The 206,568-nt window shown below is 35.7% G+C and overlaps 2 protein-coding genes across 5 annotated transcripts; both read right to left on the reverse strand.

The window, feature by feature from the left end:
• Positions 1-15,453: 15,453 nt before the first annotated feature.
• LOC117337171 lies at positions 15,454-125,081 on the reverse strand. 2 transcript variants are annotated; one of them, XM_033898018.1, is made up of 7 exons: positions 124,985-125,081; positions 99,777-100,027; positions 87,123-87,211; positions 72,208-72,278; positions 56,510-56,656; positions 27,596-27,838; positions 15,454-24,841 (listed from the first exon to the last, which is right to left on the reverse strand). In XM_033898018.1, exons 1-7 carry the CDS (start codon positions 125,079-125,081, stop codon positions 24,558-24,560), a joined length of 1,182 nt encoding a protein of 393 aa, XP_033753909.1. In that variant the 3' UTR covers positions 15,454-24,557. The 2 variants fall into 2 exon arrangements, with proteins under 2 accessions (XP_033753909.1, XP_033753908.1); XM_033898017.1 differs by having other exon boundaries at positions 27,581-27,838.
• Positions 125,082-137,692: 12,611 nt separating this feature from the next.
• On the reverse strand, positions 137,693-177,339 carry LOC117338126 (beta-1,4-galactosyltransferase galt-1-like). Of its 3 annotated transcripts, none has more exons than XM_033899336.1 (2): positions 176,136-177,339; positions 137,693-139,625 (listed from the first exon to the last, which is right to left on the reverse strand). In XM_033899336.1, the coding sequence occupies exons 1-2, from the start codon at positions 176,711-176,713 to the stop codon at positions 138,689-138,691; spliced, it is 1,515 nt and encodes a 504-aa protein (XP_033755227.1). In that variant the 5' UTR covers positions 176,714-177,339; the 3' UTR covers positions 137,693-138,688. The 3 variants fall into 3 exon arrangements, with proteins under 3 accessions (XP_033755227.1, XP_033755228.1, XP_033755229.1); XM_033899337.1 differs by lacking the exon at positions 176,136-177,339 and adding an exon at positions 148,565-149,385; XM_033899338.1 differs by lacking the exon at positions 176,136-177,339 and adding an exon at positions 146,496-147,335.
• Positions 177,340-206,568: the final 29,229 nt, after the last annotated feature.

The raw sequence follows: 206,568 nt of genomic DNA on the forward strand, positions 1-206,568 counted from the left end.
CTCTAGGTATTACTGGCGGGAATCGTCTTAGTCTGATAACGATGAAGTGATTCGTTTATGTACATAATGTTTTGTCTACAATTTCTCGTCTGTTTTCTTACTTGTAATGGCTGTATTTCAACAATAATCTTTCTGTGGGGTTGAAATTAATGTATATATCGTATTCAAATGCTGATTCCTGTTGTCTGTAACGGGTGTCAGGCTTAAGTCTTCTTTTACATGTTCTAACACCTAAAACAATCAGCCTTAGTAGCCAGATTTATCAAATAAAGAATCGAAATCATAGTAGTAAGAAACAACTCGGATTTGTAACTGCGTTCAATTTCGACCGGTAACCAAAAACTCGGATAATGGCATATTCATCAGGTCATCGTAAGATTCTCAGATATATAAACTGTCAATGAAAATGTATCGATACAAAGATTGATAAACATATCGTAACGATGAGGTTTTAATGGATATTTCCAAAATGGATCATAATTACGAGTTCAATATGTCGGATAAGTGGTCTGGTTTAGTATTGCTTGTTTAACGTCCTATTAACAGCCAAGATCATTTAAGGACGTGCCTGGATTTGGAGGTGGACGAAAGCCGGAGTACCCGGAGAAAAACCACCGACCTACAGTCAGTACCAGGCAACTGTGGGTTTTGAACTCACAAACCAGAGGTGAAGGGCTCGTGATCAAATGTCGGGACACCTTAATCACTCGGCCACCGCAGCCCCTCGGATAGGTGAACAGGTTTTATAAGATAATAACAACAATTTGTCAATATAACTTATGTAAGATTACGGGACTGTCAATTGTATGTGTAATTCATTAATTAATGGCTGTTAATATGCGTGATGTTTTTGTGACTACCCTTGTTCTCAATTTGAGAACGTGGTATTATTAGCCTAAATTTGGTTAATATATACAACGCGGGTGGCGCCGAGGAAACAGAGGACGGTTACACTTCCGGAACATCTAGTATTATTCTAATTTTACTTTTTCATGGTTAATCTGTCTTTCGTTCATGCATCGTTTTATACATTTTAAGCAAGATTTTTTGTTTGTTTGTTTTGTTTTGCTTAACGTCCTATTAACAGCCAAGGTCATTTAAGGACGTGCCAGGTTTGGAGGTGGAGGAAAGCCGGACTACCGGAGAAAAACCACCGGCCTACGGTCAGTACCTGGCAACTGCCCCACGTAGGTTTCGAACTCGCAACCCAGAGGTGGAGGGCTAGCGTTAAAGTGCCGGGACACCTTAACCACTCGGCCACCACGGCCCATTTTAAGCAAGAATTACGGCCTACTTTAAATATCAGTAGCTTCTTGTTAAAAACATCTGACCTTTATATTCGGATATACGAGGATAAAGAAGTTTCATAGACTTTGAAGGAAAAAGGCATTATCGCATATCAATATCGCAGCCAATTTAATTTATATAGACTATTTCTAGTTATCAACAAGTCCATCATTAGATGATATCTACAATCCATTCAATTCATGGCAAAATGAGTGTTTTCGAAATTGGAGTAAGGTCACGTGTTCTTTCTTTCTTAATGGAATAGTGCCGAACTGATTGAATCCAGGTCCACAGGTGGAGAAAATGAAATGATAAAACTCCTGTATGTTCAGGGCGGTGTTTCCTCTCTGCGGGAGAATCTACAACTTCCGGTTGTGTTGGGCGTGACCGGTACTTCTAAAAGTCCAAACGAAATTGTATTTGCCTTTCCGGCGACGAAGATAGCAAGTACAACTGTACTTTCAACACCCCGTGGAAAATTAGACCTAATGTACTTTCGTGGTTTGAGATATCGCTCTTATACCATAAACAGCTTAAATCAATTAGTCCGAAACATTACAATTGCGTTAATCCGGCACCAGTCATTTTTCATTGTTTTGTTAATTGGTTTCTTTAATACGAAAGTTACTATATTTAGGATTTTCTTACTTCGAAAATGAATGTCCGAACTAACGAGGTTCCGGGATATGCTTCTCCTCCTCGCCATACACGTAATTGTATTTGAAGTTTTGTTGGTACACGTAGATCGATGTATTCATGACAAACTAGTTGTTTACCCTGCAAACAATTATCTCTGAATTTCCTCATCGCTTTACACATCTGTGAACCATCAGATATGCTGACGATACCAATTCTGTGTATCAAAAGGCTGCTTTTGTAAGTGAATTTGAACAGTGAAAACTGAAGAGTCACTATTCAATATAACTCTGGCTTTGCGCTGAGTCAGCATGTTATTAAAGATGTTTGAGGCGATACATTTAAAGGTACATTAGTACTATAAACGTGCACCTTTAAACATTTCATATCCAATTTGCTAAGAACTCCAGACCAGATTTTACGGAGTTCGATACAAGAGGACATGCTGCTTCATTGTAATCCTCTTTTAAAGGGGCATTCCTTCGTTTGAATACAGTTTATGTCGTCAGAATTAAACTTACTCGAAAACATGTATTTTTTTCCAAGTAGTAAAAGTAGTAATCATTACATTAATAAGGCAGTTTTACTCTCAAGATAAACCAAATGTCTTCGAGTTTTAAGTCCTGAACATTCTTAATTAGACCCGAAGAATCACTAATTACCACAAAGACATACGGCATATGTATACGGTACGCCCTTTTCTTGTACATTTCGGCGTTAATTCCATTACATGTAGGCACAGACACTCACATATTCATCGTTCGGACATGGATTTCATAAAAAGAAATATACTAAATTTTCAATCATATTTGTATACAACACGAGATGAATTACTAGCATTTTAATTTAAATAACATGAACTTTGATATAAATTACACAATAACATTTCGAGACTTTACCTTTCCACATGATTTGAATACCGCGATACTTAGGACGGCGGACATTTAAAAAAAAAATTCGGTACCAGTTTCCATACACGGGGAAATGCCGAGTCTATCAGTTTGTGAAGAATTGAATGCAGGCTGAAATATTTTAAAACAAATGTTGAAAATGCAGACCCAGGTCCGGGTCGGCGAACGTTTGCCAGTTTTATTCTGTCAATTGGCGGAGAAGAATCAGAGGAAACTTGGACTTAATTCCTGTGCGAGTAGAAATTGTAAACTGCTGTAGACCTATCGATTGTCGATTACATCACACAGGTTCGTGGATGAAGTGTAAAGTTTGAGTTGTAAATGTCAACTTTCAACCGGAAATTGTCTGTCACACGCAATGTATTTGTATGTCGTCATCAAAACGGACACTTTTATCTCAAAGCGTTTAAAGTTCAGTCTGAGTTTAAAAAGTTTTAGAAATAATTGTCCGTCTAACCCCCCACCTTGTTTTGTCAAAGACTATTATATCACATGGTTTCATGGCTATCTTCTCGCTTTAGAACTCTTAACACGTGAAGGTAGGGAAATGCAATATTTTTGAATATTTACAATTTGGTGGCAAAGCCACGATATAAACTAAGTAAAAAGATTTGCAGTCTATGTGAGCATAATTGACACCCAAAACGTGATATCAATCCATGCCGGGCATGAATTTATTCACCCACCGGAACTACTTGTAACTAATATAAACAATCATATGGCTCTATGGAAAAAAAGCCTAGGACTACAAATGTACGTTGTTTTTTATGTTGATTAAAAAGTATCAAAAAGAAATTTTATACCATATTGTTACACAAATAATAAAAAGAATTGAACAGACTGTGTTTTTTTTTCCGTATTATTTCAATTCACTTTTTGTTTGCAAATTTGCACGTGACAAATGAATTTTGAAAAAAATCTAGGCTGTTCCATTTGTCGAACCCCATTGACGAAGTCGCTGAATATTGGCATTTTTTATGCAAACTCGATTTCAATTTTCAAAAATAACAAAAAAATATGTCGAGAATGTAAATACAATGTATAAGCATTAAACTGTCTTTTTTGGTGTCTATGGTCGACAAAGATGCCAGAGCTTTGTAAACAAACATGTCATATTGTGCTTGCAAAGCTCTGGCATAGATCTATATCGACCATAGACACACACACAAAAAAAACCCAGTTTAATCCTTAAATAGCCAGATCATTGTGGAATACACCAACCCATGGGCGTGAAGCAATAAGAACAACAAAATATATGCTGCGATGATAACGTTATTTTTGTCACATCTAACATATTGATATGGAAGATGCATTCCGAGTGTCCTCTGATCCCTCAATCGGAACCCCTCGTCATTTTCTCCGAAACTAGACGTTCGGAGACGGAGGCGAGGTGTTCCGATTGCTGATCCCTACATCTTTCATAGATAAGTCGATAGGAGTCATTCGGGCTACAGAGGTTGGTGCTATTTTTAGCTTGACTGCATGTCCCGTGTAGATTTCAATACGTTATATATGACCCTATCATTATAAAAGTAGAAAATATATATTGCCTTACTAGCATGGATTTTCCTATAGCCTAAAGTTCTGATTATAATGGGCCTTCGAAAATCGGATGAGTCGACTAACATCAGAAATCCTGCCGCAGTGAAAATGTACCATTGACTAATGAATTTACTATATCTATTTTAAAACTCAAGCCCATGGAAGGACAGCGAAGAATATAATGTTATCCAAAGTCCTTTCCAAACCACCACAACTATTTATGTCATTACCAAAAACAACAAATATTTCTCCACAAAGGGAAATATCGCAATGCAGCCGCTCATGGGTTGAGAGTATGGACTGATCAATACCATTCTAAAATTGATTGATTTTATAACAGTTCGACTTGGTAAAATCGGCTTTCCTATCCAAAAAATGTGATGCCCATTTTTTTAATTGGGGAGGAAAGTGGAGTACCCGCCAAGTACTTTGAGTTTGATGTGAGTGAACTGTCCATACATGCGTCATATGAAAACGCATCTATTATTGATGAAGTGACGTCATTTTGGTGAGCAAATTGAAAAACAAAAACAAAAAAAACTGTCCATATGATTGTGTGTAAGGGTATTGAAAATGTAAAATGTCGAAGTTTAGATTTGCGATGTCACCAATGATTGGCATGTTATGATTTACCGTTTCTTCAGTTTCCTAATAACAGCAATGCATCATTTGTTTCGGGTCAAGAGATTTAATAAAATTGATGTTGTTGTCATTTGTTTTGAATCTGAGGAGCACATACTAGTGCAATGCATTTCAATCAATGCAATTCACGCCTTTAGCAAGACACACCGAAATGGACATCGCCTGTCAATTAAAATGGCTTAGCCTTCTATCAACCTATTGAGCATGCGCAAAAGTGTAAAGTTTCTTTCCAAAGTCGTCTGCAAAAAAGGCAGCCATGTTTAAAAAAAGTTAAATTGCCAAATATTGAACTGAGGAAGGAGAACACAATTGGCTAATTGAAGATACCAAACAACTCAGCTACAAGGCAATGTATCACCTTTTCAAGACAGTAATTCGTCAGAGTGGAGTCGAAAATAGCAACAAGTGATGCCATTATATTCCAAACGAGGTTGCTTCGCAAGACTTTCTCCCCGTATTCAACATGTCGCCCGGCTCAGTTTGGGTTCATACCCAATGACGATGTCGTTTTTCACCATTGTCTAGGTATGTTTGTCTTGTGAGTGAAACTTTCGTTTGACCCTTTTGTGATAATACCAACGGTGACTTCAACTAAAAATACAATATATGTATATGGGGATTCATTAAATATTTAAACGTTTTTATACATTTCATTTTTTTCTAAAAAAACCCGCTTCGACCACGATAAAAACTGTGAAATGGACGAAGAATGTTCAAAATTGAAATCGATTGGTTCATTAGGAATTGATGCTTGCTACATGGTAATAAAAACAAGAATTGAATCAATATGAAGACAATTACTGTTTATAATTTTAAAAAGTCTCCGTTGAGCATCGAATTCTTCGATTCGTCTCGACATTCCTTCTCATATAATCCGGAACGCACTTTGGATCAACTTTAAACTGGTCACATGTTTATGGATCCAGAGGATATGTACTTATGCAAGTTGAAAAATTACAGAAATTATACTCCTGTCTTATTTATTTAAATAATGTATAAGTTCAACTCCTTTGTCATAGATAATCTATTTCTTCTCAAACTGCAGCGTACACTGGCGCCCGTACGAGCCAGCATTGATCAATTCACGTTTGAACGAGAAGGCAGATAATTATGGCGGAATGAAGATACCCATCAAATTCAATTTGTTCTAAAACTGGACTGTGTATTTTTTTTATTCGCGGTACTAAATCCAGAGCTTTACTGATAATCCATTTCTATCGAATCCGATTGCAGTGATGTAGGGAACGCGTGCGTTTTAACATGTTTTAATTGTCTGTTACACCTTTCATTTTGTTTGGTTTATCCTTACAATTTGTAGAAAAAGTGAGTTCAAATACAAACATAATCGTTTAATTTAAAGTTAGTTACAATGTTCTGTCGACTAGTCAGAACTGACCGGAACCAGGCAACGTTTTGACTCATCGGTGTTCATATCGAATGGCGATGTGGTTTTACGATAACAATGTTTTTTTTTTTATTTCGTTTCATCACCCTTAATCAATCTTAAATTGTTAGTCTGTGTCGTTAAACAATTGTAATGACATCCAACTGTGTCCAGAATTTGAAAATGGTCTTTGTGTTGACAAATTAACTGTGGAATGCGTCTTCTAATTGCGCAAAAACTCACCGAATAAAAAAATGGCTGAAAAATTGAGAAAAAAACGTCACGCTGAAAACATTGAAAAGTTGCATTTTTTAAAGGTGCCACTTTTAAAATAAAATCTCATCAGATAAGAAATATCTCCTTTTGCGACATTATAAATTACGTTACAAATGAGAACATACATTTCTGAGAAGCTGTTTGACTGGGATAGATAACCTACAAACACCGATTGTTTAGGCTGTCACTCAACCGAAGTCCTACATCATCACCTACTTACCCACGTCATAGCTACTCTTCCGTTCAGCCGATCGCCTCCGATTTCTGGATAAGATATCAACCCGGGTGTATTTTTATCCAGAATATCTCATTTTTTCAATGATTATCACATTTTGTTCACCGTCTTTCATTATTCATCTTCATCAATCTTATACTCCATTCCTGCTGTACTCGTATTACTCATAGGAACCACTACCGTTGTCAATGATAATATCGTCCAGTTTCAGCATCAGAGATTATATAGGGTTTGGAAACTATAACCCATGACCTCGTCATTAGTGTTTTAACATCTTTTATATAAATTGTGTTAACACAAGTGTAATAACACTTTTCTTAATTAGCAGAACTTTGATTGGCTGTAGGTTCACGTTGTTTCAATCGTGACGTCATGATATGTAAATAGCGGAATCTTGTATAAGTGAAACATAAGAAAACTGATTTCAAACAATGCTTTCTTTTATGCGCTTCCGTTTGATATGGAATTGGTGAACCAAGTAACAAGTAAGTCAATGAGAGTCCGAGAAATATTGCTGTATTGTAATGGAGAATGCCCCCACCCCCCACCCCTACCTTCATCCAACATTAACTGTGCCCTGAATTTGAATGAAGATGGTCTTTGTGTTGACAAAATATCTGTGGAATGCGTCTTCTAACAGCGCAGAAACTCGTCGAATAAAAAAAATAAAAAAAATAAAAAAATAAATGATCAAACGAGAAAAAACGTCACGCTGAAAGCGTTAAAAACTGCTTTTCCAGAAGGTGCCATTTTAAAATAAAATCCTATCAGATAAGAAAGATCTCTTTTTCAGACGTTATAAATCACGTTACAAACGAGAACATACATTTCTGAGAAGGAAACTGACTGGGATATATAACCTACAAACACCGATCGTTCAGGCTGTCCCTTTATATAATAAAATACCCTGTATTTATAATGGTAGGCGACATGTTGAAAAGGGGTCTTTAACATTTAGATATCCCGTGTGGAACAGCTTCGATAGACTGGCCACTGTCTCTAGAATATTTAAATTATGAACTAAATTGAGGTTTATGATTCTGATTTCGAAGATGTCCGATTATAGAAGTAAGAGGAGATAATCTAATATTAGAATCCAATGGAACAATTCTAACAAAACACATAGGGGCTGGTGTCCAGTCTAGTTTCGATAGCACCTAGGCAATTCTGAATATCTTGATAAGGAAAAAATACGGGTATTTTTAACACAAGTCAAATAAATGTATATAAGATTTCACAAATTAAGGTGGTTTGTACAGGTATCATAAACAAGAGGCCCATGGGCCTTAACGGTCACCTTAGTTTTGATATATATTAGCACATTTGGCCATGATCTTGAATGAAGGTCAAGGTCATCCATTTGAACAAACTTTGTAGCCCTTCATTCCAGCATGCTACAGACCTAATATTGGGTCTCTGGGCCTTTTGGTTATTGAGAAGAAGTTGAAAATGTAAATTGTTTACAACGGACGACGCACGACGCACGACGCCGGACAAAAGGCGATCGCAATAGGTCAACTGAGACTTTGTCTCAGGTGACATAAAAGACATTTGATCAGGTAAATTCTGAATGATCAGAGACTTAATACGAGAAAAGTCACACACAACATAAAAAAAAAAAAAAAACATATTTGACACGGCTTCTGTATCGTGCCGTTATAACGCATACCCCACCCTCCAGTTTTCGCATCGCCTCTCGCTACAGGTGCATCGCCTATATCATATATCGTGTATATTGTAACGTCAGCAGCAACAAAACGGATATTTTGACATTGTGACGGGGAAAATAAATGGGGTATCAAGCATAGAAGAAAGGATAGCGATGCCAATAAGTGAAACTGATATTTTAAAAATATTTACATACATTGCTGGGAATCGTGAATCCGTTACTAATTCATTCATGAAACATTCCAACAAAAACATATGCAATCTATATTATACGTTTCATATCAATCTCATATGAATAAATTGGGACACATATACGGTGTTTTTACAATGATAGAAATACAGAAGTCGTCATAATTGAGTGAGGTACATTTTTTGACAAGATGAAATCACAGAGTTTTTAACATTCTGGTAGTCATGGTGATCTAAGACTCGGACAGATTCGGGAAATTATCCGTGAAATTGCTTATGAGGCTGAACCATTTCCGCCATGCTTTTTACACTATCTTATTCTTGATCATAATTCGCCCTCCAAGTGGTCCCCATCGATTCGGGGCTACATGGCCGGTGGAAAGTTTCCCCTGAAGAAGTCGTGAGGATTCCGCGCGTCGTGGTAACCATCGTAACATGTTTGTATAAAACAAACCAACAGAACAAAACATATAAAATTATTACCTTACTAACATATTAAAAAAAAAAAAACTAGGCATAATTTTGAATTTCAGAATACAATGTGCATGAAGATACATGTATAGCCTAGCACATCCAACAGCCAAACGGTTAATTCCACGAGCGTTGTCCTTAATATAATATAGGAACACAAAGTATTATATATAAGCAATCGTACCTATATATAAGTACAGCTCGTTGAAACTAGACTAGAAATACTGTTCTACGTGGGTGGTCGGGTGGCGTAGTGGATAATATGGGATCGACTCCCCGGTGGATGTAGACCTACAAGGTACGAGCTTATCAACAAACACAGGCGGATAGATTAAAACATAATTGTGCAGTTTTGGAATTGTACAAATGAAGTTTAATATACATGTATTTGAAATACTTCAAACACATTTGGATACTCTTAGTATTTTACTTGTCCGATATATCTAAAATATTTGAATGAATCAAAGGAAATATAAATCGTATTGGTAAACAATATCAATAAAAAAAATCTTTCGGAAAGGTTAAGCTATGATGGCTAAATCAAGATGGCTTCTGAACAACCTCGCGTTTTTCATCAAAGTTATCAACTTTCATCAGTTAATCAATCCTTGAAATTGACACAGTAAGAGGTACATTTATATAAAATGATATCTACGTTTTCATTCAGGTTTTTGTCACTGTTTGACCTCAAGTTGTAAGTAGGAAATCAGCCATGTAAGCAGCATATGTTTTTGTGAGGGGGCATTTCTTTAGTTAGCGATGCAGACCATAATTTCATCAAGTAGGCGTTCTCGGGAAACAGCCTTCCCATGGGGCGAACTGGCTGAAACATTTGATAAGGATAACGGTATAAACTGTATCGGCTCCAATTCTATGGCGTTCATAATCTAATATTATACAATTACGTAATATTATCTGTCAAAGAGTTATTGAATTAAATTACAATAATGCCTTACCGAGCCCATATGTAAGGATTTGAGGAGATGAGAATTTGCGAAATGATACATTAATTGTCTATGCAATTATACCCAAAAGTACTGTATGTACAACCAGCATTGCTAGATATCAGTGTTTCTCACAGTGTTCAGGCACATGTTTGGAAAGAGAGCTGGTCCTTTTACCTTAACGGTGGAAAACACCAACAAGTAGAATTTACACTTAGTAATAATTCCACTGTGAAATTCTTGCTTATACCAAAATGATTTCTTTACAGACCGTATACCAAATATATCATTAACACTGACATATTCTTCTTTGTGTTTTATCGGTCATCTACTGGTGGAACCGGGGGACTTGAGGTTTCCTTCCCGTCCGGCCGTCCGACCGTCTGCCGTACGTCCACCCAGTTTTCCGCACTTTTCTCAGCCATGCGTCAAGGTAGGTTGGTGAAAGTTAGTATGTAACTTCAGTATGAGTAGCTACAGATCAGGTTCGAGTTTTATGATTTTTTGGTCACGGTAACTGTTACTATTTTAAGCGGGGCTGGTAGGGGACATGTATTGCTTTAGCAATACCCAGCATGCTTGTTTTTAACTAAATTGAACAGAGTCATGATAATTCAATATGCTATGAATCTAATCTTTGTAAGAGTGAACAAATTGAACATTTCTTTAAATTTATCAGAGAGTTAAATACAACTATTATAGCTCTCTAAATGAAACCCAGCCTGCCTAACCTCTCATCAAAGAATAAGGAAAACAACTTTTGTTACGAAAAAAAAAAAACTTACGTAGAGTTCGTGAAACTGGAGCTGGAACTAAAACAAACTTCTAAGATCGTTTGTTAAGTTTATCACTCCATGTAAAGCCATGGTCATTTGAGGTGATGTCTCCCTGTAGAAGATGTTGGCTACCCCACTGAACTGGGAGGCCCGTCGCATGCCCTCCAGATCACTAAGGGTAAAGTGTCTTGCCCAAGGACATAACCACGAAGAATCAGAACGGCCCATTTCTCAGCTTCCCGAGAAACACAAACCGTTACGGGTTAAGTCATCTTCGTTAAGAGCGTCGGCCGCACACCTCGAACCTTTACCTGAGGTTACGACGTAGGCGGACACTCTAACCTAGTTATCACAGCCCTTACTATACGTCAGCGAGATCTCTAATTGAATAAAGCGAACTTTGTCATTTTGTTAGTACAGTGATATGCCATTTCCAGTTTTGCTAATTAAATAAATAATCCTTGAACGAACTTCTAAGATAGCATGTCAACTTAATTCTTTTTATCGTGTGGATGTCCTTTTACAATGGATTGTGCGGATTAAGTGCCAACTGCCCGTCTATGGTTGACCAAGACTAAACACAGACTGTCTATGGGAGAGCCCAGACTAAACACAGCCCGATTATGGGTGACCCAGACTAAACAGAGACTGTCTATGGGTGACCCAGATTAAATACAGCCTGTCTATGGTTGACCAAGACTAAACACAGACTGTCTATGGGAGAGCCCTGACTAAACACAGCCTGTCTATGGGAGAGCCCAGACTAAACACAGACCGTCTAAGGGTGACCCACACTAAACAGACTGTCTATGGGAGAGCCCTGACTAAACACAGACTGTCTATGGGAGAGCCCTGACTAAACACAGACTGTCTATTGGAGAGCCCAGACTAAATACAGCCTGTCTATGGGAGAGCCCAGACTAAACACAGACCGTCTATGGGTGACCCAGACTAAACACAGACCGTCTATGGGTGACCCAGACTAAACACAGACTGTCTATGGGTGACCCAGACTAAACACAGACTGTCTATGGGTGAACCAGACTAAACACAGCGTGTCTATGGGAGAGCCCAGACTAAACACAGCCCGATTATGGGTGACCCAGACTAAACACAGTCTGTCTATGGGTGACCCAGATTAAATACAGCCCGTTTCTGGTGACCAGACTAAACATAGCCTATGGGCCATCCTGAACAAACACTTACTGTCTATGGGTGACCAAGTCTGTCAATGGGTGACCCAGATTAAATACATCATGTCTATGAGTGACGAAGACTATCAATGGGTGACCCAGACTAAACACAGTCCGTCTATGGGTGACCCACACTAAACACAGCCCGTCTATGGGTGACCCTGACTAAACACAGCCCGTTTATGGGTGACCCAGTCTACACAGACTGTCTATGGGTGACCCAGACTCAACACTGGCTGTCTATGGGTGACCCTGGCTAAACACAGCCCGTTTATGGGTGACCCAGTCTACACTGACTGTCTATGGTGACCCTGAATAAACACAGCCTGTCTAAAATAATGGGTCACCCTTCTTTTAGTCTATGGGTCAGAGACTAAAAAGTTTATGGGTCACACATCTAAATTAAATAATGGGTCACCCTTCTTTTAGTCTATGGTTGAACAAGACTGAACAGTCTATGTGTGACCCAGACTAAATACAGTCAGTCTTTGGGTGACCCTGACTAAACAGAGGCTGTCTATGGGTGACTCTGTCTAAACACAGCCTGTCTATGGGTGACCCTGACTAAATACAGTCAGTCTTTGGGTGACTCTGACTTAATACAGCCCGTCTATGGGTGACCCTGACTAAATACAGTCAGTCTTTGGGTGACTCTGACTTAATACAGCCCGTCTATGGGTGACCCAGACTAAACACAGTCTGTCTATGGGTGACCCAGACTAAACACAGCCTGTCTATGGGTGACCAAGACTTAATACAGCCTGTCTATGGGTGTCCCTGACTAAACACAGTCGGTCTATGGGTGACACAGACTAAACACAGCCCATATATGGGTAATCCCGAATAAACACTTACTGTCTATGGGTGACCCAGAACTAAAAACAGTCTGTCTATGGGTGACCCAGACTAAACACAGACTGTCTATGGGTGACCCAGACTAAACACAGCCTGTCTATGGGTGACCAAGACTTAATACAGCCTGTCTATGGGTGACCAAGACTTAATACAGCCTGTCTATGGGTGTCCAAGACTTAATACAGCCTGTCTATGGGTGACCAAGACTTAATACAGCCTGTCTATGGGTGACCAAGACTTAATACAACCTGTCTATGGGTGTCCCTGACTAAATACAGCCTGTCTATGGGTGACACAGACTAAACACAGCCTGTATATGGGTAATCCCGAATAAACACTTACTGTCTAAGGGTGACCCAGAACTAAAAACAGTCTGTCTATGGGTGACCCAGACTGTCTATGAGAGAGCCCAGACTAAACACAGCCCGTCTATGGGTGACCAAGACTTAATACAGCCTGTCTATGAGTGTCCCTGACTAAATACAGACTGTCTATGGGTGACCGAGACTAAACACAGACTGTCTATGGGTGACCAAGACTTAATACAGCCTGTCTCTGAGTGTCCCTGACTAAATACAGACTGTCTATGGGTGACCCAGACTAAACACAGTCCGTATATGGGTGACCCAGACTAAACACAGACTGTATATGGGTGAGCCAGACTAATCACAGCCCGTAAATGGGCGACCCAGACTAAACACAGACTGTATATGGGCGACCCAGACTAAACACAGACTGTATATGGGTGACCCAAGACTAAATAAAGCCCGTTTCTGGTGCCCAGACTAAACATAGCCTATGGGCAATCCTGAGCAAACACTTACTGTCTATGGGTGACCAAGTCTGTCAATGGGTGACCCAGACTAAACAGATATTGTATATGGGTGACCCAGACTAAACACAGACCGTCTATGGGTGACCCAGACTAAATACAGCATGTCTATGGGAGAGCCCAGACTAAACACAGACTGTCTATGGGTGACCCAGACTAAACACAGCCCGTTTATGGGTGACCCAGACTAAACACACACTGTCTATGGGTGACCCAGACTAAACACAGACCGTCTATGGGTGACCCAGACTAAACACAGTTCGTATATGGGTGACCCAGACTAAACAGAGTCCGTATATGGGTGACCCAGTCTAAACACAGACTGTATATGGGTGACCCAGACTACACAGAGACTGTATATGGGTGACCCACACTAAACACAGACTGTCTATGGGTGACCCTGACTAAACACAGCCCGTTTATGGGTGACCCAGTCTACACAGACTGTCTATGGGTGACCCAGACTAACCACATACTGTCTACAGGTGACCCAGACTAAACACAGACTGTCTATGGGTGACCAAGACTAAACACAGCCCGTTTATGGGTGACCCAGTCTACACAGACTGTCTATGGGTGACCCAGACTAAACATGGACCGTCTATGGTGACCCTGAATAAACACAGCCTGTCTAGAATAATGGGTCACCCTTCTTTTAGTCTATGGGTCAGAGACTAAACAGTCTATGGGTCACACATCTAAATTAAATAATGGGTCACCCTTCTTATAGTCTATGGTTGAACAAGACTGAACTGTCTATGGGTGACCCTGACTAAACATTGACTGTCTATGGGTGTCCCTGACTAAATACAGACTGTCTATGGGTGACCCTGACTAAACACAGCCTGTCTATGGGCGACCCAGACTAAACACACACTGTCTATGGGTGACTGACTAAATACAGACTGTTTATGGGTGACCTAGACTAAACACACACTGTCTATGGGTGACTCTGACTAACCACAGACTGTCTATGGGTGACCCAAGACTAAACACACACTGTCTATGGGTGACTCTGACTAAATACAGACAGTCTATGGGTGACCCAGACTAAACACTGACTGTATATGGGTGACCCAGACTAAACACTGACTGTATATGGGTGACCCAGACTAAACACAGCCCGTCTATGGGCGACCCAGACTAAACACAGACTGTATATGGGTGACCCAGACTTAATACAGCCAGTCTATGGGTGTCCCTGACTTAATACAGCCTGTCTATGGGCGACCCAGACTAAACACAGACTGTATATGGGTGACCCAGACTTAATACAGCCTGTCTATGGGTGTCCCTGACTTAATACAGCCTGTCTATGGGTGACCCAGACTAAACACAGCCCATCTATGGGTGACCCAGACTAAACACTGACTGTCTATGGGTGACTTTGACTAAATAAAGCATGTCTATGGGTGACCCAGACTAAACAATGACTGTGCAGTGAACCAGAATAAACAGAGACGTTCTCCATGCAACATGAACTAAATGCAATTCATCTATGGGTGATCCTGATTAAACACACTGAGTACAATAGAACTTTATTAGTCTGAACAGTGAACACAAATGGGAACAAGTTAATAGTTCATTGAAAGTTTAAAAGAAAACAATTTCATTTTTTTCTCATTACAAAATTTAATTGACATTATCAACAAAAACAGTGATTTGCACTTGAGTCTGGTGAAACTCTCATGCAGAATATTACAAATTCATGACATCAACTAAAACAAAAACTGTATGTAAAACACAAGGTATGTGATGATAGAGAATACACTTAAAAAGGACAAAAAACATACATTTCCTTATTTCATGACCTTGACCTTGAAAATCACTCTACTAAACAAAGGTCACAAGGCCTCTATAAGGTCATTTTCTATTTTTCACATATAAGTACATTGTATCCACAATCACAATTAATTCCTCATCTTATTGTTCATTCAAATCAATTGTCATTTTGATTGAAAGGACAATATATATTATATTTTCACAATCAAAGAACTTATATCATACTAAAACCTGACTTCATCCTAATGTCATGATCATGTGAATGAAAGAAATATGAAAATAAAGTGAATATGCTAGACAATTATGTAACACTTTCAGATAAAACAAATCTGGAAAGATATGATATCTGCGATGGTTTTGTATATCCAACTCTTTGAATGCATGTGTCTGAATAAATTGAAATTCTGAAGTCATAATAAATTAAAGGGGAGTAACTCTACAAAACATCACAGATGTTAATGTATTAAAAGGTCAAATATGAACTCGTAAATCTAACATATATGAAGCCAGTATCTCCACTGAAGAATGTAAAATGTACAGATACACAACTTATTTCACAAATGAAATGTAAGACTGCAGAAATAAGTATCATACCACACGGCTTAAATTTCCAAATGTTGATACAACGTATCTGTAAATCACGTGAACGAATCATACAAGACATTAATGTAACTGTGAAGATTTGCCTCTCCATGTTTCCTACAACACTATTTTGTAAACATACTTTATTTGACACAATAAAATTTTAGCGTAAAACCAAATTAAAACAGATTAGCAGAATGATGAATTAGCACACCAACAATGATTGCCATAGAAACCAGTTAAGATAAACTACAATTAGTGTAATCATAACTTAGCGTAATATTTCCAGCGTAAAAAAAACTTTAAAATAAGATGTCCTGCTAAAATAAGTATGTTTGCAGTATTTGGACATTGAAACATGAAGGGTATGATTTAACTAAATAGATAAATCTTACTAGCCAAAACTGTATTACCGTATTCGACCAAATAAGTGCACTGTCTGCTTACAAAAGCTTAAAACGAAGTTTGCTTAATAAAACCATGCAAAAGGAAAAATTTCCAAGTGAAATCTCGGTGGAAAAAAATACACTTTTTTCATTTGGATACTTTTATGTAAATGTAGTCAAAACGATAGCCTTTGGTTAAAAGACTGAATATTATATTTTACAGATCATGAAGTAATGAAAGTTTTATTTGTTTCACTTTGTGCACACATTCTCTTTTCAGGAAAACAGGGTGCACATTCTCTTTTCCCGGAAAACAGGTGGGGGTGTTTATAGAAACTTGTGTGATTATTAGGTCATATACGGTAATGAATTATGAATGTTGTACTGTAATGATGGCAGAGGATTAAAGATATTTTTATTTTATCAGTGCAGACGCCAGTCACTCAAAAATTGTTTATATAAACTTATAGGTAGATAATGTTAAAAATTTTGCATGTCTACTTTTACAGGAAATCATATATATAATTAGGTAACTTTATTGAAATTACCTAACTAAAATGTAGAAATTCTCGAACAACATCAGATAAAAATCACGAGAAAATATACATGATTGTATAGTTATGGTGCATCTTTATTTTAAGAATTATTATCTTCTAAGGTTCAGAAAAAACTGATATAAATTAGCAAGTGTACGCCACATGAAAAATTTGGTAAAAAAACCCTGATAAGATAATGTTATAGAAGTTGTGCTAACCTAGGAATCACCCACCCAGCATGTTACGATATGGCAGAACTAATATTTTATGACACTGCAAAAAAAAAAAAAAAATGTTACCCGGTATATGAAATCATCACATCATAGATGATGGCAGAGTGGAGAATGCCAGGGTTAATATGCTCTCTCAATTTTCTTGACTAAAAACATTTTATTTTCAACCTTGGAGCTTGGTGCAATGAATTGAACAGCAATGCTGAGTAGCATAATACGAACTTCATGGATTTGTAGTAAAATTTTCCTCGGTTTCTAGTTCACAAAGCCTGATTGATTACATATAAAGTACATTTCAAATTTCATTTTTATCATTGGAATTGATTTCTAGATTTGTTGAACTTAAGAAAAGTGATATGTTTCAGCTTCACTTTCATATGCAGATAAGATAAATACTTCCCTGTATACTGGGCCTAATGTTTTACTGCCAAGCCCACATATAATGTACAGTACATCATCACTTTTTTGAAAAGTGTCCTTTGAAAACCGTTTTAGAAATAGATCTGCAAGTTAAACCAAAAAAAAAGTTCCAGAAATGCCTTTCCACGATACCTTTAAACATCACTACTCATAAATGCTAAGGGTATTGATTCAACATCGTTCATTATGGTCGAGTGTCACTTACATGAAAGAACACTATATCAAAGCTGTCTGGTAACCTTTTTTCTGTCATTACAGGGATATATTAGTAAAGATATTTTTGCACATCTTCATCCAAGTGTTTGCATGGTAAAAAGTACAAAACTCGTAAGAAATACCAATGTCAAGTAACAGCTACATAAATAGTGGCAAATGACCTGAAAAATCCTCCTCAGTACACATCACCAAGTTCCTTTTTATCATAGATAATGACATGAAAAAATACCATGTCAATATATATGATATACTCTTGCCATAAGTTTTAATGAATAACATCAAAGAAACTCTTTTTGTCATTTTGTCATTTTTGGTCATTAGTGTATTTAATATCCTTTAATAAGCAAGGTTCAACTCTTAAATTTGGTCTTCAAGATGGGGTGAGCTTATTGCAGGACAGGGAAATAGTTTGTTTTTACATTTCTACTGAACTGTATTGGGCAATAGGGTGGGATTATTATCAGGCATGGGTTTGTTTTCGGAGAAATACAGTATTAACCAAATTTTTGTCAAAATGATTTTATTTTGATTTTAATTCAAGATGTGTGAGATTTTACTTATCATCACTTGCATTATCTTAATTGATCTACTTGGATACAGATTAGTTTTTGATATCTATGATAAATGCCAGGAGATAAGTTCAAACTAATGGACAGTTTTGAGACTAAATATATCTAGTTTCTATTTCATTTCCTGATAATTCAGTTAAGATTCCTTGAGACAGAATCTTCAGGATTAAACTCCACTCTTTCTGAAGAACACTAATCTCCCCTCAACTTCAAAGGTTAAAATGAAAACAAATTAGGTTTTCACATAAGATGAGAAATAAAAACTAGCAGTATATACCACTCCAAAGGATACTCAAGGTAAAAAAAGCATGATAGATCTAGATGTAATGACTTTTTTTTTGGAAGTAGACAAAAATTCTATGCTACATTTAATTAGCTTTCAGCAATAGGAAAGTGGAGGAGGTTCTAGACAAGATCTAGGTATACATATACAGTTGATATAATGCCAGTGCTGCCATCAAATTTAATTAGGAACCATTTCTTTGGATCATTCTACAGTAATTTAAGGCCGATGGATACAACATGCCTAATATCCCATGCTAACGACTAGTAATGATTCTTAATCTGCACCCTTATGTAAATCATCGGAGGGAGACATTGGGTTTTTGTAATGTAATGCTTGTCTCTGAAATCTCTTATCATTAGTCTTAAAAGGGAGGGTGTGGTGTTTCCAAGCACATGAAATATTTATAAATGATAGCAAATAAATATCAATATGATGTTAACTGCTTCTACTTTGCTGGAATTGCTGGAATTTCTGAAAATAATTTTAATAAAATTGCATGGAATTGCCAATTTGTAACAAAATACATCCAGACAATAATGGAAATGAGTTTTACTTAACACTCAATTTCTATGTGATCATGCAAAAAGGCCAATTTGTATTTTAAAAAATCTGAATCCTTTATAACTCCAATGTGGATTTTTTTGTCACAATTTTATGCCAGAATATATATCAACATATCAGAAATCATAGAGTGGAATTAATTAACAATGAAGTCAAGTGATATAATAAGTCAATATCAAAATAGGGACATAATCCAATTAAATATATCTCATGTTTAATTTGAAGTTTTGTGTATAAAATTCAAATCTTTATTACCAGGTATTGCTTAAACTCTTAGTGAATATGAAAACACTGAAACAAACTATTACTTCCCTTCAGTTTGTAGTTAATGAATCTAATAATGTTTCCTTCAATTATGTTTATAAGTCAGATATAAAGAAAATATTAGAAAGATGGCCCATATTCTTTAGCAAGCATTGACCCAAGAACCACATTACAGAAATGGTTATGACTTTTTCAGAAGAGCAATTTGGGAATAGTGCAAGGATGTTTGTTTGAACCCCCTTCTTTTACGATTCTGTACAGCAACAGTTAAATGGGACAAACTAGAATTTGAATAACTCAAATTGTTTTAAATATCTCTCGAATGTTTGGTCATATAACACATTAATTACCCTTTTATCCATTAAAATCAGTAGTGGGGAGGCACATGAGGGAAAGAACTCAACTGACACATAATTGAAGATGAATTAATAGCACCTGCATTCAAATAAACATCAGAAAAATTTGTTCTGAATGCCCTATGTTTTTCTCTCAAAATTGTCACCTCAAGGTGAAATCCAAATTATCCGGGGGAAAAAAGTGTTGTTGAACATTTCCTAAAGTGACTTTAACAATATAAAGTTAAATTAGTTCTGCATAATAAATTGAGGATAATCAAGAATGAAAGTGGACATGCAACAGGATTTCCCACAATCCTTTGTGATTGTGCTGCCCCACCCCTTCCAAAATATATATGTATTGTACTGGTATACATTGTATGGATGCTATTGGATCTTTTCGCAAACATGTTTTTACATTTTACCAAACACTGCTATTTCATGCCTTATTAGTTAACAGCCAAAACATTTCCCAAGGTATTGCAATAAGGACCAAAAATGCAAGCAGATGAACTTTTAATTACCTAAGGCCACACTGAAACAGCTGTTTTGTTACCTGGTTATAACACAAAATAATCAAATATGACCATTTAAAAATGACATTATTTTTCTAACAACCAAATAATGCTATTGCATCATATATCATTTGAATGCTTGGGTGTTTTCAGGTTTTCCATGGCCATCAAAAGTCAAAACTGTTGACTTTGACTGTTGACAGGCTTAAAATGGTTTCAATTTTTCAAGCAATTTTTGTAGGAAATAGTTGTTTATTTGACATTTACATAGGGAGTCAAATAAGATGTAAATTGTAAACCAAAACAATGACTGACCACTAAGAACACAACTTTCCTACTTTGAACTGCATGGTTATTGTTTTTGATGGAAACACTGAAACACAGTTTGGGGTGAACATCAAGGCAAAAGATTTTTGAACAATAAAAAATAGTGAATTATATTGTGTCAATAAGGAAACATATGCCAGATAGAAATTACTTAAAATCTTGCTTAAATTATCTCGCGTCATAATTTAAGTTTTACGGTGTCACATATATGATTAAAAAAAAGAAAGCTTGGGTGTAGAAAACTCGAAAAAATTTATGGAAATTAAAAAATCTATGACAGACAAAGACAGTATGATATAGGAACTGTAAGTGGATTGAACACAAAACAGTAAATAAATTGAAATCCCAACAGTATGTAGACATCTACCTACGGGTAAAAGAACAGATAAGAAAAGCTGAGGTATCTGTAACTACGAATATATTCATCGTTTCATCACAAATTCATTAATTCGGGGATATATAAGGTCACAAACAACAGCCATTTGTTAGCAATTTATAAAACTGAAATAACAAAAAAAAAAAAAAAAAAAAAAAAATTTTTTTTAGAAATTTTACAATTTTAGATAATACATAATAACTGATGTTCCTAAAGGGTGAATTCTTTACTCATCCCTTTTCCTTATTTTCTCTATCTTTCCATGTCTAAAATCTAAGGCAAGAGATGAAAACTATTTCAGCTATTTCACTAACCAGACATATGGTATGGATATGGATTGTATCTGCTGTACGTATCTGGTTGATTTTTTTCATTTCTGTATCACATAATAGTCACACAACACATCAATATGTACAGCATATCGAGATGAACACAGGATAACATTATCATACAAAGACATTGGCCATTTACGGAGTTATTTAGAACATTATCATTACAAAACTAACATCTATGAGAATCATGGAATTCAATCATCGGTATAATGACCATGTAAAACACAATTATCAATGGTACATCATGAAAAAAAAGAAATGTTTGATAAAAATGTTCTTTGAAATGATAAAAGGTATCAACTTGGATTTTTTTCTGATGGATAAATAAGCTTTGGCGGATTATGAGTATAATTGAGTATAATTAAGATAATTAGGTACATTCCTGATTAAAATATCACTCGATAAAAAATGGATAAAAAATGATATGAATGCTGAAATAGACAACAATTATATAAGAAAGTGGATGAAAAACAGAGGAAAACAATGATAGATGACAATTTTCTATGAAATATTTCTCACAAATTAAAATCAATCAAAGACAATTTTAAATACAGCCAAGGGAGACAACTACTTATAATCTCAACATATACAACCTTTCATATAACAAACTACACAACCCAGCTTTTAAATTATATGGCAATTTTAAAAGATCATTCAAGAATCCTCATCCATCCTAACTCCTACAAAAATCTAAAGGATCCAAATTATGACACTTTCCAAACAATATACATGTACTTAAGTCTAACCCTAAATTTATCTATATGAATAAATAAACGATTCATAATGTCAGACAATTGTGCCTTTTATTTTGTGCAAAGCTAAAAAGTAGATTTGTCCAAGATTTTTATCAGGGTATATGTTAAATACATTTTATGAATACATAGTATTTTACTGGATACAAGAGATTATTACTATTATTTTTTATCTACCGGCTAACTCTGAGACAATCTTATTTAGAGTACATAAGGTGTGTGGTTGTAAGCCTACAAATATTTTTTTTTGCTAAAAATGTCTTACAATTAAAATATTTAAACATAATGGGTTGTTTTTTTCAAGAACAACACTTCAAAAATTATCTTCAACTATATTTTCCAACATTTTTCACTGTGAAAAGAATTGATTTTGTTATATAATTAAGGGCAAAATCGTCATAAAACACGAAGAAATTTAAGCTATTTAAAAATTGATTTTCAAATTTAATCACATACAAAATCATGCAATAATCTATACATGTAGAGTTTAAATCTACAGGTTTTGACAGATGTAGTAAATTTTCCAATAATTCTTATATGTCATTTTTTATGAAAGGATTTCTTCGATATGCAGGTGTTGAGGAGATTTGATTTTTTTACGGATTTTAGATAAAAATCACTGCAAAAAATATTTTTTGTAATGTTTGGTATCAAATATTTAGCATGCAAATATTTTCAAAAGTTGTTTTTTAAAATTGTTAGATAACACAGTGGAAAAAAGAAAAGAAAAGGAAAATTTGATTCATTACATATGCTGTATAGGCTTATAGTAAAGTACACCTACCAAATTTTTACACCGATAATTTGGCCCAGGTGGTTCATACATAAGGCACCATGAATGAAGCCTTCTCAAATACCTTACACATGTACATGAATAGTGCAAAAAGCCAGGGTCTTGAAACGTCGTAACTGAATCTAATTATTATGTACAGGTTTATTTAGAACCCATCAAAGCTGGTAAAAAACGTCATGCTAATTGCCTTGTTTAAAACAAGCAAGAAAATATTATGTACTTTAAACAATTGTAAATAGTACATAATAGTACATAAGCTATGTTGGTGTGCAAGCAATTTTTTTTCCAAGAAGTGTCAGCACAAAGTGCAACTGTGTTTTTGGAGACTTTTTTTATTTACTCTGGGCATTTACATTTACCCCAACCTTCACTTCTGATCAAATTTGATTTTCAATTATGTGGTTTTTAGTATCAGCTGAGAATCCGATAATTCAGAAAATGATTTTTACTTTCAGAAAGGTAACAGAATTAGCATCCAACGTTTTGAAAGAAAACTAATAATCTATGTTGCTACACAAAACATGTAGCTATGAAATCATGAATGTATCACAAAAATAGCAACAAACACATCATCTGACATCCCTTGAAAATCTTTACAAACCAACAGGTTATCCCTAAAATTAAACTCCACTGATAAGAATAAAAAGCACTGTCTACTTTTGTTTTAGCAGGATGAACGATCAAATGAATAACCTTCATTTGGCAGTGCACATTAAAAACTTTCACAGAAACATACATATATTGTATTTCTTGTAAATGGATATTTGTGCTGAATGCTGGAATTCAGATATGAATTAAAATAAATACAACACATTATGAACAAAGTATTCACAGCTTTGCTGTATGAAGACCAATCTAATAACTTGTGATATGGGTGTAGCAATTTTTCCAAGGGACATCACTCTTGGATAGAAATACAATCAATATGTAATAACTTAATGAAACTCCTTGTAAAATTCCCAACAAAAAACTGAATTCATTTCATCTATTTTCCAGTTGGGTTTCAACATAAATTTCCATGCAGAAAATTCTCTAGATATCCAATTCTAAAACTGAATATTTTCCCTTCGGGGGAAATCACTTATGGAAATTCTACTGCATTCATTGGGCTGGAAACACAAGATATTCCGTAATATTTCCAAACGAAGATCACTCCATGGATTTTTTTTAATGTACAATTTGTCTGCATGAAAATAATCATGGCCAAATAAATGATCTGTCCTTCTTGAATATGCCAGCAATGAATTCCTCCAGGCTAAACAAGATGGATCACTCTCTAATCAATTTCACAAAAGGGAAGGAACTCCTAATGAACTAATTTCCAAGGGAAATAACTCTGGATGTTAAATCACGTTGAACTAAACTTCCATGAAATACAACTCTTGTCAACCAAGGAATACATTTCCACTTGAAAACTTTAAACCAAGAGAAATGTTTGACGATGATCTGTGCTATAAGTTGACAGGAAGTGAGACTTTGTCCGTGCCTTGACTATAGGTGACACTTGTACTATTATTAGAACGATTGGACTTTCCCGACCGGGAGCTTGTCGGCGTACATGAGCGATGATACGATGGAGGTTGTGATTGTGAATGTGAGGAGTATGCACTGTTAGCAGAGTTTGTGAATCCTTCACGATACGCAGAATAGATGGCGCTGTGATTTGGTGACTGAAACACAGGCTGCATTGGATAGTATCCCTGGTGCATATGACCTGCGAATGGAACCTGGCGACCTGGAAAAGAGATTTCATTTTTTTACATTTATTTAAAAAGTTTACATCTTTATTTAATGAGTATTTCAATTTTCTCAACAAAACAACATTATTGCATTATTAATTTTTACCTGTTCCACTTTTTCTTACATCTTTTGTTCGAATCTCCTGAGATATCCCTGATCATTATAATTTGCCAAAGGTTATTGTCAATTTGATAGCATAAAGTAAAATCAAATGGTAAACAAAATTAAAAGCTTCCATTTCATGTACACAATAAAAGCAGTGCAATCACAATTAATATGACCACCGGGTATCATGAAATCAGCGTCATACATTAAATGAACCAGTAATCAATCCTGATCCTTTTATCTTATCCAATCCTCCCCCATCACAAGTACACATACATATCATTAAGACTATATACAATCAGAATTTCTACAGAATTATCCAAACATCAATACATGTTAATTCCCTAGGAACATTTTGAGGTCAATTATGTCACAAATCATTACCTACTATACACAAATTAAATGGCGCCAAGAAAATTGATTGTCTTAACAAGTTCAAAAACTCAGTAGCTGTTGAAGCATGTATATCTGCACTAGACAACGTTCTTCAATAGTCAAAGACAACATTTTAACCCATTGCATGTCAAAGAAGGATCAATCAAGAAATCTCTTATTATTGAATTGCTGCTATAATTTCCTCAATCTAATGACAACTGCTACATTATGCAACAAATGCACATGTTTATTAAGATGATAAAAAAATGTATTTGAAGTTACAAATTGACAAAACTGCTCAATTTTATCAATTCATACTTGAATGGATTTGAAAATTGAAGTATAGAGCACGAGGAGACAAAATAATGGAGTTTCTTTTTATAAGATGTACAGATAATCAAACCACACCCCTCAACAAAAGTTGTGAACCCTTCATTCTATAAAATGACAAAATAATTGAAGAATTTATAAGAATTTATACATTTTGTGGATTTTTTTTTTTTTTTTTTGAGCAGACATTTAATCAATCATACAATCTTCCATGGATGGACAGGATGGACAATGCTTGTGTATTTGTGGACGGAGGGAGAATTTAGATTCAAGTAACATCCCCCCTCCCCCTCCAATTTGGTTGAGGTTGTTGGGAAAACAAAACTGAGTATGATGCACCAGTCCAAAACTTTAAACTTTACATCTCCGGCATGTGTCATGGCAGATCTCCATGACAAATAGTGACTAATACAAACTGAATACCATTCTACATTTAAACATCAACATTAATTTCATTGACATGTTTGTTTTAGGCAAATTTTTAAATGCTCCTGTCATGAATTCAATTGGTTTATTTCAAATTTTGATTGATACTGATGTTGAAATATTGATATTATCTAAAATACATATACTTAAATCAACAAGATGATACTAATTCAATGTTAGTATGCATGTGACAAAGGGTATTATGATATGTGCTTGTTGATAAACAACAGTCAGAGATTTAAAATGCTCATAAACATTTATTTCATGACAATCTTGCTCTTAGAATGACAGAAAACTATATCCTAGCTACTTAAACGATCAGAAATAGATATCAACGAAAATATTTAACAAACCCTAGCTGATGACTTATCACTCGATTTGGAATTTTGTTTTTAAAAAAAGCTGCATTTTTTGTTTGACTACAGCGTTACTGCAGATGCCTTGGAGTGATTTGAAAGAGACATTGGTTAATTTGAAATAATAGCATCCCTGAAGGGATTTATGCTTTTCGTTGAATGCTCTGACAATGTGACTCAATATGTCAGTGTAAGTTATTGTTGAGAAGGCAGAGCGGAAACAAAATGGCTAATATTGCATATCACTGCAGACGGAAAGTCTCTGACAATGCTGTACTGTTTTGACTCACTCCATCTGAATTTTATCATACTTTCTTAGAATGGATTGTTGATGTGTTTTAGCAATAAAACACAAGAGGAATTTCTTTAGGCATTAATTAATTTGAACAGAATTTTAAAGAAGGAATGCAGGCCCAAGATAGTGATGCTTGAAAACATCAAAATATTTCAATTTACATAAAAAAATAACTTTGAGGTATGTTTTATTGTTTGAAAATTATAATTTGAATATTTTTGATTTTTTTTTTTTAACTTATGTGGCGATTTGTTATAGATAGAAATAGGCAATGAAAATTGACATCATTGTTAAATGTTGATAGGTGTTGAGTACAGCGGAGCAAACAGGCTCAAAACAAGTGGCCCAATGGGCTTGTATCACCCCCGCCCAATGCTTCTATGCTACTTTAAAGTTGATCTAGAGCTGATTATCAATTTATTGAAATAGAAGAGAAGTCCTAACTATATGATTTTTCATGCTACAGAATAATTATTAGAAGCATTGGCCTTTTAGTAAATGGGTCGAAGCCTTTTGAACAGCTAGTTGACGCTGGATGGATGGAAGGATGCTGCCGTGGACAAAGTGCAATGCCAAAAGCTCACTTGGCCCTATGGGCAGGTGAGTCCACAAGAAGTAGGGATAGAGAGACAAACAGATTTAATGACAGATTACGTTTTTAAGAGTGACTTAAACAACCAGCCATATAAAATTCTAAATAATTATAATATGATATGCAGTACTGTATAGGCAAGGAAAACTCTAACAGGCACATATCATAAGAACTTCTCTCTATAACAAGGAGAACACATAATAAAGTCTTTCAACACCAATGAATTTGATATAAATTAAAGTATTGTTTTCTTACCATTGTTTATTTTACCTTGGAGGTTGTTTAAGTTGTTGTAATGAATCGCTGGTGGAGCACCGTTGGTCACGACCGATGTCGGTGTTGTCGTGACAGCACTTGGTGTTGATGACGTGTCTTGCGCTGGTTTACAAAGGATGCGTCGACAGCAGCAGACGATGGACACAATACAAACAATGACCACCAGAAGACTGCCCACGGTAATGGTCACTGAGGCGGTCACTCCAAGTGCCATAAATTGGTTTAAAAAACTCTCATCTGAAAAATACAAATCAGAGATGGAACTCATAATGATATATCTTATAGTTACACAACAAAATAAAATACCTGCTAAAAACATTTCTTTTTGAGCAGTGTATCAAAATAGGTTTTATATATCCATGCACAGCACACTGGACATGGACTAATTTATCAAGTAATACACCCAGGGGCCAATACATACTCTTCAACTCAAAGTTGGCGTAATATGCTTACAACGAAATCATATTACCAGGTAGTTAGAATTTTTACTGAACTGCTTTAGAAATGGGTAGGCAGATTGCTTGGTCAGAACAGATTAATTATTATTTGAATTTTATGAGAAATACTATTTTCAAAGAGGCCCTGAGGGGCCTTACGGTCATCTGAGTTATGATTTGTACACTGATAGATGATGTTTTACTTTTAAACCATGATTTTTAAAACATGGCTCAGCACTGTGACCTTGAAAGTAGGCCAAGGTCATTCATTTTAACAAACTTGGTTATGCTTCACCCCAGCAAGCTACTGGCCCAATGTCATGACCCTGGGACTCTTCATTTCTGAAAAGTTGTTTAAAGATATGTTTTATGTCATTTGACCCCTGTGACCTTGAAAATAGGTCAATGTTGAACAACAAAACTGAAAAATAATAACACATTAATCCCAAGAGTTATCCAACAATCCTATCAAATTTCATTGGAATGCCTCCAATGGAACTTGAGGTTAAGTTTGAAAAAAGTTTTTCAAGATGGCCACCATGGCAGCAATACTGGATTTCAAACTGGCTATGAAAAATAACAAACCTTGGTCAGGGCCCAAGATACTGAGCATTCCTGTCAAAGTTTCATTGAAATCCCTTCAGTAGTTTTTGAGTATAAATGCAATATAGAAAAGTTTTGTCACATATGATGCACAACGGCGGACAAAGATGGATCGCGATAATTTCATCAATATTATATCAAACCCTTCATATCATGTAAAACAGGACTCAATTAAACAATTGTATCCATGTTTATTATAGGTGGGGATTTATGTCCTTTAAACACCTTAACGAATCTATAGAGTCTGTGTGACAGGTGACGGGGCCACTAGAGGTCGCTTTATAGTTCTATCACACCGAAATGTCACACCTGGATGCCAGGTGGAAGCATGACACCTCATGGGTCACAACAGGCTGACTTATTCTGATTGCAAACTCATTTCAAGCTGAATGAATGAACATTTGTACATAGCCACCCTTTATAGGCATTATAACTGCTTTCTGCAAATCACACCAAAAAATCTGACATCTGTTTCTTTACAATTCTAAACAAAACTGATACTTTTATTTAAAGAAAAGATTTATTATATATTAACATTCAAGTAAATAAGTTTAACTGTAACTTCAATAGATTTTTAATTTCTCCAACTGGATAAGAATTTAAACAACACACAAACATACATTGCCTGAGTTTAAAACATTACACCTAATGCTTCCCGACAAAATTCCAATATTCTGTTTCATTCAATGAAATTATATAACAGTTTCTGCCGTTCACAGCTTACCAAGCAGAATAAACACATTTCGTAACAAAAGAACATTGTTCATTTCAAGTAGTTTAGTTCATTGAAATTCGACATTGCAAACCAAGCCAGTTTTTTTTTTACATTTTTTTTTTTTTATATCTATTTATTTTTAATTTCAGTTGCACATTGAGTGAATTTTAACGAAATATCTGCACCTTACTTTTCTCACAAAGAAATCAAAACCAGGCACCTATCAGAACCTGCTAACAAGTCTGAAAAGAAAGGCTTTTATTTACATTACAACCATGTAATTTATTTTGAATCTTTGAAATTGCAACTTGTGTGAATTTGTAACTCTTTTGTTTGTATTTATTTCTTTTATGTGCTAATAACGAACATGGATGGTAAATGTGAAAGATTATTATGCCAAAATCTTCAACAATTTACATAATTACATGCAATTAATGCATTGGAATTACTTTTTGGTACATCAGTTATAAATAATTTTTAGTACTTTTACAAATCAAATACGATTTTGTTAACATTTGATATCAGATACCAAAAGCATATATGACCTTGAAAAAAAACCACCCTTTAATGAAGAGAAATCCATTTAGGATAGAACAATTTGAATTCTAACAATTTGAATTCTGATCTGAATGTGAATCATCACAACGTCCTCCTTTCATTATCAGTCCTAATTAATATCAATTGATTTCCTGAAGCTGGCAATAAGTCTTCCCGGAGAAATCGTAGAACAGAAGACGTCACATATCAAATCTTCAAGTTTGAATTCGAAGAGAATTTCTTTGCAAATCAGGGACAACAATAACATGATTTTGGATTTAATTTCAGTAAAAACAAGAAAGTTACTTTGTGTTTGCATTAGGCATTAATTAATACTGACAGGTAGAGATTTAGACCGGCTACATTCACAAGTGCAGCTAAAGAGGACAAATCCTGACTCAAATCGTAGGAGTTTTGCCAGAAGAATCATAAATACTGTTTTTATAGATATGCAGATGTCTTAGGTATTCAAGCATCTTCACTAACCAGGAAAAGTATTTGAAAAAGAAGTTATCGTCTGCTTTCATAACCATATACCATATTTATCTGGGGGGGGGGTTGAAATAGATTGACATGAGGAAGCATCGCAGAACAAAGTAAGACGTCAAGCTCTTGCTAGTACTGAACAGCAATAAAAACATGGACTTTGCTCCATTAATACTGTACATCTTGTAACGTATAATTGTGTTTAAGGCATTGTACATGACTTCCGCCACTTTTGATACATAATAACGTATAATGCAAAGGCTAAAGAACGGTGTTTTAAATTCTTCACAGATTATATCAGACATTAAGTCTCGTGAAACCAAGTCTTAATTTCCTTCAAAAGTTGTCTTTTGACATCTATCCAAACGTCATGTCTCTATTTGTGTCACTTTCAAATAAAAATATAAATAATCGGGATAGTTAATATACCAGCTGACAATTACACACTATCATATTAACAATATATTTTGACATGTTTATGTGATGATATGCACCAATTGAACAGCCTAATGCTGATTGGTTGAAAATGCTATAAGCACCTGTTATCTTTCATAATCTCAAGGAACTTGCAAGTCTATTATTACACCTGACAATTAAAAATTGGAGCTTGAAGGAGACGATTTACTTCCGGCCTGCTTGTCATGTTATAAAATCACGACGTGGGGGCGAGAAAACAAAAGCCGAATTGGTTTATTTTCAAACACAACAATAGATTTTTTTTCTTCTTCCACTATCAGTGGCTACCTAATGTTGATGGAACAAACCACTCACGAAAACACCAAAATCTGAGATGTTTGTCTGCATCGAAATAACAAGGATTGATGATATCAAATCTGATCTCAGAATCCCAGACTTTTTTCCAATTTCGCAAGAAAAACAAAATATTGTCAATATGCTGAGCCACAGGAAAGAACCGGAACTGCGGGGAGAAAAAATCTGTTGAAGGCCTCCCCCTGACAAACTAAACAGTCTTATTAAGTAATGAAAGATGTCACTATCTTTGATCTGGACTGAGACTCCCAACAGCTGGTACCATTACATGTTTTGCTATTTGTTATCATACCTCACCCCACTACATCTTTGTCTAGGCAGCTTGTTACCAGGACTGTCTGTAATGGCTCCCATCCGGGATAGATCTCCAGACATTTCCATGTAGAAATCGTTAAAGGTATAATACATTTACGATTGATTAGTTACGGCAAACCAATCTATCGTCATGGAGCAACACAAATATATAAATTGGACAAAAATATAATACATTGTACATCTGGTTTACACTTCAACCTCGATCTCCTAAGCTGTCGCTAGTGACTTGAGGACCTGTTTTCTTAAAGGCCACAAATCAGGAATCATGCATTCATATTGGCTTCATCTAGCTTCAGTATTCCTACGTTGCCATGGTGATGGATCGTCCACATAGGTTTTCTGGAACTATTCATTACATGTTAAGACTGAAGCTTTACCATTCATTTAAGTTTCCCATAAAAAAAAAACCAATGCGGGGAAAACTTTCCAGACTTGATCTCCATGGCAACCATTCAAAAAGTTAACAAGTGGTCACCAAGTGGTAAGTCTCAAATCAAGTACTTCAGGAGAGTAACGTACGCCTTGCTCTACTTTAGTGTTATCTGACTTGTCTCAGCTAAATTTTTCATGATTTTTTTTTTACATTTGTACATTTTTCCTTTCAGCTGATTTGTATTCCGAGTCACATCATTGAAATTCAGAAAAAGAATGAACCATTATGGTTGCAGAATGTAAGAGAATGGTATATAACGGATTGTCACTATCGATCTAAATGAATCTGGTTTGGTTTTGACTTTAATTTGTTTAACATCCTATCAACAGCTCACTAAATTAATCTAAATCATACCTCTATGAACGCCATACATAACTGATTTTGGTGATTGTTTAGCACCGACTATGACAATTATAGCAAATGTGTCATTGGAAAAAAATTAAGAAACTTATTTGGATAAAAACTATCAATGCCAAAGTTCATGCATTTCATACACAAACTGTGGATATATATGTGAGCTTGATTCAAATTCTAAAAGTAAATTTAATCCAAAATATGTGAAAACAAAACAAAATATTTCAAACATTGTCATTGTAATCATATATACCTCTATATATATATATACCTATGACAGGGATCGGAAATATACTTATGAGCTTAAAAGCATTTGAAATTTTCTTTGACAGCATAAAAGGGATAAGCTGCTTTATAATCAATATCTTTTGAGATACACATATGAAGGTTTTCATTCTAAAAGCCAACAGAACCACGGGACATTAAAATGACAAGCCAATTTGATTATTGCATCCAACATCATTTATTCTGTAATAAAAACAAACCATTTTTTCCACTTGACAACACCCCACCTAATGATAAAAAAAACAACACACACTCAAAAAAATGTTTTAATGACATATAGAGATCCCAGAGAGATCTTTAAATGCCCACCACTGAACGATCCATATCAGTCAAATGAAAGACTGATATTTTCTCTTCTTTTTTTCTCACTCTTCCTTCAAAACTTTTAATAACTTTATATAACATGATAAAGCAGGAGTCACCTGTAATTGTCAAAATTCAAATGGCTATCTGTCAGCCATGTTATTTCTGATTGGTCCCAAAATGCAATATGCACAATTGGGGACCAAGGGGAACTTACATATGAAATATGAGAATGATCTCTTCAGTGCTTTCAGAGAAATAGAGATAACAATATTCAATTGTCAAAATCCAAGATGGCCACCTGTCGGCCATGTTGTTTGCTTTCTGATCAGTCCCAAAATGCAATATGCATAACAACAGACCAAGGGAAACTTAATATGAAATATGAGAAAGATCCTTTCAGTACTATCTGAGAAATAGCGATAACAAACTTCAATTGTCAAAATACAAGATGGCCACCTGTTGCCTGTTTTTTTCTATCGGTCCCTAAATATGATATGCATAATTATTGACCAAAGGGAACTTACATATGAAATATGAGAATGATCCCTTAAGTACTTTCTAAAGAAAGCGATAACAAGCTTCAATTGTCAAAATCAAAGATGGCCGTCTCACGGCCATGTTGTTTTTCGATTTTCCTTGAATACAATATTCACAACAAGGGACCAAGGGGAACTTGCGTATGGAATTTGAGAAAGATCTCTTTCGTACTTTCTGAGAAATAGCAAAAACAAATTTCTATTGTCAAAATCCAAGATGGCTGCCTGTCGGCCATGTTGGTCCCAAAATGCAATATGCACAACTACAGACCAAGGGGACCTTAGATCCCTTTAGCATTTTCTAAGAAATAGCGATAACAAGAATTGTTTATGGAGGGACAAATGGACAGATCATTGACCATGGACGCAGGGCGATTTGAATAGCCCACCATCTAATGATTAGTGGACTAAAAACATCAGGCTTTTGTTTCAGACTTCTTAGGCACATGATGCCAATCAAACAGACAGGTAGTTAGAAACACAATATCTACAAAGAGATAAAAAATGCCCGGGGAAAACAGCGACCCCAGATGTATATAAATATGCTCTGATTGAAGAATTAGTATTAACAGGGCATTAGGATGATGTGTGTCTGAGGTGCAGAGATGTTTGAGATGACAAGTCATCAAGTTTACTGCCATCATACCTGTCAATCGGGGCCGAAAAGCCTTCTATACCAAGCTGCTTTGTCTAGACTAGGTCCATCAACAAAGCCGTTTCTTAATTTGACATCAAGAATTCACCCGAGGACCCTTAACAGATCTCTGACAGATAGATTTTTACTTATCAGCACGACCTACCACGCAAGTTTATTCTACAATAAGGCATCTTCTTCACACCACACCACACTACGATAGAAAATCCAAGCTTCAGTAGAACCTTGAGATTATGTTTTTTACTCCCCAAAATGAGTTTTGTCTATTTGGTCTGTAGCAGGAAATTGAGAATGAAATTGTTTGGATGTTTTAAAATTTATTGAGATTTTTAAGATCTGGAAAAGGTGATTTGACTTCTGAAAATTTGTAAATTTCAACTGGTCTAATTCAAAACTAAAAACCTTACACAACATAAGAACTTAGTTATCAGTTGATTGTCAATGTATTATTTGACCTTAATTGGCCCTGACTAATTCCACGACTTTACTTTTGACCTTGACTTGTTTCATTATTTGACCTTTGACCTCCTGACTTATTCCATTATTGACCTCTGCCCTAGACTATTACATTTGTTGACCTTTGGCCTTGACTTACTCAGGTATTCAACAATTTCACCTTTGTCCTGAACTTATAATTCCATTGGTACCATTCTTAATTCATATATGACCCTAAAGGCACAATATTATAGATGGTTATTTCTATTGTTGGTATAGAACATATTTGATGCCATTTTATTTCATTTCAAGGTTTATAATCAGCTTTGATACACCAGCTGATGTTGGTCTATTTAAGTAAAAAAAACTTGTGTTTCCAACAACTTAGCTGAGAACACCCAACTCTCTCTCAGCTTCCTGTGGATGTTATACAGGAAAACCAGCCCTACAGGAAGTCCAGGCAAGATGGACATTCAGACATGGCTCAGACAGATTCTCTCTATATATATAGGTATATACTGTGTAATGCTGTTATCATACAATATATTAGCCCTGGTACAAGCTCTTGGTGCATCAATGTAATATCCTGACTGAATCAAATCAAAGAATTCTTGTAAATGAGAAATATCTGGTCTTCATCAGAAAGAGGTTTTAATATCCGCTATCAATTAAAACAGTTTAGAGATCAAGATGCTTGTATCCAATACTCAGGAGAGCTTTTAATTTCCTCTTCTTACTACAGAACCATAGATCAATATTTCTGTTTCAAGATAAAAACTTTTTCCCAACCTGACATCCCTGCCCCCACCTCTGGACATTTTCCAGTAGAGAGACAATTAAGGAGGTATACATTTGATATTGGCTTTGCAAATTTATGTGATATTTAAATCACTGTCATTTACTACCTATCTTAATATTGATATATATATATAAAGATATAATCAATATAAATATGTTTTTAAAATCTAGAAAATATCTGTAAGACATGAATGCTCCCACAGCCGACTTGACACCCGAAACAAAGAATAGTGAGGATCACATCAGCAGTTCCTGAGATTAGCTAGTTACATTGCAGCAGGACGAGACAGGACAAATATGAATAACACTATATGCCGCCCCCCCCCCCCCTCCAATTTCATGGGGGGGCAAAAGTTTTCTGTTCAAAACAAAGTAATCTGTCTAAAATTCTGTAATAAATGGGTGGTCAGTTGGCAGAGTGGTAACACCAAGGCAACATGAGATGGACACCCTGATCTGACATGATCTAGGTCAATTATAATCACCTGCCTGACCATGTGAGATTTGTCTGGGTACTCTGGTTTCCAAACACAGTAAGACCCCTTGCTCCCTTCCATCCACTGGTCAACAAAAGAGATTAATATACCGTATAACTGTTTTCGTGCTATATATAATGACAAAGAATATACAGCAAAATTAAACCACCACAAATATTACCAACTACACAGTAAGTTGATATGCAAATGTTTCATGATTTTTGTAAAATCAAGTTTTATAGTTAATTTTGCTAATACCATTATCTTTTTCCAACAAACTGCATGCTAAGATGACCACAAATTTTATTTGCAGATCTTTGATATACATTCAGCCAAATTTATAGTACCTATGAGACCTAAATTGTATCCCAATAGAAAAATCTCAGTTCCAGTTGTCATCCATCAACTTCCCTTGACGAACCTAAACAATCCAAAGGATGTAATTACTTGTATTGAATACACAATGCTATTGTAGAATGGAATGATGGTAGTTTACAAAGACTGAAAAACAGAAACTTGTGGTTCTATAGGTGTACTGCCAAGTTTTCATGATTGGTGCATAATGTTGCGTCAATCGTGTATATAAATGAAATGCCAACAGATTTTATATATTTGCCTGAGTGACATTAATACCTAAAGCTTTGACATATACACCAGCAACGCTTGATACTACACCCATATAGCAATATCTGTCGGCGCTTTCTCAAGCCTCAGACAGATAAATGTCACAGTCCATTGTACGTTTTCATAGCATCTTGCGGAATTGGAATTGCCACAAGGGTACCACAAGTCTTAATATTTCGCACTGACAGCCGTGAATTTTGCCTCGCGACACTGGCTACCAGACTACACATTGCTCCCTCAAGATCTGAATATTTCTTCAAATGTTGCTTTGTCACATCTTTTCACGCAAGATCTCCAGGACAAAATTAACATCCCCAGGGAAATAAACGAGTTGTCTTATCTGTTACAACACAAGCCAAACTGTCCGTTAGAATGTCTATTTCCCCCCATGGTGTTAGCATCCCCAGTATACAATATAATCTGTATATATCTGATGCAAATCTCTCCAAATCTCCCAGCTTTTCTAGGATTTGCTGTGTCCAGATAGTGTCATGACTATACACTTGGTTTGGAGCAGCTTGGTAACCCTATAATGAAAGCTCAGTCTCCCAAGCTGAAAATGAACAAACTGTTCTAGCTTTCTAGCTCGATCCCTAACAGACTTAATGCAAGGCTGCCTGTAGGGAAGTAAGAAGCATGCAGTCAATTTCAATATTTCGAAATATTTGTGCTTAAAGACACTGCTAGAGGGATGTCATAACCATTCTATATAAATAACAACCACTCTGGTCTTTCAACACAAAAAACTGTGAAGAAAAGACAGTCCAAAGAAGAAAGGAAAAAGTACTGTGTTCCAAACAGACAGTCCTAATAGTAAGAAAGAACAATCCTGGTAATCCACTTTTTCTGTATCGACTTTCCAGTATAAAAGCATGACCACACAATTTGATAATTACGGTAGACAATGCTGAGAAAATCTTGACATTTTGTGTTACACTTTCTCGGTTTAAAAATTCGCTGAAATAAATGACAGGACTATCGGGATTAAATCTATGACTTGAAAATAAAACTTTCTATTTTTCTACCTGAAAGCTGCAAAAATATGCAACACTTCAAACTGAAAATCCTCCAGAGAGAAAAAAATTCAACTGTAAATTCTGCACACTGACAGACGTAATTTTAACCCCAATTTACTTCCTACTTGGATTCAGCAGTCAAGGTCATATTCGGTAAGCTTGCTTGCAATCACTTTCAGTGTCGAGTCGCTCAGCCTAAGGGCAATGTGTATATGTTTTTCGATTTGTTTCCATGGCTTTTTGTCAAGGTCATCTACATAGTTTGTATTTTTTCTCATCAATTACTGTGCTTGCGCAGTGACAAAATTAGCCATGGGCCTCTATTTGTTCCTGAGAAGGTGATATTGTGACCATTTTTACAGACATATTTGTCTGAAACCGTCACTTAGGACTTGTAATTTGTTTGAAATATCTGCTTCTAATCACGAGGAAACCTGAAGCTAGAATAAACTTGCCGTAGTGTCACTGCATGCTGCTAATGTGTTGGCTCTACAATATTCATTAGGGTTTTAACACTCCATTCTTTTGTTTTAAGAATGAGATATGTCTCCTCATTGGTGTTTTGCTGACTCAATCACATGCTACCAAACATGGCTTTTAATGGTAAATTGATCAGAACTCAAGAGCTGTTTCAAAAAAAAAAAAAGTGAAATTTTGTGTTACATTAAATTCCTACAATGTAAGGTTGCACAGTCAGATACATCTTTGGGGTTGCAGACTTCACTGAGGGAGGGAATTTTGTTCAACAAAATTTGATTTGATTGATCATAGCAATTGGAGACCTGTAGACCAGTTGGTTAGAGCTGGTCCTAAAGAGTTTGAATGTCCCTGATTTTCCATTCAGCTGTTACACTTAACAGAAAAAAAAAGGAATAAGTTTCTGTAATATCTACGTTTTCCCCTGATATTTATATGATGTAGCTCATCATTAATCACATGATCTCACAGAAAAGAAACTATTGCTCATCAACTTGAACAAACTGACCCATAAAATTACCCCATGCACTCACATGCAGGACACAGAAACCAGTTACCATGGTAATACATTTGGTATATATAACAGTCCATTACAGCCATCTTATACAAATGGCAGCCAATTGGACAGTCCACTGATGGCTCAGTAATGGGTCTGGGAGGGAAATGCTCCAAATTATATGCGACTTGGTTCTTACATTTAGGTGTCAAGTATCACATCTGCCACTGAGTAGTAAAGTATGAGAATTGGTAGGAGATGGTATATATGATCATCATTTAAGTAATATTGTAGGGTAAGAAGAAAACTGGTATGGACAGCAGACAATTTAACATATATGCTTAGACTTCCATAAAGCAATGTCCATACAAATTGGTATGGTGTGCAGGATTATAAGACATCAACCCATGTTTTATGACAAATTCTGCATGTTATAAGTATCAGTATTCTAAAAGAATTCATAAGGATACATAAAGTAGTGTATCATATGTCATATATTATTTCTTGCACTGCAATTAGTGAGCCATATTCTCCATATAAAATTGGTCATGCACAATAAAACCATCTTCTACATATTTCTGGTGTGCAGCTATATTTAGCCCCTAGCATCTTATCAAAGGTGATCAATGCGTTTAAATATCAGTTGAAAATTCCCAATGACAGCAACTTGCAACTGCAATTCAATTCACTCTGACAATAATGATTTTTCTTCTTAAGGATCGATAGACAATGTATAAAATAGTTTGTAAGAAATGATGGAGACCTTGATGACTGGAAATGTAAATGCTCAGCCAAGAAAAATTTTCCCTGCACATAAGAAGCAACTACTGGGCAGTGAGCATCTTGTCATCAAATGTGAACACTATATATACACATTTTTCATGTTAGTGAGAAAGTCTCAATAGGACAAAGAATCAAGCATCTGGGCAGATGGCCAAATAGGTTCCATTTCTACGAATCACTTGTTATTATCCCCATCCATAAGGACAAATGTTATTTGCATGACTGAAGAAATTGCCATGCAGAACTTCATTTGTTACATAGTGACATTTAAGGAAAGCTATATTCAATACATTTTCGTTTTGTCCACAGAGTCTGTTTTGAGATAATACTCTCGCATGACCAAAGAAATCTTTCATGTTTTGTTGGGAGAAATATTTAGGGACAAGTGTTAGGCTTTAGTTGTACTCTCTGCATGAAGCCATAGATCTATAGAATTTTGACTTAAGTCTTTGTCATGACTGAAGCAATTGGTTACACACAATGGTTATGGGGACCTCAGTCATATATGTCAAGGTCAAACACAAACCTTCTACAGTTAAAGGTCATTTTCTACATTCACCATGGCCTGATCATATTTGCTAAAACAGCCTCTTACAGCCCCAATCCATTGATATAAATTGAAGGTGAAGAATTGTCAACAGTCTGATTAACAAATAATGGCTAGTCTGACAGCCATCAGAGAAAATCAACTGGTCACTATAAAGATGACCAGCACATTTCAGTTGATAAAACTTGTATCCATATTGTTGTGAAATAAAAGTTTAAATAACAAAAATAAAAGCCTGTGCATAATCATATTGTCAGCTTTACAGAACTGAAAACTAATAATTTTGTTGTAAGGATTTTTTAATCGGACGAAATAATTCTTTTTCTAGACAGATCAGGTAGTTAATTTTGTTGTAAGGATTTTTTAATTGGACTGAATATTTATTTTCTGGACAGATCACGGAGGTAAGAAGGCAGATGTTGCAGATCTGTCTGTACTGCAGTTTCTATGACAAAAACAATTAGTTGTCAAAGGTTAACCAGCATTAATATTCCAGGTAAGAGAACTCCCTCAGATTTGTAATTGTAATATTGTTACAAGACGTATCCAATTTTGATTCAAATCAGATGATCTCGTATTCAGGAACAATTCATTTACCTTAATGATGGCGAAGAAACCTAAATATTATGAAATGTTGCATGCTGGTAATTATGTACATTATGAATTTGTATCTCGTGCCAAACTAATTTAGTCTGATGGATGTGTTGGCTACAGCAACTTGGAGAAAAATTGTTGTCCATGATAACCATGCTATTTTCTGGCAAATTTCATTAGGAATTTTCACTTAACCTATCAGCAAGTCTACAAAATGTTATCATAAAATCTATTTTGATTATTTCCTTGCCTCATCATGAATAATTTGTAGGAATTTTTCGGTAATGACATAAAGTACGAAAAAACCCATAAATGCATCAAAGACGATAACCTGACGCCTTACAGAATGTTGGACAAATTACTGAAAGTTTTTTTCTTCTAAACATGTTATTTACTTCCCAGAAAGGTCACAGTGAAATATGTTTAGGCCAGAATGATGAGTGTTCCCAATTTAAAAGTGCGGAAAGCAAAATTTCTTGATTCTATGTAATAATCTGTATAAATAGTCTAGACAAGGAATTTCTATATGGTGATCCTAAAATAAGCCCTGTGCATGCCTCGCAGTTCAGTGTTCAATAGAATGAAGCTATAAGTGCTATAGAAACTTTTGCATGTATAACATAATAATTAGGTTCATATCAAATATAAATTTGAATTTAAGAAATATTTCAAAGGTTGATATTGATAGACTCTTACTCATCTTTTCCAATAAAGACATTTATTCAAACGTGACTGTATGTATATATGAATTTGGGGAGTTTCAGCCTAACAAAAATTTCCCTCTATGGTTTGTACAACATTATTCAATGATTTCAAAGTTTCTGTAACAAACTAATTAAACCACACCTGTACTAATTGTCTATTGCGACCACGTGAACTGTCCGTTGTGACATTATAATATAGTGTCCAACCTTCAGTAAACTTTATAGACAGGTTTCACAATTGTATATTGTCAATATTGATATTTGCTGTATTCACCTTGGAAGAACATTACCAGTAAAATATATACCATATATGACCTAATAAGGGCGCCCCTACCTTTTTTTCAAGAAAATTTTTTTTGACTGAGTGTCAAAATGGTGTTCAAAAGTAATAATCCATGTGAAAAGTTTCCTTACTTTATGTGTTCAATTTTCTTTAGCAAATGATATCAGTGGAACGGAAGTTTTCGCTACATTTCGTCTATTCAAACAGATCAGTACCAAGCGGGCCCATACCAATGCTTACAAATTTAATATACCGTAGTATGTATATGTATCTTCACCTATTTATTTGAAAATAAAGAAAAAAACTTAATTCATGTTATTAACTAAATGTTTTTCAGAACAGGAAGCTAGTAAAAGACACTGTTAATCAATTTTAAGTCAAAGATAAAGTAAAACGCTGTCTGATATATGATCTGGGAAATCACCTATAAACAGAACACAAAAGAGTTCCATTTGAACATAAATGGTGGAACACACGTTCTCTGTTCTGAAGAACATTAAGTGGCATATTGGATTACAAGTTTAAAAGGATATTCAAGTGATGTTTAAGCTTAATAAATTCTTCATTGGGAAAATTTTTATGACTGAATATTTTACCGTTTCCACAGCCTTGGGTATTCTGCTATAAGGTATAGTCTGTTTCATAAAACTTTAGAATAACAAATTTTAATAAGGGCAACCCCACTGTCACTTACCCAATCCCTGCGCCCTTATTAGGTCATATACCGTATCATTTTTTTTGCATCTATTGGCAGTTTATCAAAACAAGAATGCAATTTACCAATACAAGAATGCACTTAATAGTAACAGTGACCTCAACCTTTGACTTGAAACCCTGAAATGTACTCATTTACGATATTGAGTTGATCTATATACAAATTTAGTTTTACAAAAATCCCAGAAGAAATGAAGTTGCTATGGTAACAACGTTCATTCTGAAAGGATAACTACGAAACATGTTAATAAACTATACGTTTTTTAATGTTAAATACCCAGTTCCCTTTTAGTTGTTGATGTTATATAATCATTACAATGAACTGCATGGAATTAAAAAATTAGGGATAAGTCTAAGAAATGTTCACTCATTAACATACAATAGTATACATGGAATACTCACTAACATGCTGTTCAAAAAGTTATGTACTATACACATGATCATCGTGGCTTGTATACTTGTACTTACTTAGAGATCTAGAGCCATGCAGTCTACATGATTCCAAGGTCGAAATTTACTTGAAGCACCAAATCTGCAGGACACTTTTCATCCTTCTGATTGGAGGTTTTAGTAAACAGCATGATGACCTATTTCATACTATATCATAATGAAATAAAGCCATTTTCAATTTCTTTCATGCATACTCTTCATAATTGCAGGGCTATGAAAAATTCATATGATAAATTAGTGGAGAGACCAGATTATGTTGAATATTGAAGAATGTTTTCGTATGGAGCCTTTGTAGATTATGCAATATCAGTGTGACTGCAGCCTTTGATAATTAAGAAATTTGTTCTTTTACCCTTGATTGTGGAAACATTTTAAATAATAAACATTTGTTAGACGTACTGTTTTTTTGTTTTTTTTTCTCATTTAAAAATATAAAAATAGCCCACTTCAGGAAACTTCTGTGGGAGAAATTTCACATGCTACCAAAATTTTGAGTATTAGAGAAGTACATTTCGTGACTCCTGAAAATAATGTATTTTGACCTGTTCTTCAAATTATGTACCAATTGAATTTCAAAAATTCTGAATAGCAATTAACCAAAACTCCACAGAGTCTCTTTGCATTGCAAGCAACTGAAAGTCCACAAAGTCTCTTTGAATTGCAAGCAACAAATTATCCACAATGTCTCTGAAATGCAAGCAACCAACAGTCCACAAAGTCCATTTGAATTGCAGGCAACCAGAAGCACTACTAATCCAAGAATTCTCTTTGAATAGCATTTTTAGCAAGTAAAAGTGTCTGCTATTCAACTTAACTTTGTACAAAGTAGACTGATAATATACACTCTTCCCATTTAGAGATAACAGCAGAATTTGGATAATGACTTGTATAGTATAAAGTATGTCCTGGACATTGTAATTTATGTGAGGACATTAGGCCTGTATCTTTGCAAATAATATGGGCTTAAAAACTTGAATGAAATATGCAAATTTATGTCATCACATGTACTATGCAGATGAAATTTGCTACATCTATATGTAGGGATTGAATGGTGTTTCCATTGCCTTTATAGTGGTAGGTACACAATGGGATACAGACATATTCTCTATAGCACGTTAGCGCTATAGCTATATAATCCCATTGCATTCATACCACCGTAATCGCAATAATAATACTGTTCAATGCATATATTTACATCAAACAAAATGTTGAAATACTGTACGAAGAAAATAAATGTTGGGAAATGTTGCGACATTATAGCTGTTTGTACAGAGATCATCAGGTAACAGGAGAAAATGCTAGAATTGAGTAAATCAGTCTTTTCAAAATGGCACCTTCTATCTGACGTTCTTGTAACGTCACAAATTTGACACGTCATGATTAATTCATTCGCAGTCAGTTTACTTATTTAATAAAGCTGAAGATGAGAGCGATGTAAATATAAAGGTATATGAAATTCTTTGTAATGCAGTGGTAAATTTGTGACACAGATTGCGATAAAGACGGGCAGTAACCATTACAGACACCTCTGGTTGTATGGTAAGCTGAACAGGAAATACTTGAACAAAGGACACAGTTCTTTTGTTCATTATACAGTTTTGTAATATCACTGATCATCAATTCATTGTCATCATATTTCTAATTTCGATTCGTCATAGATATTTTACAACAATGATTTTGATTGGTTGAAATATCATCCTACCAGATGCATCCATACAATATTGGAACTTCCTGGTCACTTCAACTAATTATCACAGAATCACATTTCCTACCAAATATGGATGAATCTACTATGTAATCCATATTACTTTGGAACATTAAGATACCAATTTTAAATTCTGAAACCAGCTGAGATGAAAATTAATTTAGAGATTTTTATTGCTTTCATCACCACAAATAGATACATACCATGTATAAATGAGTGATCAAGTTTTTGATGTCAGTTTATTGAAAAGTTTCCTCAAAAGTATCTGCATCACTAAACAATAGAAATTTTGGATTAATTTGCAGTTGGAAATGAAAGCAATACATGTTTTGCATAAAAATGTTCTGGCTCTAGCAATTCGGGTTTCCCCATATGTTGGCAACTCCTTCAGATGTCAATGATGTCCTGAAAAAGATGCCTGCAAATTTCTATAATTTTGGGAATATTTTTTTCATTTCCAAGATTTTCTCTTCAAGAAAAATATAATTCAAAATGAATTCAATGCAGAAGCAAGAATTGCCCCTTTGACCTACAACCTTTTTTCATGTCACTGTAAACCATGTAAATTTACATTCTAGATTCTGTTACTCAATAACTATAAAGCAGTCTTGCTGCCAAGTCCGGATCTACTGAAAATGTCTTCACGTCTACAGAGCTCAGGAAGTCTAGTTTTCACATATTAGCACTTGGCGAGATTCAAATTCATTATTGGATGTGGCTACAAGACCATGGGCTATAGGCATTTAATTGCGGTGAGAAAATCTTTCCAGATAGAAATATCTCTTCCTAATTATCGTTACAAGCAATATAACGGCACTGAAATTGCTTCGGAGAATTAGTGGATCCTGTTGCTAACACAATGTTGATTATTCTATGAAATGAAGAGTAATTTACCTCCATAGCATTGACCAAATTTTTTCCCCTGATCATGACGTAATGGCTTGATTGAAGAAGGAAACTAAAAAAACTGCCTTAGGATGAAGACACAATTATATTTGCTGCTAATAGTTGTCAGCGAAATCTAATCAGATTATATTTCGATCGATCAATATCTGTGATATTTCAGACTTTCCATTAAAATTCAATTGACACGTAAGTATAATTTTTAAACATTAAGCTCAGTTTGGAATCTTTTTTACACCAACTTATTTGTAAAGCTAGATTATTTGTTTTTTTAGGCTCATTTATCAAATATGGATAATTTTGAAAAATATAGTTTGATGTTATATTTTAGGTATGTGGTCATCAACCTGTCGGGTAAAACATTTCTGACAAAATAATTTGTTTCTGGTTAAAAACTGCTTTCCATAAAAATAAAACAAACATAATTCTATTTTCTTAATCAATACATCAGAATCAAAGTCAATGAGACTCGATCATAAGCATAAATTTGAAACAGACTGTAGCAGCAGCAATACTATAAAATCTACTAAATATTTAACATTATCATGAGAATTTTAAATTGAGCTGAATGACTTGTGGCCATATGGCAAGCAGCTATAAAATATTGAGTTTTTTTAGACCCAGAAGGACCATTTTCCCAGGTTCTTCACAATTACCGATTCCAAAGAAGACACACTTTAGTCTTTAGAGTACACATGAATCTTGTGTCTCTGTTCTGATGATTTCATTGTTCCAAAATACCGATCAGTTGAAGACAAGCAACTGAAGGAAGCATCATGAACTTCACATTATTAGTTCATATGCACCGATATCAGGTGAGATAGAAAATTTCATCAGAATCAAACTCAAAACAAGAGAATTTCCACAGAGGAAATTGTGCATTAAAATACATTTTCAAGTCTGGAAAAAGTAAACTATATAATATAGCTAGGCCTCCTTTTGACAAATAAAGATTTAAGAGTTGAGAAGTTATGAGCCATAATTTAGTAATAATTGATTTATGCCTTAAATCTAAGCTTCAAAATTGGTAGTATACCTCTAAAATAGAGGTTTGGCAATTAGGTGTGAAATACAACCTGCTAACAAATCCTGGTCATAACTCTGAACTCAAGTCAATAAATTGAGGGCAAACCTAAAATACTGATCAATTGTGTTTAAATAAAAAGGTGTATGCGTAGTAATGACCTTTTGCTTCAAGATAGCAGAACTTATTTGAAAAAGACTATAGCATTGCTTGACATGATGTTGATCATTGTCATTTCCACTGAAGCCCAAAACATCTAAATAATTCATTGAATAGGCTCTCTATCTTGTTAACATTGTCGACCATTTTCCAATTGCAAAATTGTAGTATTGAATAACACTGTCATTCATGTTGCCAAGAAAACAACAGAAATATATTCATTAGAATCAAATACTTCACCAATATATCATTAATTAATCAGTATCTATTAACGAGAAGCCAATCAACAGCATAACGTCATTTCACCATTAAATTCCCTTCAGCAATTTTGTTCAAGTACTGGTTGCTAAATGTGAATATCATGTTGCCACGGTAATATAAGAACTGTTGTCAAGGAAATGAAAGAGGCCTAATTGGCCTAAGGCTGCATCGCAATCTTCAAATAAGATGAAGATACTTGATTTCGTAAATTAATATTTTGTAGAAGTCAGATGGCTTGGCTGGAGGGTGAATAAATACGGAATCTGCTACCTCATTTTGGAGTGAGTGTATAATTTTTGAATTTCCGTCTGTTCAGTCAGAGACCTTTCGACCGTGTCATTAATGCTTGATCAACCTAGCAAAATGCCTCATATCATTGTGTCATTTAATGTTATGAAACACATAGCTATGAGACAGCTGTATGGTGTAGACTGGCTATAGCTATACCAGCCCTTAAATAGGTAAAGGGTTGTTTCTTAAACTAGTCTTGCCTTTTAAGTTATCTCCAAGAGACCTTCACCTCAGTTTTATATATGATATTAATTCTAAAGACAGCTTGGCCAGTCTAGGGCAGGTATAGATATTCATTCTCCGCCATATATATACACTGTACAGTAATTAAATGTCCATTTAACTCTTTCCGTACTTTGCGTCCTTTCCGGATTCCGTACCGGTGTCATGTGGGATTTGTATCCCCCATAGGATAAGTACCCGGATACTAAAACAGGCCATAGGATTAGTATCCGGGTACAATATTTGGCCATAGGATAAGTATCCGGATACAATAAATGGCCATAGGATTAGTATCCCCCCCATAGGAATTGTATCCCCCCCTGAAATTTGTCGTAGGGTAACAATGTAAAAATTTGGAAAATAACATTTTTATCATTTATATGCCTTAGAAACTTAGGAAATTAAGTTTTATTGTTCAATTTCATATTTGATTGATCTTATACTTTTCAATAAAATTGATGAATTTTTTCAAAACAGTTGAAAAACAAAAATTCATTTGACTTGTTGATGTATGGTCACTGAAGCAGTATAGTTATTGACACTTATTGAAGTAGAGACAAAAGTCTGGCCTATGTCACCTGGAGAAAGGTAAAACTGTTAGTTGGATGGGGAATCGGTCTGGGATGGCAGAGTGTTGTTTTAGTCATTATCACCTAGCTATCACCTGTTCACATACCTAAGATGTTGGAATGGGGTAAAAGAATAGATTATTAAGTCATTCTTAAAAAGAACCTGATACAACCAACATGGACTTAGAAGTAATCAACGAAATCGTAGATTTTCTTCAAAGTCCCACTGAGAAGAGGAAATGGCCTCAGCATGTACTTGTAAGTATAAAGACATGTTATTTAAACAAATTTAATCATTACTTTTTGTGAGTTGAAAATTGTCTTGTTATTATTTGTATTTAAATGTAAAAAAGAAATGTCAAAATCTTTTAAAAATTGATAATATATTCTTATTTATCACGCTTTATTTGTTATTGCTGACTCGAATTAATCTAACTAAAAAAATTAACCATTTCACAATGTATATTACTTAATTCTCATTTGGACATATAAAGTTTCTTCTTCAAATGGAATGATTTCTATTATTGTTTCAATATAATTAGACAATTATCAAATCAGAAATTGTATATGATACATATATATATATATATATATATATCACAGTACATGTGTATACATACATATTTATTTGAGTAACAATTAAGATGCTATAAAAGTATTAAATCAAATTGAATTTTATTTGAATGTGTTTATATACGTACTGTTTACTGTATATATATGTACCTGAATTACATTATACACAAATAACACTTATATATAAGTACAAACAGATTGTATCATGTACAGACAATGGATTCCTCTTAATTACACAGCTTATATCAGTTAATTACGTTTCAATATAACATTTGAAAGATTTTAAACTTTAACAAGAAAAATATCATGAATATATAAGTATGCAAATAAGTGGAATCCAAAATATCACCTTATGAAATTCATGTACTCATATTTTATACATACTTCCCCCTAATAGTTATTACTGTATTCGACCTAATATTAAGCAAACCTCATGATTTTTCAGGAAAAGAGGATGGGTATACATATATATATATATATGCTAGCCCAAACTAAAAGATTCCTTTTCATACATGTAGACCATCCAATTTAATCCTTTTTTTATTATTTTCTCTTCCTTTTGTTACAGTAAATGGATATGTAAATATGAAATTTTTCAATTTACATGGTTTTATCAAATGAACCACTTTTGTGCTTCTGAAAGAGCTAGTACATTAAAGCACAAACATATTAAGTCGAATACAGTATAAAATGTGAATAACCGTCAAGTTAATAAAAAACAAACAAATTAGTATCATATGTAACCCATTAAGACCTGTCGGCAAACATGAAAACAACAATTTAAATTCCAAACATATATAATATATAACATATCCACTACTTCTTTCAATTCTGTCATTTTTTGTATATACCGATAGGATTTCTATCCAATTCTTTTATACTATTTAAACTAATTTCTGTAGCAGTAGCCAGGATTTGTATCCCCTCTCATCTATACTAGTTTAACTCATTTCTATAGCCGTAGGATTTGTATCCCCCCTCCTCTATACTAGTTTAACTCCTTTCTATAGCCGTAGGATTTGTATCCCCCCTCCTCTATACTAGTTTAACTCATTTCTATAGCCATAGGATTTGTATCCCCCTACTAGTTTAACTCCTTTCTATAGCCGTAGGATTTGTATCCCCCCTCCTCTATACTAGTTTAACTCATTTCTATAGCCGTAGGATGTGTATCTCCCCTCCTCTATACTAGTTTAACTCCTTTCTATAGCCGTAGGATTTGTATCCCCCCTCCTCTATACTAGTTTAACTCATTTCTATACCCATAGGTTTTGTATCCCCCCTCACCAATAGTAGTTTAACTCATTTCTATAGCCATAGGATTTGTATCCCCCCTCATCTATACTAGTTTAACTCATTTCTATAGCCGTAGGATTTGTATCCCCCCTCCTCTATACTAGTTTAACTCATTTCTATAGCCATAGGTTTTGTATCCCCCCCTCACCAATACTAGTTTAACTCATTTCTATAGCCGTAGGATTTGTATCCCCCCTTGTCAATACTAAATCAACTCATTTCTATAGCCGTAGGATTTGTATCCCCCTCCTCTATACCAGTTTAACTCATTTCTATATAGAAATGAGTTAAACTAGTATAGAGGAGGGGAGATACACATCCTACGGCTATAGAAATGAGTTGATTTAGTATTGACAAGGGGGGATACAAATCCTATGGCTATAGAAATGAGTTAAACTGGTATACAGGAGGGGGGATACAAATCCTACGGCTATAGAAATGAGTTTAACTAGTATAGAGGAGGGGGATACAAATCCTATGGCTATAGAAATGAGTTAAACTAGTATAGAGGAGGGGGATACAAATCCTATGGCAACTGAATTGAGTGGATTTAGTATTGACGAGGGGGGATACAAATCCTACGGCTATAGAAATGGGTTGATTTAGTATTGACAAGGGGGTATACAAATCCTATGGCTATAGAAATGAGTTTAACTAGTATAGAGGAGGGGGATACAAATCCTACGGCAACTGAATTGAGTTGATTTAGTATTGACAAGGGGGGATACAAATCATATGGCTAAAGAAATTAGACAAACTAGTATTGAGGAGGGGGGATACAAATCCTACGGCTATAGAAATGAGTTAAACTAGTATAGAGGAGGGGGATACAAATCCTACGGCTATAGAAATGAGTTAAACTAGTATAGAGGAGGGGGGATACAAATCCTATGGCTATAGAAATTAGACAAACTAGTATAGAGGAGGGGGGATACAAATCCTACGGCTATAGAAATGAGTTTATTTAGTATTGACGAGGGGGGATACAAATCCTACGGCTATAGAAATGAGTTAAACTAGTATAGAGGAGGGGGATACAAATCCTATGGCTATAGAAATGAGTTAAACTGGTATAGAGGAGGGGGATACAAATCCTACGGCTATAGAAATGAGTTGATTTAGTATTGACAAGGGGGGATACAAATCCTACGGCTATAGAAATGAGTTGATTTAGTATTGACAAGGGGGGATACAAATCCTACGGCTATAGAAATGAGTTAAACTAGTATAGAGGAGGGGGATACAAATCCTACGGCTATAGAAATTATCTTAAATGACATAAAGTAGGGGGGATACATATCCTACGGCTATAGAAATTAGCTTAAATGACATAAAGTAGGGGGGATACAAATCGTATGGCTAAAAAAATAAGCTTAACTGGTATAGAGGAGGGGGGATACAAATCCTATTGATATTGAAATGAGCATATTTATGTAAAAGGAAGTAAATTCAAATCTACGGCTATATATATATAAACAGAAATTAGCTGAATTATCAGACATTAAGGAGAAGAAATGCAAATTCTTTAATATTGAGAAATGATTTGAAATATATGGTGGTTGAATGCATATGGCTCTAATAAAATTTTCCAAATTTCACTTTTTCAACATGAGAAAATAACATATATATGTTATCAATTATGTAAAAACATAGATTGTTTTTGTTTTGTTAATAATTTATGTATCCAATTTATCTTGTCAAGTTGTGAATGGAGAAAATCATATTTAAACCAAAAACGTAATATAATTATTGATGTTAAAATCCATGTCTATCTGGGAATAGGGAAAAAATGGTATGTATATATATACCTTAATTAATTAAAGCCATTATTAAAAGAATTAGGTGATTCTATTCATTTATATCACACAATACTTTGTAATGACGTATATCTATATATATATATATAGTAATAATTAATACTTAAGAAATATGGACAATGTAATAATAGTAATAAATGCTTAAATAAAAAAGTAAGCATAAAACTTTATGAGGTATTTTCTTTAAACCAAAACAAATTCTGCTATTCAAGTTTAAGCCTTTTTTAATTAATGCTTGTCACAACACACATCATCCACATTTACACCTGTCAAGTCCATGGCCATCCTGCTGATTGTGTGTACATCACACCCTGACCCCATGCATGACTGCTCACCACCCCTCCCTAATTGTCTTTGATGACAATCATTATATACACCTAGGTGTAATAAGAGTCACCAGGTATGCAGAGATGAACACATATATAATAGTGAACAGGGAACTACTGCAAACTGTATAGATATGTCCTGAATAAATAGATAGTCTGTATATAAAACATACACCCCTGCAGTCCATTCTCCCAATACCTTAAAAACTCCTTTAATCCTCCAATTATTAAAAAAAAAGTTCACTAATACTTTCTAGTTCATAAATTCAATGTATTGAACACCCATAAACAGATAAGGTTTGATATGAATAGGGGGGATACTTTTCCTATGGGGGGGATACAAATCCTATGGCCAGTTTTAGTATCCGGATACAAATCCTATGGGGGATACTTATCTTATATGACACCGGAAGTCATTATTAGCCTCGCCCCCAGAAGTTTAAGCAAAATGTCGTAACCCAAACGAAATAAAAAAGGAATATGTCATCAAAAATCTTTGTTTCAAAAGTTTTGACCACCTTATATTTGTCATTGCATCGGATGATTGTATATGTCGGGTGATAGTATCAACACTTTAATAACGTCAACTAAGCCTGTCGACTATAGTCGACAGCGGGGAAGAGGGAGTTTGAAATTATGTCGACTATAGTCGACAACGGGGAAGAGGGAGCACATTTTTATGTCGACTATAGTCGACAACGGTACTGAAAGAGTTAAAGGTGTCGTCACTGCAATAGTTTCACTGCACCCAATGAATAATATCATGATGTATCAGTTCTCTGACTCTTGTGTATCAGAGTATCTCACACTATCCAAACATTGGTTCTGGCACCAGCCGTATGTTATAACAATCTAGCCCTTTAAAACTACATTGAGTAAGGCATGCCAGGAGAATGCTGCAGAATATGATCAGTGTATAACAGAGGCAGCAGATCAGCCGATATCTTATAGTCGACATTGAACTCTGTGGAAAATATTACTCACACCCACAGATATCTATCTAATATTTGATTGCTGGAACATGCATACCACATTACATAGCACTTAACCCCAAAGTAGTATAAATTCCGTACATATGCAGTAATTTCGTACATATCAAAATGTTCCGAAAACTTATCTTTCGCATGAGATACTGAAAATTGGCACATTATCAGGATGAAATTTGTATGACACTTTTCCAGGATGTGTTTACTCTCAAGGGAATACACCAGAATCCAAGTCTCCTCCGAAACACTTGAGACAACCTTGGCATTCGTGTCATTTTTTATACATTGGTTTAGTTTTCTACGTTTTCCACACGTTAAATTTGTTTTCCTGTCTTCAAACTGCCAGAACTGAAATTCTCAAAACTGGTGATGTTATGAAATTTAAGTGCAGTTTAGTTTTTGTAGCATTAATGTGTTTATATTTTTTTGTTCTTCAGTTGAAAACACATAAACGATGTAAAAAGCAGTATGTTCTGACAGATAATGCATTTAAAGAGAATTGGCACGATTTGGAATTAAGACAGAAAATGTTTTTATAATTTATAATAGGCAGATAAAATCCCAGGATCTGAGTAACACGGGTTACAAACACCAAACTCCAAACTATCTGTCAGCAAGCTAAAAATAAACCCTACTCTGTACCATTTAATTCATAGCCGTCCATTACCAGAATATACCAGAGAGACGAAGGAGGAGGGGTTGAATTATTTCATTACCTTCTGAAACCCCCAACACTAACCAAGAATTAGATAGAAATAAACCACACATTTGATGGAAACAATCTCCCTGGCTGCTTTGCTTTTGTCTACCATTAGGCTAGCATGGGGGTAATCAAAACCATCTCACTAGAAATGGACTCCCGCATGTCAATCAAGACCAGCCTGGCCCTGATTATATATTAGATATGGGATGTCTATTACATGAAATCCACATCTTTCAAATAAACACTCTCAGTCATCTGTTTTCTGAAATCTGCATCCTCAGAATACTGGGCAATCTATTGCATGGAATCGACAACATTACCTCAAATATATTGCCAGCTTTCTACTTCATAAAATCAGCATCTCAAAATACTGCACGGCAAACTATATTGCATGAAATTCATTAACTTCAAATTAACTAACTTCAAATATATTGTCAACTTTCCGTTTTAAGAATACTTCTTCAAAATATATTGCCAACTTTCTCTTTTAAGAGTAATACTTCAATCATATTGCTGACTTTGTTTAATGAAATCTGCATAACAACATATTGAATGGTTTATAGTACTTTAAATACATATACACATCTATATATGTATTTCATACAGCCCCAAAATCCGCATTTCCTTAAAAAAACACAGTGCTTAACCAATCTACACTGTAGTATGAAATCCATACTGGTCATACAAGATTCATCAATTCCGCATCCAAGAAACTCAGTCTATGGTATGGTAGAGGGGTTAATTAATATCAGAGTATAATAAGTACAGGACAGTTCTATTAATTTCTACAGCTGGTCGTTTTCCAAAAAGAATATTTAATTAAGAGAGGATGTCATTACCTCAACATTTTAATTCATAAACAAGATAATTTAATTTTCTTATTCACCTGCACAGACACAAACACAGTGGTACCATATAAATCAATTAATGAAACATGAACCTGATAATTATTTGATTATCACTACAAAATATTCATTCTCCTTATACATTTAGGGGTCAAAATTAAAACAGTTCAGAAAGTCTTTCAAAACCACAAATATTTTGATGTCAGCTAAATGCAATCATATTTGTTGGTTCAACGTCTTATTACAACTGCTTGTGTTAAGATAACCAATTACATTTTACTGAAATAATGGGAAATATTGGCCATATATTACATGGCCTTTTGATCATCAGCTGAATGATATTGGTCTGTGAGCACTTTCATGTGATACTGACCTGTCACATGACAAATGATCTAGACAAGTATTTTGTTGTTAGCAATAATGAATCAATTTTTTGCTTCCTCGTCTTATTTACAATTATTACAACTTCATTTTATGAAATTACCAATCAAATCTTACTGAAATAATAGGGCAACGTAATATACATAATAAAATGTTTTACGAGACAATTGTATCAACATCTCCCAATACCTGAAACAAAAACATTAATTCTGATTCGTAGATCTACCAGATTGCAAGTGACTAATGATAAATGTGTTTAAATTCCGATGTCTGTGCATTCATCAATATCTTTTAAATAAAACCCGAAATGAAAATCGTTATCAACCACTTTGAAATAATAACTCTGCGCTCTTGGATGTTGATTTCGCATAATTGACACTACAAACAGATAGAAGCCTGGATCCTTCTGATCTTCAGACGGAAACTCAGCGAAGCTTGTCAATTGCATGTCATAGAATTGAAATGTATCTCTAGTGATAGGTCACATGTGGAAGATATTTACAGCCTCAGAGAGCAAGTATTTTATACCACATCAAGGGGGTAATGATACACATTTTATTACTTACAACCTCAAACAGGAGCTGTCAAGATTTCTTGTTTCCTATATGTAAAAACATGATTCTAATTATCATCAAGACTTCAGAAGTTCTCACCCTTTCAATCATTTCGACACATAGAGTTGTTTTTCCGCTGTCTTTTTATTTTTTTCAGATTAATTGACAACAGGTTGGAGTATTTTGCTACACCTGACGTATCAATGCCTTACACAATTGAAAACTGTCTATGATTAGGCAGTCGACCTGGGAGGCAGTCAAGACTCATGTGTTCACAAATGAGTTTTTGATTTCTTTCTTCCACTCATTCACCTGAAGGTATGTAATATGGATTGCTACAAGAGTGTACCGGCTTTCAACAACATAATGAACTTGTTAGCACTTAGCAAAAAAAAAATAAAAAATTTACTTGGAATCTGTTAGTGGATTACGAGTGCAATACGTGGGTGTCTAATTATAATGCTATTTCTCTAATAGTGCATAATCATGATACTACTTTGTTCAACTGTACCTGTTCTGACCAAGAAGACTCCAAACAAATCCCCATGCTCATTGAGTAAGTTAAAATTACAACTCTGCTAGGTAATGTTTGTTTGCTTGTTTTGTTTAACATCCTATTAACAGCCATGCAGGGTCATTTACGGACGTGACAAGGTTTGGAGGTGGAGGAAAGCCGGAGTACCCGGAGAAAAACAACCGGCCTTACGGTCAGTACCTGGTAAATGCCCCATGTAGGTTTCGAACTCGTAACCCAGACGTGGAGGGCTATGCCCCATGTAGGTTTCGAACTCGTAACCCAGACGTGGAGGGCTAGTGATAAAGTGTCGGGACACCTTAACCACTCGGCCACTGCGACCCCCGCTAGATTATGTACTTGCGTTAGATATTGAACATGTGTATATATATAAGTAGTATGTTCAATTTTTAAAAACAGTATCAATTTGTAATGCCTATAAACTACTTGTTTCTTATAATGACCAATTCAGATTCATTAAAAGAAAATCAGGTGACAAAAAGGAACAAAGGAAATTTTTGAAAATTGTCAAGGATTTCTCAGAACATTTAATTCTTCAGCTCATATTTATATGTGTGCAGAATATCATTATCATTAAATCTTCTTTCAAACTTTTGAATATAAATAGTTGTTATATATACTTTTTCTGGTGGAGAGAATACTTAATAAAATTTGACATCTTTTCCAGACAATATTAGGTTTTTGTACAGCATTATATCTTGCCATGATTTAAACAACCCATATCCCAGAAACTTAGAAATTCCACATGCTAGATGCCAGTATTGGTTGAAATAGTCTCAATATTTTGGTGCTGCAGTTGTAGCATTTCTCAAAATCTGCTTTCAAATCAGTTCAAGTTAAATACAAAATTGTTCACTATAGAGCATAATCTCAAACTACAAAGTGAAAGGGGAATGACCTTGAAACTGGGAATGACCTTGAGACTTACCTTTTACTCCACATTTCACCGTGCCCTCTGAGGATTCATCGGAGTAGTCGCCACAATGGTCGACGTTGTCGCATGTGAGATCTTCATCCACACACCATTCGTTAGTACACTTGAACCGTGACCCACATGTACCATGCTCCTTGAAATCTGTATGGACAAATAATACAAAATGAGAAAATTAATACAAATTTGACAAGTCAAATGACAGAATTCTAGCTACATGTAAGCTGTGTCTATCAATTGACAAAAATGGAATATCTGTTGAAAAAGTGTCTGATAGAGTTCAGATGTATTCAATATTGATAAACAAGTAAAGTATCGATCATCATGAATCATATTTGACTGTCTTGAGGGGGAAAAGGGCCATGTACATTAAGACATTTTTCAGTATCTGAATCATGTTAATGCCACTGCTTCACCCAAAAACAACTGCATGGCCCAAATATCATCAACAGTTTGAATTCTTCACTTAATGTTTAACATATAGGAAAGCATTCATAAGATTTAAGGGAAAAATCCTTTGAAAGAAAATAATGAATTTCTATCTTTCCATCAGTTTAAAAAACTATATGAACATGGAGCCTGGACAAATATGACAATGGGCCTTATGATTCTGTAAAAGAAGTCATACAGAAGAGTTGATGAGCGCAATTTTAATATGATTTATTGTGTCCCGAGTCCAGTTGGTCAATGACTCTATCAGGATATCTGACAATTACTTGATATCTAGTAAGGGAATCTGGACACATTTTTATGTTACAAAAAAAGTACAATTAAAGAAACAAATGTTTTCAATTATATCGGGCTGATTAGAGATATAGCATTGTATCAACAGTGTCAGAAAGGACGGACACAGCGAAGCATTTATTGGTGAAAGGAAGGAGCTACTTAATGGTTGTGTTATTGGTACAACAAATCTGAGTTGCTTGTATCTTGTATTGATTTGGAATTATTGGCTACTAAAGGCAGCAAATCATGTGTTTGGTGTCCAAATAGAAAAAGCTATCACAAGGTTTCACTAACACATTAGAGTATCGGCATTACAATATATATACCTTGTAAAGACCTTGCTATCACTGAGCACAATAGGAAAACACTATCTGTTGATTATATAGTGAAAAAACTGTAACCTGAGTAAGCATCAGAGAGGAAAAACCAACGATAATAAAACATTAAAAAACTATAATTTCCTGAGCTATATATGCTTTGAAATATTAGCTTCATATCAAAGAAAGATATATATGTACAGCCCATATTTTGCTTTAAATCATAGAAATATGAATACCGAAAGTACCATGCGTGCTATAAACCTATTTCAATCATTATCATTTTACTTTATGCCAGCTTGATTGCATACTGGGAAATGAAATATCAGATATACTACTAATAGGGGACCTTTGATAGAGTTGATAAAGCTCAGATATCATAAACCAGATGATATTATATAGTATACATGGCAGGCACATCTGTTAATATATGTTTTCACTCCGATTTACATCTTTCTTCAATATGGAGTTTTTAGACCGTATTTGGGCGATTGAGAAAGGATTTGTCCCCTCCTGGATGAAAGTAGCAACATACTGGCCATACAAATGTTTTTAAGGAGTGCTTATATATGATAAAATCTTTGTGAAAAGAAACAATTTAAAGGCTTATAAAATTCAAAAGCACTTATAGCTGTCCACATGCTGATGATAATTATTGTAAAACTATTTGTAAACATTATTTATTTTATAACAACTTTGAAACAAGTTATACCAATTAACTTAAAGTAATGCTTGTTGGTCCAGATGGAAGTCGCGGAGGTCTATAAGTATGGTGAGGATTAAACCAGAGTACCTGGAGACAATGTTAACCTCTAGGACACCCCATACCTAAATTCACCTCCGATCAGGGAATCAGGCCCTGGCAACTTAGATGAATTAGGCATTGAGTGTGTTACTATACTGTGCCAGTTGACCAACCATACAATGATTGTTCTGTACAGTCGAAATGTTATAAGTATATATGTTTAAGCAACCTTATTACAGATTTCAATCCACCCATCCTGGCTCTTTTGCAGAGCATTATAGGTGGGGGTGTGCTTGTACATATGCACTTAAAAAATTAAATACAAACTGTTTAATGGAAAAAGTCCAAATTTTTGTATGAATAGAAACTGCTAAGCATACTAACAAATGGCAAATTATCATTAAATCTACCGTACATTAATGGTCTGTCACAGCAGTATACGTAGTGTAGGAAGCTGTGCTAGTTGTGCCTATAAAGTGTTGTTAGTAGTTCGAATCCTGGCACGTGCATCGGCACTGTGTTGTACGTATCCTGGAAGGATATCTATTTTGTTGTGTTCCAGTCGACTCCGCTGTAACTCATTAAGTCAGTACATGATAGAGCAGTGAAGGAATTGTCCTCTGTTAAAGCTGTTAGCGCCTAGGCAGCTCAAAGTGTATAGTGCTTCCTTTGGAGTTGAGCAATACATTGGTTGGTACGTAGCTTAAAAGGCCTGATAATCACAGATATTATTTTGTTAAATCATTTTGAGATTGCTATAATATTGCTGTGATATAGTAGTGGTTATATAATTATATACATAAAAACTTCACATTATCATATTTTCAGTTCATATGTCTGTTCAATAAACTTCCATGAGAATCTTAGAAGGGCTACAACAATGAGCCCTAAAACACTCTGTTATTATTAATCCAATATTCTAGAAATTTCATAACCCTAAATTTAAATTTCTATTCATTTTGACAATTTAAACAGGAAATCTCTACAACTGCAATCTCTTCAGTAATATTAGTCCAAAGTTTTACTTAGTTAATCAAATTCTCTATTGAAATTCCATCTTGAAACGATGTGGTTCAGAAAACTAACATGGAGGTAATCATTTCATTACTTTTCAGTGTTGCTGGTTTCACCACATAAGTTCAATTCCATGCTATCTATTTCACGAATTTAAAACTTCATTTCCTTCCAACTTGACATATACTTCAGGAAAAGCAATTTTGTTTTAGAAATATCCACAGGCTTTCAGACTTATCATCACTAAGCTGTCTTTTAGGTGTTAAAAATGGAGAGCCGATACCTACCCTGATAAATTTTACCCTCTTAAACGTGTATGGCCATGATTTTGTGTGAAAGTGAGAATTAATTCAAGCTTCACAGTTGTGTCTGCACTTAAAATCAATAGTCTCACTTTTCAGCCCTGGGATTAGAAGCTCATTTCCTTTATGCCTCTCCGGAGAAAACTATACATAGGAAAAAAATCCTCGTAGGGAATACATGGAGCAAAAAATTAAATGATCGGGATCTTGATTAAGTTTACATACATTTCATCTATCTCGAACAAATGATCTTAAGCCTTATTCCTCAGAGAAAACTGTTGCTCGGCCCTTATTATCAAGTTTTAGATTTTATCCTCCATTAAATTGTGATTTTCTAAAAGTTTATAAGGTACTTCAGTGTTATACAATCCCTCTGTATTTGTAAGAGGTATGGATTTGTCAGTCTGGCCTGCAGAGATGATGGTGTTGAAGATTACACATTAAATATGGGTGGGTTGGCCTTGTGTATAACCCCTCCTTTTGATCAGATTGTAATGTACTTAAAGAAACAATGATAGATTACCAGGGTTTTTAATGATCCTGGTGCATTGCTTAATTGTTAAATTGTATCCTCTCATGACCTCTCTGTCACAGCTAACAGGCAGGGCCAATTAAGTAGAAAAAATAATTTTGAGGCAGTTTGGTTTGATTTCAAATGAAATGACCCTTTATAAGTGCAAAAATTAATGGGGAAAGGAAGGAGGTCATATTTAATTATTCGGGTCATCAAATGGTTAATAAATCTGAATATATCTTTGACCTGTATATCTAACAATTATAATTTATTATGATATTATGTAAATAACATATGTGTATACAGACTTGTGTTTAGTATGTCATTATGGGGAAAGATAAGTTGCTGAACCAATTAAGTAAACATTGTATCTTCAAGGTATATTCTTATTTAGAATACTACAAGATAATTATTAATATAAATTTATAAACACACTGATGAACAACACATCAAATTATCATTATACTAACTTGAAACATCCATAATTTAAGATAATCAATAACTACCAATTAATTTCCCACCAATATCCAAACCACTAGTGTCTCCTATTTCCTTAGGTCAGAGCTGTAATGAAAAACAAATATTATCCCTATAATAAATGGACTGTCCCCACCCCTGTAATTGAAAGACACAATTAGCCTCCCATTGACCTTCTTGTAAATATTTGATGACCAAGCTCATAATAGATGGTGTTTAAACGCTTTACCTGGTTTATGTGGATTTCAGTCTAATTCAGCTTTCAATACAGTCAACACATTAATTCCTTCATGTCCCAATAACAGGACAATTACCAACAGGTTGTATTTTGAAGTATTGGTGCAAACTGCTATATTAGCAGCTATCTAAGTGAACTTAATTTTTTATCAGGTGATAATTTTACAAATTAAGCGATGCCTACCTCAGGGTAAAATACATAGCTTCGAAGTTGTTAATTCAAATAACATATAAAAGTTTCAGAATGAATAATAAAATTCATGTCTTCAAAAGAAAATGTGTCATTTGAAGTATAGCTTCTTTACAGAGAACACATGCATGCAAGCCAGTAACTGTAAGCTTAAAATGGGATGATCGCGACTCCATTCTGACTTCAACCCCAATTTGACCCTTTGGTAAGAGAATGGAACTTCGTGTAATGCCTTGATTTGACATTATCCATAGAACGAGATTATCTATAAGTGGAGTAATACAAGTTTGATGACCCAATCAAATCACAAGGATTAGTCTGTAATTGGGTCCTATACAAGCGCATTATGTGATTTGAACCTATATGTGAAAAGGATTCATACCTTCAGATTTCTCTCTTAAAATGCAAGACAGCACTTTGTAATATGACAACAATTTAGATTTATCTGAAGTGTCAGCTTCACCGATATACTCTTGTACATGTTTCCCCTTTCCACACCCCACACAGTTTTTATGCTTCCAATATTTTCATATACAAATGTATTTTGTATCCGAACGAATATCTGTATAAAAATTGGTGAGAGGAAACAGCACCCTGTCTAACACCCTAACCATTTTGTCCGATTAATTCTCTACTGTACAAAAATCATCATTTATGTATGCATTCATGAAACTATACACGTGCTCAAAAACACATTTTGTACTCAGAGGCTCAAATATATATGGTGATAGATTTGATACATTTCTTTTCGTTACTTTGAGGAATTTTAGACTTCAAATCAGATATCATTTTTGATGTTCATACTTTAGCAAGTTTAAAGGAAGTTGAGTTGCATGACCACAGATTTAATGAGAATGGTTTCAGGAATACAGTGGTAGGGTCCATATTGCAGCATCAACTATTTGCTAGCTGATGTTAGTTAAGCTCCAGAAACCTGTAATTTTCTTCTGAATTCTGGTGCTAATGGTCATGCTCATAGTTCCAGTAGAGGTCAATGGGCCTCAATTCAGTTAGCCACAATGCCTGAACATCATACATGATGGTACATATATATGCATACACTTAGTATAATCCATGACATATTGCTTGGGAGAAGCTAAACTGTAATTTAGGATCAAGAAATGGGGATGCATAGAAAGTGAATACTAATTATATAACTACACCAGATTTTGTTCCAAGAGTATACATGGCATATCAATATCTCTCTAACCAATATGTCATGCATTATACAAGACAAAAGGTTTATTAGCATATCTGAATTTATGCCAGGAGAATTATCTACATTTTACATTAGTAACTGAACAGGCTACACAAAGATAAACATTTCACACTATAAATGCCTAATTTCATATCCATGCAGTTATAATTTTCAAGCACTCAGAATTTAGTGTAGAACCAAATTTTAACAGAAAACTTCAATGATGAATTGGCACATCCAAAATGCAGTCGGAAACAAAAAAACTCCAATTGGCACTATCATCATTTAGAGAAATGTAAAAGTGCAAAAATCGTATAAAATAATGTAACCTCAAAATGTCTACATTTATGTTGTATCAGGATTATAGGGAGGCAAATTAAGTAAAAGTACAATGCCATATGGAGTCAACTACAAGCTGGGGCCACAACTACTACCAAAGATCAATGTGGAAGAAGATTTCTACATTTTCTGAAATAATTATATGACTACAATATTAACACCTGCTACCATTTTTGTTTTAAATGCATGTGACTCATGACCTTTCTGTTGCAGGGTGTGTTACCTGTGGTCAGATGGGAACACTAATTAAATTAATTTCTTACTTTTAGAACTTGAATAATCCCGTCTTTCTGACTCAGATGGGAATTATAGAGAGATAAGCTACTCTATCAAACAGCACACAACTAATTAGCATGCAATTATTCATTAATTATTGAAATAGATGTTTCATATCTGCACCCAACTGTATCTTGCAATATGAAAGATAGATTTTTGTCATATTCCTTTGACTGGCAAAGCAATATTATCTGAAGAAGAGTTGTCTAGGTACAAGGTATTTGTTTAAACACTAACAAACTGCTGATCATTATGTAAGTTCACAAACCATGTGGTTTGATTACTAGAAGACTGAAAATTTAATATGCCTGATCTCAAAATTTATCATAATTTCAAATAAAAAAAAAATCTACCCATTTAACACATGACTATCACTTGGAATCTACCATAATTATGTTTCACCTGAATAGCATGTTATACCTATCATTTCTTAAATTATCTCCCTTAAAATTGAACAGTTATCTCCCTTGATATTTACAATTATTATTTAATACAATAATATTATGAAATGTTTTATCAATATACTTGTGAACCATTAAATATATATAATTAACTTAATTTTTTTAAATTCCTACAGAATAAAAATTTATCATCTATAAAGACCTAAACTCTTAACTTTTGTATAAACTATTTGGAAATTTCAAAATTCATATCAGTTAAAATTTGTGTGTAAAGGATTTGGAAATTTCAAAACCATATCATTAAAAAAATTGTGTGTAAAGGATTTGGAGATATCAAAACTCATATCAGTTAAAGGTCACATAGCAATTACTTGATGAGGAGCACAGAAGATGGGAAAATAATACACAAACAAATCCAAGTATTATCATCTGCACTGAATCATGAACGTTGAACAATATCATTTTAACTGTGAGAAAACTTCAAACAGAATAATGTATATTTTGTACCTTGAAATAAACCAAACCCTGCAAGGAGTCATTAATTTGCCTGAACCCAAATGATAACGTCTGCAAATCAATTTTTATGTCAGCCAGCTCCATTAGAAGCATTTGATCAAATTGATTACCATCATTAATCCTCTACTGCATATTGTGTTTGTTGAAATGTCAGATGCCCTCAACAGGTACATCAGATCCAAAACTGCGACATAATTTTATGGCCGCAATCATGTGTTGGCAGCAAAAACATTGACTCAAGACAGGTTGTCATAAATGTCAAAGCTCTAATATTGATCAGCTTTGCCCTCTATTCAGGAAATAAGTGTTTGGCTTGTGTAGTATTTTTCACAATTATGAAGTCAACCCTAATTATAATGCCACAGAGATTTTGACATTATAACAAGTATTGCAATATATCCCAGAGTTGGATTTTTTGTTTAAAAAAATGTCATCATTATGGTAAATCCTCAGTCATCTTTAATTGTATTGTGATATGAAGCTATTAGTAGCAGATGATTTTATGAACTATGAGAGTACATGTCTGTAGGACATGGATGCTCCTGGTCCCATGCATGCAACAATGCGCAACAATGGTCTGAAGTGCCTATTTTGAGAGCTACAGTACTGGTCAAGTTTCATAAATGTTCCTTAATTTTAAATTTTCCTTAAGTTTCCTTAAATATGATTTATCCAAGTTGAGGAATTTCCTTAATTGAAGTCATCTTGATGAAAATTGACCAATTCATCTCTCATGGGATTGTCTTCCAATTAATAAACATGGATTTCTGAACGACCAGGTAGGATAATGACATCAAATTAATCATAACTTCTACACCGACAATAAGGGTTTAAACACAAAAGTCAATTAAAGGTAAACCTCGAATAAACAGGCTTTCTCCCAACGGAAATACAGCTCAAATAAACAGAAACTGTGACCTTCCGTTAGCCTTAGGTGACAGCTAGTCAGTATAATCGGACAGCTCATTAATACCAGAAAGACAATATTACTTTGACCAGTGGTCAATACACTAATTCAAACCTCAGGAAATGCCAGATACATCAGTTAAGATGGACACAATGACCACTAGCTGACCACTCTGTTAATAATTGATAAAGAAATTCAATTAGGACTCAATTAGTGTTCGTGCATAAAGCTCTCTACATCAAACGCCATTATAATGGCCATCTCATCATAAAACGTGGATAAATCTTTAGTTTCTGGGCAGGGCTACATATTAGTCACCTTCGATTGTGAGGTCTTATGTACTACGGATTTTATACTAATTGGGCAGTAGCTCCTGGAGAACACTTCCCTTGGGGTATAGATTTTCACTCTGACAAATTCAGAACATGGAACGTTTTGTCCGTCAAATAAAAAAACAAAACAACAACAAAACAGCATCATACTGAAAGCTGTTTTTGTTAATTCTGTTTCAAGAGGAAACTCAACAAAACTATTTAAATGTTTCTCCATATACAGCTTGCCTTCCTCTGTTGGAATTTCAAATTTTTCTTTAAACAAAAATTCTTGAATTCTTATAAAAAAGTAGCAAAAATTCTAATTCCAAGTCCTGAAAGCTGAAAAGTGAAAACTGCAAATTAATTGGAAAGTCACACTTCCAGAAGCTAAGGAATGATTTCAATCTAAGATTTTCTTCTGTAACCAATTGCTGAAAATTGATTTGACAAAAGCCTTCACTTCAGAAGTGTCACATAATTGTTGGGGCTTTTCATTACAGCTGAATCATTTTGCTGGTTGAGTTGGGCCCTGTGACTTTACTTGTAGGTATTTGTATCTCTTAATTGCTTTGATCTCATCTGCTGAAGTGCAAGCCTATCCAATTAGCAACTGCTAAAGGTAATGCTGAAGAATTAATGAGATTTGCAAGAGAGAGCAGGGCACACCTATGACAATGGTCAGGAACAACATTCGTTATTAATGAACGTGTGTGGGTGTGATGAAGAAAAATCTGACATCGCATATTTAGAGACTAACAATTGTGCGTTCTCAGAAAAATCTTCTACTATATGATATGGAAACTCAACAGTCACACTACCTACCACATCCCCACCATTTTCCAAGAAGAAGAAAATATGTTGTATAACATGTATTCAGTGTTCAAGAATCTTTGTACAGTCAAACTTGTAATACCGAAACTCTCCAATAATTCCATCCCTCATTCTCTCCCAGACCCTTTAACTGTAACCTACACCACCCACACCTCACTCTCTCCCAGACTCTTAGACTGGAACCTAAACCACCCACACTTCACTCTCTCCCAGACTCTTAAACTGGAACCTACACCACCCACACCTCACTCTCTCCCAGACTCTTAAACTGGAACCTACACCACCCACACCTCACTCTCTCCCAGACCCTTTAACTGTAACCTACACCACCCACACCTCACTCTCTCCCAGACCCTTAAACTGGAACCTACACCACCCACACCTCACTCTCTCCCAGACTCTTAAACTGGAACCTACACCACCCACACCTAACTCTCTCCCAGACTCTTAGACTGGAACCTACACCACCCACACCTCACTCTCTCCCAGACTCTTAAACTGGAATCTACACCACCCACACCTCACTCTCTCCCAGACCCTTAAACTGGAACCTACACCACCCACACCTCACTCTCTCCCAGACTCTTAGACTGGAACCTAAACCACCCACACTTCACTCTCTCCCTGACTCTTAAACTGGAACCTACACCACCCACACCTCACTCTCTCCCAGACTCTTGAACTGGAACCTACACCACCCACACCTCACTCTCTCCCAGACCCTTAAACTGGAACCTACACCACCCACACCACACTCTCTCCCAGACCCTTGAACTGGAACCTACACCACCCACACCTCACTCTCTCCCAGACTCTTAGACTGGAACCTAAACCACCCACACTTCACTCTCTCCCAGACCCTTTAACTGTAACCTACACCACCCACACCTCACTCTCTCCCAGACTCTTAAACTGGAACCTACACCACCCACACCTCACTCTCTCCCAGACTCTTAAACTGGAACCTACACCACCCACACCTCACTCTCTCCCAGACCCTTAGACTGGAACCTACACCACCCACACCTCACTCTCTCCCAGACTCTTAGACTGGAACCTAAACCACCCACACTTCACTCTCTCCCAGACCCTTTAACTGTAACCTACACCACCCGCACCTCACTCTCTCCCAGACCCTTAAACTGGAACCTACACCACCCACACCTCACTCTCTCCCAGACCCTTAAATTGGAATCTACACCACCCACACCTCACTCTCTCCCAGACTCTTAAACTGGAACCTACACCACCCACACCTCACTCTCTCCCAGACCCTTTAACTGTAACGTTCACCACCCACACCTCACTCTCTCCCAGACTCTGAAACTTGAACCTACACCACCCACACCTCACTCTCTCCAAGACTCTTAAACTGGAACCTACACCACCCACACCTCACTCTCTCCCAGACTCTTAAACTGTAACCTACACCCCCCTCACCACACTCTCTCTCCCAGACCCTTAAACTGGAACCTACACCACCCACACCTCACTCTCTTCCAGACCCTTAAACTGGAACCTACACCACCCACACCTCACTCTCTCCCAGACCCTTAAACTGGAACCTACACCACCCACACCTCACTCTCTCCCAGACCCTTAAACTGGAACCTACACCACCCACACTTCACTCTCTCCCAGACCCTTAAACTGGAACCTACACCACCCACACCTCACTCTCTTCCAGACCCTTAAACTGGAACCTACACCACCCACACCTCACTCTCTTCCAGACCCTTAAACTGGAACCTACACCACCCACACCTCACTCTCTCCCAGACCCTTAAACTGGAACCTACACCACCCACACCTCACTCTCTCCCAGACTCTTTAACTGTAACCTTCACCACCAACACCTCACTCTCTCCCAGACCCTTAAACTGGAACCTACACCACCCTCACCTCTCTCTCTCTCCCAGACCCTTAAACTGGAACCTACACCACCCACACCTCACTCTCTCCCAGACCCTTAAACTGGAATCTACACCACCCACACCTCACTCTCTCCCAGACCCTTTGACTGGAATCTACACCACCCACACCACACTCTCTCCCAGACTCTTGAACTGGAACCTACACCACCCACACCTCACTCTCTCCCAGACTCTTAAACTGGAACCTACAACACCCACACCTCACTCTCTCCCAGACCCTTAAACTGGAACCTACACCACCCACACCTCACTCTCTCCAAGACCCTTTGACTGTAACCTACACCACCCACACCTCACTCTCTCCCAGACCCTTAAACTGGAACCTACACCACCCAAACCTCACTCTCTCCCAGACTCTTAAACTGGAACCTACAACACCCACACCTCACTCTCTCCCAGACCCTTAAACTGGAACCTACACCACCCACACCTCACTCTCTCCCAGACCCTTAACCTGGAACCTACACCACCCACACCTCACTCTCTCCCAGACTCTTAAACTGGAACCTACACCATCCACACCTCACTCTCTCCCAGACTCTTAAACTGGAACCTACACCATCCACACCTCACTCTCTCCCAGACCCTTAAACTGGAACCTACACCACCCACACCTCACTCTCTCCCAGACCCTTAAACTGGAACCTACACCACCCACACCTCACATTCTTCCAGACCCTTAAACTGGAACCTATACCACCCACACCTCACTCTCTCCCAGACCCTTAAACTGGAACCTACACCACCCACACCTCACTCTCTCCCAGACCCTTAAACTGGAACCTACACCACCCACACCTCACTCTCTCCCAGACCCTTAAACTGGAACCATCACCACCCACACCTCACTCTCTCCCAGACCCTTAAACTGGAACCTACACCACCCATACCTCTCTCCCAGACCCTTAAACTGGAACCTATACCATCCACACCTCACTCTCTCCCAGACTCTTAAACTGGAACCATCACCACCCACACCTCACTCTCTCCCAGACCCTTAAACTGGAACCTACACCACCCATACCTCTCTCCCAGACCCTTAAACTGGAACCTACACCACACACACCTCACTCTCTCCCAGACTCTTAAACTGGAACCTACACCACCCACACCTCACTCTCTCCCAGACTCTTAAACTGGAACATACACCACCCACACCTCACTCTCTCCCAGACTCTTAAACTGGAACCTACACCACCCACACCTCACTCTCTCCCAGACTCTTAAACTGGAACCTACACCACCCACACCTCACTCTCTCCCAGACTCTTAAACTGGAACCTACACCACCCACACCTCACTCTCTCCCAGACTCTTAAACTGGAAACTACACCACCCACACCTCACTCTCTCCCAGACCCTTAAACTGGAACCTACACCACCCACACCTCACTCTCTCCCAGACCCTTAATCTGGAACCTACACCACCCACACCTCACTCTCTCCCAGACTCTTAAACTGGAACCTACACCACCCATACCACACTCTCTCCCAGACTCTGAAACAGGAACCTACACCACCCACACCTCACTCTCTCCCAGACCCTTAAACTGGAACCTACACCAACCACACCTCACTCTCTCCCAGACCCTTAAACTGGAACCTACACCACCCACACCTCACTCTCTCCCAGACCCTTAAACTGGAACCTACACCACCCACACCTCACTCTCTCCCAGACCCTTCAACTGGAACCTACACCACCCACACCTTACTCTCTCCCAGACTCTTAAACTGGAACCTACACCACCCACACCTCACTCTCTCCCAGACTCTTAAACTGGAACCTACACCACCCACACCTCACTCTCTCCCAGACTCTTAAACTGGAGCCTACACCACCCACACCACACTCTCTCCCAGACTCTTAAACTGGAACCTACACCACCCACACCTCACTCTCTCCCAGACTCTTAGACTGGAACCTACACCACCCACACCTCACTCTCTCCCAGACTCTTAAACTGGAACCTACACCACCCACACCACACTCTCTCCCAGACTCTTAGACTGGAACCTACACCACCCACACCTCACTCTCTCCCAGACTCTTAAACTGGAACCTACACCACCCACACCTCACTCTCTCCCAGACCCTTAAACTGGAACCTACACCACCCACACCTCACTCTCTCCCAGACCCTTAAACTGGAACCTACACCACCCACACCACACTCTCTCCCAGACTCTTAAACTGGAACCTCCACCACCCACACCACACTCTCTCACAGACCCTTAAACTGGAACCTACACCACCCACACCTCACTCTCTCCCAGACCCTTAAACTGGAACCTACACCATCCACACCTCACTCTCTCCCAGACCCTTCAACTGGAACCTACACCACCCACACCTCACTCTCTCCCAGACCCTTCAACTGGAACCTACACCACCCACACCTCACTCTCTCCCAGATTCTTAAACTGGAACCTACACCACCCACACCACACTCTCTCCCAGACTCTGAAACTGGAACCTACACCACCCACACCTCACTCTCTCCCAGACCCTTAAACTGGAACCTACACCACCCACACCTCACTCTCTCCCAGACCCTAAAACTGGAACCTATACCACCCACACCACACTCTCTCCCAGACCCTTAGACTGGAACCTACACCACCCACACCACACTCTCTCCCAGACCCTTAAACTGGAACCTACACCACCCACACCTCACTCTCTCCCAGACTCTTAAACTGGAACCTACACCACCCACACCTCACTCTCTCCCAGACCCTAAAACTGGAACCTATACCACCCACACCACACTCTCTCCCAGACCCTTAAACTGGAACCTACACCACCCACACCACACTCTCTCCCAGACCCTTAAACTGGAACCTACACCACCCACACCTCACTCTCTCCCAGACTCTTAAACTGGAACCTACACCACCCACACCTCACTCTCTCCCAGACCCTTAACCTGGAACCTACACCACCCACACCTCACTCTCTCCCAGACCCTTAAACTGGAACCTACACCATTCACACCTCACTCTCTCCCAGACCCTTAAACTGGAACCTACACCACCCACACCTCACTCTCTCCCAGACCGTTAAACTGGAATCAACACCACCCACACCTCACTCTCTCCCAGACCCTTAAACTGGAACCTACACCACCCACACCTCACTCTCTCCCAGACCGTTAAACTGGAATCAACACCACCCACACCTCACTCTCTCCCAGACCCTTAAACTGGAACCTACACCACCCACACCTCACTCTCTCCCAGACCCTTAAACTGGAACCTACACCACCCACACCTCACTCTCTCCCAGACTCTTCAACTGGAACCTACACCACCCACACCTCACTCTCTCCCAGACTCTTCAACTGGAACCTACACCATCCACACCTCACTCTCTCCCAGACCCTTTAACTGGAACCTACACAACCCACACCTCACTCTCTCCCAGACTCTTCAACTGGAACCTACACCACCCACACCTCACTCTCTCCCAGACTCTTCAACTGGAACCTACACCACCCACACCTACTCTCTCCCAGACTCTTAAACTGGAACCTACACCACCCACACCTACTCTCTCCCAGACCCTTAAACTGGAACCTACACCATTCACACCTCACTCTCTCCCAGACTCTTTAACTGTAACCTTCACCATTCACACTTCACTCTCTCCCAGACCCTTAAACTGGAACCTACACCACCCACACCTCACTCTCCCCCAGACCCTTAAACTGGAACCTACACCACCCACACCACACTCTCTCCCAGACCCTTAAACTGGAACCTACACCACCCACACCACACTCTCTCCCAGACCCTTAAACTGGAACCTACACCACCCACACCACACTCTCTCACAGACCCTTAAACTGGAACCTACACCACCAACACCTCACTCTCTCCCAGACCCTAAAACTGGAACCTACACCACCCACACCACACTCTCTCCCAGACTCTTTAACTGTAACCTTCACCATTCACACCTCACTCTCTCCCAGACCCTTAAACTGGAATCTACACCACCCGCACCCAAACCTACACCTTCTCCTAGACTCTTAAACTGGAACCTACACCACCCACACCTCACTCTCTCCCAGACCCTTAAACTGGAACCTACACCACCAACACCTCACTCTCTCCCAGACCCTAAAACTGGAACCTACACCACCCACACCACACTCTCTCCCAGACTCTTTAACTGTAACCTTCACCATTCACACCTCACTCTCTCCCAGACCCTTAAACTGGAATCTACACCACCCGCACCCAAACCTACACCTTCTCCTAGACTCTTAAACTGGAACCTACACCACCCCCACAAGTACTCCACCCCTCAAATGAAATATTGCACTCAATTATCATCATGCTAATGAAGCTAATATTACACATGTTGTGTCAATTCATCAATGTGCCTATATGTTAAAAGTTATAACCTATAAGCTTATAGTATGTTGGATGCTGATCATATATAAACTTACCATCACTATAAGCTGTTATTATAAACTTAAAACCTCTTCCTTTTACAATTTTGTGGAGATTGACGTCCGACCTGCAAAGAGAAAAAAAGGTTTTCATTAGTGTTGGTGATGCTGTTTAATGTTGTATTAAATCTACACACCTGCATGTCAAAGTCAAGGTCATCTATATATGAACAAACCCTAAAGCTGATATGGAGGATTTTCCGTTAAATTCACAAAATGAGTTACGTTTGGCACTGATATTAAATACATGCATATACTGATCAGTCCATCAAAACTGAATAATTACAAAGTTGTTATAAAGTTTGATTTCATTTCCTTCCATAAGCTTTGCCTAGCGACCTTGAATCAAAGTTTACGTTGACTTCCTGGGCTCGTTATGGTTTTTTATTATGTGGATAAAAGGACAAGCCTAAGTAAAGAATCATTACAAAGTCTTAAAGATCTCAGGAGACTCTTAAATAAAGTTTTTATCTATACACATACACTGTAAGTATAATCTTAATTCCTTTACAAAAAGTCTTGCAGCCTTGTAAGAAAATCAGCATTCCATAGTCTACAATACGTTTTCCAAATGATGCATTAATTCTGAAAGAAAATTCACATTTTGAAATAAAAAAAAAATTCCCATTCTATCTATAATGTTTTGCCTGAGGATTTCGTTTAATATTAAACAAAATAACTATGGTTAACTTTTTGCTTTCTGCAGAAGACATTAAAATTTCTCTAGGCAGTTGCGTTAAACATACAGCATACATGTAATTCAAGGCTTTTTGACAAAACGTCTTTAAAAAAAAAAACTATGTTTAACTGATTACTTTCTGCAGAGACATTAAATTTTCTCTACACAGTTGCGTAACATACAGCATACATGCAATTGAAGGCTTTTTGACGAAATATCTTTTAAATTTGATAATTATTGCTTCCTGTTTTGATGCAGTTGATACAGAATTCGATTCAGCTGCAGCACTTTTGAGAACTTTAAATACCCTGGGAAATGATAAGTAAAATGTAAGTATAGATTGAGAGAACTGTATCGTAAATCATTAGGGTCGCCACATGTATCTACTTGTAGAGGGCTCAATCTGTCATCAGGACCACAGTTAAACACTTATTCTCTTTTCAATCTTACGTGATTTAATTTGATAAGGCATCTAAACAGAACTGCTATACACCCAGATACCGACAGCCATTTGGCAAACAGAAACACAGTCAATATGTGTGTATGTAAATAGACTGGGAGATTTATTATTGACAACTATCATTTATAATTGCTTATAAATATTGGTGAAAAATGATTGTTTTAAAAAATTAAATTCTATAAATATCTCTATTTCTAATAGGTACATTTCATTGGTTGATATAGATACTTCTGATCTGACCTAATTGAAATCTAGAATAGTAGAAGCCAACTTGGCATTTATGAATAAAAGCTTTGACCAGCTGTACTTCTACAAGGGTCTCCATGCAAATCAATATCTTTTGTTCATATTTTGCCTTTATTTTTTCAATTTTGAGTTAGAATTATGGTTTCATTATTATATCCTTTGCTTTAATACCCCGGTCCTCTTCCAACCCACCAGTTTATAAGAGGATATTTTAATTTCAAAATCAGAATTCTAAGATCAAGGCGAACATTATCAGGGGTTTTGCTTGTTGCCCAATTCCTTTTTTTCCAAAACTGAGCAACTAGAATTCTTCAATATAGTAATCAGCAAATGTCAACACTCACATCAACTGATAGATTCATTTCAAAAATAAACATATTTCTTTCAAACCAAGATCCCTTCTATATTTCCTCCTCCCTTGTGATGTTTCGTTATCTTGAATGCATGAGAAAGTTTAAATTTCTCTTTACACACAAAAAAACCCGACCAAGTATTGCACGGGCAGATATTTCTTGGATAACACTGATTGCCTCTCTCACTGCAAACCAAATGCACTAGACTCCTCATTTCTTCAGGTGTCAAGGTCAAAACCAAGAAATATGATAACAGAATGTTTTCAAACATTCTTCTGACACTGCTAAATACCTGCGTTTGATCATCGAGAGTGCTCATTTCCTGGTGGTATGCATCTAACTTAGCAGTTTCCTGGAGAAACATTTCAAAACTCAACCCCACTCCATCAATTTCAACCCCTAGATTCCATTGTGGTTCCAAGAGTATTTTTATACCAGAGACATGAAATTAACTTGTTCCGTCAACTGAGTACAAATTTAAAATGCATTCTTTTCAGCCTTCATGTTTTCAATTTTAATTAGTTTTCTGACCAAGAGCTGCCTTGAACTCAATTTGTTTAAGTCTTTTTTTTTCACTATTTTTTTCTTTATTCCTTTAGAGCATCATGCTCCAACAAATTGGTGTCTTCTGGTTCACTATCTAAATCTGTACTTTAATGAAGATTGAAAAGCTTGAGTGCAAAACACAAGAAATACCTGGATCAATTAACAACACCATTTGAAAACAAAAGGAAATAATATCTAATAGTTAAAAACATCAGTCAAAAAATCTATATGATCTACATATATGTAAGAAGTAAGTTTACAATCTTTTATTTCTTTGCTGAATTATATTTTCATTGTTTCACATTTTAATTCAACTATACTTTGACCAGGGGCCAAGATTAGCACTAAACCTGTTTGAACTCAAAAACAAGTAGTAGTTTTGATGGAGTACAATTATACTGTACTTGAAATATAAATACATAGCCTTGACTCACAGATGTTTATCACATATTGTCCAAAATAATCATAATTATTTTCATGAAGATTTGCGAAAGATTTGCTTTGCATGCTACACCAATCATATTCAAATATATCAGAGACAGATTGCATGAATCACGAGAATACATGTGTATAAAGTTACTTTCAAAAGTTTCTTTTTTTTAATATAAACCATTTAAAAAAAGTTTCTTTTTTGGAATATAAACCATTCAAGTTCCAAAAGTTTCTTTTTGGAATATAAACCATTTAAGTTCCAAAAAATTCTTTTTGGAATATAAACCATTCAAGTTCCAAAAGTTTCTTTTTTGGAATATAAACCATTCAAGTTCCAAAAGTTTCTTTTTGGAATATAAACCATTCAAAATTCAAAAGTTTCTTTTTTGGAATGTAAACCATTCAAGTTCCAAAAGTTTCTTTTTGGAATATAAACCATTCAAAATTCAAAAGTTTCTTTTTTGGAATGTAAACCATTCAAGTTCCAAAAGTTTCTTTTTGGAATATAAACCATTCAAAATTCAAAAGTTTCTTTTTGGAATATAAACCATTCAAGTTCCAAAAGTTTCTTTTTGGAATATAAACCATTCAAGTTTCAAAAGTTTCCTTTTGGAATATAAACCATTCAAGTTTCAAAAGTTTCTTTTTGGAATATAAACCATTCAAGTTTCAAAAGTTTCCTTTTGGAATATAAACCATTCAAGTTCCAAAAGTTTCTTTTTGGAATATAAACCATTCAAGTTCCAACCTTAAATTTCATTGCAACAATTTTTTTCAACATGAAAGCACTTATCTATCTACATTCCAAACATAATGTATGAAGAAATTCAAAATTTAAAACCTAGTCTTTTACTTTATTAATATGTACAGTCAACAAAGGCCAATAAGCACATTATCATCCCATAGTAATTGAAGTCTTAACGAGAATAAACTGTTTAATGAAGGGAAAGCCTTCCAGATCGAGTTCATCTCGACACCTAATTACAAACGAATTCATTTACATCACTTTTTACATCCAGTGCTAGTGCATGTGTACTTTTAAACCGGCACACAAAGACTTTTTCTCAAGACAAATAAAATTGATTGTTTAAATGTAAATTTCAACAGAAATAAAAATATATCACCTTCACAAATCAATAACGGCCATAAAACAGTCTGCAGTGCTCCAAAGAATTCGGAGATGATGTCAAGCACTCTACATCTCTGTTTTATAGTGTCAGTTTAAGTATCAAAGGCTGTTTTAGGAATTAAATAATTGAGCAATCTCGGCTAATCAACTACAGGGAATGTTCTACTCTTTGTTCATTCAACAGAAACTTAGAATTCATTTCTTCAGCACAAGAAGATCTATGGTTCCATTTTGTCCAAGGACATAAAAGTTGCTTTATAACAATTACTAACAGTATTAAAGTCTGATCAGGGTGATGGAGAAAAGTCATACAATCTTCATAAATACATTTATTTCAAAATCTATATTGAAAATCTATCGAAGTTCTTTCACATTAAGGAAACCTTTAAACTGACCAAATGGTTTGTCTTTTAACATACCAAACCTTTATCATACCAAACCTTTATCATACCAAACCTTTATCAACAGGCCAATGGTTTGCCTCTAAACATACCAAACCTTTATCAACAGGCCCGTGAGTGAATGTCTTGCCTCTAAACATACCAAACCTTTATCATACCAAACCTTAATCATACCAAACCTTTATCATACCAAACCTTTATAAACAGGCCAATGGTTTGTCTCTAAACATACCAAACCTTTATCAACAGGCCAATGGCTTGCCTCTAAACATACCAAACCTTTATCATACCAAACCTTTATCAACAGGCCATGGTTTGTCTCTTAACATACCAAACCTTTATAAACAGGCCAATGGTTTGTAACATTGGCAGGTTTGTTTCAACATCATGCATGTATTTTATATCAATTAAAAAAAAGTAATCAATTTGAACTTTTTAATCTTCGATCTATACCTCTGCCTGATTTTCGTTTCCGAATCTCTGAAAAACATTTTGTTTAATCTGGTCTTTGGAAATGTTAATTGATTAAAGTGCAATCAATTGCTTGTGTTTCTCTTTCTGAATTGAATGTACTTTTCACATTTACAGCTACACAATAAATGGCTTCTCGGCATGTCAGCAACTTCAAAACACCTAACTGATTTCTGGTGGATTACATGCGAAAACTTTTACAGTCGATTAGCATGAAACAGACTAGGCATGTTGTTTCGTTCAGTTTTCCACCAAAGTTTGAAATATAGAACTAAACGATATAGATATCTTATAAGGTGTTAGAGTACTTATACCCCATTCATAAAAAGCTCAACATTTGTTCACACAATGCTTTTTTTGTAAAAGAAATTATCAAGATTATTGCTGTTTCCCACAGTATTTTCATCGATTTCTAATTCACATAAGATGGGTGTTTGACATACTTAAGCTCGCAATTTAGAACGTGCCTGGTGCTGGGTCATTGTAGGATCTGATAAGCAATGCAAACCTTCAATAATTTGTTGTTTGATAACATTATTTTATTGCAAAAACTCCAGCTATCAGCTAGAAATCTTTGTATAAATCCCTGCCGCTAATATATACCCAACGGCAAAATTATTGCATGTATGAAATTTCCATCTAATACTATCAGAAGGCTATACACATAAAACATACACATTTACAGCTTGGAGCAATACAATTTACAGAATGTCAAAAGCTCATTTTTAAATTGGTACCTACACTTAAGAATGAAAGTGGCCATGATTAGTGAATTAGGTTTAGCAATAATTGCCTGGAGACCATTATTTAACTGCTATCAATGTCCCAAGACGTTCATTTCTTTGCTCCATGTCTAGACAAAGGAGATGTATATTTCAATTTTTGAAACCAAATTACATTTAGCTATGGCTTGCTTGTGCGGCTAATGTGAAAAATGACAAATGTGCTGTGGTAGATTCTTATCCATTGAAACTCTCAAAAAAAAAAACCTATTTGAGGACCTGCCTTGCAACAAAATGGACAAAAAGTGCCTTGCAGCAAATTCAGACAAAAAAATTATCAGTTATAAATGGACTGATGCTGATATATCTAGGAAGACACTAGTGCTCTCATCTGAGTATATGACTCGTAACTCTACATTTGATGATCAACTGATACACCATCATAACCATTGCATTCAGCTATATTGTCTATTGAAACAGGAAGAAACTGTCTATAGGTACATCTGATGCTGTAATTGGGTAGCATGTCATGTGAAAATATAAACCTAGAAGCAACCAGATTTACATAATACTTAATCCTATGATTTGCGCATAGACCTCTCTAGCCTCTCTTTCACAACTAATTTCTTAGCTTCAAATTCAAGAAATTACCAAAGTCAATCACTTCCATAAAGGTTTATTAAGGAAACATACTTTTTTTTCATTTAGAAACAATTTGACAATAATTTCTCCAGGAACTGAAGCAAACATTATAAGGATGTTAAATTTGAACTGTCCATCAAATTCATACAAATCGTTAGGAAAAATAGAATAGAATGGCCGGAGGTTGCATGTCTGTTACCGGTTAACATTTAACAAAAACCTAATGCTTAATGTCGAGTGTTATATTGATCCAATTTTTATTTGGGTAGTTAAGCTTCTAGCTTTGTTCCAATACCGACAGGGAGAAAAAGGGACTCAGAAAATTTTGACACGATTTGCGAAAATGTAACTGCCTCTGTTGAAATTATATGACCTAAAAGTTGTGCTGATGACATTCGGTGTTTGCACATGACAAATCGTTCATGACAGGCAGCAGACACGACGACCAATAAAAATTGTCGGCCTTTACCGAGTGTGCAGACTCGGTCCTCCAATGAATATCCCATTTACAACATGAAATTTTACACAACGTTGGTTTCAGCGGCCAGCGTAATAGTTTATGACACCCGAGATTTCCGACAGAACGTTTGACGACATAATAAAAATGACAATTTCACGTTGTGTTTTATAAAAACTGTCCTCAGGGAAAGGCAGCTATATAGAAGTCAGAATGTGAAGAATATATTCACACTCATTTTTTGACAGTGGAGGCAAATTATCTTGCCAGTTGACACAAGCCTTTAATATCTTGACAGTATGATTTGCACTTAGGTTACAGAAATATTTTTTTTTTTTTTTTTATAAATATCCAATTTGATTCCATGGCCAATTATTGCTAGCTGTCACTTTCTGTTAGAAAAAAAGTTCTACGAAAAAAAATGCCCCCACTGACCCACTTGACATCCATAACCACAGTTCGGAGAGGATCGCATCAGCAGTTCCTGAGATTAGCTTTTTTAAGTTATATTGTATCGAGACAATCCAGATTATACCCTCAGGTTCTGTTTCTGAGAATGACATTACCTGGATTTGATCGACAATATAGGATTACATTACAAAAGCTGGTGGTATTGATGAAGTGGGATACGCTACTTCTTCTGGGACACCTGGTCTTTGGTTCTTTTCATTGTTTATGTTTTGTTTAACGTCCTATTAACAGGCAGGGTCATTTAAGGACGTGCCTGGTTTTGAAGGAGGAGGAAAACTGGAGTACCCAGAGAAAAACCACCGACCTTACGGTCAGTACCTGCAGGCAACTACCCCATGTGGGTTTCGAACTCGCAACCCAGAGGTGGAGGGCTTAAGTGATAAAGTGTCAGGACACCTTAACCACTCGGCCACCACGGCCTCCATATTATTTTTATACTTTTTCAAAGGTCTGCTTGTCTTGTTTACATTTTGTACATGTTTTAGCACTTTTGAGTTAAGAACTATGATTATATTTCACTATCACTATTCTCATGTGATTTTAATACATCAGTAGTACAAGGTAGATAGATTTTATTCTTTATTTTGACAATTTTTTTTAAATGTCACTTTCGTACATTTTACTAAATGATTAGGGCTAAGTTTAAGATTTTACCTTTATCATTAGTACCTGGATCTGACCAGTACACAGGTTTTCCTTAGTAATGCCACGTGCACCTAGCCTACAAACTATGAACTAAGGTAAAGAGAAGTATTTACTTATTTATATCATTGACTTTTCGTCTCCATTCCTATTACATCGATAATTGTAACAGGCGGAGATAAACACTCCTGACAGGGTATTCGATCCTCCGTAAATTTTTAATGTGGAAACACCTGATCCTAGTCACTTATACTCTTTATTACATTTGATCGTAACTCTATGAACATGATAGGGTTTGGCATTAATTATGTACCGATGGTAAACAAAGGGCATTGTATCGGGTGCAATAGATTGCTAATGAGTCAGCCATAGGATGAACATATACTTTTGTACAACAGTGATCGAGTGTCATTATACTATTTTGGTACAAGGCGATGTAAGCTCTTTAAAATGACACTGATCAGGCAGGTGTCATTACTATTGGAAACAGGCTATGGCAGCTATAGTCAAACAATGATATGCAAGCTTTTGTATGACTTTGATCAGGTTCCAAATTAAAACAAGAATTACATGACGACTGCCCACTATGTCAGTATAGTAATTTTCAAGCAAATTTCAGTATTTTTTCCAAAAGAAAAAAAGAGAAATTTTGCAAGATAACTATCAATCTCAAAATTCACCTTTGAATAGTATATAACATGTCATCTTTACCCCTAAATCATTCAATCTCTCTGATAATTGAAATACATTCAATATTTTTAGAATTCTTTCCAAATTTGCAATAAATTAATTTGCAAATCAAAAAGGAGAAGAAATAAAGATTTCATATCAATTCCTCAAAATCTGGCGCTTTTTGAAGTGTCGATGGGGAAAAGTGTAGTGGTAGGAGATGGATCCCAGACATTTAGATAATGGGCAGAAGGACGGAGGGACAGACAAACACAACACAAAACTATAGACCCCACCCCCCTTGTTTCTGGTGGGGACTAATTAAGAAGTTGAAAGTCATTGTGCATAGCAAGAAAATAAACAAAATGAAATTGAACTGGTTGCGATATTAATTAAATTTCCTACAGTCAGTCTCAAATTCAAGTATAGGAATTTCTTATTATGATAAAAAACAACAACATTGAAATAGAGTAATATCTCAAATTACATATGCACATTGCAAACCAAGGAATACAGTGTATGTTCAGTAGAAACCTGTACACAGACAATTTTTATTACAGCAGTATAATGAATTAACATTCTTCATTTCAAAAATTCCTTTATGTAAAAATTATTCTTACTCAACCTCAAGTAATTCAGACTATTCTGAAAATTCAGAAGAGTCTTGAGATATTAAATTGAAAACTGGATGACAGGGAGATGGAAGCCATCTCTAAGGATGCCTGCACTGTTGCCTTGATTAAGAAGCCCTGAAAGTTTGTTGAATTCTGTCAAGCGATTTTGAAAGAGTTGCAGTAACAAAATAGCTAGGGCAGCACAGATGATGACAAAGTTAGAGAGACAATGACAGTAACAAATATATACCATACAGGCATGTCTCGTTTTGGTAAGACTTAACCAAGCTAGCTAGTGCAAAGTTATGCAGCTGACACAACTTTCGTATATAGGGTACAATGAGAAGTTTGTGACCTTAACCTTTCAAGGACAAAAAACAAGATAATTAAAACAAATTATAGTCCCCCACCATATGTGAAATTATATTCCAGGAATGAACAGATATCTCATGTATGACGTTCCTGTAAAAAATAGTGTAGGAGATAGTTAGAGCCTGAACAAAATTCTTCTTTGGTGTATAGGTCTGTAACCCTGGTAAATACTATAGCCGCTATGAAGAGATCTTCTCTTTAGCTCAATTGGTTGAGCATCAGACTAGTATGCCAGAGGTCCTGTTTTCGATCCCTAGTGGAAGCAGTGATTTAAATTTAATTCATCATGTGCTCAGTTACAGGTACAGGTCAAAGGTCAAAATGACCCCCCCCCCCCCCCCCCCAAATATGAAGTTCCAGTGACAAGTAGTGACAGTAACAACCATATGAAGCAGACACAAAAACAAATTTCGGAGGAACACACAGATAGAATAATCACCAAATTAAGTGTCCATAACATTGTGGTCGAGCCATAATACTTGTTTTAAAATTTATAAAACAAAACTTTTTTTAAAAAGTTTCTCTGCTCAGGTTACCTTTTGAAAAGTTTGACTCCAAAATATAAATGTGTACAGAATACTCCCATAAACCGTTTTAACAAGCTTAAGGGCCTTTAAAGTCCTCCACCCGGCCATACCCTCACATTCACTTCACTAAATTATCCAGTGTACTTTCTTCACTGAAGGCCCAGATGAACCAATTATCTCCAATTTACAGTGTTACCATTCGGTCTGCTTATAATCAGAGCCCAATCCCTTCCCCCCTCTCAAAATTGATTTCTCTAGTCATTAACTTGGGGTCTCCAAATTAAAATGATAGGAAACAGGGGAATGTCCACTTGAGAATCCAGTGAAACTGTGCTGCAGACTCATGGCACTCATGTCTCAAAACATTAGGGGTGGTTTCAAAAGGGACAATGCAAATAAAAAAGGGGGTGGTTTCAAAACTGAAAATGATAGTAAATACTTGATGCAGGTATCAAAATGTATTCAATATTAACTTTTGATACGAGAGTAAAAGTATATAATTAGAGTCTCATGTTTCAAAAAACAAGCAGTGGTTTAATTTCAAAAGGGTTAATGAAAATTCAGAAATTGGGATAGTTTCAAAACTGAAAATAGTTGCCTTTATTAATAATTGATGGGGGAGGGGGGAATCAAAATATATAAACTACATTGATTTCAACTTTTGTTACTCTAAGACAACAAACTTTATTCAGAGGCTTACTGTGTAACTTAATACATATACAGCCATGTTCTGTACTCTAAGCTTTACAATGTAAACAATTTGTTTTGGGGAAAATTGACTGCTGGTACATTTCAAGAACTTGACCTTTGAGATAACCTTTTGATCAACAGCCATTTTGTTTCCTGACATTTCTGCTTGAGTAAGCCTTTAGCAGTATGGCAGGCATGAGACACGCTGAGCCAATAAATACATATACCAGGACTGTTTAGGATCCAGAAATAGATCCCACTGTTTTCAAACATGACAAATTAAAGTCTGAAAATAGCTTCCAAATCCTACTGCCTTCAAAGATTTATCAAGAAAAATGTTCCCGAGAGAATTAAAGAAAACTTCTACTTCACAAAGACTGTTTAAATTTCTGCTAAAAGTTGTTTCTTACTGTTTAGAATTTAAAACACAAAACGTAACAGATCAAGACTGAAGTGAATGGTATAACCCTTTGCCACATGCAGGTTATAACACTTCAGCACTCTGTGCCAATAGTGCAAAGATACATTGTTGCAATGCAACATTATTGCGCTGACTGAAATATACATACACCATCTCAATGGCAGTTTTTGAGAAATTAAGCTTTGTTTTGATTAATTTTTCTAAACCTAATTTTGAAAGTGAAATAGTTGTTTTAGACATTTTTAGTAAGTTACAATTATGTTCAGAATTAAGCCTAGAATATTTTATATCCAATGTCGCGACGAAGGAATGTGTATCCGACCATTTTGGGTCAAATCTACCTTCGTTTTTCAAATGCCAGCGAGCGTAGTTATTAGTGTGTCGAGCTATGGTGGAAAACTGATTCTCATTGAAGAAAAGGTAGAAATAATCAATGGGACTTGCAGTATCAATATCAAAAGTTTCTGGAAGTACTGGCCCCGTTTCCCTAACAAAATCATTTACTGTGATCGGCGAAAAATCTCGGTTAACATTACCTAATGGCGGCGGTACAACTAGTCGCCGTTCGTCCTCATTTTCGGACTCGTTATCTGTTGACAGTTCATTTAGAACATCGTTAAGATCAATATCTGACTCAATGTATTCAGGTCCAAAGCCATCGAACTCTAAATTATCATCATCGTCGTCAAAAATGTCGCGCAAAATCGTAGCCACAGCCGCCATTATGCCTCGTTGTTGTCACACTTTTCTACACTCATGACTCACACTTTCTAGGTTAATTTATTCAAAAACTTTCGTATGAATGACGTGTACAAATCTGATTGGTCGATGCATTGATATCTTCTTAAAATAGTATCAGGGATTTCCAGATAGGTGTCGCTTTCAATCACGGGATTTTCCATGTCTAAGTTTACCGAACCGGCATGGCGTCGAGAGGCGCTTACATTGAGATAACGTAGAGGCGTCGAGAAGCGCTTACATGGAGATAATGCAGAGGCGTCGAGAAGCGCTTACATGTGGCAAGGGGTAAAGGCGTCCAGAGGCGCTTACATGTGGCAAAGGGTTAAGAGTGAAGAATTTATTTTTTTTACTTTTGAGGTACAAAGAAACATTAATAATCGCTATCTTTTTATTTTCTGGTGAGAATTGTTTTCTGCTTGAAAATTTGCAGTCAGTTTGTCTTATTTCTGACAAATGTTTTATCTTAATTTTTTTATTTTTATAAAGTATGACACAGTCAAACTCTGCAGATCGATCCTCAAATGTAGTACCAATATAAAGGTCTTATGACAATTAAGGGACATAAAAACTCTTTCTAAAATATAAGATTAATATATAACTGAGGCTAAGAATAAGTTCATAAAAAGTAGGTCAAAGGTCACTGTCAAGGTCAGCAGGAGCCACAAGGAACATGCTCAAATCTGAAATACCTAAGCTAAATATCCTCATTAGTATTGACACATTGTACTAGCTGTTTTATAAAAACTTTGACCTATACACCATGCCCTGATGCCACTTCCTGGGGTAAATCAACCATATTCCCCTGGACCTTAATAAATTATCCCAGCATTCTTAACACTATAAAAGATGAAAACGTTTTTGGATTTGAATTTGTAGGAATGCTGTTTGGTTAGAAGGTCAACCAGGATTAGGCAAAAAAGCTTGTATGACCTCAAACCATGGCCATATAACTCACACAGACAACTTAACATGATATTGATACTGAAATGGTATAAAGAATCGAACAGTTATAAATACTAGGGGAAAAATTGCCAAAGAATTCATGATAAAATCACAGGAATTCTTTCTTAATCAGATGGAACCAAATCATTGTGGGGAAAAAAGTTACACAGTATGCTGTGTTTATTAATACTGAATGCAAGGGAAATGTTTCATTTTAATTTTTGCACTTGCATGCCATTCAAAACATATAATTTAAGTTTTGGTATCCATATCGCAAATAACTCAAACTGCAAAAGCAAATTACATAATTTTGGAAGAAAATTGCAAAAGTTTACACTCAGAAAAACACCCAATTTACCTGATCTTAATGAACTAACAAAATTTCAAATATTCTAGACATTATACCCTTCAACCTCAAGCTGAATTCTCTGTTACTCATTTTCATGATCTTTGCATGCCATTCAAAACATATAATTTAAGTTTTGGTATCCATATCGCAAATAACTCAAACTGCAAAAGCAAATTACATAATTTTGGAAGAAAATTGCAAAAGTTTACACTCAGAAAAACACCCAATTTACCTGATCTTAATGAACTAACAAAATTTCAAATATTCTAGTCATTATACCCTTCAACCTCAAGCTGAATTCTCTGTTACTCATTTTCATGATCTTTGGCCAGAAAATCTATTTGGGAGTCTGTCGACATATATTCCCGAACATAAAGCCATCCATTAAGAATTTGTGTTTTTGGCATATCACACTAACAACAATTTTACATCAAAGATGTTCGGACACATTACTACGATGCGTACCAAATTGAGTTAATCATGAATCGCTATGGGGTGGCAAATATACAGGCAAGTTCATTCAGTGGTTTGTTAGCTTAACAAAATTCTCCAAATCTAATATATTACTGTTAAAAATAAACTTTCAAAATATTAAAAAGTTTGAATGAAAGACAAAGAATACTTTGCATCCCTTTCCACTAGTTTTTTTGACAAACAAATACTTTATCAACATTTTACTGGAAAAAAAAATTTGTTTTTAGCTATGAAATAACAAAGCTTTTTTACAACAAGGCTAAAATAGGTGTTTAAGAAAGCATTTGTATAGGTAATACCTATCTTACAACACCTCTCATAATTAACCTTTTATCTCATTAATCATAGAGGTTCATCGCCTGAGTATCTTGTATCACTAGTTTTCATCTCCCGAGATGGCCACATGGGTTCAAATTTTATCAGTCAAATGTCATTACATTATAAGTGATATATTAGAATACAGATAAGAAAAATATAAATTGAATTTATCATATAATATTACATTCTTATCTATTATCTAATTTTTGCCTATCATGTAAGTTTGTTATCAAATTGTTTTAGAATTTTTCTGGCTACTTCACAAATTATGAGCCCCTGTTTCAGAGCATAGCAGTATTTTTCTGGCTATATTTCAAGATTCAAAAGCTCCTAACTCGGGAACATCACATTTGAAATTGTTTTTATCTTGTTTCAACCCATTTTGTTTTCAAACAATCCTTGATCATGACACATTTTGAATATATATGTTGCTGAAATGCTGCAAATAAAAATCTATAAACCTGTGTTTTGTTTGGGAATATGCATCAGTAATATATTGCAAAGCAGAGTTCTATATAGGAGCAGTTTTTGTGTCGCTTACGACAGACGTGGAAGAGGTGGCACATAGGCGTTGCTTTTCCGACAGAGGCTGCAACGTCTTCAGTGTAAAGGTTTTGCATTAGCTGTTTCTGACAAAGCTAGATCATAAAACCTCAGTTATAGATGTAGCATAGGTAGTAGAAACTACAACACTAAAAATATTTCATGGATTTCTGCATTTTTGGGGTAAAAATCTCATATTTCTAGACTTTGGGGAAAAAAATCCACATTAAGGTTATGCGTTTAGCTCTTGCTTCTTACACTGTTTCTGACAAACTTTAAAAGCAACAGCAACTGAACTTGGTTTATAGGTGTATTGTCAGATGTATAGCTCACTGTTAACTAGCATTTCTAATTTTTTTTACTATATTTTTTGGGTTCATTTCTAGCTGTTCAAATATATCCTTGAATACCCATATGAAATGTTTCATATATAGCAGGACAGGCACACATATAATTACGCGGAATTCCTATATTTACTTTGAGTAGTCTCCCTTTACAGAAGATGTGGCAAAATGATGTTGTTATCGTGGGTATGGTAAAACAAAGATAATTACATCCAATATATTATCACAATGTATATATATATATATATATTACTTACCTAAAATGAACAGTCATAACAGAGCCAGAGGAATATAGTGTGGGCGGTATCACATTTCCACACAACCCCATGTTACCGCCAGCCTCTCCCTGAAAGACAACAAAAGTGAAATTACAATATAGAAATTTTCTGTTTCACCAACAATCTGGATTGTAGTGTAAGGTAGGTTGTGGTAGTTGTTTATCTTGTCACTACTCCGGTACTATGATTTTCAATTTTGGTTTGGTTTTATTTGTTTAACGTCCTATCAACAGCTGAAGTCATTTAAGGACGGCTTCCCGTGCATGCGAAGTGCATGTGTGTGGTTAGTGCGTATGTGTGTTTTGGGAGGCTGCGCAATATGTTTGTGTTAAGTCTCCTTGTGATTGTCTGGAACTTTTTCCCATTTATAGTGCTACCTCACTGAAGCATACTGCTGAAAACACCCAGCAGGATACCCCACCCGGTCACATTATACTGACAACAGACAAACCAGTCGTCCCAATCCCAAAATGCTGAGTGCTAAGCAGGAGTAGCAAGTACCATATTTAAAGACTCTGGTAATTGTCTCAGCTTGGGGACAGAACCTAAAGCCTTCCTCACATGGGCGTTTGCTCAACTGTAGGCCAAAAGTGAGGCATTAATTGTCAAGAGAGACAATAGGAAGAAGGAAGTTGTTCAGAAAGAGAAAAGATAAGATCCCAAATTTAGTTGCCTCTTATGATCATACAATGGGGGCAGCAGGTACAATTCTTACGCCTATTGATTTTCAAGATTTATCTTGATTTTTTCCTAGGTTTATACAGCATGGCATATAGTGTTGCTGAAGAAATTTTTAAAGATGCTGACAATTCCTAGTGTAGAAATTATGGGCCTGAGTTTGGTTTACATTTTAAAGTTCTGTATGTGTTCTCTGAAATAACTGGAATCAAATTAAAGGAAGTCATAGATTTGATATGAAAATAGTGAAATCAGATGTGTGGAGTTGTGCTTATGTTTAAATATCTCGACCGAAACAGATATCTATCGGCTGAAACCGTTTCTCTAAAAGACAGTTCAACATCCACATTTCCTGGCTTATCATTGACTAATGATGTTTTTATCTACGGAAATATTTCAGGATCAGGGTATGTGTGTTAATAAAAAATCACCCTGTTAATCATTTCTACAGAGTGTACTATAAGAGTACAAGCATATATACTAAGTAAGAACTGATGGCAAAAACCTCACAAAATGATTCTCATATTGTTATTTTTCTTATCAAAGTTTTGTCAATTTCAATTGAGACAGTTAAGATAAGATGGTATATCAAGTATTTCTTGACAATAAGCGATGATTGGAAACTGGCCTACTGGACAAGCATGGCTTCTATATATACCACAGACAGAATGTTAGCATTTCCAGATCTAGAGTAGCCCCTAAGAATGCCAAACAATATTATATTAAGTTAGTTTCAGTTCAACAACAAATCCAATTAATCTTACTACTGGACTTTGTTGTTTTGTATAAACTGGTCAATGAAAATATTGTTTACACTATTTCATTTTCAAGCAATAAGCCTCAAACCCCCTCAATTCCCAACCCTGATATTTCAACTATACAAGTCAATGTTTTTTTATTGCTCAAGGTCACATTTGCTGCATCCATGCATGTTGTATAAAATATCTATGGCCTTAAAGGTGGCTGTATGGACAATATGGTGACAGAATGGTGTTATTAGGCAGGCAATGGTTACCACTTGACTCCTACACACACCCAAACACAATTTAGGCCAATGTACAGTCGATGTATTGTTGCCAGTTGTTGCGGAACTAAGGCATGTCAATATGGCATGTCTTAAATGCTACAGGGAACATAATATTATCAATTAGAACTCTGCAGTGTAATAATCTACAGCAACCTCTGCAAAATTTAGAGCAAATGTGCATGACCAAAGCATTAATAAACTTCACGTGGGAGACTGCTATATATATGCTCCAAGCCATTTTTTTTTTATTCCTGAATTTTTTCATTCTTTGTTATAAAGACATTCTGCAATTCACAATAGCTTAACTTTAAAATTGCATGTTAATTAAAAATTATTTCTGTCTGACGTCACTATAAACAAGAGGGCCAATGGGCCTGTATCGCTCACCTCCAGGCTCTACATCAAATTTGCAGTTGATTGAGGTCATTTTTACAGATACTATGCTGATAACAACTTTATTCAAATATCAGAGTAAGCTAGGTTTATTCATGTCAATATATTTTCTAGTCTTTTCATTTCAGCATATATACTATTATAATTTGGCCTAAGATCGGGTCTTGGTGACTCTTAGCCCTAAGCATGCTACAGACAGACCCAATGTCAAGTCCCTGGGCCTCTTGGTTATTGAGAAGAAATCTTTTAAAGATTTTAGCCTATTTGACCCATGTGACCTTGAATGAAGGTCAAGGTCATTTATTTGAACAAACTTGGTAGCCTTCACCCCAGCATGCTACAGGCCAAATATCAAGTCCCTGGGCCTCTTGGTTATTGAGAAGAAGTCGTTTGAAGATTATAGCATATTTGACCCATGTGACCTTGAATGATAGTCAAGGTCATTTATTATAACAAACGTGGTAGCCCTTCACCCCCAGCATGCTACAGGCCCAATATCAAGTCCCTGGGCCTCTTGGTTATTGAGAAGAAGTCATTTGAAGATTATAGTCTATTTGACCCATGTGACCTTGAATGAAGGTCAAGGTCATTTATCTTAAGAAAGTTGGTAGCCCTTCACCCAAGCATGCTACAGGCCAAATATCAAGTTCCTGCGCCTCTTGGTTATTGAGAAGAAGTTGTTTGAAGATTATAGCCTATTTGACCCATGTGACCTTGAATGAAGGTCAAGGTCATTTATTTGAGCAAACTTGGTAGCCCTTCACCCAAGCATGCTACAGGCCCAATATGAAGTTCTTGAGCCTCTTAGTTATTGAGAAGAAGTTGTTTAAATGAAAAAGTTGACGACGGACGAACGGACGACGGAATTAAGCCGCACCACGGCATAAGCTCACTTGCCCTTCGGGCAGGTGAGCTGAATAACTAAATATGTCTGACGTAACTATAGATAAATATTTAATACAAAAATATTGATTGCAATGAAAGATTCGACAGGTTCACATCTTGATCAAACATTTTGAACCTAATGTTTGTTTTCCAATAAATTTACACCTGAACGGTTCAATTCTGATGCTTCATAATGATCAAATACTGAATGAGGCTATGTATATGAGTGACCTGAGTACTGTTGCCAATTCAAATTTACCTGGTAATGATATTTGAAATCAACATTACATGATATTTATTAATCATAACAACATATATTTCCTCGGCTTGTCCTAGCTCATGTAATCGTTAGTTATGGCAGACTGAAGATTTTCTAGGAACTAAATATGAAGATTTTTTTTCTTCTTGTACCTATAATCTGACAATTAAGTGCAAATCTCAGGAAAGTACATCAATAATTTCACAGTAAGACAGGATGACAGGACGACCTAGCAAGCTATAAACACAGACATTCTCCCTTTTTTTTTTATTTTGTAACACTGCTACACCTATACAGTCTCAGTAATTGTTCCTCTGTGAATTAAGTTCATTCCATTCTGAGATTACTCTTTGTCTAGACAACATAAAAATGTAAATCAACCCTACTAGGATGGAGGAGGATGGGGGGGAGGGTGGAGGTATGAATGGAAATGGAAAGTGAGTAATATACCGACACAGTGAATGGAGGAAGCATTGTACACAGAAGGATTACAGCAGTTTCAAGAAGTAAAGAGATGATTGAAGAATACATCCACAGAAAAATTATCATTCCCTTCAGAAAATAGTGCATTTTATAAAATTTTCATAGAACATCTAGATCGGTTCAGAAGCAAAAAAAATAAAATAAAATTTTTTAGGGGGAATTTCAAAAATTTCAACATCACCAAAAGCCAAATGACTAGATACAGCTTGGCTACAATATATATTTATATATGCATGTTACTACAGGTAGTCTAGGTTTAAACTTCCATTTATCATAATTTATCTGAAGGCAGAAAAACTATCATGTGTTTTCCTTAGATCATCATCATCGCTACTGAGCCAGCATCATCTTCATCATCATTTCAGAATGACATCATCCCTCAGTCACTGTATCATTATCATTTCATCACTACAACGCTAAACCATCATTTCGTCACAACCTCAGTACATAACTACTCCATCAATTGGGATATCTTGAAGCTTTTCGTAAAAGTTAACATAAGAATCTAAATAAAAGTACATGCCATATCCATACAGTTTATTTCATAATGATGAAATTTGTGTGCATAAAGACTGACAGCAAGGGAGTTAAGCCAACCACTAAAACAACAAATGTATTCTATAATTCTCCACATTTCCAGCATCAAAGGAACGTTTCATCATTAAGTGACAACCCTCAGATTCTTAAGCACTTGCTTTTTCATTTCCTTGGAAATCTGACATTTTTTAACGTCTAAGAGTGCAAGTTCCTCGTGTAATTAATATTTAGAGGAAGGCAAAAAACATATTCAAGCTTAACCAGTTTATGTCAATCACCACGTCAAAATTTGTATTCACCGATATTATCCTGGCAAATCTGCAAAAGCAACACCAATTCGTCCAATACTTAAAACATCATGATTGCGGGAATCCCTTAAAAGCTTGTTCCCATTAGACTTTCACAACTAGTGTTAGCAACACCATCAGAAATATCTTGGGTGTTATAAGCTCATTATGAATTATCAATTATAAAGCAGAAATAGTGTAAAGATGATATAAAATATCAGCCACGTAGAAGCTAGATAGAGCACACTACGGCCTTAAACGATCCCGGATTAAAGATTCTTGACTTCAAACAGAATGGGAGGTAACATTTGATAGGCTATTAACCATCTAGTCATAGGCCGAGCCAGATCCATAAGGATGTTATCGCGCAGCAGTCCGAAAGATATAAAACTGTGATACAGTCCTGTACTAAAACACTTATCACTCTTCCTCACACAAAAGTTAATAGCATTGTGGGTGAAAAAAGGCCAAGGTAATAGATTTTTCTGTTCATTGAAGTTGGTAATCTCATCTTTAAATCTCCCATAAACAATTCAAATGAGATGGGAAGTTTTCCCTGAGCTCCAGTCACGGTCGCTGAACCCATCATATTTTTTATGGTTTCGTTTTAGAGCATTTCAAATAAAAATCTCATCTTCATCGAGTCTTTTCTGCAAACTCATGATGAGCTGACAACATCTTGATTTTTATGAATACTGGAGATTGAGGAATTTAACTTAATGCTTAGTGCTTTCTAAAGAGATTAAGTTATATTCGTTTAAAGGTTCAAATGTAATTGTTTAAGTCGTTTTGATAGTCATGCATCATTATCACTGATAAATGATTTGAAAAGGACTTCAAAAACATAATTTCTATTTAGAAAGCCGAAGTTTTATTTCAAAGTAGTTCAAGATTGAACATCAGATCAGGTGTAACCAAAGAGTATTTAATATGCTTAAACAAAAGTCTGCAGATAGCATCAATCCAAAATATCAAACGTATCACATGTGCATTTACCAATTTACTAAAACCTTATATTAATTGGTCCCCTCTGGCTAATCACTCAAAATTTTATCACTGAAGCACTTAGGTTGCTAAAGATTAAATAATCACTATAGGCTTTGTGGTTCTGTAGAAGAAGTTTTTTTAATTGAGGAATATTAAAGCTTCATACCTGAAGATATATCCCTACCACAATTATATCAGCTTGCAAGTACCTCATTTGAATTTGTGCAAATCTATGGGTAGAATTGATATCCCTATATATATATAACTATGAAACTGGGTTTTGGCACACTGACATCAACTTATGATGAGATCACATGACATCACACTGACATGACTAAAATATTTCTGATATCAACTGACATGATTTAAATATTTCTGATATCAATTGACTGATATCAACTGATACGACTAAAATATTTCTGACACATGTACAATGACATCACAAAAAAAATGGCAAAATCTAGCTTGAAAAATTTTGATTTTTTTCCCCTTTTTGGTGAGATTGTCTTTTCCATTCTGTATGTACTCGGGGCTGGATCAAGCTCCCTAGAACATGGGTGGGCATGGAATCTATAAGACAGGCACTGACTCAAGTCTTCTTCTCATCCAAAACCATATGAGGCATTTATGAACTCGGTGTTACCATATTGCCTTAATCCATTGGGTGGCATTTTGGTATAGATTTGTGGTGTGTTTATTTCTTTTTCTGTGTCAGAATGTGTCAGATTTAAGCCTGGATACCAGTAAATATGTTGCATTGTAAACTATTGCCTTCGTTACATGTATACATACGCACACCAGGTGAGTACCACAGCAAGCAGGCTTACACCACAATCTATGAATGATCGAGTTGGCACTACGTCAAACACTATTATACACAATATCGTCTGTTCAGCCTCTGGACCAGATATGGGGGGAATGAAGACTGTTGTTAAATTGATGTCACTGGGAGAAAAAGAAAGATGAATATGAAAGTTAACACGGGAATGATGCGATGTGGAGAGGAGAAAAAGGAGACTATTGTTAAATTAAAGTCACTGAGAGAAAAAGAAAGATGAATATGAGAGTTAACACAAATTGAGAATTTGTGTAATTATATGGCTTGTGGTAAAGTGGTGTAGGTGGTGAATTATTTATTTTAAACCTTGTTTGTTTATATATAATAAAACTAATTTCTGTGATGTATTACATGTAAATATATAGTGGAGCTAATACCCAGAATTTCATCTCAATAAGGTAAAATGTAATTCCATTTCTCTCTCCTGGGAATAATGCTCTCCGACGTGCTGGATCCACAAACAGGATAGATGAGTTACGGAATGGCAGAAAGCATTATACACGTATTTGTATTGCATCACAAAAATTAGGTTTACAATGACAAATTTAATTTTAGAATTGATGTCATTAGCCCCTCCTGGTCATTACCTCATAAGTTCATCTAGAAACTGTAAAACCAAATAAGGATGATGTACTCCCCAGAATCTGCAGGACAAATGAAAGAATTGAAGGACATAAGGAAGTTGGTCCTTAAATAACCTGCACAGAAGAGGCCGAACCAAGAACTTTATTCTTAATCATGAAGACAGCTAGCACCTTTCAGAAAAAGAGGCAGCTTTATATTTGACGTGAAGAAATAGATTTTAAAGAATTGTAATGAGAAACCAAAATATGATTGAATGTCACCAAGAATACACTTAGACTATCATTATCAGATCATCTTTATAACAGCAAAGACAGTTTTTCTCATAGTTCTCATAGGTTCTTGGACCAAAACAGATGTTCAATTCCATTCCTCGATATCTTCATAATATTAAAGACTATGGCAGGAATATTAATACCAAGGAGAAAATATGGTGTTTCCTTTTGATTGATCATTAGGTACCAGTGGCTCTCCATCATGGAGTTAAGCAAACTCAATAAGCAGCTTGGTGGCCATGGTAGGCCTCTGAATGACCATGGTTGGCATCTGTTCATGACTGACCAAGGGCGACTGCGGGGTTGGCCTCTGACTGACCATTGGTGACCAGGCCATGGTAAGGCCTCTGACTGACCATTGGTGACCATGGTAAGGCCTCTGACTGACCATTGGTGACCATGGTTGGCATCTGACTGACCAAGGGTGACCGTTGGGTTGGCCTCTGACTGACCATGGGTGACCAATGTAGGCCTCTGACTTATACCATGGTGACCATGTTTGGCCACTGACTGACCAATTGCATGGATGGCTATGGTAGGCCTCTGACTGACCAATTGGGTGACCATATTTGGCCTGACTGACCATGGGAGACCAATTGGTAAGCCTGACTGACTGACCATGGTAGGCCATGGCCACCTCTGATTGACCATTGGTGACCATGAATGGCCTCTGACTGACAATGGGTGACTATGGTAGGCCTAATTATAAGACTGACCATGGGTGACCATGCAATTGTTGCAGGTGGTTAGGTATGCCAGCTAAGACACTGACTTTGAGATCTTCAACATGAATACAAATCTTCATAAGCAGCTCACCAAGGAATGTACAAATCAATGTACAACCTACAGTGACTATTTAGATAGCAGTATGTGTTTAGTTACTATAGATCTCCCTTCTGACATTTTGTTATAGTCCCAATCTGATTTTCTAAACATTTTTGGATTTTTACACCTTAGTCCCTAAATAAATCTCTGCCGAGTCCTAAAGTCATATAAACAGCTGAATGATGAAGTTTTATTAAAGTCATATAAACAGCTGAATGATGAAATTTTATGTCATTATGAAATAAATTATCTGATCTTTGACTAAATAATTTAGTATCAGTGTGTGTTTGGTACATCCTAATACAGCAACATATAGCTGTACACAGTGTAAGCCAGGGCTTTCATACATGTGAAAAATTACAGGTAAATAATTAAACGGAATTAATTAATTGATTAATCATGCTGTTTTCAATTACCATCTATCAGAGTCTTTCCCTGACCACATATACAGATGTTTGTTAAAGCTACATGTGTCCGTATGATATCAATGCATGTAAATATCTTGATTGAAATGCTATCGATTCTGATGGATTCTCCAGACTTTTTGTTCTCCCCTTCAGACAGCTGACATGTTTGCTGTTGTTTGGCTATGGTTTGTAGTGATGATGTTTTAACAACAGGTTCTGTATGCTCCAGTACAGCTTCAGTGTCTATACCAGGTCCATCACGTCATGCTCCACCGATTCTCCATCACGTCACGCTCCACCGATTCTCCATCACCAGCAGTTCTATAGATCAGATTGATAACCACACCAACAGCAGGAATAATGACAGAACAAGCCCTAGCATGTATGACCGATCGTGCATGACTGCCTTTGATGGCCTGTACATGTAGCTGAAAAGGAGTTTTGATCACTGCCGCCACCAGGAATAAAAAATACATGAAAATGCATGCTCACGATTTTATGCAATTCCGCATCCAACACTCGATTGTCTCACAGGTGGAGCATTGCATATCTGTCAGACCCCTATAAACCATCCAGCGCGACCATCAACCAGTCAACCATTTGCTATCTCAGTTATGATGTCAATACATGTACATATACCTGCATGTTTACGAAGTGCTACACAAACGATGCATTACAATGGACTGTCGATCCAAAGCAATCAAAAGACACTCGCTATATACATGATATAACGCAATGACAGCACTAGTTAACATACAAGAGTTGATTTTTCACTCTGTTGAATTGGTACTCTCAGTGACGCACCTATATGTTATATAAAGCAATTAGATAATGAATTCAGGTAAACGTTTTGCTCCATGTGATGATAGCCAGGACTTCATAATTTACAGTTCCCTTGAGTAATTATATAACAAGCATGTATTCATGCCACTAAGTGAGGATGGATAGGTACTTATATAGATACAGTAAATTTATCCACAAATAAGCACTCGTCAACAAATAACCCAGGCTAGCTACCCTAAATTTTACAGTCTCTTTAATTTTAAAACGGTATATATATATAACCAAAATGAGAGTCACAAATATGCCAATTCCTCAAACTTCAGAAATATAAAATTTTGCACTTTAAGAGGAGAGGCTAATTTCAGGATGAATATGATGTGTATAAAAAAGTTCCATTCTCAGACATACAGCTGTGTATAATCTATTTTTCAACTCTCTATAATATTTTAATACTCTATACACTACTTGATGCTCTCTCTTTATCAGCTATATAGTGTGTAGCATTTCATCTGTATATCCAGCTACACTCTCAGTATCATATTTGAATGCACTTTATTGCCAATAAACTGAAATCAAACAAGAGTATGTTAAGAGTTCCTAAATTATATATAACGTAACCGAATCAATCCATAGTATACAGAATTCAGATTAGAAATGATGTTTACACACGCAGATATCATAGCATACAGCCTTAATTAGTAGCCAGATCCAATCTAAACATATATATATATATACAATTTGTACGTGTATATATGTATATACTGCGACATGATAATGAGCGTTCAAAATCCATATCATTTTATGCCTCTCTGTATCAACAAAAGCAGATGTGAGGACAAACATGTAATCACATTGTATTGAGCGATAAAACACGTTAGAGAGTCAGAGTTATTGAAATTATTCCAACATCGTCCCGATCTCCTGGGGTTCGTTACAAAGTATGTGGACAATATCTACAAATGTCCTTCTGCTGGGGTCGTCGTCGTTGTCTCGAGCTGTCGATATTAGCATCATTTCCATCCAGATGCTTAGGGCGAAAAATTCTATCTCAATAATCACACTGACAATGCATAAGATAAGATAATAAATGATATTGTAGTCGATGAATCAGGTTGTCTGCCATGGTTACGAGGCGGACATGGACACTATCCTTGTAGCATTGTCTGAGACTTCGTATATTAACCCAAATAATAATCGGGCTGTGTTGTTTTACTTGTGTATCTCGGAACTGACATGGCCTGCATTAAGAACTCATCAACAGTTCCGGAGAAATTTGGATCCATATATCCGTGTAATATCCTGGACCCAAAACCATTACACAAACAAATTATTTTATAATGTAAGCTGCTACAGGTACACTGTTTACATAGATCACAGACATAAATTGTTAGTGTTTCTGCAAACACATGGAGTAGCATTGAGAATTTATCACACCACTCTTTATAAACTAATTGTGTTCATAAAAGAAACTGTTGCAGTAGCAAACTAGATGATTAATTTTGAGGCAAACATCTCTCCATTTTCGTATTATTTAAGACAATTTATACCCAATATTAATTAAAAATAGGCACAATGAGCCTGTAAAGCTCGCATAATTGGAGATCAAATAATAAAGCTAAAAAGTTCTCATGAAAAATATTGTCGATTTCTTGAATTTAGATGTTTGAATTTATACATCCACAAGGATGCATTAAATATTAAGGATGTATGTATATATACATGTATAGCATTAATATTGTCAAAGATCTAAAGATTTATAAACGAATTTGGTTAAGAGTCCAAGTATTTTGTTGGTATCGTACCAGGTATTAACATTTGTACGACCTTGTTTGTAACAAACCTGATCCCATTGTCCTTAGAAAAAGCCTTTAGTCAAGGTCATTTCTATCACAAAACTTAGTATCCGTGATCATGCCTGTTGGCCAATATATTTCATATTTGCCTGTGAAAGTCGTACATATATATATCTATGAGAAATGAATGTCTTGAATTAAATCTCATAATAAACCTTCAGCAAACCAAAGATTATGCATCAATATTCACTGAAAAACTGGTTAACGGAAATTCTCTCGGAAATTCTCTCTCTCGCCTTTTTCATGGAGAATGTTTTGATATATGTTCAGTGTAGCAATAAACTTTCTCTATGCTCTGACCTATAGCACACAATGAAGACCTTACAGTTCCTGATCTCTGTCACTGTAAGGCTTTGTAAATAATCACAGTCGAATTGGCTCTTAAATCAATGCAATAGCCCCTTCACACTGGCAGATGGCAGTGGGAGAATTGACTCCACACAAGCACTTGGGGCCATTTTGGAGTTGTTGAAATTGTCATGACTTAAATCCTGACAGAGCGAGAACTGCTGATGATGAATGGTAGGGTACCAAGACACATAGTGGTTTCTTTTGAGCTGAGAAGCAATCTGCCATTTTGGTTGCAACAGTGATCTGAAACTTGCAACAAAGTGCTATACATTTCTACGTAAAATAAGAGCCTGATTAATTTTCCTTCCTGAAATTGTGTACATACTTTTGACAGTATTTTGCCAGTTTGCCACATGGAAGCTATTTATGAGGTACATTGTGTAATTTTTGCATGATTTTCCGAGGTGTAAACTCTTCAGAGTCAAGTGTTTCTGGTTCCTTCGTTGATAGTTATGTTCAAGACCTTGGCAAACCCAAATAACTAAACTTGAAACCTAATTATGACATGAATTCAGGTGCTGATTCTTTGTCTGCACCTAAATGCCCACTAGACATGAACACAAGTAAACAGTCTCTAAGCATTCAGGTTAATATCAAACATACATAAAAAACAATACTTCAATGAATTATGTTCAATCAAATGTTTCGATAGCAACTTGAAATACAGGTCAACTTTTTAAGAATTCAAATATGAAAGATGGAAAACTTTGGTGAATTACAGTTCTCCAATGAATGTCAAATTGCATGCCAAGTTTTATAATCTTTTTCCTGATAAAGGTAAATATGTAGGTCAGAGTGACCTAGTTTTGATACATGAAACATAATCATGACCTCACCTAAGTTAACTCATTGACGCATCAGTATAAAGCTGTTGTGATGAGCAGAGAGGGAAATAGATAATGGACAAACTTTTTTTTAAGATATAGGTCAAAGGTCAAAATGTATGTCAACGTGACACACAACTTAACGATCACCTATAGGTGAACCTTATAGCCTGCATGCCCAAAAGTATGAAGTTCCAGTGACATATTAGTACCTATATAGTGTGGGACATAAAGAGACTGGACAAGATAAAGTGCAGATAATCAGGAAGGGATCAAGGTCACAGGTGGACACAACACAAAACTAATATTATCTAGTTGAGACTGTTGGGAATAAATACCTGCTGGAATTTTTAACTTACCATAGCTGCGGCGTATATAGAATCTGTATCATAAATATATAAAGCATCATTACACACTCCGCTGGGCAGTCGGTCAGGTATATCCAACTCTATAATACGTAACATAAGTTTCCAGCCGTTGTTTTCCGGCCGGAACGTTATACTGCACGAAATGGCTTCACCGTAATACAAGTCATTCTCCACATTATGTGAATACACGGTGGCGCCCCCTATATGCTTTGTATCACCACACTCTACGCCATCCATATAAACTGCAAAGAGAAAGAGAAAGCAACATGGATATTAATATAATGTAAGCTGAAGGAGGATTATCAACTACAATGTAACATCAACAATTGTATGTAAAATTCACGAAGGTTATTGGTCTTTTTTTTCAGGAATTAGGTTGGATATCTCTTAAATGGATGACAAAATTATTGAAATGCATGCATGTATACATGTATGCACTCAATTGATACTGATAGACTGGGTTTATTTCTGGAAAATGTTAGTGTGTCTTATAACTGTACTGAAATCGACATGGGCAAGCTTATTACTAATAGACTTGGGCTTATCGTGGGATAATTAATATACCATAAGAGTACACGTCAATTTATTGATTAAGTCTATCCATCCACAGACCAGCTTTTTAGATCGGTCTTTATAATTTCAAAATTATGAAGCAACAGATAAGCAAATGACCTACAGAGATGATTTAATTTTGATTCATGATTTTGTACAGCAGTTTATGCACAAATTTTACACTTTGTGTTTGGAAAAACAGTTTCCATTTGCTCTTCCGTGTTTATAATTTTAACATATTTCCAAATAACAGCAAATTTTAGTACTTGATATCATTATATTGGCATTGTAATTTTGACTTTGGCTTATCAAAAGACTTTTCTACAAATTCCCTGAGTGTTAATTCCCAAATAGTTCATATGAGATGTCCAATGAAATGTATGATTTTGAAAACGCAGTAAGTACAAGAGGCCCAGAGGGCCTGTATCGCTCACCTGGATTTCATGATATATGAAACAAGAATGACGATTAAGTATATTTGTCACTGGTATTGCTATGTCAATATATCATAGGCATTTTATATGGGCATGTGAGGTATGCCAAAAAATGCATTAATTCATGAAAGGAAATTGACTTTTGGCGCAACCCCTTAGGGATGATACCACACAAATGTGAGTGATATCCATTGCTTAGTTTCAGAAAAGAAGTTGTTTAAACCAATTGACCCCTTTTGACCCCGCCCTCTGCACCCGGGAGGTCAGGTCCTTCCTTTATAAAATTTTGAATCCTTACCCAAAAGAATGCTACCAGTCAAATATGAGCTGTTTCAGAGAAGAAGTTGTTCATATCAATTTAGCCAAATTGACCCCTTTTGGCCCCATCCCTCAGCCCCTTGGTGGGGTCAACCCTAAAATTTGTACAATTTTAGTTTAAACATTACTTTTTTCAACAAGACACAATAACATTACATATACAGAAAATTGCAAATGGGATGGGAAAACAAGCTTAAAGCTTATATTACAATTTTGAATCCTAACCCCATGACCATGTTACCATACAAATGTGAGTGATATCCATTGATTAGTTTCAGAGAAGTTGTTTATATCAATTTAACTAAATTGACCCCTTTTGGCCCCTCCCCTCAGTCCCAAGGGGGTGGGCCCCATCATATGTTCAATTTTGAATCCTTAACTCAAGGGAATGCTACCAGTCAAATATTAGAGATATCCATTGCTTATAGTTTCAAAGAAAAAGTTGTTTATGTCAAATCTGCCAAAATGACCCCGCCTCTCAGCCCCAAGGGAGGTCGGCCCCACTATTTGTACAATTTTGAATCCCCACCCTATAGTGATGCTACCAGGCAAATATGAGCAATATCCATTGCTCGTTTTCAGAGAAGAAGTCGTTTATATCAATATAGCCCAATTGACCACATTTGGCCCCACCCATCAGGCCCCCAGGGGGTCAGCCCCATCATTTGTAAAATTTTGAATCCCCACCCCATAGTGATGCTACCAGGCAAATATGAGTGATATCCATTGCTTGGTTTCAGAGAAGAAGTCGTTAATATCAATATTGGTATATTGACCCATTTTGGCTCCGCCCCTCAGGCCCCCAGGGGGTCAGCCCCACCATTTGTACAATTTTGAATCCTCACCCCATAGTGATGCTACCAGGCAAATAGGAGCGATATCCTTTGCTTGGTTTCAGAGAAGAAGTCGTTTATATTAATAGAGCCAAATTGACCCCTCTTGGCCCCGTCCCTTAGACCCCTGGGGGTTCAGCCCCACCATTTGTACAATTTTGAGTCCACACCCCATAGGGATGCTTCTGACAAAATTTGGTCAAATTCTGATCAGTGGTTATGAAGAAGAAGTCAATTGTTGACGGACGGACGGACGACGGACGACGGACGGACGGACGATGGATGCAACGGTATGGCATAAGCTCACCTTGGTCCTTCGGACCAGGTGAGCTAACAATATACTTAACATTATAATTTCAAAATTATGAAGCAACAGATAAGCAAATGACCTACAGAGATGATTTAATTTTGATTCATGATTTTGTACAGCAGTTTATGCACAAATTTTACACTTTGTGTTTGGAAAAACAGTTTCCATTTGCTGTTCCATGCTTATAATTTCAACATATTTCCAAATAACAGCAAATTTTAGTACTTGATATCATTATATTGGCATTGTAATTTTGACCTTGGCTTATCGAAAGACTTTTCTACAAATTCCCTGAGTGTTAATTTCAATTAATTCCCAGATAGTTCAAAGAAATGTCCAATGAAATTTATACGCTTTTGAAAACGCAGTAAGTACAATGTACTAAGCATTGAACATTATCAAAACAGGTTTGATGTTTTTGTTTACCACCTGATAGGCCAGAAAACAAACCAAGGAAAAGGCTGTTGGTAGCATGCATAATTAAACACTGATAAATATCACTGCATCAAGTATATATAGCACAACACCTGAACCACAACCTGAGTTTTATCATCAGCTATCTCGACTTCCTCTTTGTGCTCGATATCTGACTTTCTTACCTAAATTCTGCATAAAAAATCAGATTGGACAAACAGAAAAATCTGTTTTGCGTTATTGAAAAAAAAGATTCATTGATTAACTATTTATGTACATATGTGATACTAACAATGCTCTCGATTCACATTTCCAATGGGTCACCTCATGCATACATTTGAACATCAGAAAAAAAAAATGTTATTTTTCTTTTTAATTACAGAATGAACATCTTTTTTTAGAGGATATGTATACAATGGATTTCATGACTTTATCATTTAAAGTTACAACTAATTGTTTAGGGAAAGTATTTTTTTTAATATAAGTATTAATTATATAATAAGTATTTAAATATACTTATCATATAATTAATACTTATATTCAATTAAATAGACATTAAACTATGATAATCTAATATAGAATTTCTGCTTAATTGTGTTTTGTTACATGTAACCTACATGCGTACTATATGATACAATTGCATACCAAAGGTACAAAATGTATGTATATATATATATATATAGTTATGGAAATCACAATATGCTGCAAACTAGCTGTTACTTCAGATTATATAGTGTATCTAAAATCCATCAGATGTACTTTTAGAATTAAAGGATTACAGCCAAATTTTCTGTAACATGTAAAAACAAATCAAGCAGAAATATATAGGTCACAGTGACCCACCAGATGTCCATGTTTTTTCCCTGTCCCATAGCTCACATATATATACAAAACTATCTACAGCGCAAGACCACCCAAGCCTACAGCTACCACTCAATTGGGCCTGAAGCACTCCAATATGTACACCGAAGGATTACGGAGGAGAAGAAGCAACAGCCGGAACATGATTTTACGAATCATCGGACAAATAAACATGATCCACCTGAAGCTGTTACCTCCGTCAATAAACACCCCACCCCTGAACTTCACTGAAGCCTAGGATAAAAGTTTATAATCGGATGTATCAGGTCTCATCAATTTAACACCTTGATAATTTTATTTTCACAGTTGATGAAGTAACAACACAGAATGTATCTATTGGATTTTAGATAAGCATTTGTTGAAATCATTACACTATGAATTATCAGATGTGATCCTAGTCAACTATAATGGAACTGTAGATAATGAATGCTGTCTTAATTTAAAGTACTTAAAAATAACTTACTGCAGCTGAAAATGTAATCAAGAAGATGTGATTGTATACATGTTCTGTACAATGATAATATAAGTCCATGATTTACAGTGATAAATCATATATAGAGATTTACCATGGCCATGATTTACAATGATAAAATACTAAATCATATATAGAGATTTACCATGGCCATGATTTACAATGATAAAATACTAAATCATATATAGAGATTTACCATGGCCATATGATTTACAGTGATAAAGTACTAAATCATATATAGAGATTTACCATGGCCATGATTTACAGTGATAAAGTACTTAATTGTATGTAGATTTTTCATGACCATGATTTACCATTTCTTAATTTGAAATAAAGATTAAGAGAAAGAATGATCTGGCAGTTTTGTATATTTCTTGAAATCACAGATTTAAGTTTAAGCAGGAGATCAAGCTGCGTGATTGTTCAGTTCAAATACATGTATTTCCTTCTTGAAATCAACATGCATTTCATTAGAAGCATAATCTCACAGCTTTTGGGTAAAATATAATTAAACCAATTCAAGATGTACATTTCAGTAAGAGCATATAGAGATTTCCACTGATGTCAATTTCTTTCCTGTAATCAACATTTCATTTTATTTCTTTCCTGAAATCATTATTTCAATGAAGCAAACTGATCACAAAGATTACATATATGCCTCATTCAGAAAAGCAGCACCTGTGAGTTGTTGACATTTTAAGTGCTCATTTCTTTCCTAAAATCAACAATGTGATACCGCCTCTATTTTCCTTCCCTGCAGGCAGCTTGCAGGGCCATGACCAACTTCTAATGTCAACTTAACCCAAACCTGGCCTGTTTTTGCACCCAATGACACGAATTGATACATATCTACTGGTTTAGATATAGTGTCAAATATATGTGTGTGAAATTTAAATAAGTGATACTTCCCCAAGGGGGTTGCTAGTACAGTCAGGTTCTATTTTGACGGGCACAAACATATAGCAGAGTAAAACTTAGGTGGTAAAGTCTTAAAACTGATGTATGGGATATGTCAGACTTATACACCTATTCACTGACTTTTTAAGTCAATTTGGCACATGACATTTTACCTAATGCAATTTTTTATACCTCATTGTTGTGAAGACGATTTGTGGTTTTTTCCTTCTCCCTGTAACATTTTTCTCAATAGCCAATTTGACCTGGCAAATGATCCGGTGCAGCTTCCTGGCAGGTGTATAAATGGAGTTTAGTCATGAACATTTTTTTCACCTATCTCTTTATGTTCTGTGACATTCTATCTGCTAAGACTGTTTATAGAAAGAGTCCTTCAATTGGTTCGCTTTTTTGTAAACCTAAACTTGTTTTGACACATCATTATGACAGTTGAAATACGTACCAGCCAGTACAATTGTGTAGAAACGTACATTAAATCAATTTTGAGTAACAATTTCATTTTATGAAGAAAATATGTAATAAACAATTTTGACCTCAAACCCCAATCAGGCTCAAATCACTACTTTTTGAACCTCTCATTTTTAAAATAATAATTTTTTATAGAGAACATTTAAATTGTGCAATTGTTCATTTTTTATGTCAAATACCTTCAACACTTCTTAAAAAAAATTTCAGTTGAATTATTGAAAATACATGACAGCAACAATGTAAGCAACAAGCGGCAGATTGATAAAGACTACACTCGGATCACATATATATATATATATATATATATATATATAAATTTTTTTTTTACTCCAGTGAAGACTTTCATTTGCAGAACTTGTAGAATATAAATCAAACTAGGCCTAGTGTGTGCCGGGAAAGTACACTAGAAAATTTGGGGTGCCAATGGTGTCAAAATGGTTGCAGATGGGAACTGCCAAAGTGTCAAGTAACACTTTTGGTTTTCATCTTATATGCCTCCATGAACTTTAGGCTTATATATGTATACGCGTCTATGAACTTTGGTGATCATGTTTTTTATACATACATTTGTATAATGTATAGGGATGAAAGTAGAGATCTACTGTATGCCCATACTGGAAACATGCACTGCAATGAAATTTAATACTCAAAGACATGTCAAAATTAGTCTAACGATAAATTTATCTTAACTAGACTAATATGAACCAGTTAAAATCTGTCAGGTCATATCCAAGTCTCCATAAATGACCGCAGACTACAATGGCCGATCTAAATGTGGATAAGAAATAACACCAGCTGACTTTAGAGCAGTAGACCATTGATGATAAAGGCTTTCTCTTCCGTCAGCCTGTACCTAAATGCCTCCAACACACTACAGTTCACCAGCGAAGCTTGTTATCCCAGCAGGTTGGTAATTATCTGGGTCTGGGAAAATACTTCATGTCTCTGACCACCAGTTGTACCAAGTCCTGGTCACATCTGGTCAAACACATGCATGACGGCTCTGACAATGTTCTATGCTAATTAATTATCATCATTGTGAACTATAAAAAGATTGATGTTGTGTCAGGACAGAATTCAAGTATTTATAAGCTGTTAATTAGGAGTCACTAATGACAAAGTATTATAAATGTTCATACATGGACAGGTTCACTCTGCTCACAATATTAAAACATTATCTCAAAAAATTACTGGATGATCATGATATATATATAACTGGTAGTCTCCAAAAAGAAATGACTCTATGATCATATCTTCTGAGGAATATTACACACATTTATACAAATTCAGCGTTAACATTGATAATTTGTACTTCAGAGTACAGTATAATCAGTAAAGCATATCTGCGATAATTGCAAAATTCAAATTCCACGCGACGGTTGTAAAATTTTCATAGAACTAAACCTGCCTTGCGACTACCCTGAGTTAACTGACGGACACCCTCTCATATGTGACCATATTTTCCCCTCTCGACATTATTTACTATACTAGTTACCTGAACCTGGAATAAGAGACCACCTGTCACTATTTACTATACTAGTTACCTGAACCTGGATTAAGAGACCACCTGTCATATATGTGACTTTTGCTTCATTGCCTCCCTGTGAAGGTCACATATGACAGTATTGACTGCTGTCTTTAAGGTTCGACCACTAGCGGATCCAGGGGGGGTTAGCGAAAAAATGTTATAAAAGTCTTTTATTTTTGTTTTAGTCCATGTTGACTTTATAAATATGGTGTATTAACGAAAAGTCAATAACTTTCTCTACACAAGTTAGTTACAAACTTTCTCGATATTTTTCTTGCACTTGAAAGTCACGTCAGATATAACTTTGAATGCATCCTTGTATTCGTGCAAAATTTAACTGACTCTCTAGAAAACGATCCCGATTGATTGCAAATTTGCTATATTCATTTTCCGTCGGCCCCCAGATCTAGACCCCTCGCCAAAACAAATCGGCTTGCGGCTCTGCCGCTCGCATTATCCCCCCCTCTTCAAAAATCCTGGATCTGCGCATGTCGACCCTATATGAGCTAAATCATATATAGGCTATATATAGCTAGTGTAATAGCTATTCAGTCTGTGAGGAGAACAGACAACTTAAAATCGAGATAGACTGAATTTAAAGGTCATATCCAGTAATGTAATAGGTATACAGGTAATCATTTGGAAGGAAAGAGTGACCAGCAGGCTGTTGAAAATAAAGCATGCAAAGCACATGAAACTTTTATCCGGTGCAAGGATATGGTACACCGGACACTTCCCCTGTATGTGAGGTAGACTGCTAGAAGGTTCCTGCAGTAATTAACATTCACACCAAAACTTCAATCATAAATTCTGAAATAGCAGCTGCATACATTTAGTACCTGAAGCTGAAGATTTTCTTGCTGGCTTTTAAATTTGTGGACCAGTAATTAGGGGAAAGTCACTGGAAGTTGTGACATAAAGGTCACCTGATTTCAAATATTAAGAAAATAATTGTTGTTGAAAATGATTAAAATGTTCTGAAAATGCATGGGACCTGGTTCGTGACCATTGCATAATGATATGGGATGTAATTGGTTTTTTTGGAACTTTTAAGCTGGGCACTCGGAAATTACTTTTTATATAAATCCCTCTCTCAGGGCACTGATTTAAAACCAGTAATTTACAGAAATTTTGAAACAATTTGTTTATATAAACAGTTAATCCAATGGGTTTACTTCTTTTATAAATAGCTCAGTGTCATGCTTCTTAAAAATCTCCACGACACACACATACACTATATAGTTTTATTTTGACACATAACAAGAATTCCTCATCTTTAGTGGTATTATTCAAGACAGATGCTGTGGATAAGCACATCATTTACGGTTCTTTAAATAAATTTGTGAAAACATCAGATAAGTTGGAAAAAAAAGTTTGAAAGGTGTTGCATTAATTGTCATTTATGAGTCCTGATTTACATAAACATGTATCGTGCAACAACGCTTTTTCACAGTAAAATGACCGCATGAAATATTATGCATATTAATATTAGACCATAATATGCAGAAACACCCTAGTCCCACGCCATATGTCTAAAAATGTATGCACATGTATGTGCATAGGGATCGAGGACAGAGTTTGGAGCAGATGTTACAAAGCTGCAGATGGATATTAAAAACCATAAAATAACCCGGCCTATACCCAGGACTTACATTAAGCCTTCCGACAGTGTCTCTTAAAAAAACTTTACCAATGTCGCAACTGAAAGGTGCTCCATCAGGACTGTAAATGTATTAATATCTATTGAATGTGATGAAAAAATATTTGCTTGTTTTTTTTCTTCTATAGTAATATATATGGTGACCCTGACCTTGACCTTTGACTATAACATGATACATTTATATAATTAAAGCTAAATGAAAAAAATACCCGCAGAAATGAAATTTCTAGGGCAATGATGACATCAACTTCATATAGGATGCTAATTAATGGACAAACAGCTGACAATTGGGTAACACTTTTATATAGAGACCCCTTCCCATGAAATGGTAGGAGCATAAAAAAAATGCTATAAATATGATGCAATTAGGGAATAAGTACCATTTACACAGTTCCTCAGGGAAATATAGTTTGTACTGTTTCATCCAAATGTTAATATCATCAAAGATTAATCAAGATAACAAAATGTTAAAATATTGACACAGAGCAAATGTATAAAAAGTACATGTACATTTCTGTTTCATTGTCACGGAATTAACACCACACACATCTGACAACCCACAATTCTCAACTATAACAACATGCGGAGCTGCCAGGATGCGAAACTGAACATGTAGACAACAGCCATTTCCAGTGTATTTGGTTTGACGGGGATATGTCAACAGCAGGATTCGTGAAAGCATCAAATTGTAAAATTACATAGTGATTTGAGAATTTGTCAATATTGAAGGTGTCAAGATGCATCTATACACTTCAACATAATTATCATGTCTATACATACATGGTACAAAATCGTCCGGTCACCAGAGAACCATTCAGACGTCAAATTAGATACATTGGAACTCTGAATGTGATTATATTTCAAGTTAGAAGGAGTGTAGAATAAATAGTCAGAACACTTTTAAACCTAAAATGCTTATTCAAACACCTGGCCAAGTGTTGTCTTTCCTTTTATCTTATTTATCTGGTTGAATCCATAGATATATCTTATATTAAATAACCTATTCAGTTAATTTTTTTAAAAAATCACTGAAGAAGTAAAATACATGTACACAAAACAATGTAAGGTCTGTGAGTACTAGAGAGATATAGCCATTTCTGTGCACATTAGCTCAGTCACTCAGGTGAGGATCTGAGGCGTTTGGTTGGATCCTAATCTAGGTCAGGTTTGTGATTCTCGATCAAGTAGCTGAGATCAAGGATTGTAATGTGCCCATATGGACAAGACACTTAACCCAAATTGAACATGTTACAGGCCAACCAATTTTAACATAATATTCAGTGAGGTAGCCACCAGCTACTACAAGGACATTCCACCTCAAAGGGAAACTTGAGGCTGCTGCTAAAGTGATGAACCAGCAAACCTAAATTATTTTTACAAATTAAACATTCGACATGTCAAGGAACTAGAGAAAAACAAGCATGCTGGATATTGCTAAAGGAATTCATTTCCCATACCGGCCCCCGCTAAAAATAGAAAGTGACCTTGACCTTGACCCAAAAACCCTGAAACTCGAACTTGATCTGTAACTACTCATACTGAAGTTATATACCAACATTTTCACTAACATACCTTGAAACATGGCTGATAAAAATGTGGAAAACAGAGTGAACAGATGGACTGATAGATGGATGGATGGATAGACAGATGGACGGGGAGAAAACCTATAGTTCCCCTAGTTTCACCAGAAGGGAATCTTAACTAATAATACAGTTTTAATGGATATAAAATGCAAATTTCCTTTGACCTTCGACTTTATCCACCATTTTATAGAATAATTAAGTGACCTTGACCTCAACCTTTGGTCAATGAAAAAAACAAAGAATATTAATTTTAAAAATATACCTCATTAATCCAGCAGTAATTTTAGGGGCCGACTTTAAACTTCGAACTTTACAAACAAGGTAGGCTGATTACTGGACAATAAATTGCTTTTGTTTTATATATATCATCCCTGCTTGGGTTATTTACTTATAAATATGATATTCCATACGTTATTTCGAGTTATCTAATGTAAATAAAAAATATGAAAGTTCCATGTAAAACATATCTCAACTGAATATAGTTGAGATAAATTAAATACCTCATTGACACAGTAATAGTCCTTATATTGATTCTAAAAAAAAATAGAGCATTTAGCATTGTAAAATGGCTGGATTGATTTCAAAAATAGTAATTTAAAAAAAAGCATGACATCCCACGCTAAGTACCTCCTAACTATGAAATCTAACCCTGTCACGAAATCAATTGGTGACATGATCTCTATCAGGCAACCTCTTAAATCACGTCCACACTGAAAAGAACTGCCGTGCATTACAAAAGTCACAGCAATACGCTCCGTCCTGACAACAAAACAGGTCAGGTGATTTGTACTGCAATTTGTAATCAAGCTATAAAAATGTTGAAATGTCTTACTAATCAATAATACAATTACAAAAACAAACAATTTTAATCAATATATAGCAAAACACTTTAAAATATGATACCTGTATTGTATTTGAAAAAAAAAAAAGAGTTTATCTGTGATCATAACTAAAAATAAGGTTTATCTTGGTTCATCACTTAAAATAAAGTACAATAAAAAATATTTTGAAGTTGTTATTAGGATTTACCACATGTAGTTACATTGTCACTTTAAATGTCAACTTTGCACCTTTGTGGCAGTCCTTAATCATGGCCAATGCCTATAAAGAACAACTTCTTGTACACCGTTGCAATTTGACATGATTGGCATTATCTTAAGAGTCTGTCTGCCTTATCATTAGGAAAGAAAAAAAATATGCCACATTGCAATAAAAAATATATCCATTCTTTAAAATGAAAAGAAATAACGACTAAATCTTATTGGATTTCAATGCGACAGGTAGCACGTTAATGAAAAAGTATGCCTTACGAAGGCGTCATAAATCATGTTGACAATGTCAATTGTCACAATATTGACAACCGAGTCAATTGAATTTAGTCAGTATAGCATACACCAGTAAGAAATTCAATAGCTAACATTTCATCCAGAAAATTCATAATTCTTACCTTTTGAAAAAGTTTACAATGTTTAAATTGACATGTTGTCAAAACACACCAGTATAAATTGCCTTGATGACCCTAGGAGTTTAAAAAATGGCCTATTTTATTTTTAGAAAAATTTCCGTGATTGATATCTGACGTGTCACTAAGAATCTCATTCTGTCAGCTAAAACTTTAAGTGTCTAGAGGAGGAAAAATGGGAAAATTTGTATAATTGAAATTCAAAACAAGTAAATTTTACAAACGGTCCATCAGAATTGAAAGACTTTACAGGATAGCATTAAAAGCCTTATTTTCACATCAACAGCTGGGTATTAAGTGTGCAGCCTTGCAGTACCCCCTTCCTTTTTAAATATTCCCATATCCTGTTCCTGTGTAGATTTGATCAGAATATCATGATCACTTTCAGTCATATACTATATACATACATGCATATATTATAGAGTATGTATAATATATCATGTCTTCTTTATAATATCATCCCGAGAAACGTTCGATCATTTTGACTATGCAAGAGCCTTAATTGAAAGTCCCTGGGATCAATGAACTGAAGAAATAAAGATAACCATTGGGGGAACTGGGGAGCATGATTTCAATAAAAAATATGACAGCCCATGCAGCATACCAAATAGCTAACAAATGCTATTTCAAGCCGATGCACCACCTCCTATGCCTTCTTTAAGATATTTAAAGTTAATGCGTTTGCCCTAGCTACGAGCTTATAAAGAATACATATGGTATTGTATTTGATGAAAGACTTGCTTTTGAATTGACAGTTTACATATTAAGATTTAAACACTTAAAATATAATGTAATATAATCAATACCCGAGTTACATTAAACATGTGCAGTGTTAAATAGTCAATCACGTACAAAACCATCGGAATGCTTGTGGTCGCATTGCTGTCGACCGAGTGGACTGTCCAATGAGAGCCCATGAGTCTTGCCAGGTGACACACACATGCAGACAATATCACCACAATAACATTTTAGTGCGTTTCATTGTCACACTCCCAAGGTCAAAACTACACAATCCTTAAGCTCATTCAAATTCCCCTAATTGAGAGCCTCAAAATTAGCTTTAAACCCACAACACATGTTAACTAATATTCATGCATCATAAATGTACAATTTTTCCTTTAAATTTGAGAGCTCTTCATTAGGATGCCTGCTATAAGATCACAGTGCAACATAATTTTTTCTAATAATCAATTCACCTAGAATATATAATTTTCATTGTCAGAAAGTGCATACCTTGTGATAATTGTTCATGTTTATTTTCATAATTAAAGGGAAGGTCATGATCTGAATATTCTGTGTAGCCATGCCACTATGACAATTGCTATATACATATACACATTATATCATATCTCGGGTCCAAGTCCTGTGGAACTGTACTCAATCAGGGAATCTAATCCCTGTCGCATAAATATAAGTGAAAGGGGACCGGACCCCCCCCCCCCCCCCCCCGATCACCTATATCTGAACTTCCAAAAACAGATTCATTTTTTTTTTCATTTTTAGCTTCCAAATCAATCAAAAGTGAAAGGGTGTTTTGATGAAATACCATGTAATTTTAAAGCCAATAATAATCAATTCTATTGTAAATTTTTTTCAAATAAATTGTGTTTTTTATTTATTTTTTTTTATTTCTGGTAAGCTTGAACATCATTTTGACAACTTCTTATAGCTTTCAAAAACAGATAGATTTGAATTCTTTAAAATTTTGATGAAGATTCAAGCATTTATCAAGATTTGTTTGAATAGCCTATAGGTCTGATAATAGATCAATTAATTCAAGTTGACCTGCAGAAATCATGTGAGTTATAGCGACCTCAAATGATATACCTGATATTAGATTTGTACTATATATCCAAACTGTGAATAGAAAAATGTAAATAACCACATTTTTTTTAAATAACAGTCAAAGACAGTTCAGAATTAGGCCATTTGAAAGTGAGTGTATGTTTGGATAAATACTAGAGATATATCAAGTTAATATTTAAAATGTCACTTCAACTTCTCAAATATGAATGAAGTCTTTTATACATTTTACAAGTCCTGAAACCAAATACCTAACAATACTTATAAAACACCCCAATTAAATATTTTGACAATCACTTAATGTTTGTGTATTAAATGAGCCATTATGAATGTAAATGCCATGAAATTTTACGGAAGTCTTAAAGCATTATTATTGTATTTTATCGTTCAAGTGTGCGTCCCAACTCAGTGTCAAGCTTTAGATTAGCTGATTTACCTCATCGACACATGTCAGTTGAGGGGTTTCCGTGCCAAAATCGGCCCTAATTACAGTACTTAAGGCGAACTCTTACAAAATCCTATATATGACCACACAAACTTACCTAAGGTGGTCATCTTCTTAAATCTCCTGTTTACTAAATAGAAATTAAATGTATACAGACATTCTGGGTGTTATTAGAAATTGTATGTATACCAGTAGGTATTATAGACATGTGTCAATATATATCCACACTGCATTCATGTGGTTTTGTGGGAATTAAGGATGATTTGTTTAATCCCACTGTATGATGGACACATACACACCATGCCTGTTTTGTAGGAATTAAGGACATTTTTTATCGTCTTAATCCCAGTGAGTATGATAATATAAGAGACACACCATGCCTGTTAAAAGACACTTCAATCAGAATCAAAGGAAACATCAATTATAATGACATCCAGTTCTCCAATTAAGGTTCATTTTTTTACAAAACAATATTTTAACTTTAATTCATTGTTATAAATAGGTACATGGTAAAAAAACTTAGGCAATTTTATATAATTGTAAAAATTGAATTCTCCAAATTTAGCATTCTGATTCTATGTGCAAAATTAAAATCTGCATGTGCAGTCATGGGGTCATGAATATATATATCTACAGAATTAAAGCAAGTATAGATGTAAGTGTCAAAACCAAGCTAATGGAAATGAAAATGCCATAAGGCCTTAAAATTTCCAAATTTAAAATATACTGGAGAAATATAAATTTGCATTTGTACAAGTGGTATCTGATAACAGTTTTATCCAGGTGAGCTGCAAGGCAGTTTTATATCTATGGTATATATATGCTGCCAGCAATCAACACATGCAGTATCCACAACAAGATATGATATAGAATTAACTTCCATTTCTCATGTTAGCTACAGTAACCAGTTTCTACATCTGGCTCCCCTACAATTGCCTGGTCCTCCCTTCTTAATACAATCAACAAAATAGCCGATGTAGATTATAAACACATTACCTGTACCAAATGCACCCGGACTAATTGAATTACCAGAATAAAGGCAGGCCAACAGATGCACCCTGCTGTATTCCATATTTAATGCATAATCTCCACGACCTATAATTACATATGTATACATCTCTCCTGTGTTTCTGACACAGCTTCAAAGACATGTAAAGACCGAAGAAATGTAACAACCATCAAATGTGCTACTCTCATGAAATCGAAACTCTTCAACAAAGTCAGCTACAATAGACAGAGATGTGGTTATTCCATCTCGATGTTGATGTCTTAATTATACAGTACACGAAAGAGGACGCGTCATTAAGTATTTAATGAAGAGCTGTTTTAAAAAAAAAATTAATGCATATCTAAATGCCAAATACTTTTCAAGCATGCAAACTGTTTATTTAGTTGGCACAATGTTGGAACTGATAATGAGAAAGAAAACTTAATCAAAGATCAATAAACACACAAAAAAGTTTAAAACAAAAAATCCTCATCCTTATTTTTTACCCACATTTTTAAGTAATGCTATCAATTACAAAGTACTGAGGTTTTTTAGGCCTTATATTCAAATCAATTGACATTTTCTACTAAAATGTACTATAACATTGGAAAATACTTTTATCTCAAACATTGGAAAATACTTTTATCTCAAAGCAATATTTGAAATCATCCAAAACCAGGATAACATAAACATTGTATCTTTAAAAGCATGCAATGCAAGATTAGAGATTTCTTTGATAAAATGACATATTTCCTAAACATGCCCTTTAAAAAATCAATATCCTATACGTGCTTAAGAAAAAAATCTGCGAAGACAAGTTGGACCTCTATTAAAGTTTTTATTTCGATTATGCTACACATGAATATAGTTTATCGTTGACTAATGTATGAAAAAAGTAGATAAAAAACAGCAAACTGCTATCTTCAATAAATATTCCTTACAATGCATTGTTTTTCTGATGTCATTACGTGAGAAACACATTATCTTATCAATACAGGAAAACCATATAAAATGTTGTAGAAGTGTGCAGACGGACATTATCATCCCAAAGTAATTGGAATTTTCGCCCGAACAAATTTGAGCAAAATGACGAACAGCAAAACAAATTGTCAAAATCAATCTATCACCTAAAAAATCAGCCAATTAACAGTGTCCTTGAATTTCCTGTTTAAAAATAATGCATGAATGTTCATAATTCATCTGAACATAATTTGTATTGGAGTTTTCATTTGATCAATGGTAGAATATATTAAAAAAAAGAGATAAGAAGAAAGAATTAAAAATAAAATAAAATTTTGTACAGTATGTTTTCATATCAGGAAGATCCATATTGAGTTTGAGTTTATTATGATATGAATGCCATTAACCTTAAATGCAGGATACTCACATATAAAACCAATTTTTTATGAAAGCTAGTAATCATATATGTATATCTCAAATTACTGTGAATTATTTACCTCCAAACCCCAACTCCCCCGTCTCCCCAACCCCACACTCCCTCACCTCCACCCCCGCACTCCCCCACCCACCCCCGCCCACATAAAAATTATAATGACAACAAAGATAATTCTTAGGTTTAAATTATGAAATGATTTTTAGTAATTATGTGGAACAATTACCTTTTGTACCTGGATATTTTTCTCATCTCATCAAATTGTTAAGCTGTCTGAGAATTACAAATTGCATAACCATCAACACTACCGTATGTTAATTCTCTATATTGATTGTGAAAACAACAATTGTGTAACCATTAGTTATTTCAGCACATTTTCTGACAGTTGTTGTGACACCTATTATATCTCATGCATTAAATCTTAAATCCTCTATTCCACACCCTAGCAACTAACTGAGCTACTCCAGGGATCGAGGCAACCTGCAGATTAAAGTCTCAGCAATAGCCTATTATGTAAATATATCACCGAATTCCTCCATAAATTGTTACCTTATAGCATTTACAGAAAATTTATGACATGAACACAAACATTTAAAAAACCATTTTACAGGTAGTTTCACAGATAATAAAATACACTTGGCTGGTTTTTAACAATATAGAAAACTGTTCAAGTTTTAAAATATATTTTTTTCCTGACCTTTCTTTTCTGACCGTTAAAATTCTTACATTATACATTGTACAGAAACCAACAATTTGTATTTAAACTTCCTCCCTAATAATTTTCCATGTATTGTAAACAAACTGTAAAACTTAATAGTTTGTCATTGTGTAAAGGACAAAGTGTAATCGGTCCTGTTTTTCACTTTTCTATGGGTTTAATTGAGCTTCGTCTTTCTGCCTGACTGAATTCACATAAAACACCCTTGTGTTACAAATGGCTGAACCCTACACGATTTTGTCAGTTCTCCGAGTAACTCTGCAGCTCCTAACAAGATTTCTTTTAGATTTGAATTCAGCCAAATTTTCCATCCCTTTCCATCACAATGGCATTCAACCGAGTCCCCCTTTTGAAGTGAAGACTTCCATCTGTATGCAAACGCTATACAAAAAGAAATCTCCCGAAGCTTCCCCACCCCCTGAATGAACCCACCACACTTCTTCTCCAATGTACTCCTTAATCAGTCCAACACATTTTTGCATGTTATGCGTGCAATGCACTTACATGTGCAAGCCGTTTGGCGGTATTGTGACGAATGTTCGACCACACATGCGTATGGGAAGTTCATTGTAAAGGAACTTGGACGTTTTCTTTAGCGATCGACAACCTTGGTTTCAGGCGAAAAAGCGTGACTGGCGAAGTCATCATTGACGCTACGCTGAATATTAATAGAAGCGTGGCTGTCTTCTTGCGTGTATACATACAAATTTTGCACGCTTGTTTCCTTCTGATAGTATTAAAAGGGCCCGAAAATCATTTGATAGTAAGCATTAATATATCAGAAATGAAATCTAAAATACTACATAGGGAAAATAGTTTTACAACATTATACGAAATTTATTTTCTGATAACAGAACGATCTCATATAGATATTAGACTATGCATATATATCTGATTTAATTTAAAGATTCAACTGATTATTATGTTAAATGAGCTTGCTTTGGCTTTTATGAAAGTGGCTGAAAAACCTACATTTTTTGTGTGTACATATTATAAAACATGTAAACACTTTATGTGAATAATTTAATTTTTATTTATCATTTTTTAATTTCCTCATTTTTTTTTAACAAACAATCACAATAAAAAACAATAGCTATATTGTGCTTACGACCTGAATTAATAGTTAAATTTCAACTTAAAATTTCAGCTACGAAGACATTTTTGAGTTTTTAATCAAATTAGTTACACAATGTACAGAGATATTTGTTGACCTTAATCATTATCAACTTCTTAAGACATTTCTTAAAGTGTTGTAGCTATAGCACAGCTCAGAATTTAACTTAGGTCTTCTATTCAAGCATGCAACTGAGTTGAAAACATCATACATATAAGATATACTGTGCAAAAAAAATTCAAAATGTTGAAAAAATTATTGGTTTTAGGGCATTCTCTGGTTGCTCAAGGGCCAATAACGGACCCATTTCATATAATGAAGTTATTTCCTACTGAAACTCAAATTCTCAAAATTTGTAGTCTCCTTCTGATTTCAGTCATTCAATTTTCTTCTCAAAATGAGGCAAATAAGGCCCCATCCCAAATCAGTGAAAAAAAATCCTTCGTTGTTGATTATCACAATGAATTTACATGTACACGTTCTCTCATTTATCAATCTAAATCGTATTGTAAATGTACCCTAGATGAACCAAAAATCAGAAGCAATATCATATAAACTAGATTTGTAGTTGATAAAAAATGGTTCTGAATAAAATCACTGTTCAAATATCAAATTACACATGCATTGCAATGCAACAGCAAAGCACATCAAATGGATTGTAATTCAAACAGGCAAATATTTACAAATGTTGACCCACTATAATATGGTCTTTCATGTTTCAAGTACAGATCCACAATGCATTGCAGATCTAGATGTTGTGTACAGTACCTAGCTCCTTTGGGACCGATATAGTTTCCTACTGTAGAAAAACACACTAGTCCTGACCCTTAAACATGTGCCCCATTACTCCTGGAGCACACACATGTAGCAAATATGACCCCCAACCCTTGCTGGGTGAAATGGGGCCCCATAAGGGATACATATTTCCCTAATTGTCTCGGAATGGAGTGTTGGGTCTTCTGGTGCAGATGAACTATAGATGGGTGCATATGAATTTAGGGGTGGCAGATTTATGGCCCCTTAGGGATCTCCAGACTATAGCTGTCAGATTGTATATAAAGATTTCAACCTAGGAGTACATGTAACCTCTTACTGTTTAGAAGTGAAGAAAAAAACAATCAATTTATCACACAATTGCAATTGTCTTGTCAATTATTACATGATCTTATGTAATATAATCTGGTACAGGACCTGTGTTGTGATGTCATAAAATGATTTAACGAAATGACACGCCTACATTATGTCACAGCTTAGACCCTACTATATAGATCCAAGAAAACTTCAAAATAACATGGAAAAGTGTGCCAGAAAACATTTCATTTCATATAATTTGAGATCATCCCAGGCTCACTGTTAAATTAAAACTTTTCTTTAAAAGCTAGCTAGCTGTTACATACATTCTGGCCTAGCTTTCATTATGGATCCATATACATACAGGTACATTTTAGAAATCTTGGGAGGCGTGCACATATAGTTTGCATGCCAAACTAAAAATCTGACTAACATGAAATGGCGGTGACAGTCGCATTACTATGCCTTCTTGTAGACCAGTAATATTATATTTTTTTGGTTGCCAAAAATGATATTTGATTCTTCGGGTAGATGAAGGGGCATACTCATTTAACATGCAAATTTAATGTATATATATTTGACAATGCATTTAGATTTCTGAGATATATTTTTTCTTTTTGAATTGCTTTAAATCAAAAGTCAATTAGGGTCAACAGCAACTGAAACTTATTCTTCTTGTAACACTACTATTCATATAAAACCAGTCTAAACTGACAGGGTATGGGTCCTTAAACCAGCCCAACCTGACGGGGTCTGGACTATGAAACCAATCTAAACTGACGGGGTATGAGTCCTGAAACTAGTCTAACCTGACAGGGTCTGGACCCTGAATCCAAACCTAACTTGAAGGGATCTGGACCCTGAATCCAAACCTAACCTGAGGGGCCCATGGACCCTGAATCCAAACCTAACCTGACAGGGTCTGGACCCTGAATCCAAACCTAACCTGACAGGGTCTGGACCCTGAATCAAAACCTAACCTGAGGGGCTGGACCCTGAATCCAAACCTAGCTAACCTGAGAGGCTGGACCCTGAATCCAAACCTAACCTGACAGGATCTGGACCCTGAATCCAAACCTAACCTGACAGGGTCTGGACCCTGAATCCAAACCTAACCTGAGGGGCTGGACCCTGAATCAAAACCTAACCTGACAGGGTCTGGACCCTGAATCAAAACCTAACCTGAGGGGCTGGACCCTGAATCCAAACCTAGCTAACCTGAGAGGCTGGACCCTGAATCCAAACCTAACCTGACAGGGTCTGGACCCTGAATCCAAACCTAATCTGACAGGGTCTGGACCCTGAATCCAAACCTAACCTGAGGGGCTGGACCCTGAATCCAAACCTAACCTGAGGTGCTGGACCCTGAATCCAAACCTAGCTAACCTGAGGGGCTGGACCCTGAATCCAAACCTAGCTAACCTGAGGGGCTGGACCCTGAATCCAAACCTAGCTAACCTGAGGGGCTGGACCCTGAATCCAAACCTAACTTGAAGGGATCTGGACCCTGAATCCAAACCTAACTTGAAGGGATCTGGACCCTGAATCCAAACCTAATCTGAGGGGCTGGACCCTGAATCCAAACCTAACCCGAAGGGCTGGACCCAGAATCCAACCCTAACCTGAGGGGCTGGACTCTGAATCCAAACCTAGCTAACCTGAAGGGCTGGACCCAGGGCCCTGAATCCAAACCTAACCAGTTTAAAATGACCAAGGACTAGCTATAGACTCTGAAACTATCACCTGAGATATGGACCCTGAAATTCCGATGATATTTACCCAGGTATATGTCTTTTTCGAAAATCAATAATACAATACATATAATGTACCTGCCCTTCTGGTTATATTTTCTGTGGGCCCCATTTGGTTACTTAGCAAATTTCAATTACCATTTGGCATATTCATCATATACATCTTAAAGACACATTTCTATCCTGTACTGTTTCTCTCCAAATCCCCAATCCACCCCTCACCCAGGCACCAAATGTTTATCTGGAAAATTAAAGATGGCTATAGCCTAATGAAGCTTAGGGTCATGTGTAGAATCACATTTGGTAAAAACTTCAGGTATTTACTTGACATATGGGCCTTGTTTCAAAAACTGCATCTGTTGTTCCATATTAATGGTATTGGTATAAGTAAGGTACAGTAGTACTAGAAATTAGATGATATAAGAGCATAGCTTCCATTAATTCTAACAATTAAAAGCCCTTCGTTGTCTCTTATTACCTCAGTAAATTACATTTTCTATGATATTGGAAATCTGCTTTTATTTATTCATTCATGTTTCATTTCATTACGGTTTAAGGCAATTTTGAAGTTTCCTGTAATGAAGCGCCAAGCCTATATAATTTTGCATCACATCTCATAAGACTGATGAACAGTAAATAAGCTAAAATCTCAACGAGATTATATATATACACATGTATATAGATCCTACAAGGCTTCAAATCATTAAACACATTATCTAATTGTCAGGGCATCCAGTAGACCCTTGAGATTTTGTTTTTGACTCTCCAAAATCATATTTGACTCTTGGGATTGAATTAAGGAACATGTCTATTTGACATTTGTTTCGACCCTTCAAATTTCTGAGAAATGAAGATTTGACTTAAGAAATTGCTAAAAATCAAGAGTCAACTGGATGCCATGGTTGTAGTGTTAGTGTAGTTGAAGTGTTAGTGATTCAGAACTCAGAAAGATCAGCTGTACCTTTATTTATCATCATTTAATGTCTTCCGGAGTTTTAGCCTACCAGGGCTTACTATAGGAAGAGCAAGGTATTTTAATACTTATGTTAACTTCCCGACTTCATGAAATTTGTAAACACAGAGGTGTCTGCTGTATCAACATGTATTTTTTTCCAACAGAAATTCGGGGGAACTCCATAACTCACTCCTTCACCCTGCAGACATCCAAACCCTTATCTATGAAATTAAAGATGGCTGACTCGTTGTGGATGGTGTCATGTGGCAACTCTGATAGCAACCTCTCCTGTATTATATTATATACACTGCCTGGTGGCATATACACAAAACGAATCAAGATAACATGTTACCTGTATAATATACCTTAACACTGCCTATGATGGAACAGCACCACTATTGCAGTCTATTTGAGAGTATTATAATAATATATGAATATACCTGGTAATTCATTATAATTAACAACATTTAGACATAATAGCATTCGACCAATTTCCCAACAAAGAAATTAAACGATGACAACTAGACCTTAGATAACTGATTTCAACTTCTGTTTACTAATCATAAGAATAATAACAGAAAATTTAGTTTTGCTTCCTATTTTTCATAATATGCATCGGTTTTTTTTTTCCATGTTTCAAAATGGCTTGTTACTAAAAGTATATAAGAGTTATTTTTCAGAGGTTGTGGTGATACCAAGGTTTAAGGAAATAAAACTAAATATCCAAGATTTATCATAAGTGGATGTGGAAGGTATATATATATCAAAAGATATGGGGAGATGGAATTCGAGATATCAGATCAGGCAGAAAATCTAATCATTTATAAAGATAATGAAAATATAGCTCGGTCTAAGGGCTGCTGAAACCGAAGTTGTAGGACTAAAACTTCATGAAGGTCACCACATGTGCTCTGGCAGTTAGTTATAAAAATTATATTGAATAACAAGAAATTTAAAGATGGCAGGTGAGACTCTGATTGGTCATGCAAGCAGCACACGGTACATGTAGGACAAAGCTAGGGTATAAATATGTATGATATATATAGATACAATGGATTTATAATCAGACCTAAGAATACATGGGAAGGATTTTAGAATACAGGTGAAAAGTATCTTAACTGGTCAAAGAGGATTGAATCAGGGTTCAGGGTCACATTTAAGGTTTAAAACCCAGTAGGTGGCCGGGCAGACCAAATACATTAAATGCGGTAACACATTACATTTCAAATTGTACAGATATTTGTGAAAAACAACCAGTAACTTTGCCCTATAAAATGTATTGACATTTCAAATATAAATCTTAAATATAATCTTGATATATGGACTACTTAACAATTTTATTGACAAATTTGACAATCGATATATCTTTGGATTAAATGTCAAGATTGATGGATGATATAAGTCCAAACAGTGTGTTGAAAGAATGGAAGACCGGTTTTCACAAAGTATGTCAGGTAGATTCTGACACTACAGCGCTTGGTTTTTAAATTTTGGTTTACAATTGCATTCACTCTGTTTGACAACCGGTAATTAGGAGGTTTAAAGTCACACTTTAACAAGTGAAATATTCCCACACCTCAGGGTTAACCAGTCCAAAAATAAAAATTCAATGGTATTATTGAAAAAAAGATGAAATTGATGGTATGGTAGCTGGCTGTTATCAATGTACATAAACAAAAACACTGATGTGTGTCTGGGGACATGTCCCCAAAACTGTCACATTGATTGATATGGAAGTTAAAGATCATTCAATTCAAGTAAATTGTAAAGTGGAATAGATTTGGTTACATTTCGTACTTTTCCCAATTCCAATAGTTGGAAAAAAATCCCTGAATGTAGTAGAAGCTAAAACATGTTGATTTCACCATCCTATGACAGAATCCCCTCTCATATTTCAGAAATCATTTTCATAATATCTTAAATTTCCTCAAATTTTAACTTATGTTCATCCATACACCCTCAGACTCGCCCAAGAAATGATTGGCCTCAATTATGATGAATGCACATTCAGCATTCAAGATATATTTTAACCAAATAATTTTACTGTACTTATATTATTTTACATGCAGAAACCAGTTCACCTTTGTTTCCACAACTGAACATAATTCTTGATAGCGTACACATAACGGACAATGTACAGTACACACTATAGCAATCTATCATTCAATGTCAAGAGTTCTTCACTACAAGGAATTTCTGGATTTTTAATGAGAAATTAACAGCATACTCCTATAGCCTTTCATTATCACTCAGATACCCTAGAACTTTAGCATGCAGTTTAGGATACCATTTCTGACATGATATCAGCTTAGAACTTACAAAATTATTTAGTAAATTAGACACAGGAAATCAGTTACCTATCTAGATGAGATTTTAACTAAACGTGTACATCTGTTTCATCTGTCGGTCCATTACTGCTGTATATATATATAAGACAGTGTATACATGTAGCTTAGCCTATACCTATACTAGTAGACTATGTACAGTAGCAATGGCACAGCTGTATCGAGACCTAAGGCTTCAACAATGTATTTCCATATGCTTTCTAAAATTCCCATCCTATTTAAATCTCCATCTGACCAGAGGAAAACATGATAACAATAGGTCTCTGATTTGACCGATTTCTTTATTTATGCTAACACTCATGGCTGAAAAAAAATTAAAGTCATACCATTTGTGTTTAAAAAAAATAATGCATATTTATTATTGTTTAAAACTCACTTTTTAAATGACCTAATTTAATCTTACATAGAATGGGGTTTGAAACAAAATGTAAACAACCATTTCCCATTTAGGCATATAACCTTGTGTATTGTAGCTGTGTATTAGAAAAGTCTACTTTCAAATTCGCTACGTTTAAAATAAGAGGTACGGCATCTCTGTACAACAAAATTGTGTCAAATATAAACCACGACAAGAAGACACTACACAAACACTTTTTGGCATTCCTGAATTCAGACGACATCGCGATCCCACACACACAACAGGGCTAACATCTCACCACGCTTGCTAATGCAGCGATCGATAGCAAATCGCAGTGCGAACTTGTCACCTATCTCTTGGGTTCAACACGAACCACTAAAAATACATCTCTGACCTCATTTTAACTGCATTTCTTTACATGTATCAATAGAAATATATAAATACTTACATGTTTGAGTCTTTTTTGTTTGAGATTCACTCAAAAGAAGCGTAAATATCCATAAGAAACACCAAGACTGAGAGACCCAGTCCGGGCCATGCGCCATGTTGAGTTACCACTAACACAAAATCACTTCCGGACGAGAGCGCCATCTGTAAACAAAAGAACGTGCAAGGCAGGTGCGAGATGTCACTTCAGGGGCCCAATATGGGGTAACTTATGATTTTATATATTCATTATAAATATGAATTTTGTTTATTTTCTTCATGCTATATCAATATAAATAAACATCAATTACAATATGTTAGCAATATCTGATATACTTTGTTTCAATACTTATTTAAATGTGCATCATTTTTATCAAATTTGTGCTGACATGTATCTAATGATATAGATGTTATAACATCCCCGATAACCTAACATTATCTAAATGTGAAAGGAAAAGTTTCAATCGATATATAGCTACTTGACCAAGCCATGCTTCCTCGTTACACATGCATGCAGAGTCTGGTGTTGGAAAGGCCGGCACGTGCACACTGTCCAAAAATACCAAAAACATACATGTATATTTTTTTTCTGGCACACGCGTACATTTTAAATAACCGTAAGCAGACAGAAACGATTAAGACTCCCTACATTCATTCAAATTTATGTACAATTACTCTTCATGGTTCGATTAAGATGAAATGATCCAGTAATATTACACCATGACACACATATATTTATTTCTTAAGCAATTGGCTTTTGTTTTGTTTTTTTTCTTAGGTTTTTTTTTCGGGTGGCACAATGGTAAGATATTTGCCTTTCACCTAGCCGGGGTTCGATTCCCCGATCGGACGTGATTTAAGGTATGGGGTCAGCGGCCCGACTAAATCGGTTTTCACTGGGTTCTCCGGTTTCCTCCCACAGCAAGACCCTTCGCGTACGTTAAAAAAAACTTTTCAACTCACAGTTCAACTTTTAAAATGAACACTTGGTTTATTTAGGTCATGCCTTTTCATATGATTTTTGTTTCAATCATTTGATTTTGATCGATAATGTTACTAATTCTAGGTGTACAATTTCTTCCTTAAAATGTCCATGTTTCAACAATTCATTGCCAACCTACAGTTCATGGAATGTAGTGCTCGGACTCTACACTTTGATCCCGTCAAAACTCTACATACGGGTCCACGTTAGTTGATGTTATCTAATCGTATGACATATTTGATAAAACCATGACCCGTGAAATACCAAAAATTCTACAGTTATCTACATTGACGACATGGATCTCTATTTGATATCGCTGTAATCTTATATATAGTATAGTTTATCATCGACACCTAGGTGGTAAAATCACGTACTACTAAAAGAAACTGAGGAATATAAGGACTAACTGATCATTTTTAATTTTTTTTTCTGTTTCCCGACCAACCGAAAACGCAAACGTGAGTAACTAAAAATTGCACGGCGTATGGGACATAACTCGTGCTCGCAATCGTGTCTCGGTCTTCATTTGTACGTATTACCAGATACTTATATAGATCTCTGGTATTACAGCGCAAACTATTTAAAGCATTGAACTGTTTTTGTATGGTATTTATGATCTATTTGAATGCCAGAGCTTTGCAAGCAAACAAAACAGTTCAACGCTTATATTTACATTCCTTTTACTGTTTTTATTTTTTAAATGCTATAATTCATATTTAAAATTCATAATTCCCGCCTTACCGACAGTCAGCAGATTTTTTGTCAGTCGTTTGAACAGCCGGAACATGGTCGCGTGCTTTTTGGCAAACAAAATAGTATATAGAAAATTAAAAAAAAAACCTCAATTTTGTTAATCATTTTATTATCAACTTAATGCGCAAATGGCATATTTTTTATAACAAATAATGTAGACAAATTAATTAGTCGTTAAACTTAATTATCATGGATATTGTAGTTCCGGTTTGTGTTGTATGGATGGCATTTAAACGTACATCTAGGGAGATGACTTACATAAGCTTTTAAGCTTACTGTCAAATCCCTATTCATTTGGAATTATATGTATATGTTTATTGATGTTTCCACTGAATAAAATATTGTTTAAACTAAACGTACATCAATGCCAGAGCTCTCAAACAGACTATATAGCGACAATGCCAGACAAATGTAAATATAAGCAGATGACTACGCTATATTTCAAACAAATTGATACCTTATTAATGCTGGAACAACCGTTGTTTTATCAAATATTTCAACCAATTTTTGTTCGCTAATGACGGACTGGAGTATTGTACGAATGGGTTTTATATATATATATATGTAATGAGTATTTTCATTAGCCTACCTCCTTTTAAAATTTCACCGTAATATTCAGGCTGATGAAAATTCCAATGAATTCGACTCATAACAAAAAGTCAAGTCAATTAATGATTTATAAATTCAAAAGAGCTTGTACCATTGGATTAAGCGCAGGGGTCCATGAAATCAACGAAAATATAATCTCGAGAAATATAATTATGTTCCAGTATATATTCTGCAGAAAATGCCACTTTTGAGTAACAATATAATGTGTTATAATCGAATTATTCTCCATCAAAACGCAATGTTCTCATACCAATTGGAGTGCATTCATTATCCTATACTAGGTAAAGCATACGGATATCAAGTTGCCCAATCTAATTAAAATCTAGATGGTCATTCTCACTACGTTACTTGAACATCTAACAACATCACATAAGGGGTCACGTCGGAGTGACCTTTTGTATTAACCAATCAAATGACTACTTCCAGAATTTTGGAAGTGAATTTTATATGTGCGAATAAGCATGACTAGATTGCACTGCTTGCATAATCTGTCAATTTGTTTCAAGTCATTTCGCCCACAAAGCATATAACTATATACATGCTGTGCCAAATGGTTTGCTTCGACGACATCGACAAATTGACAATTCGCCCTGAAAGTGAAATACACACATCTCAAAGGTCATCAGAACGTGACCCCTTATGTGATGTTGTTATATGTTCATGTAACGGAGTGAGAATGGCCATCTAGATTTTAATTAGATTGCAGGTTGCCACCAGTAAAACAAGAGGTCCGTGGGCAATTATGATCCCGTGGGCAATTATGATCATCTGAACTTAACTTTACATTTTCAGGTGGCAGTGAGAACGATTGTGTAATATTGGATGTTATCTCGAAAAAATAATTCATCTATATCCAAAGGAAGCTTAAGATAAAGGTTCTTTATTAAAACATTATTGAGTTATCGTGTTACAAAAATAGCCAATGTAGCAGCCATGTTGGACCGAGGACTGGTGGAAATGACAGCTATCGTGGATTTAAGGAGTGAAAAAAAAAAGCAAAAAAAAAAAAAAAAAAATACATACTTGGTCGTCGGGTCATTCCAAGCAAGTTTCACATCAATTGTGAACCTGGAGAAGTCTCGAGTTTTAGGACATCTGCTCTGGACCAGGATTCCTATTGCCATCGTATGTCGTGTGTGGAAAACTTTTCAGTTTAAACTTCTCAAGTATCAGGATTAACGTCATGGCCTCCATCTTGAAAAGGACATTTTAAACTTAATCTCCGGTTCGTTTGTGTTCCCATTGATCTGAAAGTTCTCTTACACTGCATTAATAGCTCTCTGTTAAAAATGACATTTTCTGCTGATTTACAACTGTAGACCAACGAACTCCTGCTTTGAGAATCTGTTTTTTCAACCTAGATCGTGTGTTTGTTTCAAGTCCACGAATTCACAGTGTCCCCAGACACAGGGACCTGCAATTTTGTCAGTCTTTGTGTAATAAGACCTATCGTAGTATGTATAATATATTTTTGACGTTTTGGGGGTTGTATTGTTATCAACATTCGGTAACTATAAGGAAAATTGTGGTGTCATTTTTATACAGATTTTGATAGAAAACAGACCCATAACCAATCTAAAATACCCACTGAAATAGTCTGCATTTACTCAGGAAGTGCCGAGGCCAGCTCGTTTGAGGTGCATTTCTCATACCGGATGAATTTATGAAGCTTGGTTTTACAAGTGTTGTCAGAAGACAACATAGTTCGCGGAATTTTTAAATATAGGTCAAAGGTCACGGTCAACGTCAGCAAATATAGTACAAATGGAAAGGCCTCGTCAGAGGGAACACACGTCAAGTGTAAACGGCCTATCACATAACATACTATATATATGACCGATGTAGGTCAAAGGTCACAGTCAAGGTCAGCAGGTACACAAATGTGTCAGAAGGAACACACTTGTCACTTATCAAATACATAAGTTGTGTTCTCATTTGTATTGACACAACACTGTTTAAAAACAACCTTCCATTTGCTATCTACGGCCGAGGCCAAGGGTATAAATAGCTCCCGTCCCGACGAGCGAAAGTTACGGTGTCCTGTGGCTGACCTTGGTACCCCGAAACATGAACTTATTCGAGGCAATCTCTGACTTGACCGTTAGATTATGTATATGCATGGACAGTTTTGATCTAAATACGTCTAAATAAGTGGATAGCGCCCTGATATTTTTCTAGAATTAGTAAGTGACCTTTACTTGACCTTGCTACCTTAAACAACTCTATGCCAGAATTTTGATGGGTGTTTTCACCTGGCAATTAATTTCTTGTTTCAATTTTAACCATACTTAAAAAATATCTTTACCAAAAAAAATCTTCATTTTTGTTATAATTACTACCTCATTTTGCAAGCGTATCCAGACAGACATAGGTTTTTATTCTTTACCGCCATTAAGGGCATTTACAGTTCTGTAAGCTGAAAATGTTCTTCTCGTCCATCTTAATTTCAGAAATACCAAGACTGTATAATATTTTTTATCTAAACCAGTTTTGTTTTATCCGAAAACACCAACTTGGAATGAGATGCAAGTCCACAAGGAAATCGATGCCTAGTATTTACTTCATCGCGATGTTATTTGTCCATTTAATTTGCGTTTTTCCTGAACGTATCCCTCTGACCCGAGATAGTTTTAGACTACCATCTAGAATCTAGAAATCTAGAAAGTATTTTGAGAGTTCCTGTAAACAAAAGAAAGTAAACAACAAACAAGAAAAAAGAATATCATTTTTTAATTGAAAAATAGATTTTTAAAGCCTGCTGTTTGACAGCACAACGATGAAAACATTAAATTAAGTCAACATTGTAACTAATTTATTGATACATTTGGTATCAAATCTTCTCATATCACATACTCACACAAACAAAAACAATACTACCTAAGCATTGTTATGATATAGAACCATAGTCAGCTAGTCTATAGCTTTGAAAACCAATTATACCGTCCTTAAAATACTGTACCGGGGGGAAAAAAAGATAAAGATATATTTCATATTACTAATTTTTCTCTATTGACTTTCGCTTTTAGAATGTTCCATAAACAAATATTGTTCTTTACAATCAGTAATCATGCATTTCTGAGGTTAAGATCTCAAGATCAGTGACTTTTAAAGTTTCAATGTAAATATATAATGCGAGGATTCTCATACTTGTAAGTGATAGACACTACTTAAATTCATGTTCATCATTTCGTGATAGACAATACGTAAATTCATGTTCATTATTTCGGCGCGGAAAAGTCAGTTGTATGTACATGTGTATAGCGACATCACACCGTATGTATTTTAATTACTAAAAAATAAAACAAATTCTATTCGGTCAAGATCAGCCACATCAACTACAGTGTTAAGAGGAAAGTGCCATCAAAATTGTGATATTGAAATCCAAAGTAGAATTTACTGCATAATAAGAGTTGTGACAAGCAATTATATTCGGCCTTATGAACATTGTGTTAAGTTTTCCTCTAATGGCTTTTACCCTAATTTGAATGATAACACAATTAAACTAGCCGACATTTTGGCTTTATATCATAACGTAATGATAAATGGTAGCATTGATTTTTGTTTTATATACACAAATACATTTACAGAACATCAATCAATACGCATTTTTTTTAATTCACTGCAAAATATCTATCACTCACTTACTCTCACCATTGTTGTGAAAATCAAATGCTAATTCATCATTGACAAATCTAAAACAGATGTAGTTTGACTTGAAGTCACGTAAAAAATGTATAAAACACTGACACATTCCCAGTCAGACGTTGGTTTGTCATCTGTGACGATTTTTCAATAATCACAATCATGAGTGACGATTATCTCCCTTTAACTGTTTTTTAACACTATCTACACTATCACACCGATAACAGTAATATACTATACTTGTCAAATTACTAATTAATTTTCAAAATATTAATGCGGTTCACATTATCATTGCATTAATGCTATGAATCACAGGGACTTGGTACATTATCCAAAGTTATACATACATACTGTATTAGATGATATACGTGCAGTTAATTAACATTTTCTTCCAAGTCCCTGTGCAATGCATCCTTTTGTATGAAGTGGCAATGTGTGGCTTTGACTAGAGAAAACACAATTACTTGTTTGCTTATTTATTTGTTTGAGCTTAAACGTCCTCGCAAAAGCCAGGACCAAAATGAGGATTGTTATCACAAAAAAGTTCAGTAATGCCATACTGCGCAGGAGATACGATAAATAGTTAATTATAAAAACTACACATATGTACACGTAATTATATATCTAATACACACATGGAGATGAGATCTGTTGCTTGTAATCAAATTTACTCACATTTATTTTAAACACGTTTAAATTGAAAATTATAATGATAAAAATACATAAATCACAGGGAATCCTTATTATGTCAAATTCAGAACTTAAAACATAAAAGTGAAGTTTACTATTATCCAAAAACATCATTCGCCAGTTGATTGTACATGCATGGACAGATCTTGAACAATTGTGAACTGTCCTATAATGCTATGAATGGTGCTAATTTGATCCAACTTGTATACAGTTGTATAACAATACAATGACATTTTACGGGAAATTGCCGCTAAAAAGATGCCTTGTCATCGATAGGGAAAACAATCAATTACTCTGAAAGCCGTACAGTAAAATGAATAATTAACTGTTGTATAATGGAGGTTGTGCCATTTGCGATGAAACCGGTAGTTAGGTATAAATATTTGAACATGGCATACAGGTACAATAGAAAAATTGGACAGTTTTCATAAAAATATCCATGAGCTCAAGGTTAGGTTCCATAGGTAAACGCTCAATCATTTAATTTGATTCCAGCGCAATTATTTTGACACATACAGGGTAACCATGTAAAATTTACATACTTAACCATACATGTATAACCATGTATGTGTAACCATGTATGTGTAACATGTATGTGTAACCATGTACATGTATGTGTAACCATGTAAAATTTACATACTTAACCATATATATATAACCATGTATGTATAACCATGTATGTGTAACCATGTACATGTATAACCATGTATGTGTAACCATGTATGTGTAACCATGTATGTGTAACATGTATGTGTAACATGTATGTGTAACCATGTATGTGTAACAATGTATATATAACCATGTATATATAACCATGTATGTGTAACCATGTATGTATAACCATGTATGTGTCCCCATGTATGTATAACCATGTATGTATAACCATGTATGTGTAACCATGTATGTGTAACCATGTATGTGTAACCATGTATGTGTAACCATGTATGTATAACCATGTATATATAACCATGTATATATAACCATGTATGTGTAACCATGTATGTGTCCCCATGTATATATAACCATATATGTATAACCATGTATATATAACCATGTATGTATAACCATGTATGTATAACCATGTATGTGTCCCCATGTATGTATAACCATGTATGTATAACCATGTATGTATAACCATGTATGTATAACCATGTATGTGTAACCATGTATGTGTAACCATGTATGTATAACCATGTATGTATAACCATGTATGTGTAACCATGTATGTGTCCCCATGTATGTATAACCATGTATGTATAACCATGTATGTGTAACCATGTATGTATAACCATGTATGTGTAACCATGTATGTATAACCATGTATGTATAACCATGTACATGTATGTATAACCATGTATGTGTAACCACGTATGTGTACCACGTATGTATAACCATGTATATATAACCATATATGTATAACCATGTATATATAACCATGTATGTATAACCATGTATGTATAACCATGTATGTGTCCCCATGTATGTATAACCATGTATGTATAACCATGTATGTATAACCATGTATGTATAACCATGTATGTGTAACCATGTATGTATAACCATGTATGTGTAACCATGTATGTGTCCCCATGTATGTATAACCATGTATGTATAACCATGTATGTGTAACCATGTATGTATAACCATGTATGTGTAACCATGTATGTATAACCATGTATGTATAACCATGTACATGTATGTATAACCATGTATGTGTAACCACGTATGTGTACCACGTATGTATAACCATGTATATATAACCATATATGTATAACCATGTATATATAACCATGTATGTATAACCATGTATGTGTAACCATGTATGTGTAACCATGTATGTATAACCATGTATGTGTAACCATGTATGCGTAACCATGTATGTATAACCATATATGTGTAACCATGTATGTATAACCATGTATATATAACCATGTATGTATAACCATGTATGTGTAACCATGTATGTGTAACCATGTATATATAACCATGTTTGTGTAACCATGTATGTATAACCATGTATATATAACCGTGTATGTTTAACCATGTATGTATAACCATGTTTGTGTAACCATGTATGTGTAACCATGTATTATAACCATGTATTATAACCATGTATGTATAACCATGTATGTATAACCATGTATATATAACCATGTATGTATAACCATATATGTATAACCATGTATGTATAACCATGTATGTGTAACCATGTATTATAACCATGTATTATAACCATGTATGTATAACCATGTATGTATAACCATGTATATATAACCATGTATGTGTAACCATATATGTATAACCATGTATGTATAACCATGTATGTATAACCATGTATGTATAACCATGTATGTATAACCATATATGTATAACCATATATGTATAACCATGTATGTATAACCATGTATATATAACCATGTATGTATAACCATATATGTATAACCATGTATGTATAACCATGTATGTGTAACCATGTATTATAACCATGTATTATGTATAACCATGTATGTATAACCATGTATATATAACCATGTATGTATAACCATATATGTATAACCATGTATGTATAACCATGTATGTGTAACCATGTATTATAACCATGTATTATAACCATGTATGTATAACCATGTATATATAACCATGTATATATAACCATGTATGTATAACCATATATGTATAACCATGTATGTATAACCATGTATGTGTAACCATGTATTATAACCATGTATTATAACCATGTATGTATAACCATGTATGTATAACCATGTATGTATAACCATGTATGTGTAACCATGTATTATAACCATGTATTATAACCATGTATGTATAACCATGCTTGTATAACCATGTATGTGTAACCATGTATGTATAACCATGTATGTGTAACCATGTATGTATAACCATGTATGTATAACCATGTATGTGTCCCCATGTATTTATAACCATGTATTATAACCATGTATGTATAACCATGTAGTATGTGTAACCATGTATGTATAACCATGTATGTATAACCATGTATGTGTAACCATGTATGTATAACCATGTATGTATAACCATGTATGTGTAACCATGTATGTATAACCATGTATGTATAACCATGTATGTATAAACATGTATGTATAACCATGTATGTATAACCATGTATATATAACCATGTATGTGTAACCATGTATGTATAACCATGTATATATAACCGTGTATGTGTAACCATGTATGTATAACCATTTAGTATGTATAACCATGTATGTGTAACCATGTATGTATAACCATGTATGTATAAACATGTATGTATAACCATGTATGTATAACCATGTATGTGTAACCATGTATGTGTAACCATGTATGTATAACCATATATGTATAACCATGTATGTGTAACCATGTATGTGTAACCATGTATGTATAACCATTTAGTATGTGTAACCATGTATGTGTAACCATGTATATATAACCATGTATATATAACCATGTATGTGTAACCATGTATGTATAACCATGTATGTATAACCATTTAGTATGTATAACCATGTATATATAACCATATATGTATAACTATGTATGTGTAACCATGTATATATAATCATGTATATATAACCATGTATCTGTAACCATATATGTATAACCATGTATGTATAACCATGTATTATAACCATGTAGTATGTATAACCATTTAGTATGTGTAACCATGTATGTATAATCATGTATGTGTAACCATGTATGTATAACCATGTATATATAACCATGTATGTATAACCATGTATGTGTAACCATGTATGTATAACCATGTATGTATAACCATGTATATATAACCATGTATGTGTAACCATATATATGTAACCATGTATGTGTAACCATGTATATATAACCATGTATGTATAACCATGTATATATAACCATGTATGTGTAACCATATATATGTAATCATGTATGTGTAACCATGTATGTATAATTAGCACGGGAGTGCCGAGTTTAGTACCATTTAAATCATGTAGCGTACGACCAGGCAACGACATAACATTATAAATTGGTTGTATGAATCCATACGTTTGTAGATTAAACATTCCTACAAGACCTTTTCTTCTTAGATTGGATGATAACTCATTGTCCCCAGCTAACACTAAAATTTTCACCTCCACGACTGTCGTATTCCTTTATAAACAAGAGCTATTTCGTAATTCGCTCATCTTAATAATAAGTGTTTGAATACGAATACAATCATTGTACTATCAACAAATTTAGAAAAGGTTACACGAAAATACCAATTGAAAGTTGTAGATGGTATAATATGCCACTTGCAAACAGAATATGCACTTGATGTAATTTAACAGAAATAGGCGACCAATTTCATTATATATATGTAACTGTGATCAGCAACTTATACTCAATAGCAGACGGAAACATATGTCTAGATATTATTATGATACACCAAATAATTTTTATCATGCATTATTCAATTACGTAACTAAAAATGAACTTAATTCATTGACTAAATTGATCATTGATATAAATGAGATAATTAATTCACAATACTAATGTCCATCCTGTTTTACCATGTATCATTGTTATCAATTTGTTATTGTTCATATTCTCTGCACTGTACAGTTTATGATAATAAACAATTGTCATTGTCATTGCAAAAAACAAGGCTTGAAACTAAGTCTGAAAATCTTAAAAATATCATCTTGATATATGGTCTAGTATTAAAGCTGTATTTAAACTATAAATAAAGTGGTTGAAAGCATTACACAAGATACTTATCGAAATACTCCAATGACATATTGTATCAATTGTATCTTATTAACCTTTAATTAAAACAGATGTTTTGTGGGAAAGTGATTGTGAAAACAAACACTTAACATTAATTACAATATCTATATTACAGGAAATATTTTCTCGAGAAATTGGACAACGAATCAATATTAAGAAATATCTTTATCAAAATAAAACATCAACGTGTCATAACATAATTAATTTCCAAACGTAACTTCAATATATATAGCAGTCCGAGTTTCCTCTGACCCTGCCACCAGACTTGGACATTCTGACAGATAGATATCTAACATTCTAGTCACTGTCTGGTGACAAGGCCAGAGGAAACTCGGGCTATCTATATAGCCAATACGCAAAACTAATAATGCTTCTGGCAGAATTACATTGATACTTAGAGGCCGATATCGATTCGGAATACTATGTCGGTCACGAAAATATCCAGAAAACTCTTGTAACTGGACTAAATGTGTCAGAATTGACGAGAGGTTTGAAACTATATTGATTTAACACATTTACAAATCTACCTCGAACACATAGTTTCAGTAAAATCCATCATCAATTTCATTGAAGAAAAAAACAATTCAACAATGTAACCCGTCATATCATTAAATATAATTAATTACTTTCATTATTCAAATATAATCCGATTCAGGATGGTTTCATTCCGTAGTTACGGGTACTTTTTACGCAAGAACATCTAGGCCAATTCCGCCAAAGCTCGGAATCAAATCGAGGCTTGACGAACTTGACAGAAATGTTGCGATAGAAAACGTGAACACAGTTTGAATATTTTGAAGGAGTTTCCGCCAATGTTCAAAATGCACCATAATTTTACGTTTTCCAAATGTCTTACGTATTTCTTATCTGACCCATCGATCTTCATAGCTATCTTTGCACCAAATTTGACTGCCATAGTAAATATAAGAGATACTGAGAAAATGCAAAAACGATAAAAATGATAGTCCCAAACAAAAAACTCCCCAAAAATTGTATGTGGTTTTCTGAGAGAAACAAAACCTGTGATTTATATCAAAGATATGAATTCAAAAATTCCCTTCATTGTTTTGTTTTCGCGGTCATATTGGTAAGGAAATATTGTCAATTGTCTTCCGTAATACATTGTTATCGTAACAATGACTACCTACCGATTTTCAACATACAAAACTCGCATTTCCTGCGTAAAATTAAAGGTAAAAGAAAATTTCATACGGTTTTTTTTTTTATTAAAACATATGCAGTTTTATGGGGGGGGGGGGGGGGGGGGGGGGGGGGGGGGGGGGATGTTGTAGATCTTTCATATTTAAATTTTCTCTGGTTCAGTCTATCACATCGAATCCGAAATGATGTTGAAATTGCCGAAAAATTAAGGATTACCTTGAATTTAGTTTTATGTTATGGATAAAAAAAAAAAAAGAAGAAAAAAATGCACTTTAATTAAAGTTTAGGATGAGAGAACACTTCGGATTTTTTTTTTTTGTTATTTATCTATTTATTCATTTTTTTGTGTATGTTATAGCTCCATAACATGAAAATATATTCCAGTTAATCCTTCTAATTTACTTCGCCATCAATAACCCCTGTGAAATCCCACTTTATTGGTTCACTCTTTTCTATCAGACATTATAACGCCCCTTATCAGCCAATCAAAAGCGACGCTACAAATGCCTTTTTTTACGTTATGAGTTGATAACATAAATTTTAAGCCAATGAAAATGCTTGTTAAAAGCAAGATTAAATTACTTAACGTTATGGGGGAATATGTTGATTTTATTTCAAGCTTTCATCACAAATGAGAATGAAAAGTTGTACAAATTTCAGAAAAAATGGGAAAATGTTTCTTGAGAAAATGTGATTGGGCTGAAGTCGACGCATATATGTATATGAAAATATCTCTCATACCCAAATCACTACAAATCACTTCCGATTGAGGAATTGGTCAACACAAATCGTTATGTACGATAAAAACAATGTAACCATGTAACAAAGTATGCAAAAATAGACTCAAACATTCTTTAACAACAATAAATACATGTACGTTAATTACTATCGCCCCTATATTTTCAAACACATTTCCTGATTCACAGTCGGTGCACAGGGGCATGTCTAGTCTTATATAGAAAAATGGCCAGAAATACCTATTTATAAAGATAAAGGTATTTCTGGCTATTTTTATTATAACTAGACATGCCCCTGTGGTTGGCGTATAATGCACAAGCAACAAAGTTCTGTTTGGACGAGACTTACACAGGGGCGATAACTCTATCTAGGAGAATATATCTAGTATCCCAATGGCCCTAACTCCACGTCCTTCAGGGTTGTCCAGACTTTCTTTAATCTCCCCAGTAACTCATCCTTGTATTGAAGTGCTATTAAACCATCCTCGCGCTTCATCTTATCATGCGGATTTTCCCAGTTTCTGTAATGATGCATTAAGGCGACATCTGGTGGCACATTCAGTAAACTACTCCCTGATCGTTCTTTCCACACATTATGAATTCCAACAGTATCTACTTTTCTAGGGTTGATGATGTATTTAGATCGTTGTCTTAGACCAAATATCTTTGCCTCTCTCATTGTTTTTAAAAGTATCGTAGATTTATACTTCACAGCTAGATCTTTTCCGTCAAAAAATTCATCGGTATCGTTCCAGTCTTTACGAAAGAATGTATTCCTAAACATATACACACTGCGTTGAGCTAAAGAACCTATCATTTCGCTCCAATTTTTATGCTTATACGGGAAAATAAATTCGTCTAGATCTTGGTAAACTAAATACTGACTTTTGTATCTGTTTCTATAAAGGCAGTCATTTAAAGCACCGAGTTGACCAAAATAATGAATTTCGGTCGTGTGACCTTTAACCTTTGGCCACACATCGACCCTCATCGGGAGGTGCCACTGTACGACCTCGACAAGTCCCATTTTAATGTAATACTGCAAAACCTTGTCTACGTTTACATGCGTACTGTAATTGTAAAACACAAAATGGTCGGCTCCTAAAATCCGGTTCATTTCAATCATCTCCACCAATTCGTACGCCTTGCTGTATCGGAAGTTGAGTGGGGTGACGCACACGGTAAATTGCCATTTTTGTTTCTCGGGGTATTGAATTGGCAAAAAGTTGGACGGGTTTTCGCATCGTTGAGTTGTCAAGGATACTCCTGCTGGTTTTATATTGTAAGGCACATTGCACGTGAAATAGGCAGCAGCATATCTGGAAAACACAAAAATGAGGATTTAAAAAAAATCAACATTCTTCACATCTTTTAATAACTTGCTTTTCTTCATAATATTTCCAACACCACTGAGCAGCCTTTTTGTAAGCATTTACAGTATTTCGAAATAAAATATATAAATTCACCCCATTATGTTCGCACATATTTTCCATGAAAGGCCTGCCAGTGGTATCCAACAAGGAAATAATGACGTCATAATAATGATGACAAGGACAACAATTTGACAATGGCATTCATAGCGGTACATATTTGTCACGTGAATAGCTAGGATTATATGGTACATGTAGAAATGTTATTCTGTTTTCTATTTCTAATTTCGGTGAAACCTCACTTTGAAGAAACTTTCAGGCGACTACATGTATATCTGTAAAATTCATACTCATTAAGTCACTGATTTTTTCTTATAAATAGAGAAATGTGACTTGGAAAAAACGATACCCGTGCCTATACCGTAGAAAATGTTTTATAAATCTATGTTTACGAGTGATGTTCCTAAATAATTCTGCACGGACAAAGTAGAATGATGTCACGTGGGAGCGAATGACGAGTCCGTGTATAGCGTTGTGTTTTACCTAGCGACTTGTAATCTTATTGTAATGTTATTGTTTCGGACCGATTTAGATATTTACAAACCAAGATGGCGGACACTTTTAGTTTAAACAATATCTATTCATTAATCATAATAGTCAATACATATACAAATATTAAATTTTCAATTTTCGTAATTAAGGGGAAATCTTAGTTATCAGATTTTTTAATAAAACAAAATTCTTCAGATTCCAACAGTGATTTTTACAGTTATAGTCGCTTTAAGTCAGACATATTTAAGTAGGTCAATATATGTACCGTCCTTAAATGACCTTATTGTATTGAAAGGTCGCTATATACTTAACCAAATCAATCCTTTTCAGACTAGGTTTTATATATGTTACACAATATAATACACTTGTTTACCAGGCGATTAATTTATTCATTTATTCTAACACTCTCTCAGTATTGTGTGTATGCATATCTTTCATATACTGCAATTTGAGGGGGGGGGGGGGGGGGGGGGACAAAAACAAACAAAAAACAAAATATAAAAACAAAAAAGACAAAAAACAAAAGAGAACAAAACAATAGGATAAACAGGAAAGTTAAGTTGAAACGAAAACAATTGATAAGGGTCATCATGGGCAGCATCCCTGACTTAAACAATACACTCCTTGAGATACACAACACATGCCGGCCGTGAACAGGAAACAAGCATTATATTTTTTGGCCTAAAATCACTATGGTATTCTGATGATCCCATGATTTCATAACGACTTTTAATCTAATTCAATCTTCGATGTAACGACTTTTAATAATCCATTGTATTTTCTGTGAAATAAGACACAAAATGGCAGGATATGTTTCATTGTTTGTTTCTTAATAACTTGGCAGACGTAGTACAGACATTAAAGGGAGATAACCACGTGGATTTAATACTTTGCAGAGGAATTTTATTACTGCATCATGTTTACCTTAACATTTAACGAGGAAACATGTCACCGTATATTACGTATACAACAAACAGATTACGATTACGCGAATAAAATACGATTATATTTCTAAATGCAAAGTACAGTACGGCGATTACACGTCCATACAAAACCGATAGTAATATATATCAATGACGTCATCCAACCCTACCTAGAGCGTTTATGAGATTTGTTATTTGAGACAGAAGACATTCACATCTCGTATCAGCAAAAATAGACACATATATCTAGAGATTTTACTTTACTAAACTCATTAAAATTCATTAAAACGTCAGTGCCGATACATCAATGACGTCATAATTGCTATCTTGACGCTCACCGGAAATTACTCTAAAGCTTTCATTATCGAATCAATGACACAACAAATTAGAGCCAACCCCCCAATAACAATTTGTTTGAACCGTTACCAGACTTTCGAAGTGCATGTTAAGTTTAAATGCGGCATTGTTAAGTTTTGTAGCACTTGTATTTAAATATTTAATGTGATTTTACACTGCTCAAATACACGTAAATAAAGAATGCTTTGAGTAAACAAATAAAGAATGCTTTTAGTAAACAAATAACAACAGTCTTGTAAAAAACAGTGGCTGTAATTGCAAACAATTGCTACCTAGATCTGTTTTTTACAATCTAAATATGGAATTGCTAATTTATCTAACTCAATTTATTTTCAAAATACATTTCTATTGAAAACTACACGCTACTTTGATACTTCGAACTATTTTAATAGTCACTATCCAGCGAGGTGATTTGTGTTGTAAATGTAAACTTTATTAATTTTAATACAACGGCGAAAAAAGTTATATATTGGTCCGGATGGAAGCGCGCGAGGGGTCTTACTCTGTGAGGAAACCAGAGGACCCACGTGGTCGAACAGTTAACCCCCATACCTTTTCACGTCCGATCGGGGAATCGAACCCCTTCCGCCTAGAGGTGAAAGGCAAGAGTGTTACCACTGTGTCACCCAACCATCCAGGCGGTTGTGTTATAATCCCAATTACTCTGAAAAGCATGTGACGTGTTCCCCGTTTGTTTTTCAGTGAGGTAGCCACCAGCTACTACAATTTTGTCCTGGCATGAAATTCTTTCCTTTCCCGAGACATGGTATCTAATATCGACATCGTAATGATGTGTTAAACCCGGAACATGTTACCGACTTTATATTCAGTTTCATAAACATACTATTCATCATCCCGTGACTAAAGTTGTGTCTTTATTATTGTAGTTGTTTGGCTATTTGTAAGCTAATTTTCTAGGAGGAAAAAGTCAATTAAATCATATCGCAATAATGAGTTGTATCCAATATCAAAGACTGATATTTATTACATTTTTATCAGTGAAATATCGAAAATTATTTATTCGATATAAGTGATATTTTTCACTAGTTTTTTTTTTCTGATTTGACCAATCAGAACACTGCTTACAAACGACAATGGGGCAAAATAATATTTGCATATAGTTCGTGAAAAATATCAAAATATTAGTCACACTCGAGAAATATATTTAGTATTACTGAAGACATTGTTAGAGGATATTACTGAAGACATTGTTTAGGGAGGGGGGCAGAACAAAACAAAATTATTTTACTTCATTAATGAATATAATAAACAGATATACCGCTATTGTTTGTCTTTGATGCATAACATAAACAAATAATTCATATTAACTCTCAATCAATAACATGTACAATGTATCACCAGCTGTTGTCAAATACATTTATATTAAATTGGTCCATAATTATCTAACGTGGGGATATATATCAATTTGACATGCGCACTTAAAACATGTACATAATTACACAACATTGCCAATATTGCTTTTGTCTGTTTAAATTGTCAACGCATCTGTTTCATACATGTATTTGTTTTGAACCCGATAGACATATGATTTACAATAATCATTAAAATGTCCCCCACAGGTACATCACATATGTGACAGAGTCAACGAATTTATTGTCAATATTGGAATGTCCACAGACTGGGGCATGCTCTAACATATCGTTTACTTGGGAATTAACAACATTGTATGTTATCGCGAACAGCATTACTCGCAGCGGTCATCTCTCGACTGTGCCGTTTGACTTCAGAAGCAGAACACATGGTGTCAGAAGTGGGATCATTAGGTTGCAAATTTAAACACACTGTTTCCTTCTTTCCAAGTGCGCTAAATCATTTTAAAGTATGATCACACAATGAAACACTCAACGTTCTATATAAGTATTCGACATTCCATAAAAATGTTTCCCTGTGTACTAAAGATGGTGTAGATAAATAAACCCCAGTTCAGACAGGGAAATAATTATTACGTGCAAACGGGAGGTTTTACAATCAACAGACTCCGTGTGTCAATTTTTTAAATGTATTTATGTAACACGATATTGTCAAATAAACTTAAACTTAATGAATCAACAGATTGTGTATTAGAATCTTAATTTCACAAAAGCCGATATGGGTATTGGGAGTATTTAACCACGAGACACCTTGGATCTTCACCTTCGGTTATAACTGTACGATACCGGTGCTCTTTTATTATGAATAGCAATTTTGGGGCAATAGAAATCTGCCGTATAATACATTGCAATGTCAATAAAAATTACAATGAAAATTGAATATAAAAGATGTCCTCCATTATTTTATTTCCCTGGTGTGACTAAAACATTTAAAGTGCTGGTAAATTTATAAACAAAACAAAACTCCAGAATAGATCTTCTTCCTCGTGAATGACGTCATACCCATAGTAAATGCTGTCGGAAAAGGCATCTCAAAGAGCGGAAAGGGACACTAAACTCCCTAAAACGACCTTCAGGCTTTATAAGGAAGAAGTTATTGTCAGCTAAAAAAGAGAAAATTTGTTCATAAATCCTGCCAAAAATTAATAATTCGTTTTAAAGGAGAGTGTAACGTTGGGCTAAGTTGTTCTCCCAACGAAAAAGAGTTCTATTGTTTGTAGTCAACGGTTTATTGCCTTCTCACAATAAACAATTAGGGAATTATTACTAAAAGAAGAAAATCTGCACGAATTCGATACGATATTTCTATTATAAAACATCTAAAATGTTTCAAATACAACGGTAAATATGTACTGTTATAGATATTTCACAGATAAATCCGTATTTAATTTCATATCTGGTAAGGTTATTTACACATATATACTGAACTCCGTCTTCATCTGAAATGCATATGATTTATAAACGCCCTTGAACGCCCCCGCCCTAAATCGTATTAAATATAGCAGTATTCATTAACCTCTGATTACAGGGAGAAGATCTGCATTCATCGGTGACAACCGGCCGGTAAGGCAGGTAAACAATCGATCACGTGGAATGCGTTGTTTGTCTAGCGCTGTTTCTATGGTTGTCAATGTCAGAGGATCACGTCCAATCGATCCACTTCTCCACACTAATGATCATCGCCAGTAATCAAAAGCTTGCTAATTGGTTGAATATCTCACATTACCAATAGTACAGACCCCAGATTCATCAACGATCCTTGGAAATTCCGTAACAACATTTTCCATACGGAAACATATACAACATTAAAGGAAAGTTTCATTCAGATTTTTTCCTTGGCTTTAATAATGCTTTCCTACAGGAAGGGATTTTCTTAATTTAAGGATGAAACTTGGACCAGGTATTCGTCTTGAGACCATCATTTGTATTTTTTGCATTTTGTACATTTCGAAAAGTAAAGCTGTCGATGCTCCACTGTCAACGTCACTAGCGACGCAGCCGTTAACGTATATACACAAAGTTTTGTTAGCTTCGTCAAATAAAAAGTAAAACAAAATATGAACGTTTTTATGAATACAATATATGAAAACAATGCAATTTCTTTGTTGATACGTACAATTATAAGACCGTTAATTTTATATCGGAGATCATCCGAATATTACAGGTTTTCTATTGCCGTGGAGATGTATTATCAGGTAAAAAATGGCCGATTTACAGTTTAAGGTGACACGGGCGTTAAACTACACTCTACATTTCGTAATATATGATCAATATGATATGAGAAGTGTATCTCGATAAAATGAAAATAGATCTGTCAGGAGAGGACAATCTTCTTTCCATTTTGTCAGCAAATAACTGAGATTATACGAAGAACTTGTCTATCTACAAAACAGTCATGGGAACTGAGGAGACTGGGCTTGCACCAGTATAATATACTACTCTACATGTTGAACCGTTATGTACTGTATGTGTGTACAGGTATTGCCATCAAATTTTAAACAAGTCGAATTGTGGAGAAAACATTTGAATTTAATTTATTGTAAATGGAGAGCCTAGTTCTCTATGTATATATACAGGTCGGTACATTTTATATGGAGGGTAATTGTTATTAGGCATTTAACAGGCCTTCTATTACAGGTATAGAGAAAACACTTACAGGATAGTAGACTGTATTGAAATAGTCTAAAGAATCACCAAAGGTTTTTAAATCTACTGAGAACCAGGATCGAATTTCCTTCAGTTGCCGTTTACATGCTATTGATATGTAATACTTTTTAAACAAAATCATTTACAATAACACGCCCATCTCCGACAGCCGACCAGTCCAATCTTGTCTTCCACTATTTTTTTTTCTTTTCTCTATCAATAGTTTCAAAAAGAACAAAATTTAGATAACCCGTAACTCGTATTTAACGCTTCTTTTTCCTTCTTTCTTTCTTTCGTTCCAAAATATAATTATGAGAAGTTTCCATTTTTTTTTTAAATAAAAATTCTGGAACTACGCATATTCAGAAGGGAATACCGAGTCAGCAATGAGTCGCCAATCAGTCGCGTCTTCGGTCAACTTCCGCTATCGGCCCATGGGAGAGACAGAACACACGGATAACGTGTATATTACATAACTTAGATTCCCCGACGTCTTGAGATCAGGGCGTTTCGTTCGGAGGGCGTAACGTCATCGTTGTGTCCATACTTACGTTGCTATATAACATCACAAAATCTCTCTAGCGCCTTAAACATTTTTGTATGATTCAGTATACTTTTAGTCCTTATGTTTTGAATTTAGAACCACCCATCCTTTATCTGCCCTAACATGCATACTGGAAAACAGACATTGTATGGCTTAACATCAATCTGATGACAAGTTTTTAAACCCGATGTGTAAATATCAATTCTAAACATTTCTAAAAGGGTTAGATCAATAGACAATGAAAATTGCACTTCCTCTAGAATGTATACATTTCGGGGGTCCATGCTCTTTTAACCACAAGGCGGTCTTAGTAAGAATATTGTTGTCAGAATATTGTTATATGAAACTGCAGTAAAGCTTAATCGTATGTGTTGGCAATGTCATACAAAACAGCGCCATTTTTTACCTCAGGGAATGGTGTTCTCGGATCAGAAACGGTTTCACTCGTGTTGTTAGTACCGTTGAATCTGTATACCGGAACCAAAACTGACAAAACAAGTTCTCGCTGATCATTCGGATCTCCTTTGCACCTAATATCAAAATTTTGGCACGACTTGCTGGATAATCAGTATCCGGACCGACGTAGAAAGCAGAGAAGTACCAAACGCCACCCCTCATTGCTGAGTCCACCCGAAGCCACTGCTGTGGCAGTGCTGTCACTTCTACGCCCGCCATGTTTTCACATTCGTATAAGTTATACGTTACCAACTGTATGTAATTCACAAAATCGAGGAAACCATTTCCAAAGACATACACACACAGCACCGCCAAAGTCACTTTCAATAATCTCTTTCTGTTCATGATTTTCGTCTGTAAAGACCGCCATTCGAACACCCGAGTCCCCAATCACCGACACACTACGTACAGATTAAGCACATACGTTAATATTTGTCTTGTGTGATTGCTGTCCGGAAAACCACGAGGTCTGTCTTCTGTGTCAGTATATACCTATGATTCCACAGCGGTATTTAACTCAACCGCCAAAGTGTACATTCTGAGTACCAGTCAGTGTGTATGCATTTCTTCACCATTCGTATACACAGCACGAACCCGGTCTACCGTATAGAATACGAGTCCCGTTAGAACATACACACCTGAACAGTTGACAATACTATCCCCGATCTATAATAACACTCATCCACCCATGAATAGCTGTATTGTTATACGGGAAAATCAAACAAACACACGTATACGTAATGTACATTGTATACGGGGGATCCACTTATAATTCATACGGCAATATGGCACATGCCACCGAGAACAAAAGAATATGAAGTGTTCATTAATGACGTCACAGGGTACACATTGACAAAATGAAAATACCGCCACGACCTGATATCATTATGTGAAAGGTTAAATGCATGAACGCTTCGGCTATATTTATAATAAATCGATGGTAGAATACGTATGCATGTAGTCCACAATAGGTACACTACATCGAACGCCCCTTTTTGTACAGGTACATGCTACGGATGTCCAAACGTGCCAACAGAACCGGAGGTCAATGTATTAGGCTATCGTAGAGTTTTTATTTAGAGAACTTCGGTGATGGAGCCAAAAACAGGTAACGTAACGCTAACACTACTTCATAGTAGACGCCGATTTCTTTTCTTCATATACTATATATCATATACTATATAGTAACCACCGTGGCTGCCATGTCAAAGTTTTTACGAGGCTGAAAAATAACAACTTTGTCGGCTCCCCTCTGTTAACATCCTCACCAATTTCCAGCTCAATGGCACCAGTTTTTCAAGATGGCTGCCATGGCTGCCATCTTGGATTTCAAACCAATCCGAAAAACAACAACACTTGGTCAGGACTATCTGAAGATAATTCCAGGCAAGTGTCTGCTCAATCCCATCAGTGGAACTTAAGAAGTTTGAAATGTGTGAAAAGTTTACGCACGGCGGACGGCGCACGGCACACGACGACGGACGAAGCACGATGGCTATAGGTCATACTGACTCAGATGACCTAAAAAGTTGTTGCTTATGAGCTAAAATGACCACCTTTATATCGGTCTTTGTGATAAAACCCTGATAGGATATCATTTAAGCCTTCGTTTTATATTTCTTATCAGACTATCAATACGTTCAAGGTTATCTGGCTCCAAAGATTAAACCCGGATACAACATAACAGTGCACCATAATTCTGTTTACTCGTGGATCATTATACATGGATAGCAATTCCCATCGCGCTGGCCATGGACTGGGCGCATAAGGTGGTCGCTTAATACAGGTGACCGCTCAGGCAGCTTTGGCTAATTTACAATACCAATCATATAAAAATCATAAGTCATGAATCAAAAGTACAATAAACTCAAACATCAACACCAAATAAACGATCATAAACAAAGTGTTAAGCTTCGGGTTTCATGCATGTAACATTTTTAATATTGTATGTTTGGAACCAAGTTGAAAAAGTCAGTCAATGCAAAAATTGGACTTGAACTTCAACAAGAACTGACTTACTTTTTATTATGGTGTTCTCTGATATCTTGACGACTAACGTCCTGGTAAAACACATTTCCCTCTGTCGTACTGAGAGACTGTGGCAGTTTTTTATTCCCCGTGCCGTAGAGTTGACAGATAGTCGGATCGAGACTATTTTGACGCATAGCAAGAACAATGACTCGCACCACATTTTGTTTGCCTAAGTTATAAATGTAAGCCGAGAATGCGAACGTCTGAGCCTCTACGGTGATATTATCAACACGCATAAAACCGTGATATTTTTTCAGCAAAGGGTGAATTTCCTGTGGTAAAGTCTTGTTGACCGTCTTTTTCAAACCCATGTCCATCGTCATGTTTTGACTGCTGTCAATTTCATCCATTTCTGAAGAAATTTGGGTTCTAAAATTTTCGTAACGAAACTGAATCGTCATTAAAAACAGCTGACAGATACCATACACACAAAACGTCACCCATAGAACCAAAACTCCATGTCTCCTTGTTTTGAACACCATCCTGACGTCACTTCCTGTTGTAGCCGAAAAAAAGTTTATAAAAGTAATGAATTCATATGAATTAATTTACATTTATCAATGATTTCGAAAACAATTCCGTCAGCAATTCAAAACACGTGTATCACGGATCTGTTAGAATATGACAGCCGGAGTTTTTGACGGCCTATATACATCTCGTCTGCTCCGTAGTGTTATATACTGAACTGATATACCACAAGTGTCAATCTCCGCAATATAAAATTTCCTTGAAACTACGTCGAGCTTTATCATTTATAATACACATGATAACTTGTGTTGTGGATGTGAAAACGGAGTATGTCCACGTTAACCCGCTTCAACTGCACGTATACCAAATAGATAGTCGTACCAGTTAACGTACATATCCAGCGGTAAGGTCATATGTTAATTAAGTGGCCACTGATTAGATCGTTAGTGTACGATTTAAACAATAGAGGGAGCCAAGCCTATATAATTAAATTGAGCTGTAATCTTTTAGCTCTAATTCTTACCCACACATGTCTATATATTCATAGACAGGTTGTTAACCAGACTGGGATGTCAGTTCGTCTATATTCTATTATCTAGGCTTTTTAACGGCTTGTAATTCTTCTCTAAATACTTTAATATATCACAAGCTGTTCTATTGTCTTGTATCCGTTTTTAATAGGCAGATAGTTCCTCTCTAAATTATATATATATCTCTACAGTCATTTAACGCACCAAAAGGTCGAGCTCCTCTTCTATAATTAGCCAACATCGAATGCGCCCTTTATGATTAACAACAATCATGATAGACAAGTTTGAACGAAAGGAAAGTCGAATTGTGTACCAAAGTGATTGTTGCCCGAGTCCGCTTATGTCTACCACAAAACTATTTGTCTTTATTAAGTATTTAGATATACATGTATATCCCATATATATAAGATTATTTGTATCAATATCTTATAAAATCTCTCTCTCTCTCTCTCTCTCTCTCTCTCTCTCTCTCTCTCTCTCTCTCTCTCTCTCTCTCTCTCTCTCTCTCTCTCTATTTCTTATAAAATTAGATTGTAAATATGTAAATAAAACTGTCATCATGTAAATTTTCTCTCAATGTAAAATTGTATCGGGAGAGGGCTTAATATAAGTTGGAAAACTTGTGCCCATTCCCTTTGTAATAGATTGTAAATTACAAATAAAATATGTTTAAATCAAAAATCATGATAGATCACTAGGGAATACATAGTCAGTGTCTTTAATTTTTGCGAGGGTAAAGAAAGTCAAAAGTGACGAGCCTTATTCTGAGCCAAAGATACAGCTTATATTTTAATACATTGACCATGTACTCTATTTATCATGCAAAAGTTATAAAAAATAAGCATTTCAAAGTGAAACGGTATCAACAATGTCCCAAATATGGTCGTCTTTTAAATGTTGTTTCACTTCGAAGTAGGTCAGTCGAATTGATTCTAAAATACAGCTGTTTTCCGACAATGCCGTATATTCAGACAATGTTGTGCCAATTGCAGGATAAATACATATATTGGTGTCTCCTTTAGTCAAAGTATTTTTATTTATTTATTTCATATTATCATTTTTTTAATTTCAAGGTTTTTGTGGTTTCTATAAAAAGACTGATTTCGAAAGCTATAAAATCGGTGAAAATCTTCAAAAACTAAAACCGTTCAAAATTACGAAAATGTAGCTGTTTCTTATTATTTACCTCACCGGTTAAGTTTATACATCCCAACACCCTTCCTAATTCGGTATGTACATTCATTTAAGGCCTATGAGTGATATTAGAGAAAAATAAAATAATGTGGATTTTTTTTCTTTTTTTAATTTTACAATGTTTTGGACTTAACTTTTTTCATCAAATCTCACGTCAAAGTTTTTGGGGGTAAACTGTTGGAATATATACATTCATTAGAGATCTAGGAGTGCGTTAATAGAAAACTAATATGGATTTATTATTATCTTTTCAATTTTATACCGCGCTTTGGACTTCAACTTTTTTCATCAATACTCACTTTAAAATTTTTCAAAGACTTCCATAAGAAGTCCATAAGTAAACGTCTCATACCGTTCTCATTGGTGTCACATAATCATCATAGGATCTAGATAATTATGATCAAATGACATTTGAGTGCAGGAAATATTTTTTATTTTTCCTGAATTTTCCCATATTTTGGACGTCATTGTTCATCAACTCTCAGTTTGTAATAATTAATTTTACAAAAATGTCGTATGTCAGATGCTTTATGTTGGCATCCAAATGAGTTATTGAACTGTTTGTTTTAAACATTTTGTGAGCATCACAATCATTGATTGTATTTTAACATATGACACTCTCAATCACAAAAGACTTTGTATCGCAAAATAGAGATTGTCTCAACTCTCCCGACGGATCTCTTAACCTGATCCCATGGTCTTGATACAACTTCCAAACTTCATGATCCGTAAATGGGTAATAAACGGACCGCAAGATTTCGAAATTGCACCAACTCTATGTGGTTAATAAAATTTTTAAAAAATCATCATCATGCATGAATCAAACACCAAGTGAAAATGATTGAAACTTACCGTCCGGCATAGTCCTCTAAAAAGTTAAAGTATGTCTACCTATGTCGGGAAAGGAAATGCACAATATATTCTAAAGTTCTGCTAAAAAAATCGGCTGCAGTGATAAATAATCCGGAAAACAAATCATGATTTTCTAAAGCCGGTGCACATTTCGAGTATACATTAAAATGTTAACAACTATTATGAAATTAAATTATACTGTCATCAAAGTAACAGTCTTAATACATATCCCTTACGTTATCGGTATAAATAAGACCTTCCTAGTTTAAAATGGCTGCCATCCCGAAACTTGGCAGAGCAGGAATTCGTCATCTGGACTTATAAAAACGAAACGGATTGAAGCTCTTTTGTAATAAGTGGAGACAAATAGTAATTTATGGCTTTTAATGAAGCTGTTTGTTGATAAAAAAAATCGCATGACTAAGCGAACGTTAAAAACATAAAATTACAGGTAAATGTATTTCACTGTACAGGAACACGGTGTATTATAAATGTACAGGTATGTCACTGTACAGGAACGTGTATTATAGATATACAGGTTTGTCACTGTACAGGAACGTGTTTTACAGATGTACAGGTATGTCACTGTACAGGAACGTGTATTATAGATATACAGGTATGTCACTGTACAGGAACGTGTATTATAGATATACAGGTATGTCACTGTACAGGAACGTGTATTATAGATGTACAGGTATGTCACTGTACAGGAACGTGTATTATAGATATACAGGTATGTCACTGTACAGGAACGTGTATTACAGATATACAGGTATGTCACTGTACAGGAACGTGTATTATAGATATACAGGTATGTCACTGTACAGGAACGTGTATCATAGATATACAGGTATATCACTGTAGAGGAACGTGTATTACAGATATACAGGTATGTCACTGAACAGGAACGTGTATTATAGATATACAGGTATGTCACTGTACAGGAATGTGTATTACTGATATACATGTATGTCACTGTACAGGAACGTGTATTACTGATATACATGTATGTCACTGTACAGGAACGTGTATTATAGATATACAGGTATATCACTGTAGAGGAACGTGTATTACAGATATACAGGTATGTCACTGAACAGGAACGTGTATTATAGATGTACAGGTATGTCACTGTACAGGAACGTGTATTATAGATATACAGGTATGTCACTGTACAGGAACGTGTATTATAGATACACAGGTATGTCACTGTACAGGAACGTGTATTATAGATATACAGGTATGTCACTGTACAGGAACGTGTATTATAGATATACAGGTATGTCACTGTACAGGAACGTGTATTATAGATAGACAGGTATGTCACTGTACAGGAACGTGTATTATAGATAGACAGGTATGTCACTGTACAGGAACATGTATTATAGATATACAGGTATGTCACTGTACAGGAACGTGTATGACAGATATACAGGTATGCCATTGTACAGGAACGTGTATTATAGATATACAGGTATGTCACTGTACAGGAACGTGTATTATAGATATACAGGTATGTCACTGTACAGGAATGTGTATTATAGATATACTGGTATGTCACTGTACAGGAACGTGTATTACAGATATACAGGTATGTCACTGTACAGGAACGTGAATTATAGATATACAGGTATGTCACTGTACAGGAACGTGTATTATAGATATACAGGTATGTCACTGTACAGGAACGTGTATCATAGATATACAGGTATGTCACTGTACAGGAACGTGTATCACAGATATACAGGTATGTCACTGTACAGGAACGTGTATTATACATATACAGGTATGTCACTGTACAGGAACGTGTTTTACAGATATACAGGTATGTCACCGTACAGGAACGTGTATTATAGATAGACAGGTATGTCACTGTACAGGAACGTGTATTATAGATAGACAGGTATGTCACTGTACAGGAACGTGTATTATAGATATACAGGTATGTCACTGTACAGTAACGTGTATTATAGATATACAGGTATGTCACTGTACAGTAACGTGTATTATAGATATACAGGTATGTCACTGTACAGGAACGTGTATTATAGATATACAGGTATGTCACTGTACAGGAACGTGTATTATAGATATACAGGTATGTCATTGTACAGGAACGTGTATTATAGATATACAGGTATGTCACTGTACAGGAACGTGTATTATAGATATACAGGTATGTCACTGTACAGTAACGTGTATTATAGATATACAGGTATGTCACTGTACAGGAACGTGTATTATACATATACAGGTATGTCACTGTACAGGAACGTGTATTACAGATATACAGGTATGTCACTGTACAGGAACGTGTATTATAGATTTACAGGTATGTCACTGTACAGTAACGTGTATTATACATATACAGGTATGTCACTGTACAGGAACGTGTATCATAGATATACAGGTATATCACTGTAGAGGAACGTGTATTACAGATATACAGGTATGTCACTGAACAGGAACGTGTATTATAGATATACAGGTATGTCACTGTACAGGAATGTGTATTACTGATATACATGTATGTCACTGTACAGGAACGTGTATTATAGATATACAGGTATGTCACTGTACAGGAACGTGTATTATAGATATACAGGTATATCACTGTAGAGGAACGTGTATTACAGATATACAGGTATGTCACTGAACAGGAACGTGTATTATAGATGTACAGGTATGTCACTGTACAGGAACATGTATTATAGATATACAGGTATGTCACTGTACAGGAACGTGTATTATAGATACACAGGTATGTCACTGTACAGGAACGTGTATTATAGATATACAGGTATGTCACTGTACAGGAACGTGTATTATAGATATACAGGTATGTCACTGTACAGGAACGTGTATTATAGATAGACAGGTATGTCACTGTACAGGAACATGTATTATAGATATACAGGTATGTCACTGTACAGGAACGTGTATGACAGATATACAGGTATGCCATTGTACAGGAACGTGTATTATAGATATACAGGTATGTCACTGTACAGGAACGTGTATTATAGATATACAGGTATGTCACTGTACAGGAACGTGTATTACAGATATACAGGTATGTCACTGTACAGGAACGTGAATTATAGATATACAGGTATGTCACTGTACAGGAACGTGTATTATAGATATACAGGTATGTTACTGTACAGGAACGTGAATTATAGATATACAGGTATATCACTGTAGAGGAACGTGTATTACAGATATACAGGTATGTCACTGAACAGGAACGTGTATTATAGATGTACAGGTATGTCACTGTACAGGAACATGTATTATAGATATACAGGTATGTCACTGTACAGGAACGTGTATTATAGATACACAGGTATGTCACTGTACAGGAACGTGTATTATAGATATACAGGTATGTCACTGTACAGGAACGTGTATTATAGATATACAGGTATGTCACTGTACAGGAACGTGTATTATAGATAGACAGGTTTGTCACTGTACAGGAACATGTATTATAGATATACAGGTATGTCACTGTACAGGAACGTGTATGACAGATATACAGGTATGCCATTGTACAGGAACGTGTATTATAGATATACAGGTATGTCACTGTACAGGAACGTGTATTATAGATATACAGGTATGTCACTGTACAGGAACGTGTATTACAGATATACAGGTATGTCACTGTACAGGAACGTGAATTATAGATATACAGGTATGTCACTGTACAGGAACGTGTATTATAGATATACAGGTATGTCACTGTACAGGAACGTGAATTATAGATATACAGGTATGTCACTGTACAGGAACGTGTATTATAGATATACAGGTATGTCACTGTACAGGAACGTGTATCATAGATATACAGGTATGTCACTGTACAGGAACGTGTATCACAGATATACAGGTATGTCACTGTACAGGAACGTGTATTATACATATACAGGTATGTCACTGTACAGGAACGTGTTTTACAGATATACAGGTATGTCACCGTACAGGAACGTGTATTATAGATAGACAGGTATGTCACTGTACAGGAACGTGTATTATAGATAGACAGGTATGTCACTGTACAGGAACGTGTATTATAGATATACAGGTATGTCACTGTACAGTAACGTGTATTATAGATATACAGGTATGTCACTGTACAGTAACGTGTATTATAGATATACAGGTATGTCACTGTACAGGAACGTGTATGACAGATATACAGGTATGCCATTGTACAGGAACGTGTATTATAGATATACAGGTATGTCACTGTACAGGAACGTGTATTATAGATATACAGGTATGTCACTGTACAGGAACGTGTATTACAGATATACAGGTATGTCACTGTACAGGAACGTGAATTATAGATATACAGGTATGTCACTGTACAGGAACGTGTATTATAGATATACAGGTATGTCACTGTACAGGAACGTGAATTATAGATATACAGGTATATCACTGTAGAGGAACGTGTATTACAGATATACAGGTATGTCACTGAACAGGAACGTGTATTATAGATGTACAGGTATGTCACTGTACAGGAACATGTATTATAGATATACAGGTATGTCACTGTACAGGAACGTGTATTATAGATACACAGGTATGTCACTGTACAGGAACGTGTATTATAGATATACAGGTATGTCACTGTACAGGAACGTGTATTATAGATATACAGGTATGTCACTGTACAGGAACGTGTATTATAGATAGACAGGTATGTCACTGTACAGGAACATGTATTATAGATATACAGGTATGTCACTGTACAGGAACGTGTATGACAGATATACAGGTATGCCATTGTACAGGAACGTGTATTATAGATATACAGGTATGTCACTGTACAGGAACGTGTATTATAGATATACAGGTATGTCACTGTACAGGAACGTGTATTACAGATATACAGGTATGTCACTGTACAGGAACGTGAATTATAGATATACAGGTATGTCACTGTACAGGAACGTGTATTATAGATATACAGGTATGTCACTGTACAGGAACGTGAATTATAGATATACAGGTATGTCACTGTACAGGAACGTGTATTATAGATATACAGGTATGTCACTGTACAGGAACGTGTATCATAGATATACAGGTATGTCACTGTACAGGAACGTGTATCACAGATATACAGGTATGTCACTGTACAGGAACGTGTATTATACATATACAGGTATGTCACTGTAAAGGAACGTGTTTTACAGATATACAGGTATGTCACCGTACAGGAACGTGTATTATAGATATACAGGTATGTCACTGTACAGGAACGTGTATTATAGATGTACACGTATATCACTGTACAGGAACGTGTATTATAGATATACAGGTATGTCACTGTACAGGAACGTGTATTATAGATATACAGGTATGTCACTGTACAGGAACGTGTATTATAGATATACAGGTATGTCATTGTACAGGAACCTGTATTATAGATATACAGGTATGTCACTGTACAGGAACGTGTATTATAGATATACAGGTATGTCACTGTACAGGAACGTGTATTATAGATATACAGGTATGTCACTGTACAGGAACGTGTATTATAGATATACAGGTATGTCACTGTACAGGAACGTGTATTATAGATATACAGGTATGTCACTGTACAGGAACGTGAATTATAGATATACAGGTATGTCACTGTACAGGAACGGGTATTATAGATATACAGGTATGTCACTGTACAGGAACGTGTATTATAGATATACAGGTATGTCACTGTACAGGAACGTGTATTATAGATATACAGGTATGTCACTGTACAGGAACGTGTATTATAGATATACAGGTATGTCACTGTACAGGAACGTGTATTATAGATGTACAGGTATGTCACTGCACAGGAACGTGTATTACAGATATACAGGTATGTCACTGTACAGGAACGTGTATTATACATATACAGGTATGTCACTGTACAGGAACGTGTATAATACATATACAGGTATGTCACTGTACAGGAACGTGTATTATAGATATACAGGTATGTCATTGTACATGAACGTGTATTATAGATATACAGGTATGTCACTGTACAGGAACGTGTATTATACATATACAGGTATGTCACTGTACAGGAACGTGTATTATACATATAAAGGTTACGTCACTGTACAGTAACGTGTATTACAGATATACAGGTATATCACTGTACAGGAACGTGTATTATAGATGTACAGGTATGTCACTGTACAGGAACGTGTATTATACATATACAGGTATGTCACTGTACAGGAACGTGTATTATAGATATACAGGTATGTCACTGTACAGGAACGTGTATTATAGATATACAGGTATGTCACTGTACAGGAACGTGTATTATACATATACAGGTATGTCACTGTACAGGAACGTGTATTATAGATGTACAGGTATGTCACTGTACAGGAACGTGTATTATAGATATACAGGTATGTCACTGTACAGGAACGTGTATTATAGATATACAGGTATGTCACTGTACAGTAACGTGTATTATACATATACAGGTATGTCACTGTACAGGAACGTGTATTATAGATGTACAGGTATGTCACTGTACAGGAACGTGTATTATACATATACAGGTATGTCACTGTACAGTAACGTGTATTATACATATACAGGTATGTCACTGTACAGGAACGTGTATTATAGATGTACAGGTATGTCACTGTACAGGAACGTGTATTATACATATACAGGTATGTCACTGTACATGTTACCCCTATTCAAACTGTCTCATTTATTTATACATGTTAGCTAAATACTTCGTTCTCGTATGTTTCAATGACAAAACATGATTAACTTAAATTCAATGTACCAGTTTCTCACTTAATACCTATCATATCTGTTTATTTGATTTTCCACTGATATTTTTCTTTTGGTAGCATACAACGGGCTTCCCCTAGGTGACGTAGCCAGTACCTAAGGAAACGCAACCTAAAATGACACCGGCTGTTCACGAGACAAGATTCACACCAACAATAAACACCTTATCCATAGTTATTGCACAAATAATTAATGTTCACATGGTAACACACTGCGAAACACCCTAAATTATTTAGATCGAAGCATTAGTATAATGCAACCTCCAATATGGATGTAACTAAAATCAGATCTCTCAAACGTTTAGGCTTGAAATATATATGGAGCAGAGTGTAAGGGTAGACCTTATATTAATTAGATTTGGCAGTTCCCAGCTGTCGACATTTTCAGTTGAAGGCAATCTGTAACCATCCATCCTAGGTTGCATGTATGCATACCCAATATGGCAAACTCCATACTTATACCAAATCCCCCACCTTATACCAAATCCCTCACTGTATACCAACCCCCTTACCTTATACCAACCCCCTTACCTTATACCAAATCCCTCATTGTATACCAACCCCCTTACCTAATACCAAATCCCCCACCTTATACCAACTCCCTTACCTTATACCAACCCCTTACCTAATACCAACCCCCTTACCTTATACCAACCTCCTTACCTTATACCAAATCCCTCACTGTATACCAACCCCCTTACCTTATACCAACCCCCTTACCTTATACCAACACCCCTTACCTAATACCAACCCCCTTACCTTATACCAACTCCCTTACCTTATACCAACTCCATTACCTTATACCAACCCCTTTACCTTATACCAACCCCCTTACCTTATACCAACCCCCTTACCTTATACCAAATCCCTCACTGTATACCAACCCCCTTACCTTATACCAACCCCCTTACCTTATACCAACCCCCTTACCTTATACCAACTCCCTTACCTTATACCAACCCCCTACCTTATACCAACCCCCTTACCTTATACCAACTCCCTTACCTTATACCAACCCCTTACCTTATACCAACTCCCTTACCTTCTACCAACCCCCTACCTTATACCAACTCCCTTACCGTATACCAACTCCCTTACCTTATGCCAACCCCTTACCTTATACCAACTCCCTCACCTTATACCAACTCGCTCACCTTATACCAACCCCTTACCTTATACCAACCCCCTTACCTTATACCAACCCCTTACCTTATACCAACCCCCTTACCTTATACCAACACCCACCTAATACCAACCCCCTTACCTTGTACCACCCCCTTACCTTATACCAACCCCCTTACCTTATACCAACCCCCTTACCTTATACCAACCCCTTACCTTATACCAACCCCTTACCTTATACCAACCCCCTTACCTTATACCAACCCCCTTACCTTATACCAACTCCTTTACCTTATACCAACCCCTTACCTTATACCAACCCCCTTACCTTGTACCACCCCCTTACCTTATACCAACCCCCTTACCTTATACCAACTCCCTTACCTTATACCAACCCTTACCTTATACCAACCCCCTTACCTTATACCAAATCCCTTATCTTATACCAACTCCCTTATCTTATACCAACCCCCTTACCTTATACCAACCCCCTTACCTTATACCAACCCCATTGCCTTGTACCAACACCCTTACCTTATACCAACACCCTTACCTTATACCAACCCCCTTACCTTATACCAACCCCATTACCTTATACCAAATCCCTTACCTTATACCAACCCCCTTACCTTATACCAACCCCATTACCTTATACCAACTCCCTTACCTTATACCAACTCCCCCACCTTATACCGACACCCTTACCTTATACCAAATCCCCTTACCTTATACCAACCCCCTTACCTTATACCAACTCCCCACCTTATACCGACACCCTTACCTTGTACCAACTCCATTACCTTATACCAACTCCCCCACCGTATACCAACCCCCTTACCTTATACCAACCCCATTACCTTATACCAAATCCCTTACCTTATACCAAACCCCCTTACCTTATACCAACCCCATTACCTTATACCAACTCCCTTACCTTATACCAACCCCCCCACCTTATACCGACACCCTTACCTTATACCAAATCCCCTTACCTTATACCAACCCCCTTACCTTATACCAACTCCCCCACCTTATACCGACACCCTTACCTTGTACCAACTCCATTACCTTATACCAACTCCCCCACCGTATACCAACCCCCTTACCTTATACCAACCCCCTTACCTTATACCAACCCCCTTACCTTATACCAACTCCCCCACCTTATACCGACACCCTTACCTTGTACCAACTCCATTACCTTATACCAACTCCCCCACCGTATACCAACCCCCTTACCTTATACCAACCCCCTTACCTTATACCAACCCCCTTACCTTATACCAACCCCCTTACCTTATACCAACCCCCTTACCTTATACCAACTCCCTTACCTTATACCAACCCCCTTACCTTATACCAACCCCCTTACCTTATACCAACCCCCTTACCTTATACCAACCCCCTTACCATTAATGCGCGAACCACCCCTTACCTTATACCAACTCCCTACCTTATACCAACCCCCTTACCTTATAGCAACCCCCTTACCTTATACCAACTCCCTTACCTTATACCAACCCCCTTACCTTATACCAACTCCCCCACCTTATACCAACCCCCTTACCTTATACCACCCCCTTACCGTATACCAACTCCCTACCTTATACCAACCCCCTTACCTTATACCAACCCCTACCTTATACCAACTCCCTTACCTTATACCAACTCCCTTACCTTATACCAACCCCCTTACCTTATACCAACCCCCTTACCTTATACCAAATCCCTCACTGTATACCAACCTCCTTTCCTTATACCAACCCCCTTACCGTATACCAACCCCCTTACCTTATACCAACTCCCTTACCTTATACCAACACCCTTACCTTATACCAACCCACTTACCTTATACCAACCCCCTTACCTTATACCAACCCCCTTACCTTATACCAACCCCCCCCCCACCTTATACCAACCCCCTTACCTTATACCACCCCGTACTTATACCAACTCCTTTACCTTATACCAACCCCCTTACCTTATACCTACCCCCTTACCTTATACCAACTCCTTACCTTATACCAACCCCCTTACCTTATACCAACACCCCCTTACCTTATACCAACCCCCTTACCTTATACCAACCCCCTTACCTTATACCAACCCCCTACCTTATACCAACCCCCTTACCTTATACCAACTCCTTTACCTTATACCAACACCCTTACCTTATGCCAACCCCCTTACCTTATACCAACCCCCTTACCTTATACCAACCCCCTTACCTTATACCAACCCCCTTACCTTATACCCAACCCCTTACCTTATACCAACCCCCTAACCTTATACCAACTCCCTTACCTTATACCAACTCCCCCACCTTATACCAACCCCCTTACCTTATACCAACTCCGCCACCTTATACCAACTCCCCTTACCTTATACCAACCCCCTTACCTTATACCAACCCCCTTACCTTATACCAACTCCCTTACCTTATACCAACCCCCTTACCTTATACCAACCCCCTTACCTTATACCAACCCCCTTACCTTATACCAACCCTACACCAAAACCCCTTACCTTATACCAACCCCCTTACCTTATACCAACCCCCTTACCTTATACCCAACAACCCCTACCTATGACCAACTCCCCTTACCATACACACAACTCCCTTACCTTATTACCAACCCCCCGTACCTTTATACCAAACCCTGTACCTTATACCACACCCCCACCTTATACCAACCCCTTACCTTAGACCAACCCCCTTACGATACCCACCCCCCACCTTATACCAACTCCCTTACCTTATACCACCCCCACCTTATACCAACCCCCCTTACCTTATACCAACTCCGCCACCTTATACCAACCCCTTACCTTATACCAACTCCCCTTACCTTAACAAAACCCCCCTTTCCATGGATTACCTTATACCAACCCCCTTACCTTATACCAACTCCCCCACCTTATACCAACCCCTTACCTTATACCAACTCCCTCACCTTATACCAACCCCCTTACCTTATACCAACCCCCCTTACCTTTACACTCCATACCTTAACCAACTCCCTTACCTTACGTAAAATACGTTCCACACATAACCAACCCTTACCTTAGAACACTCCCGTTACCTGAACCAACGCCATACCGGAGACAACCCACCTACCTAACCTAAAACGTCCCTCACCTGAACCAACCCTATCGACTTATACCAAACCCCTCACCTATACCACCCCCAACCTTGGACCCAACCAACCCCCGTACCGGTGTACACCCCCACCGATACCAACCCCTTACCTTAACAACCCCACCTAGTAACCAACACCGGACCTGAAACAACCCCACCGGGTAACCAACTCCCTACCTGGTACCAACCCCTGACAGAGAGTGACCGGGAACCTTACCTGAGACCAACTCCGGCTAGAGTATCAAACCCTTACCTTATACCAACCCCCTTACCTTATACCAAATCCCTCACTGTATACCAACCCCCTTACCTTATACCGACACCCTTACCTTATACCAACCCCCTTACCTTATACCAACTCCCTTACCTTATACCAACCCCCTTACCTTATACCAACCCCCTTACCTTATACCAACTCCCTTACCTTATACCAACCCCCTTACCTTATACCAACCCCCTTACCTGTTGCCTTATTGGGACCACCTGAAGTCGGCGTGTTAAGTTATCTTATTGGGACCAACATGCAGGGAAATGTATCAAATTAAATACTGTTTGTCTTGATGATCATATTAATTGAGTTACAACACAAGAAAAAGGCTAAGCTTTTTCTTGTACAGAGACGTAGGTTATATCGAGGTTTTTTGACCGTTTTGGGCTCATATACCTTCAAAGCGGTTCCCTGACACGACACTTTTATTTGTGAGCGTACGTAACATCCATACTTTTCAACAATTTCGATTGGTTTGTGTAGTCATATCAATATATATCAAAGGTAATAAATAGGTTTAATTCTCAGCTGTGATGTCTGTCTCGACTGATCGATGTATTTTCCATCAGTTAAATGCCGTAAAATCCTCGTCTTGTAGTCCCGATGGGCTGACGGTTTTCCTGATTTCCTGTCACGACAGATTTTGCTAACCGGATGATGAGATCCGAGACACTCCGAGAGCACGCACATCATTGACACCTAGTGCCGGGACAGCAATATTCCGATATCAGGCTCAATAGAGCTACATTTGTACATCAAATCAACATGGTAAATGTTTCATATGTCACTTTCGAATATAATGGCGTTAGTTCATGATAGTGCGCGATGGGTTAGATACTCAGTCGAAAATGAGTCGAGTGTCGACTTCGAATGGCTATACTGAGCCGCACGTCCTTGGACATTTTCTCTCGTTCAATGATTCTATATTCGGCACAAAGACAATTGCAGTAATGTATATTTAGAGGTTAATTTTTGGAAATATTATTTATTTAAAGTTAACGGCTGACAGTGAACCTTTCCTATAGCTATTGTGCATTTAGAATATACATAAATGATTTTTAGCTTATATCGAATTTCCGAACGTCATTTTCTCATTAACTGACGACCACCATTGTCTGCGAATGACGATATCCCTTCGTGCTATTGTTCCCACGCAATAAGATAGGCAAAACAGCGTCGATACTGACCGATACACCCATGCCCCACCACTCCGCCTTTCTCTCTCTCTCTCTCCTCTATCCACGACAACAGCAATCAATATACTCCAATTGAAAGTGGTCGCAGAAGTAAGCAAGCTTCCCTACTTTAAAACACTCCAAGCGGCAATCGGAATTCTTGCACGCGGAGGCAATAAAGAAAAATAAATATTTAACGACTCTCTTTACGACAGTCAAGCGAACCCCTTGATCAGTATTTGCCAGCCAGACGCAGCGAAAAGACTTGAGACAATATTAAAAAATAAATCGAAAATCGTCAACTGCTAAAGATGTAGTGAGTGGATTGGAAACTCTATCCTCGCCCTACTGTACGTTACCCGCGCCTCTCTAAGGCATTCGGAGCTCCGTGAATGTGGTGCACACCCAAGAAGTTCAATCGGAACACCTCGCCTCCGTCTGCAGAAAATAACGAGGAGATACGATTGCCAATAAGTTCCGACTGTGTCTAAAGGAACCCACTGGTTTCTGAGATGAGACGAGAATTGTTTTTCGATAACTGTACACGTGTACGCATGTCATTTCAATTGTACGTATACATGTATGGTTTTTATAATAATGTATTTCTAATTAAGATAATTGTAATATTTTAATTGCAATTCGTCATATTGATGCATACGTATAAGCACGTGATTTAACATTAACCAATCAAATGTCTTCTCTCTCGGACGTTTGCATGAAGAAATGTGACTATCAATATTGGACAAGGCGTAAAAAAGTAATATAAATGACCTGAACAGGAAGCAACGAGTTACAGTATTGTATATCGAGACAGCATGGCATTTCAACAATCTGGACTAAGCACTTCGTCAGAGGACTTTGACATTGGCTTCGTCGTTCGTACCACCTCGGATGCTTTAGATATCATACACAATGCAAAATATTTCATATTCGGAAGCCAATGGCAATACGTCGGTCAAATTCGTCAAAGCTCGGAATCATTTTGCCGGAATTAGCCGAGATGCTGTCATTGGCCCGAAATCTGATCATTGGGATTATCACGGCTGAAAGGCCTATAATTTAACATCGTTATCTATAGAAAGGTAATGTAGAAATCCATTGTATTTGGTATTTGTGTTGAATGAAACAGCTTGACCACAGTCAATAGTTGACGGCTGATCTGTCTAAAATAAACACTTACATAACCGTGGGTTTGTCCTTTACACACACACCATCCGTGTAACATCACGCATTCCTTTCAAACACAAATCAATAATAATATATATGTTCTTTGACGGCCAAGCCGATCTTATCTGGATTTAACTCTGTTGAAGTGCTGAACTGTTTTTTTAATGCTATTCCCATGTATTTGTAATATATTTGAGTGATGCCGGGGAATAAATACCACGGGGAAATGGTTTGGTCGGCATACCGATCTCATTGCGAAATATTCTATTTCCTTGTGTGATACATAAAGTTAAACTTGTTCGACGCTTGTTGATATGAATACTTCTCATTTTGAGAATATGTCTAAGTTAAACAGCTTGTTTCTGGATCCCATTTCATTGCATGTTAAATTGGTTGTATGTTGTATTGTAGAAACTTAAGAAATAAAATATGGTTCATACTAACCCGTATTTGACCTTTGTATGGCGGCTGACCCGTATTTGACCTTTGTATGACGGCTGACCGTATTTGACCTTTGTATGATGGCTGACCCGTATTTGACCTTTGTATGACGGCTGACCCGTATTTGACCTTTGTATGATGGCTGACCCGTATTTGACCTTTGTATGACGGCTGACCCGTATTTGACCTTTGTACAGTATGGCGGCTAACCCGTATTTGAACTTTGTATGACGGGTGTCGTCGATGAGACAGAAGACGCTTGCTCTTCAGGAACACCTGTTCGTATTCTATTTTCACGTTTTAAGGTCTCCATATCAATCTGTATTTTGTTCGTATTTTGCCCTCGTTATATTGTCTTGAATTAGAATGACAAATGGCAATTGCGTTTACATATCCAGACACTTAATGATGCGAACATCGTCAGATTTTGTTTCATGTCGCATTTTCGAGTTTCGCTTTTACAGTATGTAGTTTTTCGTTATTTTGCTTTGTCGGTTAACGTATTTTCGCGGACGACAAAACGAAACAACGAAATGTGGCAAACCAGAAACCAAATGTCAGAACCTAATGTACAGTATTCATGATTGTGGGTTTCTCCATGACCGCTAGTTTTAGTATACTTGTATTGTAGTCAGTCAATCAATGTATAGGCCAGAATTCAGAAAACTCTGTCGACAGACGTTAAGCTGAGGTTAACGTCGCCAGGGGTACCATAAAGAGAAAGGCATTATCAGATACATTCGTTTCTTGTGTCGATATTTTCTATGAGCCTGAATATCTCATTACTGCGATATATGGTTCATAAAGCCACGCTAATGTCAACAAGAATGTTCTCAGTATCGATAAGCTCTATAAACAAAGCGGTATTACAAAGGTCTTTTCAAATGTTAATATTCTTGCAGAATGTATAAAGTTGAAGTATGATATTACGATATAATTCATGTAAAACGTGAACATATAAATTGTATTTATTTATGAGGCTTACGGCAGATGATGAACAGGTACATTTGTATGTATTATGTACTTATGGGCCACAAGGCCTACGGTCAATAAAGAAATTGAAATTGAAACGTCCAAACAGATATATCTGACGTATTGAAATTTTGTTTAAAGACAAAATTTGAAGACAGAAAAAGAGAAGAAAATCACATTTAAAAAAAATATGGCATTGGAGGGATATATGTACAATTGGGAAAATGTGAACCTGAAACTAAGTATAATCATATGGTAAAAATGACCATAGTTGCTAAACTTCAGATATACCATCTACCATGCCAGTGGATTTTCATATACACCACAGGCACGAATTCCAAATCCATGTTTCATATAATAATACTATATATATTTATTATAGAATGTATGCCAAGCCCCTGTGACACACTGCCATCCATCCGCCATAGGGTCACAGTATAGGTATTTGAACCTACCCCCTACAAACTATAGCCATGACACATTTTTAGGCATTTTAAAGGTTGTATAAAAATATTTAACTGATTATCTAGCTCCTAAAAAATTATAATTAATTTTTCTTTGTTTTCATGGTAAATACTCAAATGTGATTGGTCGAAAAATTCTTTTCATTCTTCTATGAAAGAAATTCCGAGAATGGCGCGAAAAATGTGACGTCACAATACGACAATTGACGTTGCGTATTGATTTGAGAAAAAGAATCCCATTTAAAACCAGTAAAATTGTACATAAAACATGTTTTAAATTAGAAAATCATTTTCAAAAATTAATTATAAGCGTTGATGTCAATTTTTTTTTAGTTTCATCGGGGTATGAAACAAATTTTGTTTGCAAACTTCTGTAAGAATCCGCTACGCGGATTCATACAGTTTGCAAACAAAATATGTTTCATACCCCGATGAAACTAAAAAAAATGACATCAATACTTAATTAAAATGTTTTATATACACTATAAGAGAGATGTCAGGTCCCCGAGGTACATTAAGGTTAAATGGTATTGTGATGCGGCGCCGAATGATGTGGATTTCATATGATTGACATCAATATTACATTTCCATTGTAAACATGACGATAATAGATCTATATAGATAGGCTTTTGTTATGTTAGTAACGAAAAGTGCAGCTTGATACGGATCTAGATAACTGTTTAAAAATCGTAAGGTACACATGATATAGTTGAGAACAAGAGAGAGAGAGAGAGAGAGAGAGAGAGAGAGAGAGCGGGGGGGGGGGGGGGCAGCAACAAGCGTATCTAAAGGAATTCGTCCTGACAACAATTCCAAGCATGTTAATCGTCAGTCTCCAGTCTCTGTTCTTATATATTTATATGGTATCTGTGGTCTATTGACGCATGGCGAGGCGTTATTAATACTATAGCATTGTGTTAGTAAGAAATGAACAACGGCGTATTTCAACAGCATATTTTGATATACGCATCGTTATTTGCTGGGGCCGCGGTGGCCGAGTGGTTAAGTTGTCTCGACACTTTATCACTAGCCCTCCACCTCTGGGTTGCGAGTTCGAAACCTACGTGGGGCAGTTGCCAGTAACTGACCGTAGGCCGGTGGTTTTTCTCCGGGTACTCCGGCTTTCCTCCACTTCCAAAACCTGGCACGTCCTTAAATGACCCTGGCTGTTAATAGGACGTTAAACACAAACAAACAAACAAGCAAAAGCAACGCTATTTGTAACCCCTGGCATGCATCGAACATGAACATGTATCGTCGGGAAAAAGATGGAAAGAGGCTGATTTTTTTTCTATGTAGTACATAAAATATAGGCAGAATATACACATTGTAGCAGAAATGACTAATTTGTGATGTGAATTAGCAGTATGATCGAGTTTTGACACTTGTTCAGACAAATGTTATCTATTATTCATTCCAAGTTCTGAATATGCCATTCAAGCGTTGAAATTATTTCATTATGCAAGGTATTGGGAAAAAAATGCATTAACAGTATTGATTCTCGAGAAGTCTTTTCTGTAGAAGAATAGGGAAATGGCATGGAATCAAATTAAATTATTTTCTTTAGATTCTCAACAATGAATATACATTTTGTATTTCATTCATCCAGTATAATCATAAAGAGTCAGATTTTGTTGTTGTTTGTTTTTAAAATTTTATTTTAATTTTTTTTTTTTTGTAAAAAGATAATTAAAAACATGAAGTGTTCTCAGGGACGTCGTGTTTGACACTGTATACACAAACATACTCTTACAATGGACGAATAAATCATTAATATGCAAGTAAACAAAATACAAATTCAAAAAACTAATATTGGTCAGAAAGTCAGCTGATACGAATGACTTGGCAAGCATTCTCACCTCACAGTCCGTTATGATTGACATGTACTATATACTAATACACGTGTGTGTTTGTGCCAAGCCTCTTGAGCACTGACCTACAATCTTCCGGTAGTTAAACTTTTAATTTCTTTATCTGGTATTTGAAAGTATGACAACGGTAGGACAGACACGCCTGAAAAAAAATGTTCGCTTATTTATATGTATGAGAAGATATATATCAAGGTTGACCCCTGTTTTAAAGAAAAAGATGGTCTTAAAAAAACCAGTTTGAGAATCAAATTGTAGTGATATATTGCCACAAGAATTACATGTACATTGTACACGTAAAACCTGTACATGTACACGTACATATGTCTCACGCCTATCCGACTTTGTCGGCATAGTTTAAGCAAACTCCAAAATTCTCTACAATTTTAGTATTTCTTCCATAAACAACCATTAAACCCCCGCGTGATAGTATGGAAACACCCTGAATACTATACACTATAAACATTAGCCCGAGTTTCCTCTGGCCCTGACACCAGAGGAATCTCGGGCTATATAACATGTGTAAATATGGATGCATTGCAAAACTGATATCAATTATTGCAAAAAGATGTCATTTTTACCCCCCAAAACCACTCTTTCTGAAAAGTGAGAGGAACATACATGTATATCCGATATAGAGTTCGTTCAACGTTCACTATAAACTAGTTTGTAAATCAATTAAATTGAGAAGCAATTCTGATTTATATAGCAACTTCACCAAATCTAAAGTGTTTAACCCCAAAATACAAAACAAAACAAAAATAAATAAATAATATAATATATTAAATTAAATTTATGTCCATATTACAATGCAACTATATTACATGTTTTGTTGAAATAACAATGATATTTTTTGAGAAACTGAGCTAAACACAGAACCTTAAAGTCCCGATTCCCAGGATCCCTAATTTCCAGAGTCACTGGACCATAAATTCTGGATTATATTCTGCAAATGAAGGTTGTGTTGAGATGTCTACAATGTGATATAACTATGTATCACGTGTGGTTAAAGTTGATCTTACACATTTTGAGCAACTGATCATGATCTAAACGGAAAATTTTAAAGTGACGCCACCGGAAGCGATTTCGTTGTAGGCGAGACAGAAAATAATGAAATATCATACTCGAGACTCCAATCCAAAACTGGAGAACTGAAAGGTTTGCATATGCACAAATATACCGAAAACATGCAGTTCTCTTTAAATATTGCATGTAAAAACGCGACTCGTGATTAAAAAGGGGAAAAGATTGTGATCACTTTTATCATGGATGTAAGTCCGTGCTTTTATGAATATATTAGGCAATATTTTGACATGGTATGATACAAATTCACTCAACGAACACACTGACAACCAATTAGATGAGTGTAAACCGTGTCTCCCTTTATTAGATAGTTTAGCTTTATCGATTACGATACTGAGACAATTACCCAGATCGTAGTGTTCGTGCCCACCTTTTTGAAACGCATGCGCAGTGATTTATTCGTGGCATTTCCGGAGATATAAACACATAACAATCCGGCCAATGTAACAATACTATTTAGGTAATCAAAGAGACTTTCTAAACAAACCACTCCGACTGACTTTGTTATAAGCTGATCGTGGTTATGTGTTGTTTAACAAAAGGGGGCTTATCCTTAGTTTAAACAGTGTAGACTTATCGCTTAAAACACATCTAGAATAGCCGAGACGCGGATTTGTTAAATTAGGTAGTTCAGCATAACCAGTCATGTGTATGTAAATATAGCTCCACAGAAATTCTAAATAAAAAGTACACTTATACGGAATCAGCTAATTTGTTGGAACTATTACTTCCACCTTTCCCCTTTTCTCGAGATTAAGAACTTTTGTCAATCAACCCTCAAGATATATGCAACTTCAAAGTTTTACACATTTAAAAAAAAAAAAAAAAAAAAACATTTTAGTCTGATTATCATATGATGAGTCTGATATCTCATTGTCTGAAAAAAGGGAATTTTGTCCATTATTATTTTTGTTTTTCGCGGATTTTACAAAATATATAAAAATAAGATATGTATTTTCTATTTCCAATTTATCGAGTTGATCCTGTCCTCGAAAATAACGAAAACATAACTCCCTGAAAATGGCAACTTTTGCAGTATGAGCTTACGTTAAACAAATATAAGTTGCCCGATACGTGTGTTATAATGAACTCTTTTGATATTTCGATTACCTTGATAAACACTAATTAGACAAGGAAATGATATTCAAGTTTAATTTTCATAGTATAGCGTATACATTAAAGGACAAAGGCACTCTTACGTAATTGATCATTCATTCTACAAAATAGTTCTTACTGTATCATTAACTTAATTAAGGTTATTGTGTTACTCCAGTATGTATACACAGCGACCTATTATAAATTATCTTTATTATGATCGGCGGAAAACAGACACGTGTATTCAATTCCTGTCAGAAAAAATATATACGATTAATGTTTGCCACGACTACTTACTGATAAGTTTACTGATGATGATGATGATGATGATGATGATGATGATGAGGAGGAGGAGGAGGAGGAGGAGGAGGAGGAGGAGGAGGATAGTTTTGACGACGACGACGACGACGATGATGATGACGATGATTTTTGGCATATATGTGAAATATAATTTAAATATTAAAAAAAAGATTTTTGAATAATTAGACAAGGGAATATCAGGCGTGAAATTAAATGTTATTAGAGCTGACTGCCATACTCACTTTCCTTAGTAAGTAACATCGAGAGAGAGAGTTAGACAAACCCAGTACAGACACATCTACTATGAGAAAAATATCCGCATCGCTGTGAGATCATTTATAGAAATATAATTATTCAAATTGGCGTCGCATGAGGAGATGACATCATATCTTATAGTACAAAACGTATTGTATCAGGAAGGAAATAACTGATTTGCTGCTCAGGGCACTGACGACACGTCATCACATCATATAAGTGGAGGATCCTGACGGATGTCCGGAGAGACTCCAAATGGAGATAACAAAGGACGGAATGATACACGTACAAGATATCACATCCTAGAGGGACATTGACGTCCATCATTGAGTGAGCTTGTATTTTTTCTATGTATGACTGTTTTTTTTGATTTTTTTTTTTTTTTTTTTTTTTTACTTTTCTCATCTTTCCTCTTTTCCTCTTAATCATTTGATTGTAAGTGGAACCTACATTTGTAATCTGATACAAAAATGCACAAAGAACTTTCATGAAAATGATAACGAACATTAATACATTTCAATATGGCCGACTGTCAGCCATATTGTTTTCCCGGTCAGTTTCAAAATCAAATGCACACAACAAGTGATTGAAGGAACGTACTTCTCCAGAAATAACAATAAAATATTTCAACTGGCTAATTCCAAGATGGCTGCCCGTCGACTATTTTGTTCGATTAGTCTCACGGGACCAAGGGGAACCTACAGAATTTCAGAACTTCCCCGGAAATAACAAAAACAAACGCCAATTGTCAAAATCAAAGTATGTCACCTATCGACCATTTTGCTTTTCTAATCAGACTCATTTTTATTAAACATCATGGACAATAGGCTTACTCTACACCTTCCATTGTGACATAATAACTCACTGATAGCTGGTATTTGCTCCTCGCAGATAGTCCGTCGTCAACGTTCAGTTTATCAACTTACAAATAATTTGCAAGTAATAAAATCCAAACATTTACATTTGATCCGTGATAAAGTGCGTTGTACCGCGACTTCGAGACTCGAAGGTTATGTATGTATATTACCATAAGTGTCGTCCTTTCGAGAGAAAAAAAGGACAACATGAGCGTAAATTTCATCTAATTACCAAATAATTTGCGATAAGGCAGCAGGCGTCAATACTTGTGGTCATGTTTAAATATTTTTGAAACGATCGACATTATGTCCGAGCTCGTGTACCTGGTCCGTCTAAATAAAAATCGGAAAGGTCTAATAGGGATAACTATGCTTAACAATAAAAAAAAAAAAAAAACATAGCTCGCCGAGTGAGTTGAAATTCGTGACAAGATTGTTTCAAGTATGTCATAGGTCAAGGTCAAGGTCACCAGGATTATAAATGTATTAACAGTGGATAGGTCTTATGACAAGGAGCATGTGTGTGAAATAGCGAAGGTGTATCTTCCGTCGTTTGACCAGAGACTTGTACATGTACATGTATATCAGGTCTCTGGTTTGACACAACACAATCACTGCTTTATAAAATCTCTTACCTTGTTGTCTACAGGAAAAAAAACTATCGTTTGAACCTAGGCGTTGTCATTTATAACAACCATAAATTCCTTATCAAGAACGTAAACTGATGTCTGTCAACAAAGCCGTGCCGTTTATAACGGCCATATATATCTGAGCGCAAAATGATGTTTGTCTGCAAAACGTGGACATTTATGATGATTATCAATTCTATAAAACCCGTTCAGTATTGCTAAAACTAATTATTTGGTCTTTGTTACCTGCGCGAATAATAGCGTTTCTCCGAAAATAGAAATCTGTATGAAGTGCATCTTCATATTGAAATCTAAATCATGACCATGTATGTCTATGTCATTTATAATATTATGAATGCCATTAGCGGATATGTAATTTTATTGGTGTGTATGCATTTAAAAACAAACAAAAAGAAAGTACCATGTAGTATGTATCAGTTTCGTATATAGAAACAAAAAGCTGGCCATGTCGCTTATAACGTTGCAAACGCCATCAGTGGCTGTAACATTCATGTGTCGATACATTTATACCCCTTTATTCAAAAAGGAATTTTACAAAAGTAACTATGAACACTTTATATATCAACATTGTGAAAGCATTTTCAAAATATGCATATCCATGATGTGCTCTTTGATTTATAGCATGATTGAATTTATCATTTCCTCAACAGCTGGTAGTCATGCACAACTGATGGTCGTCACAAAATAGAAGTCGCCATTTCCGGTTTACATATATTCTGATTTCCGGTTTATTTCCTCCCTACATTAAAGAGACATGTACTTGTATGATTCATTTTCCTATATTCACATGCAGTTTTTTTTTAAAAGGAAATGCATCTTTTTAATATTTACAAGTTTGAAATGTTAATACTAGTTTAAGATTTAATATATAAATATTCGCCCGCGTTAAAGTTATTCTGGTTGTTCCAAATATTATTGCGCGATGGGCACCAAGATTCAAGATTCATTAACTTCTCATGCAATTTAATGATACAGAGATAACACATTAGCATAATACAATATACAAACAGTTGTGTATTCAGAACAGCATACACTGTAGTTTTTTATTTACACAGGAGAACAATCGACATGTTGTTAATACAATTGATAAACTGACATACTTTTCTGAGCTTTCTTATACTTGAACAATTCATAACAGAAGAATACTTCAAAATATTAACTCTTTCACTGAAGTATTTACCAAGTAAATTTCTTCTTTGTATATTAAATTCTGGACATTCTAAAATATAATGAAATTCATAACCAGTTTTATTACTAGAAAGCCCTCATGATCAGACAAGGTGACCTATCGGCACAATTTTTTTTCACGTTCAAGTATCCTGCGCAAACCGGCCATATAATAGTTACAATGATACAGAACATGATTTGGTAACCAGTCGATCTAGTTTATGAAGTTATAAATATTTGACTGGATTTAACGACTTGCGAACCGCGAGTGGCACACCAATTTAGAGGGGGTCTCAATACCGCGTGTCACGTAAAATGTTTTACTAGTTCGGGATCCATGATTAATGTGTACATGTATCTAATTAAATATAACACGTACCGGGTATGTTAGTAATACAGTTTCTGCATTGTTTTACAGTCTGATGTTAAAATCACAGGGTCTTGATAATATACCGATGTATCTATAATATCATTGAGGGGGCGGGGGAGGGGGGAGGGGCATCATTAATCTTTATTTTCCTCATTTGGAGATTTTGTTTTGTTTCCAACGAAAATGCACGAAATTGAAATATAAATTATAAATATCAAGTTAAAAACGCCTGGTTCAAAGTCTGCATCAGGTAGTTAAATTGATGGAAATGAGCATAAAGACGCGTCGCGTAAGTTTCACAATTAAAAATAATTTGAAGCCCTTAGTGTTACTCGATTAAAATCATAGATGGGACATTTTGACCAAATGAATATTGAACACACACCCTTCACAGAGCCACAAACAATAAATAATGTTATAAAAACACCAGAGATGTCCAAACACAGGGATCAGACACAATTTCCCACACACGGTCCATATACAATAATGTACAGTAAACAAACAAGACATATACGCCGCGGGTTGGGAATGTTTGTCAAGCCCCTGTGGGGTTCGAATGCCTCTATAATGAATTCTCGTGTCCTTATGGAAAATTTAAAGTTTGTGGTATCAAGTTCAACAATTATTAACAGACTAATTAATATTGATGAGTGTACTACACAAAGGTATATTTAATCACAGATATAGGTATAATTAATTCTTTTACCTCGGGAATTTATTTGTTTACTTTACGACTCACGATTCTGGTCTATCTTTCAACAGTGTTCCCAAACTTGATGTTATTAGATGCTGTTTAATGGGGAAATGTTAGCAAAGAAACTTTCCTAAATTTTGTAATCTTTCCTATGGGAAATTGTCAGATAGGGAATTTTAAGGTTAAAGAATATTTATGAATCTTGGACCGGAGCAGAGAAAAGCAACTGTTCATCATTTTAACACGGCAGAACTTTCTTGAAAATTCCTACACCTGACATTGTGTCAGAGGAAACTCTGGCTAGAAAGTTGCATGTATCAAAATGGAATTTAATTTAATAGTACATTTGGGTCACTATCACCTCAAGTCAATATTTCACAACCTAAATTATTAGGAATAAAAAAAAATTGTTCCCAACACAAAATTATGAAGAAATAAAGACGTTTATGCAAAAAAATAAAAGATTTAAGATATATCCACATAGTTATTAATTATTGGAGGTGTGTGGGTTAGTTGGGTTGGGTGGGTTTGGTCGTGAGATAGGGGGGGGGGGGGGGGGGTTTAAACAGAGGTTAAGGTTTAAATAAATATGATTGTTTACCTTTTCCCGTGATGCTCATTTATCTTGACAACTTTCGTGACAGATGTAGAGATTGGCTGAACAACCTTTGGATCCGAACTCCAGAAAACACACATTGTAGACTTTCCGAAATTAGTCTCCTTAATAGAGATCACATGAAGAGTTCCGGTAATATTGTCTATGTTATCCAAGGAAGCTGACACAACAAATCCTCTTTGAGAATGACTAATGGTTTGAAAATCCCCCGAGACGATGCTGCGACCTATCACAGATTGTGGAGGTCTTTGCACACAGCTATCTTGAGGTGCTGGAATGTCACTGTTAACAGGATGGTTAATATTGTTATCATCTTTAGTTGTAGAATTATGAGTGATATTACTCAATTCCACAGCTGGAAGAATATTCCTCAGAAATGATATCGTCTGCTTGTCGGAATTTACACGATGCAGTGTCCGGTTTCTGTTCACCATATATCGCCCTAGGGCCGACCGAGGTTCATGAAAATCGTCATATTGGAACATATATTGCAACAATAGACAAAATATCCCGGTATGAAACAAAACAGTCCATGCCAGTAATCGTCGAATCCTGAATTTCATAGCGATACCATTCGTTCCGTATCAGTTCAAAGTGTCCCACATGTCGGCTGCTTACAGCGTTGGGTATTGTTGTCGTCTGCTTTCAAAACGGTTCGATACATCGACAGCAAATCATCACGTGTAGAATCTGTACGTTCACACGAGAGAGCTCGTGACCTGATACAGACAAAATGCCACTTCTTATGCTACATATAAATAAAGGTAAAACAACCTTGTTCATTCACGAATTGCTAGTCAATTGTATACTTGCCCAAATGTATATAACAACACTGTCCGGTTGTGCCATGTATATATAAAATTATTTCAACCTGGCCATGCGATAATGTAACGTCCAGCAAAAATAGCTTAGGGCAACATGGTATATACTGACCACCACTCAGTAAAATTGATCTACCTGCGTCAGAAATCTACAATACATGTATAATCCATCTAGTTCGCCATACGGACTTTAAATAACATAAATAGCACTAAGCCTTTGAAGCAGAACAGTGGAATACAAGATCGGTCTTCGGACGTGTCCATTGAACCGTTTAGTGAATTGTCCAGATGGTAAACGGCTCCAGGTACATGGAAATCGTGCATCGGTTATCAGGGTATTTTCTTATGCATTGCCAATTGACCAGGAACATAGCTGAAAACACGATAACAGAATTGATTTTTTTTCAGGCATTTATAATTTATAATGATGAATACAAATACTGGGAAAGGTCTTATCGATGCATCATAATTATGAAGAAAGATTTCAAAAATATGATTAAGTTTCGTCAAAATTAAGCCAACCGGGTAAATTACATTTTGTACACATTATGATGACAGTAAAATATAACACACAAGACCCCAGACCAACTGACCAGGACACGTCTAAATATACATGTATAACCATTGGAACAGCTGTCAGAATTGATTTAGTTGTTAATGCAGCTATCTGATATCTTAACTTTAAGTATTTTACAATTAAATTATCATCATATCATTATCAGTTATTTCTCGAGTTACCGAGATTAAAAAAAAGACAGAAGATAAAGGACATTAGGGAAATCAACATTTTGAAAACCTGACACATTACTTGCACGTGTATATATGTGTGTATTTAAAAGCATGTCTTACAGACAGTTATCATCATGCTACTGTATATATGACTATCTCTTTATGTAAGGAATAATGGGCAATTAGTGATTGCAGGTGACTGAATGAACCAATTATAATATTCATGTATGATAATTCCATAGTTATACTCTTTAATAAACAAATCACAAGCATATGCGAACTTATGGTCAACATATTAATATTTACGAGATCTGAAAATTTCTATTTTCTTAAAACTTACCAGAAATAAAACTGGACACATACTATTTCAACTACATGTAATACAATACAAATTGTTATATGAATGTTCAGAACACACAAGGTAACTACAAATGGTATATACTAAATTCCATCATCCTAACACTTAGTGTATATAATATGTCACTGTCGGAGCACTGCGACTTGTCTTAATGATATAGGGGGTTTCTGCTAATTTTATGATATAAGATCCTGCATGTGCATGTCCCTCTGGTCAGTTGTAGAGTCTGGTCCAGTTGCAAAACATCGTCGGTTACTAACAGTTGATCGCACCACGCTACGCTCCTGTTATATACTCGTTTCAATGACGTCATTCTAGAAATAGAAACCAATCGACGTCCACGAAGGCGAGTATAACCTAGTACAGCAATGTTAGGGTGTTAGGAACAGCCCAGATGTACATAGCATTTGATTTATGTGTCAGTAAGCTTAAACTATATAGAGTATCAAAATTGAACAACGACTTGCGTATCGATAATAATTTTGTTGAAATGGTTTAAACCTGTTGATATTATTTTCTGTGACACGTTTTCAAGATCATCCGCCGCTACTGCTGTCGATATGCAGCTTCTATAAAGCGTATGATACCTTCAATGTCATTGGCTGAAATTCCACTCGGAAAATGTGACGGAGCCAATCAGATAGCTTCAATTGAAAGGAAGATTTTCAATGAGTTGACACGCGGATGATAATAGAAGCGTAGCGCAGTGAAATCAACCGTAGGTAACCGACGATGGTTGTGAAATAGATGACTCTGTTTGTGCAAGGTTTGTCAACATGTTGAAGGATCCGTGCAATGAGTAGTTAACGTCAGTATATTTCGATACAGTTTGTGCGTTATAATGCGATATTGCATATTGTTCACATAATTTATCAAACGTATAAATACCCTGACATCCATATGAGAAATAAGAACATCACCCATACATCATTTTAAACTGCCCCATGTACTCATATACAATTTCAATGCACCTCTCTTCCCTATGTGGATATGGACTCGTCCATGATGCATTTGGACTTCGGTCGGAAATCCACTATTTTTTTTGTCGTGTTATCTTCATTTCCCACTGCGTGCTTTGTACAATCACGCTGTTTACATCATTTCGAAAGATAATGATATGAATTAGTTTTAGAACGTATAACATTTCTAAAAGTTAGAAATTGAAGAAATTGTTTTATATTTCATATTCAGCAGAAAGTGAATACCTCTTAACATTTTAAATGTTTAAACACCTTTTATTGGCTATAAGAAGATGATCTAACCACTGAGTCCCTTTAATAGGATTGAACCACAAGCGTCTACATTTGATTGGTATTGATAAGAAAATATATTAGTCCCTACTTCTAGTATAACATAAAGTCGGAGTAGGGCTAATGTTTGTTTCTATAATTACTAACAAGTTACAGACATCTGTGGATGTACCCTATAGATAGGGCTACGCGTCCTACTTTGATTGTTGAATTCAACATCCTCGGCCCCAGGTGAAAATCGCACAACCTGGGAACGAGGATGTGAATTCCTATGCTGACGCGAAGCACTTGATTTGAAGTAATGTAATTCAGGATATAAATGTTACAAATGATTACAGGATTACAAATGATTACAGGGTTACAAATGATTACAGGGTTACAAATGATTATAAGGTTACAAATGATTATAGGGTTACAAATGATTACAGGGTTACAAATGATTATAGGGTTACAAATGATTACAGGGTTACAAATGATTATAGGGTTACAAATGATTACAGGGTTACAAATGATTACAGGGTTACACATGATTACAGGGTTATAAATGATTATAGGGTTACAAATCATTACAGGGTTACAAATGATTACAGGGTTACACATGATTACAGGGTTACAAATGATTACAGGATTACAAATGATTACAGGGTTACAAAAGATTACTTGGTTACACATGATTACAGGGTTACAAATGATTACAGTGTTACAAATGATTACAGGGTTACAAATCATTACAGGATTACACATGATTACAGTGTTACACATGATTACAAATGATTACAGGGTTACAAATGATGACAGGGTTACAAATCATTACTTGGTTACACATGAATACATGATTACAAATGATTACAGGGTTACAAATCATTACTTGGTTACACATGATTACATGATTACAAATGATTACAGGGTTACACATGATTACAGGGTTACAAATGATTACAGGGTTACAAATGATTACATGATTTCAAATGATTACAGGGTTACATATGATTACAGGGTTACAAATGATTACAGGGTTACAAATGATTACACGGTTACATATGATTATGGGGTTACAAATGATTACAGGGTACAAATGATTACACGGTTACATATGATTATGGGGTAACATATGATTACAGGGTACAAATGATTACAGGGTTGCAAATGATTACACGGTTACAAATGATTACAGGGTTACAAATGCTGACAGGGTTACAAATGATTACAGGGTTACAAATGATTACAGGGTTACAAATGATTACAGGGTTACAAATGCTGACAGGGTTACAAATGGTTACAGGGTTACAAATGATTACAGGGTTACACATGATTACAGGGTTACACATGATTACAGGGTTACAAATGATTACAGGGTTACAAATGATTACAGGGTTACAAAAGATTATGGGGTTACAAATGATTACAGGGTTACAAATGCTGACAGGGTTACAAATGATTACAGGGTTACAAATGCTGACAGGGTTACAAAAGATTATGGGGTTACAAATGATTATGGGGTTACAAATGATTACAGGGTTACAAATGCTAAACAAATCAGAAACAGACCTTAATGATAAACCCGATATAATACACAATAACGATGTCAAAAGATCTAAAAATAGAAAAACAACCGCTTACCGCCTTCATCTTGGTACATCTGACGTGACATTTACAATGCACACCTGTGTCGGCAGTAGCTGATGAATATAGGATTACCATTACGCCTCAAACATTCATAAATCTGAGTTATGCTAAAAGCACACTTCGCACAAATCTTGGCAAATAGGACGCTTCGCATTAGGGATCAATTTGTCAGAAGTGAAAAATCCATACATGATCGATATTTATATACAATGTATACTGAAACAGTAAAACACGACTTTCCCACATTTGGGAATAGATGGCAGTGTTCATTTGCCGTGATGTCCTATCTATGGAGTCTTTGTTTGTTTTTACGGGGTGATTTATTTTTGGACTGGTGTCACGGAGACACAAAAAATCGAAAACAAAGAATATGAAAAAAAACAGACGTGAGAACAAGGAAAGAGCAGGAAGGAAAGAATGAGATAACGATCAATTAGCTCTGCAATGGAGGTAGTGGATCAATGCTTTCTTCAATGTCCTTTAAACAAAAGACGAACGAAACTCACATATTTTTCAGGGTTTGCACATTAGTTGCCTGCTACGACAAACATAAAAAACTATATTCATTTTACGACAATTGCAGCACAAGTTTTATCAAATTATATTAATCACGCTTGTTGGCCCAGATGGAAGTGTAATACCACTGTGCCACCCGACCAACATGCAGTGGGTACAATGGGCCTTTTCTTGGGCTCTCCAGTGACCCCTCTAGCTGACAAATTATTTCCCAGCTCCCGATTTGAACGCTAACGCCATGCACTACATCACAAATGTGCAAAACTAGACACAATACAGTAGTCAACTCGTGCCCCCACCCCCCTACCCTCTCCTCCAAATCCGTCCCCATCTCCCTCATTCAAGTAAGTCCCGCCCTTACATGCTATTAAAGTGTTGTGTGATGTTAAACAGTGAACCCTACCGCTCCTTCACATGTAAATACTATTCCTCTGATCTACATAATGGTTCAAATGGAGAATATCACAATTGTTCATATCGATCATTTCCAAGTATATTTATTCCAGTTCAATAATCGCATAACAAAGGTTGTATTTATAATATACCACGGCTTTCACACGACGCTCTTCAGATTTCGTAACAGAGTTTACACGCTGATGTTCAAACACAGTGATTGTTTTTTTATGTATATGATCAATACAGTATGTCTGCTATACTAGAAGATCAACCGAACCATCTAGTTAGGAATATCAATTAAGACCGTTCGGAAATGATTATTTTTTAATTTAGGGATATTCTTTCATCTCTGCTATACATAATCTGTAAATCGAATGAAAAGAAATCCCACCCGGGCTCATTGACAAGTTGATAGCTGTGAAATTGGACAGGATGAAGTAGCATGTTTTGTTTGACACGATCTAAAAATTTGCATTTAAATAGTTGTAAAACGATTTAATCACATGGACATGACTATGTACATACATTACAACATTATCCAATTTTGAATTAGGTTGGTACTCTAACAGACAATATTCAAACGTGTTAAACCTTAAATATTACATGTAAATAAGTATGTAAGTGACTCAGGTATACCATATAAATGTATATTAAACCTCTTTGATGACCAACGTAAAGTGTTCTACTATTCATAATATCGTTTTGTCGCATAACCAGTCTGCTTTGCTAGGACGTACGGGAATGTCATAAATATCGCAATTTTATCGTTTGAAAACACTTCTGTGACGTCATACATGAATGACGTCACGTGCTTGATTCTGAAACGAAACAGGTGCTGTCTTAATCAATTATTGTTATTGTTAATGAGGGTTATACAAGCAATATTATTCTGTACTGGTGTCTATAAATAGGATACAATACGTAATTATTGAATTCGTTGATATTACAATCCCACTCACACACGGCCCTTAACACTTAACAGTAACGCGATTCTATCACGTAACTTCCATTTTACCAGGCAGTGTTATAACACACGTAACATACATTTATGTATACGTTGTGTATATTGATATAATATACACTTACATTATCCTTAGACCTCATTTCATAAAATTCGGTTTGGATTGTTTTGTTTAACGTCCTATTAAAGACACGCAATGTATAATATACATGTATAAGGTACACATAAAATCACATAAAGACACATAAAGACACGCATCTAATTGGACGTGTCCAGCTCTGAAGGTAGAGGAAAGATGGAGTACCTGGAGAACAATCATCGACCTACGGTCAGTACCAGGCAACTGCCCAACGTGGGTTCGAGCTCGCAACCCAGAGGTGAAGGGCTAGGTGATACATGAAAGATCCCTTATTGACAGAAGAATGTTGCTGAGAAACTTACCCTGAGCTCAGTAAGTTCATAAAAGGCTATATGTATCAGCTAAATAATACATCTCGGGTAATTTGTCATGTGTAGACACTCAAGTTCACTTGAAGATCATAAAATATCATAAAGGGATTCAACGTCTCATAAGTACAATTGCTCATCCAAAAACCTACATCAAATATTTATAACCTTTGGATAATTTCCGTCAGGATTGACTCGAATCTTAGTAGCAGGCATTGTTGACTTAAAACTAAAACAAGCATTGAAGTCATAGAAAAGATCTTCCGGATCCATACAATGTGCAAGGTGACCAGCAATTATTGTCTAGATCCACTCAGCCGTAAACCGAGAATGTATTTTCTTTAAGTTATAAACCATCTTCCTTATTGAAGATTAAATTTCGGCAAAACCTACGTCCACTCTTTATCAGTCTATCATCTCTAGTCTCTAGGTTAGGAAATTAGGTGGAGAAGTTAAAAATTCCTCGGCAAGTTAAATTTAGCCAGCGAACTTCAATCTTTATATCATGTGTGAGATGGTATGGATAATGTACTTTTTATAATACCTACACATGTTGATACTTATATACATGTATGTTTCAATACTTCGTAATAAACTTGTAACCTTGTGGTGGCCATTTTCAATTCATATTACTCTTTGGTTTTTTCTGTATGTGGAGTTTACGTAAATGTAAGCTGCACAATAGGCTACCTTGTGGGGGAAACAAGGTATTGCATGCTTGTAATTAATAGGGAAAAGAGAGAAAATAATGATTTAGAAATGGCAATGGGTACATCAGAATCATTTTAATATTTCGCAAAGAAGAGGTACGTCAGCAAGTATGATATATTTAGAATTGTTTGAATCATGGGTCATTACACCCACCCTTCTAGATTTCCAACCTAATGATCCCTCGCTGTACTGAAGAGTCCTTGAAGGAGCTTCATTATCCGGAAATATATTGTATCTTGTTCCGGATTAATATTTTTCAAAGCCCAAAATTCCGTCATTTTAACCCCATTGAGCACACAGCGTACCCAATATGTTGATATAAATTGAACAACCAACCAACCCACTAGCGATAAATGACAGCGCACGGATAAGATTTTAGATTCTACGTCTAAAACAGTTTTAACAAGTCGCTAAATTGACCACTAAAGAACGACACATACTCATAAGAGAAGAGTTGTTAAACTTGTGCTTACTGTTGCTATTTCATTATCTTAAGACTGAATTGGGGTCTTATCTCTTTTCTTCTTTCGAAACGTTTTTCCTTGCCAACGTCTGTATTGACACTGCCTAACACTTGGCGTTTAGTTGAGCTTTTGCCCTTATGAGAATTACAGTGGGCTCTGTCTTTGACAAACGAAGGACAGGAACAATGGTTCTTTATGTTCCCTGTAATACGCCAACAATTTGAATGGGAAACACATGGAGAGATTGATTGCAGCCCTTTTCAGTGTCGGTATGGTGGATCGAGAGAGATACCAGAGACATGACATTTCAGTGATATGCCACTATAATGCGACCCTTCAGTTGGCCCCTCACAAGAAGGCGCTGTCCTTAAATGATCTCATCGTATCTGATAACACATTAAACAATACCCGGCATACAAACCAGCCAACTCTCACTTATTGATCCGAGTCAGGTGTTTCAACTTAGAGACCTGCTATATGTCGTTAGTTTATTGATCTAAGATAAACTAGGCTGTCGATTTAAATCGCCAGGACCTCTTGGGAGTTGTATCTTCGCTTAAGGTTAATTTTCTATGTACCTACACAGTGGTGTTATTATCACAAAGATATTCATGAAGTTTTATGAATGTGAAATGGAAACTTTATTTATTTTACAACAATTGCTAAACAATTTTTATCAACTTCTATTAAACACACTTGTTGACCTGGGCGATGGGTCTTACTGTAGAAGGCAATCGGAATGCCCGGAGAAAACCAAAGTGGTCGGATAGGTGACCCCATACATTTTTTCATACCTAAACAAGGAAGCAAACCTCAAAACCTCACCCACGTAGGTGATAGACACGTGCTACTGGTGTGCCGACCAATCACCAGTTTCGTGAAAACGAGGTTTGATTAATGTCACATTGTAATTAGATATAGGCAATAGGAACATATCGTTCATGGTTTCGAATGTACTACTTAAATAGCATTTCGACACAAGTTAATACTGAGCTGGCCTCTATCTTCCTGGTAAAGCTTCCTTACTGCGACTGTTTATTTGTTTCCCTTGACTTTGACAGGTAACCTTAGTATGAGACAGGTAGATTGTCACAGATATGCCAATCGACTCGGGTATAAACCTCTCGGACAAACAAACTAATGTAGATACAAGCTATCTATCTATCCACCTACATATACAACACTACGGGTGTGTTCGCTAGAGAACAGAAATCATGTTAATATATATCACTATTTCAGCAGTTCTTAACAAGCAAACAAATATGTCAGTGATTTTCTGGACATATTTTGCACAAGAAATTTAATACAACATTGAAGAAAAAGACAACAACTTGATTGATATTTCTTCAGCCAATTGGCTTAAGATTGAGAAAAGATGGATAACACTTGTAAAATAGACAACATAGGCATATTGCACCTTCCCATCCAGATTTTAATATTTTCATATTTCTTTTGGCCTTTTTTGAGATTTTTCGTCGCCTCCTAGGGCATCAATACTTTAGGATCTGTGTATCACTTCCTAGAATGTCCAAGCAGCTGTATAACGCAGTTTCATTTTTTTGTCGTTTTTTTTTTATCTTACTCAAAATCTGTATTGATGATGATGATGATTAATTCTATGATATTTGAATGGTCAAAAATGCCCTTGAAAAAATAAACAATGTATTGAAAGATCTTATATGATATATACATATAAATATATATATTTTAATAAATTTTAACAAAGTCATACAATACTAATATCTTCCTTTTTCTGAGTGTCGAGCTGGACTACTTATCTAAGTGCCTGTGCCCAGAAGAGTCATATATACAATAAACACGAGATAACATCCGTGAACTGTGATAAAAGTGAACGAGATTACTGCCCACGTAAAATGTCTCTTAACAAGTTATCTTCATTTCTATTGAAATAATGAAGATCTTACTAACCTTTCACTGTATCCGGTGTCTCATTTCGTCAGTATAATACATGCAACAGCGAAACCTTAATGGTATACTTAACCAGGCTTTGCACGTGCGTTTGAGATACAAAATATTCAAATGTAAAGTCGTCCTCGTACCCAAAAGACACGTGACTCACCGGGTTGATATATGATCTTCATACTTCCCGTTATCAGGAAGTGTGTTTACATAAAACGCAATATACAAACACACGTGGGGAGCTCGTACAAAACAATCGCTAAATATCAGCATAGGCGTCTGTATCTGGGTGATATTTATGAAAAATATATCAGCCCCTACTTCTACGTTATCAACAAGGTGTTACACTTGAAAAGTGGGGGGTTAGCTTCGCTTCACTTTGAATTTCGGGTTAATCCTGCTGAAATTTCAAATGCACACAACTTCAGTAATGTACCTTAGTATGGGATCCCTAAATAGCAATGCATGCTATAATTGTAATGTGACAATGATTTAAAGATGAGAAATATACCAAAAGCGGACGATGCATCGACAGTGGAGCGGAAGTAGGCTATCTTTTTGAGAAAGGTTTTGCAACGGGCAATCTGATTGGTCGACAGCGCTGTAAACAATACTCACTATAATTTTAAAACAGTAGGACTGAGACCACAATTAAGTACTTCCGTGTTCAGGCCCCACGAATGAAGTCCCCTCAAAAATGTATATATTTCAGGAAAACAAATCAAATGCCTCTTTGAACTTGATTTCTGTTGATGAATTTAATGTGGATTGATAGTAGAGATGTCAATCTAGGTTTTGTGATGTAAAATAATAATATTGATCATTTATTATGTGCTCCAGGACCCTGTGTGATGAGTCCTGATTTGACCTCTACCCCTGACCCGGATGTATATAATCCACGTTGGTGACACATTTTGACAGCTATCTCCAGAAAATGCTGAACATGCTGGGTTGAAACTTTTATATTTTGCTTCTCAGATGTTGGTCTTGGCCAGGTGAGATGGAAAGTTGCATATGAGATATTGGGAATTTATTATGAATTTTAATGTTACAATGAAACATATAGCGGAGCTAATTGTGGTCTCGGTCCAGTACTAAGATAGATTGCCTACTTCCGTTCCACAGTCGATGAATCATCCGGTCTTTAAATGTTACACTTTGTTGGTATAGTAGGAGGAGGATAAAGGGTGTGTGGGGGGTGTCATTGGAGAATATATATAGCTTTTTCCATCAAGACTATTTTGGTTGTGAAACATACATCTACGGAAAATATCATACAGAAAATAACTTTCGAGATCCAACTTCCTGGCTAAATATTTCTGCTTTCCAGCACCATATCGCTTGTATACGGGCTGCTGGTAAATCTAAGAAAACAATTCTGATGGTATGTTGCACTTTTCTGTCTGTTGACATCGAGACCCTCGCTGTTCGCCAATATTTAGTGCACGTGCATTGTACATTAGACACATTATCCTAATTGCATTGTACTTGTGCCTTTTGTGTTGTATGGCTTTTTTGCCTGCCCTTTTACTTGTGATGTAATCTTTGGTACCGCCTGTGTGTATTATTGAGTGGTTGTTGAGATAAATACTGACCTGTATATTGTGACTTTATGTTGTTCAGGATAATCGAATGATGGCACAAATCAATTCCGTATGCTTGATCAATCGTGGTACTTCTATTTTATTTGGCATCTTTATCACCAGGTACACCAATAAACTGCATCTGGTTGGAGTTCGATTGATGTAGGCCTCTTAATCTGTCCTTTATTCGATACAGATTTTCAGCAGTATACTATTTAAAGAAACTGTTTGAAATATACAATCAATGCTATTTTTAGATTAGAGATTGTCCTCTTCCGATTTGTGTATAGGCTCTACTATATTTTTGTTGTTCTATTCACGGTTCACGTATTTTCCGTTACGGTTGTAGTTTTTAACGTTTAAGACTAAAGACAAAAAAGACATACCTAAGTTATATCTTTTATACTATTTTAAGAAAAAAAGTAAAAGTATAAACACAAGAAATGTAAATAAACCAAATTATAAATTGCCCATGGATACATTGATTCAACAAAGAGTGATGTCTTCGACAAATAAATCGACCCTAATCAGAACCTTTTCAGCAAGCATTGGGAAATAAACACATACATTGTATAATGCATTTTTGACAATGCAGGATATATCAAATGGATCATGTTCACGCTAGAAGCGCTGTCTTTATCTCATCTCAATTGTACCAACGGAAACAAAATCTTTGCTGTTGCCAAAACTGGCAAGATACCACCTGATCTACTCGCACAAATTACAATGTCCTGTTTCATCCTGCGTTTGCTCCATCTTTCTACTGAGGTTGCGTTAGAGGCCGGGGTGAGAATTCTGTCACATAACCAATTAGTATCTGCACATAGATTTCTGTCTCTAAATGACTCTGACTAAAAAGCCAAGTTGGTCCAAAGATCAGTTCCTCAAAATCCACTCGAACTGCATCCCATTTCTTTCTTCTGGTATATACACGAAAACCAAACACGATCCTTTATCACTGTTTTTTTTTTTTTAATTTTTGGTAAAACTGAAATTTTTTTTCCATGAACCACTGTTCTTTTATCTTTGGTATTTCAAACTTCATAGGGCAGACATTAGACAAGTCCCCAGTACCACTTTTTTCCAGATCACTTAAAGAAGATACTTGGACACAACACTGTCATTTCAGAACTATTTTTGGAGGAACATGTCACTGTTATACTAGATAGTACTATATACATGTATATCCTAAAGAGTGCTGATCATAAGCTCCGAAGAATATCCAACTGTGGTCAGAAGAAACGTAATTACCTCAAATTCATGAGCATCGCTCTGTCTGATGGCTATATTCTAGACACAGTAGGAACATTCTCTGGGAGCTAAAATGATGCGTCAATAACAAAATAAAAGTCATAGAAAAACTGACGTGGCTGGCGCCAGATGACAAAATAGTCGTTGACCGTGGTTTGAAAGATGTCCTGCACTTATTGGAGGCATCAGGTCTCAATGCTAGTATGACTTAACATCTGAAACCCTGTCAGAGTCAGACATACACTCGAACCTTGACAGAACTGTAACTAAATCGCGATGGATTGTATAATTATATTATGGTCGTTTAAACCACTGGACATTAGAAAGTGACAAGAAGGACACTGTGGTGGCGGAGCAAGTGAAGGCTTGACTGACGAAAGCACACTGTTTGGTTCAGAGAGCGAAAGCAAAGCCAGAGCTTTCTAGAAGGGTCCTAATTTCCAAAGATGGATGCATTTTCACTTACCTTCACCGAGCTAAGTGTATTGGAAGACTATTACATGTGAAACCTACCAATTGCTCCGGGTTACATCACTGAAGATTTGAGACTATTCGCCAGAGCTCATCCGATGCAATATTCGTTCTAGACACAAAAGACTAAATACAATGTTTGGATTCAGTTCAGCGTGTCACCTGATGACGAAACTCCAATCAAATGCTAAAACGATGGAAATGGGTGTACGCATTCAGTGTACTATATCACCCTGGCTATTACAGATAGCTAGGCAATCCTAAATCATTGCAACCATGAGTAAAGCATTTCAGAAGATCATAAAATGGAATGAAGTACCTGTTAGTAAAAGAATCTATCTCAATCATATGTTTAGAACATATTTTGACATATTGGATCTTCAATTGACGTGACTGTCGTCAGTATTAATATATATAATCTTCTTGCAAATTATACCTCTCTTAAATAGCCTTTGATTGTAGAAATTAACTCACAGATAACCCTAAACTAATAATACCCCAATGTTGAATGACTAACTGTAGTTTGTAAGCGATGACATGTTCAACCAATAGAATTTTAAGGTGGCTATCTTGGATATTTTTAGACGAAACTGTTTCATTTTTAGTTATTGTCTACATATTCCATGCATATTTCACAATTATTATTGTTGGTTTTGTTAGTCTGTCATATAATCACGGAAATTGGCTATTTCACAATATGGTCACTACATCCCAATTTTAAATATGAGTTTGTAGCCCCACTTACATTTTTATATTTCGTTCTATTATCAAATAGCTCATTATGTGACCTTTGCTAGGTCATCCAACACTCGTAAGAAATTATTTGTGTCAAAAGTTCTGACTAAAATGACATTTTACATTTGTTTTGTCTATAAATCTCTAGATTTTCATAAAAGAAACATTATTGTACGGCAATTTAGTTGTTGCCTGGAATATGAACTCGTTGTTGCGGAATATTTGATAAGAATATTTGTTGCAAATTTAACTTTCTGGTGGGTGTCATTTAAATGCGCCAACTGAGAGTTTAATACACTTTACTTGTTAAAATTGTAGCTACAACGGTAGGGGCAACACACCACCAAAAGAAAATTCAAAGCCAATGAGGTACTATTTCGGAAACCCGCTCTTTGAAATTTTCGTACGAAGTATTCGATTGCTATAATATATAACATAGAAAAATGCCAGTAGTTATTTGTGACGTGACTATATTCCTGGTTAATTATTAAAGACAGCTGCTAATCCAATCAATTCCCTCCCTTTGTTACATCACAACAATACTACCAGTAGTCATGGTGTTTTTATTTACGTATCCATAAGTAATATCATGCCACTATTTTTGTATTCGTTACTGCCTATGTAGACTGATAAGTGTCATACAATTCTATCGGGTGCATTTATTTTCGTATTAATGAAACATAAAACAACAAAGTGATGTAAAAAGGTACTTATTCGAGCCTTTTCATGACTCCATTAACGTTTAAATAGTTGATGAACAAGAGATCGCAACCGATCTATGTGTCAACCCCCAAGCGACCATGATAATTGTTCGAGATGTAACTTCATTGCAGCTTGTTTATTGATGCGATATCCGCGGATAAAACATGATAAATAAAATATACTTACGTATTGATGGTTCCGACGTAACGGCACATTGTTATTCAATTTATCAAATTGAACACAAAGCCCTTCATATCTGAAAATGAAATATGTTTAGTATCACACAAAAGCCCCCACAAACGCTGGTCAACACAGCTTTGTATAACGGACAGCGTACGAATAATCCATAATACTACAAAAGTTATCTACCTTGCACGATTTAGTCCCTGTACAATAAGCTCGTCCTTGTATTGATAATTCACTGTGGGGCGCTATTGTGTCACGTATATTATAAAAATGACGTCATATTAATATTTATGACGTCACGTTATGGTTTGATTTATTATTATTTAACGTCGTGTCAACGGCTTAGGTCTCGATATTGGAAATATGTTTTTGACCATCGCTGCTTATATACAGGAAGATAATTTTGAAAATGCTTTGTAAGTACTGCATACAATGTAGATATTAAATCTCCTGGGGCTAATATTCGCGCAAACACGATTCATGGAATATGTCCATTAGCCAATGAATTTTGAAAAACTAAATAGTGTTCCTTATATTCACATAAGCGCCCAATGATACAAAGATGCATTTTTTCACGTTCTTACCTGGGAGTGACATCGAAAAGAGAACAGCCTTTTTCGTGGGAAAGTGTGAGACAGTTCTTGGCACGATCTTACCGTCATAACAACAACACAAACAAAATGTAGTCCATCCACACCATTTATTCGGTGAATTTTTGGAGTGATTTTAATGTTTTGAACATTTAAAAGACCGTAATAACATTAGATGTATGAAAATATTTCATGGATCGCGTTTATTCAAAAGAATACGAGAAGAAGAGAAAATCCAAGGGCGGAGAGTACTTCCCGTGGTAACTCGGTCCCTGATATATTACTACACACTGTGATGAGGCTAATGTTGTTTTGAAAAATGAATACATTTTAAATTGTCCCCAATGCTTTCAAGCATACTGAATGTCCATATTCCGCGTTCTGAATCCAATATGGCCGACGCGCGAGAAAGGAGTATTATTCGCTGGGTCTTTGTTTTCGCAATTTATCTAATGACCGCGAATAAAGCGAAACCAGTCCCCCGCAAATATTACCAAATATACAGTATGTTTCTGGAGTTATACAGTATATTAAGTACAGCAACAGAAGTCTGTATCTGGTAAGTGTTTATAGAGAAAAGAAATATAAGCCTTCTCCCAGTATATTGTAGGTGTATGGGCTGATGTTTTTTTCCCCTATCAATACAAACCCGATACAAACGCCTGTGTTCAACCAAACAATTATGTTAATGTAATATATTGGATTATTAGACTCGATATTAATCCCATATAAGATTGACTGACTCGTTTATTGAATTCACACTCTTGTTTGGTTATCTGTATACAAAAGGAAGTTTACTTTATTTTTCCAACACATAGTCAATTTTATCCTGTTCACCGGACTCGAAAAACATATACATGTATGATAGTTTATATTACATGTAATACACAAATTTAATGTGACATCACGTTATCAATTAAACATGACCGTCACCCGTAGCCCTGTAGATGTATACGAGATCGTTGATACAGTGATTATCTAGACTAGTTTAGCAAAAAATATCTTTAAAAAGATAAACGGCATAGTTTTAATGCTGGTAGTTATAACGTAAAACTGCTGGTGAAATAAATCAACGAACTAATGCGTTTCAGCACGGATAACAAAATTATATCAGTTTGAACCATTTTTGAAGATAATAAGACTGCATTTGAATCAGGAATATAATTTTATTAATGTGTCATTTGAAAAGATACATCCACTTATTCAGCTTGCATTCAATCTTAACCTTGTTTCGTTTTAACTGCATTTCTGAATTTTGCATCTACCGCTACATTGACCAATCACATACTTCATCTTGACCAGTGACGCCACCTGTCGTGTCATATCCGGGGCCAAAAGAATATTATACGGTATGCCGAAAACTGTTCTGTGACGGCATTGATACCACATATACTGGGCACAGGGATTTGACTTGAGTTCTCAACCCACGATCCATTTATATATGTATGTATCATGATAAACATATATACAAAGAATACGTGTATATAGAACGTGGGTTGGGAATTCGTGCCGTGTCACTGTGCTACTAGGAATCTCTTCTGAGAGGCCAATCCATCAACACGCCGATATATCAGACGTTATGAGAAAAAACCTCTTCAGTCGCTGAGCAATCGATTAATAACGACATGCTTGAAGTTATCAGGTATCTTTAAATTATAGATCTAAAGGCATCAGTATCCCGTACACTATCTCATCATCGGCGACTTGCGTAAGTCACGTGTCACCTCATTTAGTAGGAGACAGTGTTTACCGACTATGACAATATTCACACATGAAGATTTTATGTAGAACCTCGCTTTAAAATCATTTATTTCTTTATTTCCCCAAAAATGTTTAATCATTTCAGGCCGCATCTCATAATTGTTTTCATACAGGAAAACATAATAGGAAACTTGTACACTATCCATATACAAGTCCCTGCATGTGAACCACACATTGAATATGTGATCTGATTAAATATTTGCTATATCAAGATAATAAAATATAACCTTTCAAAGTATCAAACAAAAGATGAGGAAAGTGAGATGGTCAAGGCCGCGACGCCACATTCGAATTCGTTTCGGTATTGTGTACCCTGGTAACTTCATCATAGTAGGGGAGGCAACTCTTATATAATTACAAATCAAGGTTGCCAAACGTTATGATCTATAAAATACATAATTATAACGAATTCTCAGAAATAATTGTAAATATTTGTAAATTCCAAAATTGAATCGAAGTCGCCAAAATTATAGGACTATATTTCACTGTAAAAATCATATTCCATTCGTTTGAAGCATATGCAAGTTATGGCGTTTGATACATTCATTTGGTTTGGTTTATTTTGTTTAACGTCCTATTAACAACCAGGGTCATTTAAGGACGTGGCAGGTTTTGGAGGTGGAGGAAAGCTAGAGTACCCGGAGAAAATCCACCGACCTAAATACATATGTTGTGAATTAAGGAGTACTCATGTATTTAAAATTTCTCATGATTTAAATTTTTAAAGCAACGAGTGCTTTACCAGAGACATATACAGATATATATGTCTCTGGCTTTACATTCAGTATTTTTTTATCTAAAAAATACGATGTACACGATTGTGTGTATATCCGAAATATTGCAAAGGACCCACACGACTAAATACTTTACTTTATGTTATTACTAGTGAGTCCATCCCCTAAATCGCTTATTTAAAGTTCAAATGATATGAAATTGATATCAAGATAAACTTTGAAGTTTTTGATACCTCCAGTAACAACTCAGATTAAAAAAAACATTCAGATGACGCAGATGACATTCAAATTCGTCATACCTCATCGCGGTTTTTTGTTTCGTCTTCCTTAGTAAATAAAAGCCTGTTTTTATAACGTTATGCACTAAAAGAAAACAAGAAATTTATCACGTCATCGATACAATTCCGGTAATAAAACAGAAAGTCTAAAGAAATAAATTCAACAGGAACGGAGGATACATTGTATATGTAAATGATAGGTTATTTACAGATCTTCTTCATCTTTGAAAAAAAATAAAAATAAAAATGGTTGTAGTCGATAATCGATAAAACGAGGACGAAACGTAAACTCCAAATAAAGATTCGCACGGAGGTTTCTGAAACCTCTGATAGGCTTTACAATATAATCAGACTCGTATGGAAAAAAACTGTTTTCACATTGGAATACCACATGGTATGTCAGTAGTCTGTTAGAAGAATTATGAAAAAAACGTGTACAGAGCGAGTTCCAAATATAATACTTTCCATAATTGATTTCGATTACTCGCGGAACTTAAAATGTTTTGCAGGTTGATTAAGGCTGAGATATATAGAAAACTGGCATTATAATATCATAAGGATAAACTCTAGCACCATGTGAAGATTAACGTATGTTGTAAATATGAATTGTCGTTCTTTTGTCACTACCCTGGCTCTCACAATGACAGCGTGATATTATATGACTTGGCAGTAGCTTCACATAGCGGATATTTGGTTTGGTTTGTTTTTGTTTAACGTCCTATTAACAGCCAGGGTCATCTAAAGACGGGCCAGGTTTGGAGGTGGAGGAAAGCCGGAGTACCCGGAGAAAAACCACCGGCCTACAGTCAGTACCTGGCAACTGCCCCACGTAGGTTTCGAACTCGCAACCCAGAGGTGAAGGGCTAGTGTTAAAGTGTCGGGACACCTTAACCACTCGGCCACCGCGATACTTTTTCGGAATACAAATTAATTGTTTTTCTTCTATATATTTCTGTGTAATTTTTCTTTTGTTATTATTTTGCCATGGTCATTATGGTCTTGTTTCCTAATAGCGCGTGCCACAGTGACATTCACTGGGTTTCCAGTTGTGTCATTGCGTAACAAATCTGTCAATCGATAGCCAAGGAAAAAAAAAATTGGGGGCTCTTTTCATATCAATAATACTCGGGTATCAATAAGAATTGGTTAAGCATAGGTTTCACAACAGAAATAATTCATTAAGCTACGAACTCGAACTCATTTCTGAGACAAACCTTCGAACAAGGAGGTTATTAAAACCTTACCTGGCGTACTGTATTGGGGATACTTATTTCTGAGTAATGACATTTGAAAGCATATTTGGGTTTGTTTTGATGAATGTTATGATGGTATTGAAAAAATATTTAGCCTCACTTTGTTTGTCTAGGTTTAATCAGGTCTGTGCCATAATATCAAAGACTTTTAAAGGGGATTGATATGTGAAACGCTTCGGGATGGTTGTAGAAAATTGCCACGTGGAAAAAAAATACATTTGATTAATTAATATATCGGGAAGTTACACAACGAGCGTTTGTTATGGTATATGGCATCCCCTTTCGCCGGAATGAAATATGTTTTCAAAAGTTACGACAGAAAAATTATTCCGATGATATATTGACCTGTAATGAAATACCGCAAAAATATCTTAATTATTACAAACTAAAGCATCTGAATAACGCGTTAATTATCTTAAAACAAATAAAAATAAGTAAAAAAAAATCAAAAAAATCCATAAAACTATTTCAAAACTAATCGTGAACCTAGCGAGTGTATAAAGTGTATCTCCGATCAAAGTTGACCGTGACAGCCAATCAAATCGCTTTAACAGTTGAAATGTTTCTTTGTACAGCAGATGTAATAATTAAATGATACTGTTGGAGTTGAATAATACTACTGGTGGTAAAATACATTTTAACATTTAATTTGGACTCGGTCGTCTAAAAGCACAGTAGTTGTTTAGATACGGAAGCAGGAAAAGAACGGAATGGACTTTAGTTTAAACAGTATTTTATTTTGTAAACAGCAAAGTTGTACACATTACATGAATGTAAGGATTCGAAAACAAGCCTAAAGCTTATATTAATTCGTCTCCTTATAAAAGGAATAGCAAAATATATACAGGCGACGGTAAGTCAAAAGAGCATGGATATGGTAAGTTTGATACAAAGTTTAAACCAGAAAAATTAGGTAATAATGAAAATCATAATTCAAAATCTTAATCCATGTCCCAACTGTGTCAGTACCAGTATGTACATGATACATGTTAGCGCGTATTCTATTTAATACATTATTATGATAAACATGTTATATATATATTATATTTAGAGATACATTGTATGATGCCATTGAAAGACAGATAAAGCTCCAAGAATCACCCGATCGAGCTCTTGATATACGATATCAATTTGAGAAGCGTCTGCTTTCTAGAATGGACTTTGACAGATCTGCTTTAACATATAGTAGGACTGTTGTAGGAATTAGGTTTAAATCCTTTGAATAATTTTTTATTGAATTAAATCCCACTTCTAGTCAAACATTGCGTTCATATTTAAGGACTGAAAACTAAAACAGACATTCAGCATAGATTTGACAGAACGTAATATTTTGGCGGTAATATTTCTTGAAAGCAGCTCTTTTTGATAATGCAATGATTCAACAACAACGACGACGACGACGACGACGACAACATCAGCAGCAGCAACAACAACAGCAACAACAAGTAACAAAAGTAAATATATTGACCTTGATAACCTGGAGATGGTTGTAGGGTGCTGGGTTAAAAACTCCACTGTTTTACTGTGTTAAATATCGATATCAAGTCTGGTCAACTACCGATTAGAATGACAAGACATTGTTATATCAATTAAAGGCTGTCATTTATGTATTGTAGCATCACGTAGTGTTCTTCAGATAATTTTATTGGTCAGAGAACTTTTTATTTATACTATGAATATACATAAGTTGTACCGGTACCAAAAAATCTAAAATGACTCTTAACACATGCAATCATTCCCTGACGTAGTTATATGATATCAAAAGAAATACATGTTGATACTTCTGATAAGGTGCCAAGTTAATTCCAGTGTTTTGAAGCCATGTGATACAAACTATATTGTCTAGCAGCGGTGTGGCGAAGTTCAGCTGTCACAAAGCAACAATAAACAGGAAAAAATATCTATTTTCAATCGGACGACGCTATATGAAGTCCCTTATCAATTGATAGGGGATCAAATTACCAAACTCAATTATATATATATAATGCTTCAGCTGCAGAGAGAGAGATCTATCATTTTTTTCCGTCGCCATTCATTGGAGAAAAATATTTACGACACAGGAAGATGATGATTGGTAGATCGACATTGGAGATGATTAACAAAACAATTATGTATTACTGGAGCGCAAACAGGTATCAAACATCACTAGCAGGATCAAAACTACAACGATTTCAGTAAAAATAAACATTCATAGATGGTAATACTCTTCTCGTTATCAATGAGACTTCAACTGTGTGGTACTTCTCATTGCGAATTATACAGTTAAAGTATGTGGTTGAGGGATATAGCAAGTTTCTGGTGTCCCTTGACCATGCCTATTTCCCTCGACATTCGCCTCGGGAAGTAGACATGGTCTTGGGACACCAGAAACTTGCTATATCATTCAACCACATACTTTAACCGTTTTTTTTATACCGATACAATCTGGAGAAATTATTTTAGCAGATTATTGTTTGAAAACCATAAGCTGTGAAACAAGTTTCCATGTGATTGTCCCAGCCACCATTTTGATACACTGTAGCAAAGGGGCCAAGTGATAATATGACTTTTTTCATTCAAAGCAGGGAACATGATTTCAAATATTTCCCATAACAAAACTAAATTTTCATTGAGGTAGCCATCAGCTGCTTCATGGGATATAACACCTGAAATTCAGCGTAAAATTTTCTTAACAGCTGATCGCATTCGGCAGACTGACAACTGTCAATCTCCTCAATTGTTTTGTCCCTTGCCTCCAAATAATGCACCAACACTGCCACAGAGGCCTTCACTGTTTTCTAGTGCTTTTAGAATATGTTCCTTCAAGTAGGGACTTCAAATCACTTTCATCTAGCTCTAAAAATCTTGACAGCGCCATTGTAGTTGACCGGTCGTCTGCAAGTAGGCGGCGCGTTCAGTAGCAAGCTCCGCCCACTTGGTTACGCTAGTAACTAACGTCATCTTCGGAAACAAGCTCCGCCCACCTCGCGTCTGATTGGCTCGGCGGAAATACCCGTAGATGCATGTGTGCGTTAACTCAGGGGTGTGCTAGTTCTAAAGACTAACGCACAGGACTAGCGCACAGCAAAGCGAGGTTAAACAAAAAGGAGGGAAGTAGTATTTTTAACCAGTTAACTTTTATATAGAGTAAATAAAGTAGAGGTATGATAACATCATATAACTGAATTGTATTGGGCTTTAGTTATGGGACTGTACAACGTGTTGAAACGGGGTCGAATCGATACATAATTACATTCTCTTCCAAAAGCGAAGTCAATAACACTTCAATGGTAGTACTGATAATCTGAAAAAAAAAGAAATTGAAATTTATTAGATACAAACTTGATAGATTATTTTCATTATTGAGAAAAAAGCTATATCACATTACATCAATAACTCTTTTTGGTCCGGATGGAGGCCTGGATGATTTTACAATTGGAAGGAACCGGAGTACCCCGAGAAAAGCAAGGGGGTGGAGAAGTTGGCCCAATACCTTTCTACTCAGTCGGGAATCGAACCCAGGTCGCCGAGGTGAAAGGCGAGGGTGATTATAACTTCGCCATCACACCAAAGATAATCTGGTATTATACATGTGTTACACGTAGAAAAAGACTCAACACAATCGTCAAAAGGTTTAGAGAAGGTCATCGAAAGCAACACGCAACTTGAGCTAAAAAAGAAAGAAAAATAAAATAAAAACCTTACCACAACTTACACAGTATATATATACTGTCAGAAGCGACAATTATATAGCAGGCAAGATGATGCTCAAATTTCTATCATTTCTAATTGAATTAAAGGCAACGCCATATCTATTCTTGGAATATTTTCTTTTAAATGTCGATGACAGGTCAGAATCTTTTGTATTCGCTGAAATCAGAGCAGTGAATATGATATCTACATCACGATTAATCTAAATTGATATTGCTATGGCGAAAGATGACATCATTTCCCCTTTGTGAAGCTATCAGAAGCTGATTTGAATTCAGTGTATAAAAGAGTCACATAAAGAAGGTATTTCAAAAGGCTAAACCTGACTATGTAAGGAAGGCATGTCACACCAAGACCAAAATCGCCAAGATATTTACTAATATTCAATGAAATTAATATTTTAAAATATTTTTTAATAATTCTATCAATTTCATCAAACTAAAAAAAATATATCAAATACCTTTGCCTTGTTTCTTATTACAAGTTATAATCAAAAGATTCTTTTTTCTCATTTGAACACCTCTCTGATACCAATTAATAAGACTGAAGATAATGATGTTGATCAGTAAAAACCGCTCATTTACTGATTGAGATCAGTAAAAATGATGAGCTGTGTTAACGTAACCCAGGTTACGGATGACATGACACTTGGATATTACAACCTAAGCTACATGTATGTATCTATATAAACTTCAAAATGATCATCAGGACTATCATTCCACTGTTTGCACTCATACTGTTTTTTGTTGTTTGTTTTTATACTGTTATTATCAACTTTGGCTAATGCTCAGTTAGACTTTAACTTTATTAGGAATAGGTTATGAGGCAATAACTTGGTATATAATGGCCTCACTGCCCCACACTATTCCATCAGATATACACCATCATCATCGAGACAGACGAACTCCTCACCGTCTTCCCGGGGACCAATATCAATGGATGCTTTGCAACAATGACAATAGGAGTCTCGTTCGCCGCACAGCTGTATGGCTACTGTGATTAATTCTATAATATAGAATTGTTATATGCTAGTATCTTGGTTTTCTTTAGTTGTCAAATGATTTCTACAGGTAAAATACAGGTAAAATATCTCGGGTAAATACAGAACATGTATGAAACAGTCTATAATTTCCCTCCCTTTGATATCTCTGCCTATTGTTCTAAATATGCAGGCGTTCGGGGAACACACCATTCCGGGACTTCAATTGAGCCAAACATACATTTTAGTACCATTAAGGCAAAGTTAATTATTCATTTGAGGATTTAAAAACACTTCAAACACATTTTTATCCATAAATAACCGCTATTAAGAAAACAAGTTTTTTTTCTTTGGATATGAAAGGAACGAGTTCGTTCTCTGGTTATGAGTTTTATTAACTACATACAAAGAACACCGACATAGTAACCAAACCAGAATTAATCTCGACCTAAAACTAAGACCAGGCACTCCAGAAAAGTAAGTGCCTTCTGTTTCATCGTCAACAACCGCCATACAAGGTCAAATCCTGGTTAAGATACAAGCTTAATTAGCAGTTAGGCTTAATCATTTTCCGTCAGTAGACGTCATCAGTCACTTAAGTAATGATGATGGGATCAAGCCCTTGAATATTGAATCAAGACATGCAAACATAGTATGTAGGGGTGAAGGGACGTTGCTATCTAGTAGTGGATAATTATATTAGTAGTATCATATTAATTAGATTTTCCATTTTGATATTAATTGTGAATGAACATCAATTGGGTTCATCCAGATGAAAGGATACTGGTTTTGTAATGATTATAAAAAAGGTCTATATGTAATTAGTTAACATTATCACTCACGATATACGATATTATCAACCTCATTGTGCGCGAGCTGTTCTTTTGTATTTCTGATTTAATCCACGCGGCAGCCCATAGATATAGTTAATATATCGGTAATGCTTCATATAGTGCACAATGGAATAATTTTCGCCGCATCCGGCGAATGTGAATATTTTGTTTGTATATCGTTTGCTTTGGCATTCGAACAAATACATAATTTATCCGCATCTTTCTAGAATCAAATATCTTGCTTTATCTCATCTGATATTGGAAGAACGAAATTGACTAGGGACTAAATAAAACCGTCAGTTTATATCAGTACATATCGGGTTGGCATGGGATTACTCGTTCAATCTACCGAAATCAATTCTGTCATTTTTTGCGGACAACATTTTGAATAAACATGTTTTTGAATGACCAATGATGATTTTCGAGCATTGAATAACTAACAACCAATGAAAGCCTTTATAGATGAACACATGACATGATAGGAAACTGATTGACCAATCACATTCTATGAGTTTTTTGTTTTTTGTTTTGTCTGATGTATTGGGTATGATTCGATATTTAAAGGCCTGCAGCAGAATGTTCACTCAAGAAACCAGCGCTACCGATCGCCTATCTGACAACATCCACAAGCGTCGTTTGATTCCGTCTTCAGTTATTGTTAACTTTGAAGGTAAGCATATTCATTTTATATTAAGTGTAGCTTTCACGAAGACTGTTTTTATTTTAGCACCGGATAGCTGTTTATTTTATAATATTCGCCGACGATTTGATTTCGCTTTATTCATGGTCAATAGATATAGTTAGAAAATAAAGCTCGAAAATAAATACCCAGCGGTTATTGTTATATGCAATAAAATGTACTGAATTGTTTACTGTAGAATGTTTCAAGGCTTTTTTCCCCGCCAAGTTAAATACTTACAAACTAGTCCCGACTAGGACCACCGCGAAATATCACCACCGTGAAACTTAAAAACTATACGGTATTAGATATTATCTAAATCTGTATCATAAGTTAAAATGATAATGTAAAACCGTAAAAAGCTACAAATCTTATCCTTTTACATCCCCATAACATTCCATTGCATACAAATATTCAGATATTCCGTCCAGGATATTTTCGTATAAATGTATATCGCATACACTTTTCGTGTTTCCTGAGCAAACCAAATCATGTTATATTTGCGAAGCATTGGTTTATTCATATAATGATAAAAAAAAAGTTATATCAATGTTTTTATTCTTAATCGGTAGCAAGTTTTACATTTATTTTCAAAACGTCCAATTCTATGCTCTCGCCAAACGGGAACATTATGATGGGCGTTGTCGCTCGAAAACGTTCAGTCAGTGGGGAGATTTCTTCTCCCAAGTTTTGGATAGGGAGGCCTGATACATGTTTTTGCGTTTTCCTGAAATGTATCTGTTTACGAATAAATATAGCTCTTGGTCTTGATAGATTCTGCATTTGTTATGATTTCCATGAAACGTGGAATGATTCGTTACCATCAAAGTCTATTCCCGAGTACACTTACATTTATACTTGATATGAAATATGCACTAAAAATATTGTCAAAGTAACAAATTTCACGATAGAGAGTATATACATTAAACAAAAATGTAACAAAAGGTTTCCTTGAAACAACAATAAAATGTGGTTGATGTAGCTGTAGAGTAGCGAATTAAATGTCTGCTCATACTTACCATGGCGACTATTTCCTGACGACACATCCATGGGTAAATCATCTGAAACCACTTGAAAAACTACAATTTGTTTAAATCATGGTTTATATATTTTGGAAAATTGGTCAAAGATATTGCATTTTAAAACATTACTTTGCCATTGGATCAACAAAAACATCTAGGTCTTAATTTCTCCACTGATGGCAGTTCGTCAAACCATGTTAACTGTATTGCTAAGACGGCATACACAACACTAGTATTAATTATTAAAAAAAAACCCATAAATAGTCAGTGTCTAGACATTCTTTATCTGTTATTTATAATGCATATAATCGTCCCTTATTAGAGTATAATTTGTAGTCTGAGATTGATGTTCTCAGCAAGATTCTGAAAAACTTGAGAAAGTCGAGTTACTTGCAGACCGAGTAGTTACTGGACTACCCGTATATACACCAAGATGATCACTTTATATTGAGACATGATGGCAACTTTTATCTGAACTTCGCAAACAAGTCAAGCTATCAACACTTTTCAAAAAAGATAAACGGCATAGTTTTAATGCTGGTGGTTATAATGTAAAACTGCTGGTGAAATAAATTAACGAACTAATGCGTTTCAGCACGGATAACAAACTTATATCAGTTTGAATCATTTTTGAAGATAATAAGACTGCATTTGAATCAGGAATATAATTTTATTAATGTGTCATTTGAAAAGATACATCCACTTATTCAGCTTGCATTCAATCTCAACTTTGTTTCGTTTTTAACTGCATTTCTGCATTTTGCATCTACCGCTACATTGACCAATCACATACTTCATCTTGACCAGTGACGCTACCTGTCGCGTCATATCAGTTTGAATCCTTTTTGTTGATAATAATAAGAACAAATGAAATGACATCAAATTATCTGTTAGAACTCCTTCCTAGACTCCGTTCTGAAACATCAGCATATGTTTCTCGAAACCAAAATGACTTCATTATATCACGATGTAAGACTGAACTTCTTAGAAAATCATTCATACCTTATCTGTAACGCAATGGAAATCTTGGAAACCTTCATTTTCCAGAGATCATCCAAATTGACACAAACACTCTTCTCTGGGGAAATCAAGATCTCACTTTTAAACAAAATAGTAAACATTTTACCTATGCATGTAAGTAACTTCAAACCGTTTCTAGTACAATCACAAAATTATATCATTTTGTTGTGTGAAAATCTTGGTTAATGCTTTTGATTAGTTTAGGATACAGATACAGCTGTCAACAAATTATAACAAATTACTATGTAAATGAAATTTATTACAATAAAAATTCTATTTGAAGGTAATAAAATATGTTTAAACCAACAAAATACCTTATATAACTGTAAAGAAGCGAATAAAATGTTTAATTTTAGTTTAGTGACATCATATATATCCAAGCTGCATTTCTCTAATAAAAAAAAAAATAAAGGAAACGCAAATTATTAATATTTCTCATTTTAATTGATAACGGGGATAGCGTACAAAAACCGACTTTACCTATCTGTACAAAGTACGTACAATGTCAGGTATACAAGCTCCACCATTAAATCTTTGTTAACATGCTCTCAATCTATATATCCCCCCAAAGATATCCTGTCTGTGTTACATTCCTTTTCTGGTTTTTTTTTCTGGTAGAGGACACTCTTTTCTTTAAAGCATGTTTTCGTTCGGCCATTAATCTTTTATACACCAGAACATCTGCTTTCGAACTGCATAATGGAATTAGGAAGCCTTATATGGAAGCCCCATTTGCATGTTATCTCGTCATCCTGACGATTTAGAACGGCTAGGGTTTTCCATCTTTGTTTTTGTAATATCACAATTTTCGTTTCAGAATTGATCGTTACGGGAAATTTAATGAGGGATATACAAAATCTTAAATTTGCAATATTTCCATTATTTGGTCAAAAACTTGTAAATTTGCTTCGGCAGTGATCACCCTTAATATTCCGACAATCGTGACAGTATACCACTGCCAGAGTAGGGGGGGGGGGGGGGGGGGGGGGGGATATGTCTGTTGTATCTCGCTGTATACAGAAATAGGTGACTTCTATAAGACTCTTTAATGAACAGGATTGGTTTCCCAAATGCCTTCTATTAAGGGCACACTGGAAGACCTCAGAGTAAGGTCTGATGTATCAATCGTCATGTTTATCATAGAAAGAAGCAACTTAATACGATACCTGCGGAATGAATCGCTGATTTTTGACCGTGTCTTCATCGAGATCATTCCTTCTGTCGATGTCTCCTTGCCATCCGTCCTTATATGATACTTAAGCATTGAACTGTTTTTGTATGGTATTTATGATTTGAATGCCAGAGCTTTGCAAGCAAACAACATAATGTGCGTTAGATAAAACAGACACTGCTTACGATCTACCTCGTGTTGACCTGGTTTTTTTTTTAGATCATGATAAAATCTAATAAAGGTAATAGAAAATACTGTCTTAACTCTGTCGCAGAAGTTGATGTTGATATACTTTCGCTTGGAGAATGTAAACGGAACAGCATTACATGTATCACGAAAATACCCAGATGTACGCGTTAATGATATATTCTATGAAGTTTCACGAGATGAAAGGAAATAAACAGTTTCTTTTTCAACAGTCAGTAGAGTAATTATCGAGGTATTACTAAAACGCCTTGGATCCTAGAGGATACCTTCACTCTTGAATGTTTTGTATAGAAAGGTCATCGTTTAGATATTCACTGTATTATTGCATATCATAAAAGGTTTAATCACATTAATAGAAGATGCTAATAGAACAGAAATACAGTAGTAACCTTCCCTTTAGCTCTCATTTCCAAACGAAAAAGATTTTAGGCCGGTGTGTGGCGTTCTTTTTCTGTCGACCATCTGTCAAATTTTCTTGCTATAGGATTATTGCACCATTTGTCAAAGCAGCCATTGTATTATGTTCGATAATTCAGGGGTTACGTTCACTTTACCTCTCTACACCCCTGGAATATTTCCATCCTTGATACTCCAGAGGTTACATTCACTTTCCCTCTCTGCACCCCTGGAATATCTCCATCCTCGATACTCAAGAGGTTACGTTCACTTTCCCCTCTGCACCCCTCGAATATTTTCACTCTCGATACTCCAGAGGTTACGCTCATTTTCCCTCTATTCACCACTGGAATATTTCCATCCTCGATACTCCAGAGGTTACGTTCATTTTCCCTCTCTTCACCCCGGGAATATTTCCATTCCTCGATACTCCAGAGGTTACGTTCATTTCCTTCTCTTCACCCCGGCAATATTTCCATCTCGATACTCCAGAGGTTAGATTCACATTCGCTGTTGCATGTTGCAGTATAAATACATGATTAATCATCCGAAAAAAGTATACATGTAATGTACTCCTTCCCTATTATTTGGCACGCATTTCAGTCTTATACTGTGAGGTTACTGTTTAGTGTACTCAAATGTTAGCGCATAACAGACTAGAGCGAACGCGCTAAAATA

This window comes from Pecten maximus, chromosome 11, assembly GCF_902652985.1.
Source record: "Pecten maximus chromosome 11, xPecMax1.1, whole genome shotgun sequence".
NCBI lineage: Eukaryota > Metazoa > Mollusca > Bivalvia > Pectinida > Pectinidae > Pecten > Pecten maximus.

What these genes read in the sequence shown, in the direction of transcription:
- LOC117337171 (XM_033898017.1), bottom strand. Translation starts at nt 125,081, where the DNA reads ATGGCGCATGGCCCGGACTGGGTCTCTCAGTCTTGGTGTTTCTTATGG. An exon ending in CTATATACGCCGCAGCTATG is followed by an intron (nt 87,212 to 99,776) that starts GTAAGTTAAAAA and finishes GTTGTCTTTCAG; the next exon opens with GGAGAGGCTGGCGGTAACAT. An exon ending in GTTATGACTGTTCATTTTAG is followed by an intron (nt 72,279 to 87,122) that starts GTAAGTAATATA and finishes TTCTCTTTGCAG; the next exon opens with GTCGGACGTCAATCTCCACA.
- LOC117338126 (XM_033899336.1), bottom strand. Translation starts at nt 176,713, where the DNA reads ATGAAATTCAGGATTCGACGATTACTGGCATGGACTGTTTTGTTTCAT. An exon ending in AATGAGCATCACGGGAAAAG is followed by an intron (nt 139,626 to 176,135) that starts GTAAACAATCAT and finishes TGTGTTTTCCAG; the next exon opens with ATATGCTGCTGCCTATTTCA.